Genomic DNA, 232366 nt, shown 5'->3' on the forward strand with positions numbered 1-232366 from the left:
GAGAGCCAAGATCATTGATCATGTTGGCCATACACAAGGACACCTTAGGTTATAAAGAAATAGAACTAGCAACTCACCTCAATCCCCCTCATAGCCCAATCTGTGACCTCATGCAGGTGTGATCCCTCTAGGTCTCACCTCCCTTCATCTACACCCATGTGGTCCTCCCACAAAGACATAATGTCTTTCTGAAGCTGTCATCGAAATCTTCCTGCTTAAACCTCAAGTCCTTGAGATTGTCTGGGAGATTCCCTGCAGAGAATGCAAATTGTTTAATTCCCATGGAAATAGCTGCTACCCTGGGTATAGTGAATGGTTTCAACTGAATACTGCTAGGTAGGTAAAAGCTGGAACTTGTGACTAATAATGTGATTGCACTCTAGCAGTGGGTAAGGTGAGCATTTTCTGAAAAATCTCCCCATAAACATCATCATTATTTTACAGTACATGTCATTTCATAACACACACACAAATACACTCTCTAAATATATTTATTTTGTTTTATTTGTTATTTCAATGAAAGTTCACTTTATTTTATTGATCAGCTTAATTAGAAGCACTACATCTCATAAAATACAAATCTGTTTTACATTTCTGAAATTAATGGTAAGACAAGGTCTGATGTTACAGATTTGAAGCAAAGACTGTGTGGAAAGTGGGTATGGCAATAGAATCCGATGGCTTTACCTTTTTGGAAATTATTTAAGCATTTTGATCATTTTTAACATTTGCATACAGAAAATTCACCTTTTTGGTGTGTAGTTATGTATATTTTAACACATACAGAGATGTGTGTAACCACTAACACAAACAGGATGCAAAGCAGTTCTATCAGCTGAAAGCTGCCTCTTTGTAATCAAACCCTCCTCTATCCCCATCCCTGGCAGCCACTGGTCTTCTCTCCATCCCTATAATTTTTTTATTTTCTAGAATGGCATGTAAATGAAACCATACAGTAAGTAACCTTTTGAGACTGTTTTTCTTTTTCGCTTAGTATGGGGCATTTGAAATTTACCTGTGTTTTGCACCAATTAATAGTTCATTCGTTTTTATCACTAAGTGATATACCATTGTATAAATGTTATCACCATTTATTTATTCATTTACCCATTGAGGAATATTTGGGGATGTTTCCAGTTTGGGGCAATTATGAATAATACTTTTGTAAAAAAATGTATGTGCCAAGGTTTTATGTAAACATAATTTTCATTTCTCTTGGATAATACCAAGAGATGGTAAGTGAGCCATATAGTAAGTGTACATTTGACTTTATATGAAAATGCCAAACTGCTGTCCAGAATGACTGTGCAATTTTGCATTCCTACCATCAATGTATGAGAGTTCCAGTTGCTCTGCATTCTTGCTCACACATGGGGTTGTCATGAATGCAGATTTTAACCGTCCGAATAGGTATATTGTGGTATCTCTTAATTTGCATTTCTCTACTGAAGAATGTTGAGCATATTTTCATGTGTTTGCCATTGGTAAGTCTTCTAGGATAAAGCATCTGCTCAGATATTTTGCCTATTTTTTTAGTTGGGTTTTTTTTTCTTTTTTGAGTTGTAAAAATTCTTTACAAATCCTGGATACAAGTCCTTTGCTTCCTCCTCTTCTCATTACTGGAAGAGATTGTATGGAATTGGTGTTATTCTTTCTAAAGTGTTTAGTAGAATTCATTAATGAAGATAGCTGGGACTGTAGTTTTCTTTTCTTGGAGGGCTTTCAACTATGAATTTAACATGCTTAATAAATATAGGACTATTCAGGTTATCTACTTCTCATTGAGTGAATTTTGTTAGTCTGTGTCTTTTATCCATTTTATCTAAATGGTCTAATTTATGTTCAGAGAGTCATTTGTAGTACTCCCTTATCTGTTTATATCTGTGTAGTTCATAGTTGATATCCCATCTTTCATATCTAACATTGATAATGTATCTTCTCTCTCTAGTTTTTTGGTAAATCTAGTGAGAAATTTATCAACTATATTGATCTTTTATAAAAACCAGCCTCTAATATTATTGCTCTTCTCTATTGTTTTATTTTTTCTTCAATTTCATTAATTTCTGTTTTTATATTTATCATTTTATTACTTGTGCTTGCTTTGGTTTTAGCTGGCTATTCTTTTTTCTTGATTCTTAAAGTGGAAGCTTAGATTACAGATTTCAGAACTTTATTATTTTCTAAAATAAGGGTTTTATGTATAAATTTTCTACTAAGCACTGCTTTAGCTGCATCTCACAAATTTTGATATGTTGTATGCTCATTTGAATTCAATTCAAAATATTTTTAAATAATCCTTGAGACTTCCTTGTTGATCAATGAATTTCTCAAAGTGTGTTGCTTAATTTCCAAATAACTGGAAGCATTTTGGATATCTTTCTGGCTATTAATCTAATTGATTCTGCTATGGTCAGAGAACATGCTTTGTATAATTTCATTATCTTAAACATAATGAAGTTTGTTCTGTGACCCAGAATGTGATCTGTTTTGGTAAATGTTCCATATATACTTGAAAATAGTGTACAGTATGTTGTTGTTTGGGTGGGATATTCCATAAATGTTCATAAGGTCAGGGTTTTTGATAGTGTTGTTTGGGTTTTCTATATTCCATATTCTTATGGATTTTTTTGTCTACTTGTGCTATACATTACTAAAAGAAGAGAATTGAAGTCTATAACTATAGTTCTGTATTTGTCTTTATCCTTTCAGTTCCATCAGCTATTGTTTCATCATTATTGAAGCTCTGTTATTAAGTATATACACATTTAAGGTTGTTGTATCTTCTTGGTGAGCTGGCTGTTTTGTCATTATTATTATGTAAGGTCTCTATTCCTGATAATTTCCTTTTTCTGAAGTCTATTTTGTCTAATAGACTTACATTAATATAAGTTTATATATTACTAATAATTATATTAATTTAGAGGCTAGTTTTCTTTTGATTAATCTTTTTATGGCAGGGGCTTTCCCATCCTTTTACTTTTAATTTATCAATAACATTGTGTTTGAAGTGAATTCTGTAACAGCATGTAGTTGGATCTTCTTGTTGCTTTTTTATCCAATCCAACAATCTTCAGCTTTTAATTTACGTGTTTAGACCATTTATATTTAGCTTAAGTATTAATATGGTTATATTTAGGTGTACCATTTTATTATCAGTTTTCTATTCTCTTCCTCTTTTCTGCCTCTCAGATTATTTGAAAATTTCTTCTCATTCCATTTTAGCTTATCTGTTGGCTTTTTTTACTATACTTTTGTTTTATAACTCATATAGCTGTTTCTTTAGGGATTACAATACACACACCTAGGTTTTCTCAGGCTACTTAGAGTTTACTATATCAACTAAAGTATATATACCTTACAACTGTATAAATTCCTTGCACTTTACCCTTTATGCTGCAGTGGTCATATTATTGAATCTAAATATATTAAAAATGCTATCAGATATGTTATAGTTTTCACTTTCAACAGTCATACAAAAATATGAATGTTACACTGTTTTGCATGTCACCCTTTTATTAGGGCCATGCCAATCTTCTCTGTATGGTTTCTGTTTTAGAATATGTGCTGCCAAAGTGAGCACTTAATATGTTTTTAGAGTACTTTCCTGGTAAAAATTTGTTCAAAACTTGCACCACATTTGTGAAACTATGGGCTGGAAGTAGACATATAGTGTTTTTCTCTGGACAAAGCTGGAACTGACTCTAACCAATTATTCTTTAACATTAAAGGGTACAAAATAAAGTCCTTTTATCTTGAGCTCTAAGGCATAATATGAAATTGAAAATAGAAAATATGCACAGAAATAGTTTATGACCAAAGAAGAACTTTTTTTTGCAGCATGAAGCTTTATAATATCAAAACTATAAATTATCTGCAGGGATGTCCAAATGGGAGATATTTCCTATAAAATGTTCTTGAAAGGAATCTGTCCAATTTTCTAATAGCAGTAGGTATTTGGAGAAGTTAAAATGAAAGTTAACTCTGATAGGTTTGGAATTAAGGAAAGGGAAATCATACCACACGTTGTTTAGATCATAGTCAAGGAAATGATCTAAAATACGTGTAACACATTTTTCATTAAAACAAAAAACAAAAACCCTCAAGGCATTTTATGCATATAATTTTGTTTGCTACTACCACACTGCCATTAAGAATATTGCCCACACTTCAATGCAGGGATGTTTTGAGTCTGTGCATCATGCAGTGAAGGCACCAGTCTCCCTCTGTAACCTTGGTCCTTCCCTAAAGTATGTAGTCATTGGCTCAGAATGTACAACTGTGAAGGTGACCGTTTCTCTAAAGGCTTTGGTGATGTAAGCCTGAAACCAAGCAGGAGGAAAGCAATTAAACATCACCTTCATTAAGCTGTAATGTACCAAGAGGGTTGCACGTTAGGCTTGGTGACTGCTTTCTTCAGGAAGGAGGAATTTGCAACTAGAGTCTGTGGAGAAACAGCCTGCCATAAAGGGTAGTGAGGGCGCCTTTCCCTATTCTTTGCCTATCAGATGCCTGACCTTTCAGGAAGATTCAGCTAAAATGCCTTTGGCTCCATGAAGTCTTTTCCTCTCCTCACCCCAACCATGGTAAATAGCATCTTTACATGACAGCTCGTATAGCTCCTTCATCTTCCCAATTCATGTGGCAGCCTTAGTTTTCCTTTCATATAACTATTCTTCTGAAAGGGATTTTGATCTCTGTTAAGACCGTTAAAACTATGTCTTCATTTTCTCAAAGTGACTTCCATAGTGTGCACTAAGAAAAGCAGTTTACAGAGCAGTTGAGAGGACAGGCTCAAGTCTGTCTGGGTTTAAATCCTGACTTCACCATTTCCTAGCTGAATGACTAGGGGTAAGTTACTTAAATAATTCATGTCTCAGTTTCCCCACTTGTAAAATTGGGATCATTATGCTATTTGTAAATATTATACAAGTTCAGACATGTAAAGTGCTCAACATTTTTGTCTAGCACATAATAAGTATTATTACTTATTTTTTATTAAGCAATGAATTTTTTTATAAAGCTATGAAACAAATACATGTTTTTAGTAAGGCAAGACAGAGCACAAACAGGATTAATTAAAGAGAAGCCAAAGAAGACAAAGAGAATTCCACCAGATTCTGGTGCAAAAGATTCAGTAACTATTTTTTAAAGAAATGAAGGGTGGGAATGTCTGTTGGTACAACCACTTTAGAAAACCTATGGCAGTGTACACATAAGGAGAGCATTCTCATACACTACAACTCAACAAGTCCACTCCTAAGTATACATCCAAGAGAAAAGTGTCTGTGAATCCAACCAAAAGATGTTTGATAGAATATTCATGACAGAATAGTCATGATAGTCAACTGCACAAATGTCCATCAACAGAAAATGAATAAATAAGTGTGTCAGTGAAAACGGATGATACACAGCTACACATAGCACAATGGATGACTCTCACAAACATAGTAATGAGTGAAAGAAGCCAGACACCAACATTCCAGGCAAAATGATCCTATGCTGTCACAAGCCAGAATAATGGTTATCCTGGGACAGGAGAGAAGGGAGAAAAGATGTAGAGAGGAGAGAGCAGGAAGAGCTTCAAAGGGTGTTGCTAACATTTTATTCTTCTTCTGGCGCTGGTTACATGGGTGGGTTCAATTGTGAAAATTCATTGAGGCATACACCTAAGGTATGTGCATCTTTTCTGTGTTTGCATCCTACTTCACTAAAACAACCAGAAGAGAACAAGAATGAAGTAAGATCAGAAAATAGAGGAAGAAATAGAAAGAAAATGAAAGAAAGGGGAAGAAAAATAAACAAACCCAGAAGGCTGAAAGGCATGGATCCTTCCCTGAGCCGAACCTGACCCGGTTGACTCACCCCTCTGCTCCAGGCGCCACCCCGGCCCTGCCCCTCCCCGGCAACCTACTCTCCTTTTGCTCAGGCCAAGGATGGCAAGTGCCCCTTTTGGTGGGGGTTCTGAGCATCGCTAAGACAGGAAGGGCTTTCCAAGTGGGTAACGCTGGTAGTGGAGTAACTCGGAGGAGCTGACGCTTTATTAAAGAAACAGAAGACTTGAGAGCCATCTCCTCTCTTCCTTCCCCTTCCCTTTTCCCCTTCCTCTTCCCCTTCCCCTTCTCCTCGACTCTCTCTCCCTCCCCCTCATTATCAGCCCCCAGGACATGTGGCTTTGCCAGGGCCAGCTCTGTCCCCGCCTCCTGTCCTGCCGGGTCTTGGGGCGGGGGCCGTGGCCCGGCCCAGGCCGGAGCTCTCGGGGTGTCCCCGCTGCGTCCCCGCCCGGCTGACCCCGCCCTGCAGCCGTCGGCTATTTTGGGCGCGTTGGCGGCGGCGGGATCGCTGACAGTCGCGGATCCTGTGACACCTCCGGGCAGCCCGGCACTTGTTGCTCCCAGGACCTGTTGTCATCCCCTTAACCCGGCTTTTACCGTGGCCCCCTACCTCCTCCCGGCTTCGCTCCTTTTCTTGTGAGCACCTGGGACACTGATCTCTCAGACCCTGCTGCCAGGGCTGGAGAAATAGATGGTTTTGTGAAAAATTAAGCAGCGCCCTGAAGAAGGGCCCCACTGGGCAGCGGCAGGAGAGCAGAGTGCTGGCCCGGGCGCTGCAGAGGTGGCGCCTCCCCGGCCCGGGACGGTGGCCCCGGGCGCCAACGGCATGACAGACTCGGCGACAGCTAACGGGGACGACAGGGACCCCGAGATCGAGCTCTTCGTGAAGGTAGGTCGGAGTCCAGGCTCCCGGCGCACCTGCCGCACCTGCCGCACCTGCCGCGTCTCCCGCCGGGCTCACGCACCAGAGCGCGGGGTGCACTGGACTTCGGACCCTCCCAGGAGGGCGGCGCGGAGCCCTGCGCTCCCCCGTGGCCTTTCCGCAGGCCAGCGCCCCGCTGCGAGGCTCCTGGGCGGAATGGAGGAAGGCAGGTTCCGGCAGGTGGCTATCTTCTCGGAGAGTTGACCTGCAGTTTGTCAACCCCCGCCCCCGCCTCCGCTGTCACCGCTGGGAGTCCGAGTCCAGAGACCTGCCCGGGCGCGATTCGGGCTGGTCCTGAAAGATGTCCCCAGGTGTCGGGATGCCGCAGAACCTGGCTGGACCCGTGAACCTTTCCTCTAAAACGGGAGGAGGGGAGGGATGGGAGAGAAACGTTATTGACACAATTATCTTTGGCAAAGCGAAAATGACATTTCGTAAAATTCCCTTTCTCTCTTTTGCTCAGAGATCCTAAAATAAAAGCCAAGGAGACAAAAGTGTTTTCTTGCTTGGTGACTTGCAAAGCAGAAAACAAGCTCTCCGTTCTCCTACGTTATTATTTTTGTCATAATCATAATTTTTCAAGGCAGTATCGAGGAAATGTTAGGCGTTTGGTAGTACGGAGAGCCTATCGTTCAACCTGATGCAGACAGGGATGAAGGAGCACAGTGCAAATTTAAATGAAGTCGCCTTGCTACCTGGACAGAAACTGCCTAATGTCAGAGCTGCTGTACTTTATTTGCAACCTGTAGGAGGAAGGATGGAGGCGAGGCCGCGGCGCCGTTTCCTGGTCCGCCGGTGTAAGGAGAAAGAAACATTTGATCAGCCCTTGGTGCAGACGATGCAGAAGTAGGGAAACCTGAGGCTGCGGGAGAGTAGCCTCCAGGGCTGAGCAGAAACAGTCGCCAGGACTTGGGGGAGGGGAAGTCGGGGACTGCCTGGGCGCCAAGACCTTTCACAAAGGGGGAAAACTCTCCCAGTGCAAAGTTTCCCGAGAAATATGCAGATCTCTGAGAAGGGAAGAGTCACTGGCGCCTGTCAGGGGCCTCCTGGCGGAATTTAAAAGGCGTAAATATTCCCTGGAATTGGGAAAATGTTATTTTGCCCCCAAAACCCTTTCTACAAGCTAATTAAATAGATGTTTTGCAAAAAATATGAGATCTACATATACCGTGATAACAATCCACGGTCCTTGGTACTTTCTGACTCCTAAAATATATAAAAATGAACTGTGACTTACTTTACACTTGGTACATGATCTGTCTCCATTGTCCCAGGCTACCACAAAGGTGTGCTAAATTTCTTCTGCTGAATTTTACATTCTTTGTGTTTATTTTTCAAGCTTACACCTGACATTTAGTGACACTTGCTTTCTTCAGCCTGTTCTCTTCCCACTGTGGTCCCTGTCTGCTCCTTTGGTTTCTGGGACTCCCCCACCCCCGCCCCAGGCAGGATTTCCAGGTCCATTGGCAGACCCAGGTAATAAAGGAGGTCATGTCTCATCTGATGCTGGCCAATGTTGGACCTTAGGGCAGCGGCGGGGGGGTGTTCTGAACCCCATCATCCAGGCCTGGGGCCTAGGGAGTGAACAGGGAGAGCTTTAACAGAGTCTTGCTGCTCTCCTTGAAGAAAGCGATTCTAGGACTTACTCAGATTCCCTGAGAGTAGGGAGTTTCAAGGTGTCAAGTTCCTGAAAGATATTTGAAACACAAATTGGTTCTTTAGAGCCAAAGGAGCCCTTTGCCCCACTCCTAGGTGTGGAGACCGATTCTATCCGCACCTTTGGAATTTTCTTGTTGGCAGTGTTGGAGAGTCTCTCCATTTATATAAAAACCTTACTGCACAATTTGCAGCATTCCCCAAAGAATTCTAAAATGATTGTGTTATCATTTGTTTTTTCCCTAAAGGAAATCAATCCATGAGAGCCAGGCAGGCCTTCATGGCTACCTCAAAAACCAGATTGATGGGGAGATCAAAACATCAGGTATGAAAGTTGTTTTGACCCCTCCCTCAACCCCATTTTTTTTTTTTTGAGCTTCAGGTTAGCAATTCTCATTTACAAGTAAATGGCACAAGTAAAGGCTAGAAATATTGTGAAATAAAGATGCTGCCCAGGCCTTACCTGAACTGTGTCATTTGAGGGAAGTGATGTCATTGTGGACAGAATCACACTTTTCCAAAGTTTGGAGCTTCTCTGAAGTACATGATTCCCCATGAAAAAAAAGGCCTTCTTGTTGATGGTGTCAGGTAACTGAAGCGCTTTCTGCACGGCAGAGTGGGTTGGTTTCTATGAAGACTTCCAAGCAGGGTGGGTCCCACCCAGTTATAGTCATGACTTGGCCATTTTCAATACCCCCTTGGAAGGACCTCCCAACCTCTTGTTTCCACTGGGTGTACCACTCTAAATCACAGTCACCCAGTGAGTTTCACAAGGACATGTAATTGTCTCCCATGTCAATTGATAGTCATTATCTCTTACTACTACTGCTGATAACGATGATAAGAAGACGGAAAGATTGCAGCATATTAGGACATTAAAAGTATGTTCAAATACCTTATCTCATTTGATCCTCAGCAACTTTATAAGGTTTGATTCACTCATGTGAGAGATAAAGAAAACAAATAAACTGGATTCATGGGGACCTCATGAGACTCGCTGTCAGAGCACTTGATGAGCTGCAGTTTGCTCTTCTTATAACAGCCCAGGGAACTAAGAATGATGATTTCCCCTGTTCTGTTGAACAATACATGTGCTCACAGAGAGTAGGTGAAATGCCTAAAGGTAGACAGCAGATAGCATTCAGATCCAGTCCTCAAATCTAACAGTTTAGACTCTGAATTTCTTGCTCTTTTCCTAACACCTTTATGTCAGGCCTAGTACATTATTTTACGAAGTTAAGCTTTCAAGTGCCATCATGATGACAATTATTTACGTTATTAATCCATTCTAATGTGTTCACAGAATGCTTCCAAGGAGACTAACCCATTTCTGCTATGTACTCCAAGTTTTCCCTTTTGGGGAACATTCTAACAGTGGCTTTTAAGAGATTATTTCCCCACATCTTTAGTTTCTACAATAAGAAATGTTAGATCACATCAACTCTGATTCTAATGTTCCGTAATACCTGTGGATGGGGCAGGGATTTGGAGACAGTATGTGAGTTCAAGTCTTGCCTCTGCTTCTAATTAGCTAAATGACCCTTAACAAATTATTTAACTTTCAGGAGACTCACTGGCCCCCTCTTAAAACAAGAGCATTTTATAAATAAGGAGACCATACAATTTATTGTCCAAACCTAGACATTTTTGAGAGTGAAAAGGGGATGATATCAATAATTAGGCTGGAGCCACAGGTATAACCCGGGATAGTTTGGGAGCAAATCAGGACATGTGGTCACTCTGGTTAGGAATATACTGTCATTGCAGATTTGCTGTGAGGATTCCAAGGGAGCATATAGGTGAAAACACGTTGTAAGTTGAAAATTGCTATAAACACACTGACTTGAATAATGTTATGAGTCCCACGGCAGACTGAACCTTTCTGGATGTGCACGTCCCTGATTTGCCTTGGGAAACAAAGGCTTGGCTCCTTCCTCACTTGCAGGGATATTTTGAGAGTAAATGAGATCATATGTAGCTTGGACTTTGATCATAAGGGGAGGACAACAGGCTACAGATAATGGCAGTGAGTGTGGTTTATTGAAAGAAATAGAGCAAGGAAGTAAAAGCAAAACAGAAAGCAATTTGAAAAGACAAACACAGGATGTGCTGTGTAGGTTAGATCAACGCATTCCACCCATTTTCATTGCTTCCTCCACTCCCAGTCTCACCCCAGGACCCCAGAAGTGACTATGATACAGACAAACTCGTTACGAATATCTCTTGCGCCAGGAACTGAGGTTTCAACAGAAACCAGTGGTTCTCAGCCTTCGCTACCTATTCAAACCATTGAGAGAGATTTTAAAACTTCTGATGGCAGTTTGCTCCCCAAGGCGATTACATCAGTGTCTCTGTGTGTAGGACCCTGAAACAGTGTTTTCATATCCACTCTCAGGTGACCCCAGTGTGCAGCCCTGGTGGAGAGTCACTGAGTCATAATCGGAGGCAGGTCCAATAATAGGCAGCTTCTGCCACCGCTGACATAGGTGGCCTTGCTAATGCTGATTAAATGTCCAGAACTTCTAACAGCCTCAGGGCATCACAGTCAGGAGTGTTGTTGATAGAAATCTAGCATCCAATCGGTGCCCAGTTAACAGATGCTGACGAACTATTAAGCCCTATCCACAGGACTCCAGAACAATCGTGTATAGGGTTGGTCTAGTCAAATAATCATCAATTCAGCATGCGGGAAGTAAAACAGAGTCCTGCTAATTGTCTGATGGAAACGACTAGTTATTTCATTTATTGAGTGGCCCAAAAGGTTCTGAGTGATGCAGGGTGCAATACAAGTTGTGGTGACTCGTGGTGTGGTCATCTGACTTCCAGAACAGATAGGAGCAGATCTTGTGGTGTCGCCTCTATGTCCCTGAGCTGCTGTGACTGCCTGGTCACCTTGGGCAGCTTGCCTAAGCATGAGCTCACTAGGTTTTTAAAGTTCCCTTCATCATGTTAAGCTACTGTGTTTTTCTTTCCCACTATCTCCAGGTTTTGATCTGTAGTCAATAATGCAATACACAAATTTGCCTGCCCTGCTATGGCAGTGAGTGCTTCTTCTCCTGGTAACATGTCCCTGGAGTGCTAGCCTCAAGGGTTGAATGATGCATATCTGAAGTGCACCAAAGGGTGGTGGGAGTGAGAACTGGGTCTGCAGAGGCTGATGCCCACTGCTAGTAGTATCAGCTCCTGCCTCCTTGATGACTTGTGTTGTCTCTTTGGGCGTTTATTGGCCCCCTCCATGCAAGACAAAGCGTCTGTCAATTTAGACAGTCAGTTAGGTCAAAAACTTCTCATTCTTGGTTCCCTTTGAGTTGTCAGCTGCTGGGCCCATGTTAGTAGTGGCAAGAGACGTGGTGGAAGAGTGAGACTTTGGTGTCAGGCTGTGGTTCACCAGTGTGTTGGCCAGGATGGGCTGCTTGACCTCTCTGGACCACAGATTTTTTTTTTTTTTTAACCAGTGCAATGATAATAGCAGCAGCACATCTCTCATGGAGTTGGTGTGCGCATTTCGAGCTGAGTATGGATCTGGGTTATTAGTAAGACTTTCTCTGTAGGCTCCATGTAGCCCAATAAGTAAAGGTAAAGCCCTTGGGCCTCCCTCCCTTGATGTGTACAAGAAGTCAGAGGCTCAGTCCTACCGGCTGAATCTCACATCTCAGAACCAAGATACTTCTTGAAAGAAAATATAAGTTTCCAAAGCAGGTCAGTCAGGGAACTGGAAGAGAAATGTTCCCGATTGTTGGAGCTGACCCCTGAGAACACAAGCAGTTTGTCTCATTGCTGCAGACCAATGGCAGCTGAAGTACAGTGCAACCACCACTGGATCTGACTGCCTCTGACTGGACTGCTGCTCCGCAAGCTGGAGCCCAGTAGAGCCCATGTCTGGAGCAATGTGGTTGGCCTGACTGCGGGTTGGGTACAGATCCCTGACCCATTGGATTCTTCAAACTGAAGGGAAGTTGATTCCTCCTGTCAGTTGCTCCCTCATCTAAGAAAGCTCCTACATAACTCCTTCCCCAAGGCTCCTGGTAGCGGGACAGGGTACAGGATCCTCTTTGTTTTCAAGAGGATCCCTGGTTCTCTTTGCAGATTTTCCTATCCCCTCCTCAACAACCTTTCAGCTATGCATAACCATAGGTGCTCTCATCAAAAATACTCACACATGCACAGATATTATCTCTCAGTATTACGAGGAAAACGTTGTAGGCTCTTGCTCTGTGGTATCTATTAAAAAACTATTACCCAGAACACATCCTGAGTTGTATGTGTTATCAAGACTGGAGGAACTAGAGATAGTAAAGAAGCAAAGTGGTTAAGCATGAGTTTCCTAAGATGTAGGTCTGTAAAGGGCTCTCTCTACCCAGGGTGTCTTAAATCTAACACTGCTTGTGTTCTGAGGGGTCAGCTCCAACAGTCAGGGACATTTCTCTTCCAGTTCCCTAAATGACAACCTGCTTTGGAAACGTGTCTTTTCTTTCAAGAAGTATCTTAGTTCTGAGATGTGAAATTCTTTAAGGACAAATAAGATAAATAGCCTACTGTCTGAACTGAAATGAGTTCTTCCCTGTAAAAAGAAATGGAGTTGTTAACTTCTAGAAGTTCTCTCTAGCTCTGCTGGCATTGGAAGAGTCTTTGGAACCCCTTTATTGTAGCACTGGAGGTAAACCATGGGTAGGCTGGTGGTTCTCAGCCTTTGGGGCATGAAAGAGTCACTGCACATGTCTTCTTCACTTGTACCTGCCCAGGTCCTGCCTATAGAGATTCAGATTTAGGAGAGTCGGGTGAGGCCCAGGCATCTGTACGCTTAAAAAGCTACCTGCTGGTGATTCTGAAGCTCATCAAAGACTGAGAACCACTGGTGCAAACCATAAGTAAATAGGGCTGAACTACTCAGTGGAGCATCAAAAGGACAAAATATGGTCCAGTCCCTACTTGAAACAAGCATTTCACAGGATGGAGGAGGCCGAGGCAATATGCTGGTTCACATGAATCACTCCACATTGACCTCAGATAAACCAGAAAAGGGAGGAAAGAAATGCTTTTGACCTTTCTTTTGTAATTTTTCTTTTCTTCCTTTGTATATTTTTTATTATATAGGAGTGACACATAATTTTAAATGGCAATGCATGAAGGAGATAGTAAGATAAAGAATATAGGGAGTTAGGGGATAAAAGATAATCAATCAATAAATACATGAAAATACTTACAGAGCACCTACTCTGTGCCAGGCTCTGTGAAAGCTGAAGGGGGCTGGGGGAGATCAGAGAAGAAGACGGGCTCCCAGCAGCTCATGAGGGTGCCACTGAGGAGTGCAATGCAAACAAGCAGCAGTGGCACATGAGGGACAGGAATGAAATGAGTCATGCATATGATGGGACCAGTGTGGCCCAAATGGTGCCTCCAGGCCCAGCTTTGGGTAGGGTGGGACCTGAGTTATGTCTTGAAGAATGATCAGGATTCAGAGGTGACCAAAAGTGAGCAACCATGTCAGGTCCAGCAAAGGTGTGGAGATGAGGATGCTCAGGGCTTATGGGTACGTGGGGTTGGCTGAAGCAAGTGGTATATGGAAGGAGCAATTGGAAACAGGACAGCAAAAAAGCCAACAACAGTAGAAGGAGGGGGCCTTGAATGGGAGGTAAGTGGTATCTGCTCCCTTGTAAGTAGTGAGAGTAACTGGAAGTGTCTACACACAATAGGAGATTGATTTGGGTTATGTTTAGAAAGATTCATAGCCGGACTTTGTGCTTTAGTGGGAAGATCAATGAACTCAAAGTATGATGGATACCCTAAAAGTCCTGACTTTACCACTACATAATCTATGCATGTAACAAAATTGCTCATATACCCCAGAAATTTGTGCAAATGAAAAAAAATATATGGAAGAAAGAAGACCTGGATTCCAGGTCTGCCACAAACTGGTTGCGTGACTTGCTTTAAGATTAAGTCTATTTTTCCATAAAATGTGATCAACATTCATAAAACCATAGAATTTATTATTTGGAAAAGCTTCCAGAAGTCATCCAGTCTGACCTTCTCTGATGAAATAAGTTCACAATCTAACATTTTGGGGTACATGCTATGTGGGTTTAAGGAAGATTAGTGAGATAAAATGTGAGCTGCTGCTGTTTTTGCCATTGCTATTAGGGCTGCATTCACTGTGACCATGTTGGAATAAGGAGAGTCCTGAGGCAGAAGTCAGTGAGGAGGCTATCCCAGTGGTCCCATCATGAGGCCACATGAGTCCAAACGAGGGCCAAAAGACAGAGTGTGTTGTGGAATAGAGAAGTGAATACAAAATTAGGTGCATGCCTTGGAAGAAGCCTGTGCAAATACTGTGTATTAAGGGCACCAACACTGAAGACTCAGCAGTTTCCTGGTACATTCACCCCTGGATAGATTAGTGTCCACATCAAGAATGGTGCTATCTTTGATGGGCTTGACCATTACTGTCTAAGATATTGTCAGTTGAAGAGTACAGACAAACTGAGCTTTTAGTTTCCTTTTAACTCTGAAAGCCTATATATCCTGTGAGGAAGGGAGTTGCTGTTCATTAAAATCATTTGGATTCGGAATGGTTTAATTTGAAGTACTGGCAGGTCAGTCCCGTGCAGATGTTCCTTAGAATGCTGGAGAATCAGAGCTGAGGATCAGAGGGGGTCAGGACTAGGGATGTTTATCTGAACTTTTGCTCAGAGCTACAGTTGACAGAGGAGGTTCCCCAGAGGAGAGCGCATGGAGAAGAAGTACAGGCCATGCTTTAAGAAATGTCTTTGGGGGCTGGGCGCAGTGGCTCACGACGACTGTAATCTCAGCACTTTGGGAGGCCGAGGCGGTCGGATCACGTCAGGAGATAGAGACCATCCTGGCCAACATGGTGAAACGCCATCTCTACTAAAATACAAAAAATTAGCCAGGCATGGTGGCATGCGCCTATAGTCCCAGCTTCTCAGGAGACTGAGGCAGGGGAATCGCTTGAACCCGGGAGGTGGAGGTTGCAGAGAGGTGAGTTTGCACCACTGCACTCCAGCCTGGTGACAGAGCAAGACTCTGTCTCAAAAAGAAAAAAAAAGAAAAAAAGAAAAAAGAAAAAAAAAAGTTAAAAAAAGAAATGTCATTTGAGAGGGAGGAATGAGGCACATGAGGAGTTAGCCAAGGTGATCAAGCAATAAGAGGTAGGAAATAAATGCAATGTCCTAGGCGAAGGAAATCATATGAACAATGGCTCAGAAGCAAGACAAGTCCAGATGTGTCCCGGAAAACTCAGAGCTCTGCTTGGTTGTGGTGAAGAGGGTGTGAATGGATATTGGGAAGGCAGATAAAAATATAAGTAAGGGGCCAGGCGCGGTGGCTCATGTCTGTAATCCCAGCACTTTGGGAGGCTGAGGTGTGCGGATCACGAGGTCAAGAGTTTGAGACCAGCCTGGCCAATATGGTGAAACCCCCGTCTCTACTAAAGATACAAAAAATTAGCCGGGAATGGTGGCACATGCCTGTAATCCCAACTACTTAGGAGGCTGAGGCAGGAGAATCATTTGAACCAGGGAGGTGGAAGCTGCAGTGGGCCGAGATGACGTCATTGCACTCCAGGCTGGGCGACAGGGCAAGACTCTGTGTGTGTGTATGTGTGTGTGTGTATATATACATATAGGCTCTGTCCCTCTGTCCTAATCTGTTTGAGCTGCTATGACAAAATACCATGAACTAGGTAGCTCATAAACAACAGAAATTTATTTCTCACAGTCCTGGAGGCTAGGGAGTCTATCAGCGCACCAGCGGATTTGGTGTCTGGTGAGGGCCACTATTTGGTTCGTAGCTGGCACCTTCTCACTGGGTTCTCACATGGTGGAGGAGGAGAACTCTATTCTCTTCAGCCCCTCATGAGGACACTAATCCCATTTGCGAGGGTTCTGCCCTTGTGACCTAATCACCTCCAAAAGCCCACACCTGCTAATGCCATCACCTTAGAGATGAAATTTTAACATAAGAATTCTGGGGGAGACACCAACATTCAGACTCTAACAGATCGTATCATGAAGTATCTCTGACGGCAGCTGGGGGATCCAGACTTTTGTTTATAAAGTGGAAGATTGCTGTGCCCCTACCTGCCTATGGAGCAACTGTAGTTTAAGAGGGAAGTGCTTAATTATCTAAATATGGTGTACCTGGCCCTGCATCTGAGGAGGGGTGTTTTGGCGTGGGAGGCCTTTGCAGCACGTCTTGGGTTACCCACAGGCTTTGGTGTAGAAATCTGGTGCTGGTTACCCCACATCCTATATCAACCTCTATGGACCTTGGGTTGATGGTTTCTTTTCCACTTTTGTTTAACATTATTCTATGGTAAGGGGTAAAAGAAACAAGTGTCTGACTGGAGGAGAAATAACACAAAAGGGGAAGGAGGGGAGGATGTGCAGTGAATGGAGTCCAACTGGGAACCCATTACCTAGAATAGAGACGAAGTAAACACCATGTCCCAGTTACTCTCTTAAACATTCAATTTGGGAGGTTGTCATGGCAACAGATAGAGGTTTCTTGATCCAGCCCAAGGCTCCTCTCCTGTCAATGTCCACTTCTGCTTCCTAATGCTGCCAGAGTGCATAGGCCCTGTCAACACCAAGGGTGAAGGCGAGGAGCCATCTCACCTGCCTTTTATTCATTTGCACATTTGCTCTCTGCCGCATTTTATAGTCATAGCATAAAATCTAGAGACAGCAGTGTCTTTGGAATTTGCCCTTGAAACCAAAGGAGCCATATGTCCGTGGCCCTTTGTCACAAATGCCTCAGGTTTTTCTTGTGGAATTGAGGGTTCTGGGCAGGCTCTGGGAGAGGGGAGCTGTGTGGGAAAAGTTATGTGGCCTTTCCTCATTCAGGTACTTTGTGAATATAACAGGGATCTGATCTGTGTGGCAGGATTATTATTATGAAGTCAAATAGGATAAGAAACATGAACCCCTTTTGCAAACTACAGTCTTCACTGTTCATATGTCAGGCACTGTCCTGGTTGGTATAGGCCAACTGCTGAAACAGCAACCTGCCAACTTGTTCACACAGTAGCTCAATGCAGTGTTTGGTGAGTGGCCTCCCTCCACACTGCAGTTCTGCCACCCTACGGGACTGCCAGCTCCTCTACTGGCCTCTCTACCGTCAGCCAGCACAGGGAAGATTGAAGTTGGAGGACAGCATGGTAGGTTTGCATTGTCAAATCACTTCCACCCACTTTCCATAGTCCAGAGCTCAATCCTGTGGCTATTCCTCTGTGTAGGGGAAGCTGGGAAATGTCATCTAACTGTGTTCCAAGGAGAGAAAGGAAGCAGGTTTGGAGCTAGTCTCTACCATAGAAACTAAGTTATGTATTCTTGTTTCCTACTACAAGCTGGCATCCTACCTGCAGCCTCTCTCACCTCTTGTCCACCATGCTTAATACTGTCCACTTAATCTTCCTAAAGAAGAATCTTCCCCTTTATCACATCTATTCCCCATCTTCTAGATCAACTTCAACAGCTTCCACCTGATACTGAAGCTATTCTTGCATTCCTTTTCCCAGTGTTATTTCCCATATTCGTTAAAATGGTTCCTTCTGTGTCCATACAGTTTTTTGAAGCATTTCTGAGTCTCTTATCCTTTAAGGAAGGAAGATAGTTAATCCTCTCACCCACCAGGTGACTTGTCAGGTGCCTGATGGGTTCCTCTGTACAAACTTAGAAACATGGAGATCCAGACTCCATACCTGACCACTCTCCACCAGAACAGGGTTTCCCAGTCTTGTACAAGCATAAGAACTACCTGGGGCATTTTCCAAACTCCAGCCCAAATGTGTGAATCAGAGTCTTCAGGGAAGGAGGTCCCAGATATCTGCAATTTAACAAGTGCTGCCGGTGATTCTTGTGCCCGGCCTAGTTAACGGAACACTATCCTTAACCTAACCAGGGCCCATGGGAGTATCCAAAATCCACAAGGGTGAGTCTAACAGTGGAAATTTAAAGCCCTGTGACATTCAAATGTAGGAGAGATTTGGTAGGCAAGCGGTCTTCTACTGCTCTCAGGTCACCCTGAGGTATATAGCACCTCAGTCATTTTATATAGTGACCTTTAGCCTTAGGTTCTGCTCCATGGCCCGTGGAATTACACAAACAGTTGCAGCCTTGTTTACTGTTTTGTTGGTGTTGGTGGTGGTGGTGTTGTTTTTGCAAAGCTACTCATCCCTATCCTCAAAGTATAAGGTTCTTGAAGAGGAGAATGTTGGGAAAGAGATAGCAGGGATGGAAGAGGGCAAAGGGTAGGTGAGACAGAGGAGCACTGAAGTGGCTTATGATACAGAAAACCCAGTCTTCAAACCCCAATCCTCTTTGGGCCCATGAGCTGTGTCTCTGCATTTTCAGAAGTCGGAGAATCAGTTTGGAAACCAAATAACAGCAACAGTGGCTAACTGCTATTCTGAACACCTTAGTTACGCTGATTCCTTGAATTCCATGGAGTAGGTCTTGGTGCTATTCCCAATTTACAGATGAGGAAGCTGAAGGTCAGACTGAGTCCCCTCTGGATAAATGCACAGAGCTAGAACATTGTAGAGCCTGGCTTCAAACTTCATCCCCTGGCAATCAGAATCTGTGCTCTTTCCTGCCTCACTTTACCCAGCCCCTTGTAGCTTAATAAGGAGAAATTGCTGCACTAAATCAGAAGGCATTTTTCCAATGGTGAGCAAGAGTGAGATGACCAAGGTTTTGCCTTTAATTCTCCACAGATGGCAGTGAATAGTCCAAGGTAAAGGTCAGATTCCAACACTTAAGACAAGCAAGCAGGGCAATTACTAGATAGGGTGAGTCAGAGCTGCCTAAAGACCCACCTGTTCTAGAGTCTCCTTCCCACTTCTCTGCCATAGTGACATGAACTCCATTCTTTGATCAACCCCTTTGGATTAAGGAATGTTCCTTAGAGGTCCTTTAAACAATATACATATGCTACTCATAGTGGGCTACCTATGGATGCAGTAGCCCCAGCTGACACATTAGCTGGGATTACTTTATCAGGTCAGTAGGCAGAAGGAAGAGGACCAGAAGGAAGCAGGTAAGAGAGACCAGGAGTATCGCATGCCACTGGGAAAAAAAAAAGTGTACCCATTGTGCACTGTGGGGGTGGCCACCAAGAGCAGATTTTGTCCCCTGGCCAGTTTGCCCAAGAGGTGGCCTTGGCCCAAGTGTGTCAGTCAGGATTCTAGAGTAAGCTTTGAAAATCATCTTTGAAAGGATGAAGCCCTTGACTTGAGAGAAATCTTATGTCTATTCCAGTCGACTCTTCTTCCATTACTAAGACCTAGACTCATTTACAGATATGTATGGCAGAGTCCCACAATTAAAAAAAAAAATACAGACTATTCGCCAGGCACTATAAAGGTGAGATATAACAATAAATCTAAAGAATTTTATAATATTGTCCATGGAATTCAGTGGATTCCATCAAGTCCTCGCAGGATTCTAGCAGCTTCATTCCTCCTCAAGGCCCAGACAAGTTAGGCTGTTATAGCACCACATAGGAGACTGAAAGCAGGGGTGAGAATAAAGCTGCTGCTGAGTTGAGTTTACTCCCTGGCAGGGAGGGGAAGGGTGTCCAGCCTCACTGCTAGGACTTTCCGAGTCATTCTAAGACACCTGGCATGGTCAAGGGTAGCAGGATCAGGAAAGGATTATAATAGATATAATTTGTAAAGCATCTCTCTCCTATGCACCAGACATTGTGGTGACATTCTGTTTAATCTAATATCCCTACTCCTTTAGATATATTGTGATTATTTTACATGCGAAATCTGGCTTCTGAAAGGTTAGGTGTTTTGCTGAGGGTCCCATGGAAAGTGGCAGAGTTGGGGTTCAAAGCCAGGTCTGACTAACTCCAAAACCCTTTAATGTATGTTCGTAATTAAAGACAATAAAAATGAAGTCAAGGTGCTTGAAATGCACTTTTCCATGCGGCAGCTGTTTACTGAAGCCTACCAGGTGCCAGGCCCTGGGTCTTGTGGGGGAAGTCAGTTGGGCCCTGGCAGAACTTGCGGCCTGGGGGTCTGGGAAAGTGGCAGCCACTGGGCATTTGGAAGGACTGCAGGGGGAGGGCAAGAACAAGGCGATGGGAGCTCCAAACCAAGGGACATGGTATCAGGAAAGCACTGAGCAGAGTTTGGCAGCACAGGCAGGGAAGAAGTTGGGGTTCAATTCAAGTGTGCAATTAGGGGAGAGGCCCAGCTAAGCTCAGGCAGAGAAGAGGGAGAAAGCCATCCACCTCTTCCCCTCTCTCTCCTGTAGATCTGTTGCCAGGTCAGATTCCAGAGCAGGTAATAGAGGGACACCAGGCTCTCCACCCTGGCAAGACCCCAGGACCCTCTCTTGGTACTCACCTCCCCCAGGAGAGTAAGGATACTGCTGGAGAAAAACCATGGACTATCTCTTCTGGTTCCTCTCCCAGTTTAGGTCACCCTAAAGGTTGATAAGAGGCTTATCTAGGCCTAACACTCCTCAGAAAACATTTTTCATCTGTGTGCCAAGAATTGCTCTAACTAGGGCGAGGCACTTTTCATTCCAGAGTGGGAGAAAAATGCCTCTCAAAGGGAATGGCTTGTTGGTGAACACTGTGGAGTGAAGGAATACCCAGGCTTCATTTTAAAGAGTGGTTATCAGATGCACCTAGTTGATGAGAGGTTTGTGACGTAGGGGATGGTCAATGAAGAGCTGGAAAAAGAGACCCTGTGATATGGTTTGGCTCTGTGTCCCCTCCCAAATCTCACCTCGAATTGTAATAATCCCCATGTGTCAAGGGAGAGATCCGGTGGGAGGTCATTGAATCTTGGGGGTGGTTTCCCCCATGCTGTTCTCGTGATAGTGAGTGAGTCTCACGAGTCTGATGGTTTTATAAGCATCTGGCATTTCTCCTGCTGGCACTCATACTCTCTCCTGCTGCCCTGTGAAGAGGTGCCTTCTGCCATGATTGTAAGTTTCCTGAGGTCTCCCCAGCCATGCAGAAAGGTGAGTCAATTAAACCTCTTTTCTTTGTAAATTACCCAGTCTTGGGTATTTCTTCATAGCAGCATGAGAAAGAACCAATGCACTGGGGATGGAAGACAAAGACAATCTGTGTCATGGCTCTGCTCCTTGGGATCGGTACTGACTTCCCATCAGCTGGGTTCAGATGAACAGGTGGTAATAACTGAAAACGGTGATCCTGAAGTCACAAATCAGATGGATCCTCCCCTCATGGTGGCTGTCTCCTTCAAAGGAGCATGTGCACCATTATCCTATTATTACACAGACATACACAGTATGTGTGTGTATTACGTGTATACAGTTAACCTCCAAACAACACGGGAGTTAGGGGCACCAACCCCTCCATACAAGTTGAAAATCCATGTATAACTTTTGACTTCCTAAAATCTTAGCTACCAATAGCCTACTACTGATGGGAAGCCTTATGATAACATGAATAAGCAACACACATTTTGTGGGTTATGTGCATTATATGTGGTATTCTTACAATACAGTAAGGGGATAAACAAAAGTTATTAAGAAAACCATAAGGAAGAGAAAATAGATTTACTATTCATTAAATGGAAGTGGGTTATCGTAAGTCTTCATCCTCCTCATCTTCACATTGAGCAGGCTGAGTAGGAGGAGGAGGAGGAGGAAGAGAAGGGGTTGGCCTTATTCTCTCAGGGGTGACAGAGGTGGAAGATCCACTTATACTTATCCATGTATAAGTGGGTCTGTGCAGTTCAAACTTGTGTTTTGTAAGAGTCAACTGTATACACACACACATAATATACAGGATACACATATAAATTTTATGTGTATATATAATATGTATACATATACTTTTCTCCTGAGATTTGAGGTCCAAAACTGAAATAACCACATCCACATAGTATTTGGCACACACCATGTACCCAGCAAATGATATTGCTGTGTAAATCCATAACCATCTTTGCATTTATTTTATATTTACCAATTGTCAAGTAATAGAGCATTACAGTGGAGTTCAGGAAACTTGATTTTTGGTTCTGCTTTCTGCCATTCTGTTATTTTCAACTGGCAGCTTGGGTTTCTTCATCTCTAAAATAAAAGGATTGGATAAAATGATACCTGAGGTCCCTTTCAGCTCTAAAAGTTGATTCTTTGATTCTCCTGTGTACCTCACTGTGTAAGGTCCCATGGGAGGTTCCAAAAGGACTCTGCTCTCAGGGAGTTTACAGTATACTTGGTGAAGGGCCTTGGAGCTCCCATAGCCTAGGTTGAGGTCAGCAAATGTTCTCTGTAAAGAGTCACAGGGTGAATGCCTTAGACCTTCAAGGTCTAAGTCTATACAGTCTTTGTTGCAGCTACCCAACTATGCCATTGTAGTATAAAAGCAGCTGTAGACAATATGTAAACAAATGGACATACTTGTGTTCTAGTAACACCTCGTCTACAAAAACAGGTGTGGGTTGACCCCTGACCTAGGTACCCTACTAAGAAGGAATTGAACTGAATGTGGCATGATGCTTAGAGCTGTGGATTTGGCCTTTGCTGCAAATGGTGATGAGGTTGGAGGAGCTGCCTTCAGTGGGAGTGGCCGTATTCACCTGTCACTGTCCGTTCCATGAAGCACTGAGATCTGGCAACCTCGGGGTTGAGTTGTAAAACGAAACACTCTGAATTACTTGGAGAACATTCTGATGTGAATCCAGGTTATTAATATTCCTATCCTGCATGTGTTGAAATATTCACAGGGGCTGAGGCTTAGGACTTTGTTGCCAGGTCCATAGAAAAGTTTCTGTGGTTGCAGACCCAAGTCCTCATGTGGGAGACCTGGATGAAGGCAGAACTCATTCCCTGATTCTACCACTATGCCTTTTCTCACTTCCCCTGCACTTGGGGTGCTATTCTGACAAATCATTCCCTTGATATTTATTGCTTAGCCTCCTGGCTCCTGCCAAGCCACGTGCTGCTGACACATGCTGCTCCTCTGAGCAGTATCCTAACATCTGTGTGCTGGGACATAGCCACCTGCCTATGGGAAGGTAGCTAGTCTTCCCTAGTGGGAACTCACAGCAGGTCTTCCCAGGATGTCACCATGTGAAAAATATAATGATTACCTCGTTTCCAAACCAATTTTGCACACCAGGTGAGACAGCCAAGCCACTCAAACAGGAAAGCCATTCTGTGAGGCCCCAGACAACCACTCCCAAGGACAGATTACCTGAGAAAGGAGAATACTGTCTTATGAGGTCACGCATTCCTAAAGGTAAACACTCGGGGCAGTTTCTGCTCTTGACTCCCCTACATTCTTGATCAAGATACTTGGCCTCTCTGGGGAATTTTTCAACCATGAAACAGATGGAACCACATTCCTGGGCCTGCTGGGTGCTGGCCTTAATTCAGATTGTATAAACTCATGGAATCTGCTTATGGTCTCTGGCTTTGGTTAAGTTACTTTGGTTAACTTTCACATTAGCCACTTTCATTGTGTGTGTGTGCATGCCTAATTTCCTCATGTTCCAGGCCTTTTTCCATAGTCTCAAATGCCATGATCTGGCAGGAAATTGGTTCTTTCTTATGCCAACAAGTAATAATAAAGGGCACTTTTGCCCACTATTCATATGTTTGTATTTTGGGAGTATTTTTTAACTGATTTTGTTGCTGACGTATGTAGTAGACGTTTGTCCTTCTTCATTGCTACCCGGTGCCATTTGAACATGCTTCTTAGGCCCAGCATCTTCAAGGCAGAAGCCAAGAACTGGCTCTCTAACCCCATTTCTCTTTTGCTTAATTTAGCTAAAGTGAGTTCTGTGGTTTGCAACAAAGAGCCCAGATCATTATTTCTTTTCTTTTCTTTCTTTTTTTTAGTTCTGGGGTACATGTGCAGGATGTGCAGGTTTGTTACATAGGTAAACATGTGCCATGGTGGTTTGCTGCACCTATCAACCCATCACCTGGGTATGAAGCCCAGCATGTGTTAGCTATTTTCCCTAATGCTCTCCCTCCCCGTATCCCAGCCCCCAACAGGCCCCAGTGTGTGTATGTTGTTCCCCTTCCCGTGTCCATGTGTTCTCATTGTTCAGCTCCCACTTGTAAGTGAGAACATATGGTGTTTGGTTTTCTGTTTCTGTGTTAGTTTGCTGAGGATAATGACTTTGAGCTTCCATGTACCTGCAAAGGACTTCATCTCATTCCTTTTTATGGCTGCATAGTATTCCATGGTGTATGTGTACCACATTTTCTTTATCCAGTCTCAGATTATTATTTCTTTAGAAAAAAAATTATAAATGGAATTTTCTTTTGACTCTTATAGATCCTATGATATTAATTGTAATACCTAATTTGAGTGCTTCTAAATGTCTCATTAGGATGTTTAGCACCAAAGATTTCTTTTACAACTTCAGTAAATTATTTAGGATGCTTTTAATAGAGAAAACAGAAATGTCAATCCAGTATCGTAGGTAGGGCTTGTATGCACACAGAATCATCTGAGTTGCTGGGCCAGCCTTGGGAGGCCTGTGTAAAGCAGATCACACTGTGAATTCTTTCTCCTCCCTCTCCATCCTCTCTTCTGTTACCCAAGTGAAGGCTTCTCACTGAGTGAAATCAAGTTATAAAACTTTCTGAAAGCCTCCTTCAAGGGAAAAGAACAATAGTAATAACAGCTAACATTGACTAAATGCTTACTATGTGTGTTCTAATAGCTTTATGTGAATTTTTTTTAATGTGATAGGATTTTATTCAATTTTACCTATATGGGTTGCTAATTTCTAGCAGTAAATTAGAGGCTGTAATTCTTGTTAACAATATAAGGCAAAAGTTATTTTTTTAAAACAACAATCATATTGTTATGTTTAATCCATATTTTTCATGAAAGTACCTGTTAAAAATATCCTTGTAAATTTTTTAAACAAAAGCTCAAAAATTTTGTTGTCATTGCCATTAGTGTCTTCTTTGAGTGCACGCTGGGTCTGCATAACAGATTTTAGAATATATCAAGGCACATCCTCAATCTGCTGAATCTAATCTGTGTTTAACACACACCCAAAATACAAAATACTAGCTGCATACTGCTCCCTTCTGTAATACCCACAGTAAGTCTCTGTCATTACCCACAACTGCAGTAATTCTAGAAGCTTTATGTGAATTTATCATTTAATCCCCACAACTCTATGTATTAAATACTATTATTAGGATTGTATAGATGAGGAAACTGAGGCACTAGTGATTAAGTGGCTTGTTGAAGGCCACACAGCTTATACATGTTCCTAACCTATCACCTCTCCTAAAGAGTGGCCAGAGGGGCCAATGTGGTCTGCCTGGTGTCTGGGGGTGAAGGAACAGTGTTCCCTGGCTACCTTGAGTTTTGTTTTTTTTAAATTCTTTCTTTAATTTCTTTCTTCCCATCCCTTTTCCTGAATACTATAGTAGGGTTGAATATTGAGAATATACTAACAGAACCTGTTCACTTTACATGTCCCAAGTTTATATGAAAATTTAAAAAGGAAAAGGGCTGATATATATATATATATATCATTATAGTTCTAATGTATATAATATATATATATATCTAATATATATATAATATATATATTAGTTCCCTTTAATTATTTTCTGGTGAGAGAGTGAATGGGTGAGGGCAAGAGCAGACATAACTGTGACCAAGTGTCGAGGATAGGAAGCGTGAAGGAAGCTTCAGCAGTGGTTGGAGGGAGGTCGAAGGTGTGGGCGCTGGGCACCCTCTGTGGGTCCATGGACACTGTGCCCAGTTGACTTCCTTTACTTGCCCAGATTTATCTGCTTCTTTCACCACTCTTGATACATGGTGTTGGGTAATACATGGCCAGTTTTTTTTTTTAATTTTTATTTTTTGCTTTAAGTCCCGGATACCTGTGCAGAATGTGCAGGTTTGTTCCACAGGTATATGTATGCCATGGTAGTTTGCTGCAACTATTGACCCATCCTCTGAGTTCCCTCCCCTCACCCCTCACCCCGCAACAGGCCCTGGTGTGCGTTGTTCCCCTCCCTGTGTCCAGGTGTGCTCATTGTTCAGCTCCCACTTATGAGTGAGAACATGCAGTGTTTGGTCTTCTGTTCCTGTGTTAGTTTGCTGAGGACAATGGCTTCCACTTCATCCATGTCCCTGCAAAAGATGTGATCTCATTCATTTTTATGACTACATGGTATTCCATGGTGTATATGTACCACATTTTCTTTATCCAGTCTATCATCGATAGGCAAATAAATGCCCAATTTAATGCTCATGTCATTCACTACTTGAGTAACAACATGTAAGACAGTTAACTGTTATCCTTACCCTCAGCCTGTTGAATTCCCATCTGGTCAGGCTTCACTGAAGATGTGGTCTTGGTGGGGATATCTGCTGACCATGAGCCCTACCTTTAGTCAACCACATGGAGAAATGATTTGACTTATTTGTGTCAATCTCAAGAAAAAAGCTGAGGGTTGATTTTAAGATTTTAAGTGGAGAAGCCAACTTTAGCTTAACACATCAAAGAACTTTCTCAAAATAAAACTTCCCCAACAGAGCAATGGGATATCTTGAGAAAGGTGGTGAGTTTCCCATAAACAGATGTATTTTAACAGAGGCTGAATGATTTCCACACGGCTTGCTATAGAAAATATTCATGTATTTGGGCCCAACACCTAGTACTGGGCACGTAGTAAGTGTACATTAACCAATAGCAATTGTTAGCAAGTTTGTTCCCACTCTAGTGGCCCATGTTTTCACCTTCTCCTTAGTTTACAGTTTTATTTAAAAAGGAAAAGTGAAAGTGGTCAGTACCTCTGTTATGTGAAAGTTTGTCAGGGTTAGAAATGTGATTGAACGATGCTGTGCTTTTGTAGTGCTAAAGTTACTCAGAGTAGCAAGAGAGGGATTTTCTCTCCCGTGTCCTGTAGTTGATGTAACTCACACAAATTTGAGGTCCTCAGATATTTATCCGGTTTATGTTGTAACAAAATTGAATTGAAGATATTTGAAAGCAGATGCATTGATCTTTACTTCCACATTCTCTACAAGTCTTTGTATAAAGCTAAGCATTTTGAGTTGCAGATGAGATTTTCAGAGCTTGATTGATTGTTGAATAAAGTCTTGCCCACCATAGTGATCATATTTATAAAATATTAAACATGCTAATGGTTCCCTTTTGTCCAAAATATATTTTGCTCAGTTACTTTAAAATAGATGTGAGAACTTCATAGTTTGCAGTGGCAATGTAGACATTAGAATTTCAGACATTTTCCTTTTATGAGCAATTAGATGTTTTCTGCTCATATGGCCTTATAAAATCTCCCCCATCTCTGAAGATTTGGAAACCAGGTCATTCTCAGTGAGCTTCAGGACCAACTGGAGTTTTCCGGTTTTCTAATTGCTAGCATCTGTTTCCTACAAGAATCACTGGACCAGAACTGCTCTTTTGGTTATTGATGGGAAACCTCTCCTCAAATATCTCAAAATGCTTTTCAGACCTCTGCCCAGTTAGCTTGTGTGTATGTGTCTGTGTGTATGTGCACACACAGGCACACATATGCACAGATACACAGATGCACATATAGACCATGTATTCTCAAGGCAGAGGGGTAATTATCACCCCAAAGGGAATAGAATTGGTTTGTATGGGGCAAAAATTACACTTCTTTTATATATAAAGCATAAATATATACATATAGCCCTTAAAGAGATATACAGTGTATCTGTGGTATTACATCTATATAAGGGGTGATTAAGGAAACATGTTTACAAAAGTTCCTTGAGGGAGGTGATAATGAAAATAGGGTTGAGAAACACCGACTTACAGCAGATATGCTGACATGTAAATACACGGGCATTTCTGCATTAACATACAGGCCACCCATGCATATGATGCATATGTATCTGTTAGGCATAAACACACACTATGTAGGTTTACCCAGGGAATTGGATTGGTAGTAGGGCAGGACTGAATTCTGTGGTCCTTCTAAAATTCTCTTCAGTAAAGAATCTCTCCATGAAGGATTTGTTTTCACTTTCAGGTCCCCCACTGAAATTTTGTTTTTTTAAAAATAAACTGTCACTCTCATTTTGACTTGCAGGCACTCTAATTAACATCACACAGCCTTCAAACACAGAGAGTACACATTCGCTGTCATTCTCTGGAAAGGCTACCTGTTAGAAATGAGCTGGGTCAACAATTCATTTCACTAGACATCTGCTGAGCATCTCCTATGTGTGGGGCATCACAGTGTATCCCACAGGATGTGGAGAAATGGAGGACGAGGCCCCCAAGGCAGAGTCAGATTTAGAGGTGGACTTTACAGGTGTGAGCAGCTGATACCACTGAGAGTGGGGAAGGGGCTTGCCTCACAGCCTCTAGAACTCTTGATAAAATTTTCTCTTCCATCACTGCCCTTTATCAACCTTATTCTGATGCCCATCTTTCCTCTTGTTAATTATTTTTGCTATGATCATAAGTTGTTTTGATTTTGAGTGCCCCTAAAGCCTTTTAGGAAGTAGATGGTATACACAAATCCACAACATAACAATTAAAGTCTGATTTTTAAAAAATCTTGTTACAGATTCACACAGTTTCACCCAATAGCTGTGTTTGACAAGGCTGTCAAGTATCAGTGTTGAGTTCCTCACATTCTGTCTCATTAACCTCTCTTTCCACTGCTCACACATACCCACTCCCAGATGTGTCTGCAGAAGCTTTCTTTTCCTTCCCTCATCTCTACATTCATCAGTTCTGTAGATGGGACATGAGGAAACCCCATCTTCCTCTAGTACAAGCCTGTCTTTAGGAAATAATTTCTGGAAATAGTGGTGTATTAGTTTGCTATTGCTGTGTAACAACTTACCACAAATTTAGCAGTTTAAAACAAACACCTTTCTTATCTCACAGTTTCTATGGGTCAGGAATCTGACAATGGCTTAGCTAGGTCCTTTGCTCTGTATCTCAGAGGCTACAGTCAAGGTGTCAGCTAGGACTGCATCTTTGTCTGTAGTTCTGAGTCTTCTTCCAAGCTCTGGTGGGTGTTGGTAGGATTCAGTTTCTTGCAGTTGTAGGATTGAGGCCCTCAGCCCCTAGAGGCCGCCTACAGTACAGTGCCACCTGGCCCTCTTCACAGGAAATTCACATGATAGTAGCTTACCTTTTTAGGGCGAGCAAGAATCTCTTTTCTAGCAGCTTTCACCCAGTAAGGCCACCCAGGATAGCCTCTCTTTTGCTTAATTCAAAAGCAACTGATTTAAGGTCTTGATTACATCTGCAGAAAATCTTTCCTTTACTATGTTCTGTTGGCTAGAAACAAGCCATAGATCCCATTCACACTTGAAGGGATTATGTACAAGGCATGGATGCCAGAAGGCAAGGGGATCTGGGGATAACTTTAGGGTCTGTCTGCTGCGGGTGGCTTGAGCTAATGTTCCTCCACCCATGATAACAGTAGTCAGGTGCTTCATCTTATCCTCACATGGACAGCTTGAGGAGAGACTTGATATAGGTCTATTTCACATGAAAAGAACCTGAGTTTCAGAGATCCAGTCCCTTTTCCAAGATCACAGAGCTGGTAGTAGAATAACCTGGTCTTGAATCCAGGTTTGTCTGACATCACACCAATCAAACAACAATCTGTGTGCCACTTAAGGGAGCTGATAGTCTGAAATACTCCAAGGTTATCATTATATTGCAAACACAAGTTTTATTTTGACTTTTCTGGATGATCCTCAACTTTGTTTAATCTTCCTAAACTTAGATTAAGAGCACATTTCTGATCTTGGACTTGGCATCAGTACATTTTCTAAGGCAAGGTGAACACCCTTACTATGTAACAGGGGTTTTCAGAAGAATTCACCTATACTGCAGTGTGAACATTATTATTTAAATTTTTGCTATGAAGAAACTCACCTGCTGGCAGGCTCAAAGAGCTTGTGTGACACTACACATATATGGTTGATGGGAATGAGATGTGAAACCCACCATCCTTCTATCACACTTGGGCACTTGTTGGCCAACTCAAGTGGTTTTCTAAAACAAAAAGGAAGAAAACAGTAAAAGTTGAGATGGAGGATTCTTTGTTTCATTTAGGCAGTTATATTTTTAGCTGCTCTAACTCGCCGACCTATTGCTGGAATTGAAACTAGTGACTTAAACATGAATGGAAACCACTTTAAAAAGTAATAGCAGGGCACTGGTGCTGCCTACAGTGAAACAGGGTGAGGCATTCCAATGAGTGCAAAAAGTCTAGCCTTGTTTTGTTTGAGCTTAACAGTACCTTTCATCTGTAAAACACACAGTAGCCCAGAAAGAATATTTGAATAATTATACAATTTAATTGTCCTAACAGGTCTGTTCACATGACCCAACTTTCCAGATGAGGAGAAGAGTTGCAGGGAGAAACTCCATGTCTTCCCCAAGGTTGCCTGGTTCAGAGAAAAAGCAGGGTCTTGGGCATAGGGATTCACTTCCAAGCTCCTATTCTACACTTCCCTTTCAAAAACATAGAGGCATATATGGATGGAGATGTCGCTGGAGAGAGTGCATGGATTTGAGATGAATCCCATCATAGACATACAGAAACACCCAGGAGTTAGACCCAGAGTTTAGCCATCAATGTCCTGATGCTAAAGTTCCTCAAATTGCTAGCCCAGGGCTGGTATTTTCACTATACCATTCTAAAGGGCAGATATGACTTTCCCTGCAACTCTGTCCATTGGGGAATTTTGGTATCTTTAATGGGATGCCTACCTTGCTCCAGCTAATTTCTGGCAAATTTTAATATACCCTATTTGCAAAACAGAACCACTGCAGAGATTGCTATAAAGAGCAAGGTAGGACTTTCTCATTTGACCATTCAAATTAAACCATATTACCTGACTTATATGCTTATTAACGTCATGAGTACGATGTTGTGAAGGCAGCAATAGAGATACTGGTCAAACAGTAATATTAGGCACAGAAAAGTGGCTAATCTAGAAAACTACTTCCGTTGATCTACATTTCAATTTGGGGGTTTTTCTTAATGTTTTTACCATAATTTCAAAGCAGTTCTGAATTTTCCTAGCCAAAATGATACCACCTTTTTTATAGAGATCATATCAGGAATTAGAATATTTATAGAGCTATACAGCTTCCACAGGATGCTGAGGCTAATCGTTGGAGAAGCTGGAAAAGGGTGTCTCAGGTCTTAGTGATGACAATCAGGAAAGGAGACGATGTTCTCCTAAAACACTACCTGGAAAGCATCAGTGGGGTGGGGAGAGTACTCAGCGTCAGAGTCAGTCTTGTTGTGTGTCTCTTCCTCCTCCCAACATTTTGACAAGAGTGAAACAAGATTCAAATGGATGTCAAATGCAGCCTAGATGGGCAGATGGAATCCCACACATCAACACTTCCAGGCTGCAGAGCAGTTCTAGCCATGGGGGCAGGAGAGTCATGCTGCTGCCTGGGAAGGGGAGAGCCTTGGACCCTTGGTACTGACCCTCTGTACTCAGAACCCGGGACTCATAGACTGAGACTGGCCTTTAGCTTTCTCCTCAGACATCCCCCCTCTGCCAGTGGCTGCAGCTGCACTGAGCCTGCAGAGTTTGGCGGGAACCCTGTTTGTCTTGACCTGGAAAGGATCTGCCCTCCTGTGCTCACACTATTAGCTGGGCCAGCACCACAAAGCACAAGGGAGGAACTTGAGAAGTCGGCAGCAGCCTTTGTTCTCAAAATGCTTGTGGTGTGATTTCATACTCTTTCTAATTTTAATCTAAACTTAACCTTTGAAGGCAATTTAATAGAACCCTGCTAAAACAAGGATAATAGTTAAGCATGGCATGAATCTCCTCAGGTTTTTTAATGGCAAGTAGCCACAGGGATTCATGCTTTGGAAAGGTGGCTGGATCAGATGATTCCTAAAGCCCCTTGTGATGGTTAATTCATTTCAACTTGACTGGGCCATGGGAGGCCCAGATAGTTGATCAAACATCCTGAATGTATCTGTGAGTTTAACATTTGAATTAGTGGACTGAGAAAAATAGATTGCCCTCCCTAACGTGGCTGAGACTTAATCAGTTGAAAACCCGACTTGGCAGAGTCATGGAGGCAGAACCACCACCCCAGCAGGCTAAGAAGGTGGGACATCAAACTAAAAAGAACTATTCCCAGACCTTAAGATGTAATAAAATTTGCCTTGCTAGGTTTTGGACTTGCTTGGGATCCATCACCCCTCTCTTCTTTCCAATTTCTACTTTTTGTAATGTTTATTCTATGCCTATCCCAACATTACACTTTGGAAGCATATAATTTGTCTGATTTCACAGGTTCGCAGCTGGGAAGGAATTTTGCCTCGGGATGAGTCACACCTCAGGTCTCACCTTTACCTGATGTAGATGATATTTAGATGGGACTTTGGACTTCAGACTTTAGAATTGACACTGGAATGAGTTAAGACTTTTAGGGCTGTTGGGGTGGAATAAATACATATTGCATGTGAGAAGGGCATGAATTTGGGGGGGCCAGGGACAGAATGCTATCCACTAAATTGTGCTCACCAATTCATATGTTGAAATCCTAATCCTCAATGTGACTGTATTTGGAGATAGTGCTTTTAGGAAATAATTAAGGTTAAATAAAGTCATAAGAGTGTAGCCCTAATCCAATAGAGTTCGGGGATGTATAAGAAGAGGAAGAGAGACATTCTCTCTCTCTCTCTCTCTCTCTCTCTCATTCTGCCTTTTCCTCTGTCTACCAAGTGAGGACAGAGCTGGTAGGCAGCCATCTGCACACCAGGAAGAAGACCCCCATAGCAATCAAATTAGCCGGCATCTTGATCTTGGATTTTCCAGCTTCCAGAACTGTGAAAAAGAATTTTGTTGTTGTTTAAGCCACCCAATCTATAGGATTTTGTTATGGCAGTCTGAATAGGCTAAGACTTTAGCGTTGTGATTATAACAACACAAAAATGTATCTTATATTTCCCTCACAGGTCAACCCTGACTGTCAGTTAACAAATCAATAAACATTTTCTGGATTTCATCTGTCTGCAAGGCACTGTAGAGAATATAGACGTGTGAACAACATGTTTCTTTCTCCAATGGAGACCACAGTTTAGCAGAAGAGATAGAGCTTGAGTGTGTACACCAACAGGAATCTAATTTTAAAGGGCAACAGAAGATAGTGCTGAATGTTGAGTTCAGAAGGAGGGGCCATAACTTCTGGCAGGACAATTATCAGGAAAGGTTTTGTAGAGTGAGAAGTGATGTTAATAAATATCTCTAGGAAGCAAACATTTTGCAGAGCTTCCCACATACCAACTAAGTTAATGGGGTCAAATGCTTGGGTTAAGTCCACAGTGCCACTCATGTTGCTATTCTCAGCATCTTCCAGTGGCTGCCAATGAAAGAGTATCAGGTCTCCAGTTCCATGGGCAACACAAGAGACACACTGACTTTCAAGCGGACACACTGCCACTGATACATGTGAGTAGTTCATGGAAAATGACTCAGGTTCATGCTGTCCTGGAATTGTGTACAAACAATATGACCCCAGGGTCTTCTGTCCCTGCACAAGACTTCTTTATGTTGGGCAAGGTCACATTTACTGCCTCTTTATAATCGAAGCAATTAAGTGACCCCACAAGTGGTTTAGCTACTAGTTGCTGTACTTGTGGAATAGAGTGGACATTGTATCCTTACCAGGTTCTCCACCCAGTGAATGAGCACAAAGGAAATCTCAGCTCTGAAAACCAAAAAGGACTTCATAATTTAATTGAGCCCAGTTGTTTTCAAGTGTTTCCTGGTGGCAAGGAATTCTTTTTTATGTCAACTAAGTCATGTGTGGAGCCTCACTATAGAAAAAAAAAGATTAAAGAAGGCCTTCTTTGGCTTATCCTGGCTATGTCCTTCTTGACCCCAAAGTGGCCCTTAAGGCACCTTCACAAAAAGCTGGAGCAGACAATTCTACCCTTTCCATTTGCAGACATCACTACCCTCTTAGGCTACAATGTCCTTTCATCAGAATGAATGCATGGCAAGATTTTTACCTGCCTGCAGTCACACAGCTAATCAGAGGCCAAGCTGGGAGCAGAACCTGGGTTTCCTGACTCCTATCCTAGTGCTCCTCACCATCTGGGTAGCCTTATTCAATGGTACCAAGGATTCTGACCAACCTGCATTCCTGTTACACCAAAGAATCCAGTGATGCTGGGGAAATCAATGATGGTGTGTCAGGATCTCAGGGTATGAGCAGGGTTAAAGGCACTGTGCTAGTCTGTTCTCATGCTGCTAATAAAGACATACCCAAGACTGAGTAATTTATAAAGGAAAGAGGTTTAATTGACTCACACAGTTCCACATGGCTAGGAAGGCCTCACAATCATGGTGGAAGGTGAATGAGGAGCAAGGTCATATCTTACATGGTGGCAGGCAAAACAGAACTTATGTAGGGGAACTCCCCTCTATAAAACTATCAGATCTCCTGAGACTTATTCACTAACATGGGAAAGACCTGCCCCCATGATTCAGTTACCTCTCACTGGGTCCTTCCCATGACATGTGGGAATTATGAGAACTACAATTCAAGATGAGATTTGGGTGGATACACAGCCAACCCACATCAGGCACCAAGAGATAATTGAGGCCTATACATGGGAGAACAACTACAAGGACCCTTTACTTAGATCTGACCCTTTACCCAAAGAAAGTCACTGGAAGGAGGATGACCTTTGGAAAAGGGATGCAGTCAACCCAGAGTGGCCTGGTAGGGATGGGGCCAAGGCAATAAATACCCAACTTCACATGCATTAGGACTTCTGATCCTAATTGCAGCCAGAGGGCAGGGAGCCCCTTGATGCTATTCCCACTGTCAGCCTCCAGGCCCCAAGCAGAGTGGTGAGGCTAGAGAGTAGAGGGCAGATCTGGAGGGACACACAGGCGTTTCCAACCCAGCTGCTAAGAAAGGAGTCACTTCACTGTTGTACTGCGTAGAGCTTATTGAAACACAGTGTTTTAGGGATGAGCCTACTTTTTATAGAAAGGTACCTATGGGAAGAAATTAGCAAGGAGGTCAAATACACATATTTCCTGCTCTGCTGTACTAACTGGCATAGCAACTTTTAGATTCTTCCCTGAAAATTAGAAAATGTGAGATTTAACCCTGAAGGTAGAATGAATTGCTTCATGATGTGCTCTCTGTTATCTCTCGGACTATCTCTTACCACTCCCTACCTCACTGCCCAAGTGACAACCACACTGAACAACAGCCCAGGGCTCCCAGAGGGGCCAGGCTCTTTCTCCTCTCCCACAGGTTTCCCTCTCTATGTGGATGTTCCTTATCCTCTTTCCCAGGGCTTAGCTTCTGGAGGCCTTTTCAGGCCCTCCCTCTGGCATGACCAAGCTAATTTCAGTGTCTCTCTTGGGTGTTTCCCTGTCTCCCATGTACTTTGTCACTGCTCAGATCCCGTTGCCTTAAAAGAGTATAAGAGTGTGCTGAATGTTCTGTGTCTTCCCCGTGAGGCAGCAATGAGGTCAAGGATGGCAGTTACTGACATTGTTTCCCTGGTATTAAGACAGTGCCAGGCATAGAGCTGCTCAATGGATGTCTTTGGAGGGAAAGAAATATTTCTTGAGCCCCAGTCGTCTCATCTTTGAAAAGAAAGAAAGCATTGTGGAAACCTCAATGAATTCTTCATGAGTGATTTTGAACGGATGGCTGTAAACAAAGCTACTCACTGAATGACTTATGTTTTTCCTTTAAAGTCCACCATCAGAACTCCATTTTGTGGGTAACTATCCCCAGCGAAGGCAAGAAGACCATGAAAGAAGCCTTGCCCTGCAGTGAACCAGGGGAGAGCATCCTGGTGACCTGTCATTTGCAAACGTCTGTATGTTGTTTCACAGTTTATGAAGCACACATACTACATTACCTAGGACCTCAAAACAAAACTGTGGGGGTGGGGCACTTAGTACAAGTGTCATTCTCCTTTTACTGGTAGAGAAGACCTGGAGCGCCCAAAGTCAAGTGTCTTGTCCCAAAGTCACACAGCCAGGTAGAAGTCAATGTCAGGCTGGGCTCCGGAGCTCCTGCCAAGAGTCTTTTCCACCCCCAGCATGGTGAGTCCAGGGATAGCACAGGTGACAGCACTGGCATTGTGGAACTGAAGACAGCAGACTCCCAGGCCAGAGGGCCTGGAAAGTACTCGAGAATTATTTCTACACATCCCTCTCATCTTGAGTACAAGGCACAAATGCACCGATGGCTCCTCTAATGTTTTATTTGTCTTTTAATCCCAAGTACTTTTTTAAATCTCTAGGGGAAAACCAGTTCAATTTTTGCACTGGTTTTCTCTTTCCTTTACTATGTTCCACTAAGTGCTTTCCCACACTCTCTTTGATGCTTTTCTTGAAGGGCCCAGGTTCTATTCATCTCTGTGATGATGTTTTCATTCAAAAATATAGTTTTTCTGAGGCCCTACTATGTACCGGACATTGTTCTTAGTGCTGGGACTACAGCAGTGAACGAAAGAGATATAGTTCCTGACTGAAGGAGTCTTGTGTTCTAGTGGATGAGACAGAGAAGATATAAAGAAATGAGTAATTTCAGGTGATAAAAAGTGCTATTAAGGAAATAACTGGAGGACTAATTTAAATGGGAGAAGGATATAAAAGACTTATCTGAGAAAGGCATTATATTTTAGGCCCTAAGGCAGGTTCTTAGCCCTTATCAGGTGAGGAAATATTTGGTGAGTGAATGGGTGTATGCATACATTTAAATGAATGGATGAATGAAGGGTTGTCTATATTCTCTCTTTATGCAGGCATTTCCCCAACCTACCTTGTGCTACCTGTTGCCTACATGCCAGCCAGTCCATACCTAACTCTTCTATGTATCTCCTCAGAGGTCCCATGCATCTGTAACTCCTAAGGCCATGATATGCAGGAGCAGGGTAGCCAGAGTGGAGCTATAAGGAATGCCACATTCACTTTTCCAGCTGATTGTTACAAAACTATTCTCAATGTGCCAAGCACTCCTCTTCCTGTCCTGAAGGCTGTATATTGACATCACTTATGCAACCCCAACCCCCACTAGATAGTATAGGGACACTACTTGTTTGATGACACCTTGGTGGCTCTGTGCGTGACAGCACATGCCCTGTCCTAGAATGTATGCATTTTTATGGCTTCCTAGTAAGAATGCTAACAAAGTCCTCCCTGGCATTCCTCTCACCCTCTCTCCCTCCCTGTGCTGCTGCATGAAATTTAGATCGGGTGAGGTCAGGCTGTGAAAAAGTCCCTGGGTAGAGGTCTGAGGATTTAACAGATTTGTTGAGCATTATGGGCTCTCACTGAATGTATATTACAAGGAAGCCCAGCTCCTTTATTTTATTGGCATTTCATTTTCTTCCATTTCCCTGACCTTGCAGGCTTTTCCCTGTGCAGCTCATAAAAGTAGGCAACCAGGCTCAGTAATGCACCTTGTGCTTGAATCGTTTCTCACCTTTTACCAAGACTTATTCCATTTCTGGATTTATCATTATTCTTTTCAGCTCTTACAAACTCCAAATGCATGTCATATAGACTGATTCCCAGACAAGAGATAAAAGTGTCAGTCAGTACTAAAAGCGAATCATTGACTTCTTAAATGTCCCTTATTAAAACCACTCATCTATGCAGCCATGCAATCTGAGACAAACAGAGTTGACCCAAGTCTCCATGTGTAAAATGTCTCATGAGTTGCAGAGTCACATACCACATGATAACGTTTCAGCCAATGATGGACCCCATAGAAGACGGTGTCCCATAAAATTACAATACTGTATTTTTATTATGCGTTTTCTATATTCAGATACACAAACACTTACCGTCGTGTTACAGTAGCCAACAGTGTTCAATAGAGCAACATACTGCACAGGTTTATATCCTAGGAACAATAGACTACACTGTATAACCTAGGTGTGTAGTAGGCTGGAACTATCTAGGTTTGCGTAAGTATACCATATGATGTTCACTCAATGACAAAATCACCTAATGATCCCTTTCTCAGAATGCATCCCTATTATTAAGCAATTCATGACTGTATAAAAAATTTATATCATGAATTCATCCACTGAAAGGACTGGAAACGCCTTAGAGATGGACGAACTCGATTCCTGAAGATACTGAGTCCCAAGCAGGAGCAGCAAGGACATGCCCCTAGTGACCCACACTGATAAGACGGAGTCAGGACCAGAATCACAGCCCCTGCATGGTTAGGTGTCCAGATTTTGTTCACCTTTCTAAACTACAGGTTCCACAGCTACCTCTTCTTACACAGAAACCTTCCCCTAAAGCTGGGCTCCCTCACATTTCCCGTTTCTCACGTTGGTTTTGCCATCTTCCAACGTTCCGAGATCAAAACCTCAGTGTCATCCTTGACTGTCCCCTGTATTTCTTTCTTTTTTTCTTTTTTTTTTTGAGATGAGTCTCCCGCTATCACCCAGGCTGGAAAGCAATGGCACAATCTCGGCTCACTGCAACCTCTGCCTCCTGGGTTCAAGAGATTCTCCTGCCTCAGCCTCCCAAGTAGCTGGGATTACAGGCACCTGCCATCATGCCTGGCTAATTTTTTGTATTTTTGTAGAGATGGGGTCTCACCATGTTGGCCAAGCTGATCTCGAACTCCTGACCTCAGGTGATCCACCCTCCTTGGCCTCCCAAAATGCAGGGATTATAGGCATGAACCTCTGCACATGGCCTGTCCCCTGTATTTAATCAGACATAGAGTCTTCCTCCAGAGTGGTTCCCTTGGTAGATGGCCACCAAAATCGAACAGCAATATGAAAGTGCAGGGTTTTCCTCCCACCTAGGCCAGCCACCCACAGAGGTGGTAACTAAGGGACTCCACATTGTATCTTATTGAGGATCAACTGCTTACAGAAAAGGAATGTAATATCCATTATGGTCTTTGACAAATATATAATCAGATTTGCCCACTGCTTAAACTCCCTGGTTGCAAATCACAAGCCTTGAGAAACTACATTACTTTTTCAGGTATATTTAGAAGCTAATTGTTTAATTTTCTTGGAACTTACATATTACTTACTTCTGGCTCCTTAGTTAGTTTGTAAAAAGTTCAGGATGTTTCACAATTTCAGAAATTATATACTATAAGAAGATACTACTCATCTAATAAGTAAATGTGTATAAAATGAAATAGCAATAAGACAGAAAATAAGGCCAGGTGCAGTGGCTCACACCTGTAATTCCAGCACTTCGGGAGGCTGAGGTGGGCAAATTGCTTGAGCTCGGGATTTCAAGATCAGCCTGGGAAACATGGAAAAACCACATCTCTACAAGAGATACAAAAATTAGCCAGACCTGGTGGTGCATACTTGTAGTCCTAGCTACTCAGGAGGCTGAGGTGTGCAGATCGCTTGAGCCTTGGAGATTGAGGCTGCAGTCAGCTGAGATCACACCACTGCACCCCAGCCTGGGCTACAGAGAGAGACCTTTTCTCAACACAAAACAAAACGAAACAGAAAATGAAAATAAGCACCAAATGAACCTGTGAAAAGGGTCAATGCATGCTTCAAATAATGATCTTTGAGCTTCTTAGAAGGCAAGGAGGGAAAAAAAAACACTGAGTTATAGAATTCTCTTTTTGAGAGTGAAAGAAGACAATTTCTTGGAGAAGCTAAAATTCCCTGTCATTGAATTACTTTGAAAAGTATTTTTTTCTGTTTATAAAAGTAATTAGATAACTTTTGATAATGTTTTGGTTTCTTTCTAGTTTTTTTTTTTAATTATTGGAATCATACAACCTATACATTTTGCAGCATGCTCTATTCACAACATGATATCACTAGCGTTTTCCCTTAACATTAAGTATTCTTTTCTTTGTGGCTATAAATTCTAAAGCCATCTCTCTCCTTTTTCGACTTTTATTTTTGTTTTGGGGGTACACGTGCTGGTTTGCTACATGGGTAAATTCCACATCCCTGAGGTTTGGTATATAAATGATCACTGTCACCTAGGTAGTGAGCATAGTACCCAATAGGTAGTTTCCCATTGCTCACCCCACTCCCATTCTGCCCCCTCTAGTAGTCCCCAGTGTCTATTGTTCTCATCTTCATGGCCATATGTATTCAATGTTTGGTTCTCACTTGTAAGTAAAGAACATGCAGTATTTGGTTTTATGTTCCTGCCTTTATTTGCTATCTGAATCAGTATGGTACTGGCATAAAAAAGACAGATAGATCAATGAAACAGGATAAGGAACCCAGAAATAAAGCCCCACACCTAAGGCCAGATCTTCAAGGGTGACAATAACAAGCAATGGAGAAAGGACTCCCCATTCGATAAATGGTGCTGGGATAACAAGCTGGCCATATGCAGAAGATTGAAACTCAATCCCTACTTTCACCACATACAAAAATTAACTCAAGATGGATTAAAGACTTAACTGTTAGACCTAAAACTATAAAATTCCTGCAAGAAAACCTAGGAAATACCATTCTAGACATCAACCTTGGCAAAAAGAAAAAAGTGACTAAGTCCCCAAAAGCAATTGCAACAGAAATAAAAAATTGATAAGTGGAACCTGATTAAACTAAAAAATGTCTGCACGGCAAAAGAAACTATCAACAAAGAGAGTAAACAGACAACCTACAGAATGGGAGAAAATATTTGAATAGTATGATGCATTTCACAACAGTCTAATACCTAAAATCTGTAAGGCCATTTCTCACGTGGTGGTTTATAAGTAGTGTGTGGGAATCACTCAAAAATATAATGAACAATGCCACCAACATTTTTAAATAGAAAATGCAGTAGAAATTTTGGGTGATTGTTTCATCTAGTAACTGTAAAAACTGAGGCCGGGGCATTAAAATGTGATTCATAGAGAATGATTTTTCACAGGTGTAACTCTTATGCAGTAGGAATATCTAATCTTGTCAGACCAATGTGATTCAGTACAAGGCAGAAGGCTGGAAGAGTGGGTGGAGCCCACATAGCCTTAGTGGACCTTTCCTAAATGTCACTTCCCAGAGACGGGCTCTTAATTCAAAGCTGCTTTAAGGTTTTGAGTTACCAGGGAATCTATTCAGCTAGTTCAGTCTTTAAGATATTGAACAATGCCTTAGTGAATGAGGAAAGAATGTGACTTGCTTAGAGGGTCTCTTGTCTATTCAAGGAGGTACTTTGGACTGGAAAAAGGGGAGGAAATGCTCCTTCCCCTGAACTCTGAAGATTGGTCTTCAGTTGGCACATATAATACATGTGTCCTGGGTCCTCATGGCACTGTGAGATATGAAGGGAAGATTCTTATTCTAACATTATGAATAAGGAAAACAAAGCTCGGAGGAGGTAAATGACTTGTCCAAGGTTATATCCCAGTTAATAATGGAACCAGAGCTCCACTTAGTGTTGTCTAACCTGACCCGTAGCTGTTGTGTATCCCACCCTGTTGTGCATTTCTTTCAAACCCTGGCTGTTGAGCTCCTTTCGAAGGCTGATCCACAACTCTCTCATAACTATTATTATTATTACTTTTTGAGATGGAGTTTTGCTCTTGTTGCCCAGGTTGGAGTGCAATGGTGCAATCTTGGCTCACTGCAACCTCTGCCTCCTGGGTTCAAGACATTCTCCTATCTCAGCCTCCCATGTAGCTGGGATTACAGGCATGTGCCACCATGCCCGGCTAATTTTTGTATTTTTAGTAGAAATGGGGTTTCACTATGTGGGTCAGCTGGACTCGAACTCTTGACCTCAGGTGATCCACCCACCTCAGCCTCCCAAAATGCTGGGATTGCAAGCATGAGCCACCGTGCCTGGCCTCACAATTATTTTCAGTCCCAACTTCTAGCACAGTTGTTCTCCAAGTGTGGACCCTATACCAGAAGCCTCAGCATTACCTGGAAAAGTGTTAGAAATACAAATTCTTGGGCCCCACCCTGGACCTACTATGTTTTAACAAGGCTTTCAAATGGTTCTGATGCGTGCTAACATTGGAGAGCCACTGTTCTGGAAGTTCTCAATAAATATTGTTGAATACTTCCTAGAATACCCACAGACTTTCATTGAAATATATAAAATATTTAGAAATTCCTACATATATTTTTATTGGAATGCTTATGATGCCTGCTCAGGAATCACTCATTGTTAGCCATCCCTAGTCAGAGAGAAGAGTATTTTATCACACAATGGATGAGGAAGCCCAACACTATGTTCTTGGATGTGGAAAGCACTGAGGGAAAAAGCACCATGTGCAGAGGCAATATGATGGATGGGTCAGACCAGGTATAAGATCATAATGTAGTGCTGTTTATTGAGCACTTATTTTGCACCACAAACTATCCCTAAATGCTTTACATGGACGATCTCTTTTAATTCTCACCACAACTTTTTAAGTACCACATCATATTTCTACTTTACTGATGAGCACACTGAAGCCAGGAAACTTTCCCAAGATTACAACCCTAGTAAGTGGCAAAGTCTAGTCAGACCCAAAGACCAGGAGCTTCCCTGCTATTGTCTTTTGTCATCTTGCTCTGTTGCTTCCAGAGGGGAGCCCCACCACTACAGCAAGCGACAGGGAAAGACACTGAGTGGAGACCCAATGGGCATCCCTTGCACCTAGAACAAACAGCACCCTATGCATTTTTGATGTTTAGTATTTGCCAAGTAAATGAATGAAATGAACTATACACAACATAATTCTAATAGAAGTAGTCTGAAGAGGCTTTCCAGAGAAGGTGGGGTCTGAGTTAGTATTTGAAAGTAGAGACAGATAATGCTGTCCAAAAGAGAGAAATGACATGAACAAAAGTGCAGACATAGCCAATCTGAAGCTAGTCAGAAGAGGTGGGCAAGCAGTTTGCCTAGAGGGGAGGGGAGGCAGGGGAAGAGGCCTTGAAAGGGGAGCATTTATAACCCTGGAAAAAGAAAGTAAAGGTCCCTGAGAGGAAGCTCAAGGAGTTTGGATTTTATTATTAGTGCAAAGTCATTGGAGGGTTCTGAGTATGGGCTCAAAAGGGCCAAAGAAATAATTTAGGATATTTTATTGTATGCATTTATTATTTTTAATTTACAAATGATAGAGGTAAGTTAGCTAGGCCCCAGATCTGGGAGGTTTGTTGAAATAGCAACTAGAAGATCATCTTTCAAAAAAAGTCACATACTATTTTTATTCCTTACAATTTGAATGTAGCAAGAATAATTACAATATGCTTGTCATTAAAACTTGCACTGGAATTTGATAAAAAGAGGTTTATGGTTCACTATAAACAGCCTGAAATAGTGACATAGGGAAAAGGATGCAAAATACAAAAGGCCACAAAATCAAAAATAAAGAATGAAAAAGTTAATATAATCCTTGTTATTCAAGGGTGAAATAAAAATAATCACCCAATCTGTTTATTATTTAAAATACATATTTATTGCAAATATGTATTATAAATCATCTGTATAGTTTAATCACAACTTTCTTGCAAAAGACAAAGCCCTGAAAGGAAATAATTTCCTCTTTTGATATATGGGCAGATCTGTATGAACTACATTGCTCATTTAGCATTGAAAAGTCAACCAAACATGGGAAGACAATATGCACATTGCATACATACAGCACACACGTAACATCCAGCCCTGGAAAGAATCAATAATTTCCCTTTGTAGTTGGTAGTGTTATTTTCCCGACAAACTGCCTTTTGTCTTTTCTAGTTAATGTTAGGAGACCTTGTTGGTCTACGCCATTACAATGTCCATCACCCATTTGAACATTTAGACAGAGTCTGGAGTGATTATTAACACTGCGAATCACTACGTTTGATCCAGTGAAGGATAAATTTGTAGTACGATGAACCGAAAGTATTAAGAAGAGGTTATTTGACATTTTTAATTGCTTTGAATTGAATAAACTCTGTCTGTGCATAGACATTGTACGAATGAGTTTGCCATTAAAAGTAATGGCAAAAACAGCAATTACATTTGCACCAATTTTTATTAAGTGTAAGCCTCTATGTTTAACCATGCCTTCAAATTCTTTTCTGAAAGTAGAAATGTGCATACATAGAGTGAACAACTCATCCCAGTTTGCCAGGGACCTTCCCAGTTTTAAACCCTGAAAGTCCTGGAATCCCCCCACCCAGTCCTAGGCAACCTGGGAGGGTTACTCACCCTACACATTTAACAAAGAAATAAACAAGCAGACAAAAACCAAATCTACCAAGGAATTAATAAAAATGAGAGGACACTTTTCCAATGTCCCACCCAGTAGTAAACACTGCTTCCTAAGATATGAGAAACATATTGTTGAGTCTCCTATTTACCATTTATTTCATTCTGCCCTACATATAATATAATTATTATATTAACCTTCATCTCTCCATAGGTAACTGAAAGCTATAATCACTTCCACTGGTCAGAGTTCTTCTATGCACATGGTCTCATTTGACCCTTGCTGTCACTCTGAGTGATAGGCAGAGAAGGTGTCAGAGACGCAGAGATGAGCAACCCTCACTTTTTAGGGGAGCATCAGGACAGGAATCCAGGATTTCTGATTCCAAGCCTGGTGGTTTTTTCCACCACTGATCATTTACACTCTCTTTATGACATTCAGGCCGTGATCCTTTACCTATGTAACAGAGAAATAGGCTATTTATAATTTACAACATAAATTAAACCAAAGACTTTTAAGCACTTTTTAATTATATTGTATACCTTTCAAGTGAGGGTGATGAATGGTACTGTACCCCTTTTTCATAGTAAGAGAAATGAAGGCTCCAGCTAACTTAGCTCAGGTTGTACAGCAGTTGCAACTTAGAGATTGACAGGTAACATACTGTCTTGTTCTTTGTAATCTGAAATACTTGGATTTAAAGCACCTTTCAAGATTTTTTTTTTAAGATTAGTAACACAACTGTATACATATATATTTAAAAGAAATGTCTATATTGATAGAGACCTAGACAGAAACAAGCACTTGCCTGCCCCAGTGAGAATCTGAGGGCAACTCTGGTTCCTGGCACACTGGACTGGGGATGCCATCTATACGTGTGTTGGACAGTCCCTGTTGACTAAAGTTAAAATATGCATTTTAACTTTGACAGAAATACTTTTGTTTCAGTTTCATATTGAATGACAGGAGCCATATGTGTATCACTTTAGGATCTGGTTATTTCTTGGCACCTAAGTTACTTTCTGTTTCATTGAAAGTCTTTCTTTCATCTTTATTTGCCATTCTCCTGTATCTACTACATGGCAGGCCAGTGAGCTTGAATTTACTGAGTCTCCAGTGCCCAGGTCAGGACTGGAGAGGAACTGTCCCCTGTGTGTGCCTCACCAAAGCTGTGTCCTGCTCAGTCTCCAGTTCTAAATCGGAGTCTTTGGAGGCACAAGTAAAGGGACCCAAGGGCACATCAGAGGGGTTTTCCCCTTCATATATTCTTTCCTTTTTTGTCACCTCCATTTTAGTTTATTTGTTTTAAAATTGAAAATACAAGATGACTGTGGCAACTCAAACCTGAAAGAAATATATAGGTCTACAATCCTTTATCTGTAATCCTGAAATTTAAAAAGCTCTGAAAACTGTAAGTTCTTTCATAAGTTGGTGGAAATTTACTTGGAGGCAAAACTGCCTTGAACTTTAGAAATGATTTGTAGTCTCTCTTTACCCTGCTTAGTGCTGCAGAGATGTGATTATACGAGACTTGATTACAGCAGTGTGGTGTCCCAGAGCCTGCAGGGGGTGGGGATGGGGTTACATGTATATCCACACATGTTACCTTTCTACATTCCAAAATACCTTGAATTTTGAAACATATCTGTTCCCAAGGGTTTGAAATATTTCTTTGCTTGAAACCACATAAAGAAAATATGAAGACTCTTCTTTCACACACCCCTTGAATGCACCCACCTGAAGAAACTGATGTTATCAGTATCAGGTCCCACCCTCAACTCCTCTCTCTTTATGGCACGCTTTCTCTCTCTCTCTCTCTCTCTCCATGTATATATATATATATATAAAAAATAGTAAACACTGCTTCCCAAGATGTGAAAAACATATTGTTGGGTCTCCTATTTACCATTTATTTCATTCTGCCCTATATATAATATAATTGTTATATTAACCTTCATCTCTCCATAGGTGCCTGGAAGCTATAATCACTTCCACTGGTCATAGCCCTTCTATGCACATGGTCTCTTTTGACCCTTGTGGTCACTCTGAGTGATAGGCAGAGAAGGTGTCAGAGGCCCAGAGATGAGCAGCTCCCACTTTTCAGGGGAGCATCAGGACAGGAACCCAGGATTTCTGATTACCAGCCTGGTGGTTTTATATATAAAACCATATATATCCTCACTCTCTCACACACACACACACAATCATGAACACATACAGGGTTTTGTTTTTAAATACAAAAAGGGATCACTCTGTTCATATTACTTTTTCACTTGCCTTTTTCTCCTACTGTGACACTCCCTCTAGAATAATACATAAGAATCCAACTCATGCTTTTTAATAGCTGTATACTATTCTATCATATGGTGGTATCACACTGTAATCAACTATTCTGCTTTTTATTTTTATTTGATTTGATTTGATTTTTGAGATGGAGTCTTGCTCTGTCACCAGGCTGGAGTACAGTGCACCATCTTGGCTCACTGCAAGCTCCGCCTCCTGGGTTCAAGCAATTCTCCTGCCTCAGCCTCCCAAATAGCTGGGACTACAAGCACATGCCACCACCCCCAGCTAATTTTTGTATTTTTAGTAGAGATCGGGTTTAACCATGTTGCCCAGGATGGTCTCGATCCCTTGACCTCGTGATCTGCCCACCTCAGCCTCCCAAAGTACTGGGATTATAGGCCTGAGTCACTGTGCCCGGCCACCTATTCTGCTATTGATGAACATGTTTTCATAGTATTTTGCTTTTGAGGATCAAATATTAGGGATTATATTGTAAAAGGAATATATATCTACAGGGTTTAGTTCATTTTATATATATTGGTATGTTGGTTGGCAAAAACAAACAAACAAACAAAAAACACCCACAAAACACATTTCTCTCTGCTATGCAAATAGAAACCCTGAGACAACGGGTGTTTATTTTAAAAAATGAAAAGAAGGAGTTAGCTGCAAGCCAGTTATTTATCCTGCAACAGGGAGGCTTTCTACGAACTAGAGGTTGCACACAGGTAGACTGCTAAGCCACTGAACTGCTCAGCCATGGTCATCAGGAGCTCTCAGGACAGTACCTTCAGAGAGCCCAGTATACTAACCCAGCCATGTCGTGTTTCCATAACTTAATGCCTGGAGGGAGGGTCCAGCATCTGACTGGTCCCACAGGCAAAGAGGCAGGTAACTTCAGGGGGTGCAGGATGGGGCCTATTGGAGATGAACATGCTCAGTGACTCTAGGTTCAGTTGGCTTCTAACAGACAAGCCAAGTCATGGAATTTCAATAAATAATTTAACCTCAGCTCCAGTTTCAGCTTCAGTGTTCACTTTCAGCACTGGCTGCCATTGTTATTTGCAAGCTGGCTCCTCCTCTGCACGAGGTATGGAAATTTGGCTGAGATTCACCGACATTTTTAGAAGCCAGTAGGGCCAGATTACTATGAACAAGAGTGGAGTTTTGTTTTTGTTTTCATTTTTCCTAACCAGGAATTATGTGAAATCTGGATGAGCAATGATGCACTTTTTAAATGAAAAAGAAAAGCTGACTATCACTGACCCAATGCATCGATTATAAAGGTCTTCTGATTATTGCGGTATGAGTCTTGCAAAGGTTCTGAAGACCAGCCTTCTCAAATACTAAGAGGCATAAATCACCTAAAGGTCTTACTGAAAATGCAGGTTCTGATTCAGTAAATATGGGGAGGGCCTGAGAATCTGCATTTCTAATGAGCTCCCAGAGGATGCTGATGTTACTGGTCTGTGGACCTACTTTGAGCAACAAGGCTGTAGACAACCCAGAATTTCCTCCTAACAAGAAAACTATTCCTTTAGGGCCATTTCTGAGAGTTCCAGGGGAGAGATAAAAAGCTCTTAATGAGACTTGATAGAGAGATAAACTTATAAGGGGGCCGTAGAGCTGTAGGACATTGTGTTCTAACTGGAATGTCAATCCACTAATGAAGAAGACTGGATATGGCAGTGGTAGGTTCCATTATTGTATGTCATCCTTTCAGAGCATCTTTGATCCTCATAGAGAACTCATGAAGCAGGTGGGCAGCTGTTACTATTCCCAATTACAGAGATGGAGACAGCATTGAGGCCAATTCAAGCTATCTTTGTTTTTAAAATTATTTTCTGGGTGAAAAGATAGAGAGAAGACATGTCTTGCTCAAAGCTAGTCACATAATTGCAAGTGCTATAGAGTAAAAGTCCTTGATACCCATGCTTTACTTATGTTAAATTTGTTTCTAAGCCTTGTTTCTATTCCCGCTTTGGTATGTCTCTGGTCTTTGCATGCAGGCTACATTTTGAACAACTAGAGTAAATGTCTCTGGCCTTGAACTATATCATAGGACTGAGAAGAGAAAAGTAAAATAGGATCTGTTTTACAACTTAGTAGAAAAACTCATGTTACAGAAAGGTTCATAAGAGCTAAGTAGGAGGACATAGGGGAAAATTATGCTTCTCATTTTAGTTTTGTTCATATCTTTTAATTCTTCAGTAGGCCTCTTCTCTGTGTAGAAGAGTCAGCAGAATTGCATCTAAGGTTGACTTTATAAATAAAACATGTCATCACCAAATAATGCTTACATTCTTTCCTACTAATCCTAGTTGAGACCTCAGAATTTTCTATATTATATTTCCAGCAGCCTCCTTCAATAATTGGAAGATGAAGCACAAGTTGCAATGCTTCTTTGCCGTTCCTGAGCCTCCATCAAAAAAACAATTTGAAGTGGTTGATCCTAAACATTAGATAGGATCTGGAAGACTATCTGTTATTAATGCTTGAAGTTCATCACGTAACATCATGTGTTCTAAACATAGTCCAACAATAGCAGGCTTCCTTCCTTAGATAGGTCTTGTACGTAAAGGAAAGGTTGGGACTTTGGCTCATCCTGGCTTAAGACAGTAGAAATAGTTTGGTGGAGGTTGGGGTGGAGATGAGATGACCATAGTAAAATTTTTTAAAAAATATGTACAACACCCTGTTTGGCACCTTCAAACTAAATAAGATACAAGTGACATGCTCTGTTGATTGTCAACGATTACGTATACTTCTACTCTAGACCTATGGATGGAACAATTTCTGCTAGAACTGGAGATGCATTTTCACATATTCTATATACAAGATGGCTGATTTGAGGAATCCGCTCTGTGGATAGTAGTATTAGAATGTGGCACCCAAAATATAGTTCTTTTTGTGCTTGTGAATTTGAATGCCCCGAGAACATCATACTAAATTCTAGGACTTACAGAAAGGATCCAGTAGAGGAAAAGAACAATTTCTGCACCTCATTTATTTAGGAGTCCACCAATGGGGCAGTTTTATATTTTTATAATGGCAATTTTCGGTTTTTTCTCCTAGACATAAAGTAGAGAATTTACATGAGAGCTTTTCATAAGCAGGGGTCACCTCTGACTCATTTGTGCCCAACGAACAAGTGAGCATAACGAGAATCAGAGAATTTAGATGTAGGCATTATCTAGGTGTCCCTTCATTTCACAGGTAAGGGTGCAGAATGCCAGACTGAGACAGTGACTTGCTCAAGGGCACATTCATCTTGCAGAACAACTGGGACCAGTATGCAGGTCGTCTGACTTCCACCGGTCAGGCAGAAAAGCAGTGTGGGCAATCTGTCTCTTGTAAATGCAAAGGAATGTGTGAAAGAAAATATGGTAGGGCTTGGAAACATTCCCTTTTCGAAAATAACCACTGACTCCTTCATCTCAGGTTGTGGCTTCCTGGGTGAGGGCCTGGACTATTGTGTGTGTGTGGTATAATTACTGGGTAGGTTTATATTTTTATGGGAGTACAATAAAGAGAACATTTCCTGCCTTCCTCTGCCATTTAAAAAAGATTTTCATTTCCCCTTTTGGCCTGGGGATTACAAAAGACAGACTCCTTTCCAATTACAGCTCGGCCTGAGCTTGAACATATAACTCAGCCAGCAGCAAGTTCAAATTGATTTTTTTCAAGGCTGAGAAAACGAAATTGGGTCTTCTTGACACAAAAACTGGCTTGGTTTTGTCTGTAACTGTGAGGCTGTTTTCAAAGCTCCCTTCTAAAGCAGAAAATATAATCATCCAGGACTAACTACAGTCTTCACTGTAAGTTCTATAGGAGCTCAAAAGAAATTAGTTGGGTGGGCCCACGTGACAGGGGCACTTGGCTGGGAGAAACATTTCCCTGTTGCGTGGTGGCAGAGGACTTTCTCCAGACCTGTGACCTTTGTTTGCTGGTTGGGGGTGAGGAGAGGGAGGAAGGAGGAATTGGCCCAGAGGGCAGAGTGACCTTGAAGATGGCAGATGCACTGAGTGCTTTCTGCCAGGCACTGTGCCCCTACTTTACTTGTGTTATCTCCCCTAATCCTCCCAATCACCCTAGGCCAGAGAAGAAGGAACATAGTGAGAAGAGACAGCTACACAGCTTCCCTTCTATTTCCCCCAGGAGCTCAGGAGTTGCAGAGCTGCAGTAGGAGTGTGGCTTGCTGTCTTTACCCTGAGTAAATCCTCCACAATTAAAACAAAACAAAACAAAACAAAACAAAAAAAACACACACATTGATGTGAATCCATACCCTTCAAAAACCAGGCAGGATTTTTCTTCCTCTGTCTTCAGCTGCTTACCCTTTTAAGGGAATAAAATGAAAGATAAGCAAGGGTTAGCAGGAAAGTCTCTCTGAAGATGACTTTCCAAAAGATTCAGTTCTGTTTCTCCTATCTTCCATGATTATGTCTAAATTACATAAGTTCATGATTTTGACTGAGATTTCAGCCATCTCCATTCAATAGCAAACTCCATCCCTACCGATGGTCTACGGGGCCTTGGAAAAGTCATCTGAAGTCTTTGGACCTCAGCTGCCCTAGTCTAAAGGAGTTGGATAAAGCAGGAGGGGGTGGAGGGCGGAGACATGGGGTGGGGACAGCCTTCCAAAAAGGGTGCTTCTTCAACTGCTTTTTACAGTAAGGTGCTGAGAATACTATGGAAAGATGCTACAGGGAAGTTGTGAGAAGGCAGAGCCCAGAAGCAGCTAGCAAAAGTGGTCACAGGTTGTTCTTCCTTTGTGGGCTGATTTTCCTTGCAATCTACAGTGCTGGCCCCTCCCCTGCAGACCCAGCAGCCTGTGTTTTCAGGATAGAATGCTAGTCCACAAGCTTTTTCATCCTCTCAGCAAACATTTATCCAGCCCTGTGCTGTGAGCCACGCGTGGTGCTGGGAGAGAGGACTGTAGTGGCTTATGGAGTCTCTATTCAGCCATTGGAATTTTTAGGTGCAAATAAAAGATTTAGTGATTTTCACCTTCTCCTAGACACATTTTAGGAACAGAGTGTCTTTTAAGACCATCTTTTCTAATGTATCCGCTTTAAAAATAACAAGGTTAAGGCCCAGAGAGGGAAAATTACTTGCTCCAGATCACACAACTCTTTGTGTCAAAACTAGGTCTGGAACGCAGGACTTTTAATCTTCTGCTTTTTATTACATTGCCCCGTATTGCTTAAAGGGCTACCCAGGGAATTCAGTTCACCAGGGAACATCTTGCCTCTCCAAACATTCTTGCTAACAAAGATCTTACTACACAAGTTTAGGAAGATGTCACTATTGCAAATTCATAGCACTCATATTAACGGCAAAGCTAAAACATTCCTACTGTCACCCACCTCCAACTAATTAAAAAAGGAAGTGTTGTTTTTGAAGTCTTGCCCTTCCAACCAACCTTGAAGTAATTTTAAATAGAGAATTTTAAATGAAAATTAAGGCAGTTTTGTGATAAAGAGTGCCTGCCTTTTGGTCTGGGACACTCGTTGTGTGAGGTAGTCTTTCAAAGCTGCAGAAGTAATAAGTTGGCAGGATCTCACATAGGAGATAATAGATAAAAACCTACATGTCTGGTTTCAGGACCTCCAGGAAGCTATTGTTGCCCTTCTTCCTTCTTTCCCAGTTCTTTAATCACTTTCTGGCAGACACCTGCGGCCCCACTATAGAAGCTTCATCTCCTTGCTTACATCTGGGTCATGATAAATAAAAGTACCCCAGGAGGAATAAGTGCTTAGCAGTTATTAACAATTCATACTTAAATGTGAATGCTTTCAGAGTTGGCATTGAGAGATACAAGTGGGGAGAGGCATGCTGGCCAAGGGCGGCTGAGGGGTTTAGAGACGCATGATGGTGGAAATAGCAGATCAGGAAGACACAGAGACCCCCAGAAGATGAGCGTTTGACTGCCTTGTGGCTTTGCCTGTGACTGGGCTGGGGTCCTCAGAATGGAGGAAAAAAGGGAACTAGAGAATTTCTGCATGGGTTTTCCTGACAGAGCATGAACAAGATCTGCTTGGAATTCCTTGCACACCCACTGATATGGTTTGAATGTGTGCCCCTGTCAAATCTCGTGTTGAAATGTGATTCACAATGTTGGAGGCAGGGCCTGGTGGGAGGTGTTTGGGTCATGTGGTTCGTTGCCTCTTGAATGACTTTGTGCCCTCCCCGTAGTAATGAGTGAGTTCTCACTCTGATAGTTCACAGGAGAGCTGTGGTTTAAAGGATCCTGGTTCCTCCTTTCTCTCTCTCTCTCTCTCTCTCTCTCTCTCTCTTTCTCTCTCGCTCCTGATTTTGCCATGGAAAGTGCCTGCTCCCATTTTGCTTTCCACTGTGATCATAAGCTTCCTGATGCCCTAACCAGAAGCTGAGCAAATGCTGGCATGACACTTGTATAGCCTGCAGGACCATCAGCCAATTAAACCTCTTTTCAATATAAATTACCCAGTCTCAGGTATTTCTTTACAGCAATGCAAAAACAGCCTAATACACCTGCATTGTGCAATCCAGCCTCCAGGCATGTGCATATGCCATCACTTCTGCCTGGATGGCCTTACCTACCACTTTGCATGAATAAACTCTCTTACATTTGAGGCTCGTACTGGGCATTGTTGCTGCCCCAAATCCTTCCCTGAACCCTTAGGTGGGCTCCTTCCTGTCCCCACTCCACCCATGCTCTACCACTACTGCACTTCAGTGGTGACCTGGCCATCATCTCTTTACTTTTTGCTGCCTCTGTTGTGTGACAGCTTCTCAAGAGAGGGACTATGTCTCATTCATCACCACATCACTACATCCCTAGTCTCTGGAACCAAGCAGGGCCTTGGTGAAGATGCATATCTGGCTGTGTGGATCCACCCTGCCCAAGTGGCCAAGTGCCTGCATATGGTTGAGAATGGAGATAAAGCCTGCTGGCACTCCACATAGCCAAGAAAGCCCAAAACAGGACCTTATGAGTACCCTGAATTTTTTTAAAAGGCACATTTTTCACCATGGATGACTAGAGGAAGGTGGCTGGAGAGAGCAAATGTGATTGGGTACATATGGCCTGTGGTTGACCACATGAGAACTTGAGCCCAGTGGCTAGGGTTTCTATACCCAGTCACAGCACTCTGTCACCCTCAGGGAAGACCCACCTGGCAGAACTGAAGAGTTCTATGTGGAGACACAACCATAAAAATATTAGTTGGCACGTGAAGTTCTTGGCGTTGTTTATGGCTGCATTGACTTGAGGTTCTCCAGATGTCTTGATCCAAAATGAGCTCTCCATTCCCTGAACAACTCAAAATGGTGCACTTCTTTCAGGGCCTGTGCAGGGATGGAAGGTGAAGAAGAACAGCACAGAAACGGAGTGGGAAGTAGGAGTGGGGCCAGGATGTGAAGGAGTTTCCGGTTTAGATAAGGAAAAAGGAAACAAAAAGAAGAGGGAAAAACAACGTCCAAGTGCTACAGTCGGTGCTTGGTCCAGCCCGTCACACATGTCCCGAGCCCAGAGACTGATTCTGCATGTCTACAGTGGGGTCAGGGAGCTCATTTGTTTTTTTGTTTGTTTAACAAGCTCCTTTGGTGATTCTACTGGACATCTCCCACTGTGGGTACCACCAGATCAGAAGTTGTCAGTCCTGACTGAACATTAGAATCACCTCGAGAACTTTGAGGGAAAAGAATTCTGATGTCTGAGCCCTACCCCCAGATTAATTAAATCAGAATATCTGACAGTGCGGTCTGGGCATTCCAGTTTTTAAAATGCTTAGTTGAGTGGAATTTTCAAGCTCTAAAAATATACTTTGTTGACATATTATAAACTAGTAATTTTGCAAAAGCTTTTTGCATAAGTTCTCAGATGTACATGACCCTAATTAATAAACCTCAGGACTCAGATTTCATTTTAGTGTCATAAGCTTTTAATTTGTTATATTTGAGTGTGGGATTCATGAGTGATTATTGAAACCAACAGAGAGCTAGGATGACAGATTTTGGGATGTCTCTAAAGTCTTTCCAGACCAGCTTATCCTATTAAGAGGCTATATTCAAAACTCAACATTCAGACAACCAGAACAGAAGGGCAGATGAGTAATAATTGAGGAATCTCAGCTATCTCAGGATCCCACACACCAACCTTTGTAGGAGTAGGAGAGCTCAATGTCAAGATATCCTTGTTTGGTATGAGGATTATAGGAATTGCAGGGTTATTCCTTAAATGTAGGGGGAATGGATTCATGATCAAGAGCTGCCATTAATTTCCATAGTATCTTGGATAACAAATAAAAAAAGTGTCAAGGGAGGAAAGCAAAACTTTGACAGTGGCCTCATTAAGTGGAAAACATATTTCCTCTATTAGGATAGGGATTCTCCAAGGAAGGCTTAAGTGAGGAGACCTCTTCTTCAAATTAAGCCAATGTGGAAAGGAGTTGTGTTTATTTGAGGCTGTAGATTTGTATCGCTCTTTGGTTTCCTGTGTTTTGGTACATTTCTGAGGTGGAAGAATTCCAGCTTTCAGCTTTCCTGATCCAAGCATTGAGAGCCATAATCAGGTCTAAAGAATAGGATGACAGTACCTTAAATAGCTGTGAAAATGTTTCTGGATGTTGAGAGAACACAAAGGCTTCCAATAAACTTCAATAGAAAACTTCTAGGAATCTGTCCCAGACCTGATCCCTCAGCTTCAACCATCTATATTCCTTGGGTTCCAGCCCTTCTCATCTTTGACTCTTGAACGACTTGAAAAAGGTGTCTGGTTGGAGGGTGTTGCTTTTCACAGAAACTCAATGGTCTTGTAAAGAACATACATGCATGTATCTATCATTGTACCAACAGTTAACCAAACATGAGTCACTTTTCCCTCTCTCTCTTCATAGTAAATGCATGACTGACCTAGTTTAGGAACACTCTCCTCTGGTCAATGAACTGTAGCTGTAGTTCTTCCTGTATTTGCTTTCTTTGTTGAATTTATTGCTTCATACACAAAACCCTGAACACTAGGTACTATTGAAGTTTTGTGCCATCAAAGAGAGGTCTATTGACTCTTTACCAAGGCATAGCATTTCATAAACAGAGTGTTTAACAAGCTCTTCCTAAATGTTGTTCTTCTCTGGCCATATGACAATAATCATAAATGTATAAAGGAAATACTATATGTTTTATACATATTGTTATCCAATTACATAACAACTCTGCCACCAATTTGAAGATAAGGGGCCTGAGGCTAAGTGTGTAGGTGAGTTGCCTGCTGAGTAACAAACCAGCCCAAAACTTAGTGGTTTTAAACAATGATAACACTTATTTTGCTCACAAACCTGCAGTTTGGCCAAGACTTGGTGAGAATGGCTAATATTACTTCAGTAGATGTCATTTGGGACAAGTCAATACCTGGGGGCTGCAATAATCAGAAATTACATTCATTCTCTTGTCTGGTTGTTGAGGCAACCTGTCATCTGAAAACTTAGCTGAGACTATTAGCTGGAACACTACAGAGAACCTCTTCATGTGCTCTGGGTTTCCTCACAACATGGTGGCTAGGTTCCAGGGGCAAGCATACCAAAAGATACAGAGAGAGAGAGACAGGCAGAAGCTGTATCACCCTCTATTACCTAATCTCCGAAGTCACACATTGTGTAACTTCTGCCATATTCCATTCACGCAGGCAGCCACAAAGGCCTGCCCTATTTTAAGAAGAAGGGAAATGTGGACTCCACCTCTAGCTGGGGCTGTGGAAAGGTTATGAAGGGCATACAGGATTGGAAATAGTGCTGCAGACATTTTTTCTGCTGGTTGGTGTCAGGGGAGGAATTTGAACCCAGGTCTGCATGGGTCTATACAATGCCCCTAACACTGTACCACAGTATTCTGTGAAGTTGAGGACTGAAATCTGCCTCTACTGCAATGGAATTTAGCTGTTAAATATTACACCTGGGCTAGTGAGCAGAAACAGCCAAACTTGGAGGCAGAGAGTGTGGACTCTGGGCTTTCCCAAGGCACAGTGCAGGTTTATAGTATTAACATATGAGAGCCATTCTGCCTTCCCAAGATTGGTGGAATCACTTGGAAGATATATCAAGGCCATCAAACTTATATTTCTTGAGTACTTACAGGTTTCTGAGAGTAGATAAATAAATCACTGAGTCACATTCATGCTAACAGAGCATAACAACTAGATTACTGGAAGGGCAGATCATTTAGTTTTGAAAAATAGTAATAACAAGGCATATTGTCTGACTTATAAGAAAACCTCAAGTATCTAGTAACTGGTGAGATATTTAATTGAAATGAGGCAAATTCTAGAATAACATATGACATTGGAATGAGATAGGCTAGGAGGTGGAACCAACAAGGGATACTTGAGCCAAGCAAGCCCTACAGCCTTTCAACATTTTCCCTTGTTTTCTTTCCTTCTCTGACTCTCCTTTCTACTTTTGTTTAAAGCTTAGGGTAAGTAGCATGTTTATAGGCCTAGAAGCCAGAGTTATTGCTGACTTGGGAAGGACAATCAAGTTTTCAAGAGTAGATAAGTTCTCCAAAGAGCACCAAGCATGGAGGGGAAGAGTGGTGAGCTGAGAGGGAAAATACCAGAAAGAGGAGGATGTCAGCAAGAAGAATGAGGAAGAAAAAGGGGGCCACAGGCAGGGCCAGTGCATAACATGCAGTGCCTACTGCCAAATGAAAATGAGGGATCTAGGCTCCAAAATTATTAAGAATTTCAGGATAGCAAGAGTAGAGCATTAAACTAAGTGTGGGGCCCCATTATTCAACTGCACAGACTGCCTGCCTGTAAAGCCGGCCCCTGCCTCCTAAGAGGCACCAAGTGGCAAGGGAGGCTGCAGATGGCTAAGCTTTAAGAAGAAAGGATAATCAAAAGTTTTAGCTATAAGACAAATATCAGGTAGGTGAAGACACAAAGGAAAAAAAATTGACTAACCCAGAAAGAGATTAAAAGACAACAATTTCAGAAGTTGTTAAACAGAAGCAGAGCTGGCAAGAGGTTTAAAAGAAACCCATTCATTTATTCAAATAGTGGGACATGAAAGAATAGGAAAGAAGCCACGTGGGAGTAGAAAGAAGGGGCTGGGAGAAGGGGCAGTGGTGTTGAGTTGGAAAGGGCAGTTCTTTCTCAGAGAGTGTGTCTTGAAGTACGGGAGGATGAATATACACTCAGTGGTGGATGGACGTAAAGCTCAAGGCAGGCTGAAGGACAGACACTCCAACAGGCCACAAACACAGTGGCATTGTGCAACATACAAAGTTGTAGGCGGCCTTGGGCCCAAAGCCACCATCAAACCAGGCTAGTTATACATCAAAGGCACCACTGGACCCTGCTCACTTAGAGATGTAAACCAAGGAGCCTGCTAAGTCTGGAGCTTACTACGAGTTCTTTTGGAAGGGGACATGTACACAACTATATTCAATTGTTTACAAAACCATCTGGTGAGCTAAGGTGCAGATGACAGATACTGAATTAACAGGTTACCTGAATCAAGTAAAATGTTTATGCCAGGCGTAATGGTTAACTTTATGCATCAACTTGGCTGGGCCATAGTGCCCGGATATTGACCAGACATTATTCTGGATGCTTCTGTGAAGGTGCTTTTTTTTTTTTTGATGACATTAATATTCAAATTGGTGGATTTTGAGTAAAGCAGATTGCCCTCTATAGTGTGGGTGGGCCTCACAGAGAAAAAGACTGATCCCCTCCTCTGAAGAAGAGGGAATGCTGCCAGCAGACAGTCTTTGGACTCGAACTGCGGCTCTTCCCTGGGGTTTCAGCCTGCTGGCCTACCCTGCAGATTCTGAACACACCAAGCCTCCAGAACTGTGTAAGCCTGTTCCTTAAAATAAATCTCTCAATCTTCACACTCCAACTGGTATGTATTTGTATTTATATACATATACATATATGTAATGTTATTATAATGTATTCTATAAAAATAAGATGTGTATATGTTTCTCCATATATAGTAGATATAACAGGATATATGTGTGTGTGTATATATGTACACATATGTGTGTGTGTATATATATATAAATACACACACACACACACACACACACACATACATATTGTGCTGGTTCCGTCTCTGGAGAACTCTGACCAGCATACCTAGAATTCTTCATATCACAATGTACAGGGAGCGGTCTACATAGAGCTGATTCAGCGCATATGTTAAACTTTAGATAAATGTTGAGGGTCTCTGTAGCCTCAAATGTATACCTGTTATCTGTTTCTTGAATGAAAAATGCCTGGGTAACCCCAGTGAATTAGGCCTTTTGTGGCTTCTATGAAAGAGAATGTTGATTTCTTCAAGAGCAGACCTCTCTGTCCTCATGTGGACCACGTACCACCAAGTCCCATCCCTCCTAATTGAAGTCTTACCAGCCAAATTGTTGGAAGGATAGACCATTTGGTGTTTAAAAAAAAATAGTCACAACTAGAAATGTTGTCTGACTTACACTAACTAATTAAAAATGGACAGCTGGAAATATTATTATGAAGAAAGCTTCTTTGTCTAAACAGTTTAGATGAGTTATTATGTTTAAAGAAAGTCCTCGTCGTGTGGCCTTTGCCACTTTGCCACTCTTTTCTGAAGGACAACAGCCAACGTGGTCTGCTCAAAGCTGGAAGTCAGGAGTTAGAGAGACCTGATTCTGCTATGGGAACCGGCTGTGCTACCATGGGCAATTCATTCAACTTTTCTGGGCCTTTTTCTCTACCAGTAAAAAGAAAGAGCCGGAGTATAGCATTCCTGAGGTCAGATACAGCCCTACTGTTGTATAATTTTTATCTGTACACTTAACAAAATTATTTAATCACTTGAGTCCTCAGGGACAAGTTTCATGGGCGACAGCAACAAAAAGTGGGAATGTGACGTAAATGGTGACTTAATTATCTTTCTTGAGAAAACTGAGGTTTCCTTCCTAATACTTCATCCAGGACTTAACCTTGCCAGATTTTTAAAGAAGTCAAAGGTCATAAAAATCTTACATTTTGAAATAACAGACATTTAAGCATCTGATATAGCCTGGGTCCAATCAGGAGTGAGAAACTACATGGTAGGTTAAACAGGAGAAATTCAACATGAAGTATTACGTAAGATAAAAGAGTAACCATGACATATAAGGAAACTCTCTACGGTACCCTAGGGCTGAGGGAGAGGAGCCAGGGAAGGACAAACTTAGAAGCTGTTCGCAACCTGGCACAGAAGTTCACTGGTTTGGTCAGGCCAGAGCTGGTCTGGAGTTGCTGAGCAAACAATAGGCCACTCCCCAGAGTTCAGGCAGGCAACAAGCAATCAGCATCGGTACAGTGTGCAGCAGGATCCAGGTGTCAGTGGAGAAGAAGGCCTTCAGGACACATGGGGCTTGCAAAGGAAGTGACCAAGCTATGTGGACACCCTGGCCATAGGCCAGCCGGATATAGGCTTAATGGGGGCTTTGGTTTCTGTGTCAAGAGTGCTGGAAAGGTTATTACCAGGCTGAGGCTACGAGGTGCCGGGTGGGTTGCATGCTGAGCCTATAGCTGGGGTGGCTGCACTGCGTGCTGTCACAGCTACACCGTCCAACCCCAGCCCACACCACAGTCAGCAAGAAAGCCTCTTCCTCCTGCAGTGCCCGTCTAGTTCTCCCTGGGAGAAAGCCTAACTTTGTACTCACTTTAAAGGAGAAATGTTTAAAGAAATTCCCTGTTCTCACAGAGCATATATTCAAGGGTGCATTGCAGCTGAAAGGCAGTAAGTTGATAACTGACACATCTATCAAGCTTCAATGTCATCTGGTCACTTTCTACAATTCCTTCTTGGATCCTCTCTGAATGATTCCTCCCACTTCCGGACTTGGGTACCCTCGAGTGACTTTTGGCCAATTATCAGCTTTCCTTTCATTATCTGTAGACCAAGAATTACATACCTGGTGTGTCCATGGACCGTCTTAAAACAATGGTTCTCCAGTGTTGTTCATAGACTTCTGGGGTCCCTAAAAGGCTTTCAGGGGTTTTAAGAGGTCACAACTATTTTTAGAGTTATAGCAAGATGGTACGCTTCTCTCTCTGGGATTGGCATTTCGTGGGCAAATTTACTGGTGTTTCAGCACAAATCCAAGCAGTGGCATAAGTGGTACTAGCCAGTCATGCATGTGCAGAAAACAAAAACAAAAACAAAAAACAGCGTCAATTATGAATGCCCTTGATGAAGCATTAAAAATTATATAATGTTATTAAATCTCAACTTTTGCATACATGTCTTCTAAACATTCTGGTTGATGAAATGGGAAATGCACATAAGCTCTTTGGCTGCATTCCAAAGTCTGATGGTTGTGAAAGGAAAAGCACTTGTATGATTGAGTTGCCAGCTGAACCAGCTGCCTCCCTCACAAAGCAGTTTTTACTTGAAAGGGCAACTGGCTGACACACTGTGCTTACTCAGACTTAGTATTTGTCAGTATTTGCTACAGCCTGGAAGGCAGAAGTTGCAATGAGCTGAGATCGCGGCACTGCACTCCAGCCTGGATGACAGAGCAAGACTCTGTTTCAAAAACAACAACAACAACAACAAAAGCTCCATATACCCCAACTAAATACCAAGAGATTAAATGTGGAAGCCAACTTCTATTAAGCCAGATGTTAAAGATTTCGTAAAAATATAAAACATTGCCACTTTTGCTAAATTTCTTTTATTTTTAGAAAATATAGTTATTTTATGTTTATGTTAATAGACACATTAATTATAGCATTTTTATAAATATTTAGATTCGGCTTTATCTTACAACACAGTAAATATCAATAACTTTCATCCACATAAATAAAACCTTTCTGGGATCCTCAACAATCTTTAAAAGCATAAAAGAGTTTGAAGACTAAAATGTTTGAGAACCACAGTCTGAAACAAATCTCCATTTTCCACTTGAATTTACAAAATTGCAGGAAGTTATAGGTTTAATGGTCGAGGCCAAGAGGAGATAATTTACCTAAGGTCATTCACATGGTGAAGTAGAGGCAGAGATGGGTCTAGAACCACAGTCTCCGGCTAGTGTGCTACATAACTCAGGCTAGCCATGTATGTGTGTATGTAGTATGTATGCATGTATTTTAGGATGCTTTTCAGAATGCCAGTGAGATAATTTTGAGATCCTCAAGCCACAAAAAGGGAGGGACATCACCCTCCCCTCAATGTGCATCCTTTTAAATAGGCACTGAATATGAAGTAAGTTTCAAGTGCCTGTGCTTGTTGCTGCTGAAGACAAACAAAATAAAACATCAACTATGTTTTGAGGGAGCTAAGCTCATAGTATGTGGAGAAAGATCATATGAAAGGCAATATATAATAGCATATAATACGAAGTATCAAGCATATAACATGAAGTACAATCATACAGCTTATATAATTACATTATGCTACTAGTACTGGTATCATCATATGGAATATTATATGTGGTATGATATTTTATAATAAGTTGTTATATACACTGTAGAGAACAGGAAGTACTTTGGGATTATAGCTGGCAATTGTGTTCAAAGCAGAATCTTGACCTTGGGAAGTTTGCCATTAGCTGTTAATATATATATATCATCGTCTTTTGACGCTTCCCTTATTGCATTAGTTTCCAAGAAATTGCTATACACAGTATAGCTGAAAGCAGCAGAAATTGATTCTCTTACAGTTCTGGAGGCCAGAAGTTCAAAATCAAGGTGTGGGCAGGGCCAGGCTCTCTCCAGAGGCTCTGAGGAAGAATCTTTCCTTGTCTCTTCTAGCTTTTGGTGTCTGCCACCAATCCTTGGCGTTCATTGGCTTGTAGATACATCACTCCAATCACTGCCTTCATCTTCACATGACTTTGTCCTCTGCGTGTCTGTGCCCAAAGTTCCCTCTTTTTGTAAGGACACCAGTCATGTTTAGAGCCCATTCTAATCCAATGTGACCTCATCTTAAAGTTGATTTCACCTGCAAAGACCCTGTTTCCCAGTAAGGTCCCATACACACATTCCAGGGGGACATGAATTTGGGGGAACATGATTCCACCTAGGACACTGCTTTTGTGCCGGTCCCTGGCCCCCAGTGCTCAAAATCTCTCTGGAACAAAGTCCACCTGGGTTTTCCCTCACACTTTTCAGGATGTGGGGTGCAGCTGAACCCCACCTGGTTCTTCTCTGTTAATGTTTCAGATGGTTGTCACAGCTCATCACATATAACCCATGAGTTTAACAAACTATTTCTTAGGGCCACAAGGCTGTTGGTGTTTGAGGGGGAATAGAGGAAGCTGAAAGAGGGACACCCAGACAGTGGAAGTAAATGGTAGCATCCTTGCATATTTCTATTGGCCTTTGACAATTTTTGTTTACTAAACCTAGAAACATAGTTTAATGTAAGATAAGACATAATGAAAATGTAGGGAGCCATGAAGGACACCATGCCCTAAGCTCCAGGCAGAGCTGATTGCACATGGACCAGAGGATGTCCATAAAATTCAACACCAGCCCTCCCAGCACCAGGGGAGGACCTGTCACCTGGCTGGACCCTCAGGCTGGCTCCAGGAATGGCAGCTCAGAGCACTAGATCTCTAGCCAGACCACCTTGGTTCATCCTGGCTTCACCACGATGATAACCTTAGGCCTCCGTTTCACATTTGTAAGAGCTGAAAATATCCCTCTTTACAGGCTTCTCATGAGAAATAAACAAGTTAATAATATAGGTAAATCCTTTAGAACAATGCCTGACAATATGGACATAAGTTATTATTAATATTATTATTATATGAATTTTTTATGTAGTTGATAAATCCACTATTTTGCTAGTTCCTCCTTCAATTCCCTTACCCTCCCACCACCACCACCAGAGGAAAACAGATAACAGTATATGGATCTGGCTTCTGTTTTTATTTTTGCTTTTTTTTCAATTCTCCTCTTGTTACTTCCACCATTCCTGGCCCTGGGGGAATTCTTCCTGTGTCGGGATGTCTTACAGGACCCAGAACCTGGTACCTGCCAAGTGCTTCTTGAGAAGTTCCTAAGGAACTTACATCATAAACTCAAGTTAGCAGCAAGCTATTATTAAATTGGTAGCCACCTGTCTGAGCATGTTTTATTGGTAACTTTAGCTCCGTAGGCAGGTGTAGCGCCCACACTGTGCTCTCCTACCTTTCCCATTTTATGTAACAGAGTCCGTGCTCTCTCAAGACTCAGGGGTGGGTCTGCTTCCAGCACTGGGGAAAAGTGAGAACTGTATAGGGAGTGGGGCTTTTGGTATAGTTAAGAGGAAGGTAAAATAACTGTAATTTCATAGCAATTACATACAGCGAACACTGTCAAAGGTTCCAGTTTTCCATTATAAACCTGAGCCCCTGCTGGGAGCAACTTGCAAGGTAGAAAAAAGCGCTTAATGAGGTTCTAATGTATGAAAGAAGGCATCGCTGCCTCCCCACCTGAATGCCGCAGCAGCAAAACAAACCTCAAGGGGGAAAACTGTGCTGAGCTTTGGGAATGCATTTGTTTTCTCCCTTTCTTTTGGAAAAACAAAAACAAAAACAAAACCTCAGTAAGCCCCCATTCCTGGATGTTGGTTGGATTGTTTACAGCTTTGCACGAGTCTCCAGTACCCAGGCCCACACATGCCCTCCCTGTCAGTGGAATCCCCTGCCAGGCCACCTGCAGGGGTCATGGTTTCCAGAGCAGCCAACATCAGAGTCTGGAGCAAATGGGTTATTTCTTCCTGTAAGTACTATGTTGGCAGCCAATAAACCACCCAATGGAAATGAATTCTACAGAGACCAATTCCCCAACCTTTTTTGTTTGTTCATAGGTTTGCTTGAAATTAATTCTTTATGAAATTCATGGATCTGCAGCCCACTCAGAAGTGCAGTAAAGATAGACTTGTTTTTCAGACCTAAAAAAGCCTATTATTTTGAAGAAGGGAAATGAAAGGACAGAAGCGCAGAACACCCAATAATAATGCTGTTATTTTTACATGGGTTCCTGTCTTATCCCCAAGCCCACCCTACAGAAGGCCATAAGCTCCTTGGAGGAGTTCAGTTTTGAATCTCCTGGGCAATTTTCTCTAGTGCCTTGCACATAACTGATAGTTAATATGTATTTGTTGAGCAAAAGTGTAATTTAACAAATGAATGGTTTATTGACAGTGAAGGCCAAGTACCAGCCAGAACTAAGTGGTGTACTGATTAAAACCTTGAGCTTCCTGATTAGCCTCCATATAGGGAGATGGGATCAAAGTCTGAGATATTTATATTCATGACATCCGTGTGGTGTGAACCAAGGACCAAGGGGTGGGGGAGGGCAAACTACAGAGGAACATATTTTGGCTAGGTAGCTGAAGGAAAGCATTTCTAACTGTTAGAGCAATCCTCAGAATGAACTGCTTTGAGTTATATTAATACAAATGACCTGTCAGTGGAGATATTCAAGCAGAAACTAGATGATTACTTGGGGGTGTAGAAGTTGGCATTCCAACATCATTTGTATCAGACTAAGTGATGTTGCAGGTCTACTTTTACTGCAAGATGCCAGGGTTCTATGATTTCATAAAGTTTGATTTTGCATTTCAGTTCAGCAAGTATTTATTGAGCCCTTACATGGTGCCAGGCATTGTCCCGCATGGACATTAAGAAGACAAAGATGAATAATATTAGGCTACTGCCCTTTGAAGTTGCTGGGACATGGTTTTAGTAAGGTCTCCTCAGACCTGCATTTGGGCGTTACAATCTTATGTTCCCTGTGCTAATTGCACCTGCCCACTCAGGACACTGGTTCTCTTTTTTCCAGGCTGGAATCGATGGGGAAAGCATTGGCAACTGTCCATTCTCTCAGCGCCTCTTCATGATCCTCTGGCTGAAAGGAGTCGTGTTCAATGTCACCACTGTGGATCTGAAAAGGTAAAGTACATTGCATAAATGAGGAGTATGTTTAGCTGCATGAACAGAGAACCTTCCATGAAGGAGGGCAAAAGCCTCCCTTGGCTCCCAGCAGCCCCTTGCTCACACTTCATTTTCCAGAACTGTGTCTCAGGGTCCAGTCTTAGCTACAAAAGAGTCTGCAAAGGCAAGTATTTCACTTGGTGCCACGCACTTCACTGACCTGATTAGCAAGTTTCCATTAGCAAAGAAGAAGGAAGGAATGGACACTGGCATTGCAACTAAGTGTCCAGTGCACAGATAGGTACAGACATCTAAAAATACAGGATTAGTCATTTCAGTAGTACTAAGGCCATCATCCGTGGGACCCTAGCAGGACTTCAGGTGTGAGAGTCTGAGTCTTCAGAGAGTTGTGATCCAGACCCTTTCCTATGCTATGTTCCCAGCTTTAGAAGTCCTCAGTGTGACAGCTCTAGATTACAGGCTTGGGTGGAAAGTAGCTACTGTTCTGTTTTTAGAGTGCAGTTTAATGACTTACAAACACCAGGAACCACACTCTTTTCACTCCCACAGAATGTATTCTGTTTTCTGTCTTCTACCTGTTGTTTAAATGTGGAACAGCTCGAGGCTCACCCCATGAGTGTTCATCTTCTGCCTCTACCTTCATCCCTGGTGAGCTTGACATATTCTCCTTGTCATCTTTATATGAATTATTCTACACCCAGAGCCCTGCTCTCATCTAGATATTTTCACTTGGATGTTCTGTTATCATATATGTCTAACATGGTATACATCAATTTGTATCCTTTTCCTTTGAGTTGAGCTCTTCCTGAACTCCTTTTTTCTTCTATTTTCTTTTTCTTTTTATTTATTTATTTATTTATTGAGACAGAGTCTCACTCTGTCACCCAGGCTGGAGTGCAGTGGTGCGATCTCAGCTCACTGCAACCTCTGCCTCCTGGGTGTAAGCAATTCTCTGCCTCAGCCTCCCGAGTAGCTAGGATTACAGGCACGTGCCACCACGCCAGGCTAATTTTTGTATTTTTAGTAGAGACGGGGTTTCACCATCTTGGCCAGGCTGTTCTTGAACTCTTGACCTTGTGATTCACCCACCTCTGCCTCCCAAAGTGCCGGGATTACAAGCGTGGGCCACCGCGCCTGGCCTTTTTCTTCTATTTTCTAGGCACTAAACACTTTCTGCTCCTTTCTATTGCTGCCTTCATTGTTGATCAGTAGCCAAGTCTAGAGCATTCTCTTATTGCACTCTCTCTTCCTCCAAACTCTTTTTCATTCTCAAAGCCTACAACTGGTTCAAGTCTCACCACTGCCATCCTGATAGTCTCATTGTTCTTCAAACTGGTCTTCCAGGTTCACACGTTCTCTCTCTCTTTTTCTCTCTGTCTGGCCCATCCTTTATGTGATTCTAAGGTTATTCTTCCTAAAATAATGCTTTAATCAGGCCACTTTCATGCACAGGAAACCTTTGATGTTTCCCATTGTCCACGGACTTGAGGCATCCAAAGCCCCGATCTGTCTTTTCCTTCATTCTTCCCAACACTCTTTCCCAACACTTCTCACTGTGACCTATCTACTCTGTCAGGCTGGTCTGCCTTCTGCTGTTCTTCTTCATTCGATCCTCTATCCCTTGGCTGAGCTGCATCCTCTGTCTAAAACAGGCCCTCTCTTCCTTCTTGTCCCTGGCCTCAGGCTCAGCTTCAGCCCCACCCCCTCTGTGAGGCCATCTCATACCCATCCCCCCACACTCACAAGCACACCCATCAACTCAGCCTCCCTCCAGAATCACCCAGCACCTGCTGTCTATGTTGCCTTGTGTCGTTATTCAGTGTTTCATCAAGTTATGAGGTTTGCACCCCTAATGCTTTACAGCTGGTGAGAGCTTTCTCATTAAATAATAATAATAATGTATAATCCTTGAAGGAGGTCTTACTACTCTGTGTTATTTGAGAAATAACTGAGACAGATATATTTAAATGACATGCCCAAGATGCCAACTAGAAATTAGAGGGGCTAAAAACTCTATCTGCTTGGTTCAAAAACTATGCTCTCCATAATACATCAGTTATGAAATTTGTTTCATCTTTCAAATGAGACCTTAAGTCCCTCAAGGACAGACCAGGATCGGGTTCTAAGTTTCTTTATATCCTTCATAGCAACCAGCTTTTCACAGGTCCTCAACTACTATCTGTCAAATAAATGAACTTGCATCCACTATGCAATTAGTGTCTGCGATAACTAAAGAGAGTAGCAGACTTCTGAAAGAGCAGCTTCCTTCAGTGGAGAATTGGAGGTGTTTGGATTGCCATGTGTGAGAGAGGACTTGTATGTCTGCTGGAGAAGAGAGTGGGAGAGGGAATTACCTCTGCCCGCGTGCTTCAGATGGTTTGGTTCTTCCTTCACACGAACACACCTGGTCCAGCCAACACCCCTTTGACGTAGGCCAGGCAAGTAGCACCACTCCATTTTTACAGATAAGAAAACTTTCGTACCGTATCCCCCACCCACCAACACACACAGTAATTTCTAAGAAAACTGATTTATTTTCCTGGTACCACCCTTTAGTGACTGAATAATCTTGAACTTTCAGAGCCTTGGTTTCCTCACCTGTGCAATGGAGACAGTGTGTTTTTAATCAATAGGATTATGGTGAGGATTTATTGAGGCAGGCCATGTAAAACATTTGCTATCAGTCCTGTACCTGACTCATAGCAGGAACTCCATGTGTGTTGGCTATTCTTAGAATTATCACTGGGTTCCTGGAGCTGGCAATCCAGTAAGGAAAAGAAGACCAATACTCATTACACAGTTCATAAATCATACCTGGCAATATGTCACCCAATGCTAATGATATAGTCTCAACTATAAATGCTGAAGCAGGGTCAACAAAGACAGAGGGCAGCAACTCTAGCTAAGCATCGGTGGCCGCAGGCAGTACTTTCCAAGGGCGTCTGACTCCAGTGGCCATGATTCTCTAGAGTCCCAGGAAAAAACCCACCGCCACCACCACAACACATTTCTGTATCTTTAAGCCACAGAGAGGTGACTGAGAGCACACATGTTGCTGCCTTGTGTCAGCTCTAAAAACCAGGAGCAAATAAAGAATGTCCTTTCATTGTCTAAAATGAGGGGCATGCACAAAGTAAACAAAGGGACTAAGTAAATTAGATTTTAAAAATACTTTCCGTCTCAATTGTCTGAGTTCCAAGTGCCTCAGAATGCAGCTGGAGAGCGTGTGTGTTTGGGGAGGGACATGGGAGTAGCACAGTAATTGAAATTCTTCTCTTCCCCTCCCAAACTGATTACTCCAGGAATTTGTTTCATTACAGACTCCTCTACCCCCACTGTTTACTTTTTTACAGTTTCTGCGTTTAATGTTTTCCACTCCCGACTCCCACAAGAAATGTGGCATTCTCAGAGAGAGCATTTGGGGTGAATCCGATGTTCCAGCTCTGTCTTGGAAGTCGCCACCATTTTCTCTCCTCTTCCCTACATTATTTTAGTATAAGCCTCCCCTTTCCCATTTTCCCCAATCTGCCAGCCCTTCTTCCCCCTCACTTTGCTCCATTCTTGCTCTTGCATTCTGACCAGCTGGCACAGACACAGAAGCACACTCCTGGATATTAACAGGACCTAGCCGTGTCAAACACAAGGCCACTTTCCTTTCCACTGCACTTGGCCTTCCTGCAGGTAGTCAGTGTGCTCCCCAGTGCACACCAGAAACACCACTTAGCACTGCTGTGGGCTAAGTGCAGAAAGTTCAATTAATTGCTCAGTTAATTAATTGTTCATTCATTCGACTGGGGCTGCATTCCAGAATTTCACCCACTTATCCATCATCTAGGACTTTCTTTCAGGATAATTTAGGACTTTTGGGTCTCCTCTTTCCCAGCGGGGAGAAATGTGCTGTTGCTTTGGTTGTCTTGGATTTCTTTAAGTGTCTGACCCAGAAACCAACAGGCACACCAAAGAGCTGTCTGTCTTCTTAGGGACCAAATTTGCTGGCCTATTACATGTATATGTGTATGTTACCTAAAAGATCCTACCGGGCCCAGCAAAGTTTGCTATAAAAAGAAATAACTTTCACAAACCAAGTGTTCTATTTGAATCCAATCACAAAGCGGAAGTTGCATTTACTTAGAAAATAAATTGTTTTTAACTTAAGATAGCATTTAAGTAACCCCATAATTTTTAAAAAATAGGCACAATTTCTGACTCCTAGGAGATTTTTGATTTATGTATGTTGAACAGAATTTTTAAATATTTAAAGAAAAATAACTTCTTTCTAGTAAACCTAGAACCATCATAAGTCATATTTTGAGAATAGTAGATGCTTGAATTAAGGTAGATTATGGTGGAGCACGAGTACTGTAGCAGTGGAGTTGCCTGCTGGTCCTCCCCACATTCAACTGAAAGCCAAAAGCCTTCATAACTGGATTGAAGTTTTTACCGATGTCAGACCAACATTTGATTTCTAATTTTGCAGCTACAATCACTCATTTTTAAATTTAAAATGTGTGAGTTTTTGTTGTTGTTGTTTTGAGACCGAGTCTCACCCTGTCCCCCAGGCTGCAGTACAGTGATGACATCAATGGTTCACAAGTGCCTCGAACTCCTGGGCTCAAGCAATCTTCCTGCTTCAGTCTCTCAAGTAGCCGAGACTGCAAGCACAGGCCTCCATGCCCAGCTAATTTTTGGTTTTTTTTTGTAAAGACGGGGTCTCGCTATGTTGCCCAGGCTGGTCTCAAACTCCTGGGCTCAAGCAATCCTCCCACTTCAGCCTCCCAAAGTGGTGGGATCACAGGCATGAGCCACTGTAGCTGTCTCAAAAATGCATGCTTTATTCATGTAGCCATTAAAAATATGTATCTACTGAGGGCCTCCTATATGCCAGGCATGGTTCTGGGTCTTTTCCCTCATGGAGCTTGAATGGTAAGGCTTTCTCTCAGGTATCTTCTTACTCACCAGTACTCCCCAATAGGAGGTTCTTGGTTCAGAATCCTTGGTACTAGCCTACCTGGTGTTTGTGGAGGAATAATCTTAGCAATAAGAAGACTTTTGAAAACGTCTTCATTTAATAGTTTTGTTTTCAATCTAATAGTTTGTTTATTTTCCTGGCTACCCAAAGGCCATATCTGGGGCTGTTTATAGATCAAAAAAAGTATTTTGTTGAGTGTGACAAAAGGCTGACCAATGTTAGACATTAGTTATTAGATATTAAAATATAAGTTACACACAATAGAAGCATCTAACTTGAACAAATGGCCCAAACTCCCAATTTTTTTGTATCTGGAGATATTTGTTAGGAGAAAAGTATGATCTAATTCATTAATTTTTGAAGTATGGAATCATGTAGAGCACATTTTTGTTAGGCAGATTAGTAAAAGAGTTTTTAAAAGCAAAGCCCCACCTCTCCCCTGGGTAATTAAAGCTTGGATCTGACTTAGTCACCTGGATTCTCTCCACTTTTTCAATAGCACTCAACTCCTTCATCTTGACTTGTTGCTCTCTTGCTGACTGCACTGGACACACTTCCTGGGCCACACCACATTCTTTCAGAACTTTCTCCAACCTCCCCTGCCCTACACACCATAAATTTATGCACACCATAAATCTGTTTCCCCTGACAGGCATGTTGGACAGTACAGGGCATCTAAGTTACAATCAATCTTAGGTTTCCCAGAACAGGAAGCACCCTGCTGTAAGCCAACATCTGAATCTTGCTCTCTCTACAGAAAGCCAGCCGACCTGCACAACCTAGCCCCTGGCACGCACCCGCCCTTCCTGACCTTCAACGGGGACGTGAAGACAGACGTCAATAAGATCGAGGAGTTCCTGGAGGAGACCTTGACCCCTGAAAAGTAAGGATCTGTTTCTTTCTGGAGCTGTTGAATGGGAAGGGTTCATGCTGGACCTATAAAGGCCTGGTGTTAACTTTGAGCAGATGCGTTTCCAAAGGAACCTCACCAGTCCAGAGAACAGGACACTGTCTTCAAAGAGAGAGCCTAGGACCCCCAAAGGGCTGCGAACCTCAAAACCACTCCATGAAATCCACTCAAGAGTAGATATGGCCTATATCTACTGTGACTGAACAAGAGCCAGTCACTCCCACCTACACAGAGTGATTTTAGGAGCCCTAGGATACCACGCCTCCCTCGTCCCAGTATGTCCCCTTCTCTCCAGCTCACTTTGCTTGGAAGACCTCAAAGTGAGGGCAAAGTTTCCTTCATTTCAGCACCAGAGCTGAAAGGCTGACAGAATGAAAATAAGTCAGGAAAGGGTAACCCAGGGACTTAAAACAACATCCAGGGTCTTAAATCTGACCAAATCTGGTCTGACTCCACAATTAAACAGATGAAAAAACTAACTAAAAGCAGCTCCTCTTCTGCAAACAGGTTCGGGGAGAGTATAGACCAGAGAGCTATAAGTTCTTGTTGGGTGACACGTTGCTACTGATGGAAAAGAGCGTAAAAAGGAGACAGATGACTTCTAAAATTTACTCAAGCTAGACTTGTTCGTTACAGAATACTGTTATCAAGGATTAAAACAATCACAAGTTTTGAAAAAACTAGAAAAATAATATTATATGTAGAGTGAGGCAAGAACTTTATCCTGTAGGGTATTATCCTGTAGGGTATTATCCTGCAGTGAGTCCTGTGGGGTATCCTGAGAGGGATTAAGCACAGGAGGAGGGGAGTCCGTTTTAAGACCTACTTTAGAGGTTGAGGGAAGTTGGCATCCTAGAGGACCATGAAGCTGGAGATAAAGGAATTAATTCCGGGGACTGTCCAGGCAGGACAGAATGATGGGCTGAGCCAAGACAGGGCAGGAAAATCGAAGGAGAGGAGTAGGAAGGGTTCAGGACATACTAAGTAAGTAAAGTAAGTGGGATTTGACTACTAAAAACCACTATTCGGCATTTATTTTAAAGTTTCATTTATTCATCAACACTTTTATAGCCTTCATTTTGTATCAGGCACCATTCACAGCACTTAGCTAATATGATTCATTTCATCCTTCTAGCATCTTAGGTACTATCATTAACCTCATTTCACAGTCAGGACAGGGTGAGAGTAAGTCACTTACCCAAGGTCGCACATCTAGTGAATTGCTGTTAAAAAATTAAAACTCCCAGTCATGCTCCAATTAAGCCTTAAACAGTCATACATTCTTCCTTAAAAATATTCTTTGTCATCCAAATTCAGACAGTTTATTTGCACACTGAAAGTGGAAAGCCACCTCAAGCCCATTGGAAGCAGCTGAGTATACACTTTAAATAAGTGCATTAATTAAATCAATAGGGCAGCCCCACGTAGACACACACATCTCTGAACAGGACACCAGCCAGCCACTTGACTGGAAGTGCCCTGGGGGAGCCCAGACTCCATCCCCGTCCCCGGGACTCAACCTCATGGCTAGCACTGGTTTGAAATCCCACATGAAAAAATATGCTCTTTTCAATAACTAGAGTTTAGACTTTGCCTGGGAGACTCATAGAGGCAAGTTCATGACGCAGTTAACATTTTCCCTTTTAGAAGTAACACTGGGCCGGGCGCGGTGGCTCAAGCCTGTAATCCCAGCACTTTGGGAGGCCGAGACGGGCGGATCACGAGGTCAGGAGATCGAGAGACGATCCCGGCTAACACGGTGAAACCCCGTCTCTACTAAAAAATACAAAAAAATAGACGGGCGAGGTGGCGGGCGCCTATAGTCCCAGCTACTCGGGAGGCTGAGGCAGGAGAATGGCGTAAACCCGGGAGGCGGAGCTTGCAGTGAGCTGAGATCCGGCCACTGCACTCCAGCCTGGGTGACAGAGCAAGACTCCGTCTCAAAAAAAAAAAAAAAAAAAAAAAAAAAAAAAAAAAAAGAAGGAACACTGGCACTCAGGAGTGGGGGCTTCCATCATGATCATTAGGAAGTGGAAAGTGGAAGCAGTGAGGAGCAGAGGGCCCCATTTGGTCTTTTGCCAAGCAGTGGATGAAGGGACTCGGGGCTCGGGTACAACCCTAGTCTGCTAGTGATGTGCTGTGACCTCTTGAGCCAGTCCCTTCACCTCTTGAACCAGTCCCTTCTCTGCTCTCGGCCTCAGTCCCCTTCTCTGTGACAGGATGCCTCCCAGAGCCCTTCTTGCTCTCTGATTCTTCACATGCCCTTTAGCCAGGTTCCCCCACCACCACCACACCACCCCCAGTACAACTGTGCCTTTCCTGGGCTGCTTCTCTAACTCAGGGGTCTCCAATCTGCAACCACAGTGGGACCACAAGGTGGGCAGAGATCACTGGAGTCATATGCCCCATGTGTCCTTGAACATTATTCCAGAGGGGAGTCATCATCTGACTTCATCATCATTTCATCAGATTCTAAGTTTCCGTGATCCAAATAGAGCTGGGCAGGGCTGGATGCAGACCCTCCCTCCAGTCTCTCCTCTCCACTTACCTTCCCTGTCCTGAGCTCTGCTCCCACTGGTCCAGATCCTTCTCTGCACTGCAGTTGTGTATAGGAGGTTTTATGAAGTGCATTCCTGCCATGTTAGTGACCTAACAATCCAGTACACTCAGGTAGCCGAACCCTCGAAGCTGTTAAAATGCATATCTCCAGAAGGCTACCAAGGTGGGAGTGCTAAGGGTGAGGCCATCAGGTATTCCAGAGCGCTCCAGGAGTATACCTTAGCTGCCTCTGCACACATCAGACTGAGGCAGGTGCCATAATCACCTCCCAGTAAATGTTACCAAGCCAGTGCCTCAGCCCCATAGAGACCTGCTAGTCTGCCCACAACAAACCACCAGCCTCACCAGCTTCCCAAGCGACCCAAGCTGGGAGGTGGAGGGGCTGGCAGGTTGTGAGGCCTCTGGAGCAGGGCAGCCTGGCCTTCTGGTTCTCTAGGGGGCAGCAAAACCCTCATAACCATTCACCAAGCGCTGGTCGGCCATGTGTTTCTCATCATACCACTATTTGTAAAAGCTGCCAAAAGCCAACACATTATGGGAGCCTTTTTCCCCTTAGCTTTATTTTTTAAAGGAGAAAACCACATACAAACACTGCAACCATTTTTTTTCAAATCACATTTGATCCCAGGGAGCATTTGGTGTCAAAATGAGGAATCCAGGAAGTCTCAAGTTGTTTCTAAATGAGACTAACATCCATCCCTCTCCTTAGACTGACCCAGTGAACACTCGACAAGGAAGTGTTGTGATTAATGCTGGGATTACTGTTGAGACATTCTGGCCCTTGCCTTTCATCTCCATGGAGTGGCCGAAGTTTCTAGGATTCAGCACTGAGAGTCAGGAGCCCTGCCTCTGGCCACCTCTCTACCAGTGTTTGTCATATGACCTTGGGCAAGCCTCTCTCCCTCTCAGACCCTCCTTGCCTTCTCATCTCTAAAATGAGGGGGTGAAACTACATAGTCTCCAAAATGCCTTTTGTTGCATGTTCCACGATTCCATGAGTTTCTCAAAGTACTCTTCCAGAGCTGGCTACTGTCTCAAATAATCCTACTACATAGATGCTGTAATAAAAATTCAGGAGGGTAAACTGATATAGTCTAGTTACACAGTATGTCATTTAGTCACTCATCTAGCAAGAACGATTTAAGTATCAACAGGGTTCAGAACACTGACAGAATTGGAAGACAACTTGAATTCATTATTTTAAAAACTGTATAGCGATAACTCACCACAGTGAAAAACAAGAATGTTCTGACCTTCTGGGAGGTAGAGAAACAGCCTCCAGACCTCCCACAGGATGGCATGGTAGCTGGGGACAGGAAGTTTAGAGTCAGAGTGACTCAGGTTCAAATCCATACCACTAGGGTTGTGCTAGGCTGCAGTAACAAATCAGCCATAAAATTCCAATGGCTTAACAGACCACAGGTTTATTTCTCACTTGAGCAAATTCTGAGAGGGTAGTGTGGCCCTGTTCCATCCTGTAGCTTTTGGAATACATACCCTCCAAGTTTCCTTCAGCAGGGAAAGAGAGAAGAAAGATCTCCCAAAGGGTTTTGCAGGGCCAGGGCTGAAAAAAAAAAATGTCATGGTGACGTTACTTTCCCTCCTATCACATTGGTCAGAATCCACACACGATGCCAACTTAGGTGCTTAGGTGAGAGAGCAGCTGGGAAATAGAATTACATGGCTATTTAATGAATATGCATTATTCATTCATCAGGCAAATGACCTGAAATCTCTAGAATCTTTAATTCTCACATCTATAAAACAAGAACCATACTGTTGATCTTATAGGGCTATTGTAGAAAATACTACTACTGAGCATAGTGCCTGATATGAAGTAAGAGCTCATTAAATGGTAGCTCAAAGAGTTAGAAAGAGTGGTCAGTGCCTGTTTTGGGTCTGTCTCCCAGGTGCAATTGTACAGACAATTGGTGACCTTAGGTCTTAAAACCCCAGATCCTAAGGGATATCTTTTAATGAATAAGCCAGGCCTCTTTCACCTCCAGGGATATTTTGCTTACACAGCAGACATGAGTAAAGCACACAGTCAAGGATTAGAAAAGTCAGACGCATTAACCTCTTTCTCACGTGAGGGGTTGGTGAACTAAGGAAGTGGGAACAATGGAGAAAGGAGAGAGAGAGGACGTCCTTCCACTTTTCAGCTTGTTAGAAAAAGGAGGGAAAACACTCAAGCTGCCATCAGCAAGGGCATTCCATCAGGATCGTCTTTCTTTTTCTCCAGGGTATCTATCCCCAACACCAGTCTCAGGGCCTGGTCCTCAGTAGGTGTTTCATGCACATTGGTTTAATTGCATGGCGGGTATCCTTTTGTTTAGTGTCTTGGTTGGCTGCGACTAGTCGGTGAGAAATCAGTTGAAACTCTAAACCAGTTAGGGCACTTACCATCTGCAATGGTTTTCTCTTCCTTTTTGCTACTATTTTCTACTTTTGAATTTTTTTTTTTTTTTTTTTTTTTTGGTGAGAAGCCAACTGTTTTACTTCCCAGAATGAAAGTTAAGTGAACGCATCTGAAATAAGATATCTTAAAAACAGGTTTTAGAGAAATTTTCATCAGTTAGATCAGGGGTCAGCAGCTTTATCTGTAAAAGGTCAGATAGTCCTGTGTTTTTGGCTTTGTGTGCTCTTCAGTGTCTGTCACAATTCCACGGTGACACTGGGCAAGAAGCCATAAACTAGTATGGAAATGAATGGGCATGGCTGTTTCCATAATCTTTTACTTATGAACACTGAAATTTGAATTTCATATTATTGTCACATATCACAAAACAGTATCCTCCTTTTGATTTGTTTCAAGCATTTAAAAATGTAAAAACCATTGTTAGCTTGAGAACCACAGACAAATAGGGATCATGGGTCACAGTTTGCTGACTCCTGAGTTAGAAAACTTTATCATCTCTTTGATTATCATCAGATCACATCAAATGTTATTTCAAAGCTGTTTCTGTGAATGAAACACTCTTCCCTAGCCTTTTAGAGAAACAAAATGTTCTTTGTAGCCCACTTCTTTGCATATTTAAAACATGCCATAAATATGGAGGTAAAATGAATGCACTTATCCTATACAGTATCCTCCCTCAGTGTAGTTACTGAAATTTGTGAGATTAACATCTTAGAGACACGTTTCCCACAAGAACAAAGCTCAAATGGAACACTGCACTATACAGAAAAGTCCCAATGAGTTCTAGTGCTTGGGAAACAGGATGACACCGCCATAGCACCCTGAATACACAATCCTCTGTCATCAGCTTGGATTTGGTACCACATATCCCTGTTTGACCCACCCTGATTGTGAAGAAATGATCCGATGACTGAAAGTTTGACCAATTGATGAGATACAGCAAAACAAAGCAAGAAACCCAAACCAAGCTACCCACTGAGGTGTATTTTCTAGGCCTTTCTGTCCTTACATTATCAAGGAGAAACAAAGAACACTTGGCATTTGTTAATGGTAATTTAAGTTTATCGATTCTAATAGCATGCTGAATTCTATGTGAGATAGCCGAAATAGGAAGAGATGCCACTAAATTCCCACGTCTTGGTAGATTATCTAGTACCTTGCAGGAAGCCCTGCTGTGTGCCCCCAGCCACAGCAGATGAATGTGATGATTCTCAGTTTACCCAGGAAGACATATGTGGAGCATCGGTGCAGAGCGCCCCCTCCTGGTGGATGGAGACAGCTCCTCCAGGGTGCGTAGCTCAGCCTTTAGGGCTCTGGGGCTTTGAGAATCAACAGCGGAGTTTATGGGAAGCCACACAACGTGGAATTTAAAACCTAGTCTTCCACAGTGAAACTGCCTGGATTGGGATCCTGGCTCTGCCAGGCAGCCATGTGACCTCAGGCAAATTGCTTAACCTCTCTATGCCACCGTTTCCTTATGTGGGAAGTTAGGCTAATAATAGTACCAATAGAGTTGTTCTGAGGAGGGAATGGTGAATTTGTGTAAAGGGATTAGAATAGTGCATGCCGCACAGTAGGTGCTCAATGCAAATTACCTTTCACTGTTTCCAGAGAAGCAGTGGAGGGGGAAGGACACTGCTGCAGGGCCAGGAAACCAGGTTCTCATCGTCCCTCCACTGTTTATTAGCCATCAACATTTATCTTCTCAGGTATCCAGCTCCCTTCCGTGTAAAAGGAGGACAATAATGCCTTCCTTATCTGCCTCACAGCAGAGAGTGGACTCTTCCAATGGCAGTATCTTTGAAATTACACAGCCACATAACATGGCCCCAAAAGGAGTCCTAGCTCATGGGCCAGTTGAGGAACAGAAAAGCATTCAAGAACAACAAATATTTTTTAAAATCTTGTTTGGTTCAAACTATCAAAAACATCAAAACAGACAAAAAGGATTTTGCTTTTTAAGCATAAAGCAATCCAACAGCCGGCAGTCAAAAACTATTCACCCAGAGATCACAAAGGTGCACATTAATTGAAAATAATGATAACCTGGCAACAGTCCCCCATCTCTTCCCACCCCTACCTGGCCATGCCCATAAAATGCTTGTGAAATAATACTTACTTGAGTTGATTTTCTCACTTTGATGGGGCTAATGAGTCCAAGCCCTGGGTTCCCACATGAGCAAGTTTACCTCCTTCAGTCTCAAGGCCAATCGTCCTAACTCCGGCCTGCCTCTTGTATTATTCTGGCTTCAAAATGAAAGGCTCTGTGGGAGAGGGGAGGGGGAGCTGGATCATTGCAAATCTATCTCCAAATAAAATAAAATAAAATAAAACAATTGAAAACACATGTCCTTTTTCGGAGCTTGGTAGTTTCTGCATCTTATTACTGCACACAAATAATAAGTGTGTGAAGGACGTGTCAGAAGAGGACCGTGGGTATTCTTCCTTTGGAGAAGTGGTTTAGTGCTAACATACCTGGCATCTCCTTGCTCCCAGAATCAGCTCTGTGTAGCTAGGATTATAATCACAGTACTAGCAATAGATGGCTATTTTAGTGGGTAGGGGAAGTGTTGAGAACCCTACCTGATAGAGAGGCAAGCTCAGCAGGAACTTTGGTTGGGCGCTCTCACTGGCACATCACTGTTGGTGGTCCCAATAAAAGGACACATCCTAAGCCCCCTGAGTGGTATTCTGGTTCTTTACCTAGCAGACTGTGTCACCCTAGGCAGATCTCAGCACCTCTCTGGGCTCTGGTTTCTTCCATGGATGACCTAGGGCTGAGAATGCCCACCCTCCCTATAGGATGAGGATAAAGACCCCCAAAACATTTTGTAGATGCAGCTGGAAAGGGAAGTATTGCTCATCGTGATAGGGATAGGCTCACCCTTAAAGGAGCTCCAAGTCTACTGATTCACAGAACACTGCATCCTCCATTTCAGGTACCCCAAACTGGCTGCAAAACACCGGGAATCCAACACAGCAGGCATTGACATCTTTTCCAAGTTCTCTGCCTACATCAAAAACACCAAGCAGCAGAACAATGCCGGTGAGTGACTCCCTTCCACCAAGAACCCCTGGCAGTGTCTGCTTGCTGCCCAAGGCATCTTCAATTTGCCCATGGGTATGTCAAATACTTGGGCCAGAGAAGCATCTGGAACCAATACTGCTTATTATTTGCCCCCACTTCCCCCACCACCATCTAGTCTCCCTTGACACAGGGGAGGCGGTGGTGGATCCTGCTGCCTGGCTGGTGCAGGAGGAAAGGCCAGGGGCTTTACTGCCAAGCTGGAGAGAGGAACGCAGTTTGTGCTCTGAGCCTGCCTTATTGCACAGCATAGTGCACTGCACAGGACAGTCCTAACTGCCCATTGTCCCAAGTTCACAACCCTGCCTGTGATCACATGAGAAAAACATATTCCCTCCTCCTTCTGGTCCCTGCAAGATTTCTCCAGGGATTTTTCCAGAGGCCAAGGGAGAGGCAGCACAGTCACTACGTGGCAAATGCGGAAGTCAGACCTGAGCTGTGTTCTCCCCTTCTGCAGGACAGTGGGCTCTGGAAAGCCACTCCTCAAAGCCTGTCCCAGCCTCCATTGGGCCCTTCATTTCTGGCATTGGCTGCAGAATTCAGAACTTGGTTCTCTTGCAGGGCCTTCTGAAAGGGAGCTGAGTCCCCTCCAATTAAGCTCACAGCACTTTCAGTCCTTCATTTGTCATTGTCCTTTAAGAATTACCTAAAGCCACTTGAATGGAACCATCCAATTAAGCAAGCATAACACTTGAAGAACGGTGTTAGGGCCATGAGGAACAGGCTGGCCACTGCAGTGCCAACCTGGGGGGCTTGGATTTTTATCCTATGGGCAATGGCAGCCATTTCCTTGCCCTCAGAATGGGATGACAAGACAGCCTCACAGGCTGGATGACTGGAGTCCAGCACAAAGCCAAGCAGTGTAAGTGCTCCATGAATCTTTGTGAATAAACGAGTGACTGATGCACAATGGACCAAAACAAGGGAATAGATGCTAGATGCCCCAGAAGCTCCAAGGAGAATAGCATCTCTTTGGATCAAGGCGACCAGCATATGCAGCCATGCATGGTCAAAGAGATGAAATGTTGGCAGGAACAGAGTTGGTGTAGTGGGAAGTAAATAATTTAGGAAGTTACTGAGGACCTGGATTGTGACAAGTGCAAAACTCGATTCTGGAGGTCCAAAGAAGAAACAAACACTTCCTCAGTCTTCAGTGCCTGGCAGGTGCAGAAGGAAAGGCTTCAAGTCAGTTTGATCCAAGAGATCTGGAGAGCCAATTAATCGCAGGTAAAAGAACAAAATAATTTCTGTCGAAGGTATTCAGAACCGGAAGCATTTACCATGCGGGTAAATGCATGAGACTCCTTTTCTGGGAGTTTCAACTGGGTCGTAAGGATTAAGAAAGAAGCAGTCGGCTGAGATCATTGAGTGGAAGATGTGGGGAAGTTGAGAAAAGGTCAAGGACAGAGACTGGAAAAAGTGACTGAAGCCTGCAATGCCAGCCTGAAGGGCTTGGTTCTTTGTCTTGTGGGCAATGGCACCCATTAGAGGTGTGTGTAGAGAAACCAGAAAGAGAGTGGCTTCTGGGAAATAAGAAGAAGGCTGTGTAAAATACTTTCAATCTACTTGGTGCTCTTGCTTCATTGCTGCTTGGACCCTGTAGTGTGCTGAGTAGTACCCCTGCAGAATTCACATCCAACCTGGGCAACATAGCAAGACCCTGTCTTAAAAAAAACAAACTTGTTTTCAATTAGCTGGGCAAGGTGATGTATGACTATAGTCCCAGCTACTCAGGAAACCAAGACAAGAGGATTGCTTGAACCCAGGAGGTCGAGGCTGCAGTGAGCTATGATCATGCCACTGCATTCCAACCTGGGTGAAAGAACAAGGTCCTGTCTCTAAAAAAAAATTTTTTTTAATGTATGTCCACCTGGGATCTCAGAATGTAACCTCACTTGGAAATAGGGTCTTTGCAACTGTAATTAGTTAAGGATTTGGCGATGAGATCATCTTGGATTTAGTGTAGTCCCTAAATCCAATGACTGCTGTTTTTAAAAGAATAGGAGAGGGGCCAGGTGTGGTGGCTCTTGCCTGTCATCCCAGTACTGTAGGAGACCAAGACGGGCGGATCACCTGAGGTCAGGACTTTGAGACCCCCATCTCCACTAAAAATACAAAAATTAGCCAGATGTGGTGGCACATGCCTGTAGTCCCAGCTTCTTGGGAGGCTGAGGCAGGAGAATGACTTGAACCCAGGAGGCGGAGATTGCGATGAGCTGAGATCACACTGCTGCCCTCCAGCCTGGGCAACAGAATGAGACTCTGTCTCAGAAAAAAAAAAAAAGAAAAGAAAAAAAGAGGAGAGGAGAGGATAGAGACATGCAGGGGAGAAGGTCATGTGAAGGCGTCAGAGACTGGGGTGATGCTGTCACAAGCCAGGGAACTCTTAGCTTTCTGGAAGCTGGAAGAGGCAAGGAAAGACACCTGCTAACACCTTGATTTTGGAACTGTAAGGGGAAAAGTCTCTGTTGTATTAAGCCACCCAATTTGTGGTACTTTGTCGTAGCAGTCCTGGGAAATGAATACGGCCCCTCAGAGCCATTGTGCGAAACAACAGCCATTGCTGCTTTCCTGGCTGAGGACACAGAACCAAACAAGAGGGCCCATGACTTGTCTGCCCCCAAGGCAGAGCTGGCTCTCGAACCCTCATTTTCAGACGCCACACCCAGTATCCTTTCCTCTTGGCCACAAATATCTTCTTTCATACTTGTCAAAGTGCCCTCAGAAAGATTATCTTATTTGAGCCTTCCAGGTTTTTAAAATTATAAATGGTATTTACATATTATCCATATTTACAGTTCTCCTATTCCCAAGGCCAAAGCCAGTTTCCACCAAATGCCGCATATCCATTTCTTATAAACTCAGTACTCTCCAATTTTCATTGTTTCCCCTTCTTCTGTTTCACCCTGTTTTCTTCTGTAATGAGACTTGCCCTTGTGACTCCTGCTTCCCCTAACTCATTTGCACATTTCAAAGCTCCAGCATTGCTGCTTTCCCAAAAAGCCTGTCCCCAGATGTGCTATTCCACCTTCTGTTTAGCAAGACACCACACATTCCTTCCCTAGAACTATAACTTGCCCACGCCCCTCCCTTCCTCTTTACTTGTCCTTCCTCCCACCCAATATCCCCCAGTTGTAGTCCACTGGGTCCAAAATTCTTAGACTTAGCAAGCCAGAGGTCAAGGCTCCTATAGGGCTTGCCCTCCTGTAGAGAGCAGCATGGCTCCTACGCTACCGTCCCAGAGCCCCACAGCCCCTGACCCGGGAGAGGGTCCATCCCCTGTCTGCTCCGTGTGAGCTCTGTGACTGTGGCCGATCCCCAAGAGCATCAGCATTCAGGCCCAGGCCTCCTTCCATATGCCGCCCTACATTACTTTGCCAGTTTCTTTCCCCTCTGGATCTTCAGCGCTGCACCTAGTTCTGCAACTTTCTTTCTTTAAAGGGTTTCTCTTGTGTTTTCATTTACTTTATCTTGAGCAGAGCCCTCCCTCCCCTCCACCTGGTCACTAATGCCCCAGCCCCCATACACACACTGACCCAGGTCAAGATCCTTCTCTGCCCTCTCAACATGAAAGCATGAGAAAAACCAACACTGTTACGTGGTTCTCCATGGTGGGTCATCTCTCCACTCCTGTGGTGACTGCAGGAACCACCAAGTAAAATTTCCTTGTTGTTCCCCAAAGCCTCATAAGTCCTCAGCTACCACATCCATGGGAATCATCCTGGCAGTACTGGAGTAATGGAGAGAATCATCCATTAGTCTGTACAGTCAGTCATTCATTGATTCATTCAAAAATCTGCAAGTTATACAAAGTGTCTACAAGTCCGAGCTAATATTTAAAGGGCACTGCTTATGTGCCAGGTACTGTGCTAGGTTCTGGAGTTGCCAAGGCAATGAGACAAAGTCATTGCCCTCCATGAACCTAACAATCTACAGGGGGCTGTAAAACATGAAAACATGCAATTCCTGGCCTGGGATTGAATCCCAGCACTTTTAACTGCACAACTTTACCCAAGAGACTTACTTTCTCTGAGCCTCTGGCTCTGCATCTGTAAAATGGACTTTATATTCAGATTCTTTATCTGCCAATTAAGGCAAAATGATATCACCAAGGTTTGTAATGCAGGTTCATCTATTTTATAACTCAGTGTATGTAAAACCCTTAACGCAGAGCCTGGCCTAGTAACTGTTAAATTTGATTATTTTGTTTATTGCTATTAGCACAAAAATAGGACCAAGATGAGTAATGGCATCAGAAACTGCTGCTTCAGCTCTTGCTTCCCCCTCAGTGAGCTCTTCCAGATCTCCCACCCATTCAGTCTATTTTCTACTTTTTAGACTTTGTTGGTGCGTGGTCCTCCTCTCCAAAGTGTCATCAAGGAGCGTCAGTGGCCTGGCCCGACTCTCATACCTCAGTAGCCTTGCATTTTTGTTTGTTCCCCGAGTGATGATTCTGTGCTCCGTGTTGAGGCCTATCATTGTACTCGCCCCTCCTCTGTAATTTCTAGATCTGGGTCCCCTTGATCTGCAGTAACCAGATTCTGCCTCCATGGCCCCTCCTCTCACTCTTTCCAAACCTGCTCTTCACTTCACTTAAATGTAGCCTGGATTTTCTCATGACTGGGTGGCAAGACCCCACATTAAGTCAGGTGCTACTTGGGGAAGTTGTTTCGTTTTCTTGTGCCTTAAGATCTCTCACCCCCACCCCTTGTTTTGGGGAGAAGGATAAGGGCTGTGTTTCTAAACATGCCATGTTTCCCATGCAGAGAGGCAGGCGACTCTGTGTGGCTCAACTTGCAGACTCTAAAGCCGACTGCTTTAAGTTCAGACACCAGCTTTGCCTCTTGTCCTTGTAACATGGGGCAGGTTACTTCAACTCTGTAATGCCTCAGTTTCCTCATCTGTAAAATGGGAGTAATAACTGTGCATACCTCATAAGTGTGCTTGGAATAATGCCCACCACCATGTTCAAAGTCAGCTGCTGGGGCCGGGCACGGTGGCTCACCCCTGTAATCCCAGCACTTTGGGAGGCCGAGGCAGGTGGATCATCTGAGGTCAGGAGTTTGAGACCAGCCTGACCAATATGGCGAAACCCTGTCTCTACTAAAAATACAAAAATTAGTCGGGTGTGATGACAAGCACCTGTAATCCCAGCTACTCAGGAGGCCGAGGGAGGAGAATCACTTGAATCCAGGAGGCGGAGGTTGCAGTGAGCCGAGATCACGTCACTGCACTCCAGCTTGGGCAACAAGAGTGAAAATCTTTGCTTTTGGTGCCAATGTTGTATTCTCATGTGTTTTTGCCCCTTTCTTTGTAGCTGGAGAGGAAGCAGGCATGCCTATGCCTGTAGCCTAAGACAAGAATTCAGTATTTCTCCTGCTGTATTCACGCCAACCACCTTCCATCCATCATTCTTTTGCACAGCCCACTTCCACAGGACTGCCTTTCCCCTAGTGAGCAGTCTAAAAATCCCCAAGTGCAATAGTATCTAATCTGTATCACATGCAGGCTCGAGGCTTAAGCTCTCTCAGGCCTCTCAGGCGACCTGCACTAAATGGTGTTTTGCCCAATCTGGATGATTTTAGTCTTTCAAGGCTTCCTATGAATTCCCCCTTTTCTTCCCCCTTCAAGTCCACTTTTCTCTCTTATTTCCACCTCTGTGTTCCTCTGTCTTGGGGGGCCTTCTTTCTATTTTAAAATTTATACTCCACTTGTTTCAGAAAGGCTTTATAGTTACTCACAGGGATGTATAAAGCATGTCAAACCAACAAAGGCCAGGAGGAGGTGAGAAAGAAAAACAAGGAGACTACCAGAAAATGGAGCCCTGGGTGAGTTAAAACAGCCGGGGCAGCCCCGGGGCCTTCGTGCGCCACACAGAAGGTAGACCACAAATTTGGCTCTAAACTTGTGAGCAGACAAAGCAAAACAGGGCCCCTGGTCAGCTGCAGCTCGGTCCTCCTAGAAGATAAAAACAAACCAGCCTCCCAGAAGAATAACAAATATTCCTGCTGTGAGCCGCAGGCACGGAGGAGCTGTGGTTTCCATTTTCTTTGGCTCTCCCCTCCTGCGACTTCTCTTTCAGGCTGCTGTAGACTCCAGGCCCTGCTGACTTTCTGCTGCTCTGACTCCTCTCCACCTTCCCCCACCTGTGGGCTGTGCTCCTCCCCATCTCACAACCCCTGTGTTCTCTCTTCACCTGAAACTCACTTTCTTCCTTTCTCTCCATCTTCTCTGGAAGACTCAGGAGACCTCCCTGCAGCCTCAGACGTGTGTCACCAACCTTCCTGCTCCTCTCTGTCCACCCAGGACATGGGACACAAAACAGCCCATCTGGGCTTATCTATTTTCATCAAGACGAATGGGCTCCCGCATTAAGTATGCAAAAACGCACCCCTTTCGCGCGAAAGGTTGCACCTAGTTCTCTTTTTATGGAAGACTCTGAGATGTCCTAACATACTCTTCCTAAAATATTTGTCCTAAGAAGGTGCTTCTAACTTCCTAAAGAAAGCCCTAAAAACCTTCCTTGGTATCTGTGATGTGCTGGGCACAGTGCTGTGTGTTCAGGGTACAAGGACCATGCTCAGATTGCGTTGCCCCTCATTAGTTGTAACTGCAGTGGCCATGTTTTCCAAACTGAAAATCAGATGCCTAACAAATTGCCTTCATTGAAAATAATCAAATTATAAGAAATTGGTACTGTCCCAGGAAATCCAGGACACATGTCCCCAAATGAAAAGCACCTGGTTAGAGCTAAGCCCTCTGCTTCTCCTTTCTGTCTCCAATCCAAGCTCAAATGTGGTTACCAGAGGGCGAGGGAGTGTACCTTAGTTCCCACCACCTCCTGGTTCCCAATTTGTTGCTGGAACAAAAAAGTAGCCATTAGCCACACAGGTCCCTGAGCAGTCTTGGTTCTGTTTCCAAATGAAGGCCAAGGTTTCCACCTCCCTAAGGCTCACATCAGAGGCTCCTCTTCCTGGAACCTGGAAGTGCGCAGTGTGCTCCCTGGGCTTATTCTGGAAAAAGTGATTGTCCGTCCTACATAGAATGGAAGAAGACTCTCGGGTTATTGTAGGAACCTCAGTGAGCTTATCTCAGAATTCAGATGATCATTCTCACTGAATGGGAACGTGATTGAAGGAGTACATTGTGGTTCTTATTAACACGATATCAATGACTGCCATCCTGCCTCTCTCGTTTCCCTTCCTCATCTCCTAGAACCCTCATAAAAGGCAGCAGAGGCGAGCCAGCCACAGCTGCATTCCTCGCTATTTCCTTGTCTTCATGTTCCATTCAGGCCCGAATCTTCAAATTGCTCCAGTCTTCTCCTTCTAAGAGGTGCCACCTGCAGTAGGTCATGCTCCTGGCTGATGCTGCTAGAAAAAGAACTCATCTGTATCACTGGCAGTCTTTCTTTTCCTTCCAGGTTCTCATGGTTTCTCATGGTTTGTGTCCCCAACAACCCTTCCCTGTTCTCCCATCTTGCAGACTGCCTGGTGTGACCACACCAATAGGCTAATTCCTGCAGCCTGCTCTGGTCCTGCCTACCTGGGAGTCACAGTGTCTCCTCCCCTTCACTCCCTTTTAATAAAATCTTAAGACTCTTAAAGTAAACATATTAAGCAAGATCATCCTCATTTGATGTATAGAAAATGTAGGCTTGCACACTTCAGCTTAACATTAGGAAGTTTACAATTAGGCCAGGCATGGTGGCTCACGTCTGTAATCCCAGCACTTTGGGAGGCCAAGGTGGGCAGATCACTTGAGGTCAGGAGTTTGAGTTCAGCCTGGCCAACAAGGCAAAACCCAGTCTCTACCAAAAGTACAAAAAAACCAGTCAAGCATGGTGGTGCACACCTGTAATTCCAGCTACTTGGGAGGCTGAGGCAGGAGAACCGCTTAAACCCGGGAGGCAGAAGTCACAGTGAGCCAAGATCATGCCACTGCACTCCAGCCTGGGCGTCAGAGCAAGATTCCATCTCAAAAACAAACATGCAACAAAACCTCTACGAAACAACAACAAAAAATGCTATCACTTAAACAAAGTGTTTTCACTTAACCTCTCATATTTTGATTGTAAGACATTGCCTGATTTCACAGATGTTAAAGAGTGAAAAAAAAATGTGCACCTTAGACTTGATGAGATGTAATAGTGGACTTCCACAGTCCTTTTCAGATCTAACCTTTTATTGCTTCCTTGAGGCTATTCAGTGATATATCAGACCCTCCTTTTGCTTGACCTTGAGCTACCCTGTTGGAAAAAAAGTGAATCAAGTTCAACATTGCTTCTAAATTGCTCTGGGATAGCTGTACTAGCTCCATTTCCAGTAAATAGCAACTCCGCTCTCTGTCCCTCTTGCCTGGAAACAGGTAGCACTTCCTTGTAAGTCAGGCTTTGGCAAACTTTCTCTGTAAAGGGTCAGAGAGTAAGTAGTTTAGGCTTTGCAAGCTACATAGCCTCTACTAGACTCTGCTCAATTGTGCTGCAGGAATCATAAAGCAGCCACAGATAATATGTAAGCAAATAAATAGGACTGTGTTCCAATAAAACATCATTAAGGGACACTGAAATTTGAATTTCACATCATTCTCACATCATGAAATATTATTCTTCTTTTGACTTTTTTCCAACCATGCAAAAATGTAAAAAACAAAACAATTCTTAGCTTGAGGGCAGCATGAAAGTAGGCAGTGAACTGGATTTAGTCCTTGGACTGTAATTTGCTGACCTCAGTCTTAGGCAGTCCATGGCTACAATAGCAAGTTCTGCTAATTTCAGTATGCCTCAGCCTCCTCAATGGTAATATGGAGATTGTAATAGCACCCTCTCTTGTAGATTTGTCATGTTAATTAGATGAATTAATGCATATAAATCACTTAGGACAGTTCCTGGCACACAGTAGGCACCAATGTGTGATAGCTATTGCTGCTGCTGCTGTTGCTGCTGCTGCTATTAATTTCACAATGCTTCCCCCCTACCCCCATACCTAGTGTCCACCCTTTGGACTGGGCAACCCAGCTTTCCCTGTAATGTGGAAGCATGTGCTGCCCTCTTCTGGCAGGCAGAGGAATCGTCGCCAGAGCCAGCTGATAACGATTCATTCAAGGCCTGTGGATTCGCAAGGGTCTTCCTATACAAGGATTCAGTTTTAGCTAAGCCAGAGCTTAGAGGCTTCAGACAAGGCTAGGTCTTCTTCAAGGCTCAAAGTCACCTTCCACTATCTGTCCCCCGCACCAAGGGAAGGGCATGTCCACCAGGCCTGACAGATCTCCTGGAGGTCCCCGGCAGCCCTTCCCAATGACAACTGCCAAAATGTTTCTTTCTCCCTTTCCTCTCCCCATTCTACAACCTCCAGTCTTTACATTTATGAACTTCCTTGACCTAAAATAAAAAAGTGCTTGAAAGGATTCAGAGCGGACTGGGAGGGCTGTTAGCCTAGAACTAACAAGCCTCTTATTATCAAAGGCCCTGTGCTTTCCCCCAAAGCGTCATGAAAGCCACTGCTGCTTCAGGGTAGGTGGGGAGGAGGGTGGGGGGCAGTGAGGTGGGGCATTTTTTCCAGATTCCCAGGATGTGGTGAGCCACGTTTAAAAGAGAGTGTGTGTATTTATTATTCCAAGCCACTTCAATCACAAGGCGCTTCATGCCTTCTCCCCTTCCTCCCTCCCAGCCCCTAACCCCGTGTTACAGTGGCCCTGTCTGGAGGGCCTGGCCATCCAGGGGATGGGTGCGGCATCCCCTTCTCATTCTGCCTTGTGCTCTGCCACAAGTCTGATGAGAAAGCTAAGGCTACGTGTAAAAGCAGCAGGAATGTGAAACCTAATTACCCCATAGTGTGCTCAGAAACAGAGTCACTTAGGTGGCCGTGGGGCTCCATGTCTACTGTGTTGGAAACACAGAGCAGTTCTTTTGGAGGACAGTTGGGTCCCAGGAAGACCTCCACAGAGGCCTGGGAGCCCCACGGTGGGCTGTTATCAGGCCATCTCGGTGAAGGCTCCTGGGTGGTCAGGCCAACCCCCACAGCAGTGCGGATAACATGTGACCGTCTCGCCACTTCCTCATAAAGCAGCCATTGCTGTCTCCTTTCAAAAACGCCTCTGGTCACAAAGGGACCCTTCAGGCTGCCTTCCTTGGCAACCCCTGTGTGCAAATAGCCAACTAGGGGTATTTTGTTTGTTGGTTTGTTGGGTTAAAGTTTTGCTTTGACTAGCATTCTTGCAAGGAAAAACAAATAGCCTAGGCTCGGTGGGACCCACCTCGGAGGTCTGGTGGGCTCTGCACTTGCATGTCCTCGTCTCCTCCCTCAAGGAGGGTCCTTGAGGCTGAGGGCAGGAGGGAGGGGAGGGGGCAAATGCTTTCTCTGGCCCCTCCCATGAGCTGCCCGAGGGATTCCTCCAGAGGGTCTTTGATTTGGTTCATTATTGAGGTGGATGCTTGCAATTTATAATTTAACAAATCTTGCTCCTGAAACGAATCCTTGGGCAGTTGTAAGGAAGGCGGTTGGTGGCGGTGTGGCCTGTTGAATGGGGCAGGCATGGGGAGGAGGGGGTGGGGAGAGCTGGGCCCTGCCTGGGTGGGCGCATTCATTAGTGGAATTTTGCTGTGTGGGCTCCCCGACTGGAGTAGAGCGGAGACCACCAACACCATTCCATGTGGTGGAATTTCCCGCTGTCTGACCAGAATGAGTTCTCCTGGCCTGGCCTGGATGCAGATCAAGACCTGGGAAATAAAGGAACATTAAACAACCGATTTGCACATGAGTTAAATGCTCTTTCACCTCTTCCTACCGTTACCTCATCCTATGCAACCGACACCTCTTGTCTTTGTGCAGTCTACACATAGGAACCAAATACGTTTCTCAATCTCTCTCTCTCTCCACACACACACACACACACACACACACACACAGACACTTATGCACTTCGTGTGTGTTCTGATGTTCCCATGTACTGGCAAAGCCCATCACATACCTCCTTAGACAGGCTCATTTCAATTAATCTGAAAAAAAGTGCTTACATGCAAAATTATATTCGTGATGGGACACAATGTAAGTCTCATAACTTTACCACTAAGCACAGGATATGCAGACTACAGAAGTACAGTAGTGTGTCCATGGGGGTGTGTGTCTACATTTCATTGTGTGTGTGTGTAGGTTGAAAGTATCATAGTTCTAGCAAAAGCTTCAGCATTTCTCGGCTTTGAAACATCTTTGGTACCAACTAGTGTTGCAAAGACATAAGAATTAAAACCAGGGATTAAATCTAGCCTGGTGTTCTGACTTTATCAGCAGTTTAGAGAGGATAATTTGTTGGGGAAAAGTCGCTACATGGAACTTTGCCTTTAAAACCCCAGGCTTTCTTTCAAATCCTGCTCCAGAGCCGTCTTGCAGGAAGGCATTCCACCCCACCTCAAGCTTGTTTCCAGGCTGAACCAGAGTAGCCTCATGAGCTAAAGACAAGCACAGACTTAAGGCTTAAGCATAAAGCAGCACTTCTTTACATTCCTCTTGTTAGCCAGACCATTTTCTACCTTGCACGTACATTTGAATCCCCTGGGAGTTTTAGGGGAAGAATAACCCCATAGGTTCTTAGTTGGAAGGGACCTCTGTAACAAAAGACAGATTAACAAGAGAAAAACAAGCAGAAGTTTATTAACACGTGTATTTCCTATAATGAGGAGTTTTCCAAGAGATGGCTTTGAATTCTAGTTTCACAGCATCTTCATCAAAGGACAGTAAACTTTTAGAGATGTGACAAGGGAAAAAAACTTTGAGTCTCTAGGGGCAGCAACTTGGGGGGATAGCAAATGAATAGCAGATAAAGGCCAGTTAGCAAATCTTGTTCAGTGTAGATTCCTGCAGAACCATCTCCAGGAGCATAAGGGTCTTAAGTTGTTTTCAGTGGTTCTCCCTGGTAGAAGTGGGGAGGCAAGATACATTTTGTCTTTGTAAATCTATGTCCTGCTTTTAGACAAATAGATGGAGGGCAGAGAGCTTTACTCTGTCTGTTTCTTCTGAATTGTCTTCGTCTCAACAATCTTTCCTATTTTGGGGGTGGCATATCCTGGTTTCCCGCAGGGTCTTGTTATGAAGCAGATATTTAGGTAGTGGATCTGGGGCGAGGCCTGAGAGCTCCCAGGCGATTCTGACACTGCTGGTCCAGGGCTGTGCTGTGAGAAGCAGGGTTCCGAGCAGCTGTCTCTGTGAGGAAGTGTGCTGAGTGTGCCTCCTTCATCATTGTCACCCCCAGACCCCAGCTCAGCATCTGACCCAGGGCAGATACTCCATCATTATTTGTTAAATGAGTGAAAAAAAGTATCCCAAACACCTCAACATGCCTCTACCATGTCTATGCCTTTGCCTAGGAGATGATGACAGGGCCTCATCAGAGCCACAGGCACGTCCTCGAGCCACTTCCTGTCCCGGCTGTGGAACCTCACCTTTTAAATCTGTCCCCATGTTGCAGACTCCGCTATGCTCTGATTGTATTTATTTAAAACTTCCCAGTCCCCCTTTAAATCCTATGACGTTCTGTGACTAGCATTGTCTTTGACTTGAGAACATACAATGATTTTGTAGCCTCTGTTACATGATATCAAGCTTCATGGTGAATAATCTCACTTAGAACCAATCAACAAAGGAGTGCAAGAAACTGAGCAGCTCTCCTTAGTAGGATGGCCAGTGTGCTGGTGGGCTTTGCTGAAGTGGAATTTTTCTTTTCACCATTATTTTCATAACCGTATTCAAGGGAAATTCTATTTGGTGTTAAATGTGATACTTTACCAAGAGTCAAAAGAGAAAACACAGAAGGCTAATTTCTAGTGTTTTTTAGCTAGAAGTCAGAGGTCAAATTATTTTTCTAAGACCCCTGGTGGACAAAGCATTTAATAATCTGGATCAAAGTAAATAAAATATGTTTCTCTGGCCGGGGGCAGTGGCTCATGCCTATAATCCCAGCACTTTGGGGGGCTGAGGCGGGCGGATCGCAAGGTCAGGAGATGGGGACTATCCTGGCTAACACAGTGAAACCCCATCTCTATTAAAAATACAACAACAAAAAATCAGCCAGGCATGGTGGCGGGCACCTGTAGTCCCAGCTACTCGGGAGGCTGAGGCAGGAGAATGGCGTGAACCCAGGAGGTGGAGCTTGCAGGGAGCTGAGATCGAGCCACTGCACTCCAGCCTGGGTGATAGAGCAAGATTCTGTCTCAAAAAATAAAAATAAATAAATATATATATATATGTGTGTGTGTGTGTGTGTGTGTATATATATAGGTTTCTCTGTGTGCATGTCTAGAACCTCTTCCCTTCCTGAACATTCTGGGGAGGGGAGGGTTGAGTCATGTGATTTCTCAGACCTCCTGCACTCAGCTCAAACTCTGATGGTCTCATGCTCACTGATGTTTGCCAAGATAGTTATCCATGTTCTGTTTCCATTGTGAGGACCTCAAAGATGACTTTTACTCAACATTTTGCCCAGGTCTGAAACTGCCTCAGTTCTACCTGAGTCATTTGGCAGAGAGGTTGGTGCTAACCTATGCTTCTCTCTTGGCTCTGATAACAAAATGGCTAGGACTCTGTGGGAGGGCATCTCAGGCCAAACTAATCAAATCCCTTCATCCATTCTCAAAAGACCAAGGGCTACTATTAGACAAAGAAAGGGAACCGTTGTTCCTCTACAGAGTTAAAGCTTGTTACATCAGTGTATAGACATAGAGTCGCATGATTTTAGGGTCCTTCATCTTTCCTCATACCCCACTGAATAGCTTATTCTTTCAACAAATACTTATTCAATACCAGATGCTGTGTAAGGTGCTAGAATAAAAGTGGAATAATGAGGTTGGGTGCAGTGACTCATGCCTGTAATCCCAGCGCTTTGGGAGGCTGAGGTAGGTGGATCACGAGGTCAGGAGTTCGAGACCAGCCTGGCCAATATGGTGAAACCCCATCTCTACTAAAAATACAAAAATTAGCTGGGCATGGTGGCGCGTGCCAGTAGTCCCAGCTACTTGGGAGGCTGAAGCAGAAAAATTGCTTGAACCGGGGAGGCAGAGGTTGCAGTGAGCTGAGATCGCAGCACTGCACTCCAGCCTGGGTGACAGAGAGAGACTCTATCTAAAAAAAAAAAAAAAAAAAAAGGAATAATGAAATATTGCCATATTGGCAATACGTATGTATTTTGGCAAATGTTGTGTTTGGCTGTTTGTAATAGAAGCCTGACTACAGTGGCTAAAGCAAATATGTATTTTATTAGCAAAACCTATCTAGTGTTTTACTATGAGCCATGCCCTGTTCTAAACACTCTTGATAAATGTTTACTTCTTAAGAGGAATTTGCTTCTCTCACATAACAAGAAGTCCAGAGAGTAGAGAGTTCCAGGCAAATGTAGTTTCTGAAAGAAGTCGAAAATTGAGCTGCTGCTTAGAGCTCCTGATTCTCCATCTTTAGTGTGTGATCTTCATTCTTATTTCACAGGATAGTTGCTCCACCTCCAAATATCGCATCCACATTCCAGACAATGCCAGCTGCATCTATCTTATTTTTTTCAGAAGCCCATTAATTAATTTCTACCAATATCTCATTAGCCAGAACTTGGTTATTTGGCCTTCTATAGCTGAAATTCTGGGAATCTATGAAGATAAGTATTTTTTATAGGGCACATTGCTACCCTGAAAATATATATATATGGGCTCTGTTTTCTACTAGTAACAAATAAAAGGAGATTGAACTCTTGTATATTCGATTCTTGTATATTCACTTTCAAGTTAAGGTAATTTTTTTTCTCTCTCTGGTGAAAATACCTGTCCTAGCCATTACCAAAAAGGACACACTATTTTAAATTCTCCTTTGGTGTTGGAAAAATCTGTCATTTACTCCCTACTAGATTTCAGGAAACAGAAGTGCATAATTGCACATTTAATTTGCTACACACTTGAAACTTTAGAAGATGCAAGACTCGTGTAGTAAAAGCAACTGAAACATCCAGTGGGGAGTGTCTCCCCATAAACCGTGATTTTTGTGGGGGCAAGTTAGGGTATCCAGGGAACTGCTCTGAGCAAGGGGGAGGGAGGTCCAGGTGTACATGTAGCATATCTGGGGAATTCTGTGTAAGTATCAGTCACCCCCAACCTTTAAGGTTGCCCCATTTCACATCTGTGATAATGAAGGCTTTCGGCTGGGGGACTGTGGTTCTGGCTATAGAGTCAGAATGAAAGGAACAGCTGAATATCCCTGTTCGTGTCAGCATTTCAGGGCAGAGGATGAGTCAAGCACGATGTTTACTGAGCAGGGCCAGAGGCAAGAGCCACTTTTTTCTTGCAGCTCTAAGAATTTTTTGTTGCTTTTTTGGTATGCTTTGTTTCTCATACATCAGCATCATCATGCATCGCACATACACGTTACATATAACAACTGCTTACAGCATGCCAGGCACTGTACTGAGCCCCCTGCAGGTGATGACCCAGTTATTGCTCCCAGCAAGCCTCTAAGGTATGCCATGTTATGATCTCCACTTTGCAGAGAAGGAAACAAGCACAGGTTAAGCAACCTGTCCAGGCTAGTCTGTGTCAGAGCCAGGACCCCAGCCCAGACAGTTGGTCCCATGATCTGTGCTCTTAACTTGCATATATTGACATTTAATATAATCCACTATTTAATACGTATGTGGTGCTGAGTTAAACAAGAGTGTGTCATTTAGGAAATGGTGACCAAATCAGTTCACAATCCGATGAATACTCAATGATGACTACCATGTGTATTTCCTTAAATATACTCAACAATTCCCACCTTCCCCATCAGGGTCCTCACCCAGCAATCCATGTGAGGAAAGGGGCACAAAGTTGGCCCACAGTGGGCACCGAATAGATGCCTATTTAACAAATGAAAGAATGGGCAACTGGAAGAGAATTTGTAGGATATTCGCAGAATCACCAAATCCAATAATTATTTCAATCTAGCATTGCAGTGGCAGGGAGGCAGTTTTTAAGTCTGTGAATGGCTCTTATATAAAATATGTGGCTCTTTGAGGATGAAACAAGACAAAATGTGGTGATCGTACTTCAGCCTACGTGTTTTGGGGGAGGGAGAATTGAGAAAGTCTCTAGGTCTAAATGCTGGAACAGATGACTGATAAAGTTAGAATTTCTCTTAACCAGCTCATTCAAAGTGTATGAGCATCAGCATTAAACCTAATCTATGGCCTGATACTTAAAAATAACCTGTTATAAAGTAATCATTAAAAAACTCACAAATTTCAGCCTGATTCATTGGGCCACATAAACTACGATCAGCATTAATAGCTTCAGTCAACATTTATGCCGTACTTTCTATTAGCACAATGGGTTTTATAATCATTTATGAGTTTCTGGAAAGTCTAATAGAAAACACACATACGTGTTCTCTGTGGAAAATGCACAATAGGTTTTTGGGGAGTTTTTTGTTTGTTTGTTTGCTCAAGGATAGGCCAGAAGGTGTCGCCACTGCCCCATGACTAAAGTCTGGGCCAGGTTCCCGAATCAGAACTTCTCCCCTGATCGCTTCTGAGATCGCTGGCTCTGTAGCTTCCTCCCGCATTCAGAGTCAGTCTCTCTCTCTCTCTCTCTCTCTCTCTCTCTCTCTCTCTCTCTCTCCCCCTCCCTCCTCCTGTTGATAAATAAACATTCAGGCAGCTTGCATGCTACAGATGAGTACACAAAAGGAAACTTAATTCGAAGACCTAAGTGATAATCTTTCTCTACTGTGGCTTTTAAGAGGTTTAGAAAATTATTTGGATCTGGAATCCATACTTCTCTTCATAGTTTAAGAAAATATTATATTAAAGGCATGCTAAAGTTGTCCCAAATGTTTACCATGCTGGTGTTTTAAACATAGCCAAATACTGGCCAAAGTGTCTTGCCTTTAAAAAAAAAATATGCATTTTGTCATTGTACTAATACCTCTGAACATACACCAAATATAAGGGTGATTTGTGGAGCTGTATTAAATAAAAAGATGCTTCTTTATATGAATCCCCTATAGAGCTTGGGGAAGCTGCTATATGGAGAATCTGTGTCTTCCTTAAGAAAGTTTCTGAATGCCTTGGAAATATATCAGAAAACACCCCATTCTCCCCACCACAGAGGAGGGTGGGCAACCAACAGTGTCCTATATCCCAACCCACCATAGTTGTAAGACTTAAACCCTACCTTTCAAATAAAGAATCATTTACTGGCCTCTTACTGGAAAGAACTATAGGAGCTTGTCATTTTATTCATCTTCTCCTCTGAGGCTGAAATTCTTTCTAGAACAAACAAATAATACCCATGGCACCACGTGCTGCACACTCTCTGTAGCCCGGCTGACGCCACACGAGGGAACAGTGGGGAATCTGTTGAAGTTGCCATTGCATTTTGCTTTCTCATAAACCGCTGTTTGTCTTTCCGCCTTTCCTGTTTTGAGTAGTGCCTGGAAACAGAGGCCTGGGAATTGCCTCCCCCATGTGAGCCCCTGGGTCGTTCACAGCCAAGGCCAATTTGACAACATCCTCCTCTCTGGCTATGAGGCCAAGTCCAGTGTTCTTGGTCCAGTGCCAAAGGTGGACATGAACTCTCTAAACTGTCAAACTAAGAAAATCTGACACACCCATGTGGCCTGGAGAGAGCAAAGCCAAACCCAAAGAGATGCTTCCAGGCAACTTTAGATCCCTAACGTGTTAGCAAAGGCAAGAGCGAGCTTCATTCTGCGAGCTCTCCAGGATTCTCCTTGGACCTAGAGCATTCTAGGATGTTCAGATAAGCTTCACTTCAGACACTGAACTTCTGCCTTGAGCTGACCTCTTCTCTCATCTTTCACTCGATGTTTTCTTCCCCTTCATCCTCTCATAAACCCAAGTTCTACAGCTGTAATAATAATAATAAAAGTTAACTTTAATCAAGTCCCACTCTGCACCAGACACTAGATGATGTGAACCTGTGAACAAGCATAACTGAGGATTCAAACCCAAATCTCTTATGGCAGAGTGAATGTGCCGCTCTGCTACTGTGTTTGTTATCAGAAGCCATGGCTCCCTGATGTACTAGACCCAGACTCTCTGTTTCTTCCTTGATGATACCAGTGATATGCAAACATAGCCAGAGGGGCCCAGGCATAGTAGAGAGTCCCATCAGACCTGACAGAAAGCCCCCTTCCAATCTTCTAAAACCTTGCTGCCATTTCTGACTCCGTGTGGTCTAAGAACCTGGTGTAGACATTGTTTAAAAGTCAAAGGGACCTGAAGATCAGCCCCCACTTACCTGCCATGTGTCCTAGAAAGGTCACTGTGGATGAGAAAACCCCAGTTTCCACCTGCTTTATAATTTTGCCTTTGTGTGGTCATTCATACTCATGTAACCTAACTGTAACTGGGACACTGTTCTCTCTCTTTAAGGACTTTGGCAACTGAGAAAAAAGCTACATGACTCATTTCCAAATCCTGAAAGATGAATGCAGATCTTTATGTAAAGTTTTCTGGTGGGGGAGGGGATTGATTACACTGCCCATCACAAAGCTGAACATCCTCAAAATCCCCTTAGAACACCTTTGTCTCTTCTCAAAATTGAGCTCATTATAGCAGCATCTACATTTCTGCCTGCTTGGCCTGCACCTGCCCTTTTCCTCACCCTCCCAATCCTCCTGGGCCCTGCTGCGGCTCCTACATCCCCACTTGCTCCTGGATCTTTGGGCCTAGTCCGTCTGACCTCTCTCAGTTTCTCTTCCTCTTGTCCTAGCTGCCTGTGGAAAGAAAGGCTTCTTCTTACAACAGATGAGTGTGTGGTGATATTCTTCTTCTTATATTTTTTTTTTGTTTCCATCACGTTACCATTCATGTTTTAAACTATCAAATGTCAACAAGCGTGGCTATCTTTGTGTTTTCTCTTCAAAAATATGTGATGGCCAGAGAAATCTCCACCATGGTCTTCCTGAAACCACTGCGGTAATTTTTTTGCACCCTTTGGTTATGTCAACATGATCTCAAATAAGAAGATGAAAAGTAAAAACTTCCTTCAGTGCTCCAGGTATTTCTCAATATGTAGATATTTCTTTCTTCCTAGGAAAAATCCAAATGGATTTCTCACTTTTTGACCAGGTGTTTTACTGTCACACAGCCCCTGTGACAGTATTGGCCCCTAATACAGGCAGAGTTGAAAAATGATGTGATGGGTCATAGTTGCCCCTCTACTCAGAGAAAACTTCTAGACCCAATCACGGTCACTGAAAGTACTAAGAATTATATCTGAAATCAAGCATTGGTAGCAGAACACAAATATGTTACCAAATTAGCTGGAAGGTAAGGCATGGGGGAGTCATGAGGGAGCCCCATCCTCTTCTGTCAGGGGAATGAGAACAGTTTGCAGCACCTGTCAGGCCACATGAATACCCAAGGAGTGATGGGACAATCCTTGGCACCCAGAATTGGCCTTGCAGAGTGGAAGGAGTTTACGTTTTAGAATATAACATCCCTGTGCTTAAATCCTGGGGTTTGCACCTAAATTATAATAGGGCTAATAGATTAAACATATTTTTCTCTCTGCCACTCTGAGTACGTGATTCTAATCTGCCCTAGGCATTCATTGACCTCAGAGAGATTAGGATTTCTGTAGAAGGAATTCTAAGAGAGAAAAGGGAATTCAATATTCAGCTTCTGATCTTCAAAATAGCATTTTCAACAAGACAGTAGACTTTTACCCAACGTATTTTCTTAAGATGTTCTAAACTCTTTTATTTCTCAATTTTTACCCATCAAAAACCCTGCCTGGAGGCCTCTACTCACAGAGTAGAGACAGTCGTACTGGCTATGCAGCGAGGCCGCAAGGCTTTCTGCTCTATGATGGGCTATTTGACCTAGGAAAACTAAAAAAACAGCCCACCCTTCCTGGCACAGGGGAGTTGGGGATGAAGAAGAAGGGAGAGGCAGGGGGGTCAGGGAACTAGAGCATGTTAGGAGCTCCATGTGGTACTTTGCTTGGGTGTCCTTCCGGATTGTGGAGGGAGGCAAGCAGCCCACCTGTAACCCCCACTCAGTATCCCCATGGTTACTCTGGAAGACAAACAGAAGAAATGCAGAACCCGTATTCGCTTTCCAAAGTCTTCCACCCATAGATTCCAGAACCCCCATCTCCCCAGTGCTGTGAGGTCACAGGAGCCTAGTCCCCGACTCCCAGCCCCACTGACTCAAGAAGGAGAGCAAGGAGGGGCAGGTTCTCTGAGAAACTGAGGATTTCAATGCAAAAGAGACAGAATTCTCTAGAAGGACTATTTAGATTATTACATCAGACTAGGTTATCATCCAAAATGGATGAAATTAAAGTTGTTGTTGTTTTCCCACCACCCAGAAGTTAGGAGCTTGTAAGGAAGACTGTAACAGTTGAAAACCAAATGAGGCACATTTCCATTGTACATCCCAGGAGTAGTTTAAATGGCTTAAGGACCAGCTATGTGTGTGTTTGCATACGCGTATGTGCCCTGGGCAAGTCTAAGACTCAGTTTCTTCATCTGTTGGATGAGGATGAATAATATTTCCCATCTCAATAGCCTTGTGGTGTGTTTAAATGGTAGTTGCATAAACATCCCTAGCTCACTGCAGGGATTCAGTGAGTGTATTTCCTTGCTGGTGCTAAGGTACGAGACTAGGGCAATAAAAGGAACAAGATAGGGCAGAGGGTACTTGGCCCAGGCCAGTGCCCAATAGCCACAACCTCCTTCTCCATGGAGAGTTGAACAGACACCCATCCAATCTGCAGACAACAGTCACAGGTGGGTTCCTGGTTTTTATTTTGCTGCAACACACATACAAGAGAAAATCCACATATGAGAAGTTGAGTGTGCAGCCACCTGGGCCCACAGAGCTGTTCTCGTTCTTTCAAAGACCACCTTTGATATCTGCTCCTCTCCATGTGCATTTTGAGCCCTAGGGATCTGCTTTGCCTTATGCTCATCAGGACCTGTGCTGCACTGAGCCTGCCAGCAAACCAGGGCTGAGCTGTGCTTGCAAGAACTTGTTGGAGGCTGGGTTAGAGTCTTGGCTCCCCAGTCCCCATTCAGCCTCCATGCCCTGGTAAGAATATATTATTTTCTTAGCTCAAATTGCTGTTTCCAAGTCATTATTTCTCTACAACGAGAAAACAATATTGGGTCTTATGTAATATCAACCTCAATGAATCTGGAAGTGATCATGGAATGGGTGGATTTTTTTTCCTCCTTAAAAAAGAGAAAAATAAATCTAAGATTGTTTGCATATGGCTGAGAATATTTATGAACTATTCCCCTTGTTTCCTCGTCACATATTTTACCCAGTGCATTTGTGTGTGGTACAGAATAAATCTTTATGGAGAGCAGAGGTGGAGAGGGGAAGAAAGCAGTTAAAACACTGGGTATCTATCAAGTCCCTGGGGTGTTAGTGATCCTGAGTCTTGGGTGCCCCAACCCTAGGCTCACTTGCTGTAGTCGGAGGGATACCCCATCTAGCTGCTCAGAGTAATTATTTAGAGTGAGGGTTTAAAATACAAACACAAGGAATTAACATCTTTTTGTTGCTCTAGTTTCTTTGACATCCCCCTTGTTCCTACCAGAGCAGAAAGTTCAACACAAATAGTTTCATGACCTGAGTACCATCAGCCAAGAGAGATCATTAAATTCTATGGATGGCAGATTGAGCCACGGTCAGAATGAGTTGGCAGGTAGGAGGAAAAGAACTGGCAGAGAGTATAGTTGGTGCTGCCATTTGCTATCCGATAATATGGCAATGTTTTAGCACACAGGCATGTTGGGTCTATTTTGCTCTGGGTGTGCCTTTCAACACAGCTTGTCACCAAGGAGCATCCCAAGGGAATATAAGGAATAAGGCTTTGGCCGTATACTAAATAAGTAAGGGAAACAAATCTCCAGGCTATTGATTTTCCTCTCCAGAGAGGTGGCCACAAATTTGGGGCTTCTTAAAATCACCCATTCTCCACTGCAGCTTGAGATATTCAGGAATATATTGACCAAGAATATGGGGCAAGGAACAGAGAACAGGAGGACCCCACATTTGGTAAGGCAATAGCAACAACTACCATTAATTGATGTCCTCGTATGGGCCAGGCACTGTATTAGGTGCTTTCCCTGCATTATCTGAGTTAATCCCAGCAGTGGTCTTACCAGGGTGAAGGATCCTTAGTCCCATTACTGAGACGAGAAAGCAGAAGCTCAGTGAAGTAGAGAAACTTGCCCAAGGTCACATGTAAGTGCCAGGATCAACGACATTTGTGGGATTTATGAGGCCTTAAGGCAATACAGTAAGTACCAACACGGAATTCTTGAAATCAGATCCAAGGACTTGGAAGGGACCCAGGAAAGTAAGAGATCTTGAAGCTGAAGGCTCAGCAGCTTCCCAGTGAATCCACCCTGAGCAGCCTTGAGCTTTAAACACAGGTTAGCCCCAGGCCAAGCAGTCCTTTCCCTGCTGCCTTGTCTCCTCTTGCTCTACCATGGTTGCCACCAACTGCAGCCTTCACATTCCTGGTCAAAAATACACAAACCCGAGTGAGGAGACTGATACACAGAGGGTGCCTTCCAGAATGTGCTGACTTGGAAAGCTCCATGGAATGTCGCAGTTGCGACATAAATCAACAATGATTCCTGCCACCAGACTTGATGCCTTCCATCTCAAGGAATTACCGGAGGGGATATACAGAACTATCTTCCCAAGGAACTTCAATCACTGCTCCAGGCTTTTCACCAAATTTCATGATATTTCCCAGACCTGGTGACATGGGTACAGACTTGTGCAGCAGCCCACTCAGGTCTCCAGGACCTTTTGAGATTAGAACCTGCAATGTCTCATCTGCTATTGTATGACTCTTTCCCTCAGAGGATATTTATTGGTCAAAGTTTGACAGGCCCAGTATTTGATTCTTCCTTTCTTCATTATAATCAAGATTTTGCCATAATCTCCATAAATGAAACGGGTAGAGGGTTTTGAGCAAGCAAACAAATAAATCACAAGTGCTTTGGGGAGAAGAGCATAATAAGCATTGTCTAGTACCCACCCTTTGCCATTGCCTTTGTATAGCCTTGCAATCCCATCACAGTCTAGACAATTACTAAGGAATATACTGCATTTTCCCAGCCCTGCTTAGTCTAGTCTCCCAAACTGGAAACACAAAGCAGATGATGAAGTAGTTCAAATGCCACACCAGGGAGAAGAAAGTATTGAGAAACTATGCCCAGCCTCCAGGCAGTTTTCAAACATTCCAGTAAGTGTTCAATTGATTTATGTTGGGCTGGTGTCATTCCATTGTCTCGAACAAAAGGCCTTCTATGAAAAGACAAAAAGTGGGTTATGAGAGGAGTGGCTAACAAGGCATATTTGGGAAAACCTGAACAAGAGTACAGCCCTCTTGGCTTTGCCTCCAGAAGGCAGTGTCCCCCTTGTATCTACTGGAATGAACAGCAGGATCGACTTCCATTATCTCAGTGTCAGGCTCTAAACCAGAGTCTGGAAAAACAGCTGCTGGGGATGGGGCTGATGACACAGGTGCAATGACTGATGCCCTGGTCAGCCATCTCCTCCACGGTTTTCCTTTGAGCTCAAGTAGAAAGTGTCTGTGGTAGTGTTCTCTGATTAGAATGGACTATGAGATTCTGGGCGAAATGATTTTCAGTGATGATGGCTTCCCATAGTTGTTCTTTTGGGTATTTTGTCTGCTTGTGTGTCTAAACAAATTATGTGACAGATAATTATTTGGGCAAGACTGTAAAAGCCTTCTCCCACGTTATCTTCCTTTGGGTGTTCATTCTTTGAGTCACAACCATGACAGCTTTCTGTGCGGCTGGGGGCTGCACATTTCTGGTGGAGCCCTTCCATTTGAGACAGCAGTGATTTTTAGAACAAGCTTCCCTAGAGTAAACCCAAGCATTCTTCCCTGATACTCATCACTTCTCTGGGGGTGACATCAAAAAGGGCTGTTCTTTTCCTTCTGTCATGTCCCTCTGAAGCCCTTGTCCCCAACTCTTCTTGGGTTGGGTTAGCTATAGTTAATACTTCCACAAAATCTGATGCATATCTCTGTCCTGGAACTTCTATATAGTTTTTATTTACCTAGGTAATAGCCTTTTCTTCCTAAAAATGTAATATGTAGGTTGATGTGGAATATTAGCAAATTATAGATAACCAAAACTTTTTACAAAAATGGCTAGTATTGGCCAGGCGTGGTGGGTTACATCTGTAATCCCAGTGCTTTGGGAGGCCGAGGCGGGCCGATCATGAAGTCAGGAGATTGAGACCATCCTGGTCAACATGGTGAAACTCTGTCTCTACTAAAAATACAAAAATTAGCTGGGTGTGGTGGCTTGTGCCTGTAATCCCAGCTACTCGGGAGGCTGAGGCAGGAGAATCGTTTGAACCAGGGAGTCAGAAGTTGCAGTGAGCCCAGATCACACCACTGCACTCCAGCCTAGTGACAGAGTGAGACTCTGTCTGAAAAATAAATAAATAAATAAACAAACAAACAAATAAATTGGCTAGTATTATTGCACCTACTGCAACCTCTGCCTCCCGTGTTCAAGAGATTCTCCTGCCTCAGCCTCCCTAGTAGCTGGGACTACAGGCACATGCACCATGCCCAGCTAATTTTTGTATTTTTAGTAGAAACAGAGTTTCACCATGTTGGCCAGGGTGGTTTCGATCTCTTGACCTCATGATCTGCCCACCTTGGTCTCCCAAAGTGCTGGGGTTGCAGGCGTGAGCCACCACGCCCAGCCTGTATTTCTGTATTTATGTACGTTTTTCAAAGCAAAGGATTAGCTAATGTTTATTGTTTGGTTAGGGTTTGCCTTTTCAGGCTATTTAGTACACTTCTACTGCACTGTGTTAATGGTTTCCAGGTATTCTGCAGTGTGTGGGGAGCGGGCAATGTGATGAGGGGGACAGGATTCTAGATGGGCTACTCCACTCTGAAGACCCTATGACGGTATCCACTGGCAAGCAGTTTGAATAAAGGCCCTTCTTTTACTCTTCCATGCCAGCCCTTGAGAGAGGCCTAACCAAGGCTCTAAAGAAATTGGATGACTACCTGAACACCCCTCTACCAGAGGAGATTGACGCCAGTACTTGTGGGGAAGACAAGGGGTCCCGGCGCAAGTTCCTGGATGGGGATGAGCTGACCCTGGCTGACTGCAATCTGTTGCCCAAGCTCCATGTGGTCAAGGTAAGAGAGCTCTACCCACAGAGGCCTGCAAGATCCAGTTCCTTCTTAGGTCCAGGTCACCTGTGTGGATGAGTCAAGGACAGTAGCATCTGTTGGTCAAGAGCCTGGACCCTGAAGTCAGGTAATAAGGACCCAAGGTCACCCTCTGCTGCTTGATGGCTGTGTGGCCTCTTTGATCTTCAGTTTTCATTTATAAAAATAGGCATATATTGCTTACTTCAACGGTTGGTGGAAGAGTAAATACAGCGTGAAAGTGCTTGGCATATTGTAGGGGTTTAATATGTGTAATAGTCACAATCATCATTCTTGTATACAGTCATATCACTCCAGAGGCCTCTTCCTCATAGGATTTCCCTGGCCACACCCCTACAGCTCTATTAAATGTGCCCTCATATGCATTTTTTCTTTGTGCCCAGACCCACCTTCTCACTTCCTCCAGTAGCTTCCTGAGGTGAGCCCACATCATTTTCCTCATCTATCAAATGAAGAGGGGGAGGTTGCAAGAGGTGATGTCACTTTCTTGCTATCATTGCACTTACTAACCATCTGCAACATGTAGTGTAATCCTCTCCTATACAACAAATCCTGGGAATCTGAGAGTTGGAAAGGACATTTAGAGGTCATCCAAAACAATCTCCCACTTCAACCTGGACCACTTTCTGCTGTTTCTTTGACAAGCTTCTGTGAAGCTGTGACTGCAGCTTCTGAGAACGAGGAGTCCTCTGCCTAACGAGCCAGCCCTACCATGTTAGATAGCTCTGATTACTAAATCATTGTTCTCTACAATGAGCCCAAGCATGCCTCCCTGCTATCCGTTTGTTCTCTAGAGCAACACAGAACAGCTCTGCTTGCCTTCACCTCGTTTGAAAACAGTAGTTGTATCCCCCTAAGCTCTGTAAATGAGCACGTCTTCCCCCATCCTTTCCTGACCCTCATCAGCCTAGTATCAGATAGCCATACTGTGCTCTACTTTTACACACGCTTATTTCTCACTGTCTCAGCCAGACAGCAAGCTCTGTGAGGATAAGACATTTTCAAAACATGATGGTGGGCAAATGGTGACCCTTTAATAAATACTCATTGATTGATCATGTGATCGCCTGGTGTATGTCTTTATGATACCCAGTTTATTTCTATGCTTCACTGAGAAGACTCAGATTCAATCATTTGTCAGCTGGATATATGCCTATTATTTTTCAGCTCAAGTCCTGAGACAGAAATGCTATCTCCTCTCCAACCAGAGCATGTACCAGCTTGAGTTGAAGTCACTCAGTTGTGTGTACGCTGGTGTTTCCATAGGCCTTAGTCAGAGCTGAAGACTGAGAGGGAATCTTGCATAAAAATGGATTGGGCAAATACAACCTATTTAGACAAAAACATTTTGGATTTGGGGCCAAGCCAATAGTCACTTGTAGGTCCAGCCAATCTATGTCTCTTTGAAGTTATTAAGTACTGCACGCCCCACCCATCATCCTTTATTCTTCTCCTCCTTAGGAACAAGTACCTTTGAAAGGGATGATATAATTCCAGCTCAGTCACACTGTGTCAGAGTGATACAACGCAAAGATCAGGAGACCCAAGTTCCAGTCCTGTATCTTGCTGCCAACTAGCAGCATGAGCTAGGGCTCATCATCTAATCTTTTTGGAATTCATTTTTCTTGTGCCTAGGAGAACAGAAGTGGATAGTATTCCTTCTTGCCTTCTTTTCCTTTCTTCCTCCCCTCCTTCTTTCCTTTTCTCTTGCTCAAACATTCACTACCACTCAAAAACCATTTGTTGAACAGGGCAAACAAATGGATCTCCCAAGCCTTGGGCTTCATCCTGTGATTTCCTTAATTCCCACCAGCCTTAAATGACTCAGTGAAGCCCTGTCCTTGGAGAAATTTCAGTGGGTGGTTCACCCAGAGAAGCTGGAGATCAAAAAGAAGATGGCCAATGAGAGAATAAAGGCCAACCTTTGGCCCCTATCTCTTTGGATTTCTGCTGATCCAGCTTATCAGATCCCAGAAACCTGGCAAACCTCTGAAGTTCACAAAGGGCAAAGGGGAAGCCAAGTCAGGCCTCCAGTTTGGCTTCAGATGCCAAAACTTAATCTGGGCTGTGGGAGCTAACTGTTTTCATATGAAAGAGCAAATTCAGAACATGAGCATGGAAGTCCCTGCGAACGTCAGAGCTCTGTGTGCATCCTCACCCCCTTGCTGCTTTCATGCTCTCTCTCCTCTTGCCTGGCTCACTTTCAGGTTTTTCTCCATCCCTGGAAGTGGAGTTGCTCTGGCCCAGGCTCACCATGAGAGTTTGGCTTGAACATTCATTGTCTGGCCCCCTCCTAGTTCTCATCTCCCAAAGTCAAGCCAATGTGTGAAGAAATGACCAGCTCAGCAGCCAAGGACCAGGGTGCACAGGTCTTGGTTGGGAGGGGCATCTGCAGGCCTTTCCTTGCCCACTGGGATCCTTGCCTAGCATAGTGATGATGTTCAGCCCTGGAGACAAACAGGAAGGGGAACATCAACATCAATATAAATACATATTTATAAAATGTATTTCTGCTGTATTGAAGCTAATATTCTGCCCTTTAAAATCCTGAAAATATAATTTCAGTGTGAAATGACTTCAGGTTACTCTATGAATCAGTGTGTCATTGTGAAAAATAGTTTTGGATCCCTTTACCTTATTGTAGACCTTTTTCATCCACTCTGGCAAATTCCAGCCAGTTCCCTTGGTCAGGCCACCACTCCTGCATGAATTTGCTCTTAGCCAAGACAGTCTCTTCTCAAAGGAACTTGGCCCAACCTAAGGGATCATCATCTTTCACTGAACAGAAAGACTGGGGAGATATCATGGTGGCATCTCTCGCTGTGAGAGCTTTATCAAAGGACTCAGACTTCATCACCCTTGCTTGTAGTTACCTAAGCCAGACAGAACAGTGTGGAGGTGGCTTCTTTGGTGCCCACACCATACCAGTTATTTTAACAGAGAGAATTTAAAGAAGTACTATGTACTAAAGAATTGGAAAGGCAAAATATACTAGGAGGTTCTACCTTCAAGAGGCAGCTACGACTCCTAGGGCAGGAGGAACAAAGGGAAGAGGTTGGAATTATTAAAACTTACAAACTTCGAGGCTTTGTAGATGAGGGACCCTGCAAAGCTGAATGTGGGTGAAAGGGCTGTTCAGCTGGTGCGAGGGTCCAAGCTCAGGTTGGCTGGGATCCAGCCTCTAAAGCAGAATCTCTGCTGTGTGCTAGCCTCTCTGCGTGGCTATGATGAAGCTGGTCCTGTGAGTATTGGCAAAAAAGCAAACTGGATTCAGCTGCTGCTCCCAGAAATAAATGGAGACTCTGACAGAAAGAGGAAGCTGAAAAGCAAGGGCTTCTTCCTCCCATCTCCTCCTCCAACCTTGCTGGCTTTCTCCAGTAACTCCTCTTGGCAGAACCTAACAGGATTCACTGGCAAAGAAGAGATGTGATCTGCTCAGTCCCAGCCCCAGTATCACAAACAAAGCAAATAAAAGAGTAGGTTTGGAGATAAGCAACAACAGATTAATGACTGGCTCATGAGGGATTCTGAGTAGACCCATTGCTTTATCAGCTACGTAGGGCTGAGTAGCAAAGTAGAAAGAACTGTGGATTATAAAGCAGGGACTGTAATAAATATGAATGGTAACTCAATAGATATTGGTTAAATTAATTAATTTCTCATGTAACATTAAGCCACATAATCTCTTGTAGCTTTAGTTTGCTCATTGCTAGGGATCTTCAGTGCTTTCAAATTATTTTATTACACATGACACTAGAGGACCTTGCCTGATGTACAGATAACTTAAGATTGTAAAGACTAAGTACAACCGTTTATTGAATCCCAACCTATTTAATCCCCCTTTGTCTTGCTTTTCTCATCTGTAAATGGGAATATAATAGACTCTTCCTTATAGGATTATTTAGAGATCTAAGTACCTTGCAAAGTACTTAAAGCAGTCCCTAGAACAGAGCACACAGTGAATAAATGTTTGTTATTATCATTCCTCTGATCAACATCATTATTGAGATTATTAAGGAGTACAGAAGTGAAGAAGCTGCAATTGCTATCCTTTCACTTCCCACAAGCTAGAGAAAAAAAAAGGGTACTGAAACAGTAATCATGATTCAGAATAGATTATAGCTCAGTGTTATAATGTAAGTTCAACACTGGTCTAGAAGCATAGAGGAGAAAGAGGAGAAAAAAATGTTCCCAAATGTCCATGAACATGTCTGCAACAGTGAGTTTTTCATCCATCAAGTCTTCATCATCCTTCACTTCAGCACAACTTTCTGGGAAACTCTGCATATTACCAGCATCGAAATGAAGATGAAAGTCCAGAGTGGCTGATCTGGGGCTTCTCTGAGTGGGAGGAACCCATGGTCAATGGTCTAGGGCCCTCTCTGAAAAAGAAAGCAAGATAGAGAGGTGGATGTATAGATACAAGAAATCCAGAGAACACCTGTGAGATACTCTACAAATTGAACTTCACCAAGGCATATAGTCACCAAACTCTACAAGGTCAGTGCCAAAGAAAAAAGTCTTAAAGGCAGCTAGAGAAAAAGATAAGAACACATACAAATGGAACCCCATCAGGCTAACAGCAGACTTCTTGGCAGAAATCTTGCAAGCCAGGAGAGATTGAGGGCCTATTTTCATCATTCTTAAAGAAAGAACTTCCAACCAAGAGCTTCATATGCCACCAAACTAAGCTTTGTAAACAAAGGGAAATAAAATCTTTTCCAGACAAGCAAGTGCTAAGGGAATGTATTACCATTAGACCATATTTACAAGAGATCCTTAAGGGACTTCTAAACATGTAAACAAAAGAATGATACCTGCTACCACAAAAACACACTTGTATATAACCCACAGACCTCATAAAGCAACCACACAATAGAAACTACAAAGCAACCAGCTAACAACTTCACGAAAAGACCAATACCTCACATATCAATATTAACCTTGAATGTAAATGATTGAAGTGCCCCACTTGAAAGGCATATAGTGGCAATTTGGATAAAAAATAAGAGCCACTCATCTGCTGTCTTCAAGAGACCCATCTCATATGTAACAACATCCATAGGCTCAAAGTAAAGCGCTGAAGAAAGATTTTTACACAAATGGAACTCAAAAAAGAGCAGGGGTCACTATTCTTCTATCAGGTAAAACATACCATAAACCAACAATAGTGAAAAAAAAAGAACAAAGAAGGGCATTACATAATAATAAAGGGGTGACTACAACAAGAAGACTTAACCATTCTAAATATATACACACCCAACATTGGAGCACCCAGGTTCACAAAGCAAGTACTTCTAGACCTATGAAAAGACCTGTACAGCAACAACACACAATAATAATGGGGGACTTCAACAACTCACTAACAACATTAGATCATCAGGGCAGAAAACTAACAAATATATTCTGGACTTAAATTTAACACTTGACCAATTGGACATAATAGACATCTACTGAATACTCCACCCATTGACCACAGAATATACATTCCTCTCATCTGCATACAGAACATACTCCAAGATCAACCACATGCTCAACCATAAAGCAAATCTCAATAAATTCAAAAAAATAGGAATTATACCAATCATACTCTTGGACCACAGTGGAACAAAAGTAGAAATCAACACCAAGAAGATGTCTCAAAACCACACAAATACATGAAATTAAACAACTCACTCCTGAATTATTTTTGGGTAAACAAAAGAATTACAGCAAAAGTAAAAACATTCTTTGAAATAAATGAAAACAAAGACACAACATACCAAAATCTCCTGGATGCAGCAAAAGCAATATTACAAGGAAAGTTTATAGCACTAAATGCCTACCTCAAAAAGTTAGAAAGACCTCAAATTAACAATGTAATATCACACCTAGAGGAACTAGAAAAACAAGAACAAACTAATCTCAAGGCTAGTAGAATAAAAGAAATAACTAAAATCAGAGCAGAACTGAATGAAATTGAGACCCCAAAATTCTTACAAAGAATCAATAAAACCAAAAGTGGAGTTTTTGAAAGGATAAACAAGATCAATAAACCACTAGCTAGATTAACCAAAAAAAGAGAGAAAATCCAAATAAGCACAATCAGAAAGGACAAAGAAGACATTACAACTGATCTCACAGAAATACAGAAGATCCTTAAAGACTATTATGAACACCTCTATGCGCACAAAGTAGAAAAGCTGGAGGAAATGGATAAATTCCTAGAAATACACTTTTCATTTGCCTTGAAAACTGGAACAAGACAAGGATGCCCACTCACCACTCCTATTCAACATCATATGGAAGTCCAGATCTACACGGCAAGAGAAAGAAATAAAAGGTATACAAGTAGGAAAAGAAGGAGTTAAATTCTCTCTTTACTGATGATATGATTCTGTTTCTTGAAAACCCTACAGACTTCACCAAAAGGCTCCTGGAACTGATCAACAACTTCAGGAAAGGTGAAGTATACAAAGTCAGTATTCCAAGATTGAGTTTGTAAGAAATTGAAACCATGAACAGACTAATTGAGTTATGAAATTAAATCAGTAATTTTAAAAAAACTACCAACCAATAAAAGCCCCAGACTAGATGGATTCACAGCTGAATTCTACCTGACATACAAAGAAGAACCAGTACCAGTCATACTTAAACTATTCCAAAATACCAAGGAGGAAGGACTCCTTCCTAACTCATTCTATGAAGCTAGCACCACCCTGATACCAAAATCTGACAAAGACACAATGAAAAAAGAAAACTTCAGGCCAATATCCCTGATGAACATAGACACAAAAAATTCACAACAAAATACTAGCAAACCAAATCCAGCAGCACATCAAATAGTTAATTCGCATTGATCAAATAGGTTTCTTCTTAGGATGCATGGTTGGTTCAACATACACAAATCAATAAATTTTATTCACCACATAAACAGAATTAAAAACAAAAACTATATGATCATCTCAATAGACACAGAAAAAGCTTTTGATAAAATTCAACATCCCTTCATGACAAAAACTTTCAAGAAATTAGGCATTAAAGGAACACTCCTCAAAATAATAAGAGCCATTCATCTATGACAAATCTGCAGCCAACATCTTATTGAATGGGCAAAAACTGGAATCATTCCCCTTGAAAACTGGAACAAGACAAGGATGCCCACTCTCACCACTCCTATTCAACATAGTAGTGGAAGTCCTTGCCAGAGCAATCAGGTAAGAGAAAGAAATAAAAGACATGCAAATAGGAAAAGAAGTCAAATTATCTCTCTTTACTGATGATATGATTCTATTCCTCAAAAACCCTAAAGACTTCACCAGAAGGCTTCTGGAACTGGTAAACAACTTCAGTAAAGTCTCAGTATAAAAAGTCAATGTGACTGGGCACAGTGGCTCATGCCTGTAATCCCAGCACTTTGGGAGGCTGAGGCAGGTGGATCACCTGAGGTTGCGAGTTCAAGACCAGCCTGACCAACATGGAGAAACCCTGTCTCTACTAAAAATACAAAATTAGCTGGGCATGGTGGTGCATGCCTGTAATCCCAGCTACTCAGGAGGCTGAGGTAGGAGAATCGCTTGAACCCAGGAGGCAGAGGTTGCAGGGAGCCAAGATCGCACCATTGTACTCCAGCCTGGGCAATGAGAGCAAAACTCCGTCTCAAAAAAAAAAAAAAAAAAAAGTCAATGTACAAAAATCAGCAGCATTTCTGTATGCCAACAACATTAAAGTTGAGAGCCAAATCAAGAACATAATCCCATTTATAAATAGCTGCAAAAATACAATACAATACAATACAGTACAATACCTAGGAGTACATCTAACCAGGGAGTTAAAAAAATCTCTACAAGGAGAGCTATAAAACACTACTGAAGGAAATCACAGCTGACACAAACAAATGGAGAAACATTCCATGCTCATAAATTGGTAGAATTAATATTAGTAAAATGGCCATACTGTCCAAAGCAATGTGCAGATTCAATGCCGTTCCTATCAAGCTACCAATGTCATTTTTCACATAACTAGAAAAAACTATTCTAAAAATTCATGTGGAACCAAAAATGAGCCTGAATAGCCAAAGCAACCCTAAGCAAAACAAAAAACAAAACAAAAAAAAAAACAAAAAAAAAACAAAGCTGGAGGTGTCACATTACCTGACTTCAAACTGCACTATAAGGCTACAGTAACCAAAACAACATGGTACTGGTACGAAAACAGACACATAGATGAATGGAACAGAACAGAGAACCCAGAAATAAAGCCACACACCTACAGCCATCTCATCTTCAACAAAATTGACAAAAATAAGCAATGGAAAAAGGACTTCCTATTCAATAAATGGTTTTGGAATAGCTGACTAATCATATGCAGAAGAATGAAACTGGACCTCTACTTTTCATCATATATAAAAAGTAACTTAATATGGATTAAAGATTTACCTAAGCAAGAATCCTAGAAGAAAACCAGGAAACATTCTGTACATCAGTTTTGGGAAGTAATTTATGATGAAGTTATCAAAAGCAATTGCAACAAAAATAAAAATTAACAAGTAGGATTTAATTATACTAAAGAGCTTCTGCACATAGAAACTATGAACAGAGTTAACAGTTAACCCACAGAATGAGAGGAAATATTTGCAAACTATGCATCTGACAAAGGTCTAATATCCAGAATCTATAAGGAACTTAAACAATTGAATAAGCAAAAACCAAATAATACCATTAAAAAATGGGCAAAAGACATGAACAGACACTTCTCAAAAAAAGACATAATAAGTGGCCAACAAACATTTTTTAAAAAGTTCAGTATCACCAATCACTGGAGAAATGCAAATTAAAAGCACAATGAGATACCCCCCTCACACCAGTCAGGATGGTTATTGTTAAAAAGTCAAAAAGCAAGAGATGTTGGTTGGTGTGTGGAGAAAAGGGAACACTTATACAGTGTTGGTGGGAATGTAAATTAGTTCAGTCACTGTGGAAAGCAGTTTGGAGATTTCTCAAAGAACTAAAAACAGAACTATCATTCGACCCAGCAATCCCATTACTGGTTATATATCCAAAGGAAAATAAATTGTTTTACCAAAGAAACCCCCACATGCGTTCATATGTTTATCACAGCACTCTTCACAACAGCAAAGACTTGAAATCAACCTGGGTGCCCATCAACAGTGGGCTAAATAAACAAAACGTGGTACATATACATGGTGGAATACTACATAGCCATATAAAGAAACAAAGTTATGTCCTATGCAGCAACATGGATGCAGCTGGAGGCCATTATCCTAACCAAACTAATGCAAGAACAGAAAACATGAAACTACATGTTCTCACTTGTAAGTGAGAGATAAACAATAGGTACAAATGGACATAAAGATGGCGACAACAGACACTGGGGACTACTTGGCGGGAGGGATGGAGGGGACAAGTGTAGAAAAACTATGCTCATTACTTGGGTGACAGTATCAATCATACCCCAAACCTCAGCATCATGCATTATACCCAAATAACAAGCCTGCACATGTACCCCCTTGTATCCCCTAAAAAAAAAAACAGGGAAGGAAGGAAGAGAAGGAGAGAGACAGAAAGAGAGAGAAAGGGAGGGAGGGAGGGAGGGAGGGAGGGAGGAAGGAAGGAAGGAAGGAAGGAAGGAAGGAAGGAAGGAAGGAAGGAAGGAAGGAAGGAAGGAAGGAGAGAGTGAGGGAGAGAGGGAGGGAGGGAGAAAGGGAGGGAGAGAAGAGAGGGAGGGAGGGGAGCCAGAAGTGATACTACTCTCCTGTTACCTCTACCCTAGCCTAGCCTGGAAGAGCTAGAGGAGGACCAGTTAATGTGCAGGTCCCAGTGCACAGTGAAAACAGGGGGGCCCTGTTTAAAAATTATTAATAATTTCCACATATTGACCCCAGAGCATTAAACCAAGAGCAGGGCTCTTCTGGGTGCAAGGTGAGACCACACAGGTCACAGGTCCATGAAGCTGCCACAGCTAGAGAGACCTCATTAAAGAAACCATCCTGCTGCCCCCATTAAGAAAATGCATGCAAATGGGTACAAGCTAGGTCTCAGTGAATTATAATAATACTTGAGGTTTATTGAGTATTTAGTATGTGCCAGACACTCCTCTAAGCATATGATGTGTATTAACTAATCTATTACTCCAAAGTAGGTTTTGTTATTACATCCGTTTTAGAGGTAAAGAAATTGGAGCTCAGAGAGGTTACGTAACCTGTCCAGTGTCACACAGCTGCTAAGTGGAGCCATGATTGCAAATCCAGTCAGTTGGGATCCAGAGCCCATGCTTTTAATCACTATGCTCCTGTTTCTCTCAAAGCAAATACCATTTCTCCAGAACTCTCCAGTCCACGTCCCCTCCGAGTGTGGCAAACCAGGGCGAGAACAGAAATCAGTATTTGCTTACTCTTATGTCATAGTCTAAACCTACATATACATTCCAATATCTAATTTGCTTTTCATGGTTTTTTTTTTTCTTCTATAAATGGGGACGCCTGTGTAAAACAAAGTAAAGAAGAGAAAAAAGAAAAGAAAATTTGCTGGTAATTCTATCAATCAGACATAACCACTGGTAATATATAGGTATATAGACATCTAGCCATCATACATGTTTCTCCACATGCATTATACTTGAACTTTAAGTGTAATTGTCTATTTTGAAGAGTTTTCCAGACCACTAGATTTTCTCAGCAGCATCATTTTTAATGTCCCTCCACTATGCCATTTTATTTGTGTAAGATAATGTATGTATTCACATGTTGTTGGACATTAGTGCTGTGCACCATTTTTGTTATTCAAAATAGTTCTGGGATCATAATTGTGTAGCTAAATCTTTGTATCCATCCATGATTATTTCTTGAGAAAAAAAATCCTAGAATTTGAAACACTAGGTCAAAGGGCAAATTATATTTACTTAAGAAATTAAATTAAAACAAAACAAAAAGAAGACAGCACTGCCACCTTGCATTTCAAACATATTGCTGATGGCCCGTGGTGATGCGCAGAGGTTTCCTGCAGTGCACACACACTGGGACGGCCACTAACACTTTCTAATGATTTGTTTCATGGCTTCATACCATCTCTGTCCTGCCATCTCTGTTTTAGATTGTGGCCAAGAAATACCGCAACTATGATATCCCAGCTGAGATGACAGGCCTGTGGCGGTACCTCAAGAACGCCTACGCCCGTGATGAGTTCACTAACACCTGTGCAGCTGACAGTGAGATCGAATTGGCCTACGCTGACGTCGCCAAACGCCTCAGCCGATCCTGAGCACAGCCATTTTGCCCCATCCCCACTGCAGAAGGACTCAACCACTCCCCTAAGACTCCAGCTTCATAGACTCCTCTTTCTCACTGCCTTGAGGCACACTTTTTGTAATCAAGCCTCATCCTTGCTGGTATCATGGGAACTCCAGCTTGCTCTCTTTCACGAAGGTCCGCACCATCCCTGGCCTCCTCACATAGGAATCTAGCAGAAATGATAGACACAGTCCACCTCTTGGCCTGCCAGCCTGATCTGGGCTCAGCATGTTTGGGGTCAGTCAGTGTTGGAGAGCCCACATATGGGATTGCCACTGGCTTCTTCTGCCAATATCAAAATACCTTCTCAGATGCTTTAGAAACATGCAACACCAGCTCCTTTTCTACCCTCCTCTCCGTCCATACCTACAAGGCCAAGGACAAATGCCATCATCCTTCTTAGAAAGAGATCTATTACCCCATTAGGAGAGACAGAGAGAGTGAATGGAGGAGGACCGAGCTGGCTGTGGACTTGGGTGTCTGGTAAACACAGCTTCAGTCTCACTACTTCTAATACTCCGGTTATTGGGCACTAAGGGCCAGACTGGAAAGTCACTTGAGACACAGTCTCAGTTTGTTGCAGTGCCAGGAATGCTGTGCTGCTGCTGCGCACCTGGCCCGTGCTGTCCCTGGCTTCCATGCTGTCCAGGCCCTGCCAGAAAAGGAAATTGGCATGCAATTCTAAACTGCAGTGACTGGGATGGGAGGGGAGGGGAGCAGTGTTGATGCCAAAAGGCCCACGGGGTCTACCAGCCACGGGGTTTGCTTGCTTAGGAGTAGTTGTTTCAGTGGTGATTACAGGCCTGGGTTTGACTGTGCTTACCAATGAGTGGTTTTTGAGCTATGAGAAAGTGGATGGGAGTGGGAGGAGGAGGGATGGGTGAAGACAAAAGAGTTCTTTATGACTCTTGATGTTCCCTGGTAAACTTTTAAAAAGGCCTTCTCTCATGATCTAAGTCTTGGACTGGTGGCGTCATATAACTGCTAACCGTACAGTAAAAACCCAAGAACGGGCCAAAAATGTCTTCCCGGTTTCTCCAAGCTGCTTCTGGAATGCAGGTCTGTTGGCTGGGTGCTCTCCAGCAGTTGCTCCTGCCTGATTCGGCTGTAGCCTGTAATGGGTAAGAGCCACGTTTAGGAGGTGGTCTGATCATGGAACACCTTAGGAAGAAAGTCCATGAGCCTTTCTGACTAGAAAACCATGTGGCTTGAACTTGAAGAAAAATATAGACCCATCTGGGTTAATTTTCCTACAATCAGACTTAACTGCCAGATGAAAAAAAAGGAAAAATTTTTAAGCTAATATTTCACTCTTTTGTCATTCTCCTTGAGTTTCATCTCCTAAAAAGCTTACCCAGCCCGAGCTTGGGGACCTGCGCAGAGGAAACTAAGAAAAATACTCTCATCAACTCCCTCTCCCAGTGAACGCCCAGTGAGAAAATCCATTTGCCACAGGCCCTTACCTTCAACAATCCCCCTTCTATGGCGTTCGCTGGGAAAGGGTGAGGCTCCCAAGTGCCGGAAAGCCCCTGGACTTGGCTCATTTCTCAGCAAGGGCAGGACAGCACGGGTCCTTTCCATAGAAACATCAACAAATTCTAACCCAAGCAATCCCTGGACCTACCTGCCTCCAGGGATCTCTGAAGAAAAACGGTGACCCATTGATCAAATCAGAGGAGAGGAAGCAGGAGGCCTCCTAGAGCCCACTGAGGAAGAGGAACTTTCTCAGTAGGACACTTTATAAGCCTGAGAAAGCTTTGAAAAGACAGAATGAGTTGATTCATTTCCACCTCTAAAGGAACCTTTCCAGGTCCCCCTGGAAACTGTGCCCTGGAGATGTTTAACAAGGAGAACTGGTGAGGAAACAGTCCTTTTTTACTGTAGGGAAAAGCCCCAAACTGGCCTCCTGGGGAATGAGGGCTGGAATGATCCCGAAGGCCTTTTAATTAGTGTGAAATCCTGCTGTACTCAGAAATCCTTCCCCGAATTTACAGCACAGGCAAGATGACCTAAGAGGCAGTTTACTTCCCTGAGACCCACAGTTGGGCTGTTCTGGAAACACATCTGTGAATCATAGCCAATTGCCACAGAGAAAACAGAACCAAGCGTCCGGTGAGGCGACTCCACCCCAGAGAAGGCTACAGAATTCCAAGGACTCGGATTGGATGTTCAGAATTCAGCAACTGGCAAGTCCTTAAAAACAAACAGGCCAAACCAAATCAATATTGCTGTTTCTAGATGTCCCTTCTTGTGGTTGAGTTAGTTTTACAGAGATAAATATATTAAGGCAAGGAGGTGGGGATGTTATATGATCAATTATAGCCATTTAAAAGAGAGGGAGGAGTTACAGAAGGAAGGCACTTCTGGGTCCTTAATTCAGAAATATCTTCATATTTCAGCACTGGTTTGTCATATAACGCAAGTGACTCTGGACTAAGAGTTATGGTGTCTTATGACTAGATTTATTATGGTATATTAAAGTAACAATACTATTAACATTACCTTCCTTTTTTTTTTTTTTTCCAAAGAGATCTTTCTCCAGATGCTTCAGCCTGTCTAGGCTTCTTATCATATGTGCAGCACATCATGTCTCAGCAACAGTGTGGTAAGGTCCTTAGGTGGCCCAAGAACAACTCAGGGAGCATGGGAGGGTCTGCAGTTGGGACCCCACACTACACAGCTATAGGGTAGGAGGCTTCTTTGTCATTGGTCCTGAATGAATACGAATCGCTCAGAAAGCATTTTGGTGGCACAGAAAGGGGATGTATTTGTGTGGAGATCTTATTTTATTTTGTATTTATTTATCTCCTTTGACTTGCACAGCACTATTGGGGGTGGGGGAAGCAGGGTAGTGGGAGATGAAGAGAGAAGCAAGAGTCAAACTCAGAATGACTGAGTTGAATTCACTATCTATTCAGCACTGCCTGCTTCTGAGGTTGGCCCAGAGAGAAGGTATTGAGTAAGATCTTAACAACTATAGAAAGTAAGCGGGATAAGGAAAATCATGATGGATCCAGAGCGCAGTTTCTTCAGCTCCTGATACAGAAAGTCAAATGCTTGATAAATTCAGTCACAGATGTGAGCATGGCTATATTCTTTTAAACAAGAGGTAGAGTGACCTAGCACTAAGCAAATGAACTGAAATGTCGGAAACACAGTCCATCAGCTTATTTGGCCACACGATCCCAAACTAGTTTTAGCTTGGGAAATGGGCCTGTCCTTAGCATCGCCTTCTTGTGCTGGTGGGGCCAGCGAAGTTTTGATCTTATCAGAAAAAGGCCACACCAAGAGTGAGGTTTCCCGGGCTGCCTTTTCAGGCCCTTGTCAAATGAAACAACAGAAGCTCTTCACAGTTCTGTGCCCCATGGCCATTCGACAGACAATACCAAGCATCTCGAATTGTCATAAGATGGGTCATGCCTGAAATAGATCTTGACCATATGAGAGTCCCAGAAATCAGCAAGGCCTAGACAAATAGGATTAAGAGGGAGGCAGAGGGAAGAAGGTGCAGGTTGACCTTGTAAAGAGTTTAGCATAACTGTGAGAGACTGTGTCTAAAATTAAACTGATCTAGAAGCAGCAGGTAGGTATTCAGTAAGTAATTCTGTGACTCGCCTCAATTCCCACTGGCCAGGGGTCATCTCAATTGCACAGTGAATCAAGATGCTGGTGTCATCCTTCTTGGAAAGAGGAAATGTTAACTCATGGTTAAAACTAAGTACAATGATTCCCAAGGGATCACTTTCTTATTTTTTTAAATGACATTAACGAGAAACTTTAAAAAAGCATCAGAGAAAGACGTGTGCATGTGAAGCACCCTGATTCTGATGTTACGAGAACTTAAGTGAACAGGACCTGCTACACACAGCCCCATTGTCTTCTATCCATTTCTCTTTATCATTCAAAGCAAGCAACATGTGCCCTCCTCGTGAACACACATTCTTCTCCTTTGTCAGTATGTGTCTCCCAACTTAGTGTCAGGATACTTTCGATTCATAATTATGTATGATCCAATGTGTACATAATTTCATTTAACGTTATTTAAAGAAATAGATCCAATTCCTCTCTTGCAACCAAAAATAAATAAAATACATTGCCTCAATATAAGGTTTGGGTTATTCTGTGTTTCTATAGAGGCAATCTGTTTTTGGTAAAATGTACTTTTAAGGATCCAGTCATCTAAAGTATTTTATGTAGAGTTAGAGATTTCACAATATTGACTATACATATATTTAAAATATAAAATATCCAACTGATGTTTGAATTTGTCTTACTTTCCTGACCACCTCGTTGTTCCATTTTATAAGGTGGGGAGTTAACTAGCTTAACAAAAGATGCTTAGCTTTTGTAAAAGAGCAAGTGTTTCATTTTACAAAGACACTCCAAATGATAGTTACTTGATTTTCTCGAGACCTTGAACTGTGGTGATGAAATAACAGGACTTGCTTTCAAGCCTGAATAAATGTAAAATGCCTTTTAATGAAGATAGAGCTGAGTGTTTTCCTCATGAATCTGAACCAATTACAAATTTGTGTTCCAGTCTTGATTGGTATTGACTGATTCAAATAAAGTTGGTTTATTTTCACATATTACAAGAGTGGTCATCTAACTTCTTGTTTGAGGTGGGGATTTCCTATGCTGTTTTAGATGACTAGTATGAAGTACCTTTTTTCCACATAAAGGTTAATTTATTTTCCCATTATAAAGGGAAATGTTTACTCTTTTTAAAAATCAAAAGCATGCCTGAATAATTTTTGTATTTTAGTAGAGATGGGATTTCACCATGTTGGCCAGGCTGATCTTGAACTCCTGACCTCAAGTGATCCGACTGTAACCCCAGCTACTTTGGAGGCTGAGGCAGGAGAATTGCTTGAACCTGGGAGGTGGAGGTTGCAGTGAGCCGAGATCACACCACTGCACTCCAGCCTGAGTGACAGCAACAGAGCAAGACTCCCTCTCAAACAAAACAAAACAAAAAAATCAAAAGCAAATGGAAAGGAGTAAGAAGAAAAGGAAAAGCACAAAGTTTGTGAACTAGCCATCCGAGAACCATTTTTTTTTTTTGCAAGGCTAAATAAACATTCTTTCATAATACTTGGGCTAGGTAAAAAATTATACTGATGCCCTTTCAGTGTTTCATATTTCCCATCTGCATTGTCATCCATAGAGGTAGATCAACAGTGACAGTCCAGGTATAATTTAATAATTCCTTAAAATATCGTTCTTCTTGTGCCCAGAGCTCTCTGTTGGCTCTTAGTGGCTTGTGTAGCCCTGTCAGCATTCCTGGGCTGAAATCCCTACTCTCAACACCACATCACTGACTCTGGGTTCAGGTTCCCAGAGTCCTTAGTAAGCTTTGCCTGAAGCCAATGTGACGTCTGATGAAGACTTCTGTGAGCATTCACATTGCTAAAGGGTACAAAGTTCTCGGCTGTGTCTTGTGTCCTCTAGACTCAGTCATAACAGCACTTCATTACCTTGGAATAGATGAAACAGCAGACCCACGGGTGGATCCTGATGGGAGGGGTAGCCTGATGGGAGGGGCTCAGGGCAGGTGCAGCAGATGCAGCTGGTGGTCACCCCAGCATCCCGACTCCCATCTTCCACAGGCAGAGCTCTCATTGGTTCAGGAGTCCACCACCTCCCTCCTCCGTACTCACCCACACTACTCAGATGACTGAATCGAGGGTGATTTCATCCCCAGTTCCAAGGGTAAAGCACAAATGATCTGGGCCATCCTGCTGGCTGTAGTTGGTTTCAAAGTGGGCTCCTGACCAAGTTCCACCCAGTATTGTGAAGGGAGATTTGCTCAGGAGCTTCTGAGAAAGATCCCCTTGTTCTTAAGAAAGTGACTACTTAAGTCACTGCTTCTGGATGTGGGTATGAGGCCTGGAAGTGCTGCCGTCCTCTGGGGACCCTGAGAGTGTAGCAGCCTCCGGGCAAAGGCAACATGCTACAAAACACAGCAAGAGACAGAGACGGAACCTGGGTCCTTGTATTGACCACAGAGTTGCTAAATCAACAAACCCTGAAACTGGTCCTAACTCTGGATTTCCTGTTCTGTAATTCATCCCAGATTGTTTGAAGGTGATTTTCTTTTCCCCCATGAGTGACCCAAGGCATTCTAAGTGGTATATTAGCCAAGTTAGTTGTGGTGGTTATTTTTTTAATAGCCAGTTAGATCATCAGACTGCTCACCCAGGAGGCGTCCCAGGCTTCCACTGTGTGAACGTAGGGCATCTGCTCTCCAGGCTGACCAAGAGCTGGGAGCATGGGAGACATCATCTCTCTGTGTCTTGGTTTCCTTAATGGTGCTATGAAGAAACCAAGGGGCACAGGATGGCAGTGACTGTGTCTAGCATTGAGGAAGACTAAGTCCTATTCCAGACAAGATTCCAGAGAAGTAACATTGGAAATGAGAGTATCTCATTACACTCAAAGGTGTTGTGACCTACACTTCTTTTATTTATTTCTTTTACTTTTATGTCTAGTAGCTAACCTACCCAGAGCCCCCTGTAAGTTTTACCTTATGGGAAAAGGCATGGAGTATAAGACTGGAGAGGTAGGAAGCTCAGGATTGAAAACAAAGAAATGAGAATTTGACTGCTAGGTCCATCATTAAACTAATATGTGACCTTGAGCAAGGCTCCTTTCTGGGCCTCAGTTTCCTGAAGGGAGTTACGAAGTCTCCTTGGCTATGAGATTATACAGTCTCTGATGAAGAGTACTTTTTGGTAATAAAGGGTTATTTTAAGTGGAATGACATTTCAACCAATTGGAACATTCAATCTATTGGGAGGTCTCTCTGTGGTCTTCTTTAATGGAAAGAAGCCAAAAACCAGAAAATACACAGCCATCAGGTATTTGTCTATGTGAGTTTTTTCTTTTAAAGTAAATTTCATTATATGGGTCTTGGAGTCAATTTACATTATATGGGTCTCCTATCTTTCTACCTAGATTCACTGAAATCGACATTCATGTGCAATAAACATGACTCTGAGGCCCTGCAACTGGGTTCATTCAGCTGCATTTATTTATGCAAAGAGTAAAGCATAGCCAAAATTTGGGAAGATTTTTAATTAAAAAAAGTGGAGATGAGAAAAGCAAGTTTCAATGTAATCCTCCTTTAACTAGAATATCTCAATGCCCCACTCTTATTTCCAAATTCATACAGGCCTTGGAGTCTAGACTGCTAAGATGCATAATACAAATGCTATAATAGAGACCAGTGTAGAACCCAGTACTATTCCATCTGTGGAGCAGTGCTTGGTTTCACACCATTTTCAGTCTGTCTAGAATTGTTTCCTGTGTGTTAGTCACTGTTACCACCCTGCCCCCAATTAAAAACTAAGCTCCTTTAAGAGATAGAGTGCAGGTTATTCAATTTTTGTGCTGTGTCTCACCTTGTCTAGCACTCAGCAAATATTAGATGCTCAAAAGTATTTATTAGTGGTTGACTGGAGAGATCATGAGACACTATTGCAGACTTCTGGGTTCACCTTGGATCTCACTCTTCATTTCCTTCTAGTCTCTGACACCCACTGTACCATAATTCTGAAAATAGATTGAAAACGGAGAGCTAAGGAGAGAAATAGGTGTTTGTGTTAGTTAAATACGCTTCTAAGGTGCTTCTGAAGAATGAATCCTTCTAAAACAGTGTGTACAGCATTTGTCTATCTGGCTGAAAAAATCAAAAGCTACCTAAGCTTATTTTATCACATGGTTCTGATGAGTTAATAATTTAGTCAGTTGTCCAAATTAGCCACAGAATTGTGCCTAGATTAGGTGTTATATTTAGAAACAGGTTAGAAGCTTTGAGGTGAGGGTGATTCTGGATGCCATAGTCCTAGAATTATCTAGCTAAATAAGGTTTAAACAAATGCATCTTTTTTCTGCATATAGATTCATCAGGGAAAATTTTGAAAATACAGATAATAAATAAAAAATAAATAAATTATACTGGTAATCCTTCTGCCCACAGATAACCACCTTTAATTTGTAAATAATTATTTTCCCAGACCTTTTCTAGTGAGATATAAATATAAATACGAATAATTTTTTTTAACAAAATGAGAGCTAATATTGAGAACTGAACCTAATGTACCTTCCTGTCCCCGTGATAAACAATTCTGGGGCAAATATGTTTTTCTGTTTCTATGCCAAACAATACTAGGACCAGACAAAACAAACAACTTCCTACTTTCTCCAGGAAATATTTGCTTACTTATCAACACCTACAGCTTGCTCAATAATAACTGTTCAAGACCTCACCTTACAGCGCCCATTGATTCAAAGCTTTTACATTATAAACTTTGCCCAATTCCAGCCCATTTTCTGCCTTTCAAGACCCACCTTAAAATCATTTGGCCCTAAATGGCCCTAAGACCCTGTAAATATCCTTCCCTTCTGATGTGCTACTAAGACTCTGTCAAGGAGGTATTCTTCTGTGTTAAAATAAATCTGATAAACTTAGCTTTTCTTGGTCAACAAGTTTTTCTAGCCGTCTTTTTTGACAATTATCATTAGCCAACACTCTACACACTTTTGTTAATGGGATTTTTTCTCATGCATACATCATGAATATCTTTCCATGCCCCTTTTCACCTATAACATCATTCTTGTGTATTACATTTAACCAGTTCCTTATTATTTGGCCCTTAGGGTCACTCTAATTTTTTACTCTTATAATTGATGCTATAATGGAGTACCAATAAGCTGGCTTCTTCATTATGTCTATTTTTCCCTTAGAATAGATTTCTGGAGGTGGAATTGCTAAGTCAAAAGGCACATCTATTGTAAGGCTCTTGAGATAGATTGCTAAATTTACCTCCAGATTGTTCCAAGTTACTCTCTCACCAGCAGAATACAAGTGCTTATTTTCTCACATCATCACCAGTATTGAGATGTGTTATTTTTCAATTCCACTAAAATGGATAAGTGAAATACACCTCATGGTTTTCTCTTTAATCACGTGTTGAAGATCTTTCCCAAGGACACAATTCCACTTTCTTTACTACCGTTAGGTTCTCTCTTTCTCAGACAGAAGTGTGCTAGTTTCCTCCCCTGTAACTTAGCTACATGTCCATGAGACTGCCACACCATGGGATGAGTTGAGTATGAACTGGTTCTTATGGTAGTTGTTGCTCCCTTTCAGCATATTTTGAAGTAGACGGCAAAACATAGGTTCTTTCTTTAACTAAAACATAAGAAAATTAGAAAAAGAAAAAATTTCTTTTTTTAGTCCACATAGGGATTACCATTTGAGGTCAAACCCAGTGTATACCCCTGCAATATAGTCTCAAGGGTACTAGGAGCATATTATGGAAATGGGTGTATATGTGTTGTGGGGGTAGGGAGTTCTCTCTGACTTACAGCTTTAGAAATATTAGTATTGGACTTGTGAAGAGCTATTTTCTACCAAGAAATTCCACCAGAAATTCTCGCAATTCATTGAGCTCTTGGCCTTCAGCATAAGATCGATCAGGCTGCCATTAGGGAAGATGAGTGTGGATGAGAGAAGAGAAACCTGGAGAGCTGGCAGGCCCTGCCCTGGGGTTTGTGGAAGTGTGATATAGGAAAGTGAAGCAAGAGAAGCTGAAATCAGAGTCTATATTTCTAGAAAAATGGTCTGCAAAGTACTGTGGCCTCGAAAGTAAGACCCAAGAGACAGGCAGATCTTCAGTTTTAAATCCTAAATTAATTAATGGTATAGGAGACTTTACATTCACCTGGAACCACAGGACTTTTGGAAAACGTTGGTCTTCAATCTTTCTTCTTGCACCCACATTCTTATGTATCACATAGTTCTGCCTCTTATGACATTGACAGTGATTCTCAAAGGAATTCTTAAAAAAAAAAAAATCAAGGATGGCACTAAATATTTGGCCCTTGATTTATCAAGTTGTCATACAACATGAAAACAAAAACTAGGAGAAAGGTGGTGAATGTGAAAGAGCATGAGACTCTCGCTGAACCACAACATAATAAAGACGACAACAGGGCCAAGTTCAACATCCAAAAGAGACATGGAGCCCAAAAGCTAGCGTGTGGTTATTTAATTCTAGAAAAGGGAACTGTATAAGGGTGTTGAGGAAGATAATGAAAGGAGCAGTTAAAATGTAAACTGCCCACTGGAGACTATTTTAAAATGCTTTTTTGGAGTACCTTGCAAGGAGCTCCAAAGTCAATAATAAAAGCTCCTATAAATGCATCAAGGCAGAAAGCCAACTAGATAATCAGTAAGACCACTTGACCTAGAGCTGCACTGAGAACTCTGTGTAGCTCTAAAATGGAAAAAATATGGAAAGGCAGTTATTTTTTCTTTAACTCTGTAAAGATGAAGAAAGACAACATGGACATTTTAACTCACTATTTTGAAAGACATTGTTCATAAATATGGATTCAAACATATGCCTAATGCACTGAAGGCAAAAACTGACAACAGGAGGCATCCTGAGAGTGAAGCCACCAGATAAAACACATGGTTGCATCATGGAAATAAGCTCCCCTAAGAGGGGCAGTGAAATGCCTCCATACAGGCAAGAACAAAGCCCACACTGCACCCACAGGATCATAAATTCTGAACTATCAGTTGTGGCTCATTCTTTGAGATACTGGTCTGAGACTACTGAGTCCAAAAAGACCAGCCAAATGCTAGGCTTCCTCTAGAACATTCTTGGCCATGACACAAAAAACTTCATCTCTCCCGGTGCAAAACCAAGGTGTGGTCACTCCTTTCTTCAGTAGTGTTAAAGGTGGTCCTCATATGGTAAGTAGTACATACTTATATTATCTCACATTCTTACAACATTCCTGTACCATATCTATTTTCTTATTTACAGATATAGTCTGAGGCCCACAACAGTTGCTTATGTTGATAAGCAATAAGAGCTTAAGGATTCAACCCAAAGACTGCCATCACGTCTCATAGGTGAGGAAAACAGACTGCAACAACCCATAGTTTTCCTCAGTCAGGAAGGCAGAGATGTGATATGATCCAACGGAAAGTCGTGAAAAACGTTGTGAATTCATCTCCAGATATAATGTAAACCAGGTAGCACACAGTATGGGAAACCCTGTAGTAGCTAAAATTAAAAATAAAAATTGCTTCACAATGTATCTTGGAGACAGTTCTTTATAAGTACATATAGTTTTCTCAGTTGTTTGTTTTACAGGTGTATAATCTGCATTGTACAGTTGTACATTTATTTATTTATATTTTTAATTCAAAAAGGAAAACACATACACACAGTAAAAGTCATGCAATTCAAAAGTCATTGCAATGAAAAGAAGGCAACTCTCCTACCCTAAAAATTCTCACCCCCTTCCCAGAGCTCACCACTGTTAACAATTTATTTCATTTGCTCCCAGAAAATTGCCATGCGTATATACACACTTACACATGCATCATATGCCACACACACATTCTTTTTTTTTTCGAGACAAGTCTCTCTCTGTCACCAGACTGGAGTGCAGTGGCACGATCTCAGCTCACTGCAACCTCTGTCTCCTGGGTTCAAGCGATTCCCTTGCCTCAGCCTCCCAAGTAGCTGGGACTACAGGCGTGCACCACCACGCCCGGCTAATTTTCGTATTTTTAGTAGAGATGGGGTTTCACCATGTTGGCCTGGATGGTCTTGATCTCTTGACCTCATAATCCACCTGTCTTGGCCTCTCAAGGTGTTGGAATTACCAGTGTGAGCCACTGCACCCGGTCCACACATTCTTTGAAAATAAGAATACAGGATATGTTGGTGGATGCATATGCATACATCTTATTTATTTTATAAAAAATAGAAGCAGAATGTGTTTTGTATGTTCTTTTTGGTAATTGCTTTTTTTGTCTTATTTTATTTTTAATTGACAAATAGTAATTATATGTATTGATGGAATACAATGTTATGTTTTGATACATGTGTAAATTGTGGAATGATCAAATCAGGCTAACTTGCATATCCATCACCTCAAACATTAATCATTGATTGGTGGTGAAAATGCTTAAAATCCTCTTTTTTCAGCTATTTTGAAATATACATTATTATTAACTATAATCATTGTGTTGTGCAATAGATTGCCAGCACTTATTCCTTCTATTTATCTGTAACCTTGAACCCGTTAATCAATGTCTCCCCCTTCCCTGTCCACCCACTCCTCATTCCCCCAGCGTCTGGTAACCACCATTCTACTCTATACTTCTGAACTGTTAAGATTCCACACATAAGTGAGACCTATGCGGTATTTGTCCCTCTGTGCCTGGCTTATTTCACTTAACATAATGTCCTCTAGACTAATTCGTGTTGTCACAAATGACACTATTTCCTGTTTTTGTTTTTGTTTTTTTAAGGCTGAATGGTATTCCATTGTGTCTATATACTACATCTTTTAAATCCATTCATTCGTCGATTCGGGTCACTTAGGTTGTTTCCATATCTTGGCTATTGTGAATGCTGCAATGAACATGGGAGTGCAGACATCTCTGCAGCACACTGATTTCAGTTCCTTTGGGTAAATACACAGTAGTGGGACTGCTAGATCATATAGTCATTCTATTTTTAGTTTTCGGAGGAACCGCTATACTGTTTCTAAAAATGGCTGTGCTAATTTACAATACCACTGACAGTGTATAAGGGTCCCTTTGCTCCACATCCTCATCTTTGTTATCTTTCATCTTTTTGATAACAAGTCTGATGTGATAGCTCATTTTGATTTGAATTTTCATTTTTTTCTGATAATTAGAGATGTTGACCATTTTTTCATTTATCTGCTGGCCATTGGTATGTCTTCTTTTGAGAAATGAAAGCAAAACATAGACAAATGGAGTTACATCAAACTTAAAAGCTTCTGCTCAGCAAATGAAACAATGAAGTGAAGACACAAACCACAGATTAGGAGAAAATATTTGCAAATTATACATTGGATAAAGGACTAATATCCAAAACACACAAAGGAACTCAGACTACTCAGTAACAAGAAACTAATCTTATTAAAAATGGGCAAAGAACTTGAATAGACATTTCTCAAAAAAGCACAATGTTTTTTGTATTTTTTTTACTTTAATGTGTATTGGAGAGCTTTTCATATTAATATATGTTTCACATTCTTTGCAACATCTATATAGTGTTTCATTCTATGAATGCAACCTAACTCACTTAACTGGTCTACTGTTAATAGATATTTAAGTCATTTCCAGTCGTTTGCTGTTGAAATAATGCTGCAGCAAACATCCTTGCAGGTGTCTTTGAACACATGTGAGAAAATATTTGTAGGCTAGGTTCTTAGCCTAGAGGTGTGATTGTCAGATCCCAGGGATGTACATTTAATTAACTATTATTTTTATTTTTTTATTTTAAATAGGAAATGTATTTGCGTGACTCAAAAATTAAAATGCTAGAACACAGTAAACATTGGAAATTGTCATACTCTTCCTTGTCCCTGATCATCGTACTTCCTTCATCCTATCTAAACTAAGACTTTATTTGTGTCTTGTACTTTTTCCAGATTGTTCTGTATTCAGATGCAAGAGAATGCAAGTATATATACTTACTGCCCCACCTTCTTACCCGAAAGCACATAGTGTATACATTGTTCTATGTCTTACATTTTCCACTTAATGTGTCCTGGAGATCTGGCTATGGACTGAATGTGTTCCCCAAAGATTTATATGCTGAAACCTAATCCCCAGTGTGGTGGTATTAGGAGGTGGTGCCTTTAGAAGATGATTCAGTCATGAGGGTAGAGCCCTCAGGAATGGGATTAATGCCCGTATAAGAAAAGACATGAAAGAAGTGTTCTCTCTGCCCTCTACCATGTGAGGATACAAGGAGATAACAGCTGTCTGCAAACCAGGAATAATTTCCCCCTGCCCCCAGACATCAGATCTGCTAGCACCTTCATCTTGGACTTTCCTGCCTCCAGAACTGTGAAAAATAAACTTCCATTGTTCATAAGCCTTCCAGCTGCTGACATTTTGTTATTGCAGCCCTAACAGACTGACAGATCTTTCATTATAAGTATATAGGGATCACCCCCCATTCCTTTTTACAACTGCATACTACTCCATAGTGTAGATGTTCCTTAACTCGATTAGTCCCCTTCTGATGGACACTAAAGTCATTTTCAAATTTTTGCTACTACAAAAAAAGCTGTAATGAATAAATATGTATATACCTCATTTTATACTCATATAAATAGATGTCATGCTACCACTTATAAAAAATTAAGGGAACACAGAATTATATATCTGTGTTGGCTAGCAAATATATAATAATTCATCAGAAGTATAAACAAAGACCTAATAATAACATTCCTTGCTGGAAAGGATGGGAACTTACAGAAAGGGAACAAAGTGGGAAGTTCTCTGTATACCTTTTTACATGTTTTTATTATTTGAGTCATGTAAATATGCTACAGTACTATATAACTACTTTGAAAATTATGTAATATGTATCAAAATATGTTTATGATAGACTTAGATACACTCACAAGGGATTGTTTTCAAAAATAGGCTGTTTAAGGCATCTTTAGGCTTTCGAAGCAAAATTATAACTGGCCATGTGCTTCTCTTCTAAACTCATCCCGTAGTTCCTTACCTGGCTTGTAGCATAATTGTAAGCATCAATTTTCATGAAGTTTTTCCCCAGGTGGTTAATTGCCCATTGCTAGCATTATCTCTCTTTCCCTGAAACTCTAGAAACACTAGAAATAGTTACCAGATTCTTTTTACAGAAGTAAATTAAGAAATGTAATTAATAGAAAATGCCCCACATCCCACATATATCCAACATTAAGTAAAAAGATGACCTATGGCTATGGAGAATTCCTGGGCAGCCTTGGTTTACAGTACCTCACTCATCTGGCCCATGTGTGAAATTTAAATACACAGTGCTTTGTGCTTCAAGCCTCACAGGAAATCCCCCCCACCCCAGGGAAAGGGTGCTTCTGTGAACTGCTGCTTCTGTGAACACCCAACATTCTCCCATTACTTGGACCTTCCAGAAATTTTAGGGTCATACACTATATTCTGAAGCTGCTTTGTTCATTTTTCTTTTAACTATGCTGTCTCTTCAACAAGCCATCCTAGAATTGCCAGGAGATGTTTGAAAATTTAGTCAATTAACATTCATTGATTTTTCTTCCTCCTTTTTTTCTCTCTCTCTTCTAAGAGCCCTTCTTGTGACAATTAGGTCCCCAGAGGCTTGCCTGTCCTTAGGCTTACAGCCTTCTTCTATAGTTGTATTATGATTTTATTACATGTGAGTGTATTATACATTATGTTACATCATACCAGATTATCTCTTTTTAGAATTAGAGACAAAAAATTAAAAAGCCATTGTCTCTTTTAAGGGTGAACCCTTAGCTGAGATGACAATAGATCAAAACTGCCATCGCCTTCCATGTATTCATGAGACAAATCAAGGATGGTGACTTTGTTTTTTCACATATCCACATTATAGGTTGAATTGTGTCCCCCCAAAAACTATGTTTGAGATATAAAGCCCAGAACTTGTATATGGAAACAGGGTTTTTGCAGATGTCATTAGGCTAAAATGAGGTCTCATATGGGATTAGGGCTCACCTTAATCCAGTATGATTGGTGTCTTTACAAGAGGATAAAAATTTGGATGTAGACACAGAGGGAAGACAGCCATGTGAAGACAGAGGCAGAAATTGAAGTGCTGCTACAAGCCAAGGAAAACCTGGGGCTACCAGGAGGAGGAAGAGACAAGGATTCTCCCCTACAGGAACTGGAAAGCATAGCCCCACCAACACCTTGATTTTGGACTCCTAGCCTCTAGAACTGCAAGAGAATAAATAGAATGAAGTGTTTTTTCCAAGCCACTCAGATTGTGGTACTTGTTGCAGTAGCCACAGGAAACTAATATACCATGCATTTGTTCATTTCTAAAAATGTCTGGCATGTGCCCCTTCTCTGACCTGTTTCCACATATTCCAGACAAAATGGAATGTCATCCAAGTATCATCAGAGAGGCTGTCTGCTGCATCAAAGGTGGGATTTTAGCATTCTGTGTCCTGCAGCCTGAGACCAAGTGACTGGTTCATGCCCCCTCCCTGGCATCATCTAGAAACTTTCCAGATCCTCTGCACTAAGTGGACACAAGTAGCATCCCAGGAATGCTCAGGAGATCAGAAGCCTAGCTCCCTATCATTGTTTTGCACACAATCCTCCACATTCCCAGCACTTCCCTATCCTGTGTTGCCCTGGCTACAGGCATTTGGAAAACGTTTTCCTTTGCTCCTTGGGCTCATCACACAAGGAGGCAAACACATCAGCTTTGGCCATCCCAAAAGCCTTTGAGTTCTCCAGAGACTAAAGGCAGAAGAGACCCATTTTCAAAGGCATTTGTCTGAAGAGCAACTGGAGGACTTACTTATTTGGCAGATTCTTCCTTCAGATTTCCTTTCAGGTGATCATGGATTTGGCATTGGAGCACTTGGCTAATCCTCAAAAAGCACAAATCAAACGCCCCGTTCTCCTGCCCCATAATTACATTACCCACTTACTCCCCATGAGCTGGTGATAAAAGGAAATTTACCAAATAGGTGCTTAACAGATGGCCTTAAAATGTTTAAATTGCCACTTGAAGGAGGGCTGATGAAAGGGGTGTGCACAGGTGTGACTTAGGCGGATGAGACCTGCCGTACTTGTGCAGGGTGGGGCCACTCAGAGCGAGCACACCCAACGGTGGAGGATTAGGCAGGCTTCTTCCTCTGTGCTTCACCTTTGGCTACCGATTCAGATGCTGAGGCAAAGCCTGGGTCAGTGTCAGGACTGGGGCTGCACCTTGGGGAGTTGTACAAGATTTCTGATCCTTTGCACCACATGGTATCTTCTACCACCTGCCCTGGGACCACCGACAAACCCATTTCATGATGTATTCTGAAGTGACCCAAATAAGCCTCCTTCTTGGTAGAAGTCGCCTCCTTCTGGTAACCTTAGAATGGGGAAAGGTTGAGCTCATTTGGAGTTTCATCTTTCAGTTACTGCTCTAGCCAATTGGACCCACCCTTTAGCATCCATTTTCAGTTACTTTCTGCTTTCATCCGTGGAAATTCACTAAAGAAGTTCCTGTGCAGTATCAGTTTCTCTGGATGGGGAGGTCAGCTTCCTCGTGGAGCTCATATTTTGATTCTGCTCTCAGGACTTGGAGGGTCTCCCATCTTTTTTAGGCCATCTCCACATTTGAAGCCTCCTGCTGTGGAATCACATTTACTTTTTCTCTGAACTTCTTGAATATGTATGTTCCTAAAGTCTACTGCAGACATCCTAAAAAGCCCAGTGTTCCCTTAGCATTTGGGAGCTCCAGAATGAGAGGGCCACTTTCTCCCAAGGTCTCTATGATTTTGTTTCACCAATCAGCCCTTCCTTTTGGCTGAAGTGAGATTCAGAAGATGTCTAGAGAATTGATGTTCCTCATCTTTCCATCTTTTCTCTGTCAGATTTGTATCCACAATGGGAAAGCATTGTCCACACATTTCCACTATTGAGGGGAGGTGGCTGATAATTGCCCACTCTTTCAATTTGACCTATTTTTAAAAATATTCTTAATAACAATCTTCTGTTGACATTATGGGCATAAGACAACTAAAATATTTAGGGTAGGTATTTAGTATGGGCTGCTATAATAAGGTACCATCGACTGGGTGGCTTATAAACAACAGCAATTTATTTCTTACGGTTCTGGGAACTGGAAGTTCAAGATGAGGGTGCCAGCATGGCTGGGTTCTGCTGATAACCTCTTCCAGGTAGTGGAGGGCTGACTTCTCACTGTATCCACACATGGTAGAAAGAGGGCGAGAAAGCTTTGTGAGATCGCTTTTGAAAGGGTCCTAATCTCATTCAGGAGAGCTCCTCTCAAAGGCCCCACTTCCTAATACCATCACATTGTACTTTGGATTTCAACATATGAGTTTGGGGTACATAAACATTCAGTCAATTGCAGGAGGGCAATCTTTGGATTAGGTAGTGGGCAGTGGTAGGGTGGGGAGTCTCTCAGTTAGATCTCTCAACTGAATTGTCTTTTTTTTTTTTTTGGCCTTTGATGAAAAAGTTGTGATTTTTTAAAAACCTATTTCCTGAAGCATACGGCAAGTGTTATGGACTCTACTCTTGACAGTTTACCACATTTTGTTCAGTTACAAATCATTATTAACTTCCAGAGAAGTGAAAGACTTGGGGGTACAAGACCCCCAGTATCACCTCTCTCCCCAAAATTGTGTTGTCATCGTTCAGCCTTGAATCCAGTTCCCCACATGGGAGGCCACATGGTCTTCCTCAGTTATTGGGCATTGGAATCCACTCGTATTAGGAAAAGCAGTCTTACCTGCCACGACCAGTAACTGCCCAATCTCAGTGCTTCATCAAATAAGATTAATTTCTCACTCAGGACACAGCCCAGCTTCCATGACTGAATTCTGAGTGGCTCATGGCTACTGCTGCATTCTCCTTTGCCAGAGACTCCATTTCTCAGCCTGCCTTGCACTAGGGTGGCCATGTGACCCAGTTCCAGCCAATGAGAGAGGCGAGGCTGTGGGGCTGCCCAGGAGAATTGTCTTTCCTAATCAATGGAAAGAACATGTTCTGCTGCCCCCTTCTTCCAAGTCTTGCTAGGGATGCTGGTGTCAGCATGCAGTACTTTTTCCCTAGACAGTTTCAATAACTCCAAACTGTCTCCTGCATCCAGTTTCTCCTCTTCCACTCTTGTCTCGACATTCCTGCCAATCATCTTATAAAAACACCTGTAAACAAGGTTGGCTTCTCCTGCCTGTGGGACACCTTTAAATGCCTATGCTTAAGGATGAGGCATACCATCCATGAGAAACATGCCCAGTTCTATGGCTGCCTTCTCAGTGTGAGGTGGCAAACAGAGGATGGGAAGCCAACATGTTGAGGAATAGCCAAGTAGAGGGATGGAAGGAGCCCAGGCCCCTAGAGGCATCACTGAGCTTCTGAACCAGTCCCAGACCCTCTCATTATGTACCTCCAGACTCCTTATTATGGAAGATAATTAAATCTCTTATTGTTGTTGTTACTTGCTGAAATAAACCCTTCATGGTCTGGTCCCAACCTGACTCGTCAGCCTCAGTTTCCTCTCTTCATCACAACGTATCTTGCCCGCCAGCCACTATAAGCTACTTCAACATTCTCACGCTTCTTTGTCTTTATTCATGCTCCTCTCACTGCCTAGAATGCTTCCCTTCTGCTTCTGTTTCAGGCACATATATATTTATACCCCTGCTTCAAGGTTCTGATGGTTCTTCCTACAAGAAGCCTCCATGGATTTCCTCCAGGCATGTTTAGTCTCCTTGTGGCACTGTGTTTCTACCTGTGTGACAGGCCAGGTACACAGTTTACTGTGGCTATTTGTTTACACCCTGGTCTTCTCCATAGTTAGGAGCCACTTGAGGTCATGGGGCAGTGTTTTGCTTTTTTCTGAGGGCCAGGTAACCAGCACAGTACACTATAGGTTCTTAGCAAATGTGCCTTGATTGAACAATAGAGAAAGCCTTTCCCGTCAGTGATGACACTGCCTGCCCATGCCAGGAGCCCATCACTCTGTGAGCATAGCTCCTGCCCTTCTCTTAGCCTTTCATCCTCCCATGCTCTACTTCCGCCTTGTCTAATGAATTCCTAGACTGTTAGAGTTGGAAGAGACCTTAGAGTTTTCCTAAGGTTTATTACAGGAATGGCTAGTGAGTAAAATGAAGGATTCCAGGAATAAATATATTTGGGAAACACTAAATTAAATAAAATTTAAACAAGCCCTTCACCATAGAACTTCTCAGAGCCCATTATATGCTGACATGTGGTGGGAATCTCTGAAAAAAGGCAAATAGCAGGCAACATTTCTCAATACTCCACCCCCACCTCCACTGTGGAACTCGTTCCTGGGGAATGTGCTGTAGGACACTGATCTGAAACAAGCCCTTAGTTCTACAGGTAAGAATTTACTTTCCTGAATCCCAGAGCCAAGCTGGTAATGGGGCCGCCTGCCCACCAGCTTGGAATCTCCATCCCGCTCTGTGGCTCCATCTTGATCTGCTCCACCACTTTCTGGCCACACCACTAATTTAGCACTTTGCATGGTTGGTCATGTATGCACTTATGTCTAGAGCTAAATTATAACTTTCTAAAAGGGAGGGGTCTTTTCAACCCTCTGCTAGTCTTCTCGCTGTCCATAGTCAGGCATGTGGTCAATGATATACTCTGACTGAAGAATGAACAGTACATGAATGAATGAGGGAGTTAAACATTTACCACATTATTTTGGAAAGTGATCACATCTCTTTGGGGACTAGAACAGATACACCATTAATTTTTGTACCACGAAAGAGGAAAATGTGTTCCATCACCTCACCACAGTATTTCTTATCATCGATTATAAGGAGCATTCTAATTTTAAGGGTGCTAAAATAAAAACGCATGCGTATCTTACTATTAATGAGTTACAGTAAAGAAATTTACTTGAGGCTGGGCGCGATGGCTCACGCCTATAATCCCAGCACTTTGGGAGGCCGAGGTGGGTGGATCACGAGGTCAGGAGATCGAGACCATCTTGGCTAACACGGTGAAACCCTGTCTCTACTAAAAATACAAAAAATTAGCCGGGCATGGTTGTGGGCGCCTGTAGTCCCAGCTACTTGGGAGGCTGAGGCAGGAGAATGGTGTGAACCCGGGAGGCGGAGCTTGCAGTGAGCCGACATTGCGCCATTGCACTCCAGCCTGGGCAACAGAGCGAGACTCTGTCTCAAAAAAAAAAAAGAAAAAAGAAAAAGAAATTTACTTGAAGCAAAACTCAGTTCCACAGATCTTCTCATTTCACTGGGAACTCATTTCAAAATTGTCCAAATCCTCAGAGTGGGAAAAGAGTGGGAAGGAAGAAAGGCTTGGAGTCACAGGGTTAAAGAAGAACAGCTAAGGAAGTTCTGCCAAGGGCCACAGTTGTGAGTGCCTTGAGGTTTTCAAGGGTGGTGGCCATTGCCATTGGGCAGCCTCCAGCTGAAACCCAACAGGCAGGGCACACAAATGGCATCAATTAATCTGAGATTGGTAATGACATGTTTGTTTTGGATTGAAGGAATGCCATTGTGGCTTCCATGCAGTGATTGGGTTGCTGTGGATAAAGGGTGGGGAGATGTGTATCCTGGACACAGTCATTCCATGGCCCTTGGGAGCCATCCAAGATGGTTCCAGGGTGTTTTTGGTAATTGGGAGTCTCTGGTAAAAGCATTTTCTCCAGGAACTTCAAAGAAAAGTCGCAAGTGTGCATTGTGATCCTGTGAGGCTAACACTCACCTGTGGATGGCCATGGGGCATTTCCAGTGAGCCCTGCCTGGCTTATTGGAAGGAACTATAATGCTGTAGAGTTGATACACACATCTCCACATCAGTTTTTTGTTTTGTTTTGTTTTGTTTTGTTTTTTAAAAAAGGAAAAGCTTCTTTCTCTGACTATGTAAACACTGGGGCTAAGGGGAAGTCATTTCCCCATTTCCAGAATACAGTCCAAGTTCACGAGTTCGACATTTCAAACCAGACCCATGCCCTTGGTGGTCAGGTTGGTTTTCCTTTGGCCAAACACAACCTTCTGCACTTGAAGAGGGCAGCCTGGGGTGGAAGGGCACTTACAGGGCTTATTTAAAAGGGCACCAAAGTCTTCTGGGAGAGAAAATAGCTCTTTCCAGAGAGATTTTCATGATTAAGTGCAAATGAATCTGAAACACATGGATCAAATTTCCCTAAAATTACACACAGTATTAAAAATTAAGGGGGTAAAGGGAATGGTTTTTCTGGTAACCCCAAAACATATGAAGAGACACACTTAATGCAAACAAAAATAAACCAAACAATGGTGTCTGGAGCCTTCTATTGGTACAGAACCCAGCTGAGCTTTGTCTTTTCTTGGTGAGTAAGACTGAGGCCCTCCCCTCTCATCACTTAACGGGGAGAATCTGCCACCGGAAGGCCTTCTTCAGCTGAGATGCACTGCCATTTTTAAGAGGGAGGCAGGGCAGCCAGGGAGAAAAGCCCATTTTCTGTCGGTTAAGCCTCTCCATTAGTTACCTTTACCTTTATGAATGCTGTTAAGATTTGGGCTTTAACATACATAACTTTAAGTCAGTAATATCCTTCATGCTTGCATGATTTGTTGGCTCCATATGTAACCTCTTGGCCCATTAAATTGGCTCCAACTCAAATCCTGTTGTTTCTTTACTTTCAGCTTTCTTTTTGTTGAAAACAAGGGGGCATGGAGTAGAGGAAGAAGCAAGCAGAAGAAATGGGGAGAAGCTGGAGAAAGAAGAAAAAAATGGGATTCTTTCTACTGAAATTTCTAAATGTGGAACTCATTGTCTGTACTGGCTTTGAGGCAGAAAAAAAAAAAAAAACCCTAAGAGTTTAAATATTTGTTGAAGTCTGGATTTCTCCCTGCACCCATCCCCCCATTCCCTCTAGTAAAATTAAAGCTGAAGCTAGCAGTTCACGTCTAGCTCTTGAAATGTCACCGGCAACACTGCTATTATTCTGATTTTCTGGGCAACGCCCGTCGGTTCCCTGCTGCAGTTCAATTAAACTAACTCTGCCTCTCGCAGATCTGACCTGACAGCTGCATTGAATTTGGGTTCATTTGGTGATTTATCGGGCTGGGTGATGTACAGCCACATGATTTAGGAGTGCAAAAAAACTCTGGAATGCACCAAAAAAGCAATATATGCATTATTATTAATAATAATAATAAAGATAAATGTCAGCCCCAAGTGACTCTGGTGGCCCTCGCCACTCCATTTAACATTTTAACGGTGGCATGTGGCCCCTGCATGGCACTTGGTTCTGTCTGGTGCCTTCAAGGAGGCTAAGAAAAGGTTATTTGTCAAATGCTGGGTCAGAGTAAAGGGGGGATATTTTCAAAGCTCTGGGTCAGACCAGCCCAGCTGCATTCCTGTCCCTGTCATTGAACAAGCTGAACTTTGTCACATTATTAAGCTGTCAGCAACGCCAGGGCGTTGTTTAGATTTCTGGTGGGAACTCCTCACACATGCTCCGGGGCTCCATGGGGATTTTATCAACACCATTGTAAAACATGCACAAATGAGCTGTGCTGCAATTGCCCTGGGAAGACCGGCTCATTCGGCCTCATCAGGCGGGAATGGAAATACCAGAGCCGGGCTCTTGTGCCACCCACAGGCAGCCTCCCTGGTGCCCTCTGCAAACACTCACCACACAGCAGGTCTCTTGCTCTTCACGTGACTTCTCCCTGGGTGTTGATGGCTGAGAGTTCTGTCTTGGCCCCAGCCAGACTGGAAGCTGAGCATCCTGGAGTTCAGATTCATGTGGAGCTGATGTGGCCCAATGAGACTGTAGCTGAAGTCCAACTTTAGCCCTTCAGCTTCCCTGTTTATCCCTCTTTCCTCCCTCAGTTCAGTTCATCCCTCACCCCTGAGATCCCAATGTTCTCATATTGTTAGTCTTCCAGGCTGGGAGCTGGGAAAGCTTCAGATACAAATTAGAGAAGTTGAATCCTCAAGAATTATGGGGTGCACCTTCTCCGTAAGAAAGGTCTGCAGTCAAAGGAAACTGAAAGCGAAAGCCATGCTTCAAATTTTAGCTATCAACAACAAGACTCCAGGGAAGGAACTCAAGACTGGGGGCCATCCAGCAGCCTTCAAATCATGCCACTGCTGTCAGTACATACTTTACCTCTGCATGGAACTTCCTGAGTGTGGGGAAAAGGGCACGGGCAAAACGTGAGTTTTGATGGTAACGGAGATGCCTGCCATGTAGCTCCAGGGCCCTCAGGTCTAGTTCCCACCACGGACAGCCCATACCAGAAGGGAAGAAGCAGGCTTCAGGACAGCCTGGGATCAGCTGGAATCTGTTCAAACATCAGGCTAGCTCTGAGCACCATGGGGGAAAAACCAACTCTGTCCCCTACTGGCTGTGTGACCTTGGGCCACAACCATCTGTGCAATGGATGTATAACAGCAGCATGTGCTTTGTAGGCTGAAATGAGGACCAATCAAGATAATGCAAATAACAATGCTACGTATACTCCTAAACATAATAAGCAGTCAATACATCGTAACTATTGTTAGTCCCATCACAAGTCAGTTGATCTACTGATCTTCTTTTCTCTGATACCACAGAAGTGAATATGGCAAGGGAAGAAACAGCCTCCTCAGACCGGACCACACAGACAATCACTTTCCAAATAAGGACCTGTCCTAATCTTGAGACATCTTGGAGGGATACCAATCACACAAGCATCCTTAGAAACTACTTTTAGGGTCCCCTTCACCCATTAAAAATTATCAGGGTTAAGAAAACAAGCAGATGGATGGAAGAATAAACATATGAAATATATGCGTGAATGAATAGGGAGATAGTATGTGTGATGTACCTGTATTTACATTCTAAATGTAATCTATGTATATATGTGTATACATATGGACATATGCACATAGATGACGAATGGCCGAAATATATAGCATGTATCTCGTGTATCTTAACACATATATGTTTATCTGTTTAAGTGTATGAAAACGTTTGTATAAAGAGAGATGTCAGATGGATGGACGATGGATGGATGGATACAGAGAGACCTGTCCCAGATGACTGTTGTCATTTGGAGTGTTACAACTCCGGGCACTCCTTGGCACCCCTAGCTCTTTCTACTTTGGTGTGCTGCTGTTCCAGGTTTTGGGTCTGGCTCTGCCACCAAACCAGCTGTGTGAACTTGAGAAACTCACTCGACCCTCCGGACACAAAGGAAGGTCCATTAATGACTCAGTCCTTCTCTAACGTACGTGATTCTTTTTCAACTTGCATGATCAAAAACAGAGCAAAGGAGTCAGCACTGCCGTTCAGAATCCACAGGCCACATGGGCTGAAACAACGTAGGCAGTGACACTTACACAAATGAGCAACCCACACCTAAATAGAAACACATGGCCGCTTACCCTCCCCATTCCAGTGCACACAAACATGTGGGTGGTCTCCACAGGGAAGTGGAAAGGAACGTGTACCTGCTCAAAGGATTTTTTCCACATAAGAAGAGCCCCACATCTTTCTCCAGACCTCCCACTGCCAACAATTTGGTCCATCACCCTGCAAAGAACTCCTCAGCGAGGGGAAACTTCTCCTAATAAGGCCCCTTGTTACCACCCCTGGGGAGCTGGCTAACAACCTCATTAATTTGGGTCCATCATGACCTTTGGACAGATCCTCTGGGCACATCAGGTAGAAGCCACAAACCTCTCCTGGGACACGCAAAGCATTAAATTTCCCCTCCTTCAGTGTATTTGGTGATAGATATTGTTAATAACTATCACAGATGCTATCATGTTTATTAACAAGCAAGGCCAGTGAAAGGCAAATGGTCACCCCTGAAACTGAGCCACCAAGATTCTGAGACAAGTCACCAACATGTCATGGCTCTGAATTGGGATTTACATTGAGTAGACCCCAGCTACACCCTGGTTCTGCCATCAGAACCACTTCCACTCACTGCACTGCCTTCTCAATTACAGAATGAGAATTATGATGATTGTACTGCCCTGCCTCCTCCTCAAAAGGGCTCTGGTGATTAAGAGCAATAAATGCAACTGAAGTTTTTAATAATACCTATTTCCAAGAGGATTAAATAAAACAATACACATAAGTCCTTGATACAGAGGCTGGTGTTCAGTAAGAACTCATAATCATTTGCTATTATCATTGTCAATATATCTATCTTCTAGACATAGCTAGTGCTGGATGCTGAGCTGGACGCCATAAACTATTATTTTATTGGTTCTCACAACTTGAAGGGGGAGATGTTATTTTGCATTTTACAGATGAAGAAACTAAGGTGCAAGAAGATAAAATTTCTTCCAGATCAGGGCTGGAACTCATGCCCATGCTCTCTAACTCCAAAGCTGGTGCTTTTTCATTTCTAACTAGATGAAATAATGTGTGTGGAATTACAATCCTGTTCATAACTCTTATTATTATTTTTTCACTAAAGACCCTGGTTTCCTAAGATGCTCTCTATTAGTTAGGATGTGTGTGGCTGCATGCAACAGAATGCTCAACTGCCAGTGGCCCAGGTGATAAAGGCATTACATTATTTTACATAAAAACAAGAACAGGGCAGGTACGGTGACTCACACCTGTAATCTCAGCACTTTGGGAGGCCAAGGTGGGTGGATCACAAGGTCAAGAGATCGAGACCATCCTAGTCAACATGGTGAAACCCTATCTCTACCCAAAATACAAAAATTAACCAGCTGTGGTGGCACACACCTGTAGTCCCAGCTACTAAGGAGGCTGAGGCAGGAGAATCACTTGAATCCAGGAGGCAGAGGTTGCAGTGAGCCAAGACCGTGCCACTACCAGCCTGGGCAACAGAGAGAGACTCCATCTCAAAAACAAAAACAAAAACAAAAACAAAAAACCAAGAAGAGAAGGAGGTGGTTCTAGGACTGGATCAGTAGCTCTATGAATTCAGGTATTTGAGTTAGCATTTCTGTGATTCTCTGACTTTCCCCTCATGGCTACAAGATGGCTGTCAAAGGCCTACACATCACGTCTTCACACCACAGTATCCTAAGAAGTAAGGCAGGGGTCAGAAGTGCTTTACCTCTGGCATCTCTGTCTTAGTCCATTTTTGCTGCAACAACAGAATACCTGTGAATGGGCGCTTTACAATGAGTAGAAATTTATTTCTCATAATTCTGGAAACTGGGAAGTCCGAGATCAAGGGACCAACATCTTACAGGGCCTTCTTGATGCGTCATCTCACAGTGAAAGGCAAGAGGGTGAGAGAGAGAGAAAAAAAAAGGAGGGGGCTAAACTTGCCTTTTATAACAAACCCAATCTCACTCATGAGGGTGGAGACATCATGGCCTAATCACCTTTTACAGGTCCTACCTCTTAATACTGTTATAATGGCAATTAAATTTCAACATGAGTTTTGGAGTCAGACATTCAAGACACGACAATTTCTCTTTTTTAATTGTGGACAAAAATCTTTTTTGGAGGCCTCTAGCAGTGTTCTACTTGTATCTTACTGGCTGAATTGAGTCACATACTTATCCCTAGGCCAATCACCAGCAAAAGGGAAGAGAGTGCCTCTAATTGAACTAGAACAACCGTGGGACAATAAGAATGTTGGAGTTCTCCTTAGCAAGGGGGAAGGGGAAAAGGCTATTGGATAGTCAACAATTTCTCTACATGGCATTCAGGCCCCCACTCCTCTGCCACCCCATAGCCCACTCCCCTCTGCAGCCCCACCCTCCACTGCTCATCTGCTGGACCACACTCTGGCCAGCCAGTCTCCTCATCACTTGACCCATGTGTCACACTCAGGCTTCCTTCTCTGTCCTCCTGTTGGTATTCCCTCTGTTTATAGTATCTTTCTCTTTATGCCTTTTGCCAATGACAATTCTATTCCACAATAAAGCTCAGTCACAACTTGTCTTCCCCGATAAGTGCAGTCCACACTGATATCACTTTTTATAAACTCAGGAACACTCATAGTTTGAAGGAGAGGTGGTCTAGCCCTGTAGTTAAAAGCATGGACTCTAGAGCCACCGTGCTGGCATTTGAGTCCTGCATGTACTACCACACGTGTGACGTTGAAAAAGTCACTTGGTCTTTCTGGGCCTCTGTTTCCTCATCTGTAAAGTAGAATTAACAATGGCATCCCCCTCACAGGACTGTCGTAAGGGCCAAAGGGGTTAATATAAAATATCTTTTGAGTGGTGTCTGACCACCGTCTGTGAATTCTCTTTTTACTAGTAAACTATCCCTTTCCCTGTTTAACTTCCAGGACTAAAGGAGAATATCTGGATTACTCAATTTTTATGGCACTTATACAAATTGAGGTCTACAGAGGTTAATTTTTCTGACTTTTCCAATGTCATAAGCATGCAATGACATTCTGTTGGCAGATCATTGAAATATAGACACTTGGTGCTCTTGGGAAAACTTTGTACAAAGTTTCAGAACCTCTGGACCAGGGTGTGTGAAAGCCTGGGACTTCACTACCACCATCAGCACCCCCTGGCAACTTATTAAAAATGATCTTTCATCGACCTTATTTTAGACCCTCTGAATTAAGTGGTAAGGCTCAAATCTGTTATTTGAACAAACTTCCCAGATGATAGGTGAAGCAAAGATTGATACCCACTGCTGGAGCTGGTGATGGGGTACCCACTGTTGCCATTTCCTTCAGACATAAGGATCAGGTACAGAATCCCTAGGACAGGGAGACAGACATCTCTAAGGACCAAAGCAGACCTCTGTGGAGACATGAATGTAGGCTTAGACAGGGGACATGGGGTAAAAGGTTCTCTTGGCGTCAGTTCGGTCACCGTCAGAGTTCTTTAGGATTTTAGAGACTGGGGAGTTTGGCCAATGCTATGAATTTCCTTGAAGGATTCATGTTGAGGAATGAGACCAGATGGAAAGGTGCCACTTTCTCAAGACCCAGACTATCATTCAACTCAATTTTGGTCATTTTTCCCCAGAGTTAATTCTATTTAAAATGTCATTTGGGAAGCCTGGACAACTTGGATGACAAATGACATAAGAGATCTTGTTATTAGTCTTCTATTGTGTAATAAATCACCACAAACTTAGCAGCTTCAAACAACACAATTGTCTCATAGCTTCTGTGGCGAGGACTCTGTGGGAAGTTCAGCTGGATCCTCTGCTCCAAGATCTCACAAGGCTGCGCTCATGCTACAGGTGAGGGCTCATCAAAAGGTTTGACCAGGGAAGTATCTGCTTCCAAGCTCACAAGGTTGTTAGCAGCACTCAATTTTTTATAAGCGGTCAGATTGAAGACCTCAGTTCCTTGTTGGCTATTAGCTGAAAACTGCTCTCCAATCCTTGCCATATGGACCCCTCTAACATGGCAATTTGCCTCATCAAAGCCAGCACAGAAGTGAACTACCGGGAAGGAAGTGACAATCATTTGTAACCTGATCAATACTGCTGTATTGATTAGAAGCAAATTACTCAAGGAAAAGGGATTACCCAAAGCCATGAATATCAGGACATGGGTATCGTTGGGAACCATCTTAGAGACTGCTTACCATAACCCCCATATTGAAAATTTTCTCTCTCAACTGAAGGGGTTGAAGCCATTGAAAAGAATTGTCAAGGATGCAAAGATATCACATAGGCAGGGTTATATTAATTCATGTATATCATCTCTCAAATTATTTTATTACATTAGCTAGTCATCTCAATATTTATTCATGAAATGTTATTGATAACTGACCAGAGTGAGTATTTCCAGGGATACAAGATGAGTAAAAAGGGGACTGCCCCCAAGATGCTTTTAGTCCTAAAGGAGAGATAAATTACTGTTGCTGTTAAATGTCTATTCCCAAAATCCTTACTGTGAACTACTTCTGGAAACTAAAGCACAGGATCTCCTAAAGGCTACTAGTAAATGCAACTATATTATCCCAGGAGAGAGAACTCAAATGATATATTACATTTTAGCAAGATTTGGCTGCTAGTCACAGAACAGGTATAAATGGAAGCCCAAACTCGGTCACAGTGGCAGACTGGTGGGGGCAATACTGTCCAGCCCTTGGAGGGCTACAGAAGGGATGCCCCCTGTGAGGAGGGAGGAGGCATGGTAGAGGATGCTGGGAGGGCATAGGACAAAGGGACATTCTTCAACACCTGTCCTGTCTCGGGTAGACTCAAGTTTCAGCCAATAAATTTTGGCTAAGAAAGGTGTTTGATAAAACATGGAATCCTTTAGCCAACATTCATCACCTCCAAACACTGTTAATGCAAAATGAAGTAACAAAAATAGGGTCGTGAGTTACTTTTATGCATCTAACAAATATTTATTGACTGTCTACTCTGTGCAAAGTGTGTGGGCACTGTACTTACTGCTGTGCAATTTCTTGAGGAACCAAAAGCAGGATAACACCAGGCCTGCCTTGTAATACATTGGGAGAATCATTCTACAGTTCACACGGGAACCCTGCCAAGGAAGACAAAATATGGCCCTAATCCTCCTTTCATGGAGCTCTCCGTGAAGGAACAGTGAGAGAAGCCAGCCTAACATTTATAAAGCGGGAGCCTCAAGTGAAAACTGCTTCTTGGAAAGACAGCAAGAAGGGAGGGGTCCAGAGGTTTGGAAACAGCACTTGATAACAAGGCTAAAGGGGCTGCTCCTTATGGGAATTCTAACATGTTCACTGAACTCATTGGTGTGGGAGAGACTGAGATTCAGAGATGAGCAGACCATCTACTTGAGAAACGGAATGATGTTTGCCTCCCAGCGCCTACCCTAGCGTAGGGACAGGACTCCAGGCTCCCCTGGGCTAGGGAGGTGGGAGGGAGTGTCTTTAGCTGAGCCTCCTAAGCATAGCCAACCACTTTGTCATCTCCAAAAACACACGCTGGAAGAAGAGAGGAGAGAATGTTTGCACTGACCTACCTAATCATTGTTACATTTGAAGCACCTACATTTCCTTATTAACACTACAGTTTTTTCGTTGCTCAGAAATTCTAGTCAAAACCACACCCTCACAAACAAATCTACCCTGTCACTCCCTTAGAAGAAAAAAGTACCCAGGACTGCATTTGATAAACAGTCTTCACATGATGAGTACACTCTGCTTCAAAGTGTCCATCATCAACACAACACGGTGTAAGTAGCTTTCATTCTTGTGCCTAGAATGTTTTATGCTAGCCATTTAAATTCATCATAAGAAACTTGGTGTTTTACCATTAAATGATAATAGAATAACATGCAAAAGCAGCCATATCGATTATTCTGGGAGCTAAAGGAGCAAAACTTCAGAATGAGGAGCCTCAGCTAACATGTGGGACTGGCCCAGTTGAGTCTCTGGGAATGCATGGGCCAGAGCTAACCACTTCTCCTCCTCCTTCCAGTCCCTCCAGGAATTGCAACTCACCTCAAAGACCCCCTGAAAATAGGCACCCCATCACCTGCCCCTGTATTTTCCCTTATGGCTGTACCTGAGGGAGTTTGGTTCAGTTAGATCAAAAGTGCTGATTTTGGCCAATAATCAACAAGAACTATTAACCCAAGCTACGTGCCCAACACTGCACTAGAAAGGAAGACCTAGTCTTTACCTGTCTAGGGTAACTTTAACTTAGAGACTTGTACAAGACTGTGCCCATGATTTTCCTTTATCTTTTGGTTTCTATTCCTGTTTTAGTATTTGTGATCTTTACACTGCCAGAGAACAAAGACATATGTAACACATGTCCCAATTCACTATGTTGAGTTTACATAAAATTGTGGTTTGTGTTCTTTCACATTTATTTCCTTTTTTTTTTTTTTTTTTTTTGAGATGGAGTCTTGCTCTGTCGCCTAAGCTGGAGTGCAGTGGCATGATCTTGGCTCACTGCCACCTCTGCATCCTGGGTTCAAGCAATTCTCCTGCCTCAGCCTCCTGAGTAGCTGGGATTACAGGTGCTCACCACCATGGCTGGCTAATTTTTGTATTTTTAGTAGAAACAGGGTTTCACCATGTTGATCAGGCTGGTCTCGAACTCCTGACTTCGTGATCTCAGCCTCCCAAAGTAGCGTTCTTTCACATTTCTAACATTTACCCCATCACCACCAAAAATAGTTTTTGTTTCAGAACATGAGGACACTACATTAAGAATTGCCAGGGTGGCATATGATGATATGAGTACTGGGAAGAGAGGGTGGGTGAGGACAGAGAAAGGGTACACACCTACTTTATGTCGCCCCTGCCACCTTGAGGCTATACTTACAACTTGGACAAAGACTACCAGATTTGCAGAAAAGTTAGAAAAAGAGGAAATACTGAATTTTAGAATAAGAAGCAACTTGGAAATCTTATGCTACATTTCATTCATCTCAAAAACCAAACAAGGGTACATAATTTGCCCAGCTCGCAACCAATAAGGAGTAAAGCTAGAACACAACATCAGGTATGTCTTGCTCCCAAGCCTGGATTCTTTCTCCATGCTGGGCTGTCCCTGGGGATCAGACATTCACATCATGGCAGGACTCAAACATCAAACACACTTGTTGTTAGATCTTTTGCAATGATTATTTTGTGCTTGAGTATATATCATCTCTGTCTTATCCTCCAGTGGATTATGTGTCCTGACCTCTGGAGCATCTCTCTCTGGTGTCCCTTCATGTGCCCAGCCATCTCCTGGGCCCTAGTAAACAGACACATGTTCAGTTGCTTTCAACTTTAGTGGTAGGGTGCTCACTCATCTTTCTGTTGTAATTTTCCCTATAACAAACTTATAACAACTTCTTATAGACACATACAGAGAGAAAGAGAGAGAGAGGGAGAAACTAACAATAGTTAACAATAAGAATCTGAATCTAAGGAACTGTGACTATTTTAAAAGCAGAGAATATATTTTAACTCATGAAGCAGAGCTGATCTGGAAATAATCTGGCTTCGATATGCCTCTAGTGTAACCCTTCGAATATAAGAACTCACTATCTCTAATTTCTTTTGTTGCAATTTTCCAATAAAATCTGGCAGTGGCCCAAGTTCTCAGAGGACTAATAGGGATAAGAATGTCCCTGATTTTCCTTCAAAATGAGAAATCATTTCAACGTGAGGAGTCCAGCCGCAACTGGCACAATCCCCAAGGGTCTCTGGATTTCAGGAGAGGGACCTGGGCCTCTCTCTGGCCATCCCAGCAGGCTCCCAGACTTATAATTATTCAGTCAGCAGCCCAGAATTGTGGCCTACTTAGTTTTCTCTAAAAGCACTTAAGGACAGTTTAATGAAAGGAAAGAGCAGCAGAGAAAGGGGAAAAATGCTTTTTTTAGGAACTGAACAAAATATCATGTTTTCTTCTCTCTCTCTCTTTTTTTCCCTTTTTGCAATATTTCTCCTCAGAGAAAATTATAGTCTTTAGGGCCAGCAATGTGCTGTGTATGTTTTGCTTATTACAGTGGTTAAAACGAGAACCATGGGTGATGGAGTATCATTATAGCATTCCTGATATCCCTGATATATTTGTGCAAACATAGTTGTGGGCAATGCATGGACAACAATGAGCCCGTGTTGTCTGGAGAAGTTTCTTCTCATCTTTGTTTATTTGCACAGCCTCTTGCTTTACTCTGGAATCCTCCGTTTGTATTCCTTTTTACAGTTTTTGCCTCTTTAGACTACATTTTTCTTTAGTGTATCTTCTTTTCCACCTCCCTCAAGCAGCGTTGAAATGTTTCCATGCCAAACAATTTGCAAAGGAAATGGTTCAAGTTAGAAATGGAGTAAAATGGCGGCTGTAACCACAACGGTGAATTTCTAGTCGTTACCACTTTATTCCCTTTGGTTTGTGTCTGTGTCTCTCGCTATTTTCTGTTTCTGTCAGTAGGAGCCCAGGAAGAAACCTCCTTCTTCTATACAGGGCGCCAGAGAGCCAAAAAATAAAAAATAAAATCACAATACCGTTGAATAGCAATGCTGGATAGCACTGAGCCAAATGCTTTGAGACATAAAGGAGCAGCACCCTCCATTCCATTCCATGCTCTAAAATTGCTTGAAATGTACTGAAAAGAAAGACATGAAATATTAATAAGGACAGGCAGGTTAGGGGACATGGAAGTTCAGAGAAAAGGGGTCTCTGAGGGCTGGAGAATTCTAGGAAAGTCCCATGGAGGATTGGAGCCCTGAAGGATGAATGGGGCCTTGGGAAAGCAGAGAGGAGGGAGATACACTTTTTCAGGAAGAAGGAGCAGGGAGACTGTGATGACTGCTCAGCCAGGTCACCAGGGTTCTCAATGACGTGCTCAACACTGGGAGCCTCACTGGACTCTCCATGAGAGAGCTTCCTAAATAGGCACGACTCCTACTCTACAGAGATTCATGTGCCCACTTTGCTGGCCTCTGGTGCTAACAATGCATATTTTATGAGTTTGAGCCCTCTTCTTAACATTTTATTTCTGCTTGAACTCTCATTATATTCTGTTTGCAGATAACAAAAACTCTAGGATTCTAACAAAAGTTACAGATTCTCTTCCCAGAAAAATTAACATAAATACAAAGTTATGCTTATAATTTTAGGAACCCTCCTGATGTCCCCTCATGAAGCCCAGGTTTAAATGCCTTGACTCAACTGTCCTTGAAGACAGAGACTGATTTTTATTCATCTTAGTAGCCCAATGCCCCAAACACAGTAATTGGTCAATAAAGATTGAGTGGATGATACAAGAATGAATTCTGTCTCTCTCACTTTTTGGCCCCCAGGGACTTCCCTCAATCGGCCTGCCTTAGGCCACAAGTCCACATTACCTACAGATCCCAGGTGCCCACGTGGAAGACTCTCATGGGACCTACTCAGATCTGTGGTTTCTGCTCCTATCCTTGTGAATTTTGATAATTTATGTTGCCTTGATATCTATTTCTGCCATTTCACTTTCTCATACGAGAAATGGGTCTCGGTCACCTTGACACAGTTTCCAGTTCAACAGCACCCAAATGGCTCAAGAACTCAGAGGCGTCTCTCCAGCCCTGCAGATGGAGCTCCCCACTTTCCCATTCTTCCTTTAAAGACAGCATTCCGGCATTTGCCCTCTAACTTGAATGACCCACACCCTACTCCTTTATTTATGCTGCTAGTTGCAGAGCTCTCTTCTTTCTCCCTGCCTCACTCTTCACTTCTGCCTTGAATGGCCCAGGGATGGAGCATCTGCCCTCCAGACTCATTGCACCCTCCCTGTCCAGATCTGTAAGTGAAAGCCTTCGAACCTGTTTCCCATTGTCGTGGTGGACTGAATTTGTGCTTTCCACCTGGAGAACCAGGGACTGCTCCAGGCTAGTTTTCCACCCCCCACCCCCCACCAGCCCCTGCCAGAATGTCTTGTGGAGGGAAACAAAGGAAGGGGTTCCTAGCACCAGAGTGATGGTCAGGCAGGCATGAACTGGACACAACTCAGACAAGAGCCATGAGGGCATCTGCCAGTATAAACAAGGTTCCCATGTGAGGGACCCTTTGATCTGGGGCAGGAAAATAGGCGTTGGGCTCTCCACTAAGTAAAAGAAACATCCCGTGAAGGGCACACTGTAAATACTATATCCAGCTCTACCTCATTTCCCATTAGGGCAAGGTTGCTAGCCACTCTGTCACTCTGGTACTGGAACCCCAAATTAGCTGGGGCCTCTCAAAACACCTAAAACTTGTCCTTTCTGTGAATCAACGTTCTCATTGTTATTTGACCATCTTGCATCTCATCTCCCAAGAGTTGAGCTGTCTGGCATCTATGATGGTAGCCAACCAGCTAAAGAAACCCATGTCAACATGTGGAAAGAAGAGAAACAGACAAGGCTTTCATTCCTCTCATTTCTTTTCTAGGTAAACCACATGCATCTTCATGCTTGCTCTCTGAAACCACTGCCTCGATCTTATTTTCTAACCGCAAAGGGTCTCCCGTGAGGAGTATTGACACCTACTGGAATGAGATGCGTGTCCTGGGGAGGCAGGAGATGAAGATGCTCTGTGCCAGGAGGAAGCTTGCAGCGCCTCTTTGGTCATACTCCATGTTTTAAAAAGTTATTTGAAATGTGAAAAAAGCAGTTATCTGAAATGTGAAAAAAGCACAGTTCCCTCTCAGAGTTATTCTAGAGCATTGTCTAACAAGCCTTCTGAGGAGTTGTTTGATTCTGTCCTGGAGATATATGTTTTTAAGGTATTTAGTATTGATCAAGAGCCCGAATTCTGTAAAGTTAGATGCTAATCTGTAGAAGGCTGATAGGCTGTATGACAATTTTATCTGGTAGCAATGCAAGCAATTTCTGTCTGTTAGAAGAGGTAACCCCAAAGGTTACTGTTTTATTGTCTTATAGTACATTAACTAGTTTTACAGTTTAAGTTTTTAATCTTATTTCAGTAATTTTTCTCTCATTAGCTATCTACACTGCCATCTTTTGTATTCTCTTTTAAAATAGTTTTAGCATCCTGCAGAATCCCTGATTAATAAGTTCAACAAATGTTTAACTCGTGCTCACTCTATACTTGTAAAGGAATTTTTAATTTAATTTCTTGGAAACTATCAACTACATTTCAGCTATGGGCAGAGGCCAGTGTCAGGGGTCTTTTAACACCCAGGGTGCTGTAGACAAGCATCTTTCAGACTCTAATGTGTACATGAGTTACCTGGAACTTGTTATAATGCAGATTCTGATTTGCTAGTTCTTGGGTGGGGCACTTCTCATAAGCCTCCAGGTAAGGCCAACTCTGCCGTCAAAGGACACCACTTTAGTGAGTCTGTAGGATGCAAACTGTCTTCACAAACCCCCCAGGAATCTGTCTTTCCCTATCCCCCACCTCCCTACAGTCACAGCAGAATCCAACAATCCTGACTTCTAAAGAACTGGGCCCGTGGATAGTTTCTGGGCACTGTGGGGGTGGTTTAAGTGTTTGTAGAGGGGTGTGGGTAGGAAGGTGGGGCAACATAAAGGAAATGAAGTGATTCATGCTCAACTACTATTGCCTGAGCATTAAATTCAATCATTGGGAAACCCAATCTCCCCACTGCAAAGGGAAACGTCCAACTTGGAGTGCTGCTCTCCAAGCAATACAGCCTCCACCCTCTCCTGATGGGACCCACCCAGGCTCTTCACCAAGGACCCCTCCAGAGCTGTCAAGTGCATGGGTAGTTCTCAGACTTCGTGTTTTCTATGGCTGTTGAGCTCTTTGCACCTCCTTTGGGAAGAGCAGAGGTAGGTCCCCTTTGTTTTTAGTGGGCACATTTCAACACTTTGGTGGCTGACTCTGCTCTGCTGTGTGCTTTCTTAAGTCATGGTGCACTAGTATTTCAAATCCTTTACATTTCTTGGAACCAGAGATCTCAGAGACTCCAAGAAACACACAATTTGTATAGTTCACTCCAAAATGGAGAGGCATGCATTCCCAGGGAGGACTGAGAGCTCTGGTCCTGGCTCTCAACAGCCAGTTCATGGAGTGGGCTGCAGTGAGAAGAAAGGGGGGTGGGAGAGAGAGAGAAAGAGAGAGAGAGAGAGAGGAAGAAAAGGAAGGAAAGAAAGAGGGAGGGAGAGAGGGAGGGAGGGAGGGAGGGAGGGAGGAAGGAAGGAAGGAAGGAAGGAAGGAAGGAAGGAAGGAAGGAAGGAAGGAAGGAAGGAAGGGAGGAGGGAGGAAGAGAGGGAAGGAGGAAAGGGAGAAAGAAAGAAAGGGAGAAAGAAAGAAGGAAAGAAAGAAAGAAAGAAAGAAAGAAAGAAAGAAAGAAAGAAAGAAAGAAAGAAGAAAGAAAGAAAGAGAAAGAAAGAAAGAAAGAAAGAAAGAAAGAAGAAAGAAAGAAAGAGAAAGAAAGAAAGAAAGAAAGAAAGAAAGAAAGAAAGAAAGAAAGAAAGAAAGAAAGAAAGAAAGAAAGAGGAGAAAGGTAAAAAGAAAGAGGGAGGGAAAAAGGAAAGAAAGAAAAAAAGAGGAGAAGGGAAGGGAAAGGAGAAAGGAAGTAACAGAGAGAAGGAAGGAGGGAGGGCCAGAGAGAGGGAGAGAATTGTTGATAGATCCTGATTTAGTCTTTTATTCTGAAAGTATATTCTGCCTTTTGGGAGGTGGTGTTTAATGTCTTCACTGAAATGACATTGGCTGTATGTATCAAGTGTTTGCTTTGTTTTCATTTTTGTTTTTATGTCCTACCCTCGTTCAATAAAATAAAAAGTTGGCAATCACATGTTCATCCTCCAATTTTAGGGAAAATTTTTCTAATCTGGAAAGCCACACACCCAAGAACCACTGACCCTGGGCTCTCAGGCTACAGAAGACATAGCCCCGAGTAATTTAGTCCCCTCTTCCAGCTGTCTGGAAAGCCAGCACTTTATTCTGCAGTATAGAAGCAGGTAACTTTCTACTAATCACCTCCCTGGTCCTCTTCTGCTCTTCTCCTCCCATCACAATTCTGCCTAGAGGGAAGAAACCTTGATGAAACAGGTAACAAAGCCTCTTCTGCAGCCTTTTAATGCAAAGTCTGAAGACTGAGAAGGAGCTGGAGTTTGAAGGCCTGGGATTGAGCCTTGATTTTGCCACTTGAAAACTGCATGCACTTTTATAAGTGCTGTAATCTTTTTGAAGCTGAAAATCTTTCAGAGTTGCCAAGATAATAAAATCAGAAACATACATAAAGAGCTCCGTAAAACATAATGTAAAAGAGCTGTGAAAATATAATCTATTGTTACAAACCCCTCCATCCCTCCACATGTCTACATGCACATGAAACACTGTTGAGTGGAGAGCTAAGGTTTCTGGTTCACTTGTACCCACTGTTGGTGTGGGGACAGTCAAATGATCTTAGAGACAAGCAATCTGATTTTCAATTATTTATTAGATTTCATTTATCTGGGGTCTGTTGGATCATCAAGAGCCATCCACGTAACTGGAATGTGGTCAGTAACCCCTGCTTTAAAGAAACCGAGGTAAAGAAAAAAAAAGTATAGCTAACTCAGTAAGTTAACAGTTTCTCGAATGTTCTGACATAATCTCATTTAATGACAAAAGAAAAGTGAGTGCTAATGTTCCCAATCACACATGATACACAAAGGCTCGAAAGATAAGTTATAGCCCAAAGTCACACCATCAGCAAGTGGCCAGTGATCCCAGTTCAGGCTGATTCAGAGGCCCTGCTGTTTACCCTATACTATCCTCAGGCTATCTGAGAATCAACACTGAGCCCTTACTCACTTGTCATGCGGGAAATTCTTGGATACAGTACTCAAGCCTCAAATTGTACCCCATTCTACCATTTATCAGAAGTGTAATTCTAGACATGTCCCTTCCGATAGGTCCTGTACAATTCATAGAAGAAATATAAAATTTCTAATCATTTCCATGAAAGCAATGAAAAACAAACACACAAAAAATAAAGAAACAGAATAAAAAAATTCAAGGCTGGGTGTGGTGGCTCATCCCTGTAACCCCTGCACTTTGGGAGGCCAAGGTGGGTGGATCACCTGAGGTCAGGAGTTCAAGACCAGCCTGGCTAACATGGTGAAACCCCATCTCTACTAAAAATACAAAAATTAGCCAGGCATGGTGGCGGGCACCTGTAATTCCAGCTACTCGGGAGGCTGAGACAGGAGAATCACTTGAACCCAAGAAGCAGAGGTTGCAGTGAGCCATTGGCTCCAGCCTGGGCAATAAGTGAAATTCTGGCAAAAAAAAAAAAAATTAAAAAAGCAAACACAAATAAGTTATAATCAGTAGGCTTCTCTACTGAACTCATTATTAGCCAGAACTTACTATTGCTTTAAATTAAATGTCAATGATCATTTAATCATTTACCAGTGCTACTTTTCTTGGTAGGACTAGTAAACGAAATTTCTTGTGCCAAAAGGGTTAAACAAAATATTTTTATACTATTTACACTGAACATTATCTAACTTGTTAGACTAATATTGGACATTATCTCATCAGTGTATGTTAGATGTAACATATGCATCTGTTACCGATGCTAAACATCTAACTGGGGGAGTGGAAATATAATATAATAAAGAGAATGTATACAGGAGGAAAATTGAACTCCAAAATACTTTAAATTACAACATGATGCTTTCCACTTTATTTAATCAAGTCCTTTCTTATAACTCAGTTAAAACGAGAGAGAAGAGAAAGGAGAGAGGGAAAGTAATACTAAAATTTATTCCTAATTTTAACTCTGAAGTATACAATAATCATAGTGATTTGATGAAATAGTTTGAAGTTTCCAAAGCAAAAAAAAAAATAATAATAGTTTTGTGTTTCTTCTGCAAGGCTTCTCTTCAAAAAGACAAATACAGAAACTTTACCTTAATCATTTTAATATTCTGACCTAGGAAAATTAAGATGTTGGTAATGTGAACATGTATGTTGTAGAAATGGATGTGGATCACAGGTGGTGGGTATGAATGACAAGGGTCAGTACCAGAAGGTTCACTGGAGCTCTCAAAAACTTAAAGAACAAATTAGATTAACTTAATATTAATATTTCAGTCACATCTAGTGAAGTGACTCATGCTTGGACTCAAAAAGCCACATCTGCTCTATATGTTAGTCTATGATTGATTTACAGATGGGAGAAAGAAACAGAAAATAAAATCTCTGCACTTAAAAACTCCTTGATGTTGTTTATCTCACAAGTCATCTCTCTTTTCTCCTTTAAAACCCTCCTACTCCAAAGTTACCAAAAGATGGTGAGAGCCAGCAATGACTGCCTCACATGGCAGCAATGGAAGCCACACACCCTCTCCATGAGGACGTTCCCGTCCTCAATACAGGGAACTTTCAACTCAAGGGAGATCTACTAGAACAGGAGCCAGCCAACTATCTCTGTTTTTCTCGATAATGTTTTATTGGAATATAGCTACACTACTTGTTTATGCATTCTCTAGGGCTGCTTTTGCAATACAAAGGTAGAGGTAAGTGATTGCAATTGAGAACATGTGGCCACAAAGCATGAAATATTTGCTCTCTGATCCTTTACAGAAAAGGATCCTTTGCTTGCTCCTGAACTAGAAAGAGCTCCAGATTTGGAGCACTAAGATTGGCATTTTATAAACTCCAAAGCTCTAGTTCTCAACCCTGCTGTCACTCTTGCACATCTGAGGGAAAAACACATATTTTCATCATTAATTCTGTCTTACCCCTTAGTAGAAAGGCTCCCGGCATGCACATACATGAGCAAAGAATTCCTAAGAAGCTAGTGAAATGTAAGCTCAGGGTCACTCATATGCACAAGGCCTTGGGAAGGGCCCATGTGAGGTGTTCATATAGTTACCTGTTTTTGAATCATTTGAAAAAGTAAGATCCGGAGACTGTTGTCTCTTTCCATTCCAGTTTTTCTCCAATGAGTCTTTTCCATATGTTCGGTACCGCTAGGATGCCCTTGGGCATTTCGAGGAGCCAACTAAACAGAAGTCAAGATGGGGAATTGGGGATATTTGTAGCTTGGGTGTAGTGGGATGTAGAGAAATAGACAGAGAGAAAGACATTTCACAGTCTCTTCTTTGTATGGTTACATTACTGCTAGTACCTCCCAAGATAGGAATGACTTGTGGGAATATTTCCATTGCCCACCATGCTGACCCTTTGGTGTTATGACACAAAAGTGCAGGCTTAGTGGTCTTAGTGCTATGTGAACATGGTTCTGGGATACCCATCGCTGAAAAATGCATGGTAGTGGAGGAGAAACAGGTTTTGAAATGTGTAAATCCAGAAGCTACTCTGTGGAAAATTCTTCCAAGCCCTTAAGTTCATGTATGAAAGAAACTTGATAGATTTTCCCAAATCTGACAACAGTCTTAAAATGTTGAATGACGCTATTAATGCAAGTTGTGATGCTGAAAGAAACTTTTCTACCAATGATTGTAAAAGTCTCAATCAATGATGCTAAGGTAAAGATCAAATTATCTTTCCATAGAAAACATTACAACATTGTTATTGTATGAAGACATGGTCAGAGTATTCAGCCAACAAATGTAGGATAACTAGTACCATAGAGTGTGTCAAACTGCTAATTAATAAAAATAGTATGTTGTTGTCTGGATTTTGTGGTCAGCTTTTTAAAACTCCTGATTTCTTGTGATTTTATTTTTATTCAAAAAAAGTATCATAATTATATATCCTTTTTCATAAATAGGGCCCTCCAAGTCATGTAAGCTTTAGACCCACAAAACCAGTACTACTTACATACTTGCACACGCTGGGTTCTTTCTCAGTCTTTTTTTTTTTTTTTAAATGTTGGCCATCATAACCCACTATATGGAGGCTGTGGCCCAGTAATGGAGGGATTCACAGCTGAAAAACAGCCTTAAAGATCTATACAATGAATTAGTAATGTAAGTGAATCCATTACTAAATGGATCCTGTCTCACTCCAAGCTACCTTGCTACCTGGTAGATGGAAAGAACACACATCTCAGAACTAGGCTGATCTGGGTCTGAACTTGAACATAGTATTGAAGTTTCCTAGCCTAGGTTTCTGCAGCTGTAAAACAGGGAAAATTGAACGAACTTCATAGGGTTGTTGTGAGGGTGAAATGTGAGGACCTGGGACCTCTGTTCAAGGCAGAGTCCAGAACCTTCGTACAGCAGGTCTCTGACACCGGCCATTCCCTTCTTCACCATGCACGTCTCCTGGGAGCCACCAGCGGCTCATGCACAGAGAACACAGCTGGCAAAGAGACATTCAGAGGAAAGCCTCTGTAATTAATGTCATATTCACTCAATTTCAAGTCTAGACAATATTTTTCTAAAACAATTGCTTCTGAGGGCCAATAATGAAAACAGAACAATGTCAGTCATCAGAACTCAGAAAGAGAAGGATAAATATTGCCTGACAGGTCCATTCTAACTTTGATCTGAAATTCTGCATTCTTCTGGGAGACTTGTAGTAAATGATTTCCACACTTCTCCATGGCTGTTGGTCCTTGCTGTCCACCGCCCTGTACTTTAGAAACAAAAGACAGGAGTGCCAGGAGAAGATAGCCTTAAAACTCTCCTTTAAAGGATTCAGTAACTGGGGTAGCAGATGTCAATTGCCCTCCAGATATCACTGTCCTACATATAGAGTGAGCTGAGTACTCTGAAAGCTATGGGCAACCCCAAATCTTGGACCCAGAGTATATCCCCAATCAGCATTCCAGGGGTCTGAATTTCCCATCCTTATGCTACTTGAGGTTGATCCTAAGGGTGGCCACCTGCTACCCTGGGGCAGCTGAGAAGAAAGTGAAAGGGAATTGCAATTTTTCCTGGTATTGGGTCTGCTGAAGGGGGTCTCTATTCTTTCTCATCTCACCTCTACTCTCACCCCATCCTCATTCTTCCTCACAAGTTAAAGGCAGAGATTAGGGAAGGCACTGGCCACAGCCACCCAAGTATCATGACTTGTACAGGGTAACATTTTGATGGAACTCTATGCAAATGGCACCCCTGGAAATGGCACAGTTGTAGTCCAGGTGCTGTGGCGTCTGGCAAGTCTATATCATGCTGTTTCAGGGTGATGCTCCATCTCTGCCGCATAATATGTAAAATGTTAAATCTCCTGTCCAGAGAAGTTTCTTCCCATCTCCCTCCATAGACAGACTGTGACTGGAAACAGGGCAAAACACAGGGAGGCTGACAAGAGGAAAAAGATAAAAAGAAAACCAGAGGGAGACAGAATGATGAAGCAGCAGCTTTTGTTACAGCCCCAGGGAATAAACCAATAGCTCCTTAGTAAACAGAATTCAGCAAAGAAGTCGGCAGATGTTCCCATGAACACAGGGCACAGCACGGGGACAGACCACCTGACGCTCGGACTCCATCAGATCCTGGTGTTTTGTCACCCAAAGGAGCTTCCCTGGTCAACAGGGATCCTGGGAGTCATTGGTATCTGCCCCACTACCCCAGATTCCTATAGTGGAATGAGGAAAGTTCTCCTGGGATCCAACAGGAAAATATGCATTCTCCCCTCCTTCCTGGTTCAGAAGCTAGCGATACTTAGGAGACAGCACGAAAGCACAGCTCAACCCAAAGCAGCATGCCATCTGGCATGTTCACTCACCAGACACCCAGGAACCCATTTGAAAGTCCCCTTCCATCCTCCAAACATAAGTCTTCCTCCTGCAATTTCCCCAACCCAGTCAAAAATCCCTTTCTCTGTTGAGTGTATTCTCAGCTAGGTACAAAGGGAAATCTAATGTAACTAAATCTTACTCAAATGTGAGTGACTGATGATCTTTTTCAACTCTCCCAAGAGATTTACACTGTAAAATGCAACAAGATAAAAACAAGGAAAGCAAGAACCATGATGAATCTCCATTGGGTAGGGTTCCAGGTAGGGTGACAAAGGGAAGGAAAACCTTCAGGAAGGGTAGAAGAGTTTGGAAGGCTGAGCTGGTCTCCCAGAGCTCCTTAAATCCCATCATGAGGGCACCTGCTTACTCTATTCATGTTGCTTCTGCTTTCAGGAAGTCACACCTCTCCAAATAGAAGAAACCTGACTCATCTGTTTTCTGCCATAATATCTAGTAAGAGTCAGGTGCTATAAGGCAGGGGTTCTCAAAGTGTGAACCGCAGGCCAGCAGCATCAGTAACACCCCAAAATGTGTTAGAGAGGCAAATTTCCAGGGCCCCTCCATAGACCTACTGAATCAGAAACTCTGGGGATGGGACCCAGAAATCTGTTTCAACAAGCTCTCCAGGGAATGTTGATGGACAATAAAGATTGAGAACTGTCTATATAGGGCATGATGAACTGGGAGCCTTCCTCTTCCACTAGCTTGAGCAACTCAGTTCACCTCTGTGAACCTCAGTTTCCCCAAATATAAAATAATATGACTGGATTTATTCAGTGTTCTATGGAAAATGGGTTTCATCAGATGCTTCGTGAAAAAATTATTTTATTATCAAGTAATCCTGGGAAATCCCTTCTTAGACATCCATAATACATGTTAGCCTATTAAAGACTCCCCAAATCCAACCATAAATAAAGAAACTTGTTTAACTGTGTTTAGCCCTGTGCTTGCCAGACACTTTTGAGTATGAATTCTCTTTCTTAATCACATCCATTAACATCTGGAACAAAAGGGTTTAAGTGATTGCCAGGGTCTCTCCCTCTCCCAGCTGTAGCATCCGGCAGGTCTATGTCATGCTGTTCAAGGGTGATGCTCCATGTCTGCTGCATCGTAAGTAAAATCAGCTCTGAGGAGCATCTCAGTTCACATAGAGCAGCCTGTGCCCTATACCGGAGTTTATCCACATGGTAATTTATGCCCATTCACTGATTTTGTTAGTGTTACATACAATCTTACCCTTCCCTGCCACCTAGAGAAAAACCACAAGACAGAGGAGAGCATTAAACAGTTCCAGGAGAAGAAGTGAGAGGAGTGAGGAACAGAAGAGGTGAGGAAGTCATCCTGGGAGTGGGGATGGGTTATCAGGACTGAATAGCAGTGCCCAGCCCAGGGCAAAATTAAGCCTATGACAGCCTTCACCTCTCTGCAGGACTGTTGGTATCACTTCACAGTTTCTTGTTTCTTAACCCCTGCCTTTCTTAGAGGGCAGAGAAAATGAGTCACAGGCATGGAACACCCTGATCTCTGAAAGCAGGTGATGCCAATTATCGTAAACATTATTAATAATCATTATAATATTCTGCAATTTACAGAGTATTTCAGCATATATTCTTTCCTAATCTTTGCAACAACAAGGCCTTTGAAGTAGAAATTACTTTTATCCTTATTTTGCAAATAAGAAAACAGAGTCTCAGTTGGGATTTTTTTTCAATCCCACTGAACTGGTATTCTACCCCTGGCTTCTCCAGTCATTAGTTGCACAGCCACAGGCGAGAAATCCAGCCTTTGTGCCATAGCTTCTAATAGCCTGTAACTGAGGATAACTGGATTGAATACCAAGGTTCTTCTACCACAAAGGCACATATCTACTCTTGTAAATCAATTTCCATCTGAAAGCACTCCTTGGTTTGTGCAATGTTGAATTAACTCCATGCCCACCCATTGCATTCCTGACAACAGGCAGTACACCCACTTTGTAGTAATAGGAATATGGTTTCTAGACTTGATTAAACCCGATTGAACCCAATTCCTCACACTAGTTGTGTGATTTGGGGTTTCGTGAGATTAATCGTGTAGTGTTTAGCACAGGGCATAGTAAGTTCTCCCTAAGTGTCAGCTACACATCCATCATTGGAAGAAGACAAATCTTAGCTGAATTCAGGTGCCGGGAAAGATAGCAAGCACTAAAGTGATGAAAAGTCCCTGACTATGCCAAGACCAGGAGACAGGTAATGCAAAGAACATTGAATATGAGACTGAAGACTTTGGTTGAAATCTTCACTTTGCTGCTTAATTCCAGGTGGCTTTGCACAAACAACTAAAATGTTTGCTTTTCTCTTCTGCTTCTTGGGGGTTGTAATGCCTGACTTGCCTTCTATACAAGACTATTTGAAGGTTAGACAGGCCGGGCATGACCGCTTGTAACATACACTGTTGACTGCCTACATAAAAGTCATTTACTCCAACTTCTTAATAAACGAACCTCAATTTTATTCAGGTATCTACCTCTTCCACATGGTCACAAACCCCAGGAAGTGTGTTCTGGTTAGTGTAAGCTCATAATGGCGGCTCCATTCCCTCTGCTAGTGGCTGGTAGAAAGAAGGGCCTGTAATGCAATTCTGACCACTGAGATGTGAGGGGAAGTCTTTGAGGGGTTGGACGAAAGGTTTCCTTTCTTTTACAAGGAGGCATAAAAGGAAGTGGTATCTTCTTCCCCTGGTCACAATCATATCTAGATGACCATACTGGTCCTGTTGCTGCAGACATTTTGCTACCATGAGGGGACATGCTTGAGCATAATGCCACCTCTCTGAGGATGGCAGAGCAGAGAGATGGAAAGAACCTGGGTCTTCAATAATGTCGTTGAGCCACTTAATTAACCATCCCTGAATGTGCTGTATCTGGAACTGCCACATGAAATAGTAAATGTATTCTTTGCTAAAGGCAGTGAAGTCAGGATATTGTGTTGCTTGCCACTGAGAGCATCCTAATACACACACTGATGTGTGTTCTGCTGCTGTAAAGTACCGGCACATAATACATATGTGACACACATATAGTTACACATAAACTATTATTTGTATTGAATGCTCCAAACTCACTCCTTAAGTGAGAGGATATTAACAAACTGCCAAGAAAAGTCAGAGTGAGTTGTAGCACTCGGGTAACAAGGCACAGATCAGTGATGGGGATGGAATCAAGGTATAACAAGAGGAGGCCTAACTGAGCTTCACAGTTTATTTATCTTTAATGATATTTAGAACTATACCTCCCTCATTTTTTGTGTGTTTAACAAATGATGAATGTACCAAAGAAATTAAATATATATATTTTAGATACATTATATATGTATATGTGTTATATACGGTAATATACATATGTGTATATTATATGTTATATATGCACATGTCATATATATGTTATGTGTGTGTATACATATACAACATAATATGTGTTATATAGGCTATATATAGCATATATGTGTGTTGTATATGTGTGTACATGCATATGTATATATACACACATACACATAAGGAACATATAAGGAGAAAATTCTGCCACTTTACCAAATCACATGTATTCTCCTTTGCCCTCAGGATTTCCAAAGCTCACTCACATCTATTGTGCATCAGAACATGGGCAAACCAACTACGTGAAATAATTTGGAAGTCACAAGTCCACTGTGTCTATTTTTTTTAAGTGAAATGGAGAGATGCTGGCTGAACGAAGTGTTCCATTTTCTAAACAGAATGCTTTATTTGGCCAGGCCCGATATGACCTAATGATGAAGATTCAATTGCATCTGAAAGGAAGACAAATTAAAATATAAGTTGTAAAAGTGCATATTCTTACTAAACTGAACATGGGAAAGGATTTTCTCTTCTAATAGCCGTCCACTCTTACTGTTCTCTCTGGTTTGACAGAAAATGGTAAATGTCTTTGAAATTATTTAAAATGTTGTGGGATTGTGTTTGTTCTAAATTTTGGATTGGGAAGGCAGACAACTGTTCCTGGTAGGGAATCAGGATAATGTCACATCTTGACTGGACTTGTGGCTCCCAGTAATGGGAGAGCATATGCTTGTTCCTGACATATAGTAAGTGTCCAACAGATACGTTTTAAAGAACTGAAGTCCAATATTCTGTTTATCCTAGGCAAAAGGCCCTGAGCATCACCGAAAGGTGGCAATTTCATGTTATATGGAGATATTTGAGAGGTAATGTGTAATAAATTAGTAGAATAATGTATTCACTGGCAAAACCTACGCTTTTTCAAAAACGTATGACAATGATAATTGATGTCCATGATGAGCTCCTGGATTCACGACCTCTAAGTACCTTAACTGGAAACATTATTATAAAAAGCATGGGACTGGGAGTCTACTGAACTGGGATTCTACCCCTGGTTTCCCCACTCACTAGTTTCATGGCCACAGGCAAGAAATTCAACCTTCATGCCATGTCATAGCTTGTTTATTGGCCAAGTGAGTGATGACGATAGTGCCTACCTTATAATGTGGTTGTGAGGAGTGATGGGCATAATGCATGGAAAATACTTGCCAAGTTCCCTGGCATATTAGTTCTTGTTAAAATCACCTAAAATGTCATAAATAAATAAATAAATACATACATACACACATACATAAAGTGGGCCACAGCTTTTGAATCTAGTCTATGATACTATTTAACCTAGTTCTGTATGACCAGTTCATAGATGATACACACATGGGAACTCAACTAACCAGATTCTTTGATAACTAGAGCACATGTCTATTATTGTACTTATCTTATTGTATCATCATTATCAGTCTGCAGATTTCTCTATAGCTAGAAAGTGAAGATCACAGTGGTATGAACGCTATTCATCATTTTTCTCTTCAATACACATCTCAGCATTTGGCACATAATAAGCACTTAATAAACATTGTACTCGTAAAACGAGTCAGTGAGTGAGTAAGTGAATTTTGCCTTGGGCCAGACCTGTTTTCTATAAAATATTAAATGATTGACAGGGAATCCATTGGCAGTTACTAAGATAAATCAAGATGAAGCCACTACAGAGAACCCTCTCTGGAGGCTAAAAACTATAGGCTCCCATTGCTGGATATGCTGCCAGATGAAAACCACATTGTGTGGCAATTTACATTGTGTTCTTCCAACATCAAGAGATTCAAGACAGCCTGGCTCCTGCCATCTTATGAACAATTCTGCCCCAACACACTGGCTACTGTTCTCTCTATTGAATTGCAACTTTTTCTTTGGGATATCGATAAACAGCTGCAGAGTCAAATTAGTACTGTTTACTGTCAAATTATGATGGAAACTGATCCTTTCTGTTCTCTGTTTATAGCGCCTGTACTGCTTGTCCCAAACCTCCAGAGTAACTAAATGCGAGTGGACGGCTTCTGACGGTGGATGCTATCCCAGATCAAACAGAAGGCAGATTTTGTTTGTCTTCTAAAATAAACTATCTTTTCAGGTTCATGGGCTCAGAATAACAACTATCACATTTCGCCAGCTGTTTTTTATTCCTTTGCTAATTTTACAGCTTGGTCTTTCAGAAGGAGGGCTCTGTCTTTGTTCCATTCCTATGGTGCTGGTTCAGTGCCAGGGGAACAGAATATTCATAGAAGTTTAGGAAGCCAAGAGAAAGAGGAGAGTATGTTTGTGATTTGGATGCATGGATAACAGTGTTCTAAAGACTCATCATGAAATAAACAGTGTTTATTGTCAAAACCCAAATACTGTAGCAATCTCTAAATAGTAGAGTTTTTAAAATCGTGGTTCTATTACCTAACATTTGTTTTCCTTCCAAGCTCTTCACCATTTGCATATTCAATAAGCAGACCTTCAAAGTATTCCTCTAAGTTCTTTTTTTAAAAGATTGAACAAGACAAAGATAAGTAGCCTGTCACTTAGAAATCATTTGCAGATTGACATGATTTCACCAGTCATTACTTTGGGGACATGCATATGCAACTTGTTTTAAAACCAGTCAAATACATTGCCCTTCTGCTTGTACTTTTGTATCTTGTTCATCAGCCTGTTGTGAAGAAGAATCTTGCAAATTGCCTCACTGGAATCCAGGCACTCTACTTCGGTTACATTTTCTGGATGAGTCAAACTACTCTCACAACAAAGAGCGTAATATTGTGCTGTCATGAACAGGTTTCAGGGAACCCATGCTGGCTCTTGGTAATTACTGGAACTTTCTTTCATGCTTGCAAACCAACTTTTCAACAGCTTGATCTAGAATCTCACCCCAGGGCCCTATCACATTGATTGTTCTGCAGTTAGCAACTATCTTTTTACCCTTTTCAAAAATAGGATCAATAATTTGCCAAATTCATCTAATACTCATCCTGAAAAAGTGAATTTACATATACCATATAATTTAATCTTCATGATAATTTTATAAGGCAAGTACTATATCTCCACTTTATTTAAAAAAAAAAAAAAAAGAAAAAGAAACCAGCACCCAGAGGAGTTAAGTCCTACAGCAAGAGTTGGAAACCTGTTTTCCATTCCTACTCTCAACTCTGCTGCCATTCCCCCTATCCCGGCTTCTAAGTCATCTCTGATGTGACCCCACCCTTGCATTTCAAATTTCCACTCTTCTTCCGTTTGAAGTTCCAGCCAAATTAAGCTACTACTGAACTTAAACATGTCTGGTACCATCCTGCTTCCATTACCATGCCCTACCCTTTACCACATAGCTAGGGTTCAGCTAAAATATCATAACTTCCACACATCCTTCTCACATGAACACACACATATATACACAAGCAGAGCCGTTACTATGGCTGCCCAGTTGTTTGACCATGAATAGAAAGAGCCCCTTACTGGGAGGGCCTTGGGCCTTTTGATCTTTGAAGCAAATGAGATCAATCTGAGGAAAGAACTTGAGGGACCCGGGGGCTGGGGCAGAATATCTAGGAATACCAGGCTCAGCAGACACAGCCCTTCAAATACCCTGCATTGCCTTCCTTCTCTCATTGGTGCTATGCCTGGGAGCACAGACTCTTCCACATTCCTGAAAGTAGTGGAGAAAATGTCAAATCTGCACAATCCTCAGCAGGGTGGGAGCAGCTAGAACCCTTGCTGTTAACATGTGTGCTTATAGTCTCCTCAATCTGTGAGATGCTGGAGCTTCTTGTCCAATCCACTATTCATTCCATCATGTCTTCAATAAGAAAATATTAACCATCTACCGTTGAAAAACACGAAGGAGAGTAAAAAGATGAATAAGAAATAGTTCCTAAGCTCTAGTTTATAACTTGGTGTGAAAGATAACCTCAAAGATCACAAATTAAGGCAATAGTACATAAAGGTCCTATCAAGCATACAAAAACAAAACAAAACGCTTTCAAAGTTCAGAAGAAAGGAAGTTCTTTCTATTGCTTTTTTTTTCTTCTTCTTCTTCTTCTTCTTTTTTTTTTTTTTTTTTTTTTTGTTGTTGTTGTTTTGAGACAGAGTCTCTCTTTGTCACCCTGGCTGGAGTGCAGTGGTGCGATCTTGGCTCACTGCAAGCTCTGCCTCCCAGGTTCACGTCATTCTCCTGCCTCAGTCTCCTGAGTAGCTGGGACTACAGGTGCCTGCCACCACGCTTGGCTAATTTTTTTTTTGTATTTTTAGTAGAGACGGGGTTTCACCGTGTTAGCCAGGATGGTCTTGATCTCCTGACCTTGTGATCTGCCCGCCTTGGCCTCTCAGAGTGCTGGGATTACAGGCGTGAGCCACCGCGCCTGGCCCTGTCTAATGGTTTTAGAGGCAAGCTAGAAATGGAAGAATGAGAAGGATTTTAGAAATAAAGACGGTTGCAGGGACAGATGCATGAAGATGGAGGTTGCAAGAGGTGTTCAGGCAATGACAAGTGGATCTTGGCTACAGCACAGACTCCATGCAGACCACGGGGACTAGTAAACGGAAGACTGAAGACAATTGCAAGCACCAGGCAGGTGAATTTGCATTCTTCTGGAAAGGTGATGGAGAGCCATTGAAGGCTTGTGAGCAGGCGGGTGACATGATCAACACTATGTTTAGGAAAGCTAATCTGGTCATCACATGAAATGGAATGATGTGGAAAGAGCTACATGTATAGCTTATATGTCACACTCTCCGACTTCATTCTGGTTGCAAATCCTTCTGAAACATCCTCTGAATCTTCTCACCTCCCCTTGTTTACTTACATTCACCACAAAATATAAGAAAGCCTAGAGTGGAATCCCAACATCTTTTTTTTCTTGTTTATTTTTTTCTTTCTTTCTTTTAAAAGAACAATATATCTGTGCTTGTTCTAGTTATTTAAAAACGGCTATGGTTGAGTCAGACACGCTGTTAAAAAGTGGAAGGAACTTCAGACTGAGGGCTTGGATCTGGTATAGCACAAAGTTCATTTTCATTATCATCATCACCACCTCTAGCAACTACTGAGGACTCACTTTCCACTAGATATTAACTATAAACTCATTTAAGCTTCATAATACTATAAGCTAGAGGGAGGTGGCTGACTTTTCCACTTGATCAACACAACATTTTGCTTCTAGATTCTTTTTGGTGTATGCATAGTCCAGGCGCAGAATAGAATTTCCAACCTGCATCCTGGAAACCAGCTCAGGGCTCAAGCTGGGTATAATCTGGTGTTCTGGTTTGACTTTATCTTTGGACCTGATGAGTATTGAGATCTGGATTTCTTTCTTTTATTCTTTAAATATTTCTTGAGCATCTGCTATGTGCCCAGCATTTTGGCGAACAAGACAGATGTGTTTCTTGCTCTTATGGATGGTTTTTCTTGGAATGCCAGAAGGAAGAAATATTTACCCCCCAACTCATGATAACAAGAAAACCTGGTTATAAGACTTGATTCAAATGCTAATTATTCTGAAACCTTAGCCAAGCCTTTAAACCTCCCAGAGCCTCAGTTTCCTTGTGGTTAGAAAGACAGAAGTCACCTGGAGGATATCAGCCTCTATCAGAGACTATGATTTTCAGAGTTTCAAAAAGTGAACTCACGCTGTAGTCAGATGCCTTTCCCATCCCCCTGCCTCAGCCTTTCTGCTTTCCAGGGCTGGAAAGCTCAGGCTTCAGAGGAGCATACTAATCACACTGCAAGCCCTTCCCCACTGGTGCTAATTGGGGTCATTCTTATGTGGGCACGTCCACGTCCCCAGAGGGCCGGATAGGTCCTGCCTGGCTGTTTGCTCAGTGTCACTCTGAACCAAAGCCTGCTCCATTTAAACTTGACCTCATTTCTCTGTTTACTTTACCTAATGAGTGAATCATTTACTCCATAAAAAGCACATTTTGGAGATGGGGTGGGATTCAGGAAAGGCAGATACTGGTCCTTCTTCCTAACCTGGTCTATGAGCTGAATTACTCAGTGAGAGGTGATGTCATTCCCTGAGACACACGCCAGAGACCTGGGAATAAATAAAGCTGCTGTTCTCCTCTCATTGGAAGAGGTCATGCTGATGGAGTTATGCAGGATTCTTCAGAGAAGGGAACCCAGGAACCTGATATCAATCTCATTATATAAAGACACCACAGAGTCTCTTTGAATGTAGGGCTCTGTTGACCCACAGTGTGCCATTCAATTGGAAACAGGATTGAGTAAGACAGTTGCAAATCACAAAGCATTTAAGCCATTCATTTTCACCCTCCTCTACTTGCTCCAATATGAACATGCAACTTACTTTGTTCAATGACATTTGGCAGCCGCCAACCTCAAAGCCATTTTTATTTTTATTTTTCATCTCTGGTTTCAGCCATGCACCCAGAAGGTTATCTTTTCTCCTTTTTCTGCAATTAAAAAGTTTCATTAAAAAAAACAAGAAGTTGATAAGAAGATAACTTCTTACACTAGAAAGCAGAGGGAAAAGTATGAAGTATGCAAAGAAGTTACTTAACACCTTGGGCCAGTCAATATGTTCTCTAAGCCTTAGTCTGTCCATTTAGAGAATAGGAACAAGAGCTGAGAAGACTTGAACAAAATATCATGGATAAAACCATAACGCTCTTCCCTTCACAGATTTATTCATTCATTCAATCAGTGAGTGCCTACTCTATTCATCACAGGAATAACTTTTAATTCTCTCAAAAATAGGAGAATGCATACCTAGCTACCAAACCTATTAAAATATACTTGAAAATTTGTTCCCGTAAATCAGTGTTTAATAATCATATCCTCTGAGTAGCCCTTTTCTCTTTGTCTGTCTCCCTCACCCTCCACCCACTAGTACAAACTTCAGTGCGGAGAAAAATATCTTCTCTCAATGGCCCCACCTCAACTCCCTTCTCTATACATCTTTTATTGAGTTCAGGGAATCAGATGGAGAAAATATGTCTTCAGAAAAAACACACATAAAAAAGAATAGATGGCCTTCGATTGATTTAGCTCCCAGTTAAAAACCCAAAGGACATCAGTTTATTCAATCCCACAAATGCCTAGCAAGGATCTATTAGACACTCTGCTATACAGTGTGGTAGCTCAGGAAGAGTTGGGTTCTAGTCCTCTTTCTACCACTAACTGGCTCCATGACACTGGCCAGCTCCACTGTCTCTCTAAGCCTCCTCCTCTATCAAGGGGGCCTGGAATGAGTGGCCACTAATGACCTTTCTAGCACTAACATTTTATGATGCTAATGAGCTCAGGGGAAAGAAACTGAAAACCAGCTCCTGCAAAAATGGAATTACTTTGCCATTTCTGTTCTTTATTTGATCACAATTACTGAAATTATGTAGAACATATTTCTATGTTGAGTCTAATTACAGAATTTTCTAATTTTATTTTTTGTTGTTCCCATTTGAATCCAGCTTGTTTTTGTTCATTTTCTTGGGTGGAAACTTTTTAGCACCGAGTGCATTTTTATGAGTGCCTTTAAAAGGGAGATTTAGATGTAGTTCCTCTGCCTTGGTATGGAGTTCTCTGAAATTTACAGGAGAAAAAAAATATCCAGTCACTTTGAATTTAGGTCAAACCAAATTTTAATATCCAAAGAATTTAATCAGAAGGCTGGAGTCTACATTACTGCTTTAAGATACCAAATTTGGCATGTGTTCTATTTTGTTATGAAGGACCTTACCCATCTCAAGGCTAATGCAGTATATATTAGTATTCAAGATCTCAGGAAATCTCATTCTGGTTTAAATTTAACTCTATATACTCTAGTATTTGTTAAGTAGAGAACTCCCTGCTTCATGTGTAATCTCATAGATCACATCAGATTTATTTCCCTAGTTTAGGGTGATTCAGGAGTTATCAAATGGTTCAAAACACTCCAAAGCAAATGTGATAACATCTCATGAATTCAGATCTCATTAATTTAGGGTTTATATATCTTGAGGGTGCATAGGCAAATAGTAGTGTAAACGACTTTTAAGGAAGGTTGAATGTTCTTAAGAAGACATTGTTTTAAATGCAGTAACAATATCTTTAGCATTAAAGAAGTTGCTAAATACAAATGATCCTAAATTAATCTCCAAAGTTGGTAAAGTAGCCCCTCTTTGCACAATATATATTTAGCCATTATTTGCGACACCATTTATAATTAAAATTATTTCTGAAACATTTTACAATTCTAGCTTTTTTCCCCTTGGAGTGTATTGGTGCCTCAATTTAATAGAAATTTGTAATATTGCTGCTATATAGTATACCACACTGAAAAATGGAACGTTTGATCACATTTGATCATGGTGCAAAATTTGTTTTATGTGACTCACCGAGGGTAATGATGAAAGCACTTGTGGTGACAAGAATATTTGAGGTGAGTTTGGGTAAACACAGAAGGAAAACACGTCTTGAAAAGATTGATCCAATTATCTTTATTACCAGGCAAGTAAGGCCCAGAAAGGCAAACTGATTTGTCTAGAGTTCTGCAGTTCAGCATGAAGTGAAGCAAGAACAAGAAAGTATGACTTTTGACTCTTAGTTCAGGCTTTTCCACTACCCTGGTCTCTACTTTACAAAAGGGGCTGACTTCCGTAAAGTAGAGACCAGGGTAGTGGAAAAGGGTCCCTCCAGGCCCATCTTGCATTTCTATAAAAGATCTTACACTGACCCAGATCTTAACTTCACACACCCCCTGAATCTCTAGTTTAAGGTACACCAAGAGCCCGCCTACAAAATTGCTCAGTTTCCCTCAAAATCAGGTACCCGGTCGCCTCTAACACTCTTTTGTGTTCCAAACCATCTGACTCAGTGGTAGCCTCATCTAGACCCAATTACAGTAGGGGGTGGGGGATATATATATCCTGCCATATTACTTAGTCTGACCCTTCAGCCCATTTCCACCTCCTGCTCGCTGGTGAACCAAGAGAAAGTGGTTATTTTAGGGAAAATGCACTGGGAGGCCACCAAAGCAACCTGGATTGCCTTCAAGTTGAGCTCAAGAGCCGCAGGCCACAGTAACCTGATTCTTGAAATATTCACCACTGATCCTGGAAGCTGTTTTCTTTCTGGTTTATGATTTTCAATAGGATTCCACACAACCAAAGGGGGATACAGTCGGGGGGAAGAAGAACAAGCAAAGAGAGAAAAACCCCTAACCTTCCAAAACCAGACATTTATCACAGTCATTCACACAGTGACCTCAAGGGAGGTCACTGCTACTTTAGAGCTGGTGACAGTGCTGTGGTGAGCACCAAAAGGCATTTTTGGCCTAACAAACCAATTAGCTGATGATCATATCCACTTCCTTGTTCCTTCCTAAATTTCTTAAACATGTGTTTCTTGGAATCCACCTCTTTTGCCACATAAACCCAAGTGACAAATCATCACCCCCGAAGAGCCAATGCCCCACAACAAACCACCAGCATCTGTTGCAACTGCCAGAGGACAGGAGCCAGCGATAAGCCAGACTACCAAATTTGGTAAAAAGGAAAAAAAAAAAAATAGAAAAGAAAAGAAAAAGCTGTTTGTGCTGGCTAAGTAGTATATTCCAAAGTGCAACGATGGCACTGGCTTATTTGCAAAATGTTTTGAGATCTGTTACAGTTAGGAAGCTTGGCGAGAGAGAGGACTGTCATCAGGGACAGGCTGGCTGGCTCCCAGGGAAGCAGTAGCTTGACGAAGTTACCGCAGTCCACATGCTGGTCCTCAGCTTGGCAGGTCCAGCAGTTAGAGTTAGTCTGCACTTATCCAGAGAAGAAAGATCAGTTTCTTATGGTATTTGATAGCCAAACATATAGTGGGTTGATATATAAACCAGAGACTAGTCTATCAAGTAACAGTAGAGCTGACATCTTCAGGAGCCAGTGTGTCCCTTCTTCCCTCCCGTACCTATTTAAAATGCTCTTCCTCAGACACCTGGGAAACCATCCTAAGAATCCGAAGGTGGCTAGCCAGACAGCCTTGATTCAACAAAGGCAGGAAGATGGCCCTTAAAGACCTTTCACCCCAGTCAAAATGCCTCTTTCATGAACAGGCCTAGATGACCCCTGCATATTTCTGTCTTTCTACAATTCCAAGCTGCCTGCCTCCCTTGTGTTCTCTTTCGTAAAGCCCCTGGAGCTGGTAAGTGGTAGAGCCTGTATTTGAAACCGTCTCTGTCTGTCTTGAAAGGCTGTGTACTCAGCCACTTCAAAGATGTCCTTGGTATTTTCAGAGAGTCTGAATCTCCTCCATTGCTTTGGTTATTTATTTTTTAATGGAGAAAGTGAAGGGTGGGACTATTGTTAGCCATGGAAGAAAGAGGAGGGAAGAGAGAGAACAGAATAAGGTCTGTGCACATTTAGAGACATGGCTCTGTTACTAAACAAGAATCTCGTTTGACATCTTTGTCTCCCTCAATTCTAGAAAGACAGGCCCAGAAACTTCACCTGGTTGCCTAAGTCTACATAGCCATGGTTTACAAGGATGAGAGCAAAGTGTCTCTAATCCCCTTGCGTTGATGACATTTGAAACCTTTCTGCACATAACAAGATGCTGATGGATTAACTGTAATGCTGGAGAGGACAGAGAATCTCAAGACCAGGTTTGTTTGTTTTTTTTTTTTCTGTTAAAACAACAAAAATAACAACAACAATGAAAAAAGTCTACCTTTTTGGGGTTAATCTTTCTAAAATGCTTTAATTCATTCTCTCTCTGAGTAATTAAGGTCCAAGAAACATGACTGAGCCTTTCTTAGATTATTGAATATATGAATGATCACTACATAATATTATAGCTGTAGCTAGAGTTGCTATAAGATTGTTCCAAACCCTGGGTTTTTTTTCCGCTGTCCCCTTTCCCTAATGCAAACCTTTTTTGTGTGTGTGACTTTTCCTTAAAGTTAAGGTGAGTTAAATTCTAGCTATGTGACAATTATGAGTAGTTAAACTCTCTTTAATTAGAATTTTGCAAGCACAAGGTCATAGAAAATAATAATCTATAGCTTGGGGGACTGTAGTGATCATATAATCCAACAACCTCATTTCATAAAAGAAGAAATGAACACCAAGACAAAAGTGATTTACTTCTGTAAATTTACTTCACTCAATCAATTAGTAGCAGAGTGAATATGTAAATCACATCTAACTACAGGTTGATTTTTTTTTTTTTTTTTTTTTTTTTTTACCCAGTGGGAATGAAATTAACAAATGACCTGGAAAACTGTCCCATTGATAGGGAGGAAGGACATGGGCATGGTCTGTATGAAGACCTCAAATGCTAAGAGGTTTCAAATACCATGAACTCAAAAGAGATTAGAGACACCTTTACCCACAAAACCATGGCTTTGAGGCCTTTGAAAACAAGGTGAAGTTTTTGGGACCCTCTTTCTAGAATTGAGGGAAACAAAGATGTTAGACAAGATTCTTGTTCAGTAACAGAGCCTTGCCTATTCTGAGCACAGCTTGAGACCCTCTGTAGAGAGAATGGGGAGCAATGGAGGAAAAGATTCAACCTCACTGGTGGTCAGAGCTCCAGGAGTGAGGCTGGGCACAGAGCGATGACTGAGACAGAGGGAAATTGGTCTCAGGATCTCATCTGGGGCTGGGCTGTGAAGCAAGGTTTGAGGCATCACAGCTAAAAGAACTAGTGAATATTAAGAAGATCCAAGGAGAAAAAGCCCAAAAGATGTCCAGAGATTACGGGTTGCAGGAAGAGGAAGCCTTCCAAGGGTTGCCTGAAGATGAGCTCATGGTGGATGCCAGGATGTCTGTCTTGCAGAGTCTGACAGGTAGACGGGGAAGCCCTAGCTTGAGTTACCTTCTCCCATTCTTCCCACCCCAACCCTTCTTCCCCCACCCCACCCCATCAGATTCAGCAGGACCTCCCTCCTTCAAGTAATAGTTTTAATCAGGCATGGGAAGAATTTTCCACAGCACAGCTTCTGGTTCCACCCGTTTATTCTGTCTTCCTTCTCCTCCATTACTCTCTTACCCCCCATGCCAGGTTCCCTAGGGCATGGTGAAAAAGATGGCCTTTATCCTGCATCTTTGTACCACAATAAGGGACAAGTCCACCTAGTGGCTAGTAGGGGTATCCCTGCCATTACTGCCCCAGGACAGCAATCCCATTACTGGGTATATACCCAAAGGATTATAAATCATTCTACTATAAGGACACATGCACACGTATGTTTATTGCAGCACTATTCACAATAGCAAAGACTTGGAACCAACCCAAATGCCCATCAAAGAAAATGTGACACATATACACCATGGAATACTAAGTAGCCATAAAAAAGGATGAGTTCTTATCCTTTGCAGGGACATGGATGAAGATGGAAACCATCATTCTCAGCAAACTAACACAGGAACAGAAAACCTGCATGTTCTCACTCATAAGTGAAAGTTGAACTATGAGAACACATGGACACAGAGAGGGGAATATCACACACTGGGGACTGTCAGAAGGCGGGGGACTAAGGGAGAGATAGCATTAGGAGAAATACCTAAGGTAGATGACGGGTTGATGGTGCAGCAAACCACCATGGCATGTGAATACCTATGTAACAAACCTGCACATTCTACCCATGTATCCCAGAACTTAAAGTATAATAAAAATTAAAAAATAAAAAACATACATAGAAATGATGACAAACAACCCTAACATGCCCTAAGAAACCTGAACTCATGTATGCCCAACTCTATTGCCCTTTAGCCAGATCCCCAAAATGCCCAAGGCTGCTTCAAGGTCACCTAACTGGAAGGAAGGTGTGATGGAGGAAAGATTGGGAGAAAAAGTGATCTTAACTGGTTGTGTTAAAATGGCTTACTTTTCCAAATTTTACAAAGACATATGAGCACTAAGGCCCTCCTGTGCAAGGAGTGAGGGCAGGGGGAGTGAGGGGGAGATTCGAAAGCTTCAATCTCATCAGCTTCACAGTAAATCCAGGCCTTAAATCTGGAAATGGCAGACCCATTGATAAAGCTGAATATGTGCTCCCCCGCTCCTCAGCAGGCTGGGTCACCTGACATCTGCACCATGAAGCAGATCTTCTTAAGTTTGTAGCCAGAGGATGGCAGTGGGGGTGGTCCCAGATAATCCTTAAAATGAATCCATATGTGGCTGGATTTGTCTGATGAAGTGGAGGAGGGTGAGGAACCAAGACCAGCAAATGTCTATATCCAGGGGTTGATTAGCATCGTTGGGGAGGAAAGGAAAGAGTCTCATGTCGGTGTGGGAAGCTGGGAGAGGAGGGAGGAAAGTGTGGTGTTGCATACACATATTCACACACACACACACACACACACACACAAATGCATACACACACACATACCAACTAATTCCAAACTCAAGTCTGGACACTGTGGAGACAGGCTACAATGTGAAGCCAGAGCAGAGGGTTTCAAAGGACCTAGTAAGTCATGGGCACTCACGTGTTCACCCAGTCGAGCTCCAGCAGGCTAAGTGTGTGACAAAGTGGGGTAGTGGCCCCTCCATGTCTGAACAGAACACGGCATGGCTCTGGCAGGGTGAAGGCTGGCAGCAGTCAGAGGACGTGGCCCTGAACATAAACCATGGTATTTCTGCAGGAGGTGCTGGAGCAGGGGCAGGGAGAGGCAGCCCAGGAGGTCGTGCGGGCAGAAGACATCATTGGGGGGCCAGAGTGACAGAGGACACCACACAGTGACCACGACTGGCACACATGACACATCTTTCCAGGACTCCCAAAATGGCTGGTGGGGCTCTACGGAGGACCGAGGCCTTATGTGAAGAGATGGGAAAACGTAGTGAAGACCCTATTGTTGCCATCGAGGCCAGAAAGCTTCAAGGTTCATTTCATGGACATCAGCCTCTCAGCCTGCTTTGTAAGAACTCCATCTGAGCCATATTATTGATCTGAGTTTGAAGGCTAAAGAAGGATATGATGACCCTCTCCAGGCCCAACGTTTAGGGGCCCCCTCACTCATTAAATATTTATTGAGCTTCCACTACGTGCCAGGTGCTGCTGTGGGTGAAACAGAGAGTTCCAGCTGTTAGACTGCCGAGGGAATCAGCAATCGCCGAGTAAGGAATTGGATTGCTCCATCTCAGTTGCTCTGGTGTGCAAGCTGTGGCAGGAGGCAGCACCACTTAATGTTAAAGATTCTACACTCTGGAACCAAACAGACCTAGATTTAAACTCATAGCCCCCCCTTAGCAGCTATGAGAACTTAGGGGATCCGCTTAGTCTTGCTGAGCCTCTGGTGTTGTGGTCCTTACCTGTAAAATGGGAATAATAACAAGACGTACTTCTTGGGTGAGCATGAGGATTAGAATGTAGAATCCACATAAGTGTTTAGCACCATTCCTGGTGCACACAAGGGCTTGGTAAGTGGGAGCTGTTCATATCCTATTCACATTATCATTCTCCCATGCTCCCCATTTGGAAGTTATACTGCAGTGCAGAGCTGTGAGCCAGACCAGCACACATATGATTGAAGGAAAGAAGGCACAGCCTTCAGCAAGCATCAGCAGGAGACAGTGCTGTGGCCTCAGTGGTACCACAGCCTGTTGTCAGCAGCTGTGGAGATGCGGCAACCGGCTCCTGCACCATAGAGAAGGAAATTGACAAATGCCATGAAGGAGCTAGAGAGCTGCACACATGAGCATGCAGATAACACCTTCTGGAGACTCTTGGGAAAACTGGAGGAGGGGGCTTTTGGAGGGTGGTTTGGGGTTCCTGTGGACACAGGTGGGGCCAGAACCGAGAGCTGAGCTTTGTTGGCTTGTGTTTCTCCCTCCATGTTGGAGGCTGGGAAACTGTGGGCTATCACAAAAGTACTCTCCTCTTATCAGTCCTGGGTAAGGAGGTGGCACTGACCTGGTCCTGAAGAATGAATAGGAGTTTGTCAGGTAGGACACCAAACTGTCTAGGGAGCCACCACAGTCCTGCAAGGGAAGGAGGAGGGAAGGGAATGGGAATGAAGTTGGAAAGTTAAATTGGAGCCAAATTGGGAAAAGCCTCCTATGCCAAACTCTACTCAATTTTGCAGGTTTTGGGGGGGGCCACTGGAGTTTTATAAGCCAGAAATGGAAAGCAGATAGAGCAGTCAGGTATGCATCCTATTAAGGATTCCCTATGGCAGTGTGGAAGGTAGACTGTGTATGTGTGAGGGGTAGGAGTTAGGGTGTGAGCAGTAATCAGAAAAAAAGTCAAAGTTATCAACATTTTTGTGTACTGAGTGCTGCCAGCTGGCACACGAGGATGTGGTTTTTTTCTCTCTCTGCAGGTTTGCTAACCTCCTTTCTTTCTCCTCCTGCAGGGAGCTCCTGGTTCCTCTGATTCCTCCTTCTAAGAACACATAGACCAGACTGGTATCTAGGCTTTCTAGAAGTCCAGAACAAGGCCACCCCTGAAACAGCTATGTCTCAGAGAATAAAAAATCATTCAAACTAACTAGAAGGCAAGAACCATTCATTACCAAGAACCGTTCTAATACCCTAGATATTGGAGTCAGCCTAGATATGAGCACCTGGACCTAAGCCATGTATATATGGGTAGAATGAGTAAGACACACTGACCTGAGAACCTGAGAAATGTTCCTCTATGCCCCAGTTGGTTCTCTTTATCAAAATGATTTTTCAATTGGGAGAGAAAGAAGAAGAAACTACAACCTGGGCTCTTTGACTCTTGCTTTTTATATGACCAAAAGTGTCAGAAAGACATGGGGCAGTGAGCTGGGAGATGAATGCTTTTTGTTGGATGCACAGACCCTGAAGCTTCCCCATGTCTGGCTCTGTAGAGCCTGCACCCCCAGCCAGTCCCAATCCACAGTCCCTCTGCCTCCTCGCTGAGCCAGGCCATATCATGCTCCTTCTTGCTTCCCACCTTGCCCAACACCGTCAGCCATACCCAAAATACCCTTCTTCATCTGTCCTCCTCATCCCATCCATCCCTCAGGTCTGGATCACTCTTTACATCTTCCATTGGTTTCTCCTAATCAGGCCAGTCCTTACCAAAAATAACAACAGCAGTAAGGACAGTCATCCATGCTGAGCCCCGCCAGCTAGACACTGAGAGTGCTTCGCTCAGCAGTGCACTCATTCAACACACTGTCAGGATGCCTACCAGGGGTGTGGCTGTGCACAGAACAGACAGGTCCCCGACTTCGTGGCATTCTACAGTGCTTCCTGTCCTCACAGGGGCCCTGGAAGCAGGCTGCCCTGTTCTCATTCTGGACACAAAATTTAGGTGCAGCGGGCCAGAGGACCCTCTGCAGTGCTGTACTGCTAGCGGTGGAACAACCTTTAGATGCTGGTCAGTGTGACAAACATTGCCAAACACTAAGACCCACGGCCATCCCCTACTGTGTGTGCAGCTAGCATCATGTCAGACCTGAAGCACCTCCCATATTTCCTTATTGTTTGGTATGGGATGGATTTAGCTCCTTAACTGAGGTCGTTTAAGGCTGGGCCCAATCTTGGGTGTCATTATTTCCTTTAACACCTAGAGCCATGCTGAGTCCAAAATACTTGGAGAGAGAGGCAAGGCAAGCTTTATCTGGCTCCCAAGCTCCTGTTTGTTTTTACCCATAAATTCAGCCACAGAGGGAGGGCCAGGGGATCTCCTGGATACTGCAGAATCTGCTGGCTGCTCTGCTTGTCTCCAGCCCCCACTGTCTTCTAACCCTTTAAAGCCCATCTAACACAGTGGGGGCACGGCGAGTTCAGTTGCTACCCAGAATCTTCTAAGGGTACTATGTAATCATGCATGTATTCTAAACATAGTGTGGCAATCTTTTTTCTTCTCTCAAGTAAATAATGAAAAACAAGTCAGTCATATAGCATCGATCTTGTGCCAGGCATTGCTCTAAGACAGGGGTTTTCAGTCGGGTAGCATCAACATCACCTGCAGGCCTGTTAGAAACACCAACTATAGGGCGTTCTCTGGGGCCCTGCAATCTATGTTTTCACCAGCCCTCCAGGTGATTCTGTGAGCACCAAAGTTGAGAACCCACTGCTGTAAAGGCCTTTCATGTATTAACTTGTTTCATTCTCACTCCAACCCTATGAAGTAGGTTCTCATGTGAAATCATATCAATACTTTGTAGCTGGGGGAACTAAAGTACAGAAGTTTGTCCACTGATCAAACCAGGATTCAAATCTGGACAGATGTACTTCAAATCCCCCACTGGGGGCAAGAGGGCTTAACCTCAGGGAGTCTGGGGACCTCACATTGCGTCTCTCTCACCACTGGAAAAATATCTAGAGACAAGAAGCTGACGGGCACACGACAGGCCTCTGGGAGTTTAGTTGGGCAAGGACATGCCCGGCTTCCTGGAGGTCATGTGAGTCTGTGAACCGTGGTTGACTTCAAGGCAGGAAAGAACAATTTGACTAAGTGTCTGAAGGAAACAGACACTTTGGTGCTGTGGAAAGAATAAAGCACTTTTCAAATCTTCCTCTGTCAATCCCAGGTTGTTTGATAATGTGCTCCGCTCAGGATCTGACACAGTGATGGAGAGCTCGGTAGGATGCCGCCAGAGCCCCTGCCACAGAAAACATGGGGTTTATCTCAGACCAGGGGCCTCAGTTGTCCCATCACTGTAGAGCTATTTAATTTAAAGGAAAGTGGCTGAGAGGGCAGAAAGAGCATCCGGGAAACACCACCACAAGGCTCTCGGGTTCAGCTGGGATTCTCCATCTGGGGTCCTTGGGGTGGAGCTGAGGATGGCCACCGTGAAATGGTAACACATTCCTGCGGCTGATACCATGCAATTTTCTTTAAAAGTATGCTTAAAGATTTTACCAGCTTTGCGGATTGGGGTAGAGAAGAGGAGAGAAGAGGCAGGGAGATAAAAAACAAAAGAAAAAAACAAAGACAAATAATAAAGATATGAAACTGATTGTGGTAAACTAAGCAGAGCAGGTAAAGAGCTTTCATCTTCCTTCTTCTGTGCTGGTCCATCTCTTCTCTAAGGAAAGGGAATTAACATTGCTGAGAACCTACAATGTGCTGGGTGCTCTCCACATACCCCCTTGCTCAGTCGACACTACCACTTCCCAGGCACGTATTATCATTGTACCTAATTTGCAGAAGATAGAAGAAACAAAACTAGTTCTCAAATGTCTTTCTGCTTATTGCCAACCCAACACTTTCAGCTACGTCACGTTATCTTGAAGGTGTCTTGATTCTTTTGGCTGCAAAACAAGTCCCTAGATATAACAATAAAAGATACTTTTAAAATGTATGAAATGCCTCTTTCATTCTTCCCTTGTCCCTGCACCTCGTTCCTGTACTCTGTTCTCTGTTCTGTGTTCTCATCTCATTGACACGTGGACTTGTCAAATTAGTCAGTCCAGATGGGAATATTCATTTATTTATAAGGACGTGAAATGGCATTGTTTGTTTGGGGTGGGGAGAGGAAAGGATGCAAGGGCAGATTCTCTGGCCCCGTCAAAAACTCACCATAATGGTCAACCCTTACCTAAACCATGAGGTCATATATTCATTCATTGAAGGAATAGTTATGAATTTTAAAATTTTTGAAATAAATCCTGAAGTTCAACATGGTAGATTAGGCCTACTTTTACCTCTCCTTCCTCCCCAATCCCATTGAAATAACAATACATAAATGCAAAAGAATAAATTCATAACCAGCATGAACGGTTCCAGCTGCAATCCAGAAAATTTTACAAATACCTGGACCAAAAGAAGATGGGATCATATCGACAGATAAAACTAAGTAGAAAAATCTACGTCCCAGAACCACATGCAGGGGGAGAACTGGCCTGGAGGTGGAGCCGCCCTTCCCAGCAAAGCCCTGCAGAGGCTCCCGGATCAGAGCCTTGGGGCCACAAGCAGGGATGGACTGCAGGGAGATTAATGAAAGGCCTTTCTGAGTTTTATAACTCCCCGCCCTCCTCCTCAGAGAGCAACCGGCAGCCATCGCATTGGTCTGTGTAAAAAAAAAAAAAAAAAAGAGTATCCGTTTGGTCTTGGCTTTGGGAACATTCTTCCCCTCAATGTTCCCTGTTCAATGATATGGATGTGGTCATACTACTTGGTTCTGCAGCATATAAAATTTTCATAACCAGAATACTTCACATTCATGTATTGCTTTTCTGTTTTCCGAATTAGCCTACAGACAAAACTTGGGAGACCTAGAATATAAATTGTATACACCAGAAGTAAAGGCAGAAGGAAATGTTACAGCTCAGAAAAGGGAGATAGGAAGGTGGTGAGGGCCGGGGACCCCGGGTGTGCTGTTGTTGGAGATTCCAGTGCCTGCCTGTGTCAGGACGGTTCCAGGCCTGGCGAAGTATGGAGGAACCAAACAGATGTTCTCAGCCCTAGCAGCACGTCCATTCCCGTCACAAGCCAATAGATTCCTCCTAACAAATCCCAAAGTGAAGATTTAAGTAGGTTGTTTAATACCTATAAAAGTAGCCACAAGAATGAATGGGGATAATATCAGTGTGTACAAAAATCCATGGAAGATATGAAACAGTGTAAATGTGCTAAAAATCCGTGTCAAAGTAGGGGGGCGTGGATACAGTTTAAATAGGACTATTTCAAGAAATAGATTATAAAGTAATTATCGAAGGTTGTGGTGAGAATTGCCAGAATTAAAAAGACATGGCTAAGGAGTTACACCCAGGGCATGAGCTCAGAGCTGGGGCAGAGAGACATACTCTCCAACAGCCCTTGACACTTCTTGTTCATGTGTATGCATTACTGTTATAAATAAATTAAATGATTAAAAAGCAACTTCACCTACCTCAGGAGGAATGCAAGGTAGATATTATCATTCTCATTCTCATTTTACATATGAAGAAATAGGAGGCCAGGTGCGATGGCTCACACTTGTAATCCCAGCACTTTGGGAGGCCGAGGTGGGTGAATCACCTGAGGTCGGGAGTTCGAGACCAACTCGACCAACATGGAGAAACCCCATTCCTACTAAAAATACAAAATTAGCTGGGCATAGTGGCACATGCCTGCAGTGCCAGCAATTCAAGAGGCTGAGGCAGGAGAATCACTTGAACCTGGGAGACGGAGGTTTTGATGAGCAGAGATCACACCATTGCACTCCAGCCTGGGCAACAAAAGCAAAACTGCATCTCAAAAAAAAAAAAAAAAAAAAAAAAAAAAAAAAAAAAAGAAAAAGAAAGAAAGAAATAGCAGCCAGCCCTATTGTGTGATTAGAAAACAAGTCTCCTGATCACTGGCTTCAAATTCCGCCTGCACAACCCAAAACCTTCTGCTTTTGGATGCAGACTGACTAGGGTTGGAATGCTCAAGTGACTGCTGTGAACTTTGAGAAGTTCACTGTTCATCTTTGAAAATAGGGAGAATATAACTACTACCCCTCTCTGGGTTATGCTAATCACCTAGCACAGGGCCTGGTACAAAACAGGCCCTCAAAAATGTCAGTTTCAGCCAGGTGTAGTGGCTCATGCCTGTAATTCCAGCACATTGAGAAGCCAAGGTGGCTTGAGCCCAGGAGCTCGAGACCAGCCTGGAAAACATGGAGAAACCTCGTCTCCACTAAAAATAGAAAATTTAGCTGGGCATAGTGGCACATGCCTGTAGTCCCAGCTACTTAGGAGGCTGAAGTGGGTGGATGGTTTGAGTCTGGACAGTCAAGGCTGCAGTGAACAGAGATCTTGCTACTGCATTCCAGACTGGGAAACAGAGTGAGACCCTGTCTCAAAAACAAACAAACAAACAAACAAACAAAAAACAAAAAAACCTGTCAGTTTCTTCTGTGTTTATTTTTAAACCCAGCCAAAATTTGTAACATTAATATCATTTCTTGATCAGGTCGTCTTTCTTCTCATTTCATGTGATGTATCGCGAATTCTGACTAAATTGAAAACAGTTCATTCTTGGCCATATCAAAGGATTTGTCACGACTTAGCAAGGTAGAAAATGTCAGGTTTAAAACACGTGGCAGGAAGATGTGATTTCATGGACATACACAATCAATGGTCCAAGTAGGTGAGTGTTTGTGGTTGTGGGGTGAGGGGTAGTGGGAAGGGTTTTACTTTCAGTCTCCTGAATACCTCTTTCCCACTCACCACACTGAGAGGTCACCCTTTTTTACACCTGGAAGAATTGTGGATCTCCCTGGTTCTCTGTGAAAAAGTCTAAGAGTCCCTAGGCACACCCACCAGGAAGCAGCAGCTGTCCAGCTTAGAGAACAGTATCCTGGGACTAGACCACTGGAGAATAACTTGGGCACAGATAGGGGAGGAGAAAGAGGGAGGAAAGCAGAGAAGCACTGAAGGAGAAGGCACCAGGGACAATTCCCCTAGCTCCACGGGTTTCTTCTGCTTGTTATAACCCGTGAGAAGCAGAACCTCCTCCCAAAGACACTGCATCATTAGCATCCAAGAGCTCACATGGATCAAGCACACAGTATATGCTAGGTAGGCACTGTACTAATGCTTCACAGGCATTCGCACATTTAATCTTCACAACAATCCCATCAGGTTGCCACTATTATTCTTTTCATTTTACAGATTAAGAAACTGAGACACAGAGAGGCTAAGTGTCATATCCAAGTCACACGGCTGTGTGATAGAGCCTGGAAATGAGCCCAAGTAGCTTGACTCCAATGTCAAACTGCACCACCGCATTAGAAACACACTCCCCATGCAGAGACACACACACACACGCACACAGACACACACTCTGGGAGGCCTCTCAGGGAACTCCTGCTTTCACAGACTGCTAGGTGCCAAGTTCTGCTTTTTAGAGCCAGTGAGATAAGGAGAACTTGCTCTATTTCATGTAAGAAAGCTTATCTGTTACTAACATAGTAGATTTATCCTCTGTCAATCCAGAAGAAAGAACCAGACCTGAAAGGTGGCGCTTGTAGTAAGAAGACAGTAGCTCAACATAAACAATATGAAAAGAAGGGCTGCTCTGATAGGTAATGAGCTCCTAGTCAGTGGACGTGTTTTTGGTTTGGCAGCAGCAGTCTAGGAATGAGCAGATGGTCTATATCCTGGAGATGAGATTGGAAGAGATGAGAACCAAAGCCCCTCCCAGCCCAGGCAGTCAATCTGAACACACTTCTCCAGACCTGCTGTTGCAAAGCAGTGTGCCGGATCAACAGGAGATGTATGATAAATAAAACCCGACCCAGCCTCTCAAGAGTTTACAATGTGATTCTCAGGTTTTCCAATATCATCTTCATAGAGTTCCTGGAGGAATTTAATAAAGAACAGTGAAGATTCATTCCTTTCATCTCCTAAGGGTAAGTCCGTTCTGACCTGCCCAATAACCCTTTCTCTTCTCTGTCTGCTTCCGGAGAGCACTATGAGGAGTCAGTCTTATTTTAAAAAAAAAAAAAAAAGTAAGAAAGAAAAAAAGAAAGACACATGTATGATATGTTCTACATCTTTGCCTCTGAAGAGGAAATGCTCTGTGTTACTGTAAATAATAATTTGCAGGTCAGTGAAGGTTGTTAAATGCCCCTGATGCCTTTTCTCACTTCCCTCCAGACTCTCGTAATTACTATTGCTCTGAAGCCAGCGGGCAAGATGCACATTTCTCTGTCCAGGAAATGACAGCAGCAGTGTGGTACCCTATTCTCACTTCGGGGAAAGACTGTGTATCTGCATATTGAGCCTGTCCAGAGTCCATGTCAGAGCCGGGTATGTGCCTGCCTGGAAATAGCCCCATGGAAATGCAGCAAGTGGTTGCCCAAAAGACCTGAGGCTGCAGATCATAGCCCCTGGGTTCTAGAGCTGGCTCTACCACTAGCTGCGTGACCTCAGACAAGTCACAAAATCTTCTGGGACTCTGTTTCTTCATCCGTAAAGCCAAGAACACAGCCCTTACCATGACTCATAAATACTAATACATAATGAGAACTCATTCGTTTATTCAATATCTCATTCAAACACATATGAATAATCACTAAGGACCAGGCACTGTTGTAGTCCCGGGGGGTACAGTAGTAAACAAACCAGCAAAAGTCTCCCTTTCCCTGGAGTTCCACTGGGAGAAGCAGATAAAGAAATGAATAAACAAAACATACGGGATTTCTAAGGGCTTTGGCAAAAAGCAAAGCCTAGAAGGGGAAGGAGGAGTGCTGAGGAGAGAAAAGGCGTACCCTAAGAGGGTGCCATTGAGATATAAACTCAAAGGAAGTAAGAAGGTGAGCTGAGAGATCACTGGGGAAAGAGGATTCCAGATAGTGGAATAGCCAGTGCAAAGGCCCTGAGGCCAGAGTGGCTGAAGCAGAGCGACCGGGAGGGATGTAGACTGGATTAGAAAGGATGTGGAACTGAATAGGGTAGGCCTTGCAAGGCTTTGGACTTCTCTGAGACAGGAGCCACTGGAGAGTGTTGAGCAGAGCAGCGACATAACCTTCCTGGGGTTTTAAAAGAGTCTCTTCAGCTTCTGTGTTAAAAAAAAAAAAAAAAAAAGAGAGAGAGAATCAAATAACGTATTTCCCAAGGTGTTTTGAAAAACACAAAAGTACAACATGAAAATGAAGCACAGTAAAAACTCAGTCCTCCAAGCCCCTCAGGGAAAAAGTTGTCCTGGAGACCAGGTGTGGTAGATTAAATACAGCTGCAACTTCACTGCCACTTTCCCCACTAAGAGCTCAAGTTTATTTCCCCTCCCTTCATCTGGTTTGTCCTGCAGCTGCTTATCAAATATGGCCAGAGTATTGCTGTGCCAAATCCAGGCCCAGCCTTTTAGAGGAATGACAGTTTCCTGTCTCTTCTGCTTGGAATTCTCACTCTTGGGACTGCTCTTCTCAGAACCCAGCTGCTATCCATGGAGAGGCCATGTGCAGGCACTCTGGGGGCAGCCCCAGGAGGGCTCCCAGACAACAGCCACCATCAACCAACAGCCATGTGAGCAAACGCTCTCAAGATGTTCCAGTACAATTAAGTCCCCAGATGACTTTAGCCCCATTCTTTGGGGCAGAAGAACCTCCCAGCTGAGCCCATTTAACCCATAGTATAATGAGACAGTAAAATATTTGTTGTTATAAGCCACTATATTTTGGAGTGCTTTGTTATGCAGCAATAGATAACCAAAACTGCAGTTTTCTAGAGTTCAGAGTCTACCCAGTAAGGTATCAAAACTTGAAAAGGAAAAATGTTAACTATAATAAATGGAAAACTTTCTAAAACAGAATATGCATCTTACTTCCTTCCTAAACAGAGTTTACCCACATTGATTAATCTTTTCTTGGTGATTCAAATGTATCCATGTGAACATCATCATGTGTTTGTCTTATTTGTAATGATGCAAAGATTTCCTAAGGGTCTATTGAAATAATTGGGGTTTTCTTCCTTATACTAACTGGCCCTGCACCTGTTTTCTTCCTTAGGTATTTTTAAAATGATTTCTCCTCCTTCATTTTTCTGTTTGTGCCTGTTTATGTCAGCTTCTCCTCATGCCTTTTCTAATTTGTCATATACATTTTGAGTGGAAGAAACTTCTTAGAGTAATTTGAAAAGTATGAATAAACAGGCTTAGAGAAAGAGCCTGATTCTACAAAAGGGCATGACTTTATGTTTGGGGATTTTGTGACAGCAGTTTTGCTTATAATCTGGTTCTTCCCAATATTCCGTATGAATAGGGCTGCTAGATGACTGAGTGTAGGATGGAGGAGAAGTTTGTGTTATTCCTGTAAATGTGTTTAGATACTAGTTCATAGGATCACAGAGCTGCAAGAAACCTTCCAGAGATGTTTAAATTCCATTCCCTCAATTTACGCATGAGACCCACAATATTTGTTTGACTTGCACAAAGTGAAAGAGTTAATAGCAGAAGCAGGATTAAAGCACAGGCCTCTGCCTCACAGGGCAGTGTTCTCCCACCAGGTCCTTCTGAGCACAATTTGTCCTGTGATCTGTAAATCCCGAGTGAGGCAAGGAAGCCCAAGAAGTACATTCCTATGAGAGGTCATGAAGCACAGGAGAAAGTTCTGCTCAGCTGTGCCACTTACCAGCCACATGATATTGGGCAAGCTGCTTGGGCTCTCTCAGCCTAATTTGTTCAGGATAGTGAGTTCCAATATTCAGATTGTTATGAAAAATAAATAATACATGCCAAGTATGAAGCATGGTGTCTGACACTCAATTATTATTCATTTGATGATTGTCATTTTTCTGTTGTGCCTTCTATTAGCCTTAGTCCCTTAGAGTAGATAAAGTGTGAGGCTCCTTAGATTAAAGACTATACCAGCCTCTCCTTCTCCCCATAACCTTAACTACTTGATAGGAATAGTCCACTCCCTAAACCCTTCCTTCTGTGGGTGGCATTGCAAAGATTGCCTGGTGAAGAGTTCCACTAAGATATGCATAACTTGCAGAGGTGGAAGAGGAGCTGTTGGGAGAGCTCAGCCCAAACAGAATCCAGGTTAGCTGATTCGTGTTTTGTTCTTGTTGTTGTTGTTGTTATTTGAAACGGAGTCTCGCTCTGTCACCCAGGCTGGAGTGCAGTGGTGCAATCTTGGCTCACTGCAACCTCTGCCTCCCAGGTTCAAGCAATTCTCCTGCCTCAGTCTCCCGAGTAGGTGGGACTACAGGCATTTGCCACCACCCCTGGCTAATTTTTTGTATTTTTAGTAGAGACAGGGTTTCACCATGTTGGCCAGGGCTGGCCTCGAACTCCTGACCTCAAGTGATCCACCCATCTCAGCCTCCCAAAGTGCTGAGATTACAGGCACGAGCACCGTGTCTGGCCTGATTCATGTTTTGGGGCCCTACTGCTGGATTAGGTCTTGCCCTGGGATGGAGAAGAATGGTGGCTCGCCAGACAGCGAATGTTGAAGAAGGGACACAATGAGATGCCAGCAAAGAGATGTGAATGCCTCCCTTCCTGCACTCCTCCTCCCACCGTCAGTGCTCTGAAGACTGTGAGGCCTCCAATACTTGTTTTGGAGAGATTTTAGTCAGTGCTCAGAGGAAAGGGGTGGGGGAGAAGAAGGCCAGTAAATCAATAACAGATCTTTCTTTCCATCAGCTGGTTTAAAGTATTGAGCCAATGTCAACCAATCTAGAATTTCTAAGTTGTAAATTTAAAAATTGAATAGTAAGATTTTTATCTGAGCTGCTTCGTGAAAGCCACTATTCAGAGTCTGGTTTATCACACTCCTCACGTAGTCTGAGCTAAGGTCTGGGGTCATGCCAGTCTAGGGAATTCAGTGAGAACGTTTTCATTTCTACCTGGCTCAGGCTGTGGGGCTTGGATATGGCACTCCTACTGGATCTTTGTGATTCTCCTCCAACTTGTTTCCCTCAACAGATTTCCTGCACTGTGAACTAATCATGCAGAAATATCCAGAGCAATGAAGGACACTGCAGGGCCCTGAACAACCTCATTGTCCAGGATTAAAGAGTCAGTCGGCATATCACATATTCAGCACTATACTAGACACTGTGGGAAATAACAATGATGTCAGCAACAACAATAATAGTAATGACAATTAATGTTTATTGAGCACCTACTATATGCCAGGGACTCGACTAGATACTTTTCCTAAATTATTTCTGAGTCTTCGAAAAATTGGATAAAGTGATTTTCATTCCCTCTGTTTTATACACAAAGAAATGAAGACTTAAACAAGTTAGATAAGTTGCCCAAAGTTCTAAAAGTAGAGAGAATAAGGAACTATATATGATAATTTCCTTGTCCTTGAAGAGTTTTAGAAAACACCATCTGTCATCTGATATCCAAGAATATTCTCTTGCTTTTAGTCTCACATCAACATTCATCCAGTCAATACGTTTTTATATAGTGCTTAGTATGTGTATCTGCAAATACCACCTTGACAACAGAGAGAAAATACACAGAATAATTATTTACTCAACTCTGGGGAATGTAATGAAAGGTCAGAGACCAAATTCAGTGTGGGCTGGAGAAGTAGGGGAAGGTTTTATGGAGGAGTGGGACTTGGATTGGGTCTTGAAGGATAAAAAAATTATTCAAAGAGCATTCCTGGCCGGGGGAACAGGACAGGCAATAGCACTGGGGCATGCATAAGCATGACCAGGGGAAGTACACTGGGAGGACACAGAAATGGCATAAGTGGAAGAATGAAGCTATTCGGATGCCCTGGGAGACTGGACAAGAGGATGGCATTCATCTAGGAATCTATTTGGGCTATTGCAAATGATAATCCAACGCTTCAAGTTTCTTATTATCCGAAGATATGGAGTACATTTAAAAGTAAATGATGAATGAAAACAAACAATATTATTTTGCAATAACATTTAAATTGCTAACTCTTCTATAAGAGAAGCAGTCTACCAAGTTAAGGAGTGGTTAGGAAGATTAGGAAAGTGTTTCTGTCCCTCACTGAGAATTACACTTTTTGTTTTTTTGAGACGGAGTCTCACTCTGTCGCCCAGCCTGGAGTGCAGTGGCGCGATCTCGGCTCACTGCAAGCTCCGCCTCCCGGGTTCACGCCATTCTCCTGCCTCCACCTCCCGAGTAGCTGGAACTACAGGCACCCGCCACCTTGCCCGGCTAGTTTTTTTTTTTTTTTTTTTTTTTGTATTTTTAGTAGAGATGGGGTTTGACCATGTTAGCCGGGATGGTCTTAATCTCCTGACCCCGTGATCCGCCCGCCTCAGCCTCCTAAAGTGCTGGGATTACAGGCGTGAGCCACCGCACCCAGCCGAGAATTAAACTTTGTCTTCCAAAGATTCGTGTGTGTGTGTGTGTGTGTGTGTGTGTGTGTGTGTGTGTGTGTGTGTGTATTTGTTCTGACAATACCCCAGAAAACTAGAAAAATAAGAAAGTGTAACTTCTCCTCACCCTTATGTAAAAGGCTCAATGGGGACCACATTTATTGCGCCCATACCCCTCATAGATTAGTCTAAAGGTCTTGGAAGGTCAAAGACTACCATGGCTGCTATCCTACTTTCCCCCAGTAACCTCCCAAGAGGGCAGATGATACCACATTGAATAAATCCAATTTAGGGGAAAACTCCTGTCGGGAAAAGGGTGGATCCTATGGTAAGAGAAGTTTCTATAGGTGGAGTGGCTTTCTCAAAAATGTAGAAATTTACACAACAGAATTAAAAAGAAGAAAGTACTCTTGAAAAGAGGCAGTGACTTAAGGACAAAGACAGAGGAGCAAGATTGCAAACTGGGAACACCTTCAAGGGAACCCTTCTAGGATGATTTAACTTCTTAGGTATCCGTGCTCTCAGAAAATTAGATACAGGTTAAAATTGTTTTCTTTTGTGGCAGAGACTGTTAGCTGTCCACCTTGTGCTTCCCTTCCATTATACAAATTTCCCTCTGGCAAGTGACTGCTCAACCAGGTGTCTCATTTCCAAGCTCCCCTACATCTAATGGGGCCATGTGGAGTGTCATATGGAGTCTTCTAGGGCCCCGACTGCCCTGGGCATGAAAAGGTCTTTTTCCTTCAAATCCTCCCTTGCTTCTTCACAGGAGATCAATTCAAAATAATATTTCAAACAGCAGGATAATAATAACTTATACCAAAATTAATAACTTATAACTTGCTCACCTGTATGATCTCATATGATACCACACACCCTATAATGTGGCCATGGTATCACCTACCATTGTCCCCATTTTAGAAAGGAGGAAACTGAGATTCACGTCTTATCAAAATCTGATAAGTGGTAGAGCCGTAAGAAGCTAACGTGCCTCTGGATAGATGCTCCCTAAAAGAGAGTTGGTGGGTCTTTCCCAGGGAAATTGCTGTGCTCCGCTCCATGTCACTGCCACTGTCACAGATACCCAGCTTCATCGCCTTCCGTCCAGTTGCTCCCGTTAGACATTTCTACCATTTTCACACCCAAAGAGGCAAAAGACCAAGAAGGAGTCCTTGATTCCAGTGGTTTAATGTTGAACCTCAAAATGATCATCGAAAATGTAGAAAACAGTCTATGGCCATACAACCCTGAACATGCCTGATCTCGTCTGATCTCGGAAGCTAAGCAGGGTTGGGCCTGGTTAGTACTTGGATGGGAAAATGTAGAAAACAGTTCAGACTAAAGTCAAAATGTTGTGGCAGTGAGCTAAATCTCTTAACATAGGAATCTTTGCTCATGTTAGTCGACCAGCTCTAAAATGTAGAGGCACAGAGTTCCGTTGCCTCTAACATTACATTTGTTCAATCAATTGATAGATGGGTTTAAAGCAGTGTCTCTTGATCTTTTTATTTTTAGACTCCTCTAAGAAGTCTTTTTAGATATTTTCCCCCAATCTCCCCATGAAAATTTAATGACATAGATATACTATATATTTATTTATGTACTATGGCCCCTTGAAGGGTCACAAACCATTTTCACATCCCCACCCCCTGAATTAATTTGCATCCCTTAGGGGCATTGTCAACTCCTCTCCTGCATGGTGTACAGCATTTGCTTTGAGTGAGGGATATAAAGTGAGGAAATTGACCAGCCCCTTGCCCTCAAGAGCATACACTCCAGCATGAAGTGGGCTTTGTCTTACATCATCAACAACCATAGGAAAGGAGAGAAACCAGAGGCCCTGGGTTAATTTCTGTGTAAACCACCAAAGGTGATTTTAAAACCCTTCTCAATCCAGGAGTTTAGTAGCATTAGATTGGGTTTCAGTTCTGAGCCATCATCAGTGGAGGCTCTACATATAGAAAAATTGGCAAAGACCTGCGGTCTGTGTGGAAATATGGTTGGGAGGCATTCACCACACATTTAGGGGCATGAAGAATAATTTTTGCTATTAAAAAACTGTTTATAATGAAACACAAGACAGAATGGAACAAATTCCTCCAAAAAATGAAAAATGTTTTTTTTTCAATCACTTCTATTGAAAAACCATTCAGCCGGATTTAAATAGCCAATCCTACTCAAGATAATGTTTCAGTTTCTTTAACAAGGGAAAGAATTTGAAGCTGAAAAGCCAACTGCTACTTCATTACTTTAATAAAAATCCCCTCGAATGCTATGATCTACTCAATCCTAGGCTCATAGGTTGAGTCACAAAGAAGTAACACATTCTGAGAAAGGGACTGAGTGGGGAGTAATTCCATTCCACGTTAGCACTTTAGAGCAGTGCTACTTCAGTGCTTCTGGTGGGCGTGAGGGAGAAAATTAAACATGAGCCACACTCCTTCATTCAGCAAGTATTTATTAAGTGCTACTATGTGCAGGCATCATGTGAGGTGTTTAACAACAACAAAAAGAAGCCCGTTAGGGAAAGATTTAGGACTTCTCTAGCATCCAGAGCAAGCCTAGCCTAGTACTTTACACTTGGGAGATTCTAAATATATTATTGGAAGATTCTTACATGAAAGCAGGAGCCTTGAGTCCTAGATGTACCTCTGGGTTTAGCTGTGTGGCCCTTTGTCAGTTACCTAATGTCTCTTGGACATGATCTATTCATCTGAAAAATTAGGGCACTATTCTAGATACAGGTTCTCAACTATGGCTGTCACCCAGGGTACTTCAAGGAAATACTGATGCTTGGGGCCCTCCCATCTAAGACCTACTGACTCAGACTCTTTGGAGGTGGGGCTGGAGGGTAGGTATTTTTTAAAAGCTCTCCCAGCTGTACCTCGTTTGATAAAACTAAAGATAAAACCCTAGATAGAGGCACATCTGAAAACAAGATGGCAGCTCTGACTTCCTGACCACTCGGGCAATTCTCAAAGTAAGAGAAACAGGGCAAGATTTGCCTCCAGTACTTCCCGTTTTAGCATATTTATGCTTTTCTTCCTCCTTTCCCCCATTACCATCTGTTTCCTGATTCCCTTTCTCTCCTGACCCATTTGCTATGGCTTAGCACTTAATATACTTTTCTTCCTCTTTTGGCAACACATATGGTAGCATTCATTTGCCGTTAAAAAAGAATTCATCTCCAGAGTTCCACCTCTCAGGAAAGAAGACATATAACAGTAAAATGAAAGGCTTGATAACACTGAGAACATCATCACAAGCTTCAGGCAAAATAGGTTGGGACACTTAGAAATGTCAGGAGCCGTGCTGAAATCAAACCATGTAGAATACTACCTTCTCTGGCTATGTGTAAGCATCATATGCACTTGACCCCTAGTGGAAAATTAGACAAAAATTCTCCGAGATTTAACCTAAAATGCTAAAAAAAAAAAAAAAAAAAAAAATGTGGAATGGATTGAAAAGTCTTCTGGTCAAAAACTGCCACCCAATGTTCAGACATCCAGGCCCATCAGATAATTTTACTTGATATTTTCCAATTTGTGGATATGCTTCTTTTAAAAAATAGAAATTCCATTAAATTAAAATACCAGTTAAATTATTTCCATACATTGAAAACCCCATGTGCCTCTATAAAGTCCAGTTGTTTTAATTACCTGAAGACACAGCTGCAGATTTCTAACTTATATACACAAGAACTTATATTCTTGAACATAGAAGGTATTCAACTAATGTTCCCTTCCCTTTCTTAAGAAAGAAGTATAGTTTACATTGTTAAAGTAAACACAGGACTTTTTCTTCGATGACTCTCTTTCAGCCCCCACAAACCAAAAACCCTTCAAGGGGAGAGAAGGATTCCTACTCAACTTTAGTTTTCTATCACTAAGCAGAGTGTTTGTCACTGCAGTGAATGGAAGAATTAATGAATGAATGCCTCCCTCAAGGAAGACTTCATAATTTTTTTGTTGTATAAACCAGCCTTCCTTCTTATTCCCAAACATATGTTTTTTCCCACCACAAGAAGACTTGTACTGCTTCAAGATTAAGTAACACTATGGTCATACCTAAATGCCAACCACACTATCTGCACTGTGCCATCCTCCCTGCCCTTCTCAGGTACCCATGAAGCTGTCACCCATGGTGATGGTGTGGCAGCCTATGATATCAACATAAAGAGCTTTCTACTTTGGGCATCCTATCTGGCCACATGAAAGTTCCCTGTAGTCTCAGCTGAGATAAGGTTAGTAATTCACTTAGATCTCATTCACAAAGTTGTTTTTGACTTTTATTCTGAAGTAATTATATATTCACAGGAAGTTATAGAAATATACAGAGAGGTCCCACACATTCTTCACCAAATTTCCTCCAATTCACCAAACTAGTGTCCAGTTGGCAGAATAACTTTTGCTTAGTATATTTATGTGAAGGAATGGGAAACAGGATGAACAACCATCCTGGTTTGCCCAGAACTGAGGAGGCTCCCAGAATATGGGACTTTCAGCGTTAAAACTGAGACGGTTCCAGGCAAACTGGAAAGAGAAGGTCATACAAGAACCATGGAAACATCCATATAAACTTGCTTAGCAAGCCATATTCACTAGGGATAGAGCTCCATTGCTCTTTTTGGGCCTTCTCTAAAACTTGCTCCCAGTGGTCTCACTGTACTTCTATCTATTTAATGTCTCCTTCTGTTTGCAGGCCCTGTCCCCTCAATACCTGGATCTATCTTCCCCCCAGAGCCCTGTTTTAGAATTATGCTCTCATGCTTTCCTGAGCCTGTCTTTGGCTACCAAAATTTGCATTCGTCCCAATGCAGTGAAAATAGCCCTGGACCGGGCAGAAGTGGCAAAGGTTCTCATCTCTCTCCTACCACCAGTTGACTGAGTGACTTTGTGCAAACCATCTTTTAGCTCTGGACTTTTTACTCAGAAAATAAGGATACTAGTCTAAAACAAGCTTTCTTACCGTCGGCACTACTGACATTTGTGACCCAATAATTATTTGTTGTGGGAAATGTCGTGTGTGTTGTTTGTACAATGTGTTAAGTACAATGTGTTAGCAGCATCCTTGATTTCTGCCCACTAGATGCCAGGATCATCCGTAAGTTGTGACAACCAAACATGTCCCCAGACATTACCGAATATCACCTGTGGGGTGAAATACCCCTGTTTGAGGACTGGTCTACAATATTTTTTGTCACTTCCAGTACTAAAAACATTTGATTAAATCAATCCCAAGTAGATTACGCATGATTAATAGTTTCCCCTCAGCTTCCCAAGAATATTTGAAGAAGAATCTAGAAGAATCTTCAGCAAAATATTAAAAGCAGCCCTTTCTATGGTGGGGTCACAGAGGTTTAAATGTTCTTTCATTCCTCCTCCTCCTACTCTTCTTCATTTTTTGGTTTAATATCTACATGATTAATCCATTACTTGGTTTCTTTTTTTTTAATGGATGTTTAAAATTCAAATGAAATCAGTTTGCGCTATTCAAACACAGCACTAGGAAGCATGAGTTTAAACAGAAGAGATTACAGTGAAAACAGGGCCCTACAAAGTCACATCATTTTGAGCTATTTAGACTTTTTCATATCGTTGTATTTATTATATACTATGAAATTCTTATGATGTATTTACCCAAATCAGATTGTTTCAGCAAACAAACGAGTTTTGAAAATACCTTTCCTACTAAAAGCAACCCATTTCAGGGCACCTCAGCTGGAATTAACCAAACCTCATCACCTCTCACCTCCCAGAAACAATCACCCTAAGGAGGTATCAGACTCTGGCACTCAGCCTGTCTGGCTGAGAGAGAGTCTTAGGGGATGAATTCTTGGAAAAACCTAAAAGCACTTTCAAAAGCTTGAGAATTATTCACTGCATACAACATGCTAAATATTTGATTGAACCATATGAAATTGTCAATAGTTGACTGTTTCTAACCTACAAAAATTTAGATTTCATATGATTTCCCCTAGTAACATTCAGTAATGGTCAAATAGGTTAAGAAACCCAACCATCCATTGCAGTTATTCTGCCAGGTGCTTTGACATAGGAAGTTGGTGGAAAGGTAGAGAGAAGCATATGGAGCCAAGTCTTGCAGGTCTCATGGTCTGACTTGACCCATGATGTCGCCAAGAGGAAAAGGCTAAAAATAGTGGCTCTACCCTGTACAATGTGCAAGCTCTTGAGGGAAGGGACCAGGTGCTATCATTCAGGTCTGTGTGTCTCACTCTGTGCTTCTCACACTGCTTTATGCACAGCAAGGACCTGAGTGTTACTGTTTAATGGTTATGGGAGTAGGAACATCTAAAGCATATTGCATAATAAAATGATTTATTCTGACCTTCATTCATAGATTTCTTCTTCAAAACTGTATCTATTACCTTGAATTTGCAAGGAAGAATGCTACACAATGTGGTTGGTTCAATAATTTTCGTCCCAGCTCTCACGCAATTTCTAGACTACACAAATTGGACCTGAAGAAGTGGTTTCAACACTAGAATCCAAGCAAGACATGGTTCCATGTGAATGGCTTTATCATTGAAATAAGTGAACTGGGGAAACGCCTTTGAAGTTATGTTCATGACCCCAATTCCTCTGACAAACTACAAGGCACTGTTAAAGTGAAGAAAAATGTCTCATTGGAAGGGAAAATTATGTTCACTTCATTAATGATTAAATCTTATGCTTAGCAACTTCTTTTTGTACTCTCAAAAACCAAGAATTTGGTCCTATTGTCAAAGCTACACATTAGCAGCAAAATCTCCACAAATACTTCAATCTGCTGAAGTCAAAATTGAAGCCATGAGGGAGGCAAATTCTAAATTTTTTGGATTATTTTTGGGGTACATTTTCCCTTTTATAGCATTTATGACTTATGAACAAAATTGACTTGAATCGGGCCTTCCCACTGGTGGAAAGCCAATTAGAGTCATTCCAAATGACCAAAGCTATTAGCTTTGACTTGAGCTCAAAAGAATAAATAAGTCATTTTTCAAGGGTGTCTTAGGCCATTCTGGCTGCTATATAACAAAACCATAAACTGGGTAGCTTACAAACAACAGAAATTGATTTTTCATGGTCCTGGAGGCTAGGAAGTTCAAGATCAAGGTACTAGCAGATTTGGGGTCTGAGGTCCAACTATCGGTTTCATCAATGGCACCTTCTCCATGTGTTCTCACATGGTGGAAGGGGCAAGCAAGCTCTCTGGGGTCTCTTTTATAAGGGCACTAATCTCATTCACGAGGGCTCCATCATTATGACCTAGTCACCTTTCAAAGGCCCCATATCCTATTACCACCACCCTGGGGATTAGAATTTCAACGTGCGAATTTTGGGAGATACAAACATTCAGACTACAGCAAAGGGGAGGCTGGTCTTCCATTTTCTGTAAGAATTTCACCAAAATGCTCAAAGTCTGAAAATTTTATTGTTTTGATTATTTTCTTGTTTTGCCCTGATATTTGCATTGTTAATTGCTTCTTCTTCAAACATGGTTGACTGGCTTTAAGTGACTGCCAGAATTTGAGCAGGACCATTCATGAGAGGCACAACCACACACCAGCATGTGGTCCTGCTTCCTGGAACCTCCTGACTCTCATAGTTAGCATGATGGAAAAACCTCTAGCTGGAGCTCGGTTCCATCCTCTCTTCCTAAGAGAGCATGGCCTACCTAGCTTACTTTTTAAAATTCCTCTTTAGGTAGCCAAGATCTCCAGAGAAAAAGAAGACTACTGGGGGCAGTAGGAGGGTCAGGACAGAGCAAAGGTCAACAGAGCTCACAGCCCACCTTTCTGCCTCCTATGTCACCTAGGGCCAGTCACTCTCCTCCTGACCTCATCTACCAATCATAGAAACTACATTAGATAGTCTGAAGTTGTTTTAAATTTTAATTATCTGTAATTCAATGGCCAGTTATGAAAAAAGTATGCCTCTTTTTTTTTCTGCTCTCCCTTCTTCCCTTCTCTCTCTCCCTCCCTCTTCTCTATACCTCTCTGTCTTCCCCTTTCTCCTCCCCACCTCCTCCCCCCCTCACTGTCTCTCCTCTTCTTTTTCTCTCCCCTTCTCTCTCTCCTGCTCCCTTCTCTCTTTCTCCCCCACCTTTCTCTCCTCTATCTCTCTCTCTCCCCCTCCCTTTCTCTCTCCTCCCCCTCTCTCTTCCCCTCTTCTCTCTCTCTCTTTCTCTCTCTTTCTCTCTCTCTCTCTCTCTCTCTCTCTCTCCCTCCCTCTCTCTCTCCTGGCAAATGTTTCCCAGCAGCCAAATAGAAGTCATTACCAGAAGCACCGCAGCTAAACAGAGGGAAATGTTTAGGTAAGCATTATAATGGGCATGGAAATAAAGAGACCACAATTCAAAGTGTAAGTCATCATAGATGAGAATGCACATGTTTGGGGCTAGTTTTATGAGAAATGAACGGGATGATGCTGCGCTGGCGAATCCCTGGGCTTGTGTTTTCTTAATGCCCGGAGTGATTTATTTTCTGGTAAACAGTTTTGCTCAAGTAGGGCATCCAATTACTACAAACCTTGTTTGGTATAAAAACTAACTGCATAGAAAAATATTGCCTTAGCAAGGTTTAACTGGTTGTTAATCCAAACATGTGGCAGAGCCCGAATTCCAGGGCTCAAAATATCCTCCCGATTCTCAGCAGCATCCGAACGTCCAGAGATCATAATCATCACTCTCAATGAGGCGTGACTCAAAGGTAGCGTATGGAAAGAGGACATTTCCAGAAAAACCATGGTATGGAAACCAAGCCTGCTGGGAGAGGCAAGACCTCGCTTAGGTAAAAGGTCTGCTCTGCTCCTTTGAAGTGTGAGGTTGGGTTGCTTGGGGAGAATGTTAAGAAAGATGAAAAAAACTTTTAAAATCCTCCTTTCCACACAAATCTCTTCACATACAGCTCTGTTCCCTGGGATGTTTCATCACCTTAAGAAATATATTTAAAACAGATATAGTAAGAGTATCCTTTTATAAGTAAAGCAAAGTACTAGACTTTTATTTTTCACACACAAAAAAATTTTAATTGCCTCCTTCAAATTCTCAGGGTTTACCTCTAGCATCCATAAGACCTAATTGTCATACTTAAGATATTTTGCTTTCAAGCAAAAAAAAAGCTTGAAAGAACTTAAGAGAGAAAGAAAAAGAAAAGAAAAGGAAAGAAAGAGGGGGAGAGAGAGGGGAAGAAATCTGCTCATCAAGAAAATTTAGCTTTGTGTCAAAAATATGTCTCAAAATGAGAAAGGCAGGATATAAGTTTAATATCCAAATCTTCCCGTTTCCCACCTCTTTTTCCATGGGGTTTCCTGCTGTGCTAATAGTTTTCAGTTGTCTCTAGGAGGTGTCCAGTGACCATGTATTCTGAGTACTGCAAATGCATACTTTGCCTGCATGTCCTGGAGGATTTGTTTAAAATACTTTTCCTATTTCAAGGTGGCAGTTGGCAGTCAGAAAGATCCTAAACGACTTTGGAGCCATTTGAGTCGAAAGGAACGTGAAGTGTCAGCTTACCCCAGCACACAGCCGCAGCGGCCCTGCCACAGGGCAGCAGGCTCCTGGCTCTGCACATTGGATTCCCTGCCACAGGCAATACACTCAACTCAAAGAATCATGGCGCACCAGGAGACTTGGCCTACGGAATCATTGGCCCCGCCATCCCTCTGCTGGCTAGCAGGCAGATAACAAAACCATCCCGCCACATTGATTCATGCAGATCACATTAATTTAAGAATTCCAAAGATGGGGATTTCATAATCCTTCTTGGTTGTTCATTCCAGTCTCGCAACCCTATCAAACAAGACCTTCTTCATCTCTCACCCTAATCTCCCCTGATGCAATTCTAGCCTCTCAGTTTTTTTCTGTCTTCACTAGAAATGAAAAACAGATGGACACCATCTTCTGCATAATAACCCGCCATAAACTGGGAGACCATTATTAAATCAACCGATCAACCGGGTCCTTGTCTTCTCCAGGTTAAATGACGCCAATGCCTTCAGCTTTCCCTCATAGTTGCTGGTTTCTAACTCATTATTTTCATGACTCTGTGTCACTCAAATTGTAGAGGCATGAACTCAAAATTTTATGAGGATTTGACTAATACTAACTAAATGCGTGTGTGTGTGAGTTTGTGTATGCTCGTGTAGGAGGGACGTTTAGCTCACAGTTCCAACAAGTTAATTTTTTTTTAACTTTTTTCTTTGTGAAGGATATCAAAAAGAGTTTATATAACATACAAGCACAGTAAAAAAAAAAAAAATAAAAATAAAAAAAAATAAAATGACAGCACATGCACCCACCATAACTTATTTTTTCTATTAAAACTGACCTTGTGTTGATTTTGCTTTATTTGAGAGGAGGTGGAAGGTGATTACATTTTAAATCACATTTACATTTGGATTTCACTGATTAGATTTTAAACCAATGATACTTTTTAAACTCTTACACACATGTTTGTTATAGCCTCCTTCAAATCTGACAAAATTTAGCCGAGGCATCAAAATTTTATAAGACAGCCCATTCTATAAAGTCCTAAACTACATCAAAAAGTCTTTAAAAGGGGGAATGTTTCCAAGGAGCCAAGTTTTACTAAGAGTCTTGTTCTCTATTATTAAAATATTCATGTCTGAGCTAAAACAATGTTTTCATCAGGAAATGTCAGGAAACAGGCCATTTAATCATGTTTCTCTCAGATGATATTTGATGGTATCGTTCCCATCATTCAGACAAACTGCCAAGAAGCAGATGTGCCTGGGATCCAGGCGAGCTAGAGATTCAAACCTCCCTGGAGTTATTGTCATGAATTTTCTACTTCTTATCAGTCCAAAAGACACCACTTCATGAAAATATCTGAAATTAGTAGCACTAACCAATCACCTTCATTTTGTAGGTTTTAGGGAAAAATACGTTAATGAGATGCCATTATATCATTGGTCCATAGCTCACCATTTATAGTCCATCTGAATTTCTGCTTGAGTCAAAAGCCAAAGAGCTTCCTGGAGATAAAGCCACAACTTTCAGTTCAAAGATTTGCAAGTGCTTGTTCTCAAGATTCTGATATTCCTACGTCTCTCATCACAGAGGGCCTATCCCATGCCTAATTGCAGAAAAGGCCTCAGTTTACCTTCTTGGCTCTACTTCTTCCAGAGCTCTTGGTTGCCAACTTCCCATGTTGGAGAAAAGAATCGGAAGTAAAAGCTATGCTGCAACCCTCCCTGTGTCTATTTATTTTTTCTCTAGCAGAATGAGGTTATTTCTTGCTTGTTTTTGTTTTGTTTTGATTTTGTTTTTCCATTTAACCTCCCCTGCTTGCTGATTCACTCTTGTGGCTGAGACTGCACCTAATTTGCTTTGTGTTTACAGGTGCTTCTCTCGGGACTTGATCAAGGCCTGTGACTTGGTAACAAACTTATTTTTGTTTCTTTCAAGATTCCAGACCCAAACATTGAAACCGTTTTTGAACACAGACCTCAGCTGGCTTCATCACACATTCCCAGGAAGCTGTGCCCTGTTTGCTTCCTGAATCCAGTCCCTTTATCCAATACCCACCCTTTCCCTTGGCTTCTGGGGAAATATTTTAAAAACCATCTCCATGCTTCCTGAGAATATATAAAGACTATTTGTTTCCATTTTTTTTCCTAGCTAATGCCTACATTTTATTCTTATTCCCATTGCTAACATTGAGAAAAACACTCAGGATTTTCTTTTTTCCCTCCTAGGTAACAACTTCCCTGTGGACAGTTCCTGCAAGGGTTTCACTCCACCTGTCAGAACCGATGCCAGATGACTTCCCATCTTTATAGTGCTCCAGGGTTAGAAACAGGGCTGGACCCACCAGCAGACTCAGTACAAGATCCAATGTAGGGTTGAGTTGGGCTATCTATCCTGGAAAAGAAAACTTTGTCTACTAGGGCCATCTGCCTGACACCATCCTGGAGTTTCAGGCTGGCCTTTTAAGAGGGAAAGGGGTGAAAAAGAGAAAAAATAATATAACAAAACTGATCTCAGCACTACCCATGGAGTCATTAATGTGGTTTCTAGCAAACTGCTCATAAAATTCATACCAGCAACTAATTGCTACCATGTTCTTCCTCATATATTCCCATATTAAATTTGAAAGAAAGAAAGAAAAGCCCTTTCAAAGTCATATTAATCCATGCACAGCAGTGGAATGCATGATCTAAAGTGAGCCTTTCGTATCACCACAGTTATGTGGGCTAGCTGTCAAATGGTGGATTTCATGTCACTTACAATACAATGAACAATGCCTTTGTGAGCCGCTGGCTCTGCCTGGGCCCAGCTCCCTTTACCCCGGCAGCACTAACCAGCACAGAGTGCCATGTGAGTGCACACATGTGAATGTCAGTGTATCAGCCTCCAAGCCATCTCCAGGGAATTCAAGCACAATCTTGGCATATATCTTTCTGCCTCCATCCCATATACACATTGGCTCGCAAGTCTGCAGAGGAAGAGTTGTGGCCAGTGGCCAAACTCCAGCTGCTGCCTTACCCTCCATGAAGATATTTCACTACATAAAGCCATGCAATATGCTCACACCAGGCTTGCCTCAGGAAAGCTCTTGTAAGGACTTATGGAACCACAAACTCAACAAGTTTATCATACTTTTTGAAACTCTTTCTAGTAGAAGGCGTCTTTTGGAATTAATTATTCCAAGCATTCATCTAAACTGGGCTGCTCCTCAGCTGGTCTGAGCTTGTGTGAATACATTGGTTGCTTATGCTCAGCTTCTGTTTTGATTGGACAGGTCATTGATAGCATGCTGATTGGGTGTGGCACCCATTCCATTTGATCTTGGCATCCCTTCTGATTGTCCAAACCAGTGTCAAACCGATTGTTGCATATTGTTAAAATGTATTAAATGCAATAAGTCTAGTCAAGAAACCAATATGTTCAAACAACATATCAGAACAGCTGCGTAACAACTAGTCAAAGATATACTGGGGTCTGCAACGAGCAGTTAATCTCAGAAGGTCCTGCTGCAGTATGAAAATTTGACTCTCTCCCGGGTATATCCGGGATGTCATTGCAGAATCACTACAGATTACTGTTTCTTTTCTCCATCCACCCTGAGGGTTAAGCAGGTAAGCTACAAAGAACTGATGTAGGTCTTTCTAGTGGAGAAAGATAGCATACAGCATCTTACTGGAGGTACTGTAACTCTTTCTCCTGCCTCAGCCTCATGCCCTGTAGGAACTGAACACCCTTCATTAACACCTCAGACCCACTGTAGCCCCGAGCCAGCCCAAGCCAGGCAGTAAATTAGAAATCCTATCTCAATCAATAGGCATGTTTGGAGTTAGTTTGGATCATCATACAAGCTGATGGCTCATAGGAATTAGGTGAGCATTATGTGTCCACCAAGTCACTAACCTTAGCCCCCTCTTTGCAATCATTGCTACTCCATATCCCATTATTTCCATGGGGGTGAATGCCCTGCTCTGAACCACAGCCCACTGACGCAGGTCTAAACCCTAACAGTGTTACTGATACCCTCTCCTCTAGAAATAGTTCAAGGCTTCTCTTCTCTAGGTGGCTTCTTCAATCCACTCACTCTCTGCTTCCAAGAGGAAAAGCTCTGAAATCATAGAGTCTCAGGACAGACTTCAATCTCAGTTGTAGGCAGTGAAACTTTGGATGGGAGGAGATTAAATGGGCATGAACATGGCCAATTTCGCTTTCTCTGGGGTTCTTTTTGTGTGCATCCTCATGTCAGAGTGATATGTCAAAGTGTCCTGACTTTAGTCTAGGTCTTGGATTAGACGAGAAATATGGGGTCCTTACAGTTCATATATGACCCAGCCCACTGCCATAGCGAAGACTATGGGTAACTATGGCCAGAACCTGAGTTAGAAATAAAGCATCTTTCCCTTGCCCCTCTCCCTTAGGAACCTGTAGCAATGATAAGCAGCTGGTTGAGTATTAGAAATTTAAGAGTTTGAAAAACGCAACATTCTATCCCGGCCTATTAACATAGCCTAGGTTCAGGAGTCTATTCACCATATGCCTCCCTACTGGCTCGGGTTTTGCTGCTGACAGACAAAAGTGCCTAGACACACAGGCACCCACCGCCCAGACGAAGAATATGCCTCTGCCCAGATCCTTTTGCTGTGGAGTTTCAGCCACCATGTTGGTATCTTAGGATGTTTTCATCAACACACATTCAATCTCAGTTCGGCCACGTCACTATGACACTTAATCAGCCCTCCTCCTTGGAGGCCAGTCCTAGAGTTGGCTTTCTACATCCTGACATTCCGCTCTTTTCTACTGTCCTATCTTGGAGGCTTCAGATTGCCTTACAGCCATGATAATAGAAGTGCTGGGTGTATGGACAAAAGTGGAATTGGCTTGAAGTAATTTGAGACCTTTCTATTCATTTGAAACCAAAGAATTGCAGAGGAGACAGATAATATAATGTCCCAAGTCTGTTGGAAATGTGTACATTTTGACCAAGACAAATACAAATCTCAAGACATTCCCTTCCTTACCTCAAGGCAATAGTCTTCTGCTTTCAGTCTCCTCCCCAAATGACATTAGAACTACCCACATCAGAAGGTGAGAGAAAGAGGCACAGGGAGGGGTATATTAGCAGACGTCATGGGATAAACTTGGCAATATTTGGGTCTTCTTGTGAGTGCTTGATGTCTTGTAAAGCATCACTATAAGGCCTATCTGGCTCGATGTTTGGGTTCCATTCCTACCTACAGGTAAATCCGAGCCACAGTGATCCTACTTTTGACTAAGAGAATGACACAAAATATCCTAAGACATTAAGGGAATAACCCTACTAATAGATAAGGAAAGCAGAACAGCTGACATGTTGCTGGATGCAGAAAGGCAGGGGACTAAAATGCAGCCAAATCCTTGAGTAGCTTTGCTTCCACTCCCAGGATGTTTAGTGGGGAGTCCTAAGTATTCCTTCATTCAACAGAAGTGAAGCAACATCTCTACCTGCTTTAATAAAAATAATCACTCAGTTGAATAAACCCATATTTTTGCACAGGAAGCTCTCAGGGGAATATTTAAGAGATAGGTACAAAAGATGAACATTCAATCAAACATGAAAATACAAGTTTGGCTTAACAGTAAGGAGAGTGTCAAGGAGGGCAATATCCTCCCTGACAGGGTGACCTGCCATTCCAGTTTGCTTGGGACTGAGGGAACTCTTGGGGCATGGAACTTTCAGTGCTATAACTGGGAGAATCAAAAAAAACAAACAAAACAAAACAAAACAAAAAACAAAGAACCGTTGGTCACCTTGGTCCACACTGAGTGGGGCTAGTGACAATGTAAGAGTTAAAGGAGGGTGTTTTTTGGAAGGATGGGACCAACAATCTGAGAGGGGTCTGGGACTGGTGCCGATGCTGTACATTTGGAGGATGACATCATGAAAGCAGAGTTCTCCAACTCTGGCTTTGCTTCTGTCCTGTCTGGAAAGAACAGTGATCTTCCGGCCAACAAGAGCAATATAAAAATTGGTGAAGGATCTCCCAAAGCTAAAGAGGGATATGGAGCCAGGATGAGCTGATCCAGCTGCCCAAAATGAAATCAAGAGTCCTGGCCCAGAAACTTAACCTAAGAGAAATAGCAATAGAAACTACCAAACCCTTGTAGACAATCTTCACAAATGGGGCCCTAAACTTGAGTATGCTCGATGTCTTCCTGGGAAGTTTCTTGGGAATGCAGATTCCAGAGCCCCTCCTTCAGATAAGCTTATTTGATGGGTCCAAAGGAGGGAGTCTGAATTTTTAATAAATGCTCCAGGCGATTCTCTTAAAAGTGGACTTTTAATGGACCACTCTTGAGAAACACTTCAAGAATATTGGTGAAAAACCGATTGATAAACACATATTTGTTGGTGGACAAACAAAAAAGACTAGAAATTTAAGAGAGAGAGGAAAAAATATATGTGTGTGTGTGTGTGTATTTATATATATATATATGTATACTTGTGTGCGACATTTTAATTTTCAAATAAGAAATTTCTAAGGTGGATTTCTCAAAATACAGCCTACTGAGCTACTTGCCAGTTCCTATCAGATGCAAGGCATGGCCTCTGCCAGCTAGGACAATATGATTATTAGTGGCAAAGCCTGGTCTGCTGATGCCTAGTCTCTCTAAGAGATTTTTCCTCTGAACACACCTAAGCACTATTCTGAGCTATCTGTTTATTTGTTTGAAGTTGATGCCTTTACCCAAAAGAATGAGCCTGAAGATAAAAATCAAAGATGCCTTGGCAAACTGAAGCATAATATAGATATACATATCACTTGGGTGTATTTTTGGTCATCAGTGGGCTAGACAGCTGCAAGTATGCAAATCAGAGCCCTAGAAGCCACACTGTTAAAAAATGCCTCAGCTGGCACCTCCCCACCACCCAGGCAGCCCACATTCTAATAATGGCATTTCCTTCCTATCTGGTTGCTAATTCTCTGAGATGCAAACAAAGAAGAAATGAGAAAAAGAAGTGACCTGCCAACTAGCTCCACAGAAAAATTCCTCCCAGATTTAAGATTTTTATCTCTTGCTAACTTTGGTTTCTGAAATAATAACTAACATGTGCATAGCGCTTTATTCTTTAACAAGGTTCTTTCATGTATATTATTATCTCATTTTATCCTCCCATCAGTCCCATAAAGTAGATAAGACAAATGATTTAATGACACTGGGGCCCTACAGGCTGAGATGGAGGCAGAGCTCAGATGATCAGAACTGGGACTCGAACTCGGTGTCCTGATCACAAATCCGAAACCAGTCCTTTGAGCCAGACAATCATCTCTTTAAATCCTCTGTGGAAAAGAGGGCAGTACAAAGTACTTAATAAGCTAATTAGTCCATTAAATAAATGGCTCAGACAGTTGTGGCTGCTCTTCTGATCACCGTTACATTTGTGTTTGCTTTTCCTCAAAATTAACTTCATTATGTCTCTGAGTTGGTGGATGCCAACACGTATCCGCAGGGAATTACATTTCTGCGCTGGAAGGAAGCTCCCTCTTGGATGTCTTGCAAGATCCATCAGGGAACCTGATGGAAATTGAGCCTGTCATTAATGAGACAGGGCAATTTGGCGCAGAGAAAACAAACCCCTAAAATGACTGTGTCAGCAACCCCCTTGCACTCCCCGCTGAAACAGAGTAGGAACCAGTTCCCAGAGGGCAGGGGCCATGTAGTCAAACACTCTGCCATGGTGCCTAGCGCAGTGTCACAGGCAGAGTGGGTGTCCAGAAGCATTTGTGGTATGAATGACTCAGGATGACCACACGCTGTGTGAGACAGAGGTGGAGGGAACAAAGCTGAAGAGCAATAAATCAGGGTCTGAGGGTTCTCATCCCAGCTCCAGTCTGACATAAAGCAATTTTCTCTTCTTTCTCATAGGTAAAGCCTCTAGCGAAGATGTGGACAAACTAACCATCTTATTATTGGAAAATCTATACAAAATCCCCCAGAGGAGGTTAGGCACTTAAACCAAAGTGGCTTGACAAGAGAGGGGGAAGTAGCTCAAATACAAAACTGAGAACACTAACCAGGAGAAACATCAGTTTCATTAGCTTGCCTTTGTAAAATGATCCTCCTCGCTAACCTGAGGTTGACTGTATGCTTAAGGGTTAAATGTATTACCAGCTGGCAAATGACCTTCTTGAGAGAGAAAGGGGAAGCAAGAGAGGCCAATGCCTTAGAAGTAACTAGTTTAATAAAAATAATCTCCCCCTCACATTTCTGACACCACCGGGCAGTCACACCATCCTGCCTCAGGTCACCAGATGCAGCTCCGTGAAGTCAGAGGAAATTATAGAAATCCATCATGGCTGAGTTTTCTGACCTGGTTATTACTCGCTGCTTTTTATCTTCCAAACAGTCCCTAAATTTAATTGCCTTGTTGTAATGGATTAACCTCTGAGGTCCACAGTAGCATTTATATTGTGTTCAAAGGGAAGGTTGAGGGTTCTGAGCCAGTGTGGGGAGTGTGCTTTTATCAGACCAAAGCTGTCCTTGCTCAGTTCTGGGTAACTCCAGTAAACACTTGTCTGTGAAGGTCACATGAATGTCTAGGCAAAGAGAAACACAAAGAGACTCTAATTTGATCTGAAGGAATCAATGCTCCCTCTCCAAGCTAATTTCAATATGGAGGAGAAGCAAGCGATGGCCACAGGGACTGTGACTCTGCAAATAAGTACTAAAAGCACCAGTTTTAGAAGAGGGACAGATGTGGATCTTTAGTCTTTCCTGTGTCATACATCTCTCTACTTCTTCTAGATCATTCTCATCAGAAAACAAGAAGCCCCTCCTGTCTCCCATCTACTAAAAGGACCTCTTGACCCATATTCCCATTTCTTTGCTATTCCTTAAAATAAGTTCTTTAAAAATATTAGCTATGCAGGCAATCTGTCACTTCCCTTCCATTCTACCTACACTTCTCTTGTCAGAGTCATCCACAACCTTCCATGAAGCCAGATTCCATAGACACATTTTTTTAATCCGTCTCCAGCACCTTTGTAGTAGCATTTGACACAAGACTGATTCCTTCTTCTTGTAACATGATTTACTTCTAGATTCAGTGTGAAACCCACCTTCTCCTTGTTTTGCTTTTTCCTTTCTGGCCATTCCTTTCCCAGTTCCACTTCTCTTACCCACCTATCAATCATGTCAGTATTCTCTCCTGGGCCCTCTTCTTGTTTCTCTCCCTCCTCCTTCCCTAGACATTCTCATCCGTTCCTATGGCTTTCAATGCCATCTGTATACTGATGACTCTAAAACATGCATCTCTAGTTTCTAACTTTGTGTTCGAACTTGAGACTAGCATATTCAGTTACTTGTCTGGCATCACTGATGTGTCCCAGAGAGATCACAAACATATGCTCAAATCTATTTCTTCAAGTATTTATCATCCCAGTACATGGCATCACCATCCACCCAGCTGCTCAAGCCAGACCCAGCTGAGAGTCACCCTTGAGCCTACCCTTCTCTTACCACCAGTCTACTGCCAGTACTGTTGATTCTATCTCCTAAGTACATTTCAAAGAAATCTACTTTTCTGCATCTCTATTGACATCCTCTAGCTCAAGCTGCCAACTTCCCCTCTCAAACCCACAGCCAGTGACTCCCAATGCAGGCTCTGTCAACTCCACCTTACTTGCCTGTTTTCTGTTCCTCAAGTACACCAAGTTCATTCCCACCCCAGGAACTTTGCACTTGCAATTCTCTCTGCTCTGTCTTCTGATCTTCTCATGCCTGGTTCCTTCCTGTCACTCTGATAGTAGCTTAAGTATCACCTCTTTTGAGACCTTCCTTGCCTAACCAATCTAAAAAATTATGAGAGACTTAAATTCAAATTCTAGCTCCCTACTTTCTAGCAGTAAGGAAAAAATAAAGAGTGAGAATAGGAAGCAGGAGAGTGAACAATGTATAACACTAACTGATATGGTTTGGCTCTGTGTCCCCACCCAAATCTCATCTTGTAGCTCCCATAATTCCCAATGTTATGAAATAGACCCAGTGGGAGATGATTGAATCATGGGGGCAGGTCTTTCCTGTGCTGTCCTCGTGATAGTGAATGGGTCTCAAGAGATCTGATGGTTTTTAAAATGGGAGTTTCTAAACTCTGCGGAAGTTCTCTTTGCCTGCTGCCATCCATGTAAGATGTGACTTGCTCCTCCTTGCCTTCCACCACGATTGTGAGGCCTCCCCAGCCATGTGAAACTGTAAGTCCAATTAAACCTCTTTCTTTTGTAAATTGCCTAGTCTCAGGTATGTCTTTATCAGCAGTGTGAAAACAGACTAATAACATGAACCATGGTCTTGGGTTCAAGATCTGGCTCCAACACTACCTGTCTTATGAGTCTTTCCACTATATTGTGGCAGGTAGAAAGACAGTAGGTAAGATGGAAGGGCAACAAGCAAAAGGGAGTTTATGGTGGGACTGCTGTTAGACTTTCTGGCCAATATGTGAAGGAGGCTTCTGCCAAACAGAAATGACCACAGACAGCAATTATTGGTGGAAAGGAAGCTTTAATAAAATTGATGAAGATTGTATATCCCCAAAACAAGCAATAGAACACTCAGTAGTGATTTTAACTTAGAGTCCCTTCCTTTGAGCCCTAAAAATACACATGACAATTAAGAATACATAGATCAAATAATAATCATGACTGGCATTCGCTAAGGCTCTTATGCTAGCTGGGCACCCTGCTGTCAATATACTGTTCAATACTTCCACAACCGTGTGAGGTAGGTTTTCTGTTACTATTCCCACTTTATAGGAGAGAAAACTGAATATTACACTAAAGCTCACACAGGTAGAAAGCTGAGATTTGAACCCAGGTGTGTCTCCTCCTTGGGGCTATAAAATTTCCTGTAAAAAAAGACGTCTTGGGCAAGATCGGATTGGGTTCTAACTCAGGAAGTTAAGCAAAGTTCATTATTTTGGGAGAAGTCCTCTTAGAGGAGCTGAAAATCATGTTCAGTCTTAGTGTATGTGTTGGAATAGGAAAGACAATCAATCAAGAGAAGAGGACATGGAGCAGATATGCCTGTACTGAGCGCACAGCCTATGGACATGAATAGTAGGGGACACATTTGGAAAGAATGGGAGGCTGCAGTGACCACAACACAGTGTGCATATCCTGCCTTCCCTCCTTCCTTCATCCAATCATTCATTCCACAGATGTTCATACAATACCTCCTGTGTAGCATAGTCCTGGAAGCTTGGGGAATATGAGGGACAACCAAGGAGACATAGTCCCTGCCCACACATGGCTAGAGCCAAGTGGAAGAAACAGATATTAACAAATAAGCACAGATAAATGCCTTGTTTCTTTGATCTAAGACATTATCAATTGTAAGAAACACGACTTCATCACAGGCACACATAGTTTGTAAGATGCAGCCCAGGTTGGAAGCTTTAAACTATTGGGAAAGAGATGTAGATATAGCATATAATTGCATAATTGTGAGAAGTGCTATGAAGAAAAAATACAAAGCACTATAGGAGACGCTAATGGGGTGTGGGAAGGATTAATTTAGGCTGCAGGAATCATAGAACCCTTCTTGAAGGGAGTGAGGGATACTGGAAGAGTAAGGCGGTTGAAGAAAGGGGCTATCATATGTGCAGTCCCTCAGGTAGGACTCATACTAGAGATGCAAGGATGTGAAGGGCCAGTGTGGCTCCAGGAGGGCCAGTGTGTGTGTGTGTGTGAGTGCGGGCAGTGCCAACAGAGTGTAGCCGTGGCCAACAGCTTCAACATGCGGGCTCTTGCAGGTTACATTAAAGACTCTGGGTTTTATTCTAAGTCCATGGAGAACCATCAGGGGTTTTAAAGCAGTAGAGTAACATGGTCCAATTCTTATTTTTAAAGGTCGCTCTGGCTACAATATGAAGAGCAGATTGTGGGAGCAATAGCAAAGAGATTAGTTAAGAGACACTAGCAGTAGTCCAGGAAGAAAGGATGGACTCTTCTTTAGGGTGTGGAGAGAAGCTGATGGATTTGAGACACATTTTGGAGGTATAATTGAGAATACTTGGTGATATTTATATACAGAAGAGGGTGTAAGAATTAAGGATAAACTGTCCAGTTTCTGACATGAGAACTTGAGTGAATGGGGATAACCTTTCCTGAGATGAAAAAGAACAAACTTTGGAGGTGAAGCCTACAACTTCTTTTTTGGACATAAGTTTGGAATGTTTAAGACAGTCCTAAATAAAGAGTCATTTCGGCACTTAGACGTGAGTGTGGAGTTCAGAAGAGAGGTCTGGGTATCTCCATGTCTGCAGTTGGTGTCTTTAGATTGGGAGTTTTCAGCATAAATGATATTTAAACTAAGAGGTTGTCTAAGGAAAGAACATATTGTGAGAAAAAGACCAGAGTGAAAGCCTAAGGTGCCCCAGCATTTAGAGGTGGTGTGAAAGATGTAAGTCCAACAAAAGGGATGAGCAGAAATGGCCAGAGAGAGCAGGGGAACCAGGCACCCGAGGTGAAGGCCAAGAGAAGAGAGTTTTAAGAAGCAGGGAGTGATCAATTATGTCAAACACTGCAGAGATGGTCAGGAAAGATGTACCCTTTGGATTTTGCACTGAAGAGACCATGCATCACTTTAGCAATAGCAGGTTTTGGCTTGCGGTGAGGAGAATACAGACTGAGATGGGCTAATGAGGAAGCGGAGGCAGACTGTGTAGGCAGTGCTTTCAGGAAGCTTGGCTAATGACGGTATATGGGAGAGGGTGGAAACTAGTGAGGGTGATGAGGTCAAGGGAGGATTTAGTTTGCTTTTGTTTGGAGAGCCATTTACCCAAGTGGAAAGCTAACACAATGATCCACACAAGAATGGTGGGCTGAAGATACAGGAAACAAATGACAACATTAGAAGGGTAACATTCCTGAGCCCCTAGGGAATGTTGCATCTAGAGCACAATGCAAGCCATATATGTAATTTTAAATATCTTGGTAAATATGTTAGCAAAAGTAAAAACAAAGGAGTGAAATTAATTTCAGTAACATATTATGCTCCACACAAAATATTGAAAATATTACCCTTTCAGCATGTAATCAACATAATAAATTATGAATGAGACATTTTGCATTCATCTTTATCCTATTTTACACTTACAGCATATTTCCACTCAGATTGGATACATTGCAAGTGCTCAATAGCCACACGTAGCCGCTGGCTACCATACTGGACAGCCCAAGTCTAGAGCACAGGTAGAGGCATTGACCTCTGATGAAGTAAACAACATTTTCTCCCTTGAAAGATAGAAAGGAACAGCTGCAGGAAGGTTTGAAGATTTGGTGGTAGGTGAATAAAGGATATTGGGAGGAATGTTCAAGACCATTTAGTACAACTGCCAGGACATTACTTAATCTTTCCATCAATATACTTCTGCTCCCTTGAAATTCCCTTTTACTTCCATGCTACTTTGAGAAGTCACTGGGCTTCTTGAGTGATACAAGGTAGGCATATTTTATGTTGGAAAGTCTCCCATAATATCTTTTAAAAATCCCCTTTTAAGCACCATAAGGGATATTTTTATACATCATCTTCTCATAGCCTTGGAGAGACAAAGAATTTTTCAGTGGCAAAGGAAGTGTGAGTTCTCGATCCTAAGCCCAGTCTTGCCATTAACACTTCACTGTGCTGGGCAGTTCCCTTCATAGGGACTGATGGTCTGAGCAACAAGCATAAGAAAGATAAAGAGACCCTGCTAGGTATCTAAACGGCCACATGCATCATCAATAATGATAAGAACAACAATGACAATGATACTCACAGGCCCGGCCACATCCTCTTGGTGCTGGCAGTTGATGCCCCCTCAAATCTATGTTTCACTCATCTAAGGATCAGCAAAACCCCAAGTGTGAGTCTGCCTAGGCCTTTTCCTCCTCTCCCTTCAAACCCACATGTATCTTGAGGTAAATCTAATCCACATGTTTCTGATTCATTTACACTTAACTCATCAAAATGTTGTTTTCTAACAGCTATTTGATGGCCAAAAACTCTTTCTTAAAGCTCCTTTCTTACAAATAGGATGTTGTGGTTTGCCAAGAGAAAAAAAATAAAGCTGGGCCCCAAAAGGTTTGAATCTGACTCAAAACTAAGAAATCTTGAAGTTTGGACCAAATTGGGCCAGAAGCTTTCTCATTATTCCTCATAACCTTTCTCCCCCAGGTGATTTTTCAACTCTCAGTTCAGTGACAGACAGAGTAACAATGCTTAGGCCAGGCAGGGTGCTGGTCCAGGATTGCATTTGACACTGGTCGCATTCGCAAGGGACATTTTTCAGTCAATTCACTTTTCCTCCCTTGAAATTCCCTTTACCTCCGTGGTTTACAGTGGGCCTCTTGTCCACTAAATGGCAGCTCCTTTACTCACCCCAGGGCGCTTTCTGCATACACAAACTGCTCCCCTCGGGTGGGGCTATTCATGGTACTTGGAACCATGCTTCTTTCTTCATTTCCTCTTCTCAATGAAAGCTCTGTGTCAAAGGTTTCAGGAAAACAAAAATCCCAGAGCATGAAGAATTTCATGGCCCTGCAAAGAAACAGAAAATACATTAGGTCAGATGTTAGGCTGATAAACTCACCAACTCCCTTTAACTTAAGACTTTAATTAAAATGACCCTTGTAAGGGGGATTAAAAAATAAACACTAATTTATGGTTTCTCTCTGGAATCCTGTAAAATCTACATGAAAACACTACTTCTGGTTTATTGTAGCTTCCTAAGACACCCTGTCCAGATGGATTTTATTCCTGCCATTTGGAATTAAGACAAATCTTCAGCAGCCCTCACAGGCATAGATACTCTGATCTTCCTCCATGTTTGTTTCTCTTTGGGCAGCTTCCAGACATGGGCCACTGGACGCATGTTACACTAGCAAGATGAGTTTATGAGGTCTCTCTGCTGTAGGAGCAAACTGTGTAGTCTGGCAGTAGTAACTAGGACACAATAAACGTCCAAAAATTATGTGTTGAATTAATCTGTATCAAAAAAGCTCAGTGGGTCTATGGATCTAGCAGAATAGAGAAGAACCATATTCATAGTTTGCAAAGCAAGGGAAGAAATGAAAAGTGTGGTGGAATAAGTAGAAACGCAGAGAGAAGGTACCTAGTAAAGTCATTCTGTAAACAACTCCAACCATTGCCTCTCTTCCCAGCGAGCAATGAATGACAATTTCTAGAAAGTTTTACCAAGGTGACAACGGGTAAGACAAGATAAGCCGGATTTTGTGATGTATATCAATCTAGAGCTATTTTGTTATACCTTCCTGGAGCAATGGCAGAAGCCCACACTTTGGTGCATAGAAATGGAGTTTTCCCCACTAGGAAGAAAATAGGATAATGGAAGAAATAAGGCACAATCTTTGGACTGGGAAGGAGGATTTTCCTGTTTCTCTCAGGCCAGTAGTTCACTGGGCTCAGACGCTAAGACATGGATATCCTGGATTGATTCCAGTAGTGAGGATGAGTTGTCCCTGGGAAAGTGGCAGGAGCCAGCAGCAACAGCAATGTAGAGAGGTGGCCAGTTTCTGGGCAGCCAGGATGTAGGACAGCAGCTGTGATGCCCTATAACTCAAGCAGTGAGGCCCAGTACCAGTACCAATCATCTGGTGTCCCAGTGCCAGTAGGAAGGTCAAGAGCAATCAGCCCTGCCTGTGCACTTGAGGTGAGCAGTGCCTCACTCTGAGGCTGGAGTCAAGTCATCACCAGTCAACACCCCCATGAGACAGCGGAGAGGCAATATCAGATTATTCCACACTCAGCCAGAAGCAAGATCAGAAGATGGAACCTGAGGGTTTGTTCCAATCATAGCCTTCCACAAAACTCTCAGAGCATCTGAGTGGCATTTTGGAGATGGTTCTGTCCAGAAAGTCTGCAGGCATGAACTCATGTTCTCACAATCTTGGACTTTACGAAAGCAGAACTTGGTTCCCTAGAAAGCCTTGGAACATATATAGGTGACATGAATAATGCCATCCTTAGGAGCCCCAGCCAACGATTTAGTTCCCTTATCTAAGACTGGCACCTTAGGATTCCCCCACATTTGACACCACCTGTCATCTTCTGCTATCACATAGAATCTTTTCCTGATGTAAAAGGATCAGAAGTGAAGGTTAATTTGTATTTTTTTTTTAATGTAAAGAAGAAGGCAAAGCTTGTGTACCCTGAGTTATACTCCTTGATATTCACAGAATTTCCAACCTGGTGAGGTATCAACCCTTCCTTGAATTAACTCCTATTCCATGTTCAAGAGGATTACAACTATAGCACTTGGGGTCTCCCTTTGGGATGCTCCTCTCATGTATCTGGTAGACCCCTGGCCCCCTATTTTCTGTCCGCTCTTCATGAAGAGTGGTTGAGCTCCCCAACCTCTTCCTGTACTCTTTGGGATAGGGAATCTTCCCACATCCCACTCAATAACATGTTAAAAATGTCGCTTGCTGCTCACCAACTAATGGATATGACAGAAAAAATATATATATATCATTTGTCATTTCTGCCCCTACCATGTGTCCTGAAAGGAGTGAATTCTGGAAACTAGAAGATCTTTTTAATAAGCTGAGCTCCACATTATGGTTCTCAAAATAATGGGCTTGCACATGTTGATGGCAATGTGATGAAAGACATTTTCCAAATGCCTTTCACCAGGACTCACAATATGAAATACATTTTGCACTATAGTCCCCCACCAACACACACTATTTTAATTTCATTTTTAAAAACTTATTTCATTTTTTAGAAATGGCAGTGTCACCCACTAAATTGATTTCACAACTCACTATTGGTTTATGATCCAGTTTGGAAAATATGGAAGTAGATTTGGGCAGGGGTCTGTGTGGGTGTGTGTGTGCATGTGTGTGTTTGTGTGTCTGTGTATGAGATTGTGTGTGTGTGTGTGTGTGTGTGAAAGAGAGAGAGAGAGAGAGAGAGAGATGGGAGAAAGAGACACAGAAGCGGGTAGGGAAGGGTCAGGAGAAAGGAAGGAAAGGTCTATAGCCTACGGGTAACTTTGGAGTAGATGGTACATGTTTTTAATGAGACTTGTATTAGTCTCCCCCTCTTGATTTCCAGTAAACACCTACATTCCTCAGTGATGCTCAAAGGAATGGATTAGCCTGGGGGACAAGCTGTATAACAAAGAGCTATGCCTGATTCAAAGTTGGCAGGGAATGAAACCAGAGGCCGCCCAGGAGAGTAGAAGTGTGTGGACTGTGTATGTTAAATGGTCAACTATCCACATTTCACAGAATTCCATGCAATGGGAAGTCAGCAGAATTTAGAGAATGGCAGGTGAGTGTTATGGAAAGAGGGGAGGCTGGGAAACCAGGAGGACTGGATCTTAATCTAGGGTGGCCTCTAAGAAGTCACTTTGCCATGTGGGCCTCATCATCACCCAGAAAAATGGAAGAATTCTAAGATTTGTAAGATCCTGTCTGCCTCTTTCAATGATTCCTACATTGTGTTCTTTATCCTTAAAAGCACACTTTGGCAGCACATACATCTTATCCTTTAGTTATTTACAGTCACTGAGATCTCCTTCTTATAGACCAAATAAAGTGTCATTGTTTATCTCCTTTGAATTTTATACCAAGTTAAGGCTCAGTCTTTGGGACATCTGCTCTGACACTTCCATACATGATATGCTTGTCCCCTTGCCACAGATACGCATACTCACTTACATGCATGTGAACACACAAACACAGACTGTGAATGTACTGGGTATTTGGCTGGGGGCACTGTGGGTGCACTGGTCATCTAGTTGTGAAGACTGTGGATGAACTGGTCATCTAGTAGGGGAGACTGTGGATGTACTGGTGATCTGGTTGGGGGCACTGTGGATGCACTGGTCATCTAGTAGGGGAGACTGTGGATGCACTGGTCATCTGGTTGGGGGCACTGTGGATGCACTGGTAGTATGGTTGGGGAGACTGTGGATGCACTGGTCATATGGTTGAGGGAGCTGTTCAGGGCCTGGTCATCTGGTTGGGGGACTGTGGATGCACTGGTCATCTGATTGGGGAACTATGGATGCACTGGTCATCTGGATAGGGAGACTGTGGATGAACTGGTCATCTGGCTGGGGAGACTATGGATACACTGGTCACCTGGTTGGGGAACTGTGAATGCACTGGTCATCTGATTGGGAAACTGTGAATGCACTGGTCATCTGGTTGAGGGGAGTGTGGATGAACTGGTCATCTGGTTGGGGAACTGTGGATGCACTGGTCATCTGGTTGGGGAACTGTGGATGCACTGGTCGTCTGGTTGAGGGGAGTGTGGATGCACTGGTCGTCTGGTTGAGGGGAGTGTGGATTCACTGGTCATCTGGTTGGGGGACTGTGGATGCACTGGTCATCTGGCTTGTGGTACTGTGGCTTCACTGGTCATCTGGCTGGGGGACTGTGGATGTACTGATCATCTGGTTTGTGGTACTGTGGATTCACTGGTCACCGGGCTGGGGGACTGTGGATGCACTGGTCATCTGGTTTGTGGTACTGTGGATTCACTGGTCATCTGGTTGGGGGACTGTGGATGCACTGGTCATCTGGTTCGTGGTACTGTGGATTCACTCGTCATCTGGTTGGGGAGACTGTGAATGCACCGGTCATTTGGTTGAGGGGACTGTGGATGCACCGGTCATTTGGTTGAGGGGACTGTGGATGCACTGGTCATCTGGTTTGTCCCTCCATATCCCTCTCCACCTGATCTCTGCCCTGAGGCTGATACGAGTGTATACCCCACCAGTAGTCTCCTGGGTCTCCTGCTGCCCACTGGGTTAGTGGAGAGCCCTGATGGGGTTCGGAGAAAACAAGGATGAATTCTGGGTATTTTTCTAGCTACTTATTCTAGGCATCCTGGAAATTTATTCTCCCACTTCCCTCCCTGTGAGGCTGCCCTGAGCTGCTATGTCCCTCACTCTTCTTCTCAGAACTCTCTTCCTTCTGGTTCTGGCAATGTCTTCTCTTTGCCCCTCCCTCCCCTCTCAGCCTGGCAGTGGCAATGACTCTGCTGCTTCCAGCCCTTGTTCCTGCCACCTCCCTTGTGGTTCCTCTGGATGCTCCCTGCATTTGTATAACAAATAAGCTCTTACAGAATTTGGACAATTCTAATTGCAGGGCACCATCTGTCCCTGTTGACACCTTATACAGTGTAAGAGTTATAAAAGATCTCTACACTTCATCCTTGGAAGCTGGTGACAAAAAGAAGTTAATGAGATTTTAGTTGCTTTAGAAGCCAGTAGTTACAAATTTTTAAAAATACATGTTTTATGAGAGATAAAATTTTCTGTTTTTAGTAATATTAATAAATATGGATTAGGAAAATTAAATAAAGATAAAATTGATGATAAAGGTATTAGAGAAAATGTCAGTTCTTGAAATGGTACAAAAGCTTGAATTATAAATTGATCAATAAACTCACGAATTTGATAAATGACCCTTATGGTCATATAAGTCACATAATCAGGGCACTATGTTGAGCCTCTTCTCTGTTAAAAAATATACAGTGTATATATTATATATACATACATATATTACATATGTGCATACATAAAAGCCCACCCACAATGAGGAAATATAGTGATTTATGCTATATATCTGTTTACATGATATATCATTTTATTTGGCTAACAGTATTAAAGAAACAACAAGTATTGAACATTTCATTGATTACAGGCATATGTAATTTAAATCACATATTGGAATAGTGATGATTCCATAGTTTATTTCTCAAAAGTTGTGTGACTATCTTGAATATCTCAGGGGAAAAAAGTATCTTAAGTTAAGTTCATTAAAAAAATACAGAAAACTGAATACTGAATGTGCAGTCAGATTATGAAAAGCATATGGCCAGGGCCCTCTGTTCACCTCTTCATTTCTTAAAAGAATTGTTCACAGCACTTAGCTCAGAGTTGTGCACCTAATAGATAACTGAAGTATGGACCTGACTGTTGATCAAGTTACACTAAGCCAAGTTAAGACCTTACTATAATTCTTTCATGTCCACACACACACACACACACATCTGCAGTCAGATTAATGCTTCATTTATCTGACATTATTTTTGTACATTTCCCAAGTAAATAAAGCTCATCCATTTAAAGTTACATTTCCTTAATTGGGATCACAAAACTTTCTAAAAGAAAATACACACTACTCTACCTTCTTAAACAGAAAATTCTCAACATGGTGTAGACTGTAAACAGTGACTCATGATGGTTCCAATTACGAGCATCACTCATTTTACTGGGCCCTCACATTCTGTTGAGAATCTTTTAGAGATCGTCAGGCTATTTATTATTTTTAAGCTGCTTTCTAAGCAGCGGAGGCAGTGAGGCCTCTCCCCTTCCTAAGAGCACCTTACATCTGCTGACAACTTTTGTCCCCAGAAAAAGCCTGACATTTGGTCTCTGAAGAAAATATGTTTTCTGCCTGGGAAGGATCCAGGTATAGGATTGAGTCTGAGTATTGAAACAAATCTTTTGGTAACAGTAGCCATCACCCTGATTAGATTCTTAGGGAACCAAAAAGGCAGCTCCACCTAGGAGTAAAATATGGGCAATACTCCCAGACTATAGCCCTCCTTATTTTGTCCCTCTAGGGTTCTCCTGGCTGCTCCATGCCCTTGCACCCTATAGAGAGCCCCATGCCCTGCCTACTTAATCAGAGCACACAGTCTGCTCCCCTATTTATGGGAGAGGTTTGTTGGGTGAACAGCCTTGTTGTACAAAAAGCAAAGGAACCTTAGGACCAAAGATCATCTCATGTTGAAGAAAAGCTGATTCCGTAAAAGGATTGGATGAATAAAGACATCAGTTGTAATTCAGAGAACGGAAATGGCATTTTTTAAAAGTGTAATTAGTATCCACAGAGAGTTTTAAGAAGATAATGCATTCAGAAACCTAGAACAGGCTAACTACAAAAAAAGAGAAGCATTCAAAGAACAAGAAAGAATACTTGGAAACTTTAAAAGTAACAATTTTCAAAATAAAACAGCCATATCAACAATAAAACAAAAGTGCCTAAAGATGAGGGTGGTGGTCTGTAATCTACAACGAAGCAAACCACTCATCATGTAGAGCAATAAGACAATGAAATGGAAACTGGGATAGGAAAGTTAGGAGACAAAGAGGAGAAATCTACCAGATCCAGTATATGTTCAATAAAAGTTTTAGAAGGAGGGAACAGAGACAAGGGAGGGGAGAAAACAATCAAAGAAAGGAGGAATAAACTTTCCCTAGGTTGAGGAGCAGTAAGAATCTACAGATTGGAAGGGGTTCGTAAGATCTCAACAAAATGCCGGAAAAGATTCCACCCTGGGGATAGGAAACTTTACAGTATTTTAAAAAATAAAAAGAAAACTTTAAAGGTTTCTAAGAGAAAAAGTCTTTATAAGGGAACTTGAATCAGACTAACATCAGACTACTTGTTGCTGACAGTAGATGCTACTTGTTGCTAACAGTAGATGCTAGAAGTCAGTTAAGTAATGCAAATATACACATTTGGAGAGAAGCAAGGGACCCAGAAAATGCACCTGTGTATCATGCAAGGAAGCTGGAGGAAGACACTGCTAGCTATTTGCCCAATATAACTATTACCTTCTTTTCCTAACAGAACCCCAGTTTCTTGGGGCAGGGCGGTGGGTGACCAATGTATCCAGCTAGAATTATTTACATCACCAGACTCTCTTGAAGCTAAGAGTGGCCACATAATCCAGTTGTGGCCAGTAAGTGTAAGCAGAAGTTGAGCTTGAATTGAAACTTTCTGGATGCCTTTTTCAAAAAATCAAACTTACTATCCTGACTGTTTCATGCCTTTGCCCTTTTCCCACCTCTGTTTTAGAACGTGGACTTGATGTCTAGAGGCGCACACTATCTTGTGAGTAAAAAGACTGAAGCCTACATTGTAAGGAAGCTAATAGAAAAGGATGGAGAGAGCCTGCATCCCTGATGAAAAGCAAAAATCATGAAAGTATTAAAAGACTGTAATCCCAGCACTTTGGGAGGCCGAGGCTGGAAGATCATGAGGTCACGAGGTCGAGACCATCCTGGCTAACACGGTGAAACCCTGTCTCTACTAAAAATACAAATTAGCCGGGCGTGGTGGGGGGCACCTGCAGTCCCAGCTACTCGGGAGGCTGAGGCAGGAGAATGGCGTGAATCCTGGAGGCGGAGCTTGCGGTGAGACAAGATCTCGCCACTGCACTCCAGCCTGGGGAACAGAGCGAGATTCCGTCTTAAAAAAAACAAAAAGAAAAGAAAAAGTATTAAAAGAAAGGTGGGGAGATTTTACAAATAACTTTAGAGGAAAAAAAGACTGTTATGACACAAAATTCAGAAGCCATAAAAAGATTTAAGGAAAATTTTAAATTTCTGTATCAGAGAAAATAACCCCACAAAAAGTCAAACAATTACTGATGAAATGGAAATAACATAATTGTAACTTATATCATAAAAAGCTAATTTCCTCAATGTATAGTGAGATCCCTAAAAATTGCTACAGAAAAAATTTTAAAAAAGACTGAATTAGAAAAATAGGCTCAGTGGCTCACGCTTGTAATCCCAGCACTCACTTGAGCCCAGGAGTTTGAAACCAGCCTAGATAACACAGTGACACCCTGTCTCTACCAAAAAAAAAAAAAAAAATAGCAAAAGATAGAACGTAAGAATCTTTCTTTGCCTAGCCCTAGATCCTGAAGATTTGCTTCTGTGTTTTATAAAAGTTTTATAATTTTATGTCTTATTTAAGGCCAGTAGCCATTTTGAGTTAGTTTTTGTGTGAGATATGAGATTTAGATCAAGGTTCTTTTTTATGGGCGGGGGGGGTTATGGGTGCCCAATTGCTCAAGCACTATTTATTGAAAAGGCTAGCCTTCCTCCCGGAAATTGCTTCTGCACTTTCATCAAAAATCTGTCAGGCATATTTGTTTGAGTCTATTTATGGGTTCTCTTATTATGTTCTGCTGATGTATGTGTTTATCATGCCATCAATACCACACAGTCTGGATTACTGTAACTATAATATAAATCTTTAAATCAGGTAGATTGATTCTTCACCACTTATTCTTTTTTATTTTTTTAAGACAGAGTCTCGCTCTGTCGCCCAGGCTGGAGTGCAGTGGCACAATCTTGGCTCACTTCAACCTCCGCCTCCAGGGTTCAAATGATTCTCCTGCCTCAGCCTCCCAAGTAGTTAAGATTACCGGCACCTGCCACCATGCCCAGCTAATTTTAAATATTTTTAGTAGAGATGGGGTTTCACTATATGTTGGCCAGCTGATCTCAAACTTCTGACCTCATGATCCGCCTGCCTCAGCCTCCCAAAGTGCGGGGATTACAGGCATGACCACCGTGCCTGGCCCTTCACCACTTATTCTCATTTTTCAAAATTGTTTTAGTATTCTAGAGGGTTTTTTTTTTTTTTTGCTTTTCATATATATTTTAGAATAATTTTGCTTATATTTGCAATGACTATCTTGCTGGGATGTGGTAAGGGATTGAGCTAAACCTGTATATCAATTTGGGGAGAACTGACATCTTTACTCTGTGTTTCTACAATTCATAAACACAGTATGTTTCTCCATTCATTTAGATTGTCTTTAATTTCTTTCATTACCATTTTACACTTTTCAACATACAAGTCTTGAACATGTTTTGTTAGGTTTCCATTTAAGTATTTTATCTAGTTTGAGCACTTATAAATAGTATTGTATTTTGCTGTCCACGTGCTGTTTGCTAGTATATAGAAATACAACTGATTTTTACATGCTTATCTTACATTTTGTAATCTTGCTGAAATCATTTATTAGTTCTAGGAGTTTTGCTTATAGATTCTTTAGGATTTTCTATGTAAACAATCATATCATCTACAAATAGGAACAGTTTATTACTTCTTTTCTAATCTACAAGCCCTTAATTTTGTTTTTCTGCCTTATCCTTCAGCATCATATTGAATAAGAGAAGTAAGAGTTGGCATCCTCGCCTGTTTCCAATTGTAGGAGGAAAGTATTCAATCTACCACCTTTAAGTGTAATGGCAGAGGTAGGTTTTTGCAGATCATCTTTATTAAGTTAGGAAAGTTGCCTTTATCCCTATTTTTCTAAGAGTTTTTCATGAATGGGTGCTGAATTATGTCAAATGCTTTTTCTGGATAATTGATATGATCCTATGACTTTTTTTTCCTTTAGCCTGTTTATATAATGGATTACACTGATTAATTTTCAAATATTGAAACAGTCTTGCATCCCTAGAAGATACAAAAACCAAGGATTATTCATGTAAACTGGTTGTGGTATCTTTGCACAATCCTTTCTCCGACCTCACCACAGTTCCTCATCTGCTGGAGAGGTTACCAACGCTGGCTGTGGTGGACACTAATTCAGGCAAGGACCGCCAGGCCATGGAGCTGGCATGTGTCATGTGGCAGCCAGTGTTCCAAGCAAGGAAGTGCCACGGATGCATCAGGCCCAGGGGAGAAGTAAGATGTGCCCTCCATGCCAAGCTTGCTACCTGCAGTGCCCAGTGAGGCACCAGCCTTCAGCTGGCCAACAATTCCTACTAGAGAACAATGTGGCTGGTTAATTCTAGCTCTGCCTATAACCATGCAAAATGGGAAGGAAGAATGTATCCAGCTATTATTGGAATGTAGTATTCATGCATGGAAACTCTCATGTTGGCTTACTTTGCCTTGCTACACTCTGAGAATTCATTCTGCATTTTTATTTGTGTGGAATACATTCTCTTCAACAAATCCCAGACTTTGCCACATTTATCCAGTGCTAAGTCATAAAAATACCCCTAGACCTTGAATATTGCTAACAGGTTAGGATAATGTGTCTGTGGGAGATGAAACTTGGAAGCAGTTCCTTCTAGCCCAAATTCTATATAACACTTAAGCAGCCTGGAAAAAGCAGGTAATATCTAGTGTGTGAAAGATCCTTCTCTGAATCTAGGACCTCTAAAGAAGCCAGAAAACAGAGGCAAATCTCCATTCAGAAGCAGAGGCCATCTGTAAATCTAATTCTCCCACATTAGTCATCAATAAAGGAATTTATACATGTCTAAGAAAGTGGAAAAACATTGTTCAGCATTTTAAACTGAAAGGGCTCCATTTTCTATGTTTTTCCCCTAATTAGTGTTTCTTAAACTGTTTTCATTATGTCTCACTCTAAATAGCCTTTTTAGACATGTATTTCTTAATTGTCTCCTTGTCTTCTCCAAGAAATTTGAGTTCATAGATATACTGTATATATTGTTGGGTAAAGTTGAGCTTTGAAGAGCCACAAACCAGTGGCTAATATCTAATTCCCTCTCCAGTCAATCTTAGCCCCTTAAGAGCAATATTGCCCCTGTTGAGAATGCATGTCCTAAACGAATGAGTGCCAAATTCTTCACTAGAGCAGAAGAAAGGAATAGTCTAAAACCACCTCTAAGTTTGCACCCATATCCTGTCCTCAGAATTACAATGACAAGAATTCTCCTTTATCTGAGTGCAGCTATTAGTGTGCATTAGTCCAGACTCAAGTAAAAAGGGATTTATTTCTATTAAAGAAATGTCAGGAAAGTTGGTGTCAGGAAGCCTCAAAAGGCCTGGCAAGTCATCATCAGGCAGCTACCTTCCCATCTTCAGTCTCTTCTGGGAACATGAGTTGCCTTCTAAGTATGCTCCAGGTGAAGGCTCTCACCTGTTCCTGCCCAGGGCTGTGCACCTCCTGCACAGGTACAAATGCCTAAGTAGGCCGAGCGTGGTGGCTCACGCCTGTAATCCCAGCACTTTGGGAGGCCGAGGCGGGCGGATCACAAGGTCAGGAGATCGAGACCACGGTGAAACCCCGTCTCTACTAAAAATACAAAAAATTAGCCGGGCGCGGTTGTGGGCGCCTGTAGTCCCAGCTACTCGGGAGGCTGAGGCAGGAGAATGGCGTGAACCCGGGAGGCGGAGCTTGCAGTGAGCCGAGATCGCGCCACTGCACTCCAGCCTGGGCGACAGAGCGAGACTCCGTCTCAAAAAAAACACAAATGCCTAAGTATCTCGAGCACACAATCTTCCAATGTTCTTTTGCTGTTAGACAAGAGTTATATGGAGCCATTTGTTGCAATATTTGATGGCTGGACTCCGATGCCATAGTTAAGTGGACCAGCTTAATTTAAGACATTGTAAAAATCTTGGAATTATATTTTGGGCTCCGAGTCTAACAGACTTATGGTACCTGAGCCATGACATAGGTATCGGGGGTGGCAACTGTTATATATTAAAGTTGTGCATCTGATTTTACTCACATTAGCAGCTTCCTTGACACATTTCCACTGGAAGTGGGGAGCAGTCACCATGGTGTCAGGTGGCAGAGAAACTGAAGCTTTGTGGTGGCAGCTCAGTGTGCTGGGAAATAGGATTTTCAGGAAAGACAATTGCAGAATTTGAGGAAGCTGCTAACATTCTCTCCACAAACTGATTTTATGAGGAATCTTGATTCATTAGACAATAAACATAAAACAGGTTCTTTTATCAAGTGTTACCAACTAGGCTCTGTCGAACTATCCTTTTCCCCTGGTGGGGGCACTCTTAGCAACACCCAAGAGGACAGCATGCCTTTCCTGTCTCATTTCAGTTCTCTAAGAGTCAGTGCTGTCAATATTAAATCTCCAATTCCATATTCAACGGGTAGTGCTTCTCTTTCCACCTTCTCAGCCTCAGGGAAGACTATGCATGGAGCTTTACTGGATTGGCCAGGGGTGGACAGTGAGACACAGTCTCTCTCACATGCTTCCTTCCTCCTGTTGTCTCCTCTTGTGTTGGAATGGAGATCAGAGGAAGAGAAGGTGTGTATCTAGTACGTGAATGTCACAGTGAGTTTTCAGACATCACCTTGGTTAGTAGTAACTGCTGACTTGGTTCATTATCTATGAACTCAACCTGGTCAAGTGGTAGCTCCAACAGCCATGCTGACAAAAAAAACTCTTCTAAGCATAGGTGGTCTCCTGGAGACTAGGCCACATCTTTCACTTGTCCTCCAGCCAGTGGGTTCATCCACTTGCTCTGATGCCCCGAACTCCTTTGGTCTCTGGCAAGACTATTGAACCAAGTCCTAATTTCCGTTCCTAACCCCAAATCTGGGGCGCATGACGTGTACAGGATCTGTTTTCCGTTCTCTCAGGAACCAGGAACCTTAGAGGGACAGTCTTTGTTGCTGCCTGGTAGCATACCATGCCATCTCTTTCTGCTGCTCTGGTAGCCCAGGTATGGGTTCTCAAGCCTGGTGACTGGATGCCACCAACAGGAAATAAAAAGCACAACTCCTTCTGCAGTTGGATTTACTTTCAAGAGTCTGCATAAAAATGCATGAGTGGTGTTCCACCCTTTGACTTCAAAGAGAGCAGAAGCCCCCTGGGAAGGGGAAGGGAGAATGGTGTAGGGGCCACATAACACTCCCTTATATAGGCAGCTTTATTCTACTCCTAGCTGCCCTTTGATAGCTATGGGAAGAAGGGATGGGGAATAATAGAAGCCATGCTTCTCAGCAGACCAGTGGTGATGTCTGACCCATTAATGACAAGAAAACAGGACCTCCTTCTCCCTGTTGTCTCCCTTCCAAAGCCTTTGACTCCTTTACCCCCGTAATGATGACTTGCAAATATGCCTTTAGGTTGTTGTCGTAACAGATCTGGCCACCGCTCCACCTGACCTCAACTCCATTGTTCAAATCCATTTGGCTTGACCTTGGTGAGTCAGTCCAAATTTTCAAGAGAGGGACTCCTATTAGCTCAGCTTTGGACAGAGGTTCATGAGGGATTCAACCCAATGTGGACACAAAAGCAGATCACCAGGGAAGAACATGTCTTCCTAAGTCTATTTATTCATCAAAGCTTATGGCTAGGGTGGCTGTATCATAATATCAATGAAACTTAGGCATTTTAGAGAGTGAAAGGGACACTCTTCCCCAAGACCAACAGGCATAAGCTAGGACTTTCCTCAATAAACCAGGATGGATGTATGCCCTACACACAGGAACTTCCAAATAAGGAAGAGTAGCTAGACAAGTACACCAGGTACATTGGTGCCACAGTAAAACACATTCAACCAGCAGCAGAGGGTGAGACCACTGTTTTGTTATCATTACTATGTTGTAAATGGGTTTATATTTGATGATTTTCTATAAAAATATGATTCATATAGGTAGAGAAATAGAAAAGATATATAAAGATTAAAAGAATCATCGCCTCCCCATCTCTCTTCCCATTTTAAAACTATACTTTTTATTTCTTTAAATTGTCATACTGTAGTACAATATGTAAATACATATTGTATCTTATTGTTGAGCCTTGTACTTATGCGTGTTCAAGTTGCTTTATCCTTTTTCTTTATAGACTATATTATTTTAATTACAATATTGGCTGAGTTATGGTGATTTCTCTGGAAGAAAATCCACACCCCCACCTTGTTCTGTGGGAGAAGCTCTAATGCCAGGCATTTCCCCTCTCAGGGTGGCAGCTACCTGAATCTCAGACATAAAGCCTCAGAGTATTTAACTTGGCTTACAAGAGTCTCCTTGCAAACTCAAACTTAATGAGGACAGGAAAATTATTACAGAGGTGTTCTTGATGGCGTTCAGAGTAAGGGCACATCTGCCATTGGTCAGTGACAACAGGGCACACCCCTCTATGTGTCTCTGCCAACCTCAGGCTCCCGGAATTTCCCTGAGGTCTTGTTGGTCAAAAACCCAATAAACAGTCCAGGTTGTTTATTGGAGAGGGGCTCTGCCTCTCACCCACCATTCACCATTGCCCTGGGTGGCCTGGCCACCCTTGCTTTCAGGTTGGGAAAATGGCAAGTTCAGGTTTATGCGATGCACTAAGCTGTCACCTGTAAAAAAAAAAAAACAGAGAGAGAGAGAGAGAGAAAGCCTCAAGAAATCAGTTCATCTGGGCATGGAAAGATGAATGCATTTAGATTACAAGGAACATAAATGGGTTATAGGTTTTGTTTTGTTTTTAAGATTTCAGAATGTTTTCGTGATGGTTTAAGCCCATACAAATACCATTTTTTAGACCACAGGTTGGCAAAGTATGACCTGTGGACCACATCTGGCCAGCCGCCTGTTTTTGTAAATAAAGATTTATTGGAACACAGCCACACTCGCTTGTGTACATACTGTCTATAGCTGCTTTTGTGCCACAAGGCAGAGTTGAGTAGTTGCAACAGAGACCATATGTGGTCCACAAAGCCTAAAATATCTGCCATCCGGCCTTTTACAGAAAAATTTGCCAACTCCCGTTTTAGACCAACATTGGCACAATCTCATTTTCCTCACTAATTTAATAGGAGGAAGTTTATATATTAATGGAAAAATAGAACACATGGCCCTTCCTCAAAATGTACCCTCTCTCACATCTTATAAAACATGTCACTGCTTTTCTATACAAGAAGCATTTTTTAGAGTAGTGGTGAAAAACAGAGAGTTTGAGTCCTGACTCCATGCTCTCCAGCTGTGTGACTTTGGGCCAGTCCTTCAATCTCTCGTGCCTCAGTTTTTCTCGTCTGTGTACGGGGATTGTGATCATACCTAATTCACCAGGTTGTAACGAAGATAAAATGAATCGATACACATAGAGTCGAGAACAGTCCATTCCCATAGTGTGGCCTCAGTGAGCACTGGCTTCTAATTGTTTGCTTTGTGTGGAGTAGCCATTCCTCTACACTTGACGTTCAGTGAAGCACACATGTATCAGAAAAGGGGCAAGAAGGAGAACACGGAAAAAGAGAATAGAAATCCATTTTGCAATTTAGCAAGATCTAAGATCTACCCAGCCCAGTCAGCCTTTGCTTCCTTCTCGGAGCTGTTTCCCAGCTTGCTACACTGATTTTTATTTATTTTTCCTAAAAACCCTAAAATTTCTGAACTGGATGCATTAGAACATGGCCTGCGGAATGCCTCCTGGAACATCTGAACTAACAGCTGGAGAGAATGACAATTCTTAGTTGCGCTGGAATCTGTTGAATTCACGATTCCCCCAGATCCAGTTATTTTACTTCACTCTCAGGCTTCAGTGGGCTCATTGTTCCTTGGATCAATGAATCACCAGCTTGGGCTCAGCACGCAGCCCTTTTCAAAGTGCTTAATAAATTAATGGCTGTCCACATGTACTTATCCATGTGCTGAGAAGTCAGACACACAAGGTTGAAAAAAAAGGCTGATCTGGGTTTGGAAACAGGAAGGCTAATCAGGCCTTTGCTCAAAGCAGGTCAGAATAATTTGCCCCAAGCACCCAGCACTGCGTTGTCCTTTGACAGGGCTGCTGAATCAATTAGCCTAATTAAATGAGGTGGAAAATTACTCCAGTAAATAAGTTGCCATGAAAGGTAAGTCTTAATTTGGCCTAAGGGAAAGCAAACAGCTCTCCCGTGTCTTGCCAAAGTCTATGAATGGGGAATAATTGGCAATTTATGTGTATGTGTTCTTAAGGCCGTGGGACAAATATGTTTTTGTTGACAAGCAGCTGACGCTTTCCCTGGTATAAAGACAGGGTTTCTAATTAAGGGATAGTATAATTGTGTGTGTTGGCAGAAATGTCACATATGTACTGTGGCTGCAAACATCAGGGCCTGCGACCCAGCTCATCACAGGGGGTTCAGAACAAGATGGACCTCTGGGGCAGCACCTCACATCAGGCCAGTCATCGCTTCCTCCTCGGAGATGTTTCCCCAACTCGCTACACTGATGAGGACTCCATCACAAGCCACTGGGAAAGACAGGCTATGAAGTTTGAACATGTATGAAAAGGTACCTTCATCTCATAGAATCCACCGCAGGCCTTAAGAATGATGTTGGAGAAGTCTACGTTTTTTAGTGTAGGAAGGTGATTGAAATTACGTGACATGAAAAAATACATATATAATGGTCTATGTCAGCGTGGAGAGTGGAAAGTACGCATCTCCCTCTTCTGCAACCCAGGATCCAACCTCTGGGGCCAGCCTGCCCCAGCTCCATCCTGCAGGGGGAAATGTGAGATCCTTCATTACTGAGGCTCTAGGTTCCTGGGATATCTCAGCAAGGTGCATCTCCCAACACAGCAAAGTTCCCTCCCTGTCATGTTGACTGCCTCATGCAGGGTAACTTTGATAAGTTTTCACACACACACATGCACACACACACACAAAGTCTGCTTTGTATGTATTTCTCAGAAATCTCTTTCTCAAAAGGGATGCAGGCTCAAAAGAAAGTAGGCTGTGGGGAGAAAGAAAATCCCTGCCATTCTGCGTAACTAAAAAATTAAATTATTAAAACAATCACAGCATGTGAACTTCTCCCAAAACCCTATTCCAAGCTTCTCAGTCAGACCTAGAGCAGGATTGTTCAGAGCCCAAGGGGCAGTGCAGACAAGCAAGGCCAACGTGGTGTTCTCAGCCAATTTGGCTTCCTCGGGGTTTTCCTGGCCCCTCCTGTACGGTGCAGCCCTTAAGCCCCTACTGTTGGCTCACTTGTCTATGAGCCCAGCTCAGTTCCATGCAGGGCTTCTGGAATCCTGGCCTGTGTCTTGCACTCTCCTTTGATCTAGCTGGGGAAGTGAATGATTCGTTAACGACCTAGCATGGGGCAGAATCCAGAGATCCAAAAGATCCTTGAGAAGAGTGTCCTTGAGGTGATGGGGGGAGGCTCAAGAAGAACCATCTTTTAATTGACTGAGGACCATGGTCGTGTGCCCTGAAGGTACCAGAAAAATTAGTGCCAGCCCCTCTGTATCATGACAGGGCTCTGTGTTTGAGATGGCAAGTTTACGAGGTAGCATAGCATGGGGTTAAGAGTAAGAGTGTCTTTCACTCGCTCTTTTACTACCCAGAGCAAGGAGGGAGGATAGGGGAAAGAAGGAGGAAGGAATCAGGCAAGGAGTGCTAATAGTAATCCCATCATCACCGTGTGCTGTGCTCTTCACAAACAGTATCTCATTTAAACCTCCTCCAAACCTATGGGCTTTATCATTCAAAACATGGCATTTTAAAATATGCCCTCTTGATTAAATAAAGCTCAGAAGTCATATAATTAAACATTCCATTTGATCTGTAGCCCTCAGCCCATCCCTGAACTTCACCTCACCTCTGACCTTTCCACCCCATCTGGAGCTTTATTCC

The 232366-nt window shown here is 42.5% G+C and overlaps 1 protein-coding gene, 1 long non-coding RNA gene and 1 other non-coding gene across 7 annotated transcripts; 1 reads left to right on the plus strand and 2 right to left on the minus strand.

The window, feature by feature from the left end:
* The first annotated feature begins 936 nt into the window (after window positions 1–936).
* On the plus strand, window positions 937–138691 carry LOC105489525 (chloride intracellular channel 5). Of its 5 annotated transcripts, none has more exons than XM_071096963.1 (6): window positions 937–955; window positions 65601–65710; window positions 71440–71565; window positions 79510–79616; window positions 104672–104853; window positions 115977–120762. In XM_071096963.1, exons 2-6 carry the CDS (start codon window positions 65655–65657, stop codon window positions 116142–116144), a joined length of 639 nt encoding a protein of 212 aa, XP_070953064.1. In that variant the 5' UTR covers window positions 937–955; window positions 65601–65654; the 3' UTR covers window positions 116145–120762. The 5 variants fall into 5 exon arrangements, with proteins under 5 accessions (XP_070953064.1, XP_011752657.1, XP_024651044.1 ...); XM_011754355.2 differs by lacking the exon at window positions 937–955 and adding an exon at window positions 6328–6720; XM_024795276.2 differs by lacking the exons at window positions 937–955; window positions 115977–120762 and adding exons at window positions 8668–8734; window positions 138410–138691.
* LOC112428010 (U6 spliceosomal RNA) lies at window positions 3474–3580 on the minus strand. The gene has a single exon (XR_003019840.1). It is a non-coding gene; the product is annotated as a U6 spliceosomal RNA (small nuclear RNA).
* Window positions 75390–79544, minus strand: LOC105489524 (uncharacterized). Its single transcript, XR_011623693.1, has 3 exons — window positions 79455–79544; window positions 78690–78834; window positions 75390–75715 (listed from the first exon to the last, which is right to left on the minus strand). It is a non-coding gene; the product is annotated as an uncharacterized lncRNA (long non-coding RNA).
* Window positions 138692–232366: the final 93675 nt, after the last annotated feature.

This window comes from Macaca nemestrina, chromosome 5 (genome assembly GCF_043159975.1).
Source record: "Macaca nemestrina isolate mMacNem1 chromosome 5, mMacNem.hap1, whole genome shotgun sequence".
In the NCBI taxonomy this organism is placed as follows: Eukaryota; Metazoa; Chordata; class Mammalia; order Primates; family Cercopithecidae; genus Macaca; species Macaca nemestrina.

Excerpts from the sequence above, each read along its gene's own strand:
- LOC105489525 (XM_011754355.2), top strand. The coding sequence starts at position 6,658 with ATGACAGACTCGGCGACAGCTAACGGGGACGACAGGGACCCCGAGATC. Across the intron at positions 65,711-71,439 it reads ACCACTGTGGATCTGAAAAG|AAAGCCAGCCGACCTGCACA; the intron begins GTAAAGTACATT and ends CTCTCTCTACAG. Across the intron at positions 79,617-104,671 it reads CAAGCAGCAGAACAATGCCG|CCCTTGAGAGAGGCCTAACC; the intron begins GTGAGTGACTCC and ends CTTCCATGCCAG.